This window comes from Rhipicephalus sanguineus, chromosome 2 (assembly GCF_013339695.2).
Source record: "Rhipicephalus sanguineus isolate Rsan-2018 chromosome 2, BIME_Rsan_1.4, whole genome shotgun sequence".
NCBI lineage: Eukaryota > Metazoa > Arthropoda > Arachnida > Ixodida > Ixodidae > Rhipicephalus > Rhipicephalus sanguineus.
In genome coordinates this window covers 101052463-101340820 of record NC_051177.1, presented here as the reverse complement: position 1 = coordinate 101340820, position 288358 = coordinate 101052463, and the positions used below count along the sequence as shown (strand labels likewise).

General features: G+C 47.4%; 1 protein-coding gene across 1 annotated transcript; it reads left to right on the top strand.

Annotated features, from left to right (window-relative positions):
- The first annotated feature begins 52710 nt into the window (after window positions 1-52710).
- LOC119383461 (putative carbonic anhydrase-like protein 2) lies at window positions 52711-220554 on the top strand. The gene is made up of 10 exons (XM_037651587.2): window positions 52711-53336; window positions 98273-98320; window positions 139992-140128; window positions 161739-161936; window positions 187157-187258; window positions 188140-188206; window positions 205778-205932; window positions 215846-215977; window positions 217281-217323; window positions 218086-220554. Exons 1-10 carry the CDS (start codon window positions 53276-53278, stop codon window positions 218109-218111), a joined length of 969 nt encoding a protein of 322 aa, XP_037507515.1. The 5' UTR covers window positions 52711-53275; the 3' UTR covers window positions 218112-220554.
- The last annotated feature ends 67804 nt before the right edge of the window (window positions 220555-288358 follow it).

Below are 288358 nucleotides of genomic sequence, written 5' to 3'. Positions count from 1 at the left end.
AACGAGACAAATGGATTTCATTTACTCATATATTAGAGAAGCTCATGAGAGGACATGCTCTAGCATTCTTATAAAGCAAGTAATCTTACAGAGTCGTAATGGACCAGCTGGCGATAACAACCGATTTTCAATATCTTTGTGTCGTTATAAAATTTTTGTCGAGTCTGGGCAGGCTACATTACATCACCATCTGAAAGTAAGCACTGTACTACTGAACTTGATAGGGAAAGCCATTTTCCGCCACATCGATGTCTCTGTTGGGAACGTGTGTCAAATTATTGTGCACGCACTGAAGCAGGCAACGGAAAATTTAGACGATTCTACCGTGAACATTACCGTGGGCAACTTATATACAGACTTTATTCGAACGCATATATTTTTGCATTGCCGCCCTCATTTTAAATTAACGTTGCAATTAAGGAAGTCTATGACATAACAAACAAGGAATGGCGTGGGTGACATTGTTACTGCAACGCCACAAAGGGCCCACGGAGCTGTACCAAGCGAAGCTCTGGACGTAAGATGAACGTTGATAAGCATTTACATAGTATTACCGTGTACCGGCATGACATGCTATCAAGTCACCGCTTTAGAACAAGTTCAATGACTTTACATACATTCTGGGCCGAACGAATTAAAGTGAGCAGCACTCGTTGGAAGCCACGTCAGAGTCGGCTACTCCGAAATGACGAAGTTTTTACGGAACGAAAAAAAAAAATAAAGCAAGTCGCACGAGGCTGGGTCACAGCAGAGCTGGTGGCACGTTTCAGTTTCTTTTGTTAACCATCTGTACAGAATGCTTGGGCGGTCACTGAGAGCGTGCCGGTTCATGAGGATGATGACAACTTTCTATCTACGACACACGGCAAACTTCGACCATAATAACTCTGCTGTAAAAATCGAAAAAGAAAGGACAAGAACAGAAAAAAAAAAAATCTAAAACACTCCAAATAACACGAACAAGGGCTCACATAAATGTCACTGAGGTACAAACGCCGAAAAGCACAGATGAGAAAGAACGAGAAGCGACAAGCAGATCAATCAACTTGGTGCCGAGTCGACGCTAAACATAGCATGGGTTTATGGCACATCAGAAGATTGAACTTAAAGATCGGTACAGAGACGGTGTCTCACTGATCGTCTTTGTAATCATAAGCGAAGATATCGCTTTCTAATGTATGTTGACTGCTTCGTTTATAACGTCGTCGTATACGGCGTTCTCTCGTTTCATGACGAGCTGATGACACTGATGAGCTTCGAGCTGTCTCCGAGCGCGAACGGGATGGAGGTGTTCAAGGTCGTTGTTGCCGTACGCGTGCAGTGCGCAGCAAAGCAGCACGGATCGAAGAAAGCTTGTGGCCTGCCCTCTCTGGCAGGCAAAGGAACGCGCGATAATTAGCGACTGTCGGGTACAGAGGTTGGCGGTGTATAGAGGCGCGAGATGGGGGCCGGACGAGCGCTCGGTTAATCTGCGCGCGTTCTTTGGGTGCTACGCGCGATGATGAGCGTATTTGGCTTGCCGCTGGCGATGATGAGCGTATTTGGCTTGTCGCTTGCCGCTGCGCAATGCCTCAGCGACGACTTCGTTGTCTTCACTGGCTTGCCGGGATAGGTGACACTCCACCAGCGGGAGTTGACATAAAGAGATCGATAAACAGGTGGTTGCAAGCAGAGCTTTCGATGAGGAGTTCTATAGGTGGCGGATGTCCGTGACAGATTACTGATGGCCGCGTCGAAGGCGAGCTGGCATCGTCTGTAGTGCAAACTAGAACACCTTGCCGAAGAGAGAGAGAAAGAGAGGCAAGAAAAGGCGGGGAGGTTAACCAGACGCATGTACGGTTTGCTACCCTGCACTGGGGAAAGGGATTAAGGGGCAAGAAGAGAGACGGAAGAAAAGAGATAGATTTACAGAATCACGCGCACACTTGGGGTAGAACGTCAAGTGGACAGGCGGTCGCAGAGACCAGTTGACTTTAAGTACTCCAGTAAGGCTTTCGTTTCCTTCTGTGCGTTGGAGGCATACGTGTCCATGGTCTTAGAATTTTGTCTGCGGAAAATGGTGCTGAGTCCAATCAGCTCAGAAGCATCCGGAGCGGGTATCGCTGGGCGTCAAAGCGAGCTCAGCTGCACAGGACGTGCTCATATCCCCTTTTCGGTCCCGCATGAGTCGCTTAAAGAGGCGTCCGCCAATCCGATGCGAAACGAGTGCGCCTTTGTGAATGCAACGCTTATGCAAAGGCGGCATATTCGGAGCGAGAAACACTTGCGATTGTAGTTGTAGCTTTAACGAAGGAAGTTCATGTAGATGACTAGAGGCCGGATGTTTAGGCACTAAAAAAGCTCGTTTTAGGCGCCAAAAATAGGCAGGCAAAACAACTTTTTTAGGCTTCCAAAATCGTAAATATAGGCACAACGAATACGTGCGCGACCTCTATCTACGACAGGAAAACAAAAATGCTATTGCTCAAGGTGGCACAAAGGGGCCAACATTTGAACATAGCCTGCTTTGTCCTGCACGGTTCGCACTCCCGTGTTCTGCAGAGTGAATCAAATGTGCACTGTCGAATCAACACACTCCTGGGTGTCTTTCCGGCATGATTGAGAAGGGCAGAGCAGGAGCAGACAATTGCTAAAAGACCCGAAGGGAGGGATTCCACCTATTGGCCGGGTCGAATTGCGTAGAGCCAATTTCTCCCCTGGCAGTGAACCACTGGCGTACCCAGGTGGAGGGGGGGGGGGATTCAACCTCCCCCCTTGCCCTAAACTTTTCAGAGAGAGAGAGAGAAAGCTCTTTAATGAAAAACAGATAATTCTGCCGGCGTACCCAAAGGCGCCTACATGCTACTCTGTATAGGGGAGGGGATTGAGGACAGAAAGGCCCTAAGAGGAGGAGGGCAGGAAAGAAGAAGGAGAAAAAAAAAAGATAATATGATCATGGTATGTACATGTCACAACCTAATGATGTTGATGTAAGTTAAGTTACAGTTTATCAATTCGGTTAATGTGCTCGAGAAATCTGAACAGAAATTTTAAAATCTGACGTTGCTTAGAAGGAGAGGACATAGGTCCAAGTATTTTCCCGAGATCTAGCGGTGCTTGGGGATGTTTTCAGTTTTGCGTGTGCATATACACGCTCACATACAAACGCATGCACGAACATATATAAAGTATGGTTGTCCCCTGTCTCCCCCCTCCTGAAAAAGATTTCTGGCTACGCTACTGCAGTGAACACCTTAAAAAGTATATTACAAACAAATCAAAAGCTGTGTGTACATCACATTTTTCTTTCTTTTTTTGCTCGTCACTCTCCTTTCCGCTGACGGATCTCCGCGGTTTCGCATTCGCCAACCGCTCGGGCCATGTCAGCGCGGCGGCGAATGCTCGCCGGCGTGTCCCGCTTCACTGCTGCATGCTAGCGGTCGTTGGTTGGTTGATCCCCATAGTTGCCAACAGTCAATCTTACGCGGTAACATGAATAACGGTCTCAAACAGCACCCGGGAGCGAAACTTGAGGCTAAATAGCGTTCATATAAGTGCCAATTTTGAAAATAGGCATTTATAGGCATTTGTAAGCATTTAGGCACGAACGCCAAAAATAGGCATTTATAGGCACTATAAAAACACTATAAAAGCCCTTCTTAATCTGGTCTAATTCATGATTATATATCAAAATGGCGCCATAGGAGCGCAAGGAACAAAATAGGCATTTGCCTAAAATCCGGTCTCTATAGATGACACCTTTGGAAGCTAAGGGACGACCGAAAAGTGTGCGTAAAATTTTTTGCCGAAATTTTATTGCTTAACTTTGCATCTGGCATCGTGCTGATGTGCAGTTATTAAAGACGATAGTCTTTCTTGGGGAACTTAAACGCCGAAATTTTGGTCTGTCTTTCTGTCTGTCCTTCTGTCTGTCTTTCTGTTTGTCGGCACGTCCCTCGATTCAGCCACTCGGCCAAAGTTGAACCACTTGCCCAAGGGCCAGCCATCGTGAACGGCTGACTAGGTTCATACTTGTGTACATTGTTGATCAAAAAGCAAACATTACGCATATCTGAGGCGCAACATCACTAGGTAAGTATTAGACGGTGTGTTCCTTTAACAGAAAATACATAGATACGCAATTTTAAAGACCTTGATGGTATGCGTTTAACGTTGAGACTTAAAAGATTGCCACAGCTGAAGCGATCAGCGGTCCAAGCCGAGCAAGCGCGAGCGCCAACAACAACCGTCTTCGTCTTCTTCTTTCGCAGGCGTTCTTGTCTGCGCCCTACCATGTTACAAATCACTCCCCCGCGGAAAAGGAGCCATCCTGGCGACCTAAGGAACAGGTACAAGTGGTGGGTCATAATGCGGCTTCAGTCGATCGACGTGAACAGTCTCGCGGCCGCGACGACGGCGGTTCGTAGATGATTGAACAGGCTCAATCATATAGTTAACTGGGGATGCTTGACGTAGGACACGGTAGGGGCCTTCGTACTTAGGCAGTAGCTTTGTGGAAAGGCCAGGAGCGGAGGAGGGAACGCGAAGCCACACCAACGTTTCAGGCGAATACGACTGAGGAGGCAGGTTTTCGTCGTGACGGTCCTCCTGGCCCTACTCGCCCTACAATGTTACAACCCTAGTTTCTTAAGGTGAGCTGAAAATGCGACTGCGCTGAAACTTGTCTTCCTCCGTGCCCTCTGCACAAGCTCATGTTGTGTTTCGGTTTTGGTTCAGTATTGCATTGTACGAATGACAGGGGGCGCCGCTCTGGCATTCCTGTTTTACCCAGGCGACGTGTAAAGTTTGTGGAGAGTACTCGTTGAGTGCGGACGTTTCTTCTCCTTCGGCGCATCGCGCCAAACAGCGTGTTCGGGCTGGCCGGCGTCTCCACCGGTCGCGTTGGTCACCGCCGGTCTTCGCCTGCCGCTGCGCCGGGACTACCAGCCCGCAACACAGCACTCATGTTTCCCGACGTATTGCCAGATGGCCCATATCTCACGCAGCGCCTCTTCTATCGTCTTTAGACGACATTTGCAGCGAAGCACGCAGATACGCGGCCAATTTTTTTCGTCCTGGCAACATTCCGATCAAGCTTTCTTTACAATGTTGCGATGGGTTACCATAATGCGTGACTTGTTGCTGGACGTTTCAGCTGAAGTATATATATAACTACGGGGCCGACCAACCGCGTTTAACACGCCTAACAAGCGCAAGGGTTTTAAGAGACATTACTGGACATTACTGTTCTCCGCAGAAAACAAGGTGGGCCGCATCTGCTCAGCGGTTGGTAAGAAGATAGGCAGGCCAAAGCAGTGTGAAAAAAGAGGATATGCCATTAAGCATGTAAGGCAGTTCGTTCCTTGCGCACGTGGTGTTGTATATAGAATACCACTGTCGTGCGGCAAGGCATACATCGGGCAAACTGGTAGATGCCTCAACATGCGTTTGCGAGAGCACATCAGCTCTTTAATAGGAAGGCCGTTCACGCATCTGGCGATGCATTGCAGGGGATGCGATCAGGGTAGCTGCAAGCCTGCATTTGAGCAGACAGCTGTAATCTACAGGCACAGGGGCTCCGCGGAGAGGGAGATTATAGAAGCCCTCTTTATCCACAGGGAGGGGCCGGATTGCATCAGTCACCCCTCTGTCAGTCTGCAGGAAGGGGAGATAGCCTATCTACAACGTTACTTCACGTAGGCATGCTGAGCATATGGTTTTATTTTTTGGTCGACTCGTTGGGTTAGATTTGATTTCACTGCGGCATAAATGTGCCTTTCCTGAATAAAAATATTCCAGTGGCTAGTAGCGCGTCGTCCCATGTACTTTTCGTTGTGTGCCGTTTTCTCGCGCCCCTCAGTCATCATGAACAAATTACCAACTCGCCCAACTTTTTCTTTACTGGACAGTTCCCTCATATGGAATTCTTTGTTGTCCTCCAAAAAGCGCGGTGCTCTGGTGTTCTTGCGAAATTTTGATGTATATGTACAAAGCCTGCGCGGCTCTCCGTAGATTGCGACGAAGATGTATGTTTTCATGCAGGCTTATTTTGCACATGCCTCTCGTAAGCTTTACATGATAGCTTTCACGGAAAAGCTGGAGACTGTTACCGTGTTATATTCCATCACTGTGTGGTAACATAAGCGTGCACTCAAAGAATAAATCATAGTTTCAGTCAGTAAAAGGCGAAATAGCACTTTTCTGACCACCTCCTCTCCCACACACACACACACACACACACACACACGCAAAATTTGCTGCGCGAGCATTGTGCTCGGCTGTTCCACCTCATATGAAACAACCCTGTGAGAGGAAAAAAAAAAAGAGCTGGCTATCGACTGACACTCGACCCCCAGTACCACGCTTTTTCTTTCTTTTTTTTTGTGCGCTCAGCACGCATTTCAGCCTCCGAGTTTTGTTTGCTCTACTTGCCGACATCGCATTAAACCGGCGGAATCGCGTTTTCATTATGTTCGCTTCGCGTATGTGGCTGGCGTGTCCTGCTGCGTGTCGTGTTGCCCCCCCCCCCCCCCTCATCCCCGCTCCTTTAGTTGCAGGCGAATGCGCTCCCTCTTGCTGAATTTTCTAATGCAATTTGTAAATGAGCAACCGATTAGCATACCTGACGACGCGGGACCATCGTGTTCAATTAGCGACTTGCCGGCGAACAAAGCAGCCGTCGATCGCGCCGATCACTAACGAGTCGCTCAAAGGGACGCAGCCGTGCTTTATGCTTGATTTCTCTCTCTCTCTCTCTCCTTACCTTTCCCAGCGCGCTTGCTATTTCCGATAAATTTTCCCGGCATTAAGCGAGCACGTGTCGTACGCGTACTGATGTGCACACTGCGGGGGTGACCGCGTTTGCCATGCCGGAGTCGCGCTGCACACGACCGTCGTCACAACTCCGCGTTTATCACTCAGCGCCTGCGTTGTGCGCTTCTTTCCGGCCGTCCCCGTCTCCGTGGTGTTTCCATCGAAGTGTTTATATCTCCTCTTCAGCACGACATGTAGAGTTTTTACTGATTCTTTCATATCTTTATCGAAAACCAATACCGGCACTCATCGGAGTGCTCCCGAGAGCGTAAGAGAACTAATATAATCAAGCACGTGCATGCAACACGCATGCGCATACAAACAAAAGCACAGGTGGGCGCACCCTGAGCATAATATTGTTTTTCTTCCCTCTTCAGCTAACGCGTGACAAAGTTGGGATAAAAGCGTCGTGGGCGCACTCATCGTAGGTAGCAAGGAGATAGCAAAGACAGGGATGTAGTTACTTTTATTATATGTATACCCTTGTAGAATGGCAAACTAAGTTCCTTTGAAGTGGCTCTTTCTTTCATTAACGTTGAAGCGCTTCTCTTCGAAACAAGTTTCCTTTTCTGTTCATGCGATTTCAGTGAGCAACTCAGCAAAGCACAAGGTGCTGGACAGCCTATAGTCGCTTTTGTGCCACTAAATTCGACATAACTTCAAACAAAAACTGACGAAACGCAAAAGGAAGTATAGTTGATGGGATGGTGAAATTGCCCATTAGCAGCACGAAAAAAAAAAAAAAAACCATGGAATGACGGTTCCACGGGTAGTCGACCCTATAGTGGATAACGAACATTGTGCTTAAGAGCTTAAGATGAGGGTAGACCCCTGTCTGAATCTTCGGCCAATCAGTGGCTCACTGCTAAGTTTGGGGTAAGCGGGGCGGTCTTTAATCTAGTGAGCGAGTGCTTCTCTAGCATCTAGGAAAGAATGAATGTGATTTAGCTGAGGTTGTTGCAGTAACAAAGCCCTCGTAGAAAAAAACAAAACAAAAAACAGTATCCTCGTGGGGTTTTCATTAATTGTGGAGCATTGTAGCTTTTGTCGCTTTAGCTCCATAAAATTTAACTAACTAACTAACTAACTAACTAACTAACTAACTAACTAACTAACTAACTAACTAACTAACTAACTAACTAACTAACTAACTAACTAACTAACTAACTAACTAACTAACTAACTAACTAACTAGCTAACTAACTAACTAACTAACTAACTAACTAACTAACTAACTAACTAACTAACTAACTAACTAACTAACTAACTAACTAACTATCTAACTAACTAACTAGCTAACTAACTAACTAACTAACTAACTAACTAACTAACTGACTGACTGACTGACTGACTGACTGACTGACTGACTAACTAACTAACTAACTAACTAACTAACTAACTAACTAACTAACTAACTAACTAACTGACTGACTGACTGACTGACTGACTAACTAACTAACTAACTAACTAACTAACTAACTGACTGACTGACTGACTGACTGACTGACTGACTGACTAACTAACTAACTAACTAACTGGCTGACTGGCTGACTAACTAACTAACTAACTAACTAACTAACTAACTAACTAACTAACTAACTAACTAACTAACTAACTAACTAACTAACTAACTAACTAACTAACTAACTAACTAACTAACTAACTAACTAACTAACTGACTGACTGACTGACTGACTGACTGACTGACTAACTAACTAACTAACTAACTAACTAACTAACTAACTAACTAACTAACTAACTAACTAACTAACTAACTAACTAACTAACTATTTTATTTTGTGGCAATAACATGTATACCCTTGACGCATATACTGTCAGTCTATCACAGCTCCTTGCCCTTTAGCCTCTGTCTCCACTCCGAAGGAAAGGAAGGCGTGGTATGTGTCGGCGGGGTACGAGGTGGGGGATTACCGTATTTGTAAAAGAAAAGGTGGCGCTACCTTCTACAGCCTATAAGTGAGCACGGCTCAGCGCTACATGGAAGGGAACTGTCGCGAAGCAGTTGCAGGCATATATTGTTCCGGAGCAGAGCTTCTCTCTCGGTTACGGCCATTAGGCCTTCTCCATCGCTTGTATACGGAGAACCATTGTGGACATCGTATACTGGCCAGTAATGGGGCCCGTCGACACAATGCACGCGGCGCTAAGCAAAGACGGATTGCATGAGGTCATGCAGCGTAAAACGGCTTCACTGCCCGGCAAACACTCGCGCATTTCGTGACCGCCGACACTGCTTACACTTACAGAGGCCATAGCTGCTTGCTCCCGTGCACAGAGCGCTAGCGTCCAGTCGTTCCATTATGTGTACCTCGTTAGTCCTAGCAACGGCCGATGGCATGACCACGAAGATATATATATATATATATATATATATATATATATATATATATATATATATATATATATATATATATATATATATATATATATATATATATATCAGGGCTGGGCAAAGATACTTTGAAATTGTATCGCGATACGATACAAGATACTCAGGCAAGAAGTATTGGAGATACAGATACAAGATAACACCGTAATAATTGTATCCGATACGATACTTGCCACTTGTATCTTAAGATACTTCGATACATTCGCAAATTTGTTATTATAGACCCCCACAATGTAGTAGCGAACGCCTATGCACAAAAAGGTTTGTTTGAAAATTTCTTTTATCTGACCAATATTGTTTCATTTTAATGAAATGCCTGTTAGTATCTCAATAGTTTTGTCCTTTTTGCTCAAAGTGCATTAGCTTACTTCCGACAGAACTTATTGGTGTTTGTTTTGGCTGCTTAACTGGACAACTCTTCACTGACAGCGGCTCTTGCTTGTCATTTTTGTAATTGATGAGAGTCACTGCTCAGCTTTCCGACCAGCTAGCCAGTCGCCACCTAATCACTAGAACTTCAATAAGAAGCCTTCACACGATGACGCAAATACCGGTGTGGAGATTTACCTTATCTGTACCGAACAATGCAATACCGAACCACCGGTGTACAGCAGCAGCAACGCTGCTAGCGACATTTGTCGTGACGCATTGTGTATACGTATAGAACTCATAAAACTGCAGTGACTTTTCATGTTCTACTTATCTGCTGGCGTAAAACGTTCGTTATAAGTATGCTCACTAACGTGCAAACTTAACAATCTTTTTTCAACGAGAGAACATGTGTGCCTCAGAAATGCCTAATACCTATTGTGTTATCACGTGGTGGTGACGATGAAGAAGGAGGCAGTCACTCTGATATAGACGAAACTGCTCATTGGGCAAATTGTGTCCAAAAAAATATGTAACTCAATGTACAAGCAAAAGAACACTGTACACTGATAGCGGCAATAAATGTCGTTGGCCTTTAGTATTTTGATCATCGGTGGAAGGCGTGGTCACATCAGCGATACAACCTTCCAGCGTTACCGCTGGTGCTCGCGTAAGCTCCCCAATGAACTACAGTGCTCGCATCCTGCGCATAATTTTAATAATATCATCACAAAACCACGATATGATTATGATGGACGCCGTAGTGGAGGGCCACCTGGGGTTCTTAACGATCACCTGGGATTTTCGACCACCTGGGGTTCTTTAACGTGCCCCTAAATCTAAGTACACGGGCCTCGAGCATTTCGCCTCCATCTAAATGTGGCCGCCGCGGCTGGGATTCGCGTGTAATCTTCACAGAGCAATCCGAAACAACCGCGAAGATTCTGAAACATCGCGGCGCGGCTTGAACCGAGCGCTGCTAATATATATATATATATATATATATATATATATATATATATATATATATATATATATATATATATATATATTTGCGGTTTAAGGCCAATCGCACCAAAATAAACAAATATATATAGTATAGCTGCGCAAATCGTCGCAGCACACCGCTGTTATTCACGCTATTGCTACATATAGCTCCGATTACCTGGCGATTAGTAATAGTAAAAAAGAAAAAAAGGAGGCCTAAAAAAGGAAAGTAAATATATGTAAATAAGCTAGAAAAGCCGTTCTGCATCGCACATTTATCGTGAATAAGTATTGAAACACGATACAGGCGGCACCTCTAATAGCTATGTCAATTAGGCACGAAGTATCGTCCACTTACTTGTTAATGTAAGACAACAAAAATATTTAGTGCCTATGAAAAATTGAGTGAAACGGCTCGTTGGTACGTCATGAGAAAAACAGATCATTTGGTATAGCAATGTTTCTCCAATCCCCTTCCTAACTTTAAGATGGCTCCTAATTATTTCCATAATTACAGTGCAAGCTCAATTTTGCTGTTTTGCTAAGTAATAAGCAGGATGTTTGGTACTGTATACTCAGTGCACTCCCGCATAATTACATAAATATATAATCCCACATAATTACATATTTGCTTTCAAAATCGCCTTGGCAGAACATTGAACTCATGTGAGATATAAATGTGTAAACAGTAGCAGAAATAAAGCAGACAGTTCAAAGTAAGAATAAAGCAGAGAGCTTATTTTAGCAGCACATTGCAAGGGACATATTGCTGTGACAAGACCGGAAAAAACAGTTCAGAGCCCTAGGTAATGTATAGGACGCAAAAGAAGGACATGTAACTAAGAAAGCACTTGTGCTAACAATCAAATTATGATTTCAAAAACTCTTTGAATAAAGATAGCAGGAAGGTAATAATAACAATTGTATAGGTCTAACGTCCCGAAACCCCGGTACGATTATGAGGGACGCCGCAGTGGAAGGCTCCGGAAATTTCGACCACCTGGAACATGCACCTAAATCGAAGCACATGGGCCTGAAGTATTTTCGCCTCCATTGAAAATGCGACCGCCGCAGACGGGATTGGATCGACAGCAGGAAGAGAAAGATACCATACACGAACACATCTTCTGCTAGGTAACCGCTTCATCTATTAGATCTAGCATCGGTACTAGTGGTGCTATAGTTAGGATCTTATTTGCGCATAACTCAATCGCATGTAAGTCGAACTTACATCCACAAGATCCTTCAAATCGCTGATGTGTGAAAGATACGAGACTCAAAGCAACCCTATGCCTCCGACGTCGTAACGAAGCATCACGCAGGGGAGCGACATCAGAATTTGCGCGATAATCACCACACGCATTGTGGTACGCGGCGCTGGACAGTGGATAAGGGTAAGTGTCATGGCACTGGCATAAGAAAAAAGAAAAACTTCGAGAAAACGAAAGGCCCGTGAGCTAAGCATAGAAGTTTGCGCGCTTGTTCTGTCGAGACTACGCGAGCGCTGTCATGTTGCTCTGCTCCACCAAAAGGGGCGCGCATATCTCATCGTTTGCCTCACTGGTGGACTCTGGCGGACAAATAAAATCATGTCACTGCGCTCAGTTTTATTCAGGCGTTTTGTAGGCACCAGAAACAGCTTGAGAAGCGGAGTTGAGCCATCGATTATTCTTTCTTACGGTGGTGTTTCTATAGGAGTATCTTGTATCTTGAGATACACGATACAATATTTAATGTATCGGAAATACAGATACAGATACTCGTCTTGTGAGACGTATCGCGATACAGATACAAGATACCCAAAGAGTATCTAAGATAGTATCTAAGATACATGTATCTTCGATACTGCCCAGCACTGATATATATATATATATATATATATATATGTATATATATATATATATATATATATATATATATATATATATATATATATATATATATATATATATATATATATATATGAGGGACAAAAGAAAGGGCGGGGACAGGAATAGCTCTATGGTGTCGGCCTTAGGACAAAGAACTGGATCCGGAGTTGTGATTTGGTGCGTAGTGTTCTGGCTGAAAGCGGTCTTTCTCTTCTTTCACCGCAGTTCTACGTACGCAGAGAGGGCAGGCTCGGCCGGCACTGCGCTGTCGGCCACTCGACACGCTGGCAAAGGCCGAGTGGTTTTTGGCCGTCGTCTAACGATGTCGCCGCCGCTTTTTGCGTCGTCCTGCACAACGGTCGATAACACTTGTCCCGGCATGGGGCGCGGCTCTCCGGCTGCGCTGTCTTAATTAGACGGAATTAGCTGGAAACGGCCGCGCCCGCTGTTGCTTTCGCGTTGGCAGCGGTACTGCACCGCCGCTTCTGTCCCGCGTCTCCAGTGCCCCGAGCAGGCCTCTGCCTCGAACGAGTCATTAAAAAGAAGTTTCAACATAATAATAATAATTGATGGGGTTTTATGCGCTGAAAGCACGATATGATTATGAAGCACGCCGTATAGCCGAGGGCTCCGGAAATTTTGACCACCTTTTTAACCTCTCTTATTTTTATACTTCGCAAAACCTCTTTTGTATTGCGGAAACAGAAAGGAAGAAACACCGCATCTTCTTCTCGGTTAAGTTTGTAGCTAATTGAGTAACGCATTCAGTCACACTTCATAGTAATATATTTTTCTGCACTCAGACTTGAGAAAACATGGCAATCGGCGAGAACGGCACAGTTCGCGCGCACCCCACTTCGTCGTCTCCTTTCTTCGAGCCGACGCGCAAGAAGAAGTAGGCGCCACAAGTTCTGTACACTACTTTCCCAACATCTACAGGTACCGCATTTAATGGGCACACAAATGACATGGGGTCGCTATGTATTTATCGTAAACCAAAACACCGATGTTTAATTCACGACAAAGCTACATATTAAGGTGCATTTGAGAGTGTGAGTATATACCCTCAAGAGGAAGGTATATAACAGCTGCATCTTATACCGGTACTTACCTACGGAGCAGAAACCTGGAGACTTACAAAGAGGGTTCAACTTAAATTGAGGACGACGCAGCGAGCGATGGAAAGGAAAATGATAGGTGTAACCTTAAGAGACAGGAAGAGAGCAGAGTGGGTCAGGGAACAAACGGGGGTTAAGGACATCATAGTTGAAATCAAGAAGAAGAAATGGATATGGGCCGGGCACGTAGCACGTCGGCAGGATAACCGGTGGTCGTTAAGGGTAACTGACTGTATTCCAAGAGATGGCAAACGCGTGAGGGGGAGACAGAAAATTATGTGGGTAGATGAGACTAAGAAGTTTGCAGGCATTACGTGGCAGCAGAAAGCACAGGACCGGGTTGATTGGCGGAACATGGAAGAGGCCTTTGCCCTGCAGTAGGCGTAGACAGGCTGATGATGATGATGATGATAATGATGATGATGATGATGAGAGTGTGAGATATATCGAAGATGCGTCGCCACTGCCGCCACATTCGACGCAGCACACAAAAGAAAAAAGAACTAAAGAAAAAAGAGAAAAGGTGAAGGCTAAGTGCGCTTACAGTTCCCCCTAAAAGAAAGTTTAGTAGAACCACGTCAACTTTCCAAAGGTTCCTTTTCACAGACCATCGTTGGAAGTGGTGAACAGAGCTAAGCCTGCCTTAACAGTAGCTACTGTGTTCGTGGCGGTCGCCTTAGTCAGTTATACTTTGGACACAAGTAAGTCTTGGTAATGCACTGACATCGCGAGATGTTTGTAAACAAGAAGATGTGCGCGACACAACTAGCTCGGACTATTTCTATAGATAGTCGACTTTGTAAAGCTTCTTTTTTTTCGTATAGCGCTCGTTAACATCCCCATTTCGATCGGAACGAGGGATTTCGACAAGTATATCGACAAGTATATACACCAGGCGATGCTTACCGAGACAGACAAGCGAGGCATAGTACAACTGTAAGTGTGTAAGAAGTTTCCCCAAGTCTTCATCGCTTTCCCGTTTTCTGTGTGCTTTTGTTGATACATATGCGCAACGCGAAATACCGGAAACGGGGTTCTTGCTACTCTCAGCATATCTACATATTCATGTCGCGCACGTGCACCCACGCGAACGCTGGCTGTTTTCGCGAACTTTCCGTTTTTTTTTTCTTTTCCTGCGCGAAACGGGTGCCGCTTTTCTTTTGCACCTTGTGCGAGGGGGCGAAATGAGGACGCGAGAGGGAAGCGCGGCCCTTTTGCCATGTTTAAATTACTTGCGCGCCCATGGAATGCCGACGTATACCTCACGAAGTACTTGGCACTGCGCTTCGCACTATACGCTAACCCCAGCCCCCCACCCCCCCTTTTCCAAATCCATGCGCTGTTGAGTTGGGCCGGCTTATGCGTTCGCAGTACGAAGCTTTCAAGCCCTTCCGGGAGACGAAACTTATGCCAGCATTTTTGGGGATTGCGAACGCGCGTGCGGTGTTTTGACCTTTCCTCCCCGATGCTTCAATGCATCCCGATTCGGTGTACAGTCGCGAAACCCTCTGCGGCAGCAGCTGTCTTTTCCAACATACACATTTCGTTTGTTTAATACCGAGGGCAACTCGGGCTGCTTTCTCTACGCAGAGATAGGGCGAGTTGAGGTTGCAGAGTTGCGATCCTAACAAAAATGGATCGTGCGGCATGGTCTTTTGCGACTCTGAACTGCATCCCAAAGATGGGCTCGAAAGGCTTCGCGAACCACTGTCTCTGGGCAAACGTTGCAACGCGTTCAGAGCTGCAGGTAGTACGTCCCGCTTATACAAATAAGACGACGCAGAACACCCGCTAAAGCAGCCAGACTTTGTTCAGTATGTTCCTGCTGCAAGGCGGCCGTTTGTGGCGTCGATGCGCTTCTGCAGCGAGGTGTCGTCTGCACTCAAGAGCTCAAGGATCAAGCTCTTCTTACTGAAAGCCGGCTTTTTTTTTTTCTCTTTTTTCCCCTTGAGGCTACATAAGTGCACTTGGTTTTCAAAACAGGTTTAAGCACTTAGTGGAGACGGCGTATATAGAAGCGGTCTTAGAAGTCTTTTCATTGTAGACTGGTGAAACGCACCGCGATGCAGTGTTCTGTGTAGAGCTTGACATGTCTGAGTTGTTGTGTTCTGGGAGCTCAGACCGACAAGCAATTGAGATGCTTTTTTTAACACGAGAGTGTTTTATGCCGGGGTCCACTAAGACTTCAGTGACGCATTTCCGTCACGGAAACGACGTCGAAAAAATGCGCATGATCAGATGACAAAGAAAAACTTCAAGAAGAAAAGTTCCATCAGCGCGAGTCGAGCCCACGACCTCTCGGTCTGCGACAACAGATGCCGAGCGCACTATCCAATGCACCACGGTCACACACTGTGGAGGCGTTACAAACGCGTCTTTTATATCGCACACTTTCCTGTTGCAGTGCTCTTGGTCGGTGGGGTAGTGTCACCGTCTGGGAGCGGTGAAGTGAATTAACGCATCATGACGTGGCCTACGCGATTTCCTCCTGTAACGCGTCGTTGCTACGCGCCCGTCCCATTCGGCGCGTTTCTAATAGGCGAAGTACAATTTTGTCAATGCCTTAACAGACCGCGAAGTGGCGACATTAGCCAAAGCCTCCACCTCGCTTATAGCATCCACCCATATTAAAAAAAAATCACAGCATATCCACGGAGTGAATGATGATGAGTGGGCGAAGCTGCGGAGGTTCATCGGTAAACCGTGAATCTTCCGTGAATTCTGCCCAGTACATCATCACCGACGTGAGATCGGGCGCGTTTATACTAAAGGTTCGATGAGTTATGACGACTTGCAGCTCACTTTAATTTTACATGTACGCTGTGAATTTTCATTGTTTAGAAAACCATTGCTTTAGAAAACACCTTGCGTCTTTCGTTAAGCAGCTGGCGTCTTTTTCGTTTTGCTTTAGAAACATCTGGCGTTCTTTCGTTTTGTTTTTACAAAACATCTGGCGTCTTTCGTTGGTTTATTTCATCAATCAACGGCGTTTTGAACAAAATTTTTATTGTTTAATCACGCACAGGAGAAATCTCACCAGGCACTACCTTGGAGGTAAACAATGGCTGCTAATGGGAATGAGAGACAGAAGAAGTCGGCTTTTAGCTAACACTTACACTTCTACAGAGACAGAAGAATTCGGCTTTTAGTTAACGCGCACGCTGCGAATTTTTTATTGTTCAACAACGCACAGGAGAAATCTCCCACCGGCACCACCTTGGAGGTCAAAGGGTAAGACTTGTTACTCACTACTACGAGCACGACGAGGGACGAACGGGTGCCGCCTTAAGGAGCTTCGCCCCTAAAAAAAAATTGGACCATATCCCCGAAGGGAAGGCTGATGGGATGCGAAGCAGCAGCGTTGCGCACGGGTGGCGTCACGGGTTGAACGGCGCTAACGCGGGTGCTGCGGTGAGCGCTGGAAGATTCGTTTGAAGCGAAACTCGGTGTAGCGTTTACTGGTGCAAACGTTTGTTTGAAACGCAGACACGGGAAGCAGCCGGCAGCTGCTGCGCTCCGGTGGGTGAGGGAGAGAGTGACGTACCAATGCCACCTAGAAAAAAAATGGACGTACGCGAGCATCTGCGAGGGAAGCGTGCGAGGGGTGCGTGTCGTCAACGCCCAGCTGCGGCGTGACTATAGTGAACTGCGGGTAAGTGCGGGTAAATCAATAACACCCAAACTTTGTGTTATGTAAAATGACTTTTTGAGGGTCCGGATTTTGCGAAATTAGCACCTGCGCCCTTTTTTCGACGCGGACGTCGAGAGAATGAAACATTCTTGATGTGACGAGAGTGTTGATAAGTTCCCAGGGTAGTACGCAGCACCTAGCTAGGGGGTTCCCACCCTTCCACCGCCAGCGAAGACCCACTCATGCCCACCTTCACTCTCGAGATAAATTCTTGATCGTGCAGTTATTTAATATGTAATTCAGGTTAAGTGCAGCGTTCTACACATGGCAGGCAGCTGCTTGCTCAAATTCGAAGACAAAAAGGCAGGTAAGAAATCTTATTTATTTAAGGTGCAGCGAATAATGTCTAGCACCTGCTCAGTTTAAGATGTTTTGCACTTTCACGCTTTTTGATGCTACGCTGGTTTAGGCTTTTTGTGAAAAAGTGGAGGCGTGTCGTAACATAAAATGCCGTGACTTCGGCTGTGAGTTGCTCAGAATGTTCTGGACATCCAAGTTCAATCTTCTTCTTTTGCTTAAAGTGACTTAAAACATCGAGTACACTGTCAGAATGCAATTCCGAAAGACTAAAACATTCAGTAAAAACATTTTCCAAATTTACGACAAACGTATACAGCAAACTTGACGGGTAGAGAAGGCCACCATTGTCTCGCGTGCGTGTGAATGTAGCCAGGTTCAAGCATTCTGCAGCCTCTTTAGTCATCAAGAGACGAGTAAGGCATGCCTCACACTCTGACTTCAAGATGCACTTTCGGGCAACATACCCGGCAATGTAGAAAATAAGTCTGTTGTCACTGAAAGCTACAACACAAGATGAATGGTCAGGGGCACTTTCTGTAAGCAGGTCTTCTGCTGCACTCAAGTCTCCCGAATCAAGCAGTTTGTCAACAAGTTGTTGCTTAGCACTTGGGCTAGCTTGGAGACCAGCGTCTGCAGGCAGAAGAGCACTGAGAACTCCTGCTTTGTAATTTCCTCTAGATACTGAGCGTGCTAGGTTGCTGAAACTCAGGCAGTTAATTGTGATGATAAACTGCTGGGGTGTGGGATGGGTGTTGCAGCCAGAAGACTGGCGTAGAATTCCAAAAAGGCGCTCGACAGGGTCTTGACTTAACCTAGACGTCATGAGGTACCTATAGCCGAGATCTTCACATAGGTACTTCAAGAGGGTAAGCACACTTCCTCACTTCCTATTGTCACTCGTAGTCCTGTCGCTGTAGATTTACTGAGGAATCCTTGTTGCCCTTCTGTGCAATTTTCCCAGCTCTTCAAAAACTCTAGGAATGAATCAAGTTTCTGTACAGCAGTACAGTTGGGCCGCAGCGCCTCGGAAGGAAAGCGTGATGTCATGATCTCGATGAGGTCGTGAATGACTCTGCAAAAGGGAATGAGAAAGGGTTATACTCTGTACACTGCATTGGTAGTAGAAAGGGTTACTAAGCAGAAAGAAAAAGGCACTACATTAGAGAAAATGAGCAGCACGTACCTGAAAAAATTCAGTGTAGCTGTGATGTCGCCAAAACGTTCCTCAATCGTGGTCTTGTAGAGCTCCATCCCATCAATGACATTTTTCCCAAAAAGCTGGAACGCAAGTGAGACCCTCATCCTCTCGAAATTGTTGGGGTTCGTGTGACTGTTGGTGATCCCAGGCATTGCCTGCAAGGTGACACAATTCCTGGTGCTGTCCTCTCTGATTGCCTTACGAACCACCTGCATAGAGACCTGAAATAAGTGCAATGTGATAGTTACTCAACATATCGCCCTTTTACGAAAACTGAAAATGCATAAAAGTCCGGTGTGCACTTTAGCTGCACAAACTTACTTTTCCTTCGGGAACTTGATAGTCAGACTTGCGCAGACATTTTATTAAATGTGGGAAATCCGAGAGGAAGTATAGTTGACGACTGGGGTGCACAGTACTGCATTTGGTGCCGGTCAGTGATGCAGCAATGCCCATTTTGGTCTACATTTTTCTATTCCATGTTGTGCCATCTGAAGTAATGAAGTCCACTCGCAGCCCAGCTTTTTCTGCTAGAATCACGGCTTCGACCATGATCTTGGCTAGAAGACCACCTTCTACGTTTCCACGTGTGCCAAATGCTCCCAATATTTGAGTCCATTTGCCTACAAAAGGCACAAAAATGAAGACCATGCCATGGTCACAGACAGCACGCTTGTCCTCTGCTGAAGTGAAGGGACCAAGGTCAACAAATCCCTCCAAACGACCTGCTGTGGTTACGGAAAGGTGTTCCGAGAGTTTCATCTCATCTACTATTAAGCCACCATGACGCGAGAAATCATCCATTGTGGAGGTCGTCTTGCTCAGCACCTCAAAAATCTTCTCACTGAATCCAAATCCAGTCCTGTACAATTTCAGATATTTACAAAGTGTGGACTTGCTTGGAAGCACAAGGATTTTTTCCTTCCTCAAATGTTCATACAAGCGTGCGCTTTTCATCTTCATAATTAAGCATTCAAGCACCCACTCATTTGAAAACTTCATTCCTCTGGTGCTTTTACGTGATGACGCCTTAAACATAAGAAGAGCTGCCTCACGCTGTTTAGGAGAAAGGGATGCCATCTTTTCAGTCAGTTGCTCCTCTGCAATAGATTTGTTCTTGATCATCATTTCATTCAACTGGTTCTTTAAAGAGTTCGCACTGCTTTTAAGGCGTGCTGTTTTCCGCCTTAACAACTTGAGTCGATGAGCAAGGGTTTTTCTAGTTGACAGGCACACAGCGGCATTTAAGCAGGACTTTCTAGTAAGCAGAGATTTTCGGAGATCCTTGCATTTTATGCACATCTGTCCTGAAAGTGAAGAAAAAGGCAGGTGCACAGTTTAGTAAACATGTCAGTAAAGATCGTGTGACTGTGCACAAATACAAAAAAAAAACATCATCTAGTCGTTTCAGCAAAGGTGAACCAATAAAACAGGCAGACAGTCAACAAGTTAACTATCAGAAATTCTTTACCCCGCTCACTGATCACCATTATTCATACGTGACCACCAATATTGCCGCTACACAACGCCGCAGAGGCTAGCTCTGTACCTAAAAAGCTTACTTTACATAATTGGTTCACCTTATCTGGAAATGGTTGTAAAAGAGTAATACCTTCTGCTGGTGCTGCTCCGAAGCACTGTACGCTGGAGACGCCACTAGCAGTGATGGCAGTTGCAGCTCGCAACTTTACTGTCAGGGAGTGAGAAATCCTACTGAAGTCCTCAATGTCCATAGCTCCTTTGCAAGCAGAGCTTGCATGTGCATCTTGCAAAATATTGCGTGCATCAGACACAAAAGTCACTGCTTTTTCAGCACACAGCACCCCTTGAAAATACACCTTTGCAGTAAGTTCTCTTCCTAACCCTGTGAAACACACAACTTTTTCGTGCCACATCTCTAGTCTTTTGTTCATTTGGAGAGATGTTGTCACAAAAGCTACGGTCTCCAGACTCTGCAATTCAATGCGGCACCAATCCTGGGAAGGAGGTTCCATGGTCCGGAGATAGTCGAGAGAAAACGAGACGCTGTTTGCTGCAGGCGAATCTTCATCCACTGGTGCTCCACCATCATCCTCGTCGCTGCAGGATCGGCTTTGTTGGCACGCTTTCTTCTGCTGCGATTCAGTTGACGCCATGGCTTTCCTCTTCCTTTCTGGCCTTTGTCGCGGCTTTGCGGTGGAGAGATACGATGGGCAGCCTGGAAGCAGTGTTGGCACGGCGTCTGGAGCAAGAGACGGCTTCCCTCTCGGAATCCGCACTTCGTTGCCGTTTATGACATGCACATAGTCGCGCAGAACGAAGTGCGGTTCAAAGTGGTGCTCGCATACAGCAGAAGAAATGCTGAAAGGTTTATCTTTCCTGTGAAGGTTGCGCTCCCACTTCTTGCGGAGGTCGTCGTCCTTCGGTGCGGCGAAGAGCGACGCTTTTGGCCCATTCGGGTAGCCCGTGCGGCAGCCCGGAGCGAAGCAGTGCGAGTCTGTCCGCCTCTTCGCCATGCCGCGGGCTGCACGCGGCGAACACGCTCAGGGCACACGATCCACACGAGAAGGCACTAAAGCGCAACGGGTGCTCCCAACACTCGCGACACGTAAGCCCAGCCAAACTAGCGCGTTGGACAAGAGAACACGTTGGTGACGTTGGCACGTTGGGCCCAGCCGCCCGCACGATACCGCCGCCAAACACACTATGAAAAGGAGCAGCAGCGCCCCCACCAGCCCTAGCGGCCGTCCAGAGCGTACAGGGACGCCGGGAAACCAGGCGCGCCCCTCCGGTCATGCCACTACATCTCTTCTAGTTCACTATAGGCGTGACCTACTTGGCACCGCTCTAACACCTGCGCCGAGGGAAGCGCGTTGCCTCGCGTTTGTGCGGACGGACAGCGTTACACAGGCTAGTCAAAGAGCTGCTACGCATCTAAAAATAGCTCTGCGACGCGCGCCTACCCAGCCTGCCTCGCCTGTCTGTAACACCGCGCTCCCCGCTTACGCTCACCTAGAGAAAAGTCGTGGCCGGGATAGATGGGAGACACGACATTCCCCAACATGGGACATTCCCCAACATGGGAGACACGACGCGCGTTGCGTTACCCTCTGGTTCGGCCGTGGTGTTCAATAACTCTTTTACATGCCGCGGGATGGTGACCTTAGCCCAAGTTCTGCGTCCAATCAGCGTCGCTCTTCTGGCTGTCAAACCGTTTTCTCTGATTACGCTCTCACCGTTAACTGCTACAGCTACCACAAAGATTTGTCTAATCAGTGATCATGGACGTTAGTCGTCGGGATGGAGATGTGCTACCAAGCGTATGCGCGGGTGCATCCACGTTAAACTGTACTTTCGCTGCCAAACACCAATGGACATTGTGCAAGCTGTCTTATATCAATGTACAGTAAACATTCCACTACTTCTGTAATGACACGTCTTACTTTCGTGCTATGCCGATTGCTATGACGGAGAGATCAACCATGCTTTTACCTCTTTCTTTCTTTCTTTCTTTCTTTCTTTCTTTCTTTCTTTCTTTCTTTCTTTCTTTCTTTCTTTCTTTCTTTCTTTCTTTCTTTCTTTCTTTCTTTCTTTCTTTCTTTCTTTCTTTCTTTCTTTCTTTCTTTCTTTCTTTGTAATTGAATGCTATGATGCAGTGTAAGAAAGGGCTCCGCTGCATTCGGCGGACGGCGGACAGCATACAGTCGGTGGACGAGGTAAAAACGTATCTTCAAACGAAATTTGTCCCTTCGGACTATACTACGGGTGCAGATTATCTATGAAAAGACTTTTATCTGAGGGCAAAGTTGAGCCCGCGGACTAAAAATTGGGCGTCGACTATAGTCCAGAAAACCCGGTAGTTTAGCCAGTCCAATATAGATACTACATTCATCAGCAGGTCCGGAGAACGTTACTGGAAAAGCCATTTGATGTGTCAACATCACAGGGTCCCTCGACACAAGAGTTGACGCAAGAACAGTCAATTTCTGACCCGAGTCATTGCGACTACATATAAAGAAAAGGGAGAGCAGGATTAAAAAAAAAGATTAGAAAAATATGTGAAGAAACGATACACAACTCACTATGGGAAAAACGTTAATTAAGGGCCCGGCAAACACACTGCGAACATAATAGAGTGCCGTCGCAAAGGTCCGTGTCTCTTGAATTAGGGAGGAAGGAAAAGTCACAACTGTCATAATTGAATAAACGAATCCTTCCATCTGGATCGACGGAAGCGGGGAAGGCACCTATATACGAGCGTATCTCCAGATTTCGAGAAAAAAAAAGAATAATTCCTCTCGTAGACAAATAATTAAACGCGACGTTCGTCTCTTCGAGCGTAAAGGAACCACATGCGCAGTTCTGGGCGTGCTGCGTGCGACGACAATGAGACAAAGGAAGAAAAAAAGAAAATAAGCGAGAAATCGGATGTCTCGATTCTTGTCAGAACTTCATCCTAGGAAATTGAAGAAGGAGAAGGATGAGAAAAATATACGTATAAAAGAAATGTTCAGCTGGTTAGACAGGCTGACAGCGAAACGGTTTCAAGGAGCGCATGCTCGCAGTCGTAATAAGGTATGAACGGCGAAAAAAAAGCAACGTTAAAGAGGACAACGGGCAATGCCGCGAGACTACATGGAAAGCAGTGGCTCAAAACGTGTGTCTTAATTCATTCAATTGTTTTGCCAGAAAGAGAGAGAGAGAGAGAGATACGAGGGAGAAAGAAAGGAGGCACAAAGAAACACAGAAGCATCCGTCAGCGGCAAACGCTGCCGCGCAGTCCGCTCTAGCTTCAGTCTCGGGTTGGATATAGAGAGGCTAATTTTTCGGACAAACGGTCCGGATTAATAGGAACTCAAACAGGCATGTCCACTGGCGTTGACACACGCTCCCCGCTGCTGCAGGAACGGTTCGACTCCGCCGTTTTTTCTTTTCCTTCTTTTTTTCTCCCTCGTCACAACGGCGGCTTGGGTAACGAGGCAGGCGGTTGGTTGTACGAGGTAGCGAAAACGTTTGCACAAAAAGAACGTGCACGCTATTCAGGACACGAAACCTAGGAGAAGGGGCAGATGACGACTGCGAAGGCTGACGAACGAGCAGGACGTATGCGGTGCCGGATAAACGGTAACAGAGAGAGATAGAGAAAGAGAGACATGGCGAAAAGGAAAAAAAAAAAATGGACAGTTCTGTTGTTTATCATTTCTCGCGCGTTCTGGGCCGATTGGAGACGGAGCGTCTTGAGCTGTATTTCGAGTGCCACGGAAGGAAGGAGGAAACGAAAGAAAGGCAGGGACGTTAACCAGCGCTTAGACCGGTAGGTTACTTTGCACTGGGGAAGGGGAGAAGAGGAATAAAAATTAGAGAGGAGGAGGGAAAAGTTCCCGTTGCCGCCGACTTAACAAGAGTTCCGCGCTTCACGTCACAGACGGCGAATCAATCCGGCTTCGTTAAAAAAAATCGCAGCGTCGCTTTAGTTGCCTTTCGGAACTGTGTTGAGCAGTCCCATGGTCCCAAGATCTTCGCGACGGTGAAAGCGTTTCCGTCCTGGCGATATAGAGCAGTACGGAGAGGAAGCCTCTTGTTTGCGTAAGGCGGACAGTATCACATGAGGTGTTCAATAGTTTCTTCGACAGCGCTGTCGTCGCGCTCGCCGCTGTCGGTCATTTCGATCTTAACCCACATATGCCCAAACTCAGAAAAATGGACAAAACAAATTTTTTTTGACAAAAAAGTGTACTTCTACCCTCAAAAGAAAGCACACGTTCTTTATTTACTGCCAGGTAAATGCAACACTGTTTTTCAAGCCGTCCTATACACACAGGACAATGGCCATTAGGGGTGCTATGTGCGGGTGTGGTAAGCCTTGAAACATTTCACGTGCACACCGACATTGCACTCCTTCCTCTCGATGACGTCTTTCACACAAATCACGCGTTAGCCCGGAGAAAGCGGTCGGCACGTGGCAGCATGAAAAGCAAGCAAATGTCTAGGCTTGGACACATTGAGAACGAGGCCTGCTTGATGTGCTGTAAGTGGCGCTAGTCACCAGCTAAAGAAATGGCGATGTTAGAGTGCATCAAAGAAGCGGCCTATATGTAGGACACTGGCATAGGCGTGCGCAAGGGGGGGGGGGCAAGGGGGCGAGAAGGGGGGGCGCAAAGTCAGCCCTATACATTGTAGGGGGGGCGAGCAGAGGGGCGCAAAGGCAGCCGCATACATTGACATAATAGGGAGGGGGGCGCTGCGACGAACCTTCGCCCCCCCTGAAGGGGAACCCTGCGCACGCTTATGGACACTGGGCACATATGGGTTAAATGAATGCCAGAAATATCAGCGGTGATTTAGCGGTAAATGCGAGAAGAATGTGTTTGCATTACATTTTACCTTAAGACAAACAAAGCACCGAAGCTTCAAGCCACACTTCAGACGAACGATTCATGTTTTTAAAAAATATTTCTCCTCCTAGGGGCCGCGTATTAAACACCAGCAACGAATTCGCTCATGTGTGATGGCACACTTTCAGGAGCCCTCCCTCTTTCGGCGATACAAGCGTGTTTAACTTGTCAGGTCTGCGTAGCGAAAAGTATTCCGAGAATATACTGCGCTTCGTGCAACGTCCGCAAGAATGATGTCGCGAAAAGTTGCTTCTCTCCGTATTTAAAACGAACGCTCGCTGCTTAAACTTTGCAGAGATGCGGATGAAAGCTGGTTCTCCGTTGTTCATTAATCTCGCGAAAGAGCCAAGACCCGGCCCACGGACTTTAGTCCCGTGCGACTGGCACGCGCACGAACGTGCGCGGAGCGCGGCACCCGGTGACAAACGCGCCGGCAACGACAAGGACGGCGGCAAAGTGAACATTCTTCTCCGTAGCGCTGGCAACAAGGCCGTGTCTGCCAGCCACTGGCGAGGACGTATACAGTATACGCTACAGCTCGAGCAGCGTGCGAGAACAAATTTCTTCGAACCGACTCGAGCTCGCGGGAACTTGGGCAAAGTGGCTTGCGAAATATCGGAGCCCGGCAGAGGCGGCGGCTTGGGAAAGTCAAGTGTCTTGAAAACGAAAAGGCCCGCTCGGTTAAAAAGGATAGTGTGGGAGAGAAGGTGCGGTTAAGTTCAAGAAATTGTCCCGCGCTTGTCGCGAAGGAAGTGTGTTGTCAGGGCAATTAATAAGCACCCCGCCGCAGAGACTGGCGAGCTGAACAGTTTTTCTCGACGCTGTTGCCGAGGGGGCAACCGTCTCGACTGAACGCGGCAACGCGGTTTGGAGCGTAGGAAGAACAGGCGCGCGAATTCCAGCGCTTCTTTTTTTTTTTCTTGTGTATCTTCGGTAAAAAATGAAGACCTGCAGGAGACGTACCCCTTACATATTCGAGTCAGTGTCACTGTTTTGTATTAGAACCGTGATAGGGCGGGGATGCTTTGGGTAGGAGAAATGTGCAAAATAAAGAAAGAGATGCTAAAGTGAATTGTCATACGAGTTCAAGTGCGGTCTAACGATAAAAAACAACTACAAAAGAAGTAAATTCTTCGGCGCTTATGCGCCGAAGGACACTACAGTTGGTTTGTTTGGAAATAATAACGAAATGCATGTTCATTTTTTTGTGGGGACGCCAAACGCGGTGAGGAAGGAAGTTCAGTAAGATTGACAGTTGGGCGAGTTGGTCACTAATCATCGTGACTTGTTTGTGAAGCAGCGCACGGAACATGACTAAATTTTCTGTTTTCTGGAATTACAGTAGCTATACGAGTGTATTTTACTCGTATATTTTCTTGTGTGCTTTTTTTTGTCCTGCTCCGTGCCCTTCGTCACAAACACGCTATCATTGCGGGACGGGAAATTGCTTGCACACCTTTAAACACCTTGTAAGAGACGTGTAATGCTTAAAATTAACGTACTGTGCTGGCGACATCGCTTTGATTGTATATGAATCCGTTGCTCCGCATTACAGAGATGGCGAAGCGACTGCGTATACGTCGCATTTTCGAGCGCGTGGCGCAGGGAATTACGGCGTCCGCATCGCCGACAGCTCAAGACGGCGACAACGACGACAGAAAATACACTTTAAAAATAGAGCGCCACTCCGAGCGCGCGTGCACGCATAGAAGCGCGATCGCTTCCATGTGTGCGCGCAGTCTGCGCTCCAGGAGCGGTGCACTGAGGCGCCTTAAGTCTGTTCAGCGCCAGGCCGCTTGACCATGGGCATTTGTCTTGTGGCTGGAATGTCGCGCGAGAAAATTCTCGCCGCCACCGCGCGCTAAGCGATGCAACAGACACTGCTGTGCGCAGTGCGGCAACGAAGGGATGATCGCGGCGCGAGCTTTTCCTTTTGTCTTTTGTTTTGTTCTTGGACGCGCCTGCATCTTCCCGTGTTGGCTGTTGCCGCACTTCGCGTTAGAGCTCACCGCCAGCTTCCACGCACGGGAAAACGTGTGACCTTCTTTCTTCATCATCGTCAAAGTCCTTTCTTATGGTTTGCCCGTATGTGGCTCCTGCAAAGTCGCGTGGCGAAGTGGTAAGCAGGGAGGAAGGGCGTTCCGACGGGAACCCGCGTTTTCTGACCTGCTCTCAAGATTAATAACTTCCGACGAGAGGTAAGAAGGTAAAGAAATGAGAAATTTGCAAGGAAATATATTTGGGGACTGCGGAACGCGCGATGAAAATTGTTTTGTGTCCCAGTGGGTGTGCAAGATAAGTTTTAAATCGCGTTGCTGGCGATTCATTCAGGGGTGACAGCTCAGTTAAGTGGAGGAACTCTAAAACTATGCTGGTTGGCTAGCATCATTCACCAGTTCGTAACTGGTTCTTAACGTGGTCTCATTTGCTGCGTCTTGTAAAGGTAAATTTTTCGAACAGTGCAGGAAGTTTTCAGAGAGAAGAGCTTTGTATATGCTCAATTGAACGATGCTGAGCTGAAATAATTTCTTTGAATACTAAGATACGGCGAAGGTTAAAGGCATTCTGAGGAGTTCTTTGCAGTCGCATAAATTCTGTAAAAGCGCGATAGGCTAGGTAGTTGGACTACAGCAAATGCATTTCGCACGATGCCATGCGTTTACGGTCACACGTGATAAAAAAAAAGAAAGAAATGGCGCGCGCTCGACGAATACCTATTTATGGGGTACATTTTAGCGCAAACTATGAAAGAAAGCACGGGAAAAGAGTAGGAGAAAGCAGAAAGTTCGAGCGCTAAACTACTCTTTTCCTGTGCTTGCTTTCATAGTTTGCGCTAAAATGTACCCCATAGATTTCAACCAACTCGCCCAGCAACAAGTCTTACTCGAATACCTATTTGCAAAGGAAGAAGCATGCAACACGCATAATTACGCGCAAAACAGCAATAAAGTGATTAAAATTTCTCGTTGGGGCGGCTTTTCGACAGAACATGGATTTACAGTCACCATGTTCGTCTCGCTCGCTTAGTAATTTTGCGTACTTCATTGGAACACATCAATGCCTCGGGGACAAGCACATGTATGAATTGTTTGATAACTTTGATAGAACGTGGGAAAAACAGCGCTAAGATGGGACATAGACCAATGGACCAGACAGATTTTCGAGGCCCACGTCATTCACACGCGCAGTGACGCATCCGTGAGCATGGCTTCCATATACCTGCTCAAGAGAGATCATTGAATAATCTTTGCGCATGTGCCGTTAAGAGTGCTTTTCTTCATATCATTTTTGTGCTTGTTTTTCCGAGGGTATATATTTCGCTTTGGCGAAATAAAGCTCGTTGTTGTTAGTCAGCGCGTGGTCTTGTCGCTTCTTTCTATGTCCCGTCTTAGCGCTGTTTTTCCGAAGTTCAGTATGTAGGGACAAGCCCGCATGAACACTCTATATAACGGTTGAGCATGTGCGTTATCCTGGAGACTGTCGCATTAAACCGCATTGTCTGATTGTACTGTTAGCGGCCGGTGATCGTCGGACATCGATTTTTAGACTGTCGCATTAAACCGCATTGTCTGATTGTACTGTTAGCGGCCGGTGATCGTCGGACATCGATTTTTAGACTGTCGCATTAAACCGCATTGTCTGATTGTACTGTTAGCGGCCGGTGATCGTCGGACATCGATTTTTAGACTGTCGCATTAAACCGCATTGTCTGATTGTACTGTTAGCGGCCGGTGATCGTCGGACATCGATTTTTAGACTGTCGCATTAAACCGCATTGTCTGATTGTACTGTTAGCGGCCGGTGATCGTCGGACATCGATTTTTAGACTGTCGCATTAAACCGCATTGTCTGATTGTACTGTTAGCGGCCGGTGATCGTCGGACATCGATTTTTAGACTGTCGCATTAAACCGCATTGTCTGATTGTACTGTTAGCGGCCGGTGATCGTCGGACATCGATGTTTATTGCTGGCGGCTGCGACGTCCAGCGGTGGCTGATCAGCATAGCAGGCCGTTTCTATCTGCGAGTATGTACTGCAGCTGTAGCTTCTTGACCGATCGTCTTTTTCGTCACGCGCCTTCCTGAGCGGCCGCTGCTAGCGCCCACTATACAAAGATAGCGGCGTTCTCAAACCAATCGGGGAGAGTGCGACATCCCAAATATCCAGTCATAGAGGTCATAGCAGCCTCTAAGCCAATCATAGCTGACCATCAGAGTGCCCGGGGTTTTTTGAGCATCTAGTAAGCTGTCAAGGCTATGCGGTCGCATTGCATCTCGTGAAGCGCTTTTATTAAGGCTTTCGCCTTAATAAATGCAGTTGTTAGTACAGCGGCGCCATTGTCTATCCTCCCTTTGTCCCTCATTTTGAGTTCCGCTGCTCGAACCAGTATTAGCATTGAACCAACTAGCTCATTTGAATACCGTTTTCATAACAAAATGTAGGATAATTTTTATGAAACGCCGTATAGACGTCATAATTAAAATTCATCGTTGCCGCTTCCATCGCAAGGCAAGGGCGAAGGGCCGTGTGCGGCATCGCCGAACTAAACAAGAATAACCACAGTGACTGCATCGAAACTTCAACTCCGAAGTTGACTCTTTCCAAACAGGAAGGAAACGAAAGGAATACTAATGTTCCGGAATCTCGGGGACGGCACTTCCTTTCTTATTTTATCCCGCACCGCAACATTCTCACGTTTTCCTTTTTTCCTAAAAGAGGATGCGTGCGTTTCGGGGAAGCGAAGAACAGGTGAGTTGAAAAATCAGCTTAATCTTCGAGACCTACATTAGTTCTTGCCTTCCTCCGCTGCTTCATGTCGTATGCGAGGTTATAACTCGTTTTGTTTACTCGTACAATTTTGTTTTTCTTTCCTCGGCTGTACGCGTGTCGTTCTTCACTGCGTATATAGCATTAGGGTCTATACATTCGGCGCCGGAAAACCGGTCTCGGTTTCAAATGACTCGAGGACTTTTCGCAAATGAGGTGAAAGTTTCGCTTCTCTTCCACTTCAGCGACTACGACCTGATTCGGACTGAGACTTCGTATCCGAAAAATGGCTCGCTAAAAAAAGAAAAAAAAAGAAATGTCAGTTTCGTTAGAGTAAAGTGTTCGATCGCTTCTTAATTCTTTCTCCTTCTTTGCCATGTTCAAAGAGCCCATTTGTAATGGTAACAGAAATACTTGACTACGTTGATGGCTACGCAGTGGGCCTCATGTCATGGAGGACACTCCATATTCAATATAGACGTGTTTTCGTTTCCTGTACAATGGTTTATTGGTGATGTGGGGTCGTTCATCGAGTGATACTAAACCCAACGAGCCGTTTTGTGTTGTAGATGCTTCCATTGTTTAGAAGGCGAACTTGCTAGAGTTGTCACACTGTTCGACAATTTCCTCTTGATATTCACCATGGTATACCTTGTGTAATGACGAAGAACGACAACGGGGCTCTGGCGCCCCGTTGTCGCTCTGGCGCCCCGTTGTCGTGATGAAGAGAAGAACGAGGTTCGGAATAGAACAGCCGGCCTAGTGAACAGGCGTTGTCTCTGTTTCTCTCGTTACACTTGGTATGGCGTTAGACCTGTTCTCGCTGCTTTTACCATTATGAGAGGCTTGTACCCGCATTCTAATTCGAGACGCTAGGACGGTGGCGTTGCTGGCGTAGTCCTTGAAGATTGCAGAGATGTATGTAGACGTAGATCTTTGTGATCAGTTCGCAAAAGGATAAATCCCACTCTTACTAGCGTCGTGCGCGTCTTCTTCCTCAAAGAGGCGGCACGTCGTAATATGATAGCGAAATCGTTGTAAAGTGCTCGGTGAAGGCACCGCGCCCAGTGTTATCGCAGTTGGAATACTCTAAACCAGTTTGAGACGCTAGGTGGTGGCAGTACAAATTTATTAGCAGTATAAAGAGGTTTATTAGCGGCGACGATACTCGACAGCGACAGTCGGCGGGGCCGACTCTCAGCGCAAGCTGCGTTCTCTTCGAAAAGAGCCGAAGAGGGCGACCCACTAGAAGGTGTTCGAGAGGACGACCCATCAACAAGTTCGAACGCTTCGCTACAATTACCCCGGGTACGAAAAGGGAGCCGCCTGGCGACCTAGCAACTTGTCACTATGGTCGTGGTAGGGCTTCAGGCGATCCACGTTGACAATGTCGCGCCCTCGACGGCGCATGTCCGAAGATGGTTCTATGGGTTCGATCTGGTAGTTGACCGGGGATGTGCGTTCGACGACACGGAAGGGGCCTTCGTATTTGGGCAGTAGTTTGGAAGATAGGCCAGTAGCAGTGCTAGGGACAGAGAGCCAAACGAGCGCTCCAGGGAGGAACGTGGGCGCAGAAGTGGTGGTGTCACCGCGAATGCTCTTCTGCCGCTCTTGGTTATGCGTAGTGAAGGTCTTGGAAAGCTCACGGAACTCCTCAGCAAGTCTGGCTGTGGCAGAAATAGGTGCACATTCAGAGCGATCCCGCTTGTAGGGAAGGATGGTGTCGATTATGTGCGACGGGTGCCTGCCGTACAATAAGAAAAATGGTGAGAAACCAGTAGTGCTCTGAGGGGCGGTATTGTAGGCGTACGTGACGAAGGGCAGAATGGCATCCCAATTTGTGTGGTCGGCGGCGACGTACATCGAGAGCATGTCGCCGAGCGTGCGGTTAAAGCGCTCGGTGAGGCCATTCGTCTGCGGGTGGTAAGCAGTAGTTTTGCGGTGAACAACGTTGCACTCTTTGAGGATGGCTTCGACGACTTCCGACAGGAAGACACGGCCTCGATCGCTGAGCAGCTCCTGGGGTGGACCGTGGCGCAGCGTGAACCGGTGGAGCAGGAAGGAGGCTACATCGCGCGCTGTAGCCGCTGGGAGGGCGGCAGTTTCGGCGTATCGCGTAAGGTGGTCTACAGCGACGATGGCCCAGCGGTTACCAGCGGACGTCAGAGGAAGTGGCCCGTACAAATCGACGCCAACGCGCCCAAATGGTCGGTCAGGGCAAGGTAGAGGTTGCAGACCTGCCGGCGACAGGTGCGGTGAAGTTTTGCGGCGCTGACAATCGATGCAGGAACGAACAAACTTCTGCACGTAGCGGTACATTCCTCGCCAAAAGTACCGTTGGCGAATGCGGTGGTAGGTTTTCGATACCCCAGAGTGCGCACACTGCGGATCAGAGTGGAACGACTCGCATACGTCAGAACGCAGACTGCGGAGTATTACAAGTAGCCACTGGCCGCCGTCGCCGCTGTAATTGCGCCGCTGGAGGAGGTCGTCGCGAACGGCGAAATGGTGGGCTTGACGACGCAATGCTCGAGAGGATGGTGTGGCCGATGGATCAGTCAGCAGGTCTATCAGTGAGGCAATCCATTAATCCTTGCGCTGTTCGGTAGCGATGGTGTGAATGTCGAGGGAAGAAACGGCAAAGTGAGACACTGAGCTGGGGGCATTGTCGTCAGGCAAGGGAGAGCGGGACAGGGCGTCGGCGTCAGCATGCTGGCGTCCGTTGCGGTACAGCACGCGGATGTCGTAGACTTGCAGGCGAAGTGCCCACCGGGCGAGACGGCCTGAGAGATCCTTCAAGGACGACAACCAGCACAGCGCATGATGGTCGGTGACGACATCAAATGGGCGACCATACAAATAAGGTCGGAACTTCGTAAGGGCCCAGATGATTGCCAGGCATTCTTTCTCCGTAACGGTATAGTTGGTCTCAGCTTTTGTAAGCGTACGACTTGCATATGGCACGACGTATTCCGGGAACCCAGGTTTGCGCTGCGCAAGTACAGCGCCGAGGCCAACACCGCTGGCGTCAGTGTGCACCTCTGCAGGGGCCGTAGGGTCGTAGTGGCGTAGTATCAGAGGAGACGTCAACAAACTACGGAGCTTTGCGAAAGCGTCATCGCACTCTGACGACCACGAATTGAGGGGCCCGTTGCTGCCAAGGAGCTTCGTCAGCGGCGATATGATAGTTGCGAAGTTGCGGATGAAGCGCCGAAAGTAGGAGCATAGTCCTACGAAACTGCGCAGTTCTTTGACCGACGTAGGTTTGGGGAACCCTGACACGGCCCGAAGCTTGGCTGGATCGGGGAAAATTCCGTTCTTGGACACGACGTAACCCAGTATTGCCAGCTGCCGTGCTGCAAATCGGCACTTCTTTAGATACAGTTGTAGCCCGGCGTCGCTCAAACGCGTCAACACATGCCGTAGGCGATGAAGATGCGTGAAGAAGTCCGGGGCGAAAACTACCACGTCGTCGAGGTAACACAGGCACGTGTGCCATTTCAAGTTGCGCAGAACGGTATTCATCATGCGCTCAAAGGTCGCGGGCGCGTTGCACAGCCCAAACGGCATGACGTTGAATTCGTACAAGCCATCCGGCGTGACAAAGGCTGTCTTCGGTCGAGCGTCATCAGCCATGGGGACTTGCCAGTACCCTGAGCGCAAATCGAGCGATGAAAAGAATTCTGCTCCTTGCAGGCTGTCAGTGGCGTCGTCTATTCGAGGTAGGGGATAAACGTCCTTACGGGTGATCTTATTCAGTCGTCGGTAGTCCACACAGAACCACACAGAGCCGTCCTTCTTCGCAACGAGAACGACAGGAGACGCCCACGGGCTGTTTGAGGGTCGAATAACGTCGCGTCGAAGCATGTCGTCGACTTGCTCGTTAATTACACGACGCTCTGCTGGAGATACGCGATATGGACGTTGCCGCAGTGGTGGTTGGGCGCCAGTGTCGATGCAATGGGTGACAGCAGACGTGCGGCCGAGAGAAGTTTGCGCGACATCGAACGAAGAACGAAATTCTTCCAACAGGCATAGAAGCTGGGAACGCTCGACCGACGTAAGGTTCTCAGCAATCGAGGAACGAAATACATCAGCGGATGACGAATCATATGTGGAAACAGCATTGAGCGTACGGGAGCTGGTGCAGTGCGTGTCACCCGATGCGTCCATAACTTGTGCGTCTTCGAGGGGTTCTGCTCTGCCGAGACATTCCCCTCGGACCAACAATGAACGGGGATGGGGTGATCACAAAAATATCCGTGTCGCCCTGAGTGATTTCCACGGTCGCAAATGGCACCAGCAAGCCTTTCCTAGTGAAGACGCGGTCACATGGAGAAAGAAGTGCAACGGCGTCGCAGAGACCGGTGCAATAGACTGACACAGCCGTTGACGAATTTGCAGGAACTGTGATGTCCTCTTTGACGAATACCTTGGTCGCAGCCGATGGACTGTCTGCCGGAGTCAAATCTGAGAATGGTGAGAGCTCTAATTCGGCTGGTGCGCAATGAATGACGGCGTCGTGGCGGGCGAGAAAATCCCATCCCAGGATGACGTCGTGAGAGCATGAAGAAGTTATGATGAATTCGACGGCGTACAGAGCATCCTGAATGATGACACGGGCTGTGCATACCGCTGTCGGGTGAATACTGTGGGCGCTGGCTGTACGGAGGGAGAGCCCGGAAAGTGTCGTCGTCACTTTTCGTAGCAGGCGGCTTAGTTTAGCGTCCATAACGGATACGGCGGCTCCAGTATCGATAAGGGCAGATGCGCGAACACCGTCCACAAAAACGTCTATCACGTTCGATGGGCTTCGCTGAGGGCTTTCGCAGTTCGATAGCGTCGCAGCCCTTGCCTCGTGGATTGCGACGACTAGTTTTCCTGGTCGCGTGGGACCGGACGTGGCCGTATCGGTGACAGCGAGCGGCGTCGTGGTGACGGTGAACGGCGGGTAGATGCAGCTGGGCGAGACGTCGGCGACGGAGGCGTAGGTGGGTTGTAATATGGGCGGTTCGACTGGCTGGTGGCAGGCGACATGTCTCTAGGCGGCTGCACGCGATTGCAATAGCGCGCCACGTGGCCGGCGTAACCGCATGCGAAGCATATGGGGCGGCTATCAGGTGTGCGCCATCGGTTCGCTGGGGCAGGGCCCGCCCATGGCGCAGGACGGGATTGACGGGGCGGCAACTGATAGGATTGCATGGTGGGCTGCAGTCGTGGCCTGTGCGTGACGTCGGCGTAGGTTACAGGTACATCCGCTTCGAAAGAGTGAGGTCGAGCGGAGGCTTCGGCTTAAATGTGTGAGGCAGCCGTAGCGATTGATGGGGGCGGTGTTGCGACAACTTGGGCGTAACTCAAAGGTGCAGGAGCCGGATGGTGCTGGTGGTACTCGGGCATGACCTCCGCGATTTCCTGCTCAATTGCTCGACGGAGGGGAGGCAGAAGGGTGGTCGACGGTTGTTGAGCGTACCGAGAGCGAGCAAAGTCCAGCAGAGAGAACTGGCGCGCGATTTCCTCGCGCACGAAGGTCTTGATCTCTGCGCGCAACGCGGAGTGGTCGGGTATGGTCGAAAAGCCAACAAGCTCGGCGTCGCGTGATGGAGAGCGACGGGTCATCGATCGCTGCCGGCGCAGCTCTTCATAGCTTTGGCAGAGCGTTATGACCTCTGCCACTGTGCTGGGGTTCTTGGCGAGCAGCATGGTGAAGGCGTCGTCGTCGATGCCTTTCATGATGTGCCTGATCTTGTCACAATCGGGCATGGTGGTATCGGCTTTCTTACAGAAATCGATGACGTCTTCAATGTAACTGGTGAATGATTCACTGGCCTGCTGAGCGCGTTCACGTAAGCGCTGTTCGGCCTGCAGCTTACGAACGGCAGGGCGGCCAAACACGTTGATAATGGCGGTCTTGAAGTCGCACCACGTCGTAAAATAGGATGTGTGGTTGTTGTACCATAGGCCCGCCACACCCGCGACGTAGAAAACCAGGTTAGTCAATTTTCCGGCCTCGTCCCATTTATTGGGGACACTCACGCGCTCGTAAATTGCGAGCCAGTCCTCCACGTCGGTACCATCGGCGCCAGTGAAGATTGGAGGGTCGCTAATACGAGGGACACCGGGACATGTCGGTGTGGGCGGGGGCGTTCGCTGGAAGGCGTCTTGAGGCATGGTAGGCGGCAGGCTACGGGATCGAAGAGCCAGGGGCATCGATTGAGGGCCGAAGTTGTTGTGAAGGCCCAGCACCTCCACCAGATCATAAAGATGTTTATTAGCGGCGACGATACTCGACAGCGACAGTCAAGGCGGGACCGACTCTCAGCGCGAGCTGCGTTCTCTTCGAAAAGAGCCGAAGAGGGCGACCCACTAGGTGTTCGAGAGGACGACCCATTACCAAGTTCGAACGCTTCGCTGCAGCAGTAATATGTTAAGACAGTTCCTGTGCGTCACTTGGACGCACTGTACTTGAGTACGGAGAATGAACGCTGTTCAAGTTGCAAAGAACACTTGAAGGCCGAGTTTCTTGTTAGGATTATTTTAAACCCGCATTTTTCTTTTTTGTGTTTAAGCATTAGCTTGCACGAAAAGCCGCAATCTCGCTATCAGCAGAATCGGTCACCCGCTCTCAGGACGTGCGACGAAAAAAGAAAAATATTATTATATTGGTGATGATAATGCTGATGATGATGCCGCAGAAGCGAGGAAACCCTGAGAAACACAATGCATTGTTGGCTTTGATGATTTCTTTTACAGCGAAAGCTGTTATGAGATCATTTCACCGGCCGTTTTTGGCGCCGTTGTTGTCCGCCGCCACCGCCGCCGGTGTCCGTAACCAGTATCGATCGAAATAAGAAAAAAAAAAACTAAATAAGAAAAAAATTCCAGAATGGAACGAGGTTCGAACCTGGGCCCTCTGCGTGGGAGCCCAGTATTCAACCTCTGAGCCATGCCGGTGCTTGAAACTGCTTTGCAAAAAGGTCCTATACAGGCTTCATGTCGGGAAGGAACCACATTAGCATATGCAATATAGCGTGGTAGAAGAGTAAAATAAGCACCAAGCGTCGCACAACGCGAATTCTGTAACCAGGCGTCACACAATGCGAATTGCGCAACGAGTAGGTTGTGAAATGCTTCCAACCCATTACAAAGATCTCTGCCATAATTCTTCGTCGTCATCAGGCAGAGCATCAACAAAGTGCGCATAATGCCTTACATGCGTTTAGCAGGTACCACGGATCTCAGTAAAATGACGAAAAATGGCACAGTGCCTGCTGCCCTACTTCTCAAAAATTAGAATGATTTAGAGCGTAGTGGGTTCCTCGCAAGTGCACTTGTATTGGTTGCCAAGGAAGCCTATAAGCGCAGATCCATTTCTCCGGGGTCTCAGTAAAATTACAATGCTTTATAGCGTAGTGGGTTCCTCGCAAGTGCACTTGGATTGGTTGCCAAGGAAGACCATGAGCGCATGATCCATTTCCTCGGGGTCTCAGTAAAGTTCTTCGCCCCCCCCCCCCCCCCGTCTCTCTCCCACGTCAACGTATGTTATACAGCATGACGGGAGAGGGAAATAGCGAGCGGGTGTCACCCAATGCAAATTACATAACTGGTGGGCCGTTTAAAGCTTCCAACCCATTACAAAGGGCTGAGCCATAATTCTTCATCGTCATCAGTCGTCGCGTCAACAAAGTGCACATAATGCCTTACAAACGTGTAGCTGGTGCCTCGCTTCTCCGCAGAATGACGAATAATGGCTTAGTAGGTGCTTCCCAACTTCACAAAAATTGAGATTTATGGCGTAGTGGGTACCTTTCTAGTCTACTTGTATTGTAGCCCCAAGAGAGCTTACAACGGGCTCTAGAAACGCCGCTCTTCCAGCTTTCGCTGTGACTGTGCTGCGGTTTCAGCGCAGGCCTGGCGTTTTTTCTTCGAGCGAATAGTAGTGTTTAACGCCGTCATTGACGTTCGCAGTTCAGGTTGGAAGCACGACGCGTGGCATTTTCCGGCACGAGTACGACTTGACGTAATGTCTGTCCATGGCACCACTGAATATTTGCACGTTCTGGCGGTGTGTACGCAACGACTATGTAGTGTAGAATAACTTGCTGTTGGACGAGTTGGTGCATCTTAACACATAAAGGAATAACCGGCGCAACATGAAACACATGTAAAACCAGACAAACGCACAAGCGCAGACTTGCAACTAACTTTTATCCCACACAGACCACCTGTAAGTACATACATTCGGCAGAAACCAGCGTCGAGCATGCGTGCCTCAATAAGGCATCACATACACACAAAAAAAAGTGTGAGTGAATCTTCAATTTTTTTTGCATAACACTGAGATGAGGTTTATCGACGAGTGCTGTTAAGATGCTGTTTTGTGTCTGTTTCTTTAGATTTTTTTTGTGATGCCTTCTTGAGGCTCGCATGCTCAATCATGGTTTCTGCCGAATGTACTTATGGGTGGAATGCGTGGAATAAAAGTTAGTTGCAAGTTTGCGCTTGTGTGTGTGTCTGTGTGTGTGTGTGTGTGTGTGTGTGTTTGGTTTTACGTGTGTGTCAGGTTGCGTAGGTTTTTCCTTTTTGTGACTGTGTAGTGTCCGTGCACTCGCCCTTAGTGGGTGGAAAGCAGCAAGAAAGGAATACAATGACAAACAAACATAAATAAGTTTCAATACTCTTGTTTTCTCCTAATAAGGGTACTTTTCTTGACGCGTTTCGTTTTGCTTAATTTTTTTTTCATGGTCAACCGCTCCTTCCCGCCCCTTCCATTTTCGTGCTCGCCAAGCTACACAAAAGACCGGGGATTGCGCAACAAGTTGCGCCCTTTGAATTCCACAGGTCGATATCTGCGAAACAATAAGCGTCTCCCAGGTTTTTGTCTTCCAACGCTTTCACGAAGCAGTCGTTGCGCCGATACTCGATATACAAACGATATTTCTTTTCGACAAAAAAAAAAATAAAAAATAAAAACGCGCACGAAGACAAAGGATAAGCGGTAAAGAAAGAAGACGAAACTCCTCGTTATTTGCGCATCGCCCTAGGGGGCAGGGCACCCGCTTGTAATTACACACTTTGTTAAGTACGGTCTCAAAAGCGGAAAGGAACGGGGTATCGCGGCGAGGGGACACGCCCACCGAAATTACGGGAATAAAAGATTGCCGAGGGGGAAGTAAAAAGAAGAAGCGTGAGAGAGAGAGAGAGATACGCGCTCTCAGACGGGGAAACGAAATAAGATGAAAACAAACAAACAAAAAAATTCGTGAAGACGGAGACAACCGCGGAAAAGCGACCAGCCGAAGCGTTCGCGTTCTCTCCGGCCGCGCTGAGACATCCCGATTATTGAAGGCATACCTGAAAACCATCGCATTGAAAGATTTCTCCGAAGGGAGGCGGGCGAGCTAGAAAACAAGTAGCGGCGGCGACAAGAAAAAAAAATAATTCGGCAATATCGGCGGCGAGCGTCTGAGAGAAGAACGCCGACGTTTTCCTTTACGCATACCTCTTTTTTCCTTCTTTCAACAATCAAAAAGAAAAAAAAGAGGGAAGAGTTATCGAAGATAGCGTGTGCAATCCAAGGCAAAGAAAGCGCAAGTCGGGGGCGAAGGATGGCGAGGGCTTCTAATTATAAAGCGCGATAAGGTTATCAATCTCGAACTTCTATTTCACCGTATAACGTGCTCCTCGGGCGTCGTCTTCTCCTTCTTCATCATTTATTTTCTTCCTTTATTCTGCTCTTCATTTTTTTTTTCAATGGCCACACATCGAATTCGAAGCATTTCCTATCTTTTATTCCTTTAAGAATGTTCGCTCCAATTTTTTCATCTTGTTTTTTTCTTCCTCTGTCTCTGGTCTTCTCGGCACACACGGCGATCGAAACTCGAGCATCGGCACCATTTATTAAGGACCCCCCCCCCCCCTCTCTCCGTCCACCTTTCTTACTTTTTTTTTACAATTGCATTCACAGTGGCACGGACGATTCGCGCGAAAACGTACCACGCGGGAGGAGGAACCGTGGATGCTTCGCTGCAGGGTTTTAACTGCAGCCGTGGGAGGGGAGACAGAAAGACACGCCAGGTAAATGAAAAGAGCCTCCTCGTACTAATGAAGATTTGCGTCATCACGGGCATTGTTGTTAACGAAGCGACTCATTAAAGAGCGCCCGCCGACGATCTCATTCTCCCGTGCAACCTCTCTCGATGCTCGCCTTTTTTTTTTTTTAATAACGCTCCGATGAACGCTTAACGTTGCCACCGTTCACTTGTTAATCGCCCAAGACACGTTCTTAGCCGCAGAAAAAGCCGGCCCCCTCTCGATGCTGTGCGTTCTGAGCGCCCCAGCTCTCCCTCTCTCCCGGGTATTTTCTTCGCCTCGCGGGCGTTCACTTCACATCCAATTCTATCTTTTCCTCGTACCCCTAAGTTCTGTCGCATCGAGTATTACCTCTCTTTATTTAATCTGCGTACCTTTGCATATATCTGCTTTTGTTCCCATTATTAGCGCTTAATTTGTTGTTTTTCCCCTGTTACTTCAAGTGCTCGCTCAATCTTCCAGACAGTGCGAAGTTTTTTTGTTTGTTTGTTTTTTACAACGAAGCGGACCGCTCGAATGCGTCGATTAATTGGCTGCACAGATTTCGACCGCGCTCGACGATGCGTCGGCGGATAAATAATGAAGAGAGCAGCAACATATCGTTATTAGATCTATATGGTTTTTTTTTTAAGGGGGACGTCCGAAGAAGCTTCTTACAGGTGCCGGCAAACCTGTGGCGGCCGCGCACTCACGGTATCAAGGTCGGTAACGCGCTGAAAGGGATGAATTGCGGTGTCGGAATATACGCGCGCAGGAAGGAAGTAATAAGGCGAAGAGCTTTTGTCGATGTAGTGGTGGTGGTGTTACAGCAGGCGGTGTTAGCAGGCGGTGTTAGCCCTCCCCATTGCCTTGTTTCATAAAATGTATCATCATCCTGCTCTACGCGATCGCCTCATCCCAGAGCCATCTTATGCATCCCGTCGCACAGACCGCCGTCGCAAAGTCGGACTCGCGTCATGTAATACTGCGCACTTTTATCATTCATTTCTACCACGAACCTCTCGCGATTGGAACTGCCTTCCCGCGGACGTTGTGAACACTAATCGTCATGAACAGTTCCGTAATTCCGTAGCTAATATTGTATACTCAGGCGCTCTTTCTAAACTCACTGTAAGTTCATATTTTGCTCCCTTGTTTCATGTGCGTTTTCTGGTACTTGATTTTTTTTAATTGCGAGGCATTTCTTAGCGAACTTCTGCGACTTTGAGCGTATCTATCTATCTATCTATCTATCTATCTATCTATCTATCTATCTATCTATCTATCTATCTATCTATCTATCTATCTATCTATCTATCTATCTATCTATCTATCTATCTATCTATCTATCTATCTATCTATCTATCTATCTATCTATCTATCTATCTATCTATCTATCTATCTATCTATCTATCTATCTATCTATCTATCTATCTATCTATCTATCTATCTATCTATCTATCTATCTATCTATCTATCTATCTATCTATCTATCTATCTATCTATCTATCTAGCCGCCTACGACTTTGTGCTCTCCTGCTCGTTTCGTTAATCGAATGTACACCAAAAATGATATGGCATAACATGACTGTATGACGAACATGAATGACGAATCATAACATGAAAATCATGACATGCACGTCATGAACGCCATGATATACATGCCACAGTCTTGGTGCTCTTACGGCCGTTTCGTTAACTTGACATATACCAAAATTGATACGGCGTGACAAGAGTGTATGACGAACATAACTGACCGGTCCTAACGTGCAAATCATGACATGCATGTCATGTACAGCATGATATACATGCCACGCTCATGGTGCGCTCGCGGCCGTTTCGCTAGCTTGATATATACCAACATTGGTACTGCGTGACGTTACTGTGTGACGAACATAAATAACATGACTTCACATGAAAATCATGACACCCATGTCATGTACAGCATGACTTACGTGCCGCGCTCATGGTGCGCTGGCGGCCGTTTCGCTAGCTTGATATACACCAAAATTGGTATTGCGCGACATGACTGTGTGACGAACATAAATAACACGACTTAACATGGAAATCATGACAAGCATGTCATGTACAGCATGACTTACGTGCCGCGCTCATGGTGCGCTGGCGGCCGTTTCGCTAGCTTGATATATCCCGAAATTGGTATTGCGCGGCGTGACTGTGTAACGACCATAAATAACATGAGTGGCACGCATTTTCCTCAATGACAGACAAGACGATGTATACAGCTCTTTGCTGGCTGCTTCGTATTACATCGATTTCCACAATGCGTGGGATCTGGCGGCTTTTTGTTCCTTTGTTTCTTTTTTTTGTGTCAGAGTGTTGTTTCCACTCCCCCTCTGTAATGCCTCTGGCCCTGAGGGGTATAATAAAATGAAATGAAATACATAGCCGGCATTTGTTCCACCCGAGCATCTCTTGATTAGTAGGGGCGTGCCAGCCCGGTGTCACGGAGGGAAGCAATGGACGATCGTTGAACTCTCCACCTGACTGGCGTGGGCCCTTCCGAAAAAAAAAAGTCTTCAAAGGTCCGGGGCTTAAGATCATAGAGTTTCCTTAATAGTTCACTAGAGGGAACTCTGGCGCTACTGTCTATGGGAGCTCCTGCGCACGGCGGTTCAGCCATCATTGGAATGATGGGTAGCACACGAATTTGTCTAAGCTTCGTGCTTTCAGCTCCGTTCGGCTCCGTTCGGCTCCGTGTGGCCTGCAGCAGCTCTGTCACAAGACGAAGTTCAGCAAGCGTTCAGCAGTTCCACTTCACCCCCTTTATCTTTTTTGGCTCACCAATCCAAATCGGATCCCGAAGTTCACAAAGGTCTACTCTTTTATCCTAAAGGAACCCCAAAACACAGCAATAAACAAAGCCACAAGTGCGCCCGAAGCCGTAAGCACGGAGATTAGGCAAATCCGTGTACTAACCATCATTCCCGTGGTGGCTGAACGATCGCAGCGCCAGAGTTCCCTCTTGTAAATATTTTAGGAAATTATGTCAAAGACCACCCCTATGATGGTTGCGGACCATCGCTTCTCTTTCCCTGTCGAACTGCGGACCAAGCCAAATGAAATGCTGAATATCGCCGATCTTACCGCAGAAGGCACAATCACCACGTAAAACAATGGTTTTTCTAAAACTTGGTGTCCAGTGTAGTACTCTTCAGAAAGTCTATAAATGCCGTTGTTGCAGTTGCTGTCTGGTCGGACGTTGCGGACAATAGGCCAGTTTCGCTGAGAGTTTTCAGATCGATGCCTGCCAACGTTGACGAGAGCTTCTTCCGTTGGGATACGTATAGAGGGCAGTCGCACAAGAGATGCGTTAAAGTCTCATACACTTGGCAACGCTCACAGTTCAGGCTGCCTGCACGGCCGATAAGTTGCGCGTAGCGTGTAGTGAAGGCGACGCCCAGGCTAATCCGGTGCAGCAAACTGGCGTAGCTTCGGTTTACTTTAGCCGGGAGGTGAAAAGTCATGTGAGGGTCTGTCTCCCGCGGACACCTATACGGATGGTCTGAGTTAGACCAGTAAGTATGTTGTGCACTCTCACATAAGCGATCTCAATCAAGAGTTCACGTCACTTCGCGAGTATTGAATTTCTATGTGAACGGAGCCGTTATTTACAGCGGCTTTTGCTGCAGCATCATTTAGCTTGTTGCCTGCCAAGCCACAGTGTCCAGTTATCCATTGGAAGATAATCGAGTGACCATCCCATGTTCAAAGATTTGATTTGATATGAAAAAAAAAAATTGTCCACAGAGGACACGAAGAACGCCTTTAGGGAAGGTTGCGCACAATTTGGAGTTGCCCCAAGTCGAAGGAGAAGGAACTGATAGAAATAGAGGGAGGTGAGCCAGTGCATAATGGGCCGTCTACCCAATGTCGGAGAAAAAGAATAAAGCGAATCAGGGCAATAAAAACGAGGAAACAAAATGTTACACGAGAGCGACGGAGCGCGTGACATGTATGGGGAGGCAGGACTTGTCATGGCGCGTCTCAACGCAGTCTTTCTTTTTTTTTTTTTCCAGCTTTCTTCTTAGCAACATGTGCGGACATACATGCATGTACTCGATCGTGAGAAATAAATCAAAACCAAATAAAAGTATGTTCCAGGTTCACGTATCCTGAAGGAAAGTAACGACCCGTTCAACGTCTTCCGTGCTGAGGACGGTCTCTACCAATTTCCGAGAATTCATGATTCCTAAAAGGCCGGTTGTCCAGTCTGTCTCAAAGCGGTTGAGAGTTATCTTTTTGGGGGCGTTGAAAAGAGGCCATTCCTAAAAGAGAATACGCGCGATAGTCTTCTCGCAGTCATGGTTGCCGTATTTTGACCATTCCGTCGCAAAAAAAAAAAAAAAAAAAGAGTTCGCGACCATCACGCCAGTGTACAGGGGACACAGGAACATTTCTTCAAACCGCGATATCACTGGTGCTAAACTCAGCAGTAGGTTCAGCAGTAGGGGAGGGGGCGGCCGCCCCTTCTAGTCACCTAAACTTGCGCACGCTTATATTTGAGATGTCCTGAACTTGAATATCTCGTGGGAATTATCACATTGCAGTTGCCGAGCTTGCGGGAGAAACCGAACAATCCGAGTAGACTTAAAGGCGTTTACTATGTTTCTCATGCCGGAATAGGAGCGTGGTCTGTTAAAAGGCGAAGTCTGCCAACTGAGTTTTTATTTTGATTTCTGCAACAGTTAGGGAGGATTGGTGGTTTGAAGGCGCCACTGTGGTAAAGATGTTCTACTGGGAACGGACCGTACTTACTTTTCACTCACGTTGTCGCTCGCTTGGCGTTCACACGAACTCGTATGTCGACTGTTCCAAGTTAATTACGCGGGCACTTCGGTAACTCTAAACTACAACAGCCGACTATTCACTCTATCGAAATAGTTGATTAGCTTCGTCTTCTTGCCAGACAAGTGCGGTACATAAGGGAGGAAACCCTAGACGGTCGAATAAATCTGCATCGCCTCTCGCCACCCCCCTCCACAAACACACACTCACTCTCACGTGGCCGCTTTTCCCCACCCACTTCGCACCTCTCAAAAACTTGCCTTCGACCTTTTAGGCGGCGCACGCACGAGCCAACCTCTGGTGGCGCATCGCGAGCAAGCAAATGCCCAGCACGCCTGGTGGACGCTGCTGTGCAAGTCGGGATGGGTGGCCTGAGGGGCAATTTCGCGCCACCGTGCTCTCGGTCACAAGCCCGGCCAGTTGTGCCCGAAGCTAGCCGAGAGTAGTTTTTTTTTTCACCACTCGAGGCGGTATGTTCGACGCGGCTGCGAAGGCACGTCCTCCGCTTCACCTACTGCCCCTTTCCACCGTGCGCCGTATACAGTTGTAGGCCGGTACGCGAGACTCCCATCCCTCGCCACCACAACGGCGCAGCGCAGTCAGTGAGCAGATTAAGAGGTTTCTCGCGATGGAAGCTTCGCCGCGCCGATGTTGGGCGCGCTGGGAGGATGGAAGGCCGCCCGTGCATTTGCATCTAAATGCGACTGTTAATTGAAGGCGGGGAAAGGGGGGAAAGGGGGGGAGTTATGCCGCTTGAGGATTTACAGAAACTTGCGGGGGGGGTGCAAGGGGGGGCGCCTTCGCCCCGAGGCTCCTTTCGTCGTCGCCTGGCGGCTTCTTCAACGAGGCGCGCTCGTCGCAATAAACTAGATGGCCTAATTAGGCGCGCGCGGTCTCACACCTTTGCCCGCGCGCGGTGTGTCGCTGGCCCTCTTGCAGGCGTACTTCGCGCCACCTCAGCTGCGAAGCGACCGCGTGCTCCTAGAGGATATGCGGGTTACCCGACTTCGAGCTGCAGTTGGCGCGGGCTGCGATTGCTTTTGCTGTGCTTGAACCACTGCCTCGCATCTGCGTTGCCCTCTTGTCGACTTCTTAACTTACCTGCGCACTTGCGAATAGCAGCGACTGCGATTGACTAGTCTGTTTGCTTTCCGTATTCGGAACCCGGCCTTTCGCGTTGTCGTTTAATTCCGAAGTAGAACGTCTGAATGAATGTGCTCAGGAATAAAAGAGGTGCGTGTGCGACAGACGTGACTTGAAAATAACATCGGAGAATTAAGCAAATTCTTACAACAAAAGAAGTATGGGCACACGAAGAAACTCGAGAAAGCAACACGGAAAGTTTTCCGACTGAACGAAGTCTAGACAAAAAAACTATTTACTCGATGAGAAGATTGCTGTTTGTATTCGTTGGAATTCAGGGTATTCATTGGATAGTAAACGCGCTAGATACCATTGTGCGGGGTGGTTCCGCAGAAGCTCTGCGGGCGTACTTGTATAAACAATTCCAGTTCATGTTGATGGTGTTGAGTTCATTAAATCGCGTAAAAATCCTGCCCGTTTCCATGTGTATCTTTGTATGAATTACCGCGAAAATGCTCGATGAAGCGCACTTTTTGCTCTCTTGTTAGTGACACTTTAGAGTTTACAAGCCGCATGTAAAAAAGAAAGAAAGGGAAATGAAAATAAGATTCTTTAACGTTCGTAATAATATAGGATATGAGATGATGATGATGATGATGATGAAATAAACTTTTAATTTTCCGAAACAGTGTTCCCGAGCTCGTAAGCTCGGGGTCACCCTACGTGGGAGGGTCCCTCAGTCCAGGAATCCTCTGGCCGCGATCGCCTCCCGGGCCCCATGAGAAACCACACAGCCACAAAAAAGCAAATAACTTGTTTGAAGGTAGGTTTCATTGCATACAAGCCCAATGCGATAGCCATGTATACGCGTCTGCCGCATTTCCACGAAACACTGTTCAAATTCGAAATATTATGTACAGAAAGGTAACGCGTAAAAAGTGGCGTCAAAATTTTGTTATCGACTCATAACTATCAGTAGCTATGAGCAGTGCCTAACACGTATCTCTAATAGTCAAAACATTTCAGCGAGACCTGCAGGGTGTTTTCAAGGTATGCCTATAAAAGGACACCAAAGAGAAACACGATTTTTCACGTATTAGTAAATTACTCTTTCACGATACCAAAATCGCCTCGCTGGCTGCGAGAAGGCGCTTCATAAGCGAGAAAACGCGAAAAAAAGAAAACGCGGGTGGCGACGCCACCTTGAAGTTCCTGCACCAGTCGCCGTGACGTCATAGATTTTGACGTCGTTTATTAGGGCTTACATAGTTCCTAGTCGTTAAAAATGAAGTACATTGTCTTCTGACGGAGCCAGAGACTCGGCATACCGATTTCCAGGAAGTTTTGTTTAGCCAATGTGGCCAAAATACGAAACAAGAAACACTGAAATCTGTGACGTCACCGTGAAAGATTTAGATTTTAGCAGGATATTTAAAAAAGAAACTTTTGACGCTGAGAGTATCTCATCTATTATTGAAGCTATGGTGATGAAGTTAATGACACTTATTTTTCAGAGTATAAATTACCAGTCTAAATTAACTTATTGTTTCGCTTTAGTGTCCCTTTAAATCGGCACGAATGTGCTCCGTACCGACCTGGAAGGCAGCCTGCTTTCTTCAGCCACGTGGCAGGCAGCTGTGGCCTTCTTTTTTTTCAGCGTGTCGCCGCATACCCGTCTGTCTATAAAATGGCCCGTGTGCGACACAGTGCTCCATTTGTCCCCACCTTCGCTTTCTTTCATTCGTGCTCGCTCGCGACAAGCTTGGACAGGCCTCTTGACTTTCCCGCTGACCACACTGCAATTCGCGCCGATGCGCGAGAAATGATGGTCCGACTGCGCTTTCCAAATTAAGGCGTGCTCCAGACGATGCGAAGGCAGCGGCGGCCTGGCCTCTGCCGATAAAGGCTTCGTCGTACACAGACGGCACGACGATGCGTCTACGCGCTATTTCTCACACGAAACAACTCCTCCCTCAACCCCATTTTCTCGAAGCTTCTTTTTGTTTGTTTGTTTAACGACTTAGTTCCAGTCGACTCTGTCGGACAAGTCGGGGCGGGGAGTGTTTTAAGACCGCCAAAAGGCGTGCGGAAATACCTGGGACGATGGTTTGTAGGAATGTGTGTGTATATATATATATATATATATATATATATATATATATATATATATGCGCGCATTTTTTTCCTTATTTTCAAATTTTTTGGTCAAAGTTAGCTGGGATACCTGTATATATGAGTCATTCCATATCAAGCGGGCCCGGTGCTTTTTCGATCATCCAAAATCATGCTGAAAAAAATGTCGTGCTTGTATATGTGAATGTGAGAAGCAGTTATCGGGGCTGTACTTTTCGGGGGAAAATTTTTTCTGACGCCTAGAGGGTGCTTCGAACGTTGCGCACGGCAGTGAAACTGTGCCACGCAAAATAATTTATACAAAATTACTGCTTTGAGCCATTACTACGAAACAATGTTTTTTTTACTTAGTCTGAAGGAGCTGGTCTTCAGTGACTGGGATAGTTTATTCATATTTGTTTCAATTTTCATCATTTGTAGCCACGACGGAACATCCCAAAATGCTGCACTGATGATTGAGACATTGAAAGGTATTTTCGTGGTACCAATAGGGTTACCAACCGTCCCGGATATTGCGAGACATGTTCCGACTTTTCATACAGGGTCCCAAGTTCCGCGCCATCCCTGTCTTGACAGCTGTATATTCCGGAACGTCCAGTTAGAAATTTTTATGTGATCCAACGCACGCCCGACAATGCGGGTCACGAAGTTCGCGCGAATTTCACGCACGAAGCACGGTTGCGATGGCTAGCGGTAGCTGCAAGGGGGCTTTAGCCACTTTCAGTGAAATTCCGCGTGAGGAGCGACAACTTTTACGAGCACATTTTCTAGCAAGAGGAAGTGTTGCGAACAGCACGTAGCCAGCCGAAGTGCCACTTCAGGAGGCCGCAACAGTTAAAACGAACAATGGATTTGTGTGGAAGATAGCGTACTAAAGAAAATTGATTTCGCTGGCTCCCTATGTTAGTGTAATCGAATACCGAAATTAAAGTTGTCTGAAAAGTGCAGTGATGCGCACAATCCTTTTATTATTGTTTTATTCATTTCTTCCTGGAAAGACGCCCCTCGCGTTACAATCCAGTAAATACACGACAACAATCACGGTAAGCTGAGTCGATCGTGAAAGCATCACGGTAACTGCTGTAATTCACTATCGACTCTCGTACCGCTTGCCGGAGAACCGGTGAAGTTTAACGGGCGGTTTTCAGGTTCATCGTTGTAAAAAGTGGCCCTGGTAGTTAAAATTAATCCGGCTGTTCTTTTTCGTTAAGAATGTTTTCTCCCACAATCCAGGTACTTTCGCCGGGCTTTAGTGGAGGTGTCGGTTTATCGCAAAATATATTGAAGGCTGCCAGTCGTGGAGAAATTTCAGAAGGGTGTAAAGTACAGGGAGTTGTGAGTGATTTAGAACCCAGTGTAGTGCGCTCGTGTTGCTGGTGTTGTAAGTGCTTTTTTTTCCTTCATTTTAATGTAAAAACCGAGCATCATGCAAAATCAGCGGAAGATTTGCAACCTATACTTTTCTTTAGACGAGAAAAATCTTGACTGACCTTTTTTTTTTTATGTGCCGTTCCCACCGAGTTCTTTACTCCTTTTAGCCCTCCTTCTTTTAAGCTACGCACGATGCGAGGTTTACCATTCGTGTACCGAAAATGGGGCACGTTGGACGAACAATTTGAATTTCCCGCGGAGCACCCTCCTTCGCAACGCGAAACTTGTTTTCTGTTTCTTTCTTCTTCGAGCCTGCTGTTCTTTCTTTTTTTTTAAGTAACGTGGTGGGTTCGTAAACGACCGAGCAATCGCTTACTTTCACAATTCCTCATAAGCTGACGCTGACGAGAATTTTCAAGGTAATGGTTTTATTATTCAGATTAGCGGGCAAGCTCTGACGTTGCGAACCGTGTTGCTCGAAGCGTTGGACAAGTGTTCAGAAAAAAAAAAATATATTAAGGCGAAGGCGGGTTACGGAAGGTGAAACAGAGGGCGGTAAAGTGCACGATCGGTAAAGTAATGCGTTGCAGCTGGCGAATATAAAATGTTAACTGCTGAGGGGTCCGAAACGCGGCAGGTGCTTCACCAGGATGATTTATGTCAGTTATACGGGGAGGACAGTCTGAATGATGCGCAGGCGCCATCGCTTCTGTAAGGATTGCGAATGAGCTTCCATGTAAGGATCCGGTGGCAGTTTGTGACCATCGTGAATGAAATTAAGAAACAATAAATTCGGTGGTGGAGAAGTGTTCCAGGAACATAGGCTGTAATTTCAGTTCAAGAAATTTAGCATGTCACTTACAGGTGTCCGTGCATGCTTTTTTACTCGTTTCTTTTTTTTTTTTTGGTTTGTTTTGTGCTTTGGGGTGTGTGTGCATTATTTTTAAGCATCCACGCTTTTTTGTTTTTTGTAAGCTCCGACTACGGTGACCACGTCTCGGCCGTCCAGAGACCCCACGATGCGGTGGCCATTCTCGGACTGCCCGTCCTAACGTGGGAGCAGTCCGCTGCGCGATAATCGCGTTCCTCAGGACTTTCAATGAAGTTTTGCCATCCATCCATCCATTCCATGTGTTTCGGTGATTTTCTTCATTTCGTGATATTTGGCACTCTGCTTTGGGATCATACCCCATAATTCAAGTTTAGTAACTTGAAGTTTGTATTCGGTGTATCTATATTGAAGGGGTACACTCCTAGCCAAACCAAACCACGCCGATTTTTTTCCTGGTCGAGAGACTGCAAACAGACAAGTAAACTCAAGTGTGTGCCACTTATTCAATTTCATGCGGTGCGTTACCTTGTTTGAGCGTTGGGCTGCATCGTTTACATCACGGTAAACATTGTTGTTTCCCTGTACTTCTCGGTGCGACGGTACAGTGCTTCGTCATCTACACCTGGGTGCTGCATTCAGTAGCGTATATTTGAATATGATTGTAATGACGACCGACAGCGCCCAGTGCGACGACATTGGTGTCGCGGAGACTATCGAGCACCTCCGGCGCTTCTGCCTTGTCTTTTGAAAATGGAAGACGGGCCAGTGAAAGACAGGGCGTCGTCACATCGTCACGGATTTTGAGGATTTGTGACGTCACGATTGCGTCATTGATGACGTCATGTGACATTGCGATAATGTGACTTCGGGTATGCCGACGGCACACACAGGCATTATCTTGAGTATCACGTGACTCTTGACCGACTTTTATTACTTATAGCTATTTTTTACCGCTCGTGAAGTCTCGCGAAGTACCGTCAGGTTTCGCCAAATCTCGCAGTCTCTAGACTCATGAGACGTATAAGCTTTCGCCTTAAAACATAAGGCATATGAGCACCAGTTTTGCATTGTCGAGCAAGAAAGTGTGAATTGAAGCCCAGCCGGCAGTGGCAGTGCCACCATACGAAGTGAACTCGAAAGAAGCAGCCAACTACAACGTAGAGAAGAAGAAGAAGAAGAGGAAGAAAGAGGAACGCTGCTGCCAAATACTGTGATACTAATCTGCGCAACGGCCTGTGACGTACACTTCGCGATGCATATGCCGGGTCGTAAAAAATGCTGTCGACGACTTTGCATTCACGGCGTTCCGTGTCAAGCAAGCGTGAATTTTTATAGCTCGCGGGCCCGATGTGAAGGGCACCGACGATCGCCGCTACGATCGGCTCTCGTGAGTTCACCGTGGCTGAGAAAACAAAGTAAGAGCTAATACTGCGTGAACTAGGAGAGAGAGAGAGAGAGAGATAAAGAGAGAGCGGAAGGCGCGCAGATGGGGGAGCAGCTCCCGGGAGCGTTTCTGGGATCGCCGCAGATCCGCACTCGGGACGCCTGGGTGCGCAAGGAACCTGAGGCTATTGTCTCTCGCCTCTCACCGCTGTTTCCCCTCTATCAGCGAGTTCCCCATCTCTGGCAGCCGGCAGAAGAGAGAGAGAGAGAGAGATTGAAATAAAAGTGTCGACTTCCCCTCGCCAGTCGTGTTTCGCGGAGAGCCAGCGAGCACTTGGCGTATCAATGTATAAATCAATGAAGCATGCGTTTGGCGTCGTAAAAACGTTGCGCTTCCCCGAGGCCCGCTTGCCATTTTTTGTTTTGTTTGCTTCTTGTTCTTCGCGTATTCGTCCTATCGACGGGCGAAATCTAAAGAAACCTCCGGCCCTGCCCGAGAAGACAGATGGCGAACTAGAAGGGAACAAAAAGAAAAAGGAACAGAGACGGTCGTAAAATAAAAGATATCAACACTAACGGGATGTGTTGTACAGACGTCAAATCATAACCGAAGAATCGGGGCAACGCTCTTCAAGCACTCTCCTCTCGTTCTAGAGCACCTCAAATTTCACTTTCTTTTAAATCCTTTGTATTGTTTCGGTGCGGCGCCCAGCTAGCGATGTCCCGGAGGATCTCGCAGGGGAAGGCAGAGAGAAAGGGAAAGGACGCTCTTTCCTTTCGCGTCGCTCCCGAATTGGGACGTGCTACCACTTCTTCCCTTCCTTTTTCCCTTCGGAGGTTGGCGCCGGCGGCACAACGCGGCGCCACCGAGACGCGATGTAGGGAGAGGGTAGATTGGAGGAAGCGCGGGCTTCAGGGAGGACGGGGTTGCGGGTGAGTTTGAGAGAGAGAGAGCGAAAGAGAGAGGGAGGGACAAAAAAAAGGAGTACCTTTCCGCTTCCGTCGGAATTATCTCCGCCCTTTCGCGCTCACTCACCTTCTGGAAGGGGAGTTTTGGGAGCCGCATTCTTTCCACCCTCTCTCCCGGGCGGTGCTCCCTTCCTCCCCTTCATCTTCCCGCCTTTTCTTCTCGACTTCGTATTTGAAGGAGCCCGGGGGTCCCGCGCGGGACAGTACCACCGCAGGCGCCGGCGCGTCGCCGTCGAACGACGTGGAGAGATAGCGCGCGTCTCACCTGAACGCACGTCAGCGCCGAGGTTCCGCGCGCGCGCGAGACGCTTCTTAGCAGGCGCGTCCCCCTCGGGTTCGCTAAACTTGGAAAAATTGTTGCTTGTCGAAAGTGTAGGAACCGACGAAGATATTGACAGTTGGTGGCCGTGCTTCGACCGAAACGGACCGTGTTTGGCCCGCGAAGTGATGTAGGCGTTCCTATGAATTGAAGAGCTGCTGTTACGCAGGCAGAAATGCTTGGTGGTCGTGGTGCCACCGGAGCCTACCGCTGTTGTGCCGGCGGTCGCTAACGCCGGAGGGTCCCGAAATGTGGCGGAGGTTCTTGGCGGCAGGGTCCCGTGGCGCCTGAAAAAGAAAAAAAAGTAATCAAGCAAAAAGAACGCACCAAAGGGACCGGAAGTCACGACGCTTCTTCCCTGTGCAGCGAGAGGAGGACCTTGCCAATTGCCTCCCCTGCTTTCTGCGGCACCGACACCGCCTCCTGATAGATGAAGGCCAGCTTGGAACTTGCGCACTTCGCACTCGGCCTGTGCTTCCTTTGTTTCACAAGTGAGTGCCAAACCTGTTATCTTATCTCACCAGAGTTCTGCGTTTCATTGAAACAAATCGACGGTGCTATGGGGACGTTGCGGACATCTCGAGCAAATGAACACAGTTTAATAATACACACGTTTCCCTTTCTTAATAGATAATAAAGAGGGTAATTGATTTTCGCTAAGAGATGGTAACATAATGACGATATTAGAGAGTACTCTCTCGATATTCGCACCTACACCACGCTTTAAAATTATCAATGACTTCTAATCGACATTCCTGCGGGCCTATAATGTCTTGGTAGAATTCCGAAACATACTATCGGCACGCCAGATTGCTGAACACAAATGTTCTGGCACTTAGTGCAATATAGCGACAGTTCTATGCATCACACTTGCATAACGGTTATCTGTATCGTGGTTTACGCAAGTACACGTTAAGATAAGTAAAAGAACCCAAAACGTTTAACACGGCTTACTTCCATCCTATTGTGGGCACTGATGCACAGATTACCTTCAAGCTGAACGCGTACGTGTCGCTACTGTAGCTATTAATGCTAATTTTAACAACAAAACGCGTATTGTAAGGCGGAAAGGTGCTTTTCTTTGCGAATGGAATTAGTAAACGCAGAGAATAATTTATAGATTGGCGGTCGTTACGAATCTGAGCCTTGTACAAGAATAAAGGCCGCACACTTGGGGCCATTCTGAAACAATTGCGTCTTTTCGCTTAGCCGTGCCGGAAGCGCCGTCATTTGTCAGCTTAAGCCATAGAAGCTATAGAAGTGGCATTTGTCATCGTCCCTGTTTTTGTCTTTTGTTTTGTTTTTTGAGCGCTTAGGCACCGAACGCTACTTTCCCGCAGAGCTTGAAGACCCTCAAAATGTCCTTTCGTAAAAACCGCTTTAGCGAGTTTTTGTAAAGCTGGCTTTTCTGTAAAAGTACTGAGCGAAAGGTGAAGTAAACTTTAACGAGGACTGGACGACGGTGGGAATTGTGTGTGCTTCAAAATTTTGGCCAACTTGCGTCAATCAAGTGCTATCTAAGTAAAATAAAAGCTGTAAGAGAAGAAATTGTAGTGGGATTGCTGGGAGGAGTCGTGCGCAGCATCTCTGCAGACACTGCGCCTCTATAGCTGAAAAATTGCAATTGATTGCTGAGACGAAAAGAAGATAAAAACACTTAATCGTCATTTTTTTTAATCGCTGTGATTTTCACGAATTTTGTTATCCGTGAAAAGTAGTAGCGGTCCCTATATAAAAGCGCTAACATCTTCTAAACAACATATATTTTAAAAAAGACAAAAACACTAATTGAACGACGTATTTTGATAAGCGAATCCTGTAGTGCTAAAGAAATAAAAGAATAACATAGTGGTGATAGGAATCAGATATGTTGAAGGAGCAGTGCGGAATGGTTCAGTGTAGGTTACTAAATCGTTAATGTTCAAGAAACAGAAGTTACGATTAGCCAAACGATTACTAGGATAATTATCGGTCAGAAACCAGTGAGTCAAGAAGAATGAAACGGGGTTATAGAAAGGAAAAAGACAAGTCATGTAATTTAAAACAGAGTTATTGACTGAGAGTCAGCGAGTTGTAGGGTCCTATAAAAAACAATAAAAGGAGTATGACCACTTTATAATAACTTAGGAAACTTATGAACAACTTAGGCAACAGGTCGCCTAGTACAGCTAAGATATCGTGACAATTAATGAAACCTCGAATCAGAGGTGTACCTACGTCACCATTTTAAAAAGAGACTTAGACGCATTTTCCTGCACTGATGGTTGAATGTAACGTTGCTTTGTGGCAGTCATTTATTTTCGCTGTAATTTTCCACGCGTAGGTTAGCTTAAAAAAACAACTTCCTCTGCTTTCTACATGAGAGAAAAATACTAAAATGAAATATTTCAAAGCTAGACGATGCACTATATTGTTCTTTACAAAAAAAAAAAAAAACGCAAGAGCGTTTATCGTCGAGTTAATGATTACGTTGTATATTTCAGGATTACGATATACTTTTGACCAGTATCCAGGGCTGCATTCATCCACTCGATGTTACAGAAAGCATTGCCAGAACTGGAAAAGGATGCGTTGGTTTTACGATGGTGTCATAAGTTGCATAGAAATGTCTAACTGCGGTAATGAAAATGGGAAAGCGGCGCGGCATTTCGCACACGTAGCCTCTCGCAGCACTGTAAGCTTTTTTTTATTTTTACAACGCGGTTGTATATGGCTACCACAATTCGCGCGTCCTATGTGCTCAAAAACTACTAGGAGGTATGTGCCACAGGTGCGTAGTGCTTGGGGGGGAATATTTCTTGCGTGGGATTAAAACGTTTTCATTGATCATTTGTTTTTCAAACGGCTCCGTGTCACAATATATTTAAAATTTAAATACGAAGCGGTACAAATGTATTCGAGCTATCAGACAACGAAAACATTGCGTTGGTAAACAAACAGAACGCCAAGAGGAATAATAATAATAAAGTAAATTTCACTGAAGTCATGCGAACGATAGGTGCGGACATTTCACGTCGGCATTTGACATATATGACCAAATAACAGATGATGTAAATAGTACTTCAACGAAAAAAGCTGCCGTCGCGTAAGGCGCGCTTGAAAGCCACACTCTCGTAGTTTGTCACTAAAAAGAATCACACAGATATGCACTCAAGATAAGTGTACTTTCAAAAGAACATGTTGACTTCAAAGGATCGTATGATAATTTAAGAAATAAAGCCAAGCTCGAGAAATTATTTTCTGGAACGGCTAGACGCTTTTACAATAGAAGCACAAAACTGTGAAAGAAACGTGAGAAATAACGACTCAGTTTTGCTCTTTCGACCAAGATCCATGCAGAAACTGCGGCCATTCAGCTTCATCAAGACCGCTCGATGAACTTCTGCATATTACAATCTGTCAGAAACAACGAAATCGCGTAGTTGCGATTCAACACAGGGATAACTATGACGTATCTGGGATTATTGAAAATATATAGTCGCGTGGCCTGCGACACTTGCCCTCGGCGTAGGAGAAGTCCAGGGTGCCCGGACATTAAATGAGCAAGAAGAACTAATGGAAAAGTGCTACGCGTGTTGATGCTGCCGCGATCATACTCGATAACGTTCAACTCCAGCCCTCGCATATGGAGGTGTGAAAAATAAATGTCATAAATTGGCTATTCAGAGCGTTGAGAGAGACGTTCATATGCGAGTTTGTAGCAAATGAAAGAAGGGTCTTGGGCGCTGAACATTCAGAAGCTTGGATTTATAGCGTAAAGAAAAGGTGATAGCTAAAAACAAGCGATAAGATGAAAAAAAAAAACTGCCTCTACGTACGGATTTGACTGCTGGCCACTGCGATCGCAATAAAAAACTCACAAGGTCCCTTGTGCATTCACCTAAGACGACTCGAAGGCGAAAGCCATCTTCTTCCTCTTCTTAGTCGATGTGTTGATCGTGCCCCGCCACCCTGTGAAAGCTTTCTGCAGCTAAGGTGGGATTTGCACAGCCTCCAGGATCAGATGCGTCTCGGCTGGTTTTGCACTGCCTCCGTGACCGGCCCACCGTTGACCAAGCAGGGATGTTATGTGATGACGTCATAATTTGACGTCACCTGATGTGACGTCAAATTATGGCGTCATCAGTTCGGGCTCGGCGGGGTGGGGGGGGGGGGGGTTGGTGACGATGTAGCAGTGCATTGACCGAGGCGCACGATATTAATCATTGTTGTGACCAAAAATTACAGTCTATTTACGCAACATTTATTCCAGCAGTATCATACAGGTCTAGAATAAGTTAAGGAACTCATCTAGTAATTAAGAATGTTAAGGTACCCCCCAAAGCCTCGACCATAGGCGTCGCCAGGTTTCTCCATTCAGGGAGGGGGGGGAGGGGACGAAGTTTTGCCGCAGCTCCTCCACCTTTTCCTGACCCCCTCCCTACTGAGGCCCTTCGATCAGAACGCAGTGCATAAGGTATTAGGAGGGGCAGCCAGCGCACCCCCCCCCACCTCCTTTCATGCGCACGACTATGGTCTCGACCGAGCGCGTCAATGTGTGGTTGAGTGCAACTGGATTAACTGCTGCACATGCTGAAACGAGGCTACGTAAAAAGCAGTCACTCTAACTTCATTTGCTCACCGACTTACGCTCGGCCGATGCATTGCGCGGTGGCTGCGCTTCGGCTTCGGCTGACATTTAACTTGCTAACTTACTAAACTACTAGACAATCAACTATATAGTAGTCAAGCCCGTTAGACAAGTCCGAGTTCTGCACGGGCCTAAATTAACTTAAGGCACACGAAAAGCAATAGCAACAATTTGCCGTGTCCGTTGTAGCCACACAGATGGGAAATGATTGAAGAAAGCGGTGAGAGACGGAAATAGAGTTGAAATGCAGCTTAATTAGATTGAAATCGTCAGGTACGCCGCTTGCCACGCATATTTTGTGGAAAAGTGCCAGTGCGATAGCGTGCCGCGCTGGCCTGCTTTGCCTGTGAAAAGTAAGGGCACGCACCCTATAGTTTTCGCGTGCATGCATGATTATTTCGCGTGCGTCAAAATTAGCTTGATTGCCGTGATAACTAACTAGTTCTACTCCTATTCGGAACGAACGGAATGTTGGAAAACAAATGTGTTGTACTTTATTTTCGGCTGCGCACATGGAGATAATAATGTACTGCGAACAAAAGGCATAAAAAAATTAGTGTACCGGTAGAAGTTTTAGCCACATCTCGAGACGCGTAGCCGTATCGAGGAACGAAAACTTTGAGTAGCGGATACAGAAGTTGTGTCGCCTAAGGAAAGTCAATTCTGTCAGAACAATACAGATTTCTTGAGTGCGTCTAATGCTCTGGTGCTTAAACGAGGTAGGCTTCGTTTTGAAGAAAGAAAACTCATCATAAAAAAAAAGCATGCGTGTTACGCTTATGATTTGTGTTCCTTTCTTATTCTTGAACGAACCCCTTTCATCTTCATTTCTGCTTTCCAACAACACGCAGTCGATATTGCTTTGAAGAACGGAAATGTACTGAACGAAAAAAACAACAACAGCAAAAAAGAACGAGGTAATTGAATTCCGCAGCCAACCAACAAATTCTCTTAAGGATATATCTCGTACTCATTGATGTGCCGTATTACATCCGGCGCTCTTAAGATATCGTGTGTTCGTCAAAAGTCGTCATTGAGGACATAGGAATCATTTCGACAATGCAATGACAGCTTTTTGAGCAATTTCTACTTTCGATTTTTTTTTATAGACGATCGCTTTCGTAAACTGAGAAATTTAAATGATACGCTAATCCGTTTATCATATCTTTCGGCGTTTCTTTTTCTCAAGAGTGTACATTGATCAACACATGCATCTGACTAATACACCCGAGAAGGATTCATGACCGAAATACAAACATTTTTAGTACCGCTCGCGTTTTGTAGATCTTTGCCATTTTCACCGCCATACTCCGATAGATTACACCGCGTCCGTTAGGTGGATCCGCTGGTAGGAAAGCGCGTGACTCATTAGCAGTCATTTTCTCGCACTGGAAGTATTAGGCGTGCCGAGTGCCGCATAGTCAGGTGTGATGCCTCGGGGGGGGGGGGGGGGGGGGGGAAGGGGGGGAACACCTCTTCCTCTGTTCTTCGTCTGGCCGTTTATATTTCTTTACCGCGCGTGCACAGTCGATTAAATAATTAGAATGCGATAAGTGCCTCTCGGTAGAGGAGTGTGAGGAAGGACAATCATGGCGCAGTACACTTTGCCGTAATGAAAAACTTAATAAAAAGAAGAGAGACAAAGGAATAAAAAGAACTGCAAACATCGACAGATCCGAAAACGTGGCGGACTGAAAGCTGTTCCACGGTGTCAAAGCGTGCTCGCAATGCACGGCGAACATCCGCTAACTTCTCCTGCCTCGACAGTTTCTTTTTTTTTTCTTCTTCTCTCTCTCTTTCTTTGTCAGTCCCCTCATCAGCGAAGAATGATGAACCCTGCGGTGGCGGGAAAAGTGGTGCTGGCTGGAGGCGAACGCCAGCGACGCAGGCAGAGCGTGCCGTTCGCGTTGGAAAACAGTTCTCGTTCCCGGGGCGTCCGTTGTCGCCCAGGCCAGGAATAATAATGTCCATGCAAATGCCGGCGCCAGGCGGCGCGATGTCGCCAGAAACAAAGCGTCGCTGAAGCCTTGCCCGAGACTCGTTAGCTCGGCGACCATCGTGGAAAAGGGGAAGGAAGGGTGTCGGCACGCCTGCATGGTCGGAGTATTAGCGAGCTTTTAAAACTTGTCGCTGCCACTGCAGACTGGTGGCGTTGTCCTCCACTCCCGAAACATGCCCGCGCCAATGAAAACGCGCAGCTACAACCGCGCGACGAAGTAGCAAACGATTTCGACGCGCTCTCGGGAGTAGGAAGGCTTTGGGAATAAAGAGGGGAGCCTGGCTTGGGACAGTGTATCTTGTTTCTGGCGTTGTGAATTTGTTGATGGATACGTGATGACGGGAAGAGAGCGTTCTTTTTTAATGTGACGCAAGTGGTGCGCGCTTATCATATAGAATTATAAACAAACAAAAGCCCCGACAGTCTCGACACTCCCTAATGCGAAATTACAACTCACGAGAATTCGGACATCGGTGGCACTGAGCTTCTGCTCGAGTAGTTCGTTCAGTAGCATCGGCAAACGAAGCTCTTCCACCGGTTGCGCACAAACTGCGTCAACGCGCAAAGTTCTGCCAAACGCACCTTGAAAGGATTGAATGGGCGAATCCGCAAGGTGCCCGTACTTGCAGGAGTGGAATGGGCAGGGAACACGTTACCTCACCGGTACCCATAGGATGAAGGGCTTCTGCGCTAGCGTATACTGTAGTCGGATACAACTTTAGAAGTCTGCGGCATTTCCTACTCAAAGGCGGACGCAAACAAGTCTGCACCAATGGGCGCGCTCCAGGCTGACGTCATGGGTCGTACGGCCGCTGACCCCGCCTTCGGAGAAAACTGCGGAGTGCATGAGCGAGACTAGTCTTTTTTTTTTATTTTTTTTTTTTTGGTCGTGGAGGCGATCGGCTGCCCCACTTAGGCCTTCTTGGCGAGGCCTCTTCGGACCTCTCAAGTTGCACCCTACTACAAAACTGTTTCCGCGCTCTGCGTTCCGTGAGATGCGCACTGCGCTGGCTGTCATTCATAAACCCCTGTGTCAGTCGTTCGCTTGGTCTACGCACTAGGACGGCGGGAAACCCATGATCGGGCGCGTAAGAGCTGTGCCCTAAACGAGACGTGAGCATATGGAGCGCTGCCCGCGTCACGCACTGGTGGCGATAATAGACTATTATTAATAAAGACTCTGTTTACTCACTCACAAGGACGAGCCAACGTCGAAGCTACCAGGCGTTGACGTGTCGAACAGCGGGGTATTAATGATGTCTGCGTCAAGACCGGGCACATGTGGTGATGACACTGAAAAAGGTGCTTAGTGATGAATACTTCTTTTTATAATTCTGGCATGTAATGCCGTACGTGCATGGAGTGAAGCGCTGGCACGTTCGCACTCCAACTGTATAGAATAGTGAAGTTTTTGGAAGTAAGTTGCATCTTACGACACTCGCAGCGGGCAATTTATGAACGTCTACTCGCATTTGGTTTAAAACATGCGCGTATCGTATGTACTTCACGAACAATTTGACAGGAAAACCCACCCGCTGCGGTAACTCAGTGTCTAGGGGGTTGCGCCTTCAAGCTCAAGTACGCGAGTTCCATGCCCGGCCACGGCGGGCCCGTTTCGATTGGGTTGAAATGCAAAACCACAAGGTTAGCTCAGATTGTATAGCGACAACCTCGGAAATGCCTTGGTCCTGGTTTCGAATCCCGGACCATAAAGAACTTCAACTGCGACACATTTTTTTCTTCCAGAGTCATACCATACAGGTTTCTTTTGTGGTTTCGTGCTGTATTCGAATGGATGAAGAACACATTTTCCTTTTATGAGCATTGTTTCATTTCGGACACTTCCGTACATTTGCCAACTTGAGAAGTGTCTATACTAGCAGGTGCTTAGAGAAGCTTTCGCAGTATTATAGCGCGTGATCGACGCAAATAATAATCTTTAAAAAAAGATGACACGATGACGAATCACGGGAAAGTCATAATCCACAAACAATACGGAGTGTCTCATTGCGCCGCTTGACCAATCAAACGTTGATCTGCGCCATGAGCCGAACTGCGGAATCTCAGCACGAGTGGGTGTATATATATATATATATATATATATATACGGCTCCTGCACGGCGGAATGGGCCACGCGGAGAATAATAGATGAAAGCGGCCGACTAGGTCAGCAACAATCGCAGCTTGAGACAAGAGCTGGCGTTGCTGCTTCTGCTGCGATTGATATCGATTGAGTCGCGGACCCCGGGGCACTGCACGCTCCATGGATCAGCGTCGGGGCATTTCCCCATATAAGAGCGCGCAACCGGCAACGTATACGGGACGGCCGACCAGCCAGCCCCGCCGAGAGTTCCGCGCTCAAGTGGTCGTGCCACGCTCGGGAAATGCGTGCGCGACAGGCCGCTAGAAGAGCCGCGAATGCGGACGAGAGAAAGCGGGAAACGCAAACGGGAAATCAAATGTGCGCCACCCCCTCTCCTCTTCAAGCGACCCACTCGCTCGGGCGGTGGTGCCGCGCGAATCCTGTGGGTGACACGGAGTCCACTCCGTATCTGCCGGCTCATCGGGAGGGCAGTGACTGATCAAAAGGGAAGCCCGAGTGGCCGCGCAGATTGTGAAAACGGCGGTGTTTTGGAAGGCGTGCCAGCGTAAGTTGCTATACTTTTAGAACTTAATTTTATTTTTCTCTCTCGTCTTTACAGTTTTTCGTTGCATACGCAGCCACCGTTGAAGAACAGTGCATTCCCCAACAATGAGTGAAGCGGATACGAACGACACCGTTGATATCTAGAAGCGCAAGGTATACTGTTGGGATGCGCGTGCGCGCAGGAGGAGTATAGACTTAAAAGCGTGAGTCCCAATCGAACATTGGTTTATTTTCTAATTTACCGGTCCCTTCACCACTGGTGGAGTGCTTCCGGCCGGTTCCGGTGCCGCCGGAGTGCGCGCCATCTCGGGGCCTCTGCAGTAGATGTCAGTTTAAAACAAAAATGAGAATGTCATTTTTCTCTCGCCTATTTCCCATTCAGTTATGGCAGGACGCCGTTGCTGCCGCCGAGAGATGGCGCCAAATTTTGTGAACAATTCTTCACGATTAACATGTGGCAGCAACCTGCAGCCTGCCCTTAGGCATCTAGTAGAAACACAGTAGACAACTAGATTTACGTAGCGAGAGATCTTCGGTGTAATTACCAGTTACGCGAGGAACTTACTCCCAAAGGCATTTCACTGCAGTTTACTAACAAATGTGCGCCCACCGCGTGCAGAATATAAAGAAGCGACCTCAGCCATCGTGATTGATATAAGACTTGTTTGCTTTTGGTGAGCTCAAAATAATTATTGCAATAAGCGTCGTTGTATGAGTGCCTCGATGCTTTGGCCAATGGAAAAAAATTGTGCCAGTGCTTCTCGTACAACGAAAGCACTTCTTAAGCGTTTTAGAGTCACTAGCTTTATTGGAATACCTCAGTTTGTCGCGGACTGTGTGCATTACTTCCTTTTTTTTTATCCTAATCGTCTGGTGTAGCATGCAAAGCATGTCTCCAGACCTTCGGAATTTATAGTACTTTTTCTTTTTTTCTTCACGTTTAAAGCATATTAAGCGAAGTAAGAAATGGCACACATGAAACAAAAGGACAAGTGCCCTCTCCCGATGCTTCGCTTGTGTCGTCATTAGTCGCCCTTAGAAACTTCCACGATGAAAGCATGCCAACTAGACCAGTCGTCCATTTCGCCGCGTTGCTATTCTTTCTCGATGCCAAAGCTGGCGCTGAGAAGCAATCATGATTCCTCTCCCAGGTTTAGACACGCACGCACCCACACGAACCCATGAAAAGTCAACCCATGATCATACCCGCCAACCCTATACTATTCACGCGCGTTCTTCGTTCAGCCTTTTTGTCTTTTCTTATCGTCCGGCTCACATATTTGTGCTCTGGAAAAAGGGCGGCTTTCACGACACGCTTTATATCTATAAAAAAAGAACTACCAAAAAACTAGGCCACTGACTTCATGAGAAATAATTATAGCGATAATGTTAGGCCGAAGCCTCACTATGGCTCAGCCACCCCAGATCAGCCCAGAATTTTCAAACCGTCAACGCTACACAAGGATACAAAGACATCGCTGGAAAAAATCTTGTTCCTGAAGGCGTTACAAGGCACGTTCAGTGTAGGAGCAACGCTGCTTCGCTCAAAACACGCGCATCGAAGATAACGCCACGTTGCGTAAGGAGTTCGGGGACTATCTACGTTTATACAGACAGATACTTGTATGTTTTATTTCCGTCTCGGAGCTTCCGTCTCGGACGCCTGCTGCCAGCTTGTGAGCTAATTCTTCACTGTTCCTGCCAATTTCAAGCATCGCGCTCTTGTTTGGCAAAGAACAACATCCTTGATGTGGAGCAGGAGAAGGCGAACAAAGTTCTTTTCCGCATCGCTAGAAATGCTGCTCGTGCCTTTGTCCTTCGATAAATCCGTGCAGCGTTTGGCAAGCCCGGTAACGGCGTCTGGAATAGAGGGCCTAATTTGCAAGGCCCCTGGCGTTCGAGAAAACTGCTGCGATAGACGCCACGGCAGCTGAATACACTACACACTGCAGGTGTTACGATAGAAGAGCTGGGCGCATATTTTCCCTTGCATTGGCTGGGAATCGGTTTTGACGCACAGCGAGACTGCCCATTTGCGCTGAACTTCTATAGAAAAGTAAAGCAAACACCAAGGCGAACGTTCTTGAAGTACTGCACTTTGAGCATTCGATCGCATTGGTTGCAAGACAAGAAGCGAAGAGTGCGCGCAAGAAAGCCTTAGCTGCTACGGTGCTAACAGTGCGGGAGGTCAGGTTACGTAAAAGTGAATGTTTCGCCGTCATTCAAATTCCGCGCATAAAGTATACATCGTAAAGTGCGCTCCATGTGGCTTCTGCTTTCGGTATAGCGAGTGCAGGGGAGGAGGGACAGGGCATTCTGATGCAGCAGCCATAACCCCCTTTGATAAAAGCGCCTCGCAACCGTAGCTACATTCTGATGTGCCGGAGGCGCGAAATCTCCGTGCTTATACAGCTGTGCATGACAACGAACAACGCGACGACAAACAACAACGTACACATAAGAAGTGACACGTGGATGCACTGCTTCCTTTATATAGCACACACGCACATACATACATACATACATACATACATACATACATACATACATACATACATACATACATACATACATACATACATACATACATACATACATACATACATACATACATACATATATACATACATACATACATACATACATACATACATACATACATACATGCATGCATGCATGCATGCATGCATGCATGCATGCATACATACAGAGCCGTTATCAATCACAGTCATTATTAGTAATGTCAGAATTTTGTTTTTGCGGGAGCTGGTACTTCACGTCGATCAATCTTCGACATCGTAATAAATTTCTCCGTCCTCCCTATTTCTTCCCGGTACCATGCACCTCTGCTTGCACTCGCGAAGCTCCCGTGCAGCAAACGATAGAGCGCGTTGTATATACTCGCCAATCACGGAACACCCTTACGTGTAAGCACATTGCAAATTCAGCGTCGCCCGCAGGTGACACCCCGTACAGCTTTCCCAGTTCTGCACGGTATTAAGAGAGATACCGAGCCCGTGTTCGCAGGCCAGTTTTTTGTCGGGAAAGCTCGCTTGTGCGCGCGTGGAGGCCGCGCGTAGCGATTGAATGAGCAGGGAAAAAAAAAGAAATAACGGGATAAGTGAGAAAACAAAAGAAAGAACGAGACAAAAGGAACAAATACGAGGCGGCATATGTTGGAGGCGGAGAGGAGGAGCGGAGGAGGGGGGTTAAAGCTTGCGGCTTGAATGCAACTGCACGCATAGCGTATAGCCACCGCCGCCAAAAGTTTTCCTCTCTACTCACAGGCGCTGCTGTCGACAACGTCGCAACGTCATTAATTTTGGCGCGGCGATGACGATATTTGCGAGAAAGAAAGGACGCAAGAGGCTCTCCCGCCAGTCGACAAGATGGCGGCCGTGGCTTCAGCTAGGGCGACGGCGTCGGTTGCGAGAATTGCGCGTTCCAGAAGTGAAATGTTTATTGTTTGTTTTTCGGTGCCCATTGGGCAATTTGCTCTTGTGTTCGGCGGCTGAACGGTGCCTTTGAATAGAGAGAACGAGTGCTTCGCGGAGTCGTTTTCGTCGATTTTGTGGCCGCCCCAGGCCTGTGCCTCACGCAGTCATCGTTGTATATGTCGGCGAGAAGTGCCTGCGCATGATGGGTGGAATGGATTACAAAAATCGAGGATGTCGTCGACTGGTTAGTTCGAAAGTTAGCGCTTCGTGACTGCTATACTGATTCTTGTTTTTCCAACGCGGAGAGGAAAGCTTCGCAACCTTGGCAACGAATAAGAAAAGCCGAGTACATATGTACTATTGCGTAGTGACTTGCAGAATGGTTTCCCAGATGTGTTCTTGCTGCTACTTGACTTGGTTTCAGCGCGAGCAAATAAACAAAAGAAAACTGGGCAAAAAGAAAAAAAAAACGCACAGTGACGCACAGTGAGTGCGGGTGAAAGTATTTCGCTTTCACTTGCGTTGCCATCTATAGTTGCTGCGTTGGAAACCACTTTTTTGAGCGTCATGCAGTTAACATTTGCGGGATTTTGATGAAGCAATACTTTTGCACTAATGCTCATGGATTTATGTCGAGTCATATGATATGCTCAGAGACGCCATAATGGCGTGCTTCCTTACGCCTTTCGGTGTAAAAAAAAAGAAAAAGAAAAATGTTGTTGCGAAGGTATTACAGCAACGCGAAAGTAAGACTGCGAGAAAGAAATCAAAGTAAACATCCAGTTAAACCTCCTTCCCAGTTGCTTTTTTTTTTTTCGTAGAAGGAAATGTGCGTAACCCGTTATTCACACAAATCACTGCACAACAGACATGTCCTTGAACAAATACGCGAAGTGCGTGGTTGATCTGTCATTCTCGCCAGTCATTCCCGCCTAATAACATAGTTTCTAGGGTTTTACTCGCCAAAACCACGATACTATTATTAGACACACAGTAATGAAGGGCTCCGGAAATTTCGACCACCTTGGGTTCTTTCAACGTGCACTGTCATCGCGCCGTACACGGGCCTCTAGCATTTCGACTCCATCGAAATGCGACCGCCGCGACCGGGATCGAACACGCGAATTTCGGGGTCAGCAGCCGAGCACCGTAACCACTGTATTAACGCGGCGGGCATTCTCACCAGAAATACGCACGAAAGACAGCTGCTATGGAAAAGAAGCGGTACTCAACTCACCATATTGTGAGAAAGCAATGTCGCAAATCAGGAGGAAAGGAACTCAAATGTGCAATGCTTTCATATAGAGCTTTTCTTCGAGTGCCGCAATTGAAACGCATGGCGTGAGCTTGGTTGATGTGCACGAATTTTGTTCGGCAAACGATGATGACAAAATTTGCGTCGGGTTGAGTATATGACTCGTATTCGGCGATAGTGGTACAAACAACTACAGAACGGGGCAAATTAGTTTTGCGAATGCCCGCAAAGTGGAAAATTCTGCCACTTGTGCGTCTGTAGTACGAAGCTACAGAGGAGATTGAAGCACGAAATAAGTATGGATTCCTTTTCTATATAGCTTCACTCTATGAACTGGCATATATCAATATTTCCATTTGATACAAGTAGCTTGAAAGAGTGCTGTGAGTGCTTGGTAATTAACTAATAAAGGCATGTTTTCTGCGCTTGTACTGTAACTAAGTAGCCTTCATTACATACCATATAACGGAAAAATATCAAGTAAAAAAAAACAGTTTTCTAAAGGTAACCGCCGCTAACCAGCCTAATCGAACACGGTCTGCTTTGAGCTCAGTGCCTGATCGTCACGAGGTTATATTGTTTCGTATTGTTAACGCAATAAACAAATACAAACGAAACGTTCAGGTTAATTAATTCGCTTTTCTTGTATGCGAATCCCGTTATTCACAAACTTCGCGAAATCACGAGCGAGAGCGAGCGAGAGAGAGAGAGGAGACAAGACAAAGAAAAAAGCAGGGACGTTAGCCAGGTTGCATCTGGTTTGCTACCCTACAATGGAGGAAGGACGAATGAACAGGGAGAGAAAGAAGGAAATAAATAAAAAGCTAGAACAACTTATGCATACACAAAGAAACACAAAGCAGCAGAACTGAGGTTATATTACAGACGGTGCCGACAGTGTTACAGTTTTAACGAGCCAACTGCAGGCGTGCCTGCGCTTGTTATGCGATGAACGAGTCGAAGGAGGAGCCCGAAGAAACTAAATGGCTCCGGCGTCGCACATTTGCGCGACCTTTAATCAAGCGCGCCTTGATTTGATAACCCGCGCCCAAAAAACACTACGGCGGGATTCATCTCGTGACTCTCCAGCCCTTGTTCTTACGTCCGCACATAGGGAAGCGGGTTCGTTTTATTTTGCCTTCCGCGGTCCCGACGCTTAATTGGGTTTATTACTCGACTGAGGAAAAGCGCAGCTCCGGGTGCGCGCTTGTCGGCGCTGTTACTTAGTGGTTCCGTTTACGTCTCGAGTACCGACGGGGAAAGGGACAGGCTGCGGCAAAATGAAGCTAACGTGGTTGTTTTCCTTTTTTTTTGGGAGGGCCGGGCACTCCTAGGAGTGTTCAAGCGAAGAGAGTTCTTTCTTTTCCCGTCGAAGCGATGCTCTCACCCTCTCCCTCACCCCTTTCTGTCTTTCTTTCATTATGAGATAACTTCATTGTTTGCGCCTTCTTCGCATACGGGCATGCTTTTGGCCGAAGCAACTGTAATACTTGGGAAAAGCTTGTTTCGCCAAGCAAATTAGTAATGTTTAGCGCGCTGCCCCCTTTTTTTTCATTTTTGTTTTCCTTTCACTTCATTCTGTGTGATAACGGGTTGCCGTTGGTTGAAAAAAGGGCTTACTAAAAGAGATAGATAGATAGATAGATAGATAGATAGATAGATAGATAGATAGATAGATAGATAGATAGATAGATAGATAGATAGATAGATAGATAGATAGATAGATAGATAGATAGATAGACAGACAGACAGACAGACAGACAGACAGACAGACAGACAGACAGACAGACAGACAGACAGACAGACAGACAGTTAGTTAGTTAGTTAGTTAGTTAGTTAGTTAGTTAGTTAGTTAGTTAGTTAGTTAGTTAGTTAGTTAGTTAGTTAGTTAGTTAGTTAGTTAGTTAGTTAGTTAGTTAGTTAGTTCGGTGAGTTTTTTTCGCAATACGCTTTAAGAAAAGAAGAAAAGACATGGTTGAACCAATGTAACCTTAAATGGAAACATACTGTGGGAGAACTTCATCATGCGAGCATAGGATTGCCGTGGTCTGTCCCCAATCATTACCCAGTAAAGAAACGTGGTCCAGCTTCGACTCAACAACAGATGGTTTCCTCCGTGTTCTGAGACAACTAAGACAACGATGGTCGAGCTCCTCTCCAGACCAGTGTCGATCAATCTCTTCGAGCGGAGTGATTCGGGGTCTCCGTCGAAAGAAGGCTGGGAGAAAGAGAGAGGCGGGCAACTCCACTCCCGAGTCCGAAAGATTGAAGGGACGGACGTCCTATATATAACTTTCTGTGCTCTACGGTTTATTACTTTCACGCAAATTGCGAAGCAGCCCCAAAGAACGAGGAAGAGTTCGGCCATTGAGCGGGTGGGCGGTATAGATGAGGTCACGGAGCCGCCGGGATCCGCAGCTAGCGATCGGGCCTGGCCATTGATATAAAAGACGGCGAGGGACCGGCCGGTGCGGAATTGGAGCCGCGGGTCATCCTAATTGAACGGGATGCCGTGCCTAGAAGCCATTGCCTCCGGGCCCCGCCCGCGTAGCAGTAATCCGCGCCCATTACCATGTCAACAACAGCTCATCCTGCTATCCCTACACGACCGAGGCCTTACCGGGGGCCAGCCATTGAATAAAAAAAAGTGTAAACGAAACGAAATGCATACGATAGCTCGATCCGGGAAGCTCGCGACCGAACGGCGAGCCCGTGCTTCGTCTATGGGTCACTTCCGGCACCGCTTATGCTTGCCGCTCCAGCAGCCGTGACGAGGATGGTTCCAGCCTCTACGCGTGGATCACATCGATATGCACCACGATATTACGAAATCACGCTGTTGCGCGGCTCACAGGCTGTGGTTACGGTATCTCGCTAGAGCTCTCCGCGCTGTAGCTGCTGTGCGTATATAGGTGATGGAGCGTTAGCGAGTGGTTGTTGCCACTCTGCGCAGGGATCGCGGCTCGGACTCGATTGCGGTGCCGAAATGCTTTTAGCGGACGCCTTTTGCGTGACCGAGCGTCTCAGTGGGAGCTGCCAGTGAGCGGAGTGCTCTTCGCTGCTCGCAATCGAGTTGTCCACATCGATGGTCTTTCTCTCTTTCTTTTCTCCATGGTTTTTGTTTTGCGGCGGCGGTCAGTGAGCTGCATGACCATTCGCCGTCAGTGTAAGCTATGGTAAGGAGTAAAATGGAGGGAGAATAGATGAAGACGAGAGGCTGCGGGAGATTTACATCTTTATTTTTTGTTTTGGCGCATTCAGTCGTTAGGCGTAAAGCAATATGACTTTGAGGCAAGGATCTGCCAAGGTTCTTTCAGGGTCCGCCTTGCAAGGAGTTTACCGAACGAACGAATTATTCAAGTCAGCTGATTACCGGACAGGTTAGAAGTAAAAAAAACTGCGCTGTTACCGTTTGTCAAGGAGATGGTCTTCAGGGCCCAAACGGATGCTCTTTGCCTTTTCCTCGGCTAGTGTCCGTCTACGTTCTGCCCTAATGTCCGGCCGTTTGTGTCCGTTTACGCTCCTGTGAAGAGCCCCGCTATATTCATTCCTTATTATTCCGGATTCAGCGTGCGCCATCGTCAACATGTTCGCGCGGCCACGACGACTAGGATGTGCACCATCTGTTTCTCGACTGTCCCAAGCACATCACACATAGACAGCGACTTGAACAGGAAATCCACTCGCTTGACTCGAAGCGAACGTTCTCGTTGGCGAAAATACTAGGCCCACGGTCATCTCGGATAAGTCGCGAAGCAGTGAAAGTGCTTCAACCTTTTTTTCAAGACACTAATATTTGTGATGAATATTGAGCGGACTACATTGAAAGTGTGCACTGCGATTTTATGTGCGCTCTGTCCAAACGAGAACTTTTGAACTTACCGTCTAGACCAGTTGGGGACCAGTAGGGTTGTATGTATGTATATATATTATTTTTCTTTCTTAATTTTTTTATATCCTAACAGCCAAGTGGAAAGGGGTAGCCGTCGCCACGCAATGGTGACGACGACTCCTTCACTTATTCTTTATTAAAAAAAAAGAACCACGCACCATGTGTTTTTCCACCGCTTTCCATTTCGCTTCGCGGTGCGCACATTGCCGGCTCCTTATTGGATGAAGAATCGAATTCACGGGCCGTGGTCAGTGGCGTTCCGAGAAGCACCTGTTTCGTAGCTCTCGCTCTCTCTCTCTCTCCAAGCGCATCTACCTCTAGAGTGAGGGGCTGTGCATTTTCTTTTAAAATTATGACATTTTCGCGCCGCGCAGGCGTATCACATATTGCAAACACGATCGCCGCCGACCCACTACTGCGTACCTAATAAACGTATCGTGATTTTGACACGTCACACGTTATGATTTACTGTTTTTGTGCCTTGATGTGAACACTTTAGCGTAATACCGGAACATAACTGCTTTAGCGACGACATGTCGGGACGCTGACCACGTCGCATGGACAGCTTTCTGAAATCTGCGCCTGTGTACTCTTAATGGGCCTAAAAGCTATTCAGCTGATACTTACGAGCCAGGGCGTCCCATATATGCGAAAAAAAATTTTAACGTCAGACCTATTCGCGAGAGCGAAATTGAGCTAATCCTGATGCTGGACGTAATATTAGCCAAGGCTGTCGGCCAATGACAAAGAGCGCTCACGAACGAAAACCAGCTCGCACTCTCCGAACACTTTTTTCAGCTTCCGTCCGCCACTTCCGTAAATCAGAAGCTACAATACGCCTACATGTCTTTCGGGAGAACATTTGAATGACTTCAGTGACGCTAATCAGCAAAGAGTACAGATATTGAAACAACAGTCTGTATCAAGGGTCGTCCTTCCTCCCCTCCATTTTTCTTCCGTTATTTAAATAATAATAAAAAAACTTGGCCGCGTATCTCCATGCTCCGCTGCAAATTTCGTCGAAAGACGATAGTCATCTGCCGACCGTACTACATGATTCCTCCTACTCTATGTTGAATCGCCGCATCTGGCTCAGAGCGTCGCATTTGCAGCGCAGCCCCCCCCCCCCCCCCCCCCCAAAAAAAAAAAAAAAACACGAGCATTTTCCGCGCAGCCTAAGAAACACTACGGTCTTTAGAATTACGTATCTATGTACTTTCTAGTAAAGGAACACACCACCTAATACCACCTAATTGATGTTGCGCCTCAGATATGCGTAACATTTGCTTTTTGATCGATAATGTTCACAAGTATGAACGGCGGTACCAGTTCAAGATGGCTGGGCGTTCCGCAAGTGCTTAAACTTTGGCCGGGTGGCTGAATCGGGTGACAGACAGACAAACAGAAAGACAGACAGACCAAAGTTTCTGCGTTTAAGTTCCCCAAGAAAGACTATCGTCTTTAAAAAGATATACGCGTACTAATGTGCTTTTCTCCGAAGAAACGTAGGCACTCATTACGCCGGATTTTCCTTTCTCAAGATGCTTTCTTAAAAAGCTTTAAAACATGCCTTTTCGACCACGAGGTGCAAGCGAAAGTCCGAACCTCATTTTCCTTTATTATCCTGGAAACTTCGCTTTGCTGTTTCCCGCTGTACACTTTCGATCTCTCATTAGCTTCATTTCTATCGTCCTTTACCCTGTGCTTTAATGCCGCAGGGAAAAGAGGTATATATACCAAAGATCGGCCAAATCAGCTCTCACAGATTCCGTCTTTCGAATTCCGGAACCACTCTGCGGTACATTCCCCTCGCTTTCTCCGCCTCTGTCGACACTTATGCGGGCGTGTTCTCTTTAACTCTATCTCTTTATTTTCTTGTTCCCCTTGTCTCCATGCCCACAAGGTCGTTGCCCAGAGATGAGCGTTAATTGGCTCAATTTTCTCAGGGGTGGAGCTGCTCCAACTTTTTATGTTTTTCGAAACGATCGGCGAGGTTGGAGAGAAAAGAAAGGAAATTCACATCTACGTTGAGGCCGAGATAAAGCGAGAAATATGTCAACGTGACAACGAAAGAAAGAAAGAAAGAAAGAAAGAAAGAAAGAAAGAAAGAAAGAAAGAAAGAAAGAAAGAAAGAAAGAAAGAAAGAAAGAAAGAAAGAAAGAAAGAAAGAAAGAAAGAAAGAAAGAAAGAAAGAAAGTGGAAAGTTACAAACGTGTGGTCAAGGCAAGGCGAGCGAAACATGTAAAAAAAAACGAAAGAAAGGAGGAGGGCAGTAACAGAACATTGGTCTATATAAACCGGTGAAGGGTCGCGCGGGGTTACAGGCATTGACCACGCGAGCAACTGGATCGTTGGCAGACCAAGGGTCTGAGTGCCAAACCGCCTATTGAGACCGAACGCGGACGTGGTGCTGCACCTTCGCATATCGTTCTGCCTCAGGTCATAGGTGGTAGCTTGCGACCATCCCAGCCGTGAGTGTTCGCTCTGTATTCGCTCTCTTGTTCGACTGGTTATACGTTCATGCGGGGAGTTCGGGTATGTTTGCGAAAATGACGATCTTTGCGTTTGTTTTGTTCATGCGTAGACAAAAACACAAGGATAACATTGTAATTTATGCGTTTCTTCTTTTCTTTGTTCTTTATTCTTTACTTTCTTTTATTGCACGCACTGTTTCCCCAAGACTTCCTTGCTTGACGTGCCTGCTGAAGCATCGCGAACGAAGCTGACGCTTTGTCGCAGGACGTGCGACGCATTCGTTCACCACACGACCACTTCGAACAGCAGTGTCGGAGGCGAAGAGCATTTCAACGAAGTATGCGAAAAAATCATAGATGGTGTGGGAGTTGGAATAATCCTGCTGAGCTGTTATGCGACAGCTGTGGCATCCCGATTCCGGCGTATCCTCGCCCGAAACCGCGTGTATGAACAGTAGTATGCGTTTTGGTGTGCTTTGACGTTGGGACGGTTGTACGGTTGTTTACTTTGATCCAGAGAAGTCTGTCGCCATGGCTTGTACGATGCCGTTGGACGACTCCGAAGAAAGAACAGTATAAGCGAAACTGACACTGAATTTCGCCCTTCTTTCTCAGTCCTTATCGATTAAAGGCCTGTTTATTGCATTTATTAATGTGTAACTGAGAAAATAAGTTTGGAATTTCATGATGTGACATTCAGACACGCATACAACGGTGACGTCACGGACTTTTTTTTTTTTTATTCAATCATCAATCAGTTACAGAGTACAGTGTACTGTACATTGATCATACATGTCAGATAAGGAGCAGGGTTAGCAAAAAGGCAATTTAATGCCTGACAAAGTGCTGTAACCCGTCCCAGTCAATAAAGTGCACAAGGATCAGTGATGTGTACATGTTAAAAAATTAGAAACGAAACAAGCAGCCACAGTTACACAATTTTTGATAACAGTACATAAAACATCGAAGACTCAGTTGATAACAATAGCGTATTATAACATTTTTTATAGAGACAAAGCAAGGAATATGTGCAAATATCCAGACTTGTTGAATACAAAACCATGCTATTACTATTCACCAAATGAAAATGTGACAGATGCACGTCAATTTTAACAACTTGAGAGATGCCATATAGAAAAAAAATCACTTTTGAAGCATTAGTAGATACGTGTGTATTTTCTTTTTAAACGCAATTTCTGAGCGGCTCTCTTGCACGATGGTGGTAATTGTGGGATGTACATTCAGTAGTTTAGGGATCATATGCGTCAGCTTTTGTGTACCGTAGTTTGTCCGTATTCTTTCACTGTAGTATGTGATGCGTCTAAAGCTGTATGTATGATGCCTTCGAGAATATGCATCGTGAAATGCCACCGCGTTAGACTTCAATTTATCATATATAACTGCCGCTATTTTTTTGTATGAGATGTTCTCAAACGTTAATATGTTGTGCTTGTGAAAGAGCGGAGTAGAATGCGTTCTAGGGCGAACACCTTCGATTATCCGTACTATTCTCTTCAGTAATTTATAGATGCTTTCTATGTTTGTTTTAGTAGTCGTTCCCCATATTAATAAACAGTAATGAATACGCGAGTATACTAAAGAATAATACAGTTGCTTGGTTACCCAAATTGGCAAAAAACATCTGATTTTCCCGATTACTCCAATTGAGCGTGAAAGATCGGTGCGAACTTTGTTTATGTGATATGTCCAGTCGAGTGTTTCATGAAAGATAATACCAAGAAACTTTTGGCATGTGACCCGTTCAATCAAATCTCCCCGAAATTTTACTTGAATGTCACGGGGTACCCTTTTATTTTTTGGCCGAAAAATAACATATTTTGTTTTGTTTTTGATGTTTAGTTCAAGCTTATTTGCTATTAACCATATTGATAAGTGCTGAAGCCATCTGTTTGCTTGCTTTTCTAAGCTATCCATATCTTTGCCGGAGAAAAAAACGTTTGTATCATCGGCGTATATACGATGTCTGGAGTTAGCCGTATATTTATAATATCGTATAATATCGTATAATATTTCAAAGTGTGTTTCGCATTTCGGCCACATGGGCTCGACGAAATTTCCTGAAACTTGGTATGCCAAGTCTCTGGCTACTTCAGAAGACAATGTAATTCATTTTTGCCGATTTAGGCCCTGGTAGACGCCGTCAAAATCTATGACGTCACGGCGACTGGTCCGGGAGCTTCAATGGGGCCTCGCCACCCTCATTTTCTCTTTGCATGTTTTCTCGCTTACCAAGCGTCTTCTCGCAGCGAGCGTGGCGTTTTTTGGCATTGTGAAAGAGTAATTTACCAACGCAAGAAAAATCGTTTTTCTCTTTAAGAGGCGCAGCTGCACTCACTTAAAAGCCCTAGGCTACCACGCTCTAATGTGAGAGCATTCAACGATTCATTCATTTCAAGCACTCGTTCGTGCTTTAGCCGTCGAGCAAACGTAGCGCGTTGCCGTTTGCGTACTGGCGAAACGTGCACGACGTGAATGTTGGAACGTTTAATCTAACATTCCGCACAATCTAAGCGTGCAGCTGCTCAGGCATCACATCCGTTCAAAGTCCTCCAAGCGCGCCCGGCGCTGTTACTTGTCGCGAAGGTTGCGCACCGGCCGAGAGGCTCGTGTCGCAGACGGACATAATGACGGCCGAGTTTAATTAACAACGGTGTGTCCCCCCTCGTTTTCGGAGCTCGAAGTGCCTTTAATTTCGCTGTTATCGCTTGCGGGCCTACGGTGGCTTGCTTCATTTTGTCCAGGGACAGAGGGCTGTGGGGACGATTAATGTACGCCGACAGCACAGGGAGCGGTCGATCGAGCTCTCACCCTCTCTCTTCTGTTCGCCTAAATTGCACCGATCTAAGCTGGTGCGTACATGGGAGGACGGGTGCATGAGCGTGGATACATTTTCGAAACGTGCCACGTGCGCTGCCGTCTGACGGCCTACGCCCTTTCCTCTATCGCACTATCACGTGAACACAAAGAGGGAGAAAGAGAGAGAGCGCGCTAACGTAATGTGTTATAATGCATAATTACACGTAGACATTCGGCTCAACTCTCGTACCTCGTCTTAGGAGGTGCGTAACAATGCACATTTACGACACTGTTCTCGCATGACAGAACCTCGCGTAGGTCCCCAGGATGCGTTCCATCTTCGCAATGAAGTAGCTGCGAGCGGCGTACGTTAAATGTCTTAAGTCAAACGCGAGTGTCTGCACTGACAACCGTACAGATAACGTTCCTTTGTTTCGTCAGGTAGGTATATTTCCTGTACCAGTAGCAGCACTGTCCGACAGCTTTTGTTTTATGCTTTAGGCTTGTAATAAACACGTGCTTACTGTTGCGGCACTGTTGTTACCGGTGCTTCTTGACGACAGCGGAGGCCGTGGGCCCGTCGCAGGAAAGGAACCGTAGTCGCAGAAAATATCCTTACGCTAGAAGACTTCACAGAACCGTATGCCACGCTGCAGTCATTTTAAAGGGGATGTTACCAAATGCGATCGGCAAATTGCAAACGGCACTTGCGGATTGAGGACTTCGTATATTGAGCTCCCAATCTGTGATAGTCCACCTGAAAATGTCGTTAGCTTTGGCTCAAAAATCTCACATGCGCGAACATCATTTCGTTTCTCCATGCCTCCAGCGGCGTTCATGTGCATCGCCGTAGCAATCGTATACTTTTAGACGTAGTTTGCTTCGGGAGCTCTGGCAGATGCATTTTTCCGACAATACGCGTGCACGTAAGCCTTTATGAAAGAACATAGCAGTTATTAGTTAACTATATTGAAAAAGATTGAGTTAGTTTTACGCGCACGAACGTGCGCCTACCAACAGGTGGAAGACGCCTCTGCAAGTAACAACCTAGATCGACTAGCTCTAGTCACCGCACTACGCTAAACTTTCGCATGATATCCTCATTGAAGAGAACATTTTCGGTGTACCGCACATTTTTAAACATCATCTCCAAATTGCATAACTTTTTTTCTACGGTTTGTCTACTCGTTTTCCAAGGCGTTGCAGCACCATTCTAAAAGCCTACCACAATACGCGTCCGCACCAAGACCACCTGCGGCCAACCGATCGCGTGGGGCAAGCGCTCGTGTTAAGATGTCGTGATCGCCGAACGCTTAACTGATTGCGAGAATCTTTTTAAACAGTCTTGTCAAGGAGAGAGAGAGAAAGAAAGGAGAGCGCCTCGTACACAACAAGGCTGACGCCGCTGAGGCAAGATGGAGAGCAAAGCGGAGGCCTTTTCACCGCACGTTCTGACCACGGGACCCAGGCCCCTTTAGAGAGATGCGCACCACACCATTGTTCGCCTCCACACTTTCAGTCCCAACCACACACACGCAGACAGACAGACATACAGAGACACACACACAGCGCTATTCTCACTGAGACAATAGGGCCGACGAAAGGTCTATCCGCCGAGCGCTGCACTCTCGTTCGAGCAAACCAGGGCGCGAGAGGGACGCTGCGAGGCACAACAATGTCGTCCCCGTTCGTCGCCTTCCAAGCCAACGGCGGAGGCTGAGGTGATGCCATTCTCGAAGGCGCGTCTATTGTGCTACCGCGCCGGCGAAATAATTCGGCGACGGCCAATGAATACTTAACGAGAATGCCTCGTACTCGCACGCACGCGCCGTCGAAAGGGCCCCGTCGTACCCCGACTTCCCGGCATGCGCTGAGGAAACGCGTTGTCCTTGTCTGCGCTGATCCCCAATTATACCCGCCGCAGGCAACGAAAAGGAGGGGGAGAGGAGGGGGCAGTGTTTAGCGACTGCTTCGTTCGTCTTTAGGAGGCGCGCGTGTTGCGTACGATGCGTTGTAGGAGGCGAGTATGCAGAGATTACTGAATTGAAGCTCGAGATATAGCTGCGTAGTATTATTATAAGGGTAACTATAATGCCGTCTCTGCGAAGATGGAAGTCTAAATAATTTGAATTCGCCAGTTGGGGTTGGGGTTTCCGGATGAGTATCGAATATGCTAAAGTGAGTTTTCTCGGCCCGGAATGCAATTAGTATGCAGGAAGGAAGTCACGCTCTCGTCATGGTCGAGTTGCTATGCATAATAAACTCGGTTCGCATTTAGGCCTTGCAAAGTGCCTGGAGCATCAACGGGTGCTTACAGATGCGAAATTTAAGGAGTAGGACGCTACGGTAGCAGAGTTGCTCGGCTGCTGAACCGAAAGACACGGGTTCGATCCCGGCAGCGGCGATTGTATTTCGATGGGGACAAAATGCTTTAGGCCAGTGTGCCGTGCTATGTCAGTGCACGCTAAGGAAGCTTGAAGTATTCGAAATTACCGGAGCCCTTACGGCATGCCTCATATACATATGGTGGTTTGGCACGTAATACCCCGGAAATGACATTAACGTTAAAAACTACAGTGAAACGCAGGGTTAAATGAATAAATAGTAAAAGGAACTGTACACTGTGCGCGTAGAACCTTCTGACTCTTGCTTGCATCACCTTGTCAAGCGCTTCATTTCTTCAGCGGATGTCAGGCGAATAGCCAGGCTAACATCTCCAGCTTTTCATTAAAACATTTTCTCTCTCTCTCTCCACATTGCAAACACATTTGCGCACAGGCGCACATCGAACTAATAGACGTATTTGGATCGTGCTTAGAAAAAAAAAAGAGAAAACACCACAGTGACACTGAAGACTCAACTGCCTTCATCTTTTAACGCTCTGCCACGCATTGATAGGACCACAGAAACAAAAGACACACCGGGTGGAGTCATACCAACTAGGCCCTGTTGCAATCTCATTAGAATAATGAGAGGCGAATGCGCCGATGTGAATGAGAAAAAGACGACATCATTTTTGGAAACGATATGTTGCTCTCACGGGTGAAAACCGAAAGTCCTGACAACTGGAAAACAAAGTAATTTCAAACAAAATACACACCAGCATTGGTGGCTTAATGGCTATGGTGTCGCAATACTACAAGTACGAGGACGCGGGTTCGGTCCCCGGCCACGGCGGCTTCGTTTCTATGAAGGCAAAAGTGTAAAGAAAATTCATTGTACCTTAGTTTCACGGGGAAGGATACCAGCTTGTCAAAATGAATCTCAAGTCGACTACGGCGTGCCTCATTATCATATACTGGTTGTGCCGTGTGAAATTCCAGAATTTATTCAAATTTTAACAAACACACCCACACGCGATTACAACCAGGACGTAGATATAACTTTCAAAATTATCCGAACGCGAAGAAAAATAAAACATTCCAGGTCCGGGCGAGACGAGTCTACACAAATCGCACGTGGTAATCTACACAAATTGCAAATAAGGACACACGAAAACGGAGCGGGCGTCCCCCTTTCGCTCTTTCATACAAGGGCGAACAGAGAAGATAATGACCTCTGGGAGGCGCCATCAAAAATGCATGGTATAATTTCCAATCACCATGATAATAAACACGGACCTATAGATCGGGGACGGCTTGGGACGAAAGCCCTGATTGATGAGGTCCGATCACGCTCCCCTCTCGGGCCCACGAGCGTGCGGCCGCAGCAAAGTGTCGCAGCCGATCGTCGCACTGCTGCACCACTGCAACCGACCCTGCAGTCTTGGCTGGGATCGAAAACGCAAAAAAGAAAAAGAGGTAACGCAGTCGCCGATGCGTATCAGTTTGATAGTCCGGCACGCATTGCCAAACCTCCGCCGTTGCGTCGGTTTCCGTGATGTGTTGCGACGTTGTTGTTGACGTATTGATCGTTACGTGTGCGCTGACTTGCGTGCAGTTGGCACGGCAGAATGCACTTGAGATTGGTACGTGGTACTGGGAGTCTTATGATTCGCGAGACTGAGAGAGAGAAAGAGAGAGAATTTAGATCTATGCGCTATAACGTAAGCACCACGCCTTTTCTAGAGAAAGAGAGAGAGAGAGATAAAGAGACACTTGCGTGCTGACGATTTCGGTATTGAGCGGATCGAGCGGTTTCTCGTTTATCGTGCGTGCAAGCCATTGTGAGAACAGCATATTTGATGTATACACTCGGCGGCACGCGAAAAAAGTAACACGACTTACCGCGTGGGAGCGAAGAGGAAAACATTGCGGTAGTTCTTGTGTGGACGCACGTGGCGACCATTAATACACTTGTCACGTTGTCTGTTGAAACAGCACGGTCAATACGCGATAACGCTTTCGCGCTGACAAGTCATGAAGTCACATAGGGAGACCAAATATTAGCGTATGGCGGGCGATCGGTGGCTGTTATGACTCTCGTGCTTTTTATTATTGTTTTTTTTAATGGCAGACTTAAGAGATGAAAGATTGTCCAGCAAATGGTTTGGAAAAATTGCGCGGTAGCGCAAATAGCAGTTCAGTGGCTTCTGTTACCGTAAATATCCCAGGCTGAGGTTCGTATTTAAAGGCTCTGACTGTATGTGTTTACTTGCCACTTGCCCGTGTTTTCTACAAGTTAGAATCGTAACTTGTAAAAAAAGTCACAGTTTCGCCTCAAGGGCGAAGCAATGAATGCGATCGCAAGAAAAACGGCCTGTGATGGACGCGCTGCTACGCTGCATAAACATCTGCCCCCCGGCAGCAACTATATACTCGCGGACAACTTTTCTTGGCAATGAAGCGAATGCTACAGAGCCACAATGCACATATCTTACCGCTAATGAATGTAGTACCACAATTGCGTCCGTATTTTCTGCGTGAGATATATAAAATACTCCTTCATTTTCTACATGTAGTTTTTTTAAGACGGAACGTAGCGCTCACAAGCGAGATATATGTATTTCTTTTACTTTATACGTTGTCACTTTGCGTTCTTGCGTGCGTGAAAAAGTCGCGCCTTTTGCCCGTACCTTAGACGCTAAGCAGCGTTTGCGTCGAAATGAAACGCTAGTCATCACTTTCCACGGGGTTACGAGACGCGCACCAAACCGTACTACTTCGCGTAGCAGTGCATCTGCAGACGCTCCGCCCCGTAGCTTACCCTTCATTGCCAAGAACAGTTGTCCGCTAGTATACCGCGCGAGCAGACAGCGGAAGGGCAAGGTTCTCCCTGCGGAAATATTAGAAGATGCGAGCGAGCTGGTCGACGACATTTAAATGCGCCCGTTTAGGGAGCCTTCAAGGCGCGCACATGAAGGCTCCCTAAGCCCGTTGCGCTCCTCGCGCCATCTCGCTGGTAATGAAGAAACGCTTATAAGCGCCTGCCGTCTCTGAGTCGTGCCAGTGATAAAGGGTGTGTATATAACGCTCGCCGTTAGCTAAGTGAAGGATCTGCTCTTTGTCGCGCAATGGCTAGCGCCACGCGCTGCGGAGCGAGAGGTTGCTGGTTCGATTCCGCGTTTCGGAAGCATTTTTCTGAGTTATTTTTCTTTGCGACCTATATATATATATATATATATATATATATATATATATATATATATATATATATATATATATATATATATATATATATATATATATATATATATATATATACATGCATGCCGGTGGCGACGGGGAAGGCAAAAACCAGCCGAGACTGTCCGGAAGAGCGCTAACGCCTCGTGTTTATGTTCCTGGCTTGTGTCTACGTATTTTTTGCGCTACCTGCTCTACGATGAATTCTTACACACTCGCCCAGGTTTCCATACTCGTTGACAAATTTTTAGCGGAATACGATATACAAAACTATCTGAGTTCATGGAGCTCTCTGTTCGTACGAGTTCATTGTAGGGTGGGCGGAGAGGGAGAGAGGGAGAGAAATGTAATGCGGAAAGGCAGGGAGGTTAACCAGAAAACATATCTGGTTTGCTACCCTGCACTGGGGAAGGGGTAAGAGGAGAGAGAAAAGTAAGAAAGAGAGGGATGGGATAGGGAGGGAGGGAAGCACGCACACACACACACACACACACACACACACACACACACACACACACACACACACACACACACACACACACACACACACACACACACACACACACACACACACACACACACACACACACACACACACACACACACAGGATTTCCACATTTTCCAATATTGTACCGGGCATAGCGCTTCAGTGACATTTACTAGGAATAATTTGCAGTGCGCTTCTCACCAAAACTACGAAGACAAGTGGTAAGAGACCATGCCTTAGTCACTATTACTTTTCTCATATTATTGCGATAGCAATTATATGGACACCCAAGGCGTATTTCTGCTGTTGCCGTGATGTTCAGTAAAAAGTCCAAATCGATCAAATCGTCCGGCGCATCGTATGTTCTATGTGCGGGTACGTTCTGCGCACGGGCGCGGCTGAAGCAGAGAAGAAACGCACCGGCCATCTCCGTCGCTCGAAAGGCGCATGCAAGAGTGCCAGCGGCGGGGCTGCGTGGCTCCGGCAGAAAACTCGTACTTTAACCGGCCGGGCGTGGTTGCCCGCGGTCGCGCGCGCCGTATCTTCAGGAGAGATCAGCAGATGGCTCACTCCTGCGTACGTGTTGCGCCGTCATCGCTGAGTGTGCGTTGAAGCCGTAGACCGCAAGAAGGTCACTTCCCTCGTTGTAACGACTGCGTTTTTTTTCTTTAGCCACCGTTTCGTTGGGTTACGCCAGGTCACACACTAAAGGAGTGAGCGACTAGTCTTACTTCGTATAACGTTCCAATTTGTTGCTATCGCATTCATTACTTCGCCTTCATGGCGAAACTGCCTCATTTTTTTTCGCCTTTTCTTGTTCGCGCGAGAATCAGCCTCCGCTTACGACTGAGCACATGTTATTTATCACCGGTGGTTTTCCCGTTTGTTTGACTCCGTGGCCCCTGATACAATTTTGTCCACGACTGGAGGAAGAAAGAACGTCCGTCGTGTTCTACAGTGCGATTTTTCTTTTATATCTCTCTCTCCTTTCAGCGCGTGCAGAATCCATCCGCTTTGTTTTGTTGAAAGAAAAGGAAGAAAGAAGAGGAATCAGTCGATATTCAGTGGACTCGATCCATCACGGCCTACCAAGGAAAATAAAAAAAATAAATAAACAGAAAGAAAAAGGAAGGAAGCTCCCCGGCTCGGAAGAAGATTGAAAAACGGTGCTTTCCACTGTTCCCACAGCATACAACACTTCTGGTCGATGAAAATACGGCGAGATAGGACAGAGCAAAGGACAAAAAGGAGGAAATACTTTCAGAGGAGGGGGGGGGGGGAGTCACACGACTCCACGCTACGGGTTGGAACCAGCGGCAACGCCAGCACCAGCAGCGGCGCAGACAATCGTAACGACAACAAGAAATTTCTCGACTGCACCTCCCAACCGACTCGCCTCTCCTGCTCCTGCTCCCAAACCATGTAGTTTCTTTCTTGCTGCGCAAAGCATTGTTTGTGCAACCAACCGACCTGGCAGACCAACCGGAGGACAGGTCGCGATTGTTTTCCCACTGCCGTGCGTCGGAAACGCGGAAAAAGTCACCGACAGCAGCGGCAGTTTGAGTGTTTATTTTATGCGCACGTTTTGTCTTCGAAGGATAGATGTGTTTATTTCGCGTAGTCTCGGAACGAAGACGAAAGCGTTTGGGGTGGTCTTGCTCGAAAACGGTTTTTCCTCCTACTGCCCCGGTCGCGACTGTGGTGGAACGCCATAAGGTGTATCTTCCGGTGAACGAACGCTTCGCTTATATGGGACAGCCAGACGGTGACCGAAGTGCCGGAAATCAATCACCGCGTTGAGCTCGCGGCCCGACGGCTGGAATGCGAATGTCGCGCGGAGAGGTGACAAAAAATGCGCCACCAAGGCTCACGAGGTTATACTGCTTTTCCGCTTCGTTTCTTCTTGTATTTTTTTTTCTTCGTATTTTCATTTGTTCTGCCCTCGCGAAGCACTCTTCCGCGGCCTCGCTCCTTCTCGAATAAAACGAAGGAGGGGTTGTTAGATCACGTGATTCATTTGCTTTCGCGGTAGATCGAGGGGAAAGACAGTGACGGATGTGTCTGGGACGACGCACGTGGGATGACTGCCTCGTTCCTTAGGTGGAATTCCGAGTTACTTGCTGTGTGGCTACTTGAAGTGCAGCGCATAGTAGTAACAAGGTTTCGTGTGAAAACTACTGAGCGCCGTTTTTGGAACCTGCGAGACACTTCCACAGTCAGTTGCTCCCTCACTCACCTCCCTCTCAGAAACAAGACAGATGAAACTCTTACTGTTATTGTACCCGACAAGTCCATGCTCATACTGTAAGTAATAACATGAAACAGCGTTTGTTTTTAGGACCACCGGAAGTGCGAGCATAGGTACGTCATAACCGGCGCCGTGTTCTGCATAAGTGAGACTTCACCTGTGCTTTCATTGGTTTCGTTATCTGCTGGCCTCACGTGGCTCTGGCTACCAATGTTTTTATCGTAAGGTTGGCCAAGCCTGTAACTGCAATGATTCGGATGAAACGCACGGAAGAAAGTCACTCCCACTTCGGAACTTCGCAAGTTATTACGCAATATTATTAGGCCGCCCACGAAGCAAGGCCGAATGATAAGAAAGTACAAGTTCACACGTCGAAAAAGGCTCAGAGAAAAGAAAATTGCGATCACGAACGAACTAGCGAACGTTCTAATTACGAAAGAGGACAAAAAGGAGGAGGACGCTGATAGCAATAGGCGAAACCTACAGCCCTGTAGGAAAGGCTCCGGCAATTTCTCCGGAGCGCTAGTGTTTCCTCACGCATTAGGCAGCAATGAATCGAGATGTCCGGGCTTCGATATCTCGACGCTAGCAGGCTCATTCCTTCCCTACCCAGCGCCTCCGCGGAGTGTGTTACAGCCCACGGGATCAGAAGCAGGTGTTTGGGAGTAAAGTGCGCAACGCCGCATGTGTGCTCACGGTCAACAGCCATTCCTAGGAAGTGAGATGTAAGCTTGCCGTCAGGCTCCTGCCGTTTCCCGAGAGCTTGCGTCTCCTGAGCAGAATGTGCGACAGCCGGGGAAAGCTCCCTGGTGCCCCCGGATTAATCGGGATAAAAAAAGCACTGCGTAGGAATTATCCGCAAGGTTTCGCTGTGTACCTACCTTCGCCAAGGTAAATGTAACTATAATATCTTCTTAAATCGTCGCACAAGCGATGGGTATTAAAAAAGGGAAGAGATAGGAAATGTCTGCAGGCAGAACGCCCTGTCTTCGATGTGTACAGTGAAATGAATAGAGATTGTATGTGGTACACAGCGTTCTCGCACAGCTGGTTATTTTAGCACAGCTAGGTAATCTTCACTTGTTTGTTTTCAGATAACCTACATTGAGAACCCGACCGACCCACAATAGCAAAAAGTTTCTGCTCTGCGATTCGTAAGATGAAAGTAGAACAAATCCAGATGTTGGACGTATTGGTAACGACGTGGCTGAAAGGATTCCGACTTCGCCCCTGTACCCACTGCCCCTTAATACGAAAGTTCGAGGACTTATAGAGTCTACATACAGTAAAACCTCGGTGATACGATTACAGCTCATACGAATTTCCGGGTGATACGAAATTTTTGTTGGTCCCGGCCAAGGCCCATTGGCCTACACTGCAATGGAGTACGGTTGTTGCGAACCGATTTTCACCCAGCGACGTTTGATACGAACGTACGCTACCGTCCAGGTACGAAGAGGTGCTGCCCACGCTGTTGCGGAAGACGCGCCAAGCATGCGCGAACGCGGGAACGCAAGCGTGGGCATGCGTGCCGCACCGCAAAATTGTCGGAATCACGGTGCACGAAAAACACTTTTCTTAAGGCCGTTTCACATGACACAAAAAGTAGCGATTTTCAGGCTGCGAATTCGCTCGCAGCGAAAAAAATGACCGTTCGCTCCCACCGCAGCGGTCAGCGGCGAGCGACCAACATGTTGGAAATTTTTCGCTCTGTTCGCCGCGGCAGAGCGATTTTTCGGTCTGAACTTTTCGAAATAGCACCGGCTCGGCCGAGCCGTCGAAATTGCGTCAACGAGTTTGTTTTGGTTGTGGCCGTTGTTGCGTATTCCCAAGTGAATTTAGATTGTAAAGTGTTTTTAAATGACAAGACAGGCGTGCTCTTCGCTACCAGTGATGAAAAGTTAAGAATATCATAACGGCCAGATTGTTAATTACATTCAAAATTTATGCAGTGTCTGCCACGAACAACGGCAGCAAGCAACATTGCACGCCGCGCCAGTCGCAGAGCGAAAATCGCAGACCATTCGCTGTCCATGTGAAACGAAACCGCCATTAGCGGCGGTTGCGAACAGAGCGAATAGAGCGAACCGAGCGATTTTCTCCGCTGCAATCGCGGCATGTGAAACAGCCTTTACGGTCAGAATAAACCTTCAGAGACGCCTCACGGCCTCCGATATTGTGTGCGCGAATCTTTGAGGCTCTTATGTGCCTCCGCGTGCCTTCGCGTTTAGATTACAAAGGACATTAGCACCATAATTTTTTTTTCTAACGCGCCGACGCGGACTGCTGTCGTACTGTGTTTACGCGTGCCTGCCTCGAGCATCAGACATCCTATGAAAGGTGGACGAGGACCGAAAAAGCACGGTTGCTCATAGGCACCGTTCAGTCGAGTTTGCCATTCTGACTGCAGCGCCAGAATACATAGCCTAGCGGATAAAAAAAAGCAACCTTGAGACGGCCTCAATGAAATTGGAACGCGACGCGCGCGTTTCGCGCCCTGCATCTGTCGGCGCATTGTGGCCGGGATACATGGGGGACGCGAGCACGCGTCTATTTTGTGCGTGCCCCTAACGGTGAATGTCGAAGACTTTGAGACGGGGCAGTGTGAGCAACGCAGCTCCATCTGGTCAGTGTGCGGTGCCTATAGGAATCGGAATAACACGAAAGTAAAACGAGCCCTAACAGAAGTAACTGAATGTTACTGTACATTGATATAAGAGAGTTTGCACAATCTATATTGATGTCTGGCAGCTATAGCACCGTTTAACGTGGATGCACCCACTTTGATGATTGCTGGTACATCCCCGTCCCGACGTCCAACGTCCATGTTAAATGAATAAACAAACCCTTGTGGTAGCTGTAGTAGTTAACGGTGAAAGCGTAATCAGAGAACGAGGTGTGATAGCCAGAAGAGCGTCGCATATTGGACGCAGAACTTGGTCGCCATCCCGCGGCATGTTAAAATGTGATTGAACACACGTTTGTATCCTGCACCAGCGAAGGGAATCTCGAAAACGAAGGAGCGCGTCCTGCGGCGCCTACAGACAAACACGTTGCCATGTCCAGCGGTACTAAAACATTACGACCTAAAATTAAGTGGGCAGTGCCAGTGCTGTGGTGCAGTGGCCGACACTTACCATATGGTCTGGGCCTGCCAACTCAACCCAAAATTAACCCCAATCCCCAAACCCACCAAACAGGACTGGGAGGCGACCCTGCTCAAATGCTCAGGACTAGAGGAACAGCGAACTCTGGTCCAGCGGGCTCGGGCGGCGGCTTCGACTAATGACGTCCCGGACTAGGGATGTCGACCAGCCTGGTGGGAATAAGGGGCATCACCTACATCAATAAAGGTTCCTCGCTCTTTCTCACGGCCGGACTAGAGGGAAACGCAAAGCGCGTCGTGCCGCCCCGGTAGCCCGGCCGCGATTTTTCTCGGGGCGAGCGCGTGAGCATGGAACGCGGTGTTACAGCCAGGTGGGGCAGGCGCGCGTCGCAGTGCTATTTTTGGTTTGTATTAGCACGATGCTTAGCGAGGCCGACGCTTTTACGACGCTTCGGCAAAGGTCGCCACCTCGCGATGTGTTAAGGCATTGACAAAATTCAACTTCTATTGAAAACGCGCCGTATGTGACGGACGCGTAACGCGTTGCAGGTGCTAGTCGCGGAGGCCACAGCAATGACGAATTACTTTACCTTACTACTCCTAGAGGTCAACACCACCCAGCCGACCGGGAGAGTGGTATATATAAAAGGCCTGTTCGTAAAGCCTCCTGAGTCTGTGACCGTGGCGCAGTGGATAGCGTGCCCGGCATCTGTTGTTGCGGACCGAGCGGACGTGGGTTCGTTGACGGTACCTTTTAGGGGCGAAGCTCCTTAAGGCGGCACCCGTTTGTCCCTCGTAGTCGTAGTCGTAGTAGTCGTAGTGTGTAACCAGTCTTACGCTTTGACCTCCAAGGTGGTGCCGGTGGGAGATTTTTCCTGTGCGTTGTTGAACAATAAAAAATTCGCAGCGTGCGCGTTAACTAAAAGCCGAATTCTTCTGTCTCTCATTCCGCATTAGCAGCCATTGGCATGTTCCAGTAGGAAACGTTAGTAGAAGTAGAAGTGTAAGTGTTAGCTAAAAGCCGACTTCTTCTGTCTCTCATTCCCAGTAGCAGCCATTGTTTACCTCCAAGGTAGTGCCTGGTGAGATTTCTCCTGTGCGTGATTAAACAATAAAAATTTTGCTCAAAACGCCGTTGATTGATGAAATAAACCAACGAAAGACGCCAGATGTTTTGTAAAAGCAAAACGAAAGAACGCCAGATGTTTCTAAAGCAAAACGAAAAGACGCCAGCTGCTTAACGAAAGACGCCAGATGTTTTCTAAAGCAATGGTTTTCTAAACAATGAAAATTCACAGCGTAATTGTAAAATTAAAGTGAGCTGCAAGTCGTCATAACTCATCGAACCTTTAGTATAAACGTGCCCGATCTCACGTCGGTGATGATGTACTGGGCAGAATTCACGGAAGATTCACGGTTTACCGATGAACCTCCGCAGCTTCGCCCACTCATCATCATTCACTCCGTGGATATGCTGTGATTTTTTTTTCTTTGCCATCTGATTGTGCATACTTTTTCGACGTCATTTCCGTGACGGAAATACGTCACTGAAGTCTTGGTGGACCCCGGCATAAAACACTTTCGTGTTAAAAAGGCGAGGACGGTCTTGGCGAATGAGTCAGGCCTCACGACGTCAACATGCGCAACCGTTCAGGTCGCACTTGCGCGGGCACGGCCGTAAATATCCCAAAAAATATCCCCAACAGCTCCGCAATAACAAAATCATAACACGGGACAGCGTTTTTGTAATTTTGTGGCCTTGATACATCGCGTCAAAGCGCTTCATTTTGTTACTTTCGCTGCAGTACTCTGGTGTCATGCAAAAAAGCATACTAAAATTTGGAAGGGGTTACTGCTGTCGCGGGTGACAACTCACCTGTTCACTATAAACACGCGCGTACGGGCCGTATATTTACAAGTGCTGGTATGATTTCCGACATCTAAAAACTTAACTGACAATCTCTCAGGGTTGTTGCTGACGTTGCTGCAGCCCTGAAAAACAATAAATGAAAACGTACGCCAGCTTTCATTTGCCGCATGCTAATTTTCCATGCTTTCTGGTAATACGAATTTCGGATGATTAATTTCGGATTTCGGATAATACGAATTTCGGATGGGTAATACGAATTTCGGACTGTATTTCATGACATATTTGCAGCTTTTCTTTAAACTTTCTTGGAGCGTTTTATCTACACTCAGTTGGTTACAACATCAATATCTTGAAGCCATCTTTTATAGGTTGCGATTAAATGTGAGAGTTATCCGTCACGGAATCCCTCACTTCTATCATTCTTCTCTTAATAGTATCTCTAGAGACACACAGCAAAGATGAACACCTCTGGGGTATCAGCACAATGCAGTTCCCCTAAGACATAGGCCGAAGTAAGCTTCAATAACAATGAAAACTATACAGAAAGGCGAAACAAACGTCAAAACGCCAGATTTAAATCTTCTAGATGGAGTGAAAGGAGCGCAGCGTTGCGCACAGGGTTCAGAATGAAGGGTTCATGAGATTTTGTCCGGATGTCACATCTTTTGAACTGATGCTCTGTTCAGGGAACTCTAAACGGATCATTGACATAAAGACTGCAAAAATCGCCAAAATTGCGCTATCCTTGTTTTCTTAGAAAGTCAAGGAGGCTAGACTTATAGTTTTAGGGCGATACACAGGGAGCTTGAAAGGACAAGGCGAATCTAGAACCGTAGCTGCGGAAGGAAGGAGCTCACTTAAGTCGCGGTATAGCTCGGGCAGCGCGATTTGAAGCCAGTGGCCAACGTCGATCTCGCAGCGTCAGCGTCGCCGGTATACCTTCTATGCCGCCGTCTGTCGAGCGTTGTCTTCGTCAAAGAACGTCGCTGGGCCGAAAGTATTTGAGGAAGTAAAACCTCCATAGACCTCCACGCTCTTTTCGAGGGGCTGCGCCCGACTTGATTCCTCACTTTTTGAACAGTTCAGGCAAGCGGCTGAAGTGCGTTCAACGTCGCGCTCGCATCGCTCCGTGTTCATCTCGGCACGAGAGGACCAAACTGGCGGAAGGGGGCGAGGTGGGCGTCGAGCCCTTTCGGGGCCTGTTAGAAAGACCAAGCTGCTGTAGAACCGTGAATTCTTCGTGGAGTCTGCTTTCCCTCGGACCTCTGCACCTCCGTTTAGTTCAAGTCTCGGCGGCGTCAGTGCACGGTTGACTTGAGCGAAACTCCCGGACGGAGTCGTGTTTTCGTCGCCGCTCGAACGCCCTCTTGTGTCCGGCCTTCTTCTTTTTTTCCTTCTTTCGCTTTCTCTCTCCCTCTTTAGCTTCGTATAACTGTTACCTTAAGACAGGCCCGGTACACCTACGTTCACTCTCTTTTTCTGCAAAATATGGAACAATAACTTGAAAACACATGAGAATGGTGGGAAGGATTTAAATAAACTCGGTGTTATTACGATACACAATGAAGACAGGGCAGGAAAGAAAATGGGGAACTGCCAGGTTTTCCGGCCTTATGACGAAGCTCCGAGGTGGCGGCAGCCGCCAGACAAGCTCGACGTCGCGTTGAGTTTAGAAGGGGTGGGGGGAGTAAAAGGCGTCCAGGCGGAAGTAAGGAGCCACCACTTCCGCCCAAGAGAGCGAGCACGACGCAGCCTTCCCACGTCCTTCCTCTTCGCGGGGCTCCCGCCCGGCCGCACATTCCGGTCTTTCGCGCCCACTCCCTTTCACCGACGCCTCCTTCGCCCCCCTCCCCTCCCCCCGCCCGCCTTCTCCTCCAGCAGTCTTTCTCGCCATCCTTAACATCGCCTTCAAACACCCACATGATTTAACGTCGTTCTTTCGGTCTCCGATCTAAAAAGCTCGCCTTTCCTTCAGTATACCAGCTCCTCGAGCTGTTGTCCCAACCCTTCGATATAGCGTCAACTTGGCTTTGTCTTGTTATGATGACGTCCTCGTAAGAAAAGGCGGCGAAGTGCGGAGCCAGCGGGATAGAGGCGAGAAGGGAAGGCGAGAGGGAAAGAGTAAGAAGGGCACGCCGTGCTACGCCAGCCGCGCGCAATGGCGCCAGCGCGTCGAGCGAGGGTAATTAATTGGTCGGGGGCCTGCCAAATTATTTACGCTCTAAACGAGCCTGGGAGCAAATAAGCGCCTGTTTCCTTCAAGGGAAGAGAAAAAAAAAAGGGGGGGGGGGCAACGAACATAAAATAAAATGAACGAAGCGTTGGTCTCGTTCGTCGCGAGACTGCGCCAATTTCTGGCCGAGTGGCGCAAAATGTACCGTTTGCTTCGTTGTTGTTCGTCCTTTTTTTGTTTTACTTACGCACGATAGATTTTTTGTATATGTCTGCGACCGTCAACCGCGCCAGCGAATCTGTCTTCGTGACGTTGCTCGGCTGGCATACGTGTCGACTTTTGGTTTGCGGCCGGGTGACGCTAATTAAAGGAGCGTTTTGGGATGTGCCACCCTGTTTCCTTTCGTGTCAGTGCCTTTCTTTCGTTGATTTTTGCGCATCTGCTATTGAGGAGCCGCAGTGAGGAGCTTTCTTACCTTTAGACGTAGAAGGATTGTGACTCTACGCGTAAGCTATATATACTGTGGGACAAAAGCGTGCTGGGGCACCTGGTTCGCCTGATTATATACGGGCTGTCAAGCTCTAACTGCTTAGGTTCATTAATTAAGAATAGACGTAGACGCTTAAAGCTATGCGCGTCACTACGTCTACCTCCATAGGGGTGTTTCTCTGACTCCGTTCCCACTGCAGCTGTTGAACTGGCTCGCAATCCCGCAAGTTCCTCGCCTACAACATAAACGTGCTCCTGTCTGTACTTAGAGGTCGACTGAACGAATAGAAGCCCCGATGTCAATTCGAAATGGGAAGAAAACAGTGCACCTCTGGAACATAGCCGACAACGCGTTCTCTTTGTATTAGCCTGCGTAAACGGTTCAACGCTCAATAAAAATCTCGTGCAAGAAAATGGAATCAATTCTTTCTTCGAAATCTTGATTTTGCCAGTGGGCAGCGCATATAAATAAAAGAAATATGTTGGTTACTTGAACAAACTCGTGCTCCTCAGAACCAAATGATATTGCCTCCTTTTGTTTTCAGTCTTAAGTTTTGGTGATGTCATGTCCCACTGAAATGGGGAACTGCGTAATTGCTATAAATATCCAGCACAGTGTTGTATCGTTTTGTCTGTCCTTTTGCTTGCTTTAGATACGACAGTGCTGTTTAGTGACCATCGATAAAATTTGGTACAAGTGCGTCTTTCCTCGTAATGTTTGCGATAAATAAGAAGGTTAGCAGAACAAAATCTGTTAACATAATTAGCGTAAAGAAATGCCTGCGCATAGTTTGTATTACAAGTTCATGTTAGAAGGTTGTACACATTGAGACAGACCAGTGCAATGGATTTTGTTTTGGGAATGAAATATTTACGATTATCTAAAGAACCAAAAGGATTCGAAAAATGTCGCAGTTAGCTGTTTTTTGTATTGTACTTGTATGTGAACATCAAATATTTTTTTCCCCTGTATAACTCGTTAAAAGCAAGCTAGAAGAGCTGGAAAAGAAGTACTGCTTTTTTTGTTTTTTCAGACGGTTCCTTCATGTAATTAGATTTCTGGCAGGCAACGTCCCAAGAATAAGATATTCGCGGCAGCATAACACGTTATAACAATCACGCAGCTTGCTAATATTTCCGCGTATACCATGCGTCACGCGTCAGCGGAGCTTGGCGCGTGAAAGAAACAAAAATGCTGAACGCAATGACGGAACCGTTAAGACACGCGAACTGATTAATGCGCTCAAGTCGCGCGTGATGTAATTGTAACCACCGTGAAAATTGCTGCTTCTCAGCGTCCTAGGAATAATAGGAGCAGAAAGATGACGAAAAAGAAGAGAGACACGGTGAAAAAATGAAAAGACTCCTTCCTGTCGGCTTCTTTCTTTAGGTTTAGAAACTGTCGATATTTCTTCGGCGCAGGAACGCACCGAAGAAATATCGACAAGCAAAAAAAGAATGTTCACTTCATTGTCTTAAACAAAAGTGCCGTAGCCGTGCTTATAACTTGGACATTGTTCTCCTCCAAGTTTCTTTTTTTTTTCCTCTGCTCGAAGCATGTAAAATATTCTGATCACTGCCACACAGAGGCTGCAAGAATTTGCCGCTAAGCCACTTCTTCTCTCTCTCTCTTTTTGCAGTAGAAAATAAAGAAAGCAAATATCTTACGAGCGAGTGATCTGGAATCGTTTGAATATGATTTTGATTTCGTGGGTCCTGGCGTACAGAAAACGTTTTGAGTTGTTTTTTTTTTCGAAATGTTCTCACCGGACGTCCTAATCGAAATCTCGTTTTCTTTTCTTCATCGCGCGCGCGTTCCTGGAAAAAAAAAGAAAACTGAGGTAGGAAAAATAAAACAAAGAAACTTGTCTGACTTAGACAACTTGTCGTCTTAGAGACTTATTTTTACTTCATATATCAATGTTCATCGCAAGATGGGTTTCCTGGGGCAGGCAGCCAACTTTCAATAACATAACCGCTTTAAAACCAAGAAATAACTGCAAGAGAATGGATGAATTGCAATAGAATGGCTGAATTTTGTTGTACACGCTTCGTTGAGCTTCGGCGTCCCTGTAATATCTTCCCCCGGTGTCACTTATGAGTCAGGAAGAAGTTAACCAGTATTGCTTTATTTTATGCGTGTAAGACATTGGGGCGCTCACTTTCTCCAGTTTATCGGACTAGTGGTCTACGACTTGATCAGCAAGATAATTAATTCATTAATCAGAGAGGAGGCTGTGCAGTAAATGTAATACTGGCCGTTCAAGTTCCATCGTACGTTGAAAAATACCAATCGTAGCGGAGAAGGAAAGAATTCCAATGCCAGTGTAGGAAATACAGAAGTTCCCGAGACAGCGAGACACGGTGGGAGTAATTGTTGATACAAAAGAATAGAAAGAAGAAACAATCATTATTTCAACAACGAACGCTGTACTTTAAAAGCACGCATCTCGCCTTGCTGTGATCATTCCGAGCACTAGTGCATAGTCAACATCCAGTTGTGTTTCATGAATCCTTGCGTACAGCTTCGGCGTTTCACTGCGGCCACTGCGCGGTTCCATATAGCTCAGTGCGGTCACTTAGAGGGCGTCATACTTACAAGAAAAAGATAGATAGATAGATAGATAGATAGATAGATAGATAGATAGATAGATAGATAGATAGATAGATAGATAGATAGATAGATAGATAGATAGATAGATAGATAGATAGATAGATAGATAGATAGATAGATAGATAGATAGATAGATAGATAGATAGATAGATAGATAGATAGATAGATAGATAGATAGATAGATAGATAGATAGATAGATAGATAGATAGATAGATAGATAGATAGATAGATAGATAGATAGATAGATAGATAGATAGATAGATAGATCAACCAGAGCTAAATTTCAGGCGACACAAAGGAGCGAAACTGTGATGCCAGCCACTTGAAATCCAAGTAAGGACCATCGAACAGGTCCTCAAAGGCGGGCGCTGCCCCCACTGCTCGTTATACGAACTCCAGCGGTTATCTCATTCCTTCTGAAAGACTGTGCGCACCCCTTGTCTCCTACACAACAATCAAGGCGCAAGGGGTCATGGGGAAGGGGTGGGGGGAACTGCCTCCTCCTTTCCTACGCACGCAAGGGTCAAGGGGGCGAGAGGCAAGAGAGAGGTCTTTGAACGCTCCAAAGAGTCGCGTGGTCACTCCGTGACGTCACTGTCTCCGACCCGCTACCTTCCCAAGTTCCTACTTCGAGGCTGAGAGGAGTGATTCGAGACGGAGCCGGGCCCGATTGGCTGTTAACGAGCGAGAATGCGAGCCGCGTCAGCGTCGTAAAGCGATCCGATCTGTCTCGAATGCCTCCCCCGCTGACGACGTGAGCGCACTGCAAAGCGGAAGTACGCCAACTTCCAGAGGATGCCATTTTCCGGTGCGTTTGGCTCGACCTCGACGCCCTTCTATATCTCTCTCTCTCTCTCTCCATCCATCCATCCTCGCCCATAGGCACACGTCTTCCACGCTTTCTCGCTGGAACAGATTTAGTGGTGGGAACCCGATGCGACCGTCGCTGCGTGTCTCCCTACTCCTGCGCTTCCGGCGAGAGCCTAGCTCTAGCTTCCGGAAAAACTCGTACCGGAAGGGCACGATTTCTTTTTTTTTTGACGCGAGTGTTTAGTATGTCGTGAGACCGAGATGGAAACAATTCTCGCTCTCTTGTTTTCCGAGATAGCGGTGTCCCGTTGTGCGAGAGTTGCCGCGTAAAAGTGTCATCCGACATTTACTGCGCGCTTCGGGGCCGAAATAGTCAGGCTCTACAAGTCCCTGTGGCTGAACTGTCATGACGGCTGTACGTGCGCACAATTCAACCGCTTGGGAAAAATTAAGAAAAGCGGCGCGGTCGTACAACAGAGTTGGATGTTCGGAAACCAACTATGTTCAGAGATATAGCTGGCCTTTCATATTGCCCCGTTAAAAAAAAAAAAGAATAGAGAGGAGGCCAAGCGTACTGCAAAGTTCCGCATTGATATGCCACAGAGTTAGTAGTTTGAAGAAAGTTGTAGCGGTAATGGATTGCTTGGGATGACATTGTCACCGGAACTGCAAGAGCGCGTGCACGTACGCGTGCAGCACCATTCTTTAAAACACCAGTTCTAAAGCTACCTTTAAATACAAGGATAACACACATATCAGTCTGTATGCGGCTTTGGAAATGCATGCGCGAAGTGTTGCATTGCAGACACTGCAAATAAGTAAGTTGAAAGCTTGAATAAATGTCACTAGGCAGGCCAATCTGGTAACGTTGAAATGACATGTGTAGAAAGTTGTACGAAGGAATAAGAGGAAGCTAATAAAAAAGAGGTGATCCAGGGGTCAGGACGTTTCGCTTCTCTCTGTTAAATTACGTACATTAGATACAATGCGTACATGTCCTTGCACTGTGCCCTGCTATAACCGCGACCATTACGACTAACGCCAAAGCCACCTCTGTCATTACGTCCACCTTCTTTCCTCTCCTCATGGAGTATAATTGATCGACCTTGTCCGTTCCGGCACTGTAAAGAGGCACGTAATACACATTGTCCGCCGGCGCTCACACTTTTCATTCATTGACGTTTTTTTTTACGTGACATGAGATAGTCATAACGAAACACGCCCTATATTTGAGAGAAAAGAACTAACGTGAACGCATGTATGAATGCATGTATGAATGCTTACGCCTATCCTCGTCTGTGTTGGAAGAGTAAGTGGGGGGGGGGGGTGCCCTCGAATGTGCCATCACGGGCCACACGCACACTGCGCTCTTGCGGACAGTCGCACCATTACGTTATGCCGGGTTGCAGCCGCGCACGCAGCTAGAAGTTAGCTCGCTTACAACGCGTATTAGTATTGGGACGCAGTATATGTGGTTGTAGTTCACGGCACCTTTGTTGATACTCCATGTTGCGGATAAGAAAACTTGCGAAAATTACACTTCCCGAGTTTCTAGTTTTTCGAACTGTTCCTCCTTTTCTTCTTCTGATGATAAGAGCCGGGATATGAACTTCTTTCCTGTTTTAAAGTTAATTAAAGAAAAAACAAGTTTAAAACTGATTTCGACAAACGGAACGGGTTCGCCCGTCCCAGGATTGCGGTGCTGCCGGGTAGCTGCCTAACGTACCACAAAACCATCGAACTCTCCCTAAAAGGTGTATCCCGTAAGATTTCTTAGTATCCTCTGCCGTAGTAAATGATAACATAAAGTCGTAAGTGGCCTATAATGAAGCGAAGGAAAGTGGAAGTTTTAAGGGCTCGTTTTTCTTTGTTATACACAATATTAATGAGCACTAACAGACAATATTGCCAAGGAAAGTATAGGGGACGTTATTAGTAGTAAATGTCATTTAAATGTGAAGAAAGAAAAGTGGACGAAAAGATAGCTTGCCGCGGGCAGGGACCGAACCTGCGACCTTCGAATAACGCGTCCGGTGCTCTACCAACTGAGCTACCGCGGCGGCCATCCCCCCGTCCACCTTATGTGGTATATATGTGTATTTAAACGTGGGAGCGTCAGTCAGCGCCGCCAGTAGCCATGACGGCGAGTGTGGAACACACTCGCCGTCATGATGAAATGAAGAACACGCAAATTTACCAATCAGCCCTCAACCTCTTGAGTTTGCTTTGCCGCACTAAGACTATTAGTGGGGCAAAGCGCGCTTTGAAGCGCAGTAAAACGTCATTTTCACAAGAACCTCGTTTTGCCACATATTACTTCGAGCACGCTTGCAAGGGTAAGTGCAGTGCTTTGTCGATAAGACACCTGAGGGTGAAGAGATTGTTCTTTATCATTTGAAAACACATAGCCGCAGCGAAAAATCTGCAAATACAGTGTGTAATGTGACACAAAAGTGAAGCTGGCAAAGCAAATCAAGAAAATGTCGCTTATGAATAGAACGCAGAGCAGACGGGATGTCAGAAGGCAGCATTCAACCAAGTAAGCGGATAGCGCTATCGTTAAATAGCAATGATTTTAATATAAACTATCAGATTTAACGTATTAAAGAAATTCGAGGCGTTTGGGGTAAGTCAACGTACCCAAGCGCCATATCTGCATTAACGTCAGGGTATATGTCAAGTTATTCATCCACACGGTGTTGGATTCACATTAAAGACCTCTTTCTGGGACATAGACGATGACTCTGAGCTTAGAATTACGGCGTCCATGGTAGCCCACAGTTCTTGCCTTAAAGAACACGCCACATGAGTCGCTAATTATAAAACTTAAGTGCTTCTTAAGGGTCATGCGATGTATTACGTGCGTTCTTTCTGTGTGTTGTCATTAAACTGTCATTTTGTCATTTTTTGCAGCTGTCCTAGGCAACTGGGAAGAATGGTGGACCTATGACGGAATCTCAGGTAAGATGGAACGTTTTACGCTCATTCTCATCAAATTTTGACTCACCTGAATATCATAAATGTACAAACAGAACTTTTAAGCTTGTTCACATTCAGTGATTCTGAAGTACTTCGCGCAACAGCTGCAGAGATTACGGTCTCGATCTATCACGTCCGCTGATATTGCTTTAAATTCCTGCCTATTCGCTGTGGCAGTAGAAGGGTTGGGTGTTCTTTAATTAAACGCACTGCGCACAGGCGTCATATCATGCTAAAGTTAAATCATACCCGAATGTGAAAAACTTAAAATATGGGCCCACTAGTTGCATACTATAATCTATGATACACATGTTGGCCAGTCTGAGTTAAGCCTTGAGCCTCGAACATTTTGATACGCCAGATAACAACACGGTTTTCTTTCTCTTGCTCACTGAAAGTGATCTTGCTTGCTGTCGCACCACTACTGGAAGATTACGAATCAATCAATCAATCAATCAATCAGTCAATCAATCAATCAATCAATCAGTCAATCAATCAATCAATCAATCAATCAATCAATCAATCAATCAATCAATCAATCAATCAATCAATCAATCAATCAAAAGCTACTTCATTATTATTGAGCTTAGTTTTCTTCAAGTGGATAGCGCGCTCCTTTCTTGAATTGTTCACGTTTTTGCAGTCACATGCCTCTCTTCTCAGAACGCCATACCAAATACATGCACTCGATTTGTGTCTGTGTCATTTTAAATGTTGTTTCTAGGTGAGCAAATTTACTATTGTATTCAGTTATCTGAACGACTGAAAAACATCGCTAGCTGTATGTGAAAACCCTTCTTTTTTGTTTGTTCAACGAAATAAAAAGACGACGTTTAAGAAGCTTTAGCGACAACACAGTTTGTTTCTAAGGTTCACGGTCAGGCGTGAGGAGCAAAAAAGCTGTTCGCAATACAAAATATATTCATATCTTGGAAATACAAATACAACATTCTTGATTTTATATTCCAAATACTAGACTACTGTCCCCTTCTCTATCTGTCGGTTTTTGTCCTTTTATAACAAAAAAAAATTGAAAGACCATAACTCGAGTTTGTGTAACGAAGTGAAATGTCTGTCTGGAAGTTATTTTTCTTAGTGAGGTTTTCGGGTAGACATAAAACTTCTCCGCTCTACGCCTCGATCTAGGAATTTTCGCATACGAATTAGGAAGAAACGGCCTGGAAAGTTAAGGACAAGCATCCAATACGCGAATGCTTACGATTCATGTAATATCCCATCATTTCTCACGCGTATAATCGGCAACGAGAGATACCGGTAGCCTGTTAGGACCGGGGCATTCGAGCAGCGTATTCGCGTATACTTAATTACAGCCGTTTGCGTAGCAAGGAAAGGGGAACCCCCATGAAGCCCGTCAAATTTGCATATTATGACTCGTTAGAACCGTTATAGCGTCCAGTCATCGCGATCGTGTAATACGCAATTAGGAATAACAAGAGCGTTGTGTGAATGCGCGCACAACGTATGCCAGTCTATCGCACAAATGCCTATCGCACTTTGGACGATGATAAAAGCGAAGCTTCGGCGATGAGTCACGCCGTGGTTACGGGTAGAGTCGTGCGCGCAATTGAACGGACAAGACGGAGATTCAGTCATCGCGTTCAAAGCGCATGCCATTCAGAATGACTGCGCAAATGGGACGGCGCGTACCATTCTCGTCAGTGAGAGGCTAGTAATTTTGCCATCGTCTTAGCGGCTCTATATGTCGTCGTTACCTCGCGCTGTGAAGCACCTTGAAGAGTCGCGCATTACCGTAGAGAGTCGAAGGGAAAGCAAATGTTCGCCTAACGCCCTTCCACGCACAGAAATATAAGCGACGAAGAAACGATACGACGCTAATATCCCGTATGGCAAAAAAAAAAAAAAAATTGAAGCGTTGATATATATTTTCTGTTCATGCAGGCGGGAAGATATCAGTCCCAATTAGCGTCTAGTATATATATATTTTTTTCTCTCTCTAACAATGAACGGGGCGCCAGAAAGGGTCTCATCCTCTTATGTCATCTTTTTCCCCAGTGTCACAACTGGGTATCCTGTCTCTTCGGATGTCTTATTAGCTCGTACGTAGATATCAGAAAAGAAAGAATCTTGGGAGAGTCCGATTTTTTCTCCCCGATTTTCTTCCTGAAGCTTCGCGCCCGGATAAAAAAACGAAAAAGCAAGAAAATAAAAAATGAACGCGACGAGTGCGCTCTATTCGATCGGCAAGCACACGCCAAATAATCAAAACAAGCAAATAAAAGAGGACGCAAGATGCAGGAAACAACTAACCGAACCAGTGTCTGGCTCGTACACTCAGACGTACGTACACACACAAAGTCGAAGCGGGTTGTGCAGGGTTCGGCTGGCTCGCCTGCCCTGCAGACAGACAACAGAAGCAAGGCGGTGCGTCCTGACTAAACGGTCCCGCGCGGCTGACTCCGACCGTCGGGGACGAGCGGAGGGGAGCGCTCGCTAATTGCAATTAGGACTGTGCCGGTATCGACAATTAGGCGGCGGAGATTGCTCTTTCCTTGCCATGCCGAGTGCTGCCGTGCAACGCAGCAGAGGAAGAGTCCTGCTGGCTGGCTTAAATGACTTCCGGTAGGAAGCGAGGGATCCCGGGTCGGATGGAGAAAGAGGAAAGACCCCCGATGATCTCGCGACGCTGTCTTTTTGCTTTCCGCTCTTGCATTCGCGTCTCGACGATTCTTGCCGTAGGCGCAAAAACATCGCCTCTTCTTGCCCTTTCAGCCCGCTCCCCTCGCCCTTTCGATGTTGTTAAGGAATGCTGTGGCTTCCAGGAACGTGCTCACAACGAGAGGTTGCCCTAACCGCTTCTACCGACTTCTTTCTTCTAATGTCTCTGAATGTATAGCTCCTGTAGTGTGGTTCGTCGCGTATAAGCTGTTCTTTTACATCGAAGCTGTATACAGTGTGGGCATTTATGGGGTACTTCGTCATCTGTACACGATCATCATCTCACGGGGTTCTTCGTCATCGTCGCTCGTGGGGACTCATCTTGAGATTGTTCTGTGCGTGATCGGTTCGCCACGTCTTCAGGGCCTATTAAAGGCGCGCTGACTGTTACGTCACAAATGGTAGAGCAGCTGGATGGCTGGGTGGGGTACGGGCTTTGGCGGACCGACAAAACGCCATGTAGAACAACTTTCGGTGCCCCTCGCCACCGCCGATGCCTCTTTCACAAATGTTGTGGACACTCAGCGGCGACACTTCCGTTGTCCCCCTTTGTCCCCTTTTGTCTCGTGACGTAGAGATCGCGCTAGTGTTGTTATAGGTAGTTGCCCATTGGGCTGGCGATGATACGGACGAGTGTCGTTCGCTCGGAGGAAAAACAGCGGAAATTGAAAGAGCGCCAGCGTGCACAGAGGCGCGAATGAGCACGAGCGTGACGTGACGCCGCTGACGCAGTAAGCCGTAGCCGTCCACCTTCACAGTAAAGAAAGGGCTCCGAACTTTTTCATAAGTGGCTTAACGCTGGTGCGTTTAGTAGCTGTATAAGTCGGGAGCTTGACAATCAAGCCCCGAATATAGCCGCATTTTCCAAAAATGCACTTTAAAAAATGATAGTTCTAAATACTCGTTCTCTTAAGAGCAAAATACGGATCTCAACAGTCTGCCTACACGTATGATTTCAGTTGTAGTCGTTCAGGTAACATCCTTATCTGTCAGACAAAAAAGGCGCCCTCGCGCATACGAATCGTTACTGTCTCGTTCCGCACACTCCTATAGTACGTAACATGGAGTTTAATTTTTGCACCACTGCTTCATACAACGCTGGGTACTGGTGTTCTGAACTCGCGATTTGAGTTTTCGTGCAAAGCTTGCACTTTATGACGGCAGTGGAAGAAAGGTCAAGAAAATGGCTTCATAATAATGATGGCACTTGAATAGTACAGTAATAAAGACAAGCTTTCGTGCTTATGCTTAGCAAAAGCTGGCTTGCTGTAGTGGACTACGCGTGCTTGCTTCACAGTAGTGCAAGGGCGCCGAATGTTTTCATAATTGGTTTAACAACGGTAGTTCTAAGGATCTGCATAACTCGACAGCTCAAAAATCAAGCCCCGAATATGACGATACTCCTCAGAAATGCCGTTCACGTCGGTTTCGCGCGCATTCGCGCTTATGTGTTTACGTTGGCGCTCCCTCAATTCCCGCTGTTATTCCTCCGAGCTGGCGACACGCGTCCGTCCCATATATCGAGTCCAACTGACGACTGCTGATTACAGCGCTAGAGCGATCTCCACGTCACGAGGCAAAAGGGCACAGCGATTGGTGGCAAGTGCCGCCGCCAGTATCGCGACGCTTGTGAAAGAGGCATCGGCGGTGGTGAGGGGCCCCTTTTTGAAGCAATGCGCTTTATTCACTTATTTTCTTGCGCCACCTTTATCGAGATCGCTATAGCAATGACAAACTCCTATTCCTCAGAAATTGAAACCAAATAAGCACAGGAACAAACGATAAGCGCTGAAATCATAAGCATATACACGTGTTCGCGGCGGGCCTAAACAACGTAGCATCCGCGAGTATTCGCTGATCCCGCTATGTTCAATTTATACACCAAAGTTGGTGACAGCAAGAAAGAAACCAGAGCTATATGCCCGTGCATTGCGCCACTTAGTGTATACAGCTGGTCGCCGTGAGCGACCGAAGTGGCGCGCGCCTACACACGACGTTGAACCGAAAGCCTCCATTACCTTCACGACGCGGCGACCATCAACGGGGTCGGCCTCGGTGTTCCTCTCGTTTCGCCACCGTGCCCCTTAGCGTTCTCCCATTCAGCACGTGGATGTTGTGGACCGGCTTCGATCTGCGAGCAGCCCTTTTCGTTCTTATTCGTTCGCGCCTACACCGCTTTCCGCACGCCGGCGGCATTCGTAGCCAGGCCGCCGCTCGATTGCGGTATTCATGGCGCGTTCCGACGCCGCCACGGGAATTATATATATATATGTATATATGTATATACTACGTCAGGCCGGAGGCCCGCTCTCCTTCCGCACTAGAGCCACGCGAACTACTGAGAGAGAGAGAGAGAGAGAGAGAGAGAGAGAGAGAGAGAGAGAGAGAGAGAACTCTTTTCATCTCGTTCACGCCACCTCACTCCCGGCAAGCGTAGAACGAGGGAGGCAAATGGGGACGGGGGGTGGTGGTGCTTTTGTTATGGTCGGGTATCGCGTGTCAACGGCGGAGAGGATGAGCGGCGAGTCCATTAAGTAGTTTCGGCGAGGTCGGTAGGTGTACTCGTAGTTCCCTTCCCTCTTTTTCGGTCATTCATAATTTGGCCCATCGCGAGTGTTCTCTCATACGTCCCCACTCTCCGCGGGATCGTGCAGCGATCGCGTCGTTGGCCATTGGCTTCTTCCTCGTTCATCGCCGGCGTAACGCTTATATGCACTCTTTCTTATATATAGCCGCTCGAGCGTAATTGATTATCGAGTTTACCGCAGACGACGTCTCTCGTACGCAGCGTTTTCTCGCTCACTCCCCCCCTCTTTTTTTTGGCCTTGGTGCTCAGCAGCTGAGCATGCGTGGCGCCTCCGTGTATAGTTGTGAGCACGCGAAGAAGCGAGTTAGATTGCGAAAACGTTGCCAAGAGCGGAGCAGCTAATGACTTGCATGGGTGCACTTGGCTTTCGTTCATCAAGCAGCACAGGCCTCGCACGGGCACTAAATCTGCTGCGTAGCAGGACTGCTTGCTCTCGAGTCTTTCTTTGTATTGTATCTGCGTGTGCTTATTGTCTGGACGCCTTTAACGTTGCATTTCTGTACCTTTTTCTCGTCAGTACTGCTGTGCAAAGCGTGTGCTCCAGAAATTTCGACCACCTGGTTTTCTTCAACGTGCGCTGACATTGCACAGTGCACAGGCCTCCATCATTTCGCCTCCATCGAGAATGCGACCGCCGCGGTCCGGATCGAACCGGCGACCTTCGGGTCGGCAGCCGAGCATTGTAACCGCGGCGGCCTTTCTGGCGCTCTAATTTATGCGGTACAATCGTATACCCTGCCACTCTGGCGGTTTAGAATAAGAATGACACAGAAAAAAGAAGTCTCAAGCTCGCTATGCCGAACAAAGCTGCTAGAGAGAGAGGATTTCGTGCAGTGGGCAGGGACGAGTGCCCGTACTTTTCTCGAAATGATTTGCACTTCCGGCTTTTGGTAAAGGGCGAGGAGAATCACGAAGATCTATCTTCGCCACAGTTTTGCAACAAAATGAGCCGAGGGAGTGGATCCCGAAAGACACGTCGAACTATAGTCTTCCTCGAAACCCCAGTATCTCCAAACGCTTCTCTTACTGGCCCGGCCCGAAGCATTCGGTAGCTTTGGAAGGTATAGCAGGAGACAATTGTCCCGGGCGTCTTATTTTTCTCCGCTTCTCCCAGTTCGATCACAATCTCGAGCAAACCCTCCCTTCTGTACAGTGCACACTTACCTAACTCCGGGAGTGGCTGCGGTCTGGAGGAGGGGTCTTCACTCGGGGCTATCGCCGCTGGAGCAGCGCAAATAAACGTTCCTTCCCAACAATCAGGCGGGCCCCGACCTGCCGACCGGCAGTATAAACATAGAAAAGGAGGAAAACAAAACTTAGATCGCGGACCGACAAACTCCCAGCGGGACGCAAACAATGCAGGCTTCCGATAAAAAAAAAAAAGCAGGGCGAATAAGCATCGGTAGCAGCCACGTAACAAGCTCAAGATGTTCTCCTGAGCGCTAGTGTAAGCCGCTGGTATACAGGCGAGCAGCGTGAGAAGAAAAGGAACTCGACGCTCGGAAGGGCTCTAGAAAGAGAAACGCGCACGCTTTTCTGCTGCCCCCTTTTACACGGCGGGGGAATATCGGAGGAGGAGTGCAAGAAATCGGTGATCAGGGCCCGACGAGTGGCGAGAAAGTGGAAGGGAGAAACACTGCGCCGCTGAATTCTCGAAACCGTACTGAAAGCGAACACTCGGCGGCAGCGATCATTGACTGAGGCACCGGCAATCGTGTTCGACAAAGGACCACCTTTGCCCCATCCCCTCCCTTACTAGCTCTCGTTCTTTCGTTTCGTGCTTTTCAGCATGATTTTCCTTAACTCGTCGCTCGAGTCTTTGTTTCATTTTTTTTTGCCCCGTTTGCTTCAGATCCGGTCGGCTACCCCTTTCTCTCGTACCTTTTCGCGTCCTCTCCCAACGATCGATCTTGTTTGTCCTTTTGTTTGTCCTTCCAACGCTCCTGGTGGTGGGAAGCTCTGTGTGCTTTTATTTTAAACGTTACTTTCGTATTGCGCGAATGTGTTCCGGAATTCTTTTCGGTGATCCACTTTCGGTTCCGATCGCCACTGAACGGTCGATCCGAAGCTGTATAGCACCAGAAAATTTTCGCCTTTTTTTTGTCTTTAGGAAACCTGTTTACTCGCAGTTCTGTCTTGTCGCGCAGCCCTCCGTTTCGTTTACGAGAGGATAACTCGAAAGTAGGAAACGCGGTGGAATGTTCGCCTGCGTGCCGGACATTATTGCGCGGGCTTCTCAGACTGCAGCGACTGAAACGATGTAGTCGCCTTTCGTGGCCTCTTCGCTGTAGCATGCCGACTTTGGACACTTCGCCACCACCTTAAGGTTTCCGTGACAAAGTTTCGCGATTTCGCGACATACCAGCTAAGTTAGGCTGATTGAGCAGTCACATTCTAATTCTTGTTTTATGGGCCCCTTCTTTTCACACTTCACTATCCTCCTCGTGAAACAAATGTCTTTCTTACGCTACCTACTGTTTTTACTTCAAATGCTCTTTCTAGTTTTCTTTATTTTTTTTTTTTTGGGGGGGGGGGGGAGATAGGGCTTGAAGGGTCAGGCACAAACGCATACTCGAACCAAACGCATACTCGAACCATAAACGCATACGTATACTCGAAGCTGATCTTCGCTCCGCTATTCGACGAAAGTTTAGGGCCTTCCTCGTCCTGTGTCACAGAAGAATTCCAGCCGCCTTGCTTCGCCACTAACTTACATGTGACCTTATTGAATAGCCCTGTTCCCACAACTGAACCATTCCGATTCCAATAGTTAGCGCGTGTACGAGCCAATCACGCAAGAAGACACAAAACACAAGTGATAACGCTTTCCTATGGTGTAGAGTGTATTTGTACAAGGTGCATTTGTACAGTGTGTACTCGTGTACGTCCATGTACAGTCGGCGTAAACAGTTTAGAGACCACTGGCTCTTAGAGAACTGGCTCTCATTTCCCAGCAATCTGTGACTGTATTCGGTCGAACTGCGCATTACATGTTGTTAGCGCATTTTAGAACAGGCCAGAAATCTAAATTTAAGGCTGCCTACCGAAGCAGTGGGAATATTTATCTTTTTCTTGTGTCTCGTGTTCCTTAAGCTTTCGGCACTGACTGTAAGCTACACAAAAGACACACACGCGCATACGATCGCTCACGAAGGTTTACGGTTTTGGCCTTCCACGACAAGTGTGGACTTGTGCATAGTTAAAGGGACACTAAAGGCAAATATTAAGTCGACGTTTATTGTTGCAATAGCGTTGCAAAAACCTCGTAGTGCTTGTTTCGTGGCACGGAAATGTTTATTTTGGAAGAAAATCACGCTTTAGTGGTCCGCACGGCGTTAGCGCACTTCAAATCACCCGCCTGAACAGACCTTCTCACGTAGCAGTTTCCGTGCCCAACGTTGCCCGCCTTTACTGCCCGGCCACCGAAGCTACGGTTTCTTGCGGAGCAGCGGCCATCAATCTTGCCAAATCGCAGCCACCGACCACATTGAAACGGTATGGTTCACTATAACGGAGCTTAGCTTGGCCAGATGCAGAAGAAGTAGAGTATCGACAGGGCGAAAATAGCGAGAGCCAAGCACACGCAGCAGTACGCGATACCGAAACTACCGCTGAGACACGCAGCTCGGCGAAAACGCAACTTTTGAACCACTCGCGCCGTACCCCATGGCAGCTTCAAGAGGTGATTTTTTCTACGCATCGAACAGAAACGAACAAGCAGCATTTTATTACGTCTTGTGATGCCCGGAAGGTTCTTTTTTTCATTGCAACTACTCTGATTAGTAGTGGTTAATTGTACTCGGCACTCTCTGATGTCATCGGGATCGCTTCCAAAGTGCCCCACTCGTGGCGCACGTCTTGTCCTTCATTTACCTTAATTTCTCGATTACTGGAGCACTGCTGTTGATACTATTGACGTTTTAGACGTTCTCACACATTGACCTCTCACTCTGACATAAATTGTGATTTGCCTTTAGTGTCCCTTTAAGACTCGACAGTACAACTTTATGAGTAAGTGCGTTGGTCCAAAAACGCCAGGCCTGCGCGGAAAGCGCAGCACAATCATAGCGAAAGCTGGAATAGCGGTATTTCTAGAGCCCGTTGCAAACTCTATTGTGGCTACTAATACAAGTACACTAGGAACGCACCCACTACGCCACAAATCATAATTTTTGTGAAGTTGGCAAGCACCCACGACGACATTATTCGTTATTCTGCGGAGAAGCGAGGTACCATCTGTAAGGCATTATGTTCACTTTGTTGATGCGACGGTTGATGACGATGAAGAATTATGGCTGAGCCCTTTGTAATAATGGGTTGGAGGCTTTAAATGACCCACTAGTTACGTAATTCGCAATGTGTGACGCCCGGTCGTTATTTAACTCTCCCACCACGCTTTATAACATACGGTAACGTGAGAAAGAGAGAGAGCGAGGGAATTAACTTTATTGAAACCCTGAGGAAATGGATTATGCGAGCCTTATGGGCTTCCTTGGCAACCAATAGAAGTGGGCTTGCCAGACCCACTACGCTGTAAATCATCATAATTTTTGTGAAGTAGGGCAGCAGCACTAGGCAGTTTTTCGTCAATCTGCGGCGAACCGTGGTACCCGCTAAACACCTGTAAGGCATTACGTGTACTTTGTTGATGCTCTGGCTGATGACGATGAAGAATTATGGCAGAGCCCTTTGTAATGGGTTGGAAGCATTCAACAACTCACTCGTTGCGCAATTCGCATTGTGTGACGCCTGGCTGTTATTGTACTCTTCTACCACACTACATTAGATATGTTAATATGGCTCCTTCCCAATATGAGGCCTGTATAGGGTATTTTTGCAAAGCAGTTTCAAGAACCGGCATGGATCTGATTTCTTTATTTCAGAAATCGGAACCATGCCGGTGCTTGAAACTGAGAAAAAAAAACGGCATGGCTCTGAGGTAGAATACTGGGCTCCCACGCAGAGGGTCCATGGGTTCGAAACTCGTTCCATCCAGGATATTTTTTCTTATTTCGTGTTTTTTGTTATTTCGCGCGATAGTGGTTACGGACACCGGCGGCGGCGGACAACTACGGCGCCAAAAACGGCCCTTATTGTGATCTCATAACAGCTTTCGCTGCAAAAGTGGCATGGTAGAACTTCGAATTAGAGTTTATGCGCTCCCGGGTTTGCTTTACTGTCAACCTCATGTGCCGCAAACACTGTGGCCGACCACAAGAGCACTAATAGCCAAGCACATACGAAACGCATCGCGTATGCACGCGCGCTGTACAATCCCATTACAAGCGCTAAAGCACGCTCGCGCATGCAAAGCGAGCAGTTAAAACACTGAAAGTCTGCGAGGCGAAATGCGTCGAGTCGTCACGAGTGAAATTCACTGACATCCATGCATAATGCAAGTGTTCCTCTGGTTTGGTCGTGTGCGCTCTAATCACATTTAATAGGCGACGAATTTTCCCCGGCCCAAAGCATCTAATTCCGGTGATTGTTCCCCCTGCAAGTGTGATTGATAGCCGTCTCTCTCGTTCCTAGCTATTTCGTCAGTTAAAGTATGCCTGCGACGCTGATTTTTTTTTTTTTTTCGTTTCCTATTCCACCGTCTCAATCGTCGCTCGACGTGCGATCAGCGATCGTGCTCATCACGCGACACCACACCTAACCCAATCCTTCACGTTTACGTTTACCGCGCGCGTGGGCTCCGGCAGAGCCAGGTGCTTAGACGCCTTGACGGAACAGATCCCCCCCCCCCCCCCCCCCGCACCACCCCTACAGGTCTCCACCCTGTTCTGACCTCTCGAATGCGTGCCGCGACCCGGAAGCCGAAGGTAAAGTAAGCGAAAGTAGCCAGCCGGAGGAGAGAAAGCGAAACAACGAAGGAGATGCTGGCGGAAGGAGAAGGATGAAAGAATAGAAGCAGCAGACGGTGAAACGGGCTTATCACCATGGGCGCGTCTCTCTTTGGGACGCTCACGCGCAGTATGGGGGTCTGGAGAGGGAAAAGGTGGTGCACCTTCTCTACTCCGCGCCGGTCTTGACAACAAAAGCGTGACTCCGCGAGATTGATGAGAACGTCGCGAGACCGCTCCCCCCTCTTCCCCCCCTCGGGGCACGCGACCCACACCACCGCTGTATAAACACTGCGGACCGCTTTCTTGCTCGATGGTGGAAGCTCCGAGCTAAGCGAGAGCGCGTTCTGGCGAGCGTATCGCGTGCCCACTGGTCGGGTGCGGTGGATATGTCCTCTTCGAGAAGAGGACAGATCTGGCTGAAGCCGCTGCGCTTATACGGCCCGAACACCGTGCCGACGCCGCAGATGGGACGCCGGCACCATGCCGTTGTCGCGCGCCGCCGTAATTAAGACAGAGTCCGGCCCTTCCTCGACGCACTCGGGGTGCTGGGTCACGGGTTGGGCACCTCCCCCAACTGCACTCTCTCCTCGTCTCGCGTGCGACTCGCAGGGCACAAAGTCAGATGAGATAAATGCCGGCGGGCAAGCGCGAGCTCGCAGTTAATTGGGATCCGCTATCTGGGTCTCAGGCGTGCCCGATGTGTAAGGGCCTAATGGAGCTGCAGGTGTCTTCCGTGGCAGCGCTATCGCGGTTCGAGATTTCTGCGGCTGCTGCAGCGTTGCCTTCGTTTTTTTTTTGTTTTTATATTTTGTCGCAACCGTGGTCGGGATGAGAAGCAGTTTTTTTGTGTTGAGCGCTAGCCTAAAGCTCAAGTAACGCGAGACAGTGTTGATTTTATTGCGGAAGAATTACGCTAACAAATTATATATATTTTAGGCGAAACGAAAGATGCAATGCACGTTTGTTTGGCGACTACACAATAGGAAGGTTGTCTAATAAGTATCTCGCAGTGTGTTGTTGGGTTTGTAATGCTACAGCGAATGCTTCCTGGACAAAATGAACCTCGTGGTGGTACAAGCAACGACAATATTCAGCAAACGTTTATATGTGGGTAGTGTGCCTAAAATAAAGTTACCTGAAAGACAGGCGCTCTTTCTGTCTTCTGCTTTTTTCTGAAAGTTACGTTACGTTGGACCGCATTAGCTTGTTCAGTTACGCACCAACTCGCCCAACATATACAGTAATCTTTCGGTCACACGTTCGGTTGTGTCTCACAAATAAACGAGCCCATCAAACCATTCCTCCTCTTTCGTTCTGTTTGACATGCGTCGATGTCGTCAGATAATAATAATAATATCTGGGGTTTAACGTCCCAAAACCACGATATGATTATGAGAGACGCCGTAGTGGAGGGCCCCGGAAATTTCGACCACCTGGGATTCTTTAACGTGCACCTAAATCTAAATACACGGGCCTCAAACATTTTCGCCTCCATCGAAAATGCAGCCGCCGCGGCCGGGATTTGATCCCGCGACCTTCGGGTCAGCAGCCGAGCGCCATAACCACTAGACCACCGTTGCGGGGCGGTGTCGTCAGATACAGCCGAGTTAATATTGCCACGTGCGTTTCTTATTATCACTTTTTCTGTATTCGGTTTTCGCCCACAAAGGCTGTCAGCAACGCTCAGCGCAAACCGCGCCTCATTTTTCGAGAAGCTTCACGATTATTGTAGATCATTTTGTTAAGATTGCGCGCAAGACGCGAACACTCGAGCTTATTCTAGAGATTGCGCAACAACCAGCGATATCGCTGGAAAGTTCGATAGCGCCTGTATATAAGCCGACGCGCTTGACCGCTTGTCAGTCTTATCGACGACCGACGCCCAGTTCGCCGATATCAGTGTACAGCGTGTATTGCTGTAGTTTGAGTTTTCTTTTCCCGGCCACAAGTTCGGCCAAATAAAGAGTTTCATCTGGAACACGCCGGCTGTTGTCTTCGTCGACGTCACGACCACGTGAAAATATTGTTGGGTCTTGAAACGCAACAGGAGGCACAAACCGAATAGTGCCTTTCGCTCTTCAAGCATATGCCCGCTTTTCGAGCAGTGCGAATGTGTTGGTATTGCAGTGACTTTGGTGACAAAGCCAAAGTCACTACAGGATCTAGGCAAGAAATCGGGCAGTTGGTGGTATCAGGAATGAAACGAAGCCGAACCGGGGACCGAATTAAAAAGAAAAAAAAAAGCTCTTTCGTGAGTGCGTTTTCTCATTGGAATTGAGGCGAAAATGTTTGAGGCCCGTGCACTTAGATTTAGGTGCACGTTAAAGAACCCCAGGTGGTCGAAATTTCCGGAGCCCTCCACTACGGCGTCTCTCATAATGATATCGTGCTTTTGGGACGTTAAACCCCAGATATTATTATTATTATTTCCCATTGGTCAGCCGGCTTTGCTAATGTGTCCCACATCGTGATGGGCTGCAGCAATCTCTAACGAAAATATTTAGCGTAAGACGTTTCTTGTGAACACTGGCCGAGACCCTGTAAATTAAATTTAAATGCAGCTGTCCGTATAGACACGGTCTCTAAGAAACCATTGAGCTTTCGCTTGAGATGACCATGATGCGCCAATGATGTTATACCTTCAAAAAAATAGTAAGGAAAGAAATAACAGCGCCTTTGTAGGGTCGTCGCAGCAGCTAAGTTCATGAATCCGCTGCCGTAACACTTGCCTGAAATGAAACGAAGATCGACATTCCATGGCAACCACCACAAATAAATTAGGTTAATGCAAATCCAATCCAATCTTTTCGACCTACTTTTTACTTAAATAATTCTCGCATGTATTAAAGAAGCTTGCTGAATTGTTGTCCTGACCTTCTCCGTTTTCACGGAAGTCTTTCTCCTAATTATTTCATTTTCCATTTGAAATCCAGTAAAGTTGACAGTTGGGCGAGTTGGTGATAGTTCATGTTAACTTGTGAAGCAGCGCATTGAGACCTTTTGTGCCTTGTCTCAGTGCGCTGCTTCACAAGTTCGCATCCTTTTGAAATTCCTTAATTTTTCGGAACGTAGACAGTTTAAGCTCATCGAAAAATTGTTTACGCAAATGATCTGAAAGAGACATACTGCGCTTATATATGCATGTCGCTCACGTACCTATTCACATTCGCAATAAAGAGGAAGATACCGCACGCAAGAGCGTTCTCGCTCGTGAACGCATTTTTCGCTACTTCTTTGTCTTTTCCCGGTTCGTGCGCACGTAGTGGGTATGGGTCACAGTAGCTCGGGCTGCGAGCTCGGGCTGCAGGGCATGCGCCACTAGAGAACGAGGGACAAGGGTCGGCGAGGATGATCAGGGCGCTGGGCGCCTTCGCCTCGATGGCCCTGTTCCTGGTTCTCCAGGGACGGCGGCTGTCCGGCCCTGGCCAGGCACCCTCGGCGTCCCTGACCGAGCAACTGCCGTACACGATGAACGTGGAGCCGGTGCGCCCTTACCAGGCGCCCGTCCACTACATGCGCAACTTCCTCGGCCGCCTCGAGACCCGGCCCCGGGACATCAACTTCTTCCTGGAACTGGCGCGGGAGCCCAACAGCTTCCTCGACATCCTGGGCAACTACCAGCACGGCATCAGCTCGGTCGTGCAGGTAGGCAACGCGGTCATGGCCATAATCGCCATAGGTGGCATTGTCGTGGTGGCCGGTCGCTGGGTGGGCTACTTCGGTGGAGACAGCAGCGAGGAGGCGGAGGCGGAGGACGAGGACGAGGAGGTGACACCCATGTACAAGACGGCGCACACGGCCACCATGGCCTTGATGCTCCTGCTGGGCGTCGTCGCCTTCGTGCTCGCCTTCTTGCTGTACGAGACCAGTAGCGACCTGAGCGCCTCGATCGACTCCCTGCCGGTGGTCAAGGATATGGCGGCCAGAGACCTGGCCGCCTTTGTGACAAACACTATCAACCAAAAGGTGGCGGATGCCGGGCGGAAGAAGCGCCACCACCTGAACGAGCTCGAGGGCGACTTCAAGAAGTCCTTCAGCAACTTCATCGAGACTCGCATGCACGAGGACCTGATGCTGCGCAACGGCCTCAACGTGACCGACTGCGCGGAGAGTGTCAAGCAGATTGGCATGCTGTTCGTGAAGGATGGAGTCAAGTCGCAGGGCAACCGACTGTTGCGAGCCAGCAAGAGTCTAGCCCGAGTAAACGACTACCGAAAACGGCTCTGCGACCTGGTAGCCAGCAAGGTGGACAAAGCGACGTCTAAGGAGAGGAAGCAGGTTGTCGAGAGACTGAAGAAACAACTCCAAGAAAACGCAAAGCTGAAGGCGGAAGAGGACCTCAAAGAAACACTGAACGGCTTGGACAGAGCTTTTAACAGGCTGATGACGTACGGCTCGAGAACCGGCTGGTGGGAAAGATTCAGATCCTCTACGTTGTTCGGCCTGGTGCCCGTGTTCTTTCTGTTGACCATCGCCATCTTGATTCCGTTCATCGTGGTAGCCTTGACCCAACAGGATTTCACCGAGGAGGCCGAAGAGACGAACAAACGATTTAAAGTGGCTGGCACGGCCATAGCTTACAGCGCGTTTGTCCTCTACGTACTCGCCGTGCTTGCGCTGTACGTTGCCCTGCAGGTATTCCCGTACGGAGCGGTGGGCGAATGCTACCTCTGCAACTCGTACAGGCAGGGATCGTTCAAGGTTCTCAACATGCTGGCCGTGCGACTGTGGCCGCTCAATGAGCGGGCCTCGATTTTCCGCGGCATACACCCGAGCGAAATATTAAGCAAGTGCAGCCACGGTGAGGCCACGCTGGCCGATTTGGGCATCCCCACCGAAGTGCGTCAGGACATGGACGCAGATACCAAGAGCACGAGAGTTCCGTTGCTGGACTCGGAGACCCTGAAGCTCGGCCAGCGAATGCCTTCGTTCCTTGTCCACGACCGCCAAGTGGAGAAGTTGCACGGCGCCGACGTCAACGTTACCCTTTTTGTTAAGACTCTGCGCATATCCCTTTCCAAGGAGCGCGCCCTCACAGACGGCACGCGCCGCAGAGCCTCAGCTTTCCTCAAGAAGCTGGATAGAGTCGATCTCAAGGACGCCGGCGAGCGCCTGGCGGCGACCAGCTACCGCCGCATGCTGCTCACGATGCTGCCCAAGTACTACACGCAGTACCTGCACGGTCCGACCATCGACCAGCACATTGGCAGCTGCGGGCCCATCTACAACGTTGTGGACAAGACGATGAGTGCCACGTGTGATGGCTTCGTCGACTCGGTTCTGGCGTTCGTTTTCTTCCTCGTGGTAACGGCCGTGGTCTCAACGCTAGTGGCAGTAATGGCCGCGGCGAAGAAACACAGGCACCATCGCAAGCACAAGCACAAGAAGCACAAGAAGCATAAGCACAAGAAGCACAGGAAACACAAGAAGCACAGGAAGCACAAGAAGAAGAAGCACAAGCACAAGAAGAAGAAGCACAAGCACAAGAAGAAGAAGCGCAAGCACAAGAAGAAAAAGAGCGCAGAGGAAGCGAAACCTGAGGGCGAATCGGCCGAATCATCCAGTTCGAGCGCCGCAAGCTCAGGGGCCAGCTCACCGGCCAGTTCCGCTCCTACTACTACTACTGCGTCCGCTACTACTGCGTCTCCGTCCAAGGTGACTAAGACGGCGACGCCCACAGGCTCTGGTTCTTTGAATGCGAGCGCTTCGCAGCCTACACTGATCCGCGTCACGAGCACCAGGACGGAGGACACAATGATGGGCCCTGTGGATGAGGTAGACTTCGTGGAGATCAGACTGCCGGCAGGGATGGTGCCCAACGATCCAGGTGCAGCTACAGCGACAGTCGGTGCCGGTGTTCCCGGCGCGCCTCCGCCTGTGCGGCCTCCGATGTAAACAGGGACGTGACTACGATGCTCGTTCTGTTCTTTTTGTTTTTTTTTTTTTGAGCGACGCACACTGAGAACAGTGTGCTTCTCATTTGTCATTCCTTCACGTCCTTTGTAAATAAAGGTGAAACGAGGTTCAGGCAGTGACCAATAGAACAAACTGGTCGCACACTTGTTCACAGTGTTCTTTCATTCCTTCACATTCTTTGTGTCTCCCACGCGCCATGTTTAATGCAGCCATAGTGCGTAAGCAAGTCCAGATATCAATATGCCTCGGAAGACTTCATGTGGTTAGTGTACCATAGCGTGACTGTGTGCAGTAATTCCTACGAGCACTTATATTAAAGTCATTCTGTCTCTATTCACGCGCTATTCCTGCTAGAATGTTTCTTCACTTCTCGATGTTTTAGGGGCGAAGCTCCTTAAGGCGGCACCCGTTCGTCCCTCGTCGTGCTCGTAGTAGTGAGTAACAAGTCTTACCCTTTGACCTCCAAGGTGGTGCCGGTGGGAGATTTCTCCTGTGCGTTGTTGAACAATAAAAAATTCGCAGCGTGCGCGTTAACTAAAAGCCGAATTCTTCTGTCTCTGTAGAAGTGTAAGTGTTAGCTAAAAGCCGACTTCTTCGGTCTCTCATTCCCATTAGCAGCCATTGTTTACCTCCAAGGTAGTGCCTGGTGAGATTTCTCCTGTGCGTGATTAAACAATAAAAATTTTGTTCAAAACGCCGTTGATTGATGAAATAAACCAACGAAAGACGCCAGATGTTTTGTAAAAACAAAACGAAAGAACGCCAGATGTTTCTAAAGCAAAACGAAAAAGACGCCAGCTGCTTAGCGAAAGACGCAAGGTGTTTTCTAAAGCAATGGTTTTCTAAACAATGAAAATTCACAGCGTACATGTGAAATTAAAGTGAGCTGCAAGTCGTCATAACTCATCGAACCTTTAGTATAAACGCGCCCGATCTCACGTCGGTGATGATGTACTGGGCAGAATTCACGGAAGATTCACGGTTTACCGATGAACCTCCGCAGCTTCGCCCACTCATCATCATTCACTCCGTGGATATGCTGTGATTTTTTTTTTTTTTAAAGTAGGGAAGTTTCCATGGTGGTTACGTATATTGTGTAATGAACGGCGCAGGAAACGCCGTTCAAGTTACTGGTTGTCATCGACAAACCAAGGGCTATGGAAACGAACGCAGTACATACGAGATCTGAAATACGGACACATTTCGAACAACTCGGTGCAGCAGACCAGGGTAAAATGCCAGAGCGGATATCTCTACAAGTGTGATGGGAATTGCATCACTGTGAAGATGGCGTTCCTGATGTGGAGATGTAAATGCCATTAATACCATTATCGCCATTAATACGGATCACAGGTGCAACTTGTCAAGCTGAAGAGCGCTAAGTTTCCGTTTGAAGTCTGGCTGAAAGTGAAAGTTCAATGTCTCTCAAATGAGAGTGACTGATTATAACAGAAGACAGAGTTTTACCGGCCTGCATAGATACGTTAGCCTGTTGCTGACCAGAGATTTTTTGTCGCAGCAGGCTTTGACCGCTGTACTGAATGATTTCTCCAAACGCCAACGTTTGATGTGCCACACACTTGTATCACACGGAATGAACGTACAACAGCAGCTGGCGACATGCATAAGCAGGAGAAGGCTAGCTTTGGATTGTTGCTGCCCGAGAAAGCAGCGAAGCCGCGAGAGACAGCCATGCTCTTAGCATTTCCCAGACTTGCGATATATAGAACAAATGACTGACGCAAACCCTACGTACAACCGGATCATCTTAACGAATGTCTGCATTGCGAATAGGCACGTCACATAATCGTACGATTGATACCACAAGTGTCGTTGTTGTGACCTGACCATGGCTCATGCCAAATGCTATATTTGCCGAGTAGTGGGTGCATCTTTTCATTAAGTGCTTCGTATTCCTTCTTTTTTTCCCCGCGTTCGAAGACTAGCTAGTGCACAGGCACATTCACCGGAGACGCCAACTGACTTTCGTTCCTTTTTTTTTTTCTATTTTGTCGTCGTGGTTTCCTTATCGGGGTCGGGGGCTTTTTGTTAGAGCATGCTAGTGCAGAGAAGTCTTGTATGCGGCATACACCATGTGTTCGTTACTGGTGTGCATTCACTGGTGGCGCCGTCTGTCTGCTTTCGTCGTCTTTTCTGCTCCTCTTTCTGCCTGTGTTTTTTTTTTCTTCTCGCTCGCATCACGTCGGGCGCCACAAATGTGCTCCCGAAGTCCTTTTTCTAACGCGTTCGCTCGCTTCCCAGCCACTGATGGTGCCGCAGCACACATCGTGGGGCACGCCGATCGCGCAATAGCAGCATCGAAGCCCAATCCTGCACCTCCCAACTCTACTTTAGCCTTCTTTTTGGTTCTCGAGCAAAACAAGAAGAGAAGACGCCTGGAGAACAAAAATCAGAGCGGCCAAGCCAGTGTAGTCAGGAGGGGGTCGTCGTCGGCAGCCGGATCCTGGGAGCGGAACCCGCGCCACAGCGCGAGCGGCAAGAGCAACTAATTTCGAAGAACGCATTCCGATTGCTTTCGTTTCGAGCTGGCTGACTCCGTCCTGCTGGCGCGCTGCTATTCTCTCTTCGGTTCGCCCTTTCCGTCTGTCTCTGCCGCCACCCCAACTCGTCTCGGCCCTCCCGTTCGCCACCCATTCAGTATCGCCATTTTCAATTCCTTCTCTTCACCGCCTATCGCGCGTCTCCCATAGTTTCGTTTTCACTGCGTACTTTCTTTTTTTTCCTCGTGGCCACACTTTTAGCGTAGCCTGCTGGTTCTTCTCCACTGCGGAGCTTTGTTTTGGCGTGTTTGCTTTTTTATATAGAGAGAAGAAACAAAGTGCGAGAAATAGAAAAAAGAAGAATACACGGCTTCGCAATAAATTGTGGCGACGCGGTCGTCTCTTCGAAGTGAAGAATATAGAAAGAGGTCAAAAGGAAAAGCAATGCGCGCGCAGTACGAATAAGGAAAAGAAACCCAAGGTGATATAAACGCGAAGCTGTCTATAGATTCACCCTCAGCTGGTTTTCATTGGCTCTATAGCGAACGCCCACCTTTCTCCTGCCTTTATTTTCTTATTACATTGTTCGTTCCGCTGCCTGTACGCCACTTTCCAAGCAAGCTCTCTTTCTTGCGTCGACTAACTGCGAGGCGTTATATACCTTCCCTTCGGCGTTTTCTTTGCCTTGTTTTTGTCTCACATAGGGAGGAGCGCATCTGCGTTCATCCCGTAGGCTTTGCGCACTTGGCGCGTTATTTGAACTTACTTCAGCTCCAACTCGTCGACGCCGCTGGTGCATCCTCGGTCCGTGCCGTATTGGCTTTGTCGCGTGCGCACACCCGGAGAACATCGAGAAGAAATGAACTTCTCCGGTGCTTTTCTGGCTTCCGAGTGTGTTTGTGTGCGTGCTACATGCACGTATACACATTCGTGTCTGACGCACAGACGCACGCGGGGAGGGGGATGGGTGCTGTGCCGCTCTCCATCGTCTGGCAACCGAGGGTGAATTTATTTACGCGCGGCTCCTTTTTCTCTCCAACTGGGTGCGGTGGGTAGTGGTGTCGTCGGTACTTCGTTCTCATCCCAGTCTCCCTCGCGGCTTGCAATGCTTCACTGCCCGCCTGCGCCGGTGGCCGAATCCCCCGTACCAAACTCCCTCTTTCCCCGTACCCACCCGCGCGCTCTCGGCGCTAACTCCGAAACCCTTTCTATATACTCCGCCACCTATATGCCCGGCATCTGAGTATTTCTTTTTTCGCTTACGCTCTGTCTTCTCTTCGCTCGTTCCGAAATATCCTCCCCCACCGTCCGCTTATCTGCATTTCCCTCCTCTAACTTTGCGTTTCCACCTCCCCTCGCCCCCTCTACCTCCCTCCTCCTATGTTCTGCTTCACCGCATCATTCTCTCCAGGAGGAAAGTTTCCGTTTCGAGATCGCTGGTGTTGTTTGTTTCGTGCTGCGTTCTCTCGCTCACCCCCACACTGCCACACACAATTTGTCTATCGTCCTTCTTTCTTTCTTTTTCTCACCCTCTCATTTCTCAGTTCAATTCATTATGTTCTATCTGTATTCCTTCGCTGTCCTTGAAAAAAAAAGAACATAGTTTTCCTTTTCTCTTTCGACGTACTGCTCGCTTCAACGAGAAAACTCTCGCGCCACGTGATACGCGGTGGTGATTGCGTGTTCAATATTGAGTCGAAGTGAGACAGGATTGAAAGAACGAGGCCTGAGAGGTATTGGGCTCGCAGTATACAAAATGCGCGTATCGTATCGGGCCCTCAATTGTTCGACCTAACCTAACCAAATCGAATCGAATCGAAGTGTTGCAAGGCTGCCTAGAAGAATGACCTGCGCCGTTTGATTAAGATAAAGAAGTAATAAATAAAGAACGATGAGAGAATACACACGTGCCACAGCGCCAACTGAATCCGGAAGTACCGTGAAGCAATAATTAGCCGTAACCTATCAAAAAAGGAAAGTTCTATGGCTGTGTTATATACAGATGGAGACGCGCTACCGCACTCTCGCGCTTTCCAATGACAGCTGGAGCAGTACGACATAAAACGAGAGAATGTCTTTCGCAGTGGCATGTAGCTTGACATATAATTGGAGTCCGGCTTTCATCGAGAATTAATTCGCCATACGTGTGCCGCCAACGAGCAAATCGTTCTTGCAGAAACAGATACAAAAAGACAAGGTATTCTCACTGAAGCACATCGGTCTAATCGCAATCTGGCACAGAAATTAGAGACGCGCGCGCAAAAAAAAAAAAAAAAAAGAGAGAGAGAGAGAGAAGGGGGGGGAATAACCTCGTTTCGATACCGCCAACTACGTTAAATGCGGTGGCCTGTACATGCCGAGTTTCTACGCTCACTGTAGTTTGTGAAAGAAATAAGAGCATGTTCTTTGTTCAGTAAAAGACGACGTGGTGCCCCAGACAGGGTGGCCTGCCGTCTCTCGCATCCAAGGCTGCCTGCGTGCACGCACGCTCGACCGGCTCCGTTTACGGTGCGCCAGCGAGCGAAGACAAACTCGCGTCACCAGCAGCAACTGGCGGTCGCCGCGGCCACCACGGCATAATGCGCTGCCCTGTATGTATCGCTCCTTCCACATGGACCGCTCGCGCCCCATTAAACCTCGGCAACTGCCGAGGCGTGCTCTGGTTCGCGTCGCAATTGGCCGCGCGTCCCGTGCGTCTCCTACGACGAAGGCGGCGGCTTCGAGTTGTTTCGAAAGAAGCGGCGTGCTATACACTCAGACGCAGCCGCTACGGCGCGTTGACTGTTCGTTTTTTTTTTTTTTTTTTTGCCCATCGACGTCGAGTGTAGCGTTTAATGACGCTGACCCGAAAGACGAGAGGTGAACAGTACGACCAATACCGGGTTTAAGAGGAGAGAAAAAAAAAAGGGAGGGGGTGGGGGTGGGATCGTGTAAAAACAACGTCCTCCGAAGGCAGCGAGAATCAACAATCCATTCTCTTTCTGCTCAGTCTGTCTGCTAGTGGCAGGATCACGTTGTTGAGTGCTGGCGAGGCAATTTGCTACGTCGTTATTCTCGTGGCAGCTGGAGCAGCTAAAAGTCCCTTCATACGCCTCGCGAGGTTCAGCAGCAATCGTATGAAGCTGTTTTCGGCTCGGGATCGCATCCGAGCGCGAAAGCAAGCGTGGAATAAAGTGTCGTAGAAAGCGCGCGGTCTGGTTGATACACTTAGACAAGTCTATTTATCAAAGTGTGTCGAAGACATATCGCGGGGACGCTGGTAGAAAAAGGATGTGAGGTGACTAAGCTGTGCTGTGTGTCTTCAAAGAGTTCTCATAGGTTGCGATCGGGGTCAGCAGGAACTTTTGTGCTCTAAGGAAGAGACGGGAAAAGTTCGAAACTTAGCCGTGTGTGCGTTCTCTTTGCTACCCTGTTTAGGGGCAAGCAGGTCTAGGGATGCCGACAGGGACAAAAAAGAGGTAGAGCAGTTGTTACTGTAAGACGTGAACGGGCGTAGCATGCCCGATGCAGGAAAGAAGGAAGAACACAAAAGGGAGAAGGCAGGGAGGTTAACCAGGCAGCAGTCCGGTTGGCTGCCCTACGCCGGGGGAAAGGGAAAGGGGAGTAGAAAGATGAGAGATACGGTAGACCAGGAGCGAAAAAAAAAAAACAAACAAACAAAAGAGATAGAAATGATCAATAAATCCGCTGACACGTATGTGGCGATGTCACTGTACAAAAGTCACAGGCGTTCACAAAGGCCCGTAGTGCTCAAAAAGCCCACAAGCGCTTTAACTGATTTGTGGGCCTACGAGGGACGGTGCTCCAGCGGCATCTGCACGAAGAGCGGCCGATCGTCCAATCGTCGCATCGCATCAGAAATTGTGGCATGTCTGATGAATGCTGTCAAAAACGAATTGGCTTGAGGTGCCACAAATGAATTACAAAAGTGAGATGCATCCCCATGAAGGCACAAAGACATGCATAATCGTAGCTGCCTTTCATACTGCAGCCTCTAAGTTCTTCTTGTTCTTCTCAAGATTTCTCCAGAGAGAGTTGAACACGGTAAGTTTACTCAACTATGCGTTATGTAAGACTTTTTTGACAGCGAATTTGTTTGCCGGTAGCGGATGCGTTCTCAGGGGGGATTCTGGGCAGCTCGCGTCCGTATGTAGACAAAAAATGTACAAAAAAAATGAAGACTGAGCAATGCTGTGTATACTGCTTGGACATACAGTAATCTTTCTTTTTTTAATTTCGAGAGTTTGCCCTACGGCATACATAGTTAAATATACAGATAGAGGCCGGTTTCCGCTATGTACATCGACAGTGCTCTATGGTGGGGCCCATAGAGCCACAAATCATAATCCAGTGGTCTCGTCGGATGAAGGCCCACTGTTCTCAGGTAGCACCGCCGTATCTGATTCAGGCCAGGGCATGTCCACAACAGGTGCTTGATTGTAGCCGCGGACGCTTCAGTGGTGCAGAACGGACAAGCATCGCCAAATGGTCCACGCAGATGTTGTGGCCAGGTATATGTGACCGACGGAGTAAGTTCCGCCCTCACACGAAGACTCTGCAACACCACCTCCTCCTGGCGGGTAAGCCCGCCTGGGAGGTTTGAACCACACGGTGGAATTAAATCTCGTGTGGTGCGGCGGAGAATCTCCTTGCGGTGGAGGAACTCACCCCGGGGATCACTCGGGAAAGGCGCTTCTAGAGTACGTGCCAGCTCACTGTGGGTGGCGGTGTCAACTTGTATGTGAGCAGAAATCGTGTCCCGTGGTATCCACTGTATCCTTATCTGGCCAGGCATCTGTGCAGTTATACGCTGTATATCGCCTGCGAAAGTGCGCGCGTTATATACCTTGCGGAGCTCCTTCATGGCTGATGTAGAGTCGGTGCGTATTATAGTAAAGGATGACGACGATGCGGAAGCCGCGCTCACCAACTTTGTCGCTTCTCGTATCGCCAGAAGTTCAGCACTGACCTGTGGAACCGGAGCTCTGAGAAGGTACAATCGATTGACACACAGGTTTTGGTGCCCTGGCACCACGACTGACGTAACCACCTGCGTGTCCGTGTAGCTCGCATCAGTATATGCCACCAGTGAGCCTGTCGGGAGTGCGGCAGGCATAGAGTTTCCTAAAATGACCTAGAGGGAACTCTGGCGCTGCGATCGTTCAGCCACCATGGGAATGATGGGTAGTACACGGATTTGCCTAGTCTTCGTGCTTGTGGGCTTCGAACGCACTTGTGGCTTTGTTTATTGCTATGTTTTGGTTTTCTTTCGGATAAAAGAATAGATCGTTGTGAACTTCGTGACCAGATTTGAATCGGTGAGCCTAAAGAAGTTAAAATGGTGAAGTGAAACTGCTGATTTTTGCTGAACTTTGTTTTGCGACAAAGCGGATGCAGGCGACGCGGAGCCAAACGGAGCCGAAAGAACGAAGTTTAGACAAATCCGTGTACTACCCATGATTCCCATGCTGGCTGAAGCGCGATGCATTGCAGCTCCCATAGACACTAGCGCCAGAGTTCCCTCTAGTAAGTATTGTAGGAAACTCTATGGCGGCAGGCACGTAGCCAGAATTTTTTTTCGGGGGGGGGCCCAAGGCCTAATTGTTCGAAAGAAAGTATTTCCATGGCAAAAATAAAACAAAAGTTGCCCGGGAATATAGAAGGCCGGACGAATTTCGGGGGGGGGGGGGCGGGCCCCCCGGGCCCCCCCCTTGCCTACGTGCCTGGAGTGCGGCATCTGCTTCTTCAATGTGACGCTGGAAGGTAGTCGTTGGACGAGGGATTGGATTTCGGAGGCGGCCGATAGGTTTGTTATCCGTTAGTTGCCGGTGATCCCACGGTGGAAGGCTTACTATTGAAGGTGGCGAGACAGACACCGGATTGCCCATATAGGCCGCTAAGTCAGCAGCAGGTGGTAGAAATGACGGCTTGAGTTCCCCTGCTTGCCGGCGTTGATAAATCAACTCGTCGATGGTGTTTAGTTGCGCCTCTTCCTGAAGTATCGGGATAGGTGTGCATCGTGGAAGCCCAGTAACGACGCGCATCGCTTCTCTGTTGATGAATTCTAAACGGGCCCAATCTCTGACTGTAAGGTGCTGAAATTGAGCCGAATAAATAAGGTGAGGCTGCAGCACTGCTCGAACAAGTAAACGGGCAATCTTCGTGCGGGCACCTCCAGCCTTGGAGCTGATTCGTCGTATCAGATGGAGCACCTGGTGTGCTTGTTGCTTAATTTCGCGAATCCAAGCTTTGGCAGAGCCATTTGCCGTAATGACAACGCCTAATATACGTAGCTGGGGAGCTGGCGTTAGAGGACGTCCAGATAATATCAGCTGAATAGGCGTGTTTACAAGTCGTCGCCAGCCCCAGCTGTTGGCAACCGACATGTAGAGAGTCTTGTCTGTTGAAAGGGTCAATCCTATGCATCTGCACCACTCGTCGGCTGTGTTAAGTGCTTCTTGTAAGGCCGATTCCTGTCGTTGAAGGTCGTTGTGAACACTCCACACTGTAATATCGTCGGCGTATATGATGTAATACATGTCCGAGATCGCTGCCAGAGCCCATCCAAGGGGTAGCATTGCCAGGTTAAAGAGCAATGGTGCAAGTACTGATCCCTGTGGCACTCCCCGCTTTGAGTTAAAGGGGCCGGTTGCGTTTCCCGCAACACGAATAGCAAACGTTCGTTCAGTCAAGAACCTGTGTACGAAGGTGCACACGCGCTCGGGTAGTCCCACGCAACGCATAATGGCAAGTATGGCACTGTGACTAACTTCATCATATGCCTTGTGCACATCCATGGCTAATATTTTTCGTACCCGGCGCGTCCTATTGTCTGCTAAGATCATGCCAGTAAGTGCTCCAAGTCCATCTTCTGTGCCCAAGTGCGTGCGAAATCCAATTTGCGCAGGATGGTACCACTTGAATTGTTCAAGCCACCAGGTTATTCGCGTAGAGAGCATTTCTCCGTTAATTTGCAGACAGTCGCTGTTAAGGCGATAGGGCGCAGGTTGCGTATATTGGTAGGGTCTTTTCCTGGCTTTGGTATCGGTATGATTTCCGCGTGCGTCCAAGAAGCAGGTATATCGCCTTCAGCCCACACGTGATTGATGTTATCCAGAAGCGAGGCCAAGGATGTATCATTGAGGTTTTTTAACAACTCGTAAGGTAATCCGTCCGGTCCAGGAGCCGTCCGTGGTTTTAGACGCGTCGATAGCTGCTATCAACTCGGCCATGGTGGATGGTGCTTGGATTCCAGTAACTGCCTCTGGATTAGGTTGTTGGCCTATCGTCGAAGACAGGGCCACATGGTCATTTAGAGGGGAAGGAAGCACATCATAGTGTGGGAACAACGTCTGGGCGATTTGTTGTGCAGCATTCAACGGGGTATCCGCAGTGGCTAGGAGCACCGATGCCGTTGGGTCGGGCTGACGTTGGCCCTTCTCCATTGCACGAAAAGTACGCCAGACAGAGGCTGTGCGTGACGAGGGTCCGAGAGACGTGCACCAATCTAGCCATCGTCCTCTGTCCACTCTTCGCTCATGCCGACGAGCTTGTGCCGCGATACTCCGCATTTGAATTTTTGCTTCTATCGACGAAGGATCGCGCACCGCAGCAAGTTCAGCCCGGCGCCGGTCGCCCAAAGGCGCAACAGCTGCAAGTCTGGGGCCGGGCGGCTTTCATCCACCCAGGACGTTTTAGTTGTCGAATCGACTGCCTTTCGAAGAAAATCTTGAAGATCTTGCGGCGACGGGTCCTGTGGTATGAGTGCTGCCTCTCGAAAGGCGTCCCAGTGAACAACTCGACAACAGCGGCGAAGTCGGGAATGTCCGTGGGTAGGAAATTCGAGAAAGACGGGGTAATGGTCACTTCCCCAGCAGTCCGGTTCACGTTGCCATCCAATTGCGCCGGATCGTAACCACCATGACAAATCGGGCGAGTACGATGAAGCGTGCGGTTGGTCAGCACGGCGCGTTGGGATTGTAACATCGTTCAGCAGATGGAAGTGTGCATCCACAAATGTGTCCCAGACATGATTCCCACGAGCTGATGATGTGGGATACCCCCACGCCACGTGCGGAGCATTAAGGTCGCCACCTACTAATATAGGGCACCCTGAGTGCTGAGTTCGAAGGAAGTGGATCCGTCCCAGTCTTAATCGGGTAGATGAGCCAGTGTGCGGCTTGGCATAAAGCGATACCAGGATTACGTCAGTTTTCTGAAGGCGGACTTTAACCGCGACGACTTCCTGTAATTGCGAGCACCATTGTGACAGATCGATGCCCCTTTGAGGCAGCCTTGTGAGCACATATATTGTGGCTTTACCTGGAAGGACAATACTAGAGACGCAACGTCGATCTGGCATATTGGGATTAGCGTATAAAGTGAATGGCGGGATTCTTAATTGGGCATTTGGTTCTTGTAGCAGTACTGCCCAACAAGCATGACATCCGAGGTGAACCCTTTTGCGAAGTTCACTTAACTTGCCTGGCAGGCCACGACAGTTTTATTGCAGGACGTTTTGTGGCCGGGAGTGTTGCGACGACATTATTGAGGAAGATTTGAAGCCAGAACTTGCGACAGTGACATCAGCTGTTTAGCCACGAATTGTAGAAGTTCCATGGGTGTCAGGTCCGCCGACGAAGACCGGGGCTGTTGGATAGGCTGGACGTTTGTGTCATGCTGCGGTGTGGACGACGATGCCGTTCGTTTTGCTAGAAGTTCTCGACGGCACCGAAGGTAATCTATCTCCTGTTGGAGTAGGGCCAATCTTGTATCCAGTGATACAAGGTCATCTGGTGTTTCCATTTGCGAAGCAGGAAGAGCAGAGTTTGTCGGGGAGAGCTTCTTGCGCGGCTCTTTGACCGCGGCACTAAAACTTTTCTTTTCGGTGGAAGACGTAGCCTCGGTGACGTGAGAGTCGTTCGGTTCTAAGTCCGCCAAGATTTCGAAACTATTATTCAAATGCAGAACACTGGCGCCGCCTAAATGACTTGATTGTTGACGCTTATGTCGAAACTCTCGAGTGGCGTTTCGTTTAGTCGGGCATTGAGGTGATGTTATGTCGTGATCATCGCACTTGCAAAGTCCACAGCGAAAATTGGAGCCGGCTGTTGCGTCCATGTCAGCATCCGATTGTGTGTTAGGGCAAGATGCCTTCATGTGTCCTTTTCTATAGCAACCACAGCAAAATATGACAGCAGGCTTCAAAGGTCGGGGGCGGAGTACGCAGCCGTAGTAGTACATCTCCGGAGCGGCCAAGGGACCTTGAACAGTGACGAGACAAGTACCACTCTTTCCCATGTGGCGTGTGGCAACACTGGTATGTTGAGGGCAGAAGAGCTCTCTGCGCAGGGTATTTTGGTCTTCCCTATGGTCACGGTGTAAGAAAAATAATTTTTTTTTACACCGTGCCAAGGGTCGACGCCAGCCACCACATACCGCCGAAGGTCAACGCCCGACGCTAGATAGGCCTGGACAAGAACATGTTGGCCGACTGGGGGAACAATCTGCTTAAGCTGCTGGAGGCGACGAACGGCGTCTAGTGACGGTAACCACACTGACACTGTGTTTGTCGATGGATGCTGAATCCTCGAAATCCCATTGTTTGGAGACATGCGTCTAGAGCAGCTTGAACACACTTCGATGGTAGAGTCGACAGGTCGACGCAAGCGCGCACTTTGATGACGGCCTTGTATGGAGTCGGCGTCTGTTTTTCCGATCGGAGGGAAGGGGTCGTACACGCACGCTTGGCATTCGGGACCGAATCGTGCTCACTGTACAAGTCCATGGCAGTTTGCGAAGGTAGACGCTTACCAGGGGCTTTCAATGCAGCAGCAGCTTGGGCCGAAGCGTCTGTATCCATGGTGACCGTTGATAACGTGGCATCAGACGCCGTCACCGTTGCGGGTATAGCGTGGTAGCGATGGGCAGTTCTGGACGCAGACGCCGACTTAGGCCTACTTAGTGGTCCGAGAAGGACGAGTCTGATGATGTCACGGCTTGCCGTGAATGACTGTTCGTCTTCTCAGTAGACACCAGAAGTGGTCATAAAGTTCTCACGCACTTTCACAAGAAGGCGAGTCCACAGGAACCTTGAAAACCTTTAGAATCCGGGAGCTGTGAGAAGCCTGACTCACATACAGTAACCGAAATATTGCAAATTAATAACACATTGCTGTTGAACAGCGGATATTTTATTACAATGAACTATACAACCCACACACTTTTTGTGGCTAGAACATTACTCAAACATAGTACAGCCAATATTTTATTTGATGCCGCCGCTGTCCGGAAGTCTTAACCTGTCTCTATGCAAACCGCATTTTCGTCGATACTTGTCGCCAAATGGGTTAGGCTACCGTTTCAGTTATTAATACTCCTACTTTTCAACCAACTGCAACAGGCATATCCCGCATACTTTCGTTGGTTTGATTCTATGTCTACTTCACACGATTGTAACGAAAATTCGAGGCCTCCCTTACCCGTATACTGTCATCGTTCGCAGTCCTAGAAGGGCGCTCGAACTGGCTGCGAGTTTAGCAGGCGTGATGCGAACGGCAGCGGTGATAGGCGCTGAGCGATGAACCATACTCGACAGCCGGGCCACGCCCTTTCCGCACCGACGCCCCGAAAAACCAGTAATCAAAGCGACGTCTCGTTAACGCGACTAACGAAGATGCCCGTGGCACGAGTACGCGCTTGGTTCATTTACGAAGCGCTCCACGAAGCGGCGCGTCTATCACAAGCTGCGCGCGACGAATCGACGATAAACAATATCGCGTAACATCGTCCAAGCGATGCGGACGAAATTCACTCGGTTCCCTGCGCAGAGCGTGACACTCGTTTTGTGATTGATGGTGGAACGCGAGCGTAGCCTCTCATTAAAAACGTATCAACCGTCCCAAATGATGCGCTTCTGCGCGCTTCGACAACATAACTGCGGGTAGTTCTGTCGCTCTAAACAGTGTCCTAGCCATTTCTACCAAACCTAACCTGTCGAAAAGTGTTCTGCTTATGAACGAAATGACACGTATACACCAGGAACGGTATTCCGCGGAGAAGAGGCGCGAAGAACATTGTCGACTACGTTATTATTAACGTGTTTCCATCCTGCGACTTGAGGTAGCAAACCAAACGCGCGGTCTCTAGTTTTTTTGGCACGCTGTCGGCTCATGTTTACGAGGACCGCGACAATTGATAATAACTGGCAACTTCCAAAAGTTTTGTTTCACGCGTGGGCCTGGTGAAATGAGTAGGTTGAGGTAGAGATGGTGTTAAATGGGCGGTACAAAAACATTGGAACGCTGATGCGGTATATCGAGTAAACTTGAGAAAATAAAAACGTTATTTGTGATGCCAACTACAGAATGACTTAAAAAACACGCAATGTAGGACCCGTAAAGATATTACAAGCACAGTGCGCCTTGAAAACCGGTGATTACGGTGTGTTTTGGCAGAGCGCTGGATGTTGCCGTGTGACGACGCTGTCGCGTGCGAAACATGGAACCGTTTTCTCGTAACGCTATAAGCCGACCTAGCACGGGATAGGCTAACCATATCTAAGAGGAGGAGGAGGAAAAGAGTAGAGTAAAAAGTGAAATAAGAAGTGCATTCGCAAAGCTAGACATACGAATGTTATTGGTTGGTGCAGGCAATGACGTCACTCACGCAGAAGGACGGGACACCCTGCGTTTCTATGAAAAACGTGAGCAACACAGCAGTACAACGCGGAAGCTATCAGTGAATTAGAAAAGAAACGTCGATACTTTTTGCCGGGGAAATAGTCATGCAAGGGTTGACGCTTGGGCAAGTTGCTGTGGATTCATTTCAAAATGGTAACAGCGCATAGACGAGACAACAGAAGTAAAGAGCGCTGTATCTCTGTTGTCTCGGCCCTTCCTAATCGTTCTATGCGCAGTGAACATTTTGAAATGAAATAGTCATAACTATCATGCCTTCGACTAACGCCAGAAATATGATTAGTCATTACTTTATTTAGTTTCTGAATCTCTTACAGCGCTTTAAAGATTGTTTCTTTTCAGCCGAAACACATGGTGTATGAAGGTGTTTTAAGATAAAGAAACTTATCATCTACCAGAATATTCGTTGATGTCTCATTGGTTATATTTAACCTGCATTAACAGAAAGTCGTGAACTAGTTCTTCATGGTGTTTTCTTGTACGTTCAAGAAACAAATTCAAGAAACAAATGAAAAGAAACCTTTACTCGCGAATCTCTACGAACCTAACCGACAAACTCGTTCACGACTTCACTCCTGATTTATTTACGCGGTGTCCGGTAATAACTCGATATTTTTGTGTTTCTCAGCGGTGACTCACGGCTTAAATTGTTGCTCTAACTTCAACACTTCCGCGCTGCGCTGCTCCACGACGCCCCACAGTTACGGCATCTTCTCTCGGGCGAAAAAAAAAAAAAAGAACAGAACGAAGGCATCAAAGGTTAACTTCCTTCACTCTTTATATCACTTTATTTTCGCTATATCTGGAGTGCCTGTTCTTCCCGTTTCGCTACGTTTCTCTATCTCGACGGCACACCGGCCACCCGTCTTCAGAGAAAGAGAGAACGAAGAAAAAAAAATTGCGCGACGCCAGAGAGGCATATAAATAAGTAAAGACGCTCTCACAACGGCTCCTTGAGAGTACCCCGCGCCATCAGCGCGGGTTGGAGGGTAATGTCGTTTATGTTAAAATTATTAATACGAGCTTAATAACGGCCCAGTAATGAGCAGCCGACGACGCGGAGAGTTTCCCCCCTTTTGTCGGCCACCCCGCCCGCATCCTCCTTGCCCCCTTCCCTTCTTCTTACTCCCTCCTTCCCCACGCATCATGCGTCTATTGGGTTTTACATTTCCTGTTATTTCCCTACGAAAGAATGACGCGGCGCGGGAAGGTATATAGGGAGCGAAAGAAGGGAAAAGGGTACACTGGGGAGAATGTTGGTAGGGACGCTATGGGAGCACGAAGGAAGCACGGTGGCAAGTGAGCTCGCGGAGGAGAAGAGCCGAAAGCGGGTTAGGGAAAGAGGCGTTGCGCGAAAGGATAGGGGTGGGAAAGGGTAGTCGGGAAGAGTTTGGTAGGAAAAGTTTTTTTCCGGGCCTGCGTCTTAATTGCCACCGAGGTTTGTTAACGACCGGATGTCTTGACTGCGGCGTTTGAGCAGTGGGGGGGACAAGCGGTTTAATGAGCTGAAAACTCCCCTTTCCACACTCGCCCGTACCCCCCCTCTCTCCATCTTTTCTTCTTCTCGGAGCCGCATCTGCAGTTATATAGTAGCAACGGAAGCTCGGGTTTCTTTTGTTCTGTGCCACCGCTGCTTCGTCCCCCAACGAGCGCTCTTTATTTGAGCTCCACGGTTTCGTGCTTCGTGCGTTGTTTCTTTCGCGGAGATATAAAACAAAGCGGGAGGAAAAGAGGGAGGTATCGTCGAAGTATGGTATGATGCGCACCAAAAGTACGGTTAATGTATAAAAAAAATGTCAGAAAATAAAACAACAAACGAAGCGGTTGCTCTCGAGTTTAGCGAACAGAGTGCTGCTTCTTCGTTTGTACACCGTTAGGGAGAGGAATAAAAAAGAACAAGGAACAAAAAAAAAAGATGAAAAGGATGCGCGCATAGGCTGCTCATCAAAGAGGATAGAGAAACAAACTGTGACGGATATATACGGGCCCATTGTTCTAGCGCGGAGCTCAGGTAACGGAGGGCGCGCTCTCACCTATAGCATCCATCGGCTGTTGCCATTATCTCGAAAGCTTGTCCTTTGTCCTCCGGGAATCCCCTTGTTTAGGGGAGCCGTTCCAATATGAGGCGGTCATTTTCTGCCATGACCTTCGGCTGACGTAGGTGGGCCCCCCTCCGAATAGCCTACGCGTGTTTATTATATTTTTTTCTGTTCGGTTTTGTTCTGTTTCTTTTTTTTTTCAGAGAAACTGACGATTTTTCTTTTCTTCCTTTCTGCCAAGAGTGAACTTAGTGAGAGACGAGTAATTTGGAAGCCTGTACGATTCGAGTTGCCATTGTTGTGCTCCAAGTTACCCCGCGTTGATTCTACGTTTCGTAATTCCCTGCCCATCGCCGCACGTGTGCGGTATTAGGAGTGCTGCTACGCGTTCTTCCTTTCGGCTGTATGTATGAAAGAGGCGAAGCAGTTTCGGGGCGTTGTTGCGTTGGTACCAGTGACGTATATTGGCGCAATGGATAGATGCTAAGGCATTTGTAACGCGCGTAATCGTCTCAGAAGACTCCTTCCGTGGAATAAATACGGAATGAGAAAAAGAGCGCGAAAGGTAGTTCAGCGGTAAAACTCCGTCTTACAACGATATAAAGTTGAGATAATTGGTACGGGGTTCATGATAATAGAAGGTAGGCACCTAAACACGGACACCTGAAAAGGCGGAGCGCCTTTACAGTTGATAGTCGGTATTTGTGTTGTCTTGATAGGCTTCTCTTGCGTTCGTGTTTGCGCTTCTATCGTCTTTTATAATGCAGTTTTACATTTTATCGCAGTGCTGTGAATGTAAATGCATACTCTCAATTTTGAACGCGATTGACGGCATAAGCAAACGCATGACCGAAAAGTGATAATCAGTGGTCGAGTTTCCCAATATTAGCAGATACGTAATAGGCGCAGAAGGGCGTACGGCAGGGAGACACGATCTCTCCAATGTTATTCACCGCGTGTTTACAGGAGGTTTCTAGGGCCCTAGATTGGGAAGAATTAGGGATAAGAGTTAATGGAGAGTATCTCAGTAACCTGCGATTCGCTGATGACATTGCATTGATGAGTAACGTGGGAGACGAATTACAGCTCATAATTACTGCACTGGATACGGAAAGTAGAAGAGTAGGTCTGAAAATTAATATGCATAAAACTAATGTAATGTGGAACAATCTTGGCAGAGAACAGCGCTTTGCGATAGGTGGCGGGACACTGGAAGTTGTAAAGGAGTACGTCTACTTAGGACAGGTAGTAACCGCGGAGCCGAACCATGAGAGTGAAATAACTAGAAGAATAAAGATGGGTTGGGGCTCATTCGGCAAGCATTATCAAATCATGAATGGTAATCTACCACTATCCCCCAAGAGGAAGGTATATAACAGCTGCATCTTACCGGTACTTACCTACGGAGCAGAAACCTGGAGACTTACAAAGAGGGTTCGACTTAAATTGAGGACGACGCAGCGAGCGATGGAAAGGAAAATGATAGGTGTAACCTTAAGAGACAGGAAGAGAGCAGAGTGGGTCAGGGAACAAACGGGGGTTAAGGACATCATAGTTGAAATCAAGAAGAAGAAATGGATATGGGCCGGGCACGTAGCACGTCGGCAGGATAACCGGTGGTCATTAAGGGTAACTGACTGGATTACAAGAGATGGCAAACGCGAGAGGGGGAGACAGAAAATTAGGTGGGTAGATGAGATTGAGAAGTTTGCAGGTATAACGTGGCAGCAGAAAGCACAGGACCGGGTTGATTGGCGGAACATGGGAGAGGCCTTTGCCCTGCAGTGGGCGTAGACAGGCTGATGATGATGATGATGATGAATAGGCGCAGTTTGTGCGCACGCGTGGCTTCTACGCGCATGCGCAACGTATTTGCTTCCGCCTAAACGTGATCACGGGCAATTCGCATACACTATGTCTTTTTGTAAGTCACTACCTTGTCGGTATTCTCATGTTTTACTCCTTCGATAATTCGAATTTTTTCTTGCGTTGTGTTAAAGCCCGTGTTTTGTCAGGGCCCTGTATGTTATCACATTTCCCTCGTGTTGCACGTGTAACGAAGTTTGCGTCATCCACGTGATCCTTACGTGCCTGCGCGTGAACGCAGTGTTACTCTCTTACTTCAGATATTAGTTTCAGCCTTAAATTTCATTTTTTTAATATGTGCTCTCTCATCTTTTACCTCGGTAGTTGCGTTTAACACCCTCAGCTTCATATTTCACGTACAGATAGCCCGTCACTGTCGGCCAAACTTCACTTCGTGTCTAATAACCTGATTGTACCACGCTATGAAGGTCTCTGACATGCGATATTATTCTTCGGCGAGCTCAGGTCGGCAAGGTGCCAGCCAGCAACGAGGTTTTCATCCGCCAGGAACGTATACCACACTCGGCGTAGCCGACGCGGGGCAGTATTAATGCCTTTACGTACAGGGCACACTATGTGCTACCGATAGAACAATGCAAGAGAAATTGCCGTCCATAAATATCCTTTAAACGCCCCTGTTCCTCTATTTCTCTATCCACCCCTCCAAACAGACAAGAAAAAAAAAGAAAAGAAAAACAAAGCATTACGAGGCAACGTAACGCATGGAACCAATGACAAAAACATATTCCACTTGTCCTACACGAGTATAGTAAACTTTGTTTTTGTTGTTTTGTTTTTTTCCCGTCGCTCGGTTTGACGACTGACTCGCGCCAACGGTAGCGGGTTTCGGTGATGGCGCGGCGCCCCTAGATGGCGTTGTGGAAGTGGAGATTAATCATTTCGCCCTGGGTCCACGCAAAATACAACGTCCCTCGAGGGCGCCTGCAGTCGTCTTCGTCGTCCCGAGCAGCCAACGGTACATACCAACGTCGGCGGCGCGCTGCCGCCGAAGGAAGCTTAACGGAAGCCGTCGAAGCAGCCGAGCTGCTGCCCCCGTGATGGATAACCGAGCAAGCCTTTCGAATCTGGCTCCTACGAAGAGAAGCAGCGCTGTCACGGCGCGAGCGCGCACAGTTTTCGGGGACGCGATATTAAACGTTCCTTCAGCTTGAAACGCGTTCCCGATACAGGACCTACACAAAGGCTAAGCTTCTTTTCCGGGAAACTGAGTAATTATTGTTTTAACGCATTGAAGGTTAAAAAGTAAAAGTTGCACCGCAATGGCGAAGATATGAATTCGATAGCAACAAATTGCACTGTAGCGCGAAGAACGGCAAGCAGCTCGAAACTTCCAGCGCGCATGCTCCAGCTCAAAGGACGCATGAAAAGAACGCACACAAGACGAGCGCGAGCTAAGAACTGTCACAGCTCGACACTTAAAGCACGCCACTCAAACACAAAGAAGGACGAACGAAACGAACGCACGGATACACAGGTCGAACGTGAACTAACATCTGTCGCATTTGTTACTTCTTTGTGTTTGAGCAGCGCGCTCCTTTCGCAAACGCGGCCGCTGCAGCGAGCGAAGTGACCTTCTGCGATATAGTGCGATAAAATGGTTTAATTTTGTACACTAAGAGGTTTTGTTCAACTTGCACTCAATGAATGCGGCGCCCGAATGTTTTTTGTTGCATTTCAACTCTGTTGGCAACGCGATAGCCGCTGTATGGATCGCACTAGATGCTCATTAGCGCGACTTCAACGCCACCAAGCTATACCACGATGGGTCAATGTGCTGAAGCTGCTGTGTGACACCGCATGGCAGAGTGATTTCGGCCACGTCAGGGGCAGCTGAAACCGAGCTCAACTTCTTACGGCGACAGCTGCGATGGGCTCACTGCATAACTTGTTAGACGTGGGGTATCGTGGAGCATCGCTTGCGACCGAATGCGTCCGGATTACTGCCGTAGCGCAAGCATTGGCTTGCTTGCAGGGAGGGCAGTCGCACTGCGGTAAATCTTCGCCCCCTTCTGCCCCCCCCCCCTCCCACACCCCTAATGTAAAACACTGCGCGCGCCTATAGGGGCGCAAGCGTTTAATGTGGGCTTCTGTTAGATCTGTTCTTTATGTAGACCAGACGGGATGCCTCCGCTGTGCAGCCACCCACTACCGATCTTCGTTTACGAGGTTTACAGTCGAGGAGGCAAAATTCTCGCAGCGCGACGACACCCATGACTTGCCGCGGTGGCTTAGCGCCTGCATCAATGCTTTGCTAAGCCCAAAGGCGCGGGTTCGAATGGTGGCCGACTGTGGATAGGTGCAAACGTAACGAAGCAACGCGTACATTTATATGTGCAGTGGAGGTCAAGGGAACCGAGGCGGACAAAATTAATCCTGAGTCTCCCTCATCGGTGTACCTAACAGTTATACAGTGTCTTTGGCGTACAAAACCATATAATTCATTTAATGACACCCGCGAGTAAACTCTTTAAATCGAAAATAAAAGGTGCACTCCTATACGTGAAAACAATGCATACAATCACAGTTTTCTATAAACGCTCCAAGCTCTAAATAACGAATCGGCTCCAGACTAGAAGCAAGTCAAACAACGAAATAAAAGGGAAGATATTAAATGTGCATTTTGATGGATCTACTGCAGCGGGCGCTCGAAGGAAAGAGACAGCTCAAGAGCTAGGGGTGGCCGAACGAGGGGCAAACGTCGCGCGGCGTCCTATATTTTACTTGCCGCGTTTCGATTGCACGAGGATGCAGAGAACAGGCCCTTAGGAGATCTTTCGTGTCCCCGTAATATCGGTTAGAAGATTTACGAGAGAGGCGAGGGATATTTATGGGAGCCATGGGCTCGACGGCGACGTAGAATCCAAGAGCTGGCAGCGAGACTGGAAGACTTCGAAAGGAACCAACGCGCGGTCCACGAAAAGACAAGAAAAGACGGGGGCCTGGAAAAGTGAATTTGATGTCACTCAGCAAGCCAGGCGTCCGTTTCGCCTCACCTCATGTACCGAACGAGCCTTTTGTTTGTATTACGCGTTGAGTATAGGTTATGCGTAGACCACCGTAAAAGCAATGTACAGTAGAGCCGAATGCAGACTTTCGACTATGCCCAACAAAAAGAAAGCTGTTCGTCTGATTACCGTTACACTTCCCTCCCCATTTCGCCCCACACTTGGTGAATAAATATCTCAGAAATATTCGCGTTTACTTCTGAACAGATGTTCGTGAATATTCACCAGACTCAAAGCGACAGCGCCGCCGCCGTTGTACGCAATAAGCACACAAAACCCTGCGAACTAAGAAACAAGGGCACTATATCACTTGAAGAAAGAGCCACCAGCCTTACAGGCTAGTAATAGCCTATAGGCTCGGTCAGTCCCCGCAAGTTACACGTGTGTTTGACCCCGTAATGTTCCTCATTACATCGGACAGAGGCTAAACGAATAAAAACAAGCAAGGAAAGGTCCGTAAAAAACCGAGCGAATCGGCTTTTTAAATATATATCTATTTCTGCCCCCCGGACCCCCTTCTTTCGAATTCCAGACGACATTCGCGTGAAATGGCGATCGAATCTCCCGCAAAAGTGCCACCCGCCGACCTCATCACTTAACTCCCTCTATCTCTGTTTTCGCTGTCTCGTTTTTTTTTTAATCGTATCGGCGACCGTATGGGACTGCAATGCACAAAGATCGTGCACTGCCGTGAATGGCGCCGTTTACCCCCGTCGCCCCGCGACCTAATGTCTCGTCCTAGCCACCTGATGTCCGGTGATGTGAGAAGCCTTTGTGTTCCACCGCGACCGCCTCTATTGCCCGCTGCAACCGCTTTCCCCGTGAAAACGGCAGCCAGCGCGACGAGAAGGAGACAGCGAGTAGTAGTAGCAGTAGTAGTTCGGCGAAGGGGCCGCTCCTTCCGGCCTTGCACCCTTGCCGCCGCCCGCTCGCCGCGCCAATCTGCGCTTGCCACGCCGGCTCGCATACCAAAGAGGGGCAAGACCACGTGCCCGCACTACCAGGGCAGTCCGCAGTCTTTCCAACCGTCTGTGCACCTACTTGTCCCCGATCTTCAACTTCTTTTTTTTTTTTTACGTATGGGTATATTTTCTCGCGGAGGCTTCTTCAAATTGCGTCTTCGTTCTTCTTCACTTCTGTAGTCTTCTCCTTGACGGAGGTGTACTTGACAAGCGGAACAGAAAAGGCAAACGCGCGGTGCCGAGTGTAAAAAAGAAAGGAAGTTCGGCCCATTAACTGCTGGCCGTAGACCGAAAATGAGTCCGCGACGACGCGGAACTCAAGTAGACGGAAGCAAAGACGGGAGAGGTGTACGAGAGTGCAGCGACAGCGAAGAAAGAAAGAAAGAAAGAAAGAAAGAAAGAAAGAAAGAAAGAAAGAAAGAAAGAAAGAAAGAAAGAAAGAAAGAAAGAAAGAAAGAAAGAAAGAAAGAAAGAAAGAAAGAAAGAAAGAAAGAAAGAAAGAAGCACAAAGGAAAGGAAGGTGGCTGGAGGTTTGTTTCGGGTTGGAAGGCCAACGAATGAACGGGTTCCCAATCGCAGTGCGCGGCAAATTGGTTTTACGTGGCCCGGTTGTAACCCGCGCGCCAATGCCCTTTGGCCGGTGTACTTGCGTTGGTCTTTCGTCGGGAACCTACTCACGGAGGAGAAGAGAGTCCGAAGCAAGACGGTGCTCAAATCACGCCCAAGGCGCCGCTGCCTTGCGTCGCTTGACTTTTGAGAAGTGTTCGCTTTTGTGAGAGAGAGGGAAAAAAAGAGAATGAAGGAACAAGTGTGCTGACTCGTTCTTTAGGAGATTTCTACGGCTGTTCTCCGTTTTGTTTGCTCTTCGTTTTCTTAACTGCAGTCATCCATTTCTGGATTAACCTAAGCATTTTGGTTTAACGCGATAGCGTTAAAAAGCACGTGTCAAGGACATTCCCGTGTTGGCGTCGGAGGCGTTGGCTATGATCGAAAAATCTTTACATGTGAGCGAAAAATCGCGATGTCTCTAAGAATTGATATCAGTGGTTCGAACCGAAATCGAAGATGGGCATTTTGCGTGTTGGTCAAGTGTATTATCCCAGAACCACGCCAGCGCTTGAAACTGCTTCGGGGGACAAAACAAACTATAGGTACAGGCGTCTTGTTCTGCTAGGAGTCGCGTTAACACATGTAACGTGGCAGAAGCGTACAATCACACCAGGAGTCCCATCGTGTAAATTGCTCAACGAGTGGGTGCTTTAAGTGCCCACCCATTGCAAAGCACGCCGTCATAATTATTCATCATCGTCAGTCACAGCGCCAACAAAGTGTTCAGCCGCGTAAGTGAGCGTATTACCATAAGAACGCGTAGTGGGTAGCTCGCTACTTCGTAAAATGACGGATTATGGCGTAGTGGGCACTGCGCAAATGTACTTGCTGTAGGCAGTCTATAGATGTTCTTAAAGCGGCCAGTATTACGCGCACCGACGTTCCTTTCCTCGCGACACGGCTGAGGTGTCCGTAACGAAGCGAAGCATGGCAAGCGGACGAGAAGGTGATTAGAATGGGTTACGCTATCGCGTTCCTCTCTTGAAGGCGAAGCTCAAGCGTCCTCCAAGCCTTTTGGTCCTTTCCAAGAATGGTCATTCCAAGCGACTATCGACGTGTTCTCGTAAGTGAAGCATGCTCTCTCAGCGACGCCGTGGTGCTAAAGCGGGGTCAATTTCAGTGGTCATCGCCGCGCATACAGAACATATTGTCACGCGCTATGGGCGCTGTAGGGGCAAGAACAGCGGAACGACAAGACGCGAATGATAGACACGGTCCAACGGCTAGCGCTCCTCGCCTTCGTCTTCTTCGCCACGGCATGCTGGCTCAAAACACCAGGTGGCAATATGCTAAAAATAAGAACAGTGCGAGAGACGGACACAAACCTGTCTCTCGGCATGAATCGCCAACATGCGCGAGCATACAACCTCCTGTGTTAGGAGTAGTACACAATTTTGATATCAGTTCTGGGAGTGCAGGGTTTTTCCACCCCACCAGATGGCCCTCAGTCGGTGCTGAAGGTGGCCTCTCGGGCTTTGCTGTGACCAGGACTTGTATGTCCGGAGCAGAGCTAGCCAGCAAGGTCTCCCACTTTTGCGAGCCTACAAGCTTCTGGAGTTGTTTGGCTGGAAGGTCTGTCGTGCAGTCCCGAAATGCGTGCTCCATTGTGGTACTCCGCGCAAATTATGTGCAATTGGGTTTCAATTCGTCTGGGTTGATGCGGTGCATTCTGATCGGATTTGGGAGAGTATTGGTATGGACTCGTCCCCATCTAAGCTCTTCAGCTTTCGTAAGGCTTTTGTGACGTGGTGGTAGCTTTTGTCTAGCTAGCTTAAAGTGTAGAAATAAGATTCAGTCTTCAAAGTCGTGAACGCGCAGGCAGGTGCGTATATGCATATATATCTATATATATTACAATGACCTTTTCGTTAACCAATGTACTTTACCTCCTCATCTTTCCAGGTCCCGACTTCTGGGGCCTGTTGAACCCGGACTGGAACCTGTGCAGCAAGGGTCGGCGTCAAAGCCCGGTCGACCTGAACCCGAACACGCTCCTCTTCGACCCTCACCTAAAGCCCCTGCACGTAGACAAAAGCAGAGTGAGTGACGCAGTATTAGATATAGGCTTTTTTTTTCTCCTAACTAAACGCTATCATCTCGAGCTGCAACACGAGGATTATTGCACTCTCCCGACACAATGTTAAATATTTCGTAAGAAATTTGCACATAAGAAACTCGTTACACAAAATAATATCCGTGTTAAGTGCACTTACGGGGAGTACGCTTCGGAACTCTGGGTGGACACTTTAGGGTACGCGGTGCTAAACGGGATAACAGAGCACACTTGTAGCAAAGAAGAAATGGCGACAGACTGTAAGTACGTTTTTCGAAGATGTAGATGAAAGAAAAATAGAAAAGCGATCGTATGATGTTGAATTGTAATTAAACATAACACTAAGTATTTTTTTTTCTAACCTAAAAACGCAGCTGTATTTTATAAAAGCGTTGCAAGTCAATATCAGCCGAGACGCACGTTGTCGAGACATAACAAAGTGCGTTCACGGAACGCACTCCCACCGGACTATACTCGTCTGCAAGTGACACTCCACTTGCGACGTTTAAATTTGGTAAAGCGCACTTTAACCGAAGTGTACTCGCCGCAAGTACGCTTAACTTGCCCGCCCGACACGGGTGTAAATCTCGTGCAGTTAGCAGTTACATAAGCGGACATTCTCAACCCACGTCTACTAACTTTTCAATTGTGCACTGTTAGGTTTGGCATGAGGAGCTTACCTAATACGGTTACCACGGCACCCACTTCACATGCTCCAAAAAGATACTTCCGCCTCACAAAAAGCCTATACGTATTCTACGCGCCTTCCCTTTTTCCTCCGTTCCTTGCGTGAAAAACAACTTCATCGAAAATTGTGATCGGGTTCTTTTCTCCTGAGACCAACAACGAAATCGCAAGTGCGGTCAGGTTCTTCCTTCTTATAAAGCGCGCATGCGATGTTGCTTGTCTCCGCGAGAAGCAGTCCGAGTCAACAAAAGAGAGAATACGATTCGTGCGTTTTGTTCAGCCTCTTGAACAAGCGCTCGACTTTCTTTTCTACAACGTGAATCTTTTTTCTTTCTTTTTCTTCGTTCTCCTAACGCGTCTCGTGGCCAGCCGAGTTGGGAGACGTTTCATTCGGGCCAACTCAAGTGAGCGATCGCAATTTTGCGTGTCCTGCCGGGCAGGTTGATCACGTTCGCAGACGCCGCCATACATTAAGGCACTATGGCGAGCCCCCTGTCGACCTAAAATAGAGGAATGAAAATTTACGCGCTCTTTTGTTCTATCTGGACATACTTCGCCGTATATCTCGACGTAGGTTTTTGCCTTTTTCTACAGAGGCTCTCACTCATTCCCGGACAGCTCGCGAAACTTCGAAAAACCTCGCGAGATATATTATTTGTATGTGCGATCGGGTGCCAGTGAGCGAGGGCGCATTGGCGATCGGTCGGCTCCGAGCCCAGACCACGAAAATGAGAGAACTCAACGGCAAATACACAAACCGGCGATAAGAGACGAGGCCGATAGTATAGAACAACGCAGCACGGGAAAAACTTGAAGCCGGACCACGAGCGCCAGGTTTAGCCGACCGCGCTTGCGTGGTGCGTGATCGCAGAGTGTTGCGGCTGCGAGGTTCGAAACCGTCTCACATCACGACATTTGTAGATTTTCGCGCTAATGCTCGATACTCCTTGTCATGCTCGCGGGCGTCGACCTCGCTGTTTTTTTTCTTGTTATTATGAGTTCAGCGATTTGACATTTTTTCGGTTTTCTTTCGGTCCTCACTTTCCTTTTTAATGTTATACGTTGACGCGTAACATACAGGTATGTTACTCGCGTGACACGTATACAACGCTTGAATCTCTTCCACATCACGTCGCTTCGTTTTGCTTCGCTTGGGCGTATAGGGGTTCACCGTCGCGTGGATGAACGGACGAGTGATCGAAGCTGCAGTCGAAACCGGAGTCGTATTCGTGGGTGCGGAGAACTTGCGCCCGTTCTTTACTTTTTAGACCAGGTGTCTGACATTGTGCAGTGCAAACACTTCTTGCCACTAACTGTTGCGAATAATCAAATACAGCATTATTGCCGTGTTACTATGTGATAACAATGAACCCGCACAGCAACACTAGTTGGCTGCATCAACTAGAACTCTCATGCGTAAAACGACACCGATAGATACTCACGTCGTTATCGACCTCCTTATCGGTCTGTTCAGTGTGCATGCATACGGAGCAGCAAAGAGTGTAAGCAAATGAGGGGTAAAAGAAAAGCAAGTGTGTCCTCGCGCTGACGTGCATACGGATGCGTCCAAGCGCTGCTGCAAAGACTGCCACTTGCACGCGCCATTGAAAGCAGCACGGCACAGCAGCGTCCGCTCCGAGCGCCTGCGCACGCACAAGTCGCCTATTAGGGGATACTCAGCGCGCACGCAACGCTCGATCGGGGTCGCCGTATTATTCGGTCATGGAACCGTAGCCACATCCGCGCTTCCGATCCAAAACAAGCGTCCGTTACCCAATGCTAGAGAGATGCTGATGACACGAAAAGAGTTGAGAGGGACACAGTCGCCCTCTCTCTCCTCCGCCGCCGCCACCACGCGACAGCGCATTCAGATATGGTGGGAGCAGTTGCCCCGAAGACGGACGGAGGTGACAGAGGGTGCTTCGCTGACAGCAATCCTTCGCGTTCTCTACGATTTTCAAACAGCCCCCTTACCTCGCGACTCATCTCTCGACTTCCACTGTTCCACTCCCCTCCGCCCCCTTACGGCGGCTTTATCCCCTTCCATGGCTGACGTCGACGTTACACGCGACGTTATATGTAACCAAAGGGAAGACAGTGCGCAAAAAGATGAAGGTGGGGAATAGAAGGGAGGGGGCACGGTTGCGGTGTCTCTCTCCACACAGCAGTTTCGCTTCCCGATGCTTCCTCATTCATAATGCATGTTCCCCGATCGCTCGTTCAAGATGCATTACGCCACTGAGTTCGCGAACAAAGGCCCCCTCCCCCCCTTTTTTTTTTCGCCCGCTATCGCCAGCGTGATATGCGCGCCGCGCGAGAGAGCTGGAACACTAGGGTTGCCTTTCAGCAACAGCAAAGCTCAGGACGAGAAAACGAGGCGAAATAAAAAAGAAAGAAAGTAACGGCTCAAGGAAAGGGAACGCCAGAAAGCAACCTGCCCCATCTTACAGCCGCGCCCTACGCCCCCGTCCGTCCCCGTTACCTTTTTCCATCTTATCCTGCACCCTTTGTGTAGCGTTCCGAAACGCTTCCATCCGCTCTGCTATCTTTTGAGAAGAAAGCAGTTTTTCCTCTCGCCATTCTCTCACCCCCCCCCCCCCCGCCACTTCTGCCGTTACCCCCACTCATCTATGTAGCAATGCGTGCCTGCCGAGGTGCGTTTGTACTCCCGTAGCTCGTTGCAGCAATATGCGCGGACACCTGAATAGATTCACTCTTCGGTGCTCGGAACTGGGGGCGCCACGATACACAGCTAGCGAATCACAAGGAGCAACCACTTAGTTTGCGTTTGAATGCACAGGGGCTGATAGGCTCGAACCGATTTGAATTAATTAACCCCTTTCTTATTCAAACGGATAATGACTGAGGTAAAATATTCGCGCTCCTTTCAGTAAAAAAAAGCGAAGTTCAATTACCTTCTTCTCTCCGTATTCATGAGGTCGCACTTCGCTTGCTCATTCCTGAAAAGTCGACGTGATCTCGAGCTTCTGTACGAGCTGCGTTGTGCTGGCGCCTTTTATTATTTAAGTTGCGGCTGACGCATGGAGAAAATAAAGGAACGTCTGCTGGTATTTCTTCCATCGCTGCCTCTCGCACTTAATTTATCGGCTGTTTGACTAATGGTGCTTCTTTTTTTCTTCTTCTTCTTAGATCCTAATACGGCAGGATGCAACGGGTATATAATCTCTTATTCTTTGTTGTTGAGGGACACGGCGTCATCTGGACAGGACAGATAACTTTCATAAAGCGTTCGACTCGAGAAGAAGGAAGAAGAAAATGAGCGATTGAGTTAATCACGCGCGTTTCCCTTGTCAAGTTAGCTTGGAAACACAAGAACAAAAAATAATTATGAGCGAGCTGATTATTACCATAAATGTTTCTTTTTTATATACGCTATAATATATCGCACTCTCTTGCTACTCACTGCCTTAATTGGCAGGTAATTCTTCATTACCTTCAAACTAACGCAGGGCCTCCTTGCTCACTTTATGTGTGTTTGCGAAGCTGAATGGCAGGCAAATAAAGTTTCCACGCCATGAATATTACATTTTCTCAGCGCGCTTATACTGTTCTAAGCGTGACCCTGCTACAGTGCAAGCGGGAAACGCTAACACACGGATATGAACGACATAAAATGAAAAAAAAAAGCATGCACCGCTAAGATAAGGCGACGTCAGATGATTACAAGTATGACCACGACAAGACCTTTGTGTGGAACGTACCGTACTTACATTATTGTAGGTCGACTAATTTTATTTGAACTTGAAATCCGAAGTTGATGGGTCGACTTACAATCGAAAGCGGAACCAAAACAAACGACAAATCAGGCGCTTGTGGGATGGTTGTGACATTATATTTACGTTCCGCCTTTGCTTGTAACATATACCGTATTTTCACTTGTATAACCCGCACCCTCAGCAAGTGTTCGCGAAAAAAATTTCAAAATACGATTCCCGCGTATTGCCGTGAAGTTGGCTTTTCTGCATAGCTTTGAAGCACTGCCGTAAGGGCACTTTTGGACACCAGAATTCGAGTTTGTTTTCTTCAGTGACATCGTAGATAAATTTGCTTGGTGAAATGCGTTCGAGCTTTTATTTTGCCGTATGATTTTAGGCGGGTCGACCTACATTCGAGTTGGCTTACAACATTGTAAATACGGTAAATTCTTCGTGTTCATCACAACGCACGAAGTTTTTCGAAGCGAATAAATCTACGCAGAAGCTCCCAAGATATTTAGGCATTTCTACAGAACCGATCCTGCGGAATCATACATAGTATATGGGTATGTCAAGAGTATACGATGGGAACGCTTCCGTCTACTACTGAAAGCCGGCCTTCGCTACAGTGACACGACCAGCTAAGAGTGGTGGATACATGACAACAGCTTCCACACCACACTGCTTCACTCCATACACAACACCGCTTTTACAGCACACATCTAATACGCATATACAAAGAACAAAGCATTATGCCTTAAGGGCAAGTCTACATCGCAATAAAACAAAAAAAATAAGGCAGCTTCGCTCTATTGGTGTAAAGCCTGAAGGTAAGCGGAGCTGGACGGCCTTCATTGTTTCTCTATATTTTCCTCTTTCTTTATTTCGCTCTTTCATTCTCTTTCTCTTGACTTTTCTCCCTTTTGTGTCTCTGTCTCTATTTTTTCCCTCTATCTATTAGGGCGAAGCTCCTTATAGCATGACCAGGTCGGTCGTCGCTCCATCCGGCGTTCCCCCGCCGTCGCGTATCCCGTATCATTCAATAGGTGGCGCTGTCCCATAGAGATGCGTGCAAACTGCAGTTGGGTGACGATATACTAGATGGCGCTGTCCTATAGAGATATGTGCAAAGAACACCGGCCGAACACCGACCGACCTGGGAACTAAGGAAACGATGGAACATGTACTGATTCAATATGGCGATATACACCCAGGTATACGTGTGGGCACGAGTCTACATGAAGCCTTGGGTTTTAGGGGCAACAATGAAAAGCTGAACACGTCCGCGATAGAAATAAGTAACAGACGGTTAGAGTATTGGTGGCAGAAAAGTAGAGGTAAAGAACAAAAATAAATAATGGGGCAAAAATAAGGTCATTCTGCCTTAAGAGGCAGAGAGATTTTTGGGTAAAATAACCATATAACCATATATTTTTTGGTATAATAACATAGATTTAATCAATGTAGATAAGGTATTAGGCCAACATGAAACAAGGAAGCTTTTTTTTTTTCCTTTTTTTTTTCTTCGAGCCTGGTGGCAGACATGTCACCGCCCCGTTTTAAAGGGGACGCTCACAGCATCCATCCATTCATGTGCAATATGTGTGCAAAAAAAAAGAAAAAAAAGAGAAAAAGAAAAAGTAATCAAAGCGGCGTATCGCTTTGATTACTGCTGGGCGCAACCACTGAACATTTCACGGTGTAACCATGATTGCTTCAGGAGCTTCGCCCAAGCTCTTCATCATTCACCCGTGGATATGCTGTGAATTTTTTCTTTCTCTCTCTCCCCTTTCTCACTCTCTCATTTCTCGCTATTTTCTTCTCTTTCTCTACTTCTTACTTTGTCCTTCCATCTTTTTTTCGCTTTCTTTGCTTCCTTTGTATATACTTCTCTCTTTCGTTCACTCTCCCTCTGTCTTGTTCTCTCGCCCATCAGAGTTACTGCATCCCACGCCGGACAAGTCGGCGCAGCGGGAGAGCACGTGCCGGGCGCACGCGTTCGGGGAGCGAAGGAGAGGGTGAAGAGAGCGCTTGTCGTTCTTGATGGTCAGAATTTTTCGCCGCATATCCACGGAGTTTTGCCGAGCTTACACTGCTCCGCTGTTCAAACTGTACACGGTATCACCTTTCTTTTTCTACGCTTTACAGCGGAACAATCCAACCAATGTGGTGGGAAAAGGTCGGAGCGATTGCTCCGCAGGAAATTGAAGGAACATTTTAGCAGTTCTCTCTATCCTGAGCTTAATGCTCAGCTTCTCGCTCTGTCTAGACGGACAGCAGCGTTGCTCCCGCGGCTTCACGCCATCGGCGCGGCCCGTTGACGTGAAGTTCGCCTTTATCCTAATCTCGGTATACCAGTAATGCATCTCCTCTTCTGCCAGAAGAAGAAAATGTCGGTGCATGAAAACGCGGAGCCCCAAGAGGGGAACTCTTCTTAGACGAGAACGTCAGCTGCGGGGCTCAACCTCCAAGAATCTAATCTTTTAAAAGGAAAGTTTTGGTGGTGCTCTAAAGAACGCACTCGTTGGAGAAGGCTTCAGAAATATGTCAACAGCCGTGAGAAGGCTTCCGAAGCAAAAGCACGCACTCGAATAGATGAAAAATAAAGTGTTACCTTTTTTTTAAAGATGTAACATACTTGAGGCCTTCCGCACATGCCGCGTGCCATTGTTTTCCACTAGCTATCTTTCACTCCTACGTCTTCCTCAAACCAAGATGCGAAAGAAGACACCTTTTTTTTATTCTCCGAGTGCGCTTTGAAACAGTTGTTTCGCTATCACCACGAAAGTGAGGCCATATCAGCGAAGCCCTCGACTGACTTCTCGATGTCTTTTATTTTTTTTCTCCTGCGGATTAAAGCTCGAGCTTGAAGCTTACAGCCACCTTTTGCGAGGGCGAAGCGAAAACGTTTGTTTCCCCTCGAGTTTTATGGTTGGCGGAAACAAGGGAATGTCCTTCGAGGTTCAGCCGAGCGTGAGGTCTGTAAAAGGAGGGTCACGTGGAGAAGCGCGAACGTGTGTATAGACCCGAACAACAAACAGCGAGGTCGTCAGAAGCGTTTGAGCAGCGAGATGTGTGAGGTCCACTTACATACCGTCGTTCCCGGGAGCGGAGGTGAGACTCCCAGGTCATTCCATTCGGTGCGCAGTGCCATAGGCAAGATTAGTAGAGAAGTCTTCCAGGAAAGTAGAGGACGGCAGATGAAAGAGAGCGTAGCAGGTTGCACTTTCAATACACTCGTCGCTTGCGGTCTGTTTTAGAGCGCAGCTCTTAGGCGCCTGTTTCTACATTGAGCGGCGTCGCCGTTGGCATTGCAGGCGTCAGCGTAACCAACAGATCGAACGAGGACGAAAGAGAGCGAACGCGGAGTCTGTCAATATCACGAGCCACTGAACCTCGCTTTCATCCTCCATCACGCGCGCTAGCCCAACGCCACCTAGAAAAAAATTGGCCGCGTATCTGCGTGCTTCGCTGCAAATGTCGTGTAAAGACGATAGAAGAGGTGCTGTGTGAGATATGGACGCCATCTGGCAATACGTCGGGAAACATGAGTGCTGTGTTGCGTGCTGGTAGTCCCGGCGCAGCAGCAGGTGAAGACCTTTGCAGAGAAACGTCCGCACTCAACGAGTACTCTCCACACACTCTTTTATTTACACGTCGCCTGGGTAAAACAGGAACGCCAGAGCGGCGCCCACAACCGGCAGCCTGAAGGCCGCCCACAACGCTGCTTTTTCATTTTTTTAATATTTTTTTTTCACCTTCTTGGCCTTCTCAAAACTAAAGTTTTTCAACACCAACCCATGGCATTCGTGCAGTGCAATACAGAACCGAAACCGAAACACATCAATGAGCTCGTGCGAAGGGCACGGAGGAAGGCAAATTTCAGCGCAGTCGCATTTTCAGCTTTGTTGAAACAGCGCTCACTAGACGACGACGAAGTGAAAGAAGGCACAGGACAGGCAGCGCCTGTCCTGTGCCTTCTTTTACTTCGTCGTCGTCTAGTGAGCGCTGTTTCAACAAAGATGAACGCATACCAACTCGCTAAAGCTTCCATTCTTATGCATTTTCAGCGCAGCTTAAGAAACTAGGGTCCTTAAAATTACGTATGTATGCATTTTCTATTAAAGGAACACGCCACCTAATACTTACCTAGTGATGTTGCACCTCAGATATGCATGATATTTACTTTTTGATCGACAACGTTCACAAGTATGAACAGCCGTACCAGTTCAAGACGGCTGGCCCTTGGGCAAGTGGTTCAACTTTGGCCGAGTGGCTGAATCGAGGGACGTGCCGACAAACAGAAAGACAGACAGACAGAAAGACAGACCAAAATTTCTGCGTTTAAGTTCCCCAAGAAAGACTATCGTCTTTAAAAATTGGCTGGCCCCTCGGTCGGAGCTCGTGCGTATATGCAGGGCTGGCACGTGCACTGCGGCTGGCTTCGCTTGTCCTAACGGGGCTGTCGGCGTTTCGCTTGGTTCGTGACGCCTGCAATGCCAGAGTGGTGTGCGTAGCACTCGACTCCTGGCAGTTTCTGTGGCAACATGTAACGACTGCGGATAGCCAAAACTTCAAACACAGTTGGCGTTGCCCCAACACGAAGCTGCGATCAGAATGCGCATTAGGGTGTATCGTAATCGTCGCTGAATTTTTTATTGGAGACTATAGATAGATAGAACGTGGCTAGTTTATTCTCTCAACGTGACGTTGTTGAAAGCAAGCACGCAAGTAAGGCATTTATTCGTAACCTCGCGCAGACTCTCATCGAACACATGCATTGCACCTGAAGTTTTCTTTGCGATAGGATGAAAAAGCGGGACCCAGGACCACGTGATGAAAACGGCGATGCCCTGTTCGTTCAGTTATCTGTCTAGTTCGTTTCCTGCATACCACTGTCCTCGATGTTTATGCAGAGTGCAGATGCACTTAAGCCTCGCTTTTGGAACACTTGTCTTTTGCCTATGTATTTGGCGATGATTGTTGTAGTACTATATCAAACACTGATGCGTGCGTGCACATGAGACAGCCTGTAACTTTGGAAATATTGAGCTCCTGCAAACGCAGTTGGCATGCGGTCTTTCTATGGCGTGCTCTTTGTAGTTGCCGTTGATTTCCTTATGTTGTAGCATGTGCCCGTGCGGCTACGTTTATACTCACATGCCAGCCAACTGTCGTCACCTCACTAGCCAGTTTCGCAGCCTGTTAATGCGCACAAGTGAATGGCACTGCGCACTCTAGTTCACAGTTTACGCACTCTACGATCTTGGTCACTCTACGCACTCACTACACCACTACGCGGTCTAGGTCGGGTCGTCATCCTTCGTCTCTGTTACAGCGCACACTTGCATGAGGCGTGCAGTAAGGCGACTGGTCGTGGCGTTTTATATAGTGCCATACATTACTGTGCTTTCTCTCGTGAAGTTGTATAAATATTTGTAAAGGTCTTCCGTCCCAAAACCACGATATGATTATGAGGGACGCCGTAGCGGAGGGCTCCGGAAATTTCGTCCACCTGGGGTTCATTAACGTGCACCTAAATCTAAGCACACGGGCCTCCAGCATTTTCGTCTCCATAGAAAATGCGGCGGCCGCGGCCGCGATTCGATCCCGCGACCTTCGGGTCAGGAGTCGGCGAAGTCGAAGAGTAGTTTGTATAGCACGATTCATCAAACGCGTCGGTGTTGCTTTAAATACTTTTCTTTTACTATATCTTCATTCCCTGTCAGCGAATTTTATGCCGACTGCAGGACGAAGGCCCCCACCAATGATTTCCAATGTACCATATCCTGTGCTAGCTGATTCCATTTTATGCACGCGAACTTCTTAGTTTGGTCACCCCACCTAACTCGCCGCCATCCTAGTCTGCGTGTCGTATTCCTTGGTTCTCACCAAGGGATACCATTCAGTTAGAGCAACCATTCAGTTGCTCTAACTGACCACCAGTTGTCGATCCTATGCATTACGTGGCCAGGCCAGGTTCCACTATTGGCATATATTCTACACATACATAAATAATCTATGCACTGCTTTGTATAGTGCACAACTAATATTACATTAGCGTTATTTATACGCATGATCAAATCTGCCTAACTTGTGCCCACATAGAGAGCTCTTGCAACGTTCATACTGCCGTACTTATCAGTATACGTATATGATATGTCGCCATTTTCCTCGTTAAACGTAACGTGTATGCATACGTAGATATGGTACGGAATAACGATGTGAAGATGAAAAATTTTTGCTTGAATACAGGCATATATCCACGCACTCGTTTACTCGAGTTTACCAATTCGGCTGCTGCAAATGGGTCAACGAGCGTCATGCGTGCACTAGCGAGTATTCTTAGAACGTAAGCTGCTTGCTGCCGTATTTCCTACTGTTGAATGTGCCCTACCACATCAACCAGCTTGTTTACAGCGGTGGGGACCTCACGTCTATACGGGAGGCGCAATCGTTAAATGATAGACTCAGCTCTCACGACGTCATCCAGTCAGTCTTTGAAGTAAAGCGCTAGTGAAGGATAAGGAGTTATATGTGTTATTATATGAAACGAAAGAGGAGTCAGCCTGAGCACATATACAAAAGTTGGCCCGCTGCTCCGCACAGACGACCATAAAAGGAAACAAACACATCCAGTAGTTGTTTTTCTAGTGCGGTAGTTCTCAGAGCTGCCGTACAGTCTTGCGGGAGGAGGATACTCAATTTAAACATCGCGCTAACGCATATGCCAAACTCACACTGTTAAAGGGGTCATGAAGCACCCCTTGGGCTTGTTGAAAAAACAAATACTGTGGAAAGCTGACACGGCTATGAACTGCTCTGCCAAATATTACAGTCGTGCGCGCCGCGTAAAGGCCACAAGCGGAGCGCGAAGTTGCCGTTTTCCCAGGCACCCTCTTTTCAAACAGAGGCCGGTTCTCACTCTCGTCGGTGGGCGGGGCGTCTGCACGTTGACGTCGCGGATCTGCCAGTTTACGTCGCAAGAGACATAGCATGCTTATTGGCCGATAGCCGACGTAAATCGAGAGCGGCGTTCGGATCAGATGCGCTTCTTGCCACGGGGTGCCGCCACTTGCCGGCGCCGTACTCCTCAGTACATGGTAGCCGCACTCGCGCACGCGAATCACAGCGGGAGAGCGATCGCGTTTCATGACGCGCGCTGACGTAACTTCTTTCTCCCGTGCCATCCCTCCCTATGTAGCTTCCAGTGCGTTCGTCGGCACGAGAAAAGAGAGAAAGCGCTGAGAGCGTGCGCCAAACCCCCGTAACTCCGCTCATTCTTGACGGATTCGAGAAATTTTTTGCGGCAATCGATTCGGGAGGCAGTAAACTTCGATACTGAGGTCATTAGATCATTACTTGGAAAAGTGGTTCATGACCCCTTTAACGCAATGTCTATACCTGAGCGGCGAAGCACAGTTTGAAGCACTGACGAAATTATTCTCGTTTGAAAACCCTTAACGTTGACACAAAGTTTACTCTTCGCAGTCCCTACGGACACAATCAAGAGAATGCTAGTCAAGCGTTCTTCTTCATTTATAGATGTGATATCTTACTGCTGCAACTTTTTACACCGCGATAGTTATCCGACCGGTGACCTCTCAGATTCCCCGCTGTGAATATGTATTCGTGCACGCACGAACGAATGCTCATCGTATTCTCATCTCAAGATTTGAGTTTTGCATCCCTGCTCATTACTCCGAAAATGCCGCACCATCAGAAAGGATAATAAGGAAGGGAATCCGCTTTTGCCAGTACTGAGCTTATATACGCACCGCAGCTTGATTGCGCAGCGAAACCTGGAAGCTGCTTAGAGAAGCGGAGTCCGGACGCTTAAGCGCGGACTCCGCTTATATTTCGTCTCTTGTCGACGGCGAACCCTTTTACATCACAATGCCACCCTAATGGGCAGCAGCTTGCCCACCGCTGCCCTCCACCCTTTCTCAGACTGACTCCCTCTCTCTTTCCTATTTTTCCCGTGCGATCGTCCACTGCTGTCGTGCATATTTTGTGCGCCCCCTGGAGGAAGGGATTTGGCGAGGAGCGCACCCGTGACTTGAACCGGCACCGTTGGGGATAGCCCCTCGGTCCAATCTGTCTAAGTGCAGCAGCGGAACCCTACGGCGCAGAGAGAATGCGGGACCACTGAATCCAGTGGGACGTAGAGTTTATACGGACAACGAGGTTGCTGTCCCGGATCGCACGGCTAAATCGCTTCGCTTCAACCTGTCCTTTTATTCTCTCCGCATGGTCGTAACGGGGTCACGTGCTTTTCGATCTTCCTTGCTTTCCCTGCTCGTTTGGGTTTCTTTCCTTTTCAGTTTATTAAAAAAAGTATTCCCGCGCTTGCGTATATTCGCGAAAAAAAGAACTAGTAATAACTTGTTTCCCAGGATCTTCGTGTGCTGGCTTGATTGCTTTGCTAAGCACAAACATAGGCGTGTTGCTTTTTCTTCCACTTTCTGCGCGGTTTATAGAGAACCACGAGTAGCAACATAGGAAACAAAGAAATCTCCGAGTGTACGCGTCCACTGTTATCTGCAGGGCGATCATCTTCGAAAGCGAAACTCAGAAGACTTGGGTTACACCGCCAAGCACCGCTTAGCCGATTCTAAAAAGACTTCTTGTTGGGCAAGTTAGTGCTCAGATTTGTTACGTATGCTTGACTGTGGCGCAGTATAGTTCCGTGCACGTCCTACATTGGCTGCTTGCGCATGCGCGGAAGGCGTCTTTCTTTCTGTACGTCTCTGGAAATGTCATTAAACAGTTGGCTGTTTGGCGCTTCACTTTCGTCTCCTTTCTATACCCCTTTTCAGGGAATGTATTTAGCGCCTCAGTCAAGCACACCTAACCAAGCTTGGGCGATCCATCGGATGAGTGCCGACTCCGGTAATGCAGCATGTCTCCGAGTCATACGCTTAACATTATTAGGTCGTGTGAGCTTGGGAGCGCGTCGTATGAGGCTGGGTCAGGTCAGGTAAAGGAGTGAGTGCCATGCAATCAATTTTATGTCATCCAGAGTTTACGAAGCTCCTTGACAAACACTTCGATTGCTACTAACTTCAGTAAATACAGTCTCGAAGTGCAAATGACGCTCTGCCGGCGTTATATGAGGCAGATAGCGATTCGTGGTTGCCGGTCCCTGCTTTGTGGACATTAGCGTTTCTTTTTTCTTTTTTTGCAATCACCGCATCACTTAGTCATCCCGTATGCCTTATACAGTATAGCACATGCGATGGCTAGAACTACAAATGCTTTCTTTAAAAAGTATTGTAACTACATCGCAAACCCACGAAACGAAACAAACTTCGTAGGAAACAAAGAGCCAAGAGAAACTAAGACGCCTTGGCACCGGACGTGCAACAGCACAAACTATACGAAAGGCAAGCGAGCCCTCCGTTTCGAGCACTCGAATTCCCGCATTTACACGTTTAACGTGCGCTATGCCCTGTCGTTTCATAAAGCATGGTCAGAATGTGCCACCCTAAGTTCACCGAGCAGCGCCGAGAAAAAATTTCCGCAGTTGTACGGCGTTGTGTAGCAGTAACGACGTCGCTTCTAACCTTGCGCGTTGATTTCTGTTCGTTACGTGATGATGTGTACGTAGTAAACAGGGCGAAAAAAAGGTCTCTTCACTACAGAAAGAACTTATTCGGCCATAGCACTAGACAGATATAGGAGCTATACGCTGCTACTTTCGCGCATTCGTATCGAGAGTCAAGAGCCCGCGCAGAACAGGGATATGGGCGACGTTTCTAGCGCAGCGAACAGGGAGCATGAGTGTCAGAGATGAGAGGGGTGGCAAGTAATCGCGGCGGAACGATAGAAGGGAATCGAAGGATCCCCCGAAATTGCTTTATGATGCTGGCTCCCAAGAGGTAAACGCTATCGGGAGATGCCATCACCTCGCTCGGTCTCTCTTTCGGTTTCGCTCTTGCGGCATGGCCGTGACTGCCGGCGTATAAACGAAGGTGTTGCAAGGCCACTCCGTACGAGTAGCAACAAAGCGGGCGTAGCCCATCAGCAACTACAGGCAGCATGGGACACGGCGCGAGGACTCGAGGTTATAGCTGGGAGTGGGAGGGGATTCACGGGAGCGAAAGAAAGTATGCAAACCACAGCGTAGCGAGACGCGAAAGAAAGGCAGGGTGTAGGCTTTACGCGGAAACATAAACACTACGCAACGCTGAAGACAAAATAAACACGCAAAAAAAGGGAGCGATAAAGCGAAAAGATAGGAAGGAAGCCATCAGAGGTATGCAGAGCTCAAGCGATGCTGAGCTCGGACAGCCAAGCGTATATCTATCTATAGGCACCGTGCGTGTAAGTACGGGAACGGAATCTTCGCCCAACCAGTTCACCTCCCTTCTTTTCGGTCTTTTTCTTCGGGTGAAGATGCTGATTGGTGCGGTGCCGATCGCGATAGTTCCGCTTTCTTCTGCAGGCCGTCCTCGGCTTTCGCGTCGTCGTCAACACATCGTCTCTTTTCTCACCTTCGTTGTTGCCATTTTGTTTATTTTTTTCTCGCGCGTATGTGGGTGCGTGTCGTGGTCTGGCAGTGTTGACCAGCCGACGACAGGAGACCCGAAGCATCGGAGAAAGAGTTTTCTCTCGGACCGGCGGGCTTTAGCTCGCGCATCCCTGAGCGGCCGCGTCTGCCGCGATGATCGCGAAGTGGTGAAGTTGGAAATGATTGCCGGCCGATTTGCCGCAGAGGGCTCCTGCAACTGCTGCCGGTGCTGCCGGTTGCGGCTGGTCCGTGAATCGGGAGGGAGGCGCGTTTGCCGGCCGCTGGCGGCGGCGGCTTTCTTTCGATCGGACGCTTCCGAGGGCCGGTGCGGTCGGCTCCGAGGTGTTTCCGGAGGGAATCTTCTTCCTCCCTCCCCGCCTTTAAATCCGCCAGGTCATCAAGAGCCTCTCCGTCCCAAGTGCCCTGATCGAGTTTTGATGGCGCCTTTGTTGCTTTGCCCGGGCGCCCGCTGTGTAGAGTATAGACGGCCTTGCCCGCTCCAGCGGTTAGAGTCCGGCATTGCGGCGGGGATTGTCAGTGATGCGCGTTGTTTTCCCGAGACTGCCTGGGGCGAGTGAGTCGGGGTCGGTTTAACGCAGCGCCAACCGCGGCCGAAAGGAAGACCGCGAACGTAGACCACTCGTTCCGTTAACGCATAGACGCCGGTTGACCTTACATGACCTAGGTGATGCTTTTGCGTATGTGGGTATAGTGATGGCAGTGACCTCATGTGTTTAAGCTAAGGGCAGTCTTTCTTTTTTTACAGCAAAAGTTGTCTATGTATACCCTGCGCCGTCGTCGCCGTCGCAGTATTATCAGTAGTAGTAGTAGTAGTAGTAGTAGTAGTAGTAGTAGTAGTAGTAGTAGTAGTAGTAGTAGTAGTAGTAGTAGTAGTAGTAGTAGTAGTAGTAGTAGTAGTTGGAGTCACGCAGGTCACGTGACCAGAGGAGGAGTGAACAGATAAATAAATAAATATATAAATAAATAAATAAATAAATAAATAAATAAATAAATAAATAAATAAATAAATAAATAAATAAAACGTAGTTATGATGAATATCCTCAAAATGATGATATTGGTGATGATGCTAAGTTATGGTGATGACGATGAGCCAAATAACAACTAATTTGTCTCGGTCTACCCTCACACACAATCGCGCGCTTACAGCTTCGCTGTCTACGGCCTTCACGGCGTGGAACTGGCGGATTTTTGTATTTTTTTTATTATTGTGAACTAGTTTTAGAAGTCAGCTATGGACACTGGCTTCCTCCTGTATACTGCGGAAAACTCATACATGCTGGTTTCTCTACCAGGGAGAGGACATTATGCTCCATTATTTCTTCTTTCGGCAGTGCTCTGCGGCTTTCTTCAAACATGAGTGTGATTTAGCACGACACTCCGCAGCTGTATTCAAAATATTAATTACTTGGTGGCAGGGGAAGGAAGCACCGTGAGCGTGCACGACGATTCACTTCGCCTATATTACCTGTTATAAGAACAACTGCGGGCATTATAATCCTTCGAAGGGTGAATGAGGCTGCTTAGACATTCATCATTAGCAATTAAGGCTGTAGTACGAGCCTTTAATTTCGTCATTAGAGAGGCTATAGCCCGGGTGAGCAGTACGTTTCGGCTCTTTAAGTAGGCCACTGGAAAGATAATTTTACGCACATTTACGAATGCGACATTAGTAAGCAAATTCGTTGTTCCGAAGAAGCGACGTTTCTTTCCCTACCTTTTGAGAACGCTGTTACGAAGGCTCACACGACCAGTGTCCACCGTAACCATTGTTAATACTACGGTAGTATTTATAAATTTCTCGGCGGAGTGGAGCAACCTTGCAGAATCAGACACCAGAGACTACTCTCTCTTAATCATGTCCTGGTTAAATGCTGGCTATATCAAGGAAACCAGACGAAAGATGTCCGGTTTCCTGGCTGTATCTAGCACTGTTAAGCGGGACCGCACTAAGAGCGTAGCGAAACTGTTGTACTACGTGCCGACAAAGCTCACCACTACACCACGGCGCACTGACTCCTCTGCACTCTGTCCAGTTTCTGCAAATACACGTTTTCTCATTCTTGGACGCTGTAACAGTAGTCACTTAGTGAGCCCTCTCATTGAACGTTTCATTAAAAAAATTTTCGTATTCACAACGCAACTAAAGCGTACTCGCGGAATGCGATATCTCTGCTAAGCTTACGTTTAAATGTATGGGTATATTTCAAAGCTCGTAGAAAAGTAAATAGAACTCTTTAGTCCGTGAAAGTATTCTTTCAAAAACTATTTTCATAAATATGACGGCGAGATGTTGATTATTAGAATATAAATAAAAAGGCGCGATTCCACTTTCAGTCAAGACCAGACCTGAAGTAACAGTAGTTATGCCAGGACGTTTCGGCTTCATAGTCGCCGTGATTGCACAATGTTGTGTAACAGCGCAAGAAACACCAACAAGGATTGACATACGTGAACTAGTACCAGCATCTATACTCAAGTTCTTGTCCGCATACCTTGCGCCGCTTGTTCGCTTCATGAAACAGTGACTATTTCAGTGGCTTAGAACAGCCGCTTACTAACACGTCTCATACTATCTTTCTCTTTGTATTTTCAAGTCACCTGCCACCTTTGCAGGAGTGTATGTCAGGCATCGTAGTTTTGAGCAGCCAAATATCTTTTAAGGAGCATACTGTTTATATCTCAGTGATCTGTGCGACACGCTCAAATTAGTGCGTCGTTGATGATCTCATTGACACACAATATTAAAACGTATCTTTAAAGCTTTTCTTGCATGTGACAGACAGTGCCACTCGCGATATTGAAGTGTTTCAAGATTTGATGAAAGAGACGTGGACCCCTTGCCGACACATGTACCTTAATTTTTTTTTTTTTGTGAGCACTGCCAACCACAATCTCAAGACATGCTTAATATGTCAACAACTCCGCGGCAACTGGAGCGTGACTACTGAAGAACAAACAAACATACTTACTCTACCTACATCAAGACAACGATACACACGAAAACAACTCTGCACTGAGAAAAAGATCACTGCAAATTTGTTAATATTCAGTTCACGTTGTCCATTCACACCGCGGGCCGTAAACAAAGCAAAACACGAAAAAAAGAGCGACTGACGCTGCGGTCAGGCTCGGCCGCGTTTCGGAATTTAATTACAGCCGCGCCAAAATCTCGAGCCGCCTTCAAGACGACGCGAAGGAGGGGGGGGGGGGGGGGGGGCAATCCCCAAAAGAACGCGCGACGGAGCGACCCCTCTTTTCTCCCTAAAGGAAGAGAGGGAGATGCCGATGGAAGAGGCAGCGTTTGAGAAAGGGAACGAACGTTGTCGACGACGGAAGCAATCGCGCACGCGCCAAGTCACCGAAGACCGCCCGGGGTTCGAACTTGCGCTAAGTGGATTAGAGCCTCGACTTCTTTCACCCTCACCCTCAACGCCTCACGCGTACAGCTTCCAGTTCGTTTCTTCGTTTCGTGCCTCTAGGCGCCGAACCGGCAGCGGTCGGTCGCTTAGCGATACAGAAGACCCATTTATGCGCGAGCGTGAGAACGAGTGAGTGAGTGAGAGAGAGAGAGAGAACGAACGACCTCTCCTCCGCCTTTTTTTTCAGGCCGCCATCGCGCGGGACCGTCCGGATGCCTTTAATTGGCTTAATTAATCAACGTCCCCCCGTCCCTCTTCGCTCCGCGTAAGCACACCCTCTGGGGAGGCGTCGCTAGAACCACAACCAGCGCGCCGCGGCGTCCAAGGCGCTCAGCGACGTTTATAAGCGACGAGAGCGCCAGCGCGCGGAGCGTTCTCGCGTTTGGATCAGCGCGAAAATACGCGTGATGTTCGCAGGAGTCGGCGACCCTGAGACCGGGAGCCCCAAATAAGCGGCTGCCGGGGTCCCGCGGGTGACGACACGAGTTCCCACTCTGCTGCCTTGTCCTCCCCCGCACCCCTCCTTCTTTTTCTCTGTGTTCGGACAGCGTAGCCTCAACTGCGTCCGCGAGTTGCCTAAATGATTCACGATAATTACGGCTTAACAACGCCCGCTCACTCTATATGGCCACGCTCGCGCACAGAGCGGCGCAGAAGCGCCAGGCTCAGAATGGAGAGACTGCGAACTGCCCTGCAGTTCTTCGTTTCATCTCTCATTCGTACTTTCGTTTTGGTTTCTATTTCCTCATTCTTTCTTCGCTACTTCCTTATTTATGTATTTGTTCTGTCGGCAAATTTGCATGTCACTTTAAATGGCAGAGAGGAAAGAGGGCATCGAAGTGAGTTAGAAAGAGAGAGAGAGAGAGCATATGCGGGTGAAGTCGACTGCGGAGCCGCGCGCCGCGAAATGAAGTGAGCGCGCGGACGAACGGAGCTGCAAACACTCAGCCGGGACGCGCGGTCGTCGGAGCGTAATAACGACGTCAGATTGAATGCCCCGGCGCGCTCGATTCAGCGGGTGCCGTGTGTGAACGTGTCAGCCCGTTGCGAGCCGTCAATGCAAATTTTAGACGCCCGTTTGATCCGAAGTGCCCGGTGGCTAATGCCACGCGCCCTGACTGTATACGTACAAGAGGCCATTCGGGGCAAATACAGTTCATGTACACGGATTGGGCGACTTTTGCTCGTGCTCTGTTCGCGTTCCCAGTAGCTCGGGCAAAGTCGTGCGTGCGGGTGTGTACACGTTTTCCACTTGTTTGTCTCGTGCGATTCCGATAAGAGCCGACTTATTTCCAACTCCCGTTGGCGAGATGAGTGACGCTGTTGCAAGCAGTCGGCGGGGTCAGTAAGAGCTTTGTGCTATGAACGCAAGCTTGCAGGTGTGTCCTGGGTAGTCGGAAACGAAGTTAAGGACGTTAAGTTGCCGCTGACTGGTTGCTGCCTGTCCTATATGGTAAATGTATATTCATGGCAAGGGAACGTACACAAACACTTCTGTGTATGTGTCTTTGCGCTCGCTTATTCCCTCGTCGTGCTAGATCGTTTTTACCATAAAACGATGCCACTTTGTACGGGCGCACGAACGCTTATACCGAAAAGGACGGGTGTACAGTCCACAGTGCGCGTCCTTTGGCTCCAGTGAGACGCTCGGCACACATATATATAGAGCTTTGAAGATGTTCTCGCCATCTATGTATTAGGGCCGATGCGCTTTGAAACCATGCACTCGAATACGCTATTGCGGCGGTCGTCAGAAGACAGGATTATCTTGTTTCGTTTTCGGGTTCCTCTTGCAGTTTTATTTCGTTTCCTGGCGCGCACGCTTCGATAGCCGCAGTAAATATTATACATGGATGGTCGTCCAATTCAGTGTCTTATATTTCTTTTCTTTTTTTACTTCTTTAACGTTCCTCCTGAGACCTGCGCAGTCGGCCGAGAAAAGTATTCGAGACAAAAATGGATGATGATACCGAACTCCTGCAAGTCATAAGTGCGTAGCTTCAACCTGTAGTAGTTTTTCTTACTGACACGGGGATCCATCAAATTAGTAGCGAGGCGCTGTAACATAGAAGGCGCCCTTATCTAAACAAATCCCTTAATATTTAAAACTGTTCTTAAGATCAAGTATAGCAGCGATTTCGAATGCCGCACATGTTACTAATGAACGCGACTGACCAATGACAAAGAGTCATAACGAACGTAAGGTTTTGTAGACTCGGTCCCCAGAAGTTCACATTGCTTGTGCAGCTTTCTTGTAAACCGCTGCACGTGTGTTGGCAGCAGACACTTAATGCATTAGCATTCGACACACCCTTAGCCAAAATATGCATGAGCCTGAGCGAAACCTACCGTACTTTCGTAGTACAACTGTACTAATAATGTTAGCTAGACTTCGGTGCTTAGAGAGTTATAGATATTCAAGAATAATGTCCACTGTCCAATAAAGAATAGTGTTTTGAAGTATTTTTATTGTGGTCGGCGTTTATTCCTTTTTACAATGCCTCCTCCTGACCAGACGGGATTCCGTCAAACCATGGATTTCAATAATGCCCACTCGTTCCCCTCTCGTTTACCGATAAATCACCGCTATTTTAGAGCGATAGCTCTACTACGCCAGGTCTCCCAAGGTCATTCATCGCGTCGAAATGACCTTGAGCCACCGGAGAGCGAGTCGCCGGAGCGCAAGCGTGCCAAGCGTTCTCCGCAGGGGATCACGACTTGAACCCCTGCGCAGAAGCGTTCCCGCTGTGCGCGCTCGGAGTCTCGCCGCTGCTGTACCACTGACCTTAACGGCTGCTTCGCCGGCGCTTCGTCGCTCAGTCTCGCCACGGATGGCGCGCCTGCTGTGCCGTGTGTGCGTGCGCTTCAGCTCAAGCGACCGACAGAATGCAACCATCCAGTAGATATAGACGGCAGGCTTCGAAATCTCAAACAAAGGCAAAGTTGCCTGCTGAAACACTGGAGCAAAGGGAGGCCAGATTAGTACGTTACAGAGGAGCTTACCAAGCGCTCAAGAGCGCCAAGATCGAAGCTACTGCAGCCCCCGTCGTCGCTAAGCAACACGAAGAGAAAGGAGAAGATGCCTAACTTCAATCAAACACTGTCTGCGTAGTCTTTGCAAAACCAAGCCAAGCATACCGTTCGCTCGTGATAACTAGGTTTAGAAGAGTTAAGCGTCAGCCATCTTTTTTTTTTTTTCAGCATGATCTGAGCTGACTGTTTTTCATCGCTTGTCGCAGATCAGTGGCATCATCACCAACACGGGTCACGGCGTCATCTTCCGCGTGTCGGACAGCCTGGCGCCTGGCCTTGCGGTCAACATCTCGGGAGGCCCGCTCTCCTACCAGTATCGCTTCCACGAGCTGCACATACACTACGGCCGCTCTGACGACCGCGGCTCTGAGCACACCATCGCCGGGAAGCCATTCCCTGCCGAGGTGAGCCCTATTATTGACTAGATAGATAGATAGATAGATAGATAGATAGATAGATAGATAGATAGATAGATAGATAGATAGATAGATAGATAGATAGATAGATAGATAGATAGATAGATAGATAGATAGATAGATAGATAGATAGATAGATAGATAGATAGATAGATAGATAGATAGATAGATAGATAGATAGATAGATAGATAGATAGATAGATAGATAGATAGATAGATAGATAGATAGATAGATAGATAGATAGATAGATACTTTCTCAATTTAGCGAATTTTCCAACTTAGCAAATGCTTCGCTTTTTGCTGCCGTCCACTCGTTTCGAAAGGCTTCGGTTCTAGTAGACTTCGACGTGTGTATCGAACCTGCATTCTCCTTCGTGTTTGTTTCTTTACTTGTTCCGTACGACAGAAACGCTCAGCTTTCTGAACGTTTCCTTGCTTTTCCCATCACGTGTGTTCCGATTGAACATAATAAAGATCAAAATTCCGTCTTCATGCGCGCGAAGCATTTTTTTTTCTTTTTTGGCTTGCTACTGATACAACTTCTTTAATTCGACATTGCTTTTTTTTTTTTTTACGGCCAGATATATACCTCGACGCTTTTGAATAAGTAGGAGCTAAATTGAGGTAATTTAAATCCAGCTGGAAACTGGAATCTTAGATTAAAAGCTTCCCAAGCATTACCTTTTTTTTCTGTGCGGATAGCGGCGGAAGTTCTCAATATTTTTCATATTGACGACCCAGAAGCGCAATCAGGCGTCCGCGTACGAAGCGTCAAGCGTTGTCAGAGCGTGCATATTTAGCTCTCACGATGCGAAAGAATGCGAATGCTGCAGCGGCGTATATTTTATGCATATAAAGTGGCGCGCGTTGTGCGAAGCAAGGTGCTTCCGTAGACTGCTTGTGTCATCGAGCAACACGAAACTTCCTATTTTACGTTTTTTTTTTAGGCTATAACAAAAATTTGATTGATGGTCCGTCCATAGCGCAATGTTTTTTTGTTTTTTTACGAGTCGAGTATTCGATTTATCGACAAAAAGGAGGTGGAGGCGCCCGACAATACTGGAGCAAAAATGTGCTACGGCGTGCTGCAGTATAGAAAGGAAGCGAATTGTTCCAAGGTTGTTCTCAATGACTTTCTTTCTTTATACTTTGCGAGGAGTGGAAGAAAATAACAATTTTTGGTCAGCCTATACCTGTAAGAAAAATTGCTGGAGAAATTCATGCTGTTGTTTCGTCTAGTTCCGGAACGGAGTAGAATAGTTATTTATATATTCTGAGAATTTTTCTTTAATTCGGGAGGTTGCCCTAAAGCAACCTTCCGATATGGGCTGCGACCTGAAATTATTCCAGCATCTAAAAATAACTCAAAGCTGGAAAGCCGGAGTAGTTAAACAAAGAGCATTTTTAAGGTACGCGTGCTTAAAAAGTACGAAGTTCAATTCTAGCGATTTACTCGCCAAAACAACGATATGACTCTGTGACTCCGCAGTGGAAGTGCGGATTAATTTTTACCAGCTAAGTATGCATGACGTGCATCTAAATCTAAGTGCATGAGTGCTCTTACTTTTTGCCCCCATCGAAATGCGGCCGCCGGGGCCCGCAATCGAACTCACGTCGCCGAACGCAGCAGCGCAACAATTAACCAGCTAAGCTCGCACGCCATTCCTAGCACAATACGGATAGTACGCATCGCCATTACCTGGCTGCCTTCCCGTCGATAAACACACCTCACGAAAGCGGCACGTGCGCGTATAGAAATACACACATTGCGCAGCGTTATGCAGAATGTACACTGCGTCAAAATTTATTGTAAGGTCGTAATCTCGTAACCGTTAAGAGGGACTGGCGGGCGGTCGTCATATATATGGTGTGCACTGTCGTGAATCGCTCATTCCGGTATTTTTTTCTTCTTCTACCACCTCTCTCCTCTGCTCTGTCCAGCTAGAAGATAGCAAGCTAGGGTTAACACGGCGATCACTCTAAGGCAAAATTACCCGAAGGAGGAGTAACAGAGCCCAATAGGCCCGCGCGATGAACAGATAGACCGTTGAAGGAGCAACCGCTGAGGGATGCCTGCCGTGTGCAAACGAGTTAGTCTGCAAAGGCAGCAAAGGGATCAACCGCGCGGGAGATGCAGGCCGTGCGCAGAGATACGTTCCGTGTGCAAACCGTTGTCAAGGGAACTTGCCGTTCTCCTCGCTCTTGGGTCAGTCTTCCCACTTGTATTCGTGGTAGCGTGTTGGCGGTTGTATCGTGCTCCGAGAGTTCGACAATCTAGGAACTACGCCACGGTGCCTTCGATATACACGTATGCGTGGATGAGCGTGTGATGCTGCTTTTACGTTTCGCCGCACCCATAAAGTCTGGAGCTGGTCTCGACACGTCGCGACGCCGCGCTGTATATCTCCGGCGTAGTCACGACACTGCGTCGCCACCGGCTGGTAACGGCGGCCGAAAAGACAGTAGGCCTATCGGATCCATGATATCAATCTTACTCTGGGCAGAAATCAGCGCTGGATTGTTTCACAAGTAAGTGGTCATTCTTTATTCTGCCGTACCTGTCGCGTGCGCGAAACGCATCGCGCTTGCGGGCAACGGGCTTAATCGTGTTGTATATCGCGCGCACGAAATGCACCGCGAAGGCCGGCTGGGCGTCAGCTCTCCCGTGCTTTGTGACCACCTGGAAATTGGCCGCCATTGCCGTCGGCCGCCCGGACGCTCGCTCATCGAGTGTTCGCCGCGGTGATGAGCTGCGGGCTCGCGATATTGGGCAGAGGCCACGCCGCTGCGCTGCGACTCGTTCGAAACGCATTGCGGTAGCCGGCAACGAGCTCGGTTGTATGTCGCGCGCTCGCATTGCGCTGGCATGGGCTGGCAGGGGCTTTAGCTAGCCGATTTTAGCTGTGCTTCGGGACTCTGTGGAAATTGGTCTCCATTACCGTCGGCTTCCCCGTCGCTCGCTCGCAAGCAGCTTGGCGCCGTTTGTGGCGGTGGGTCCGCGTTCGCTTGCTGTACTGCCGCTCGCTCGAAGAACTTTGTGGAAATTGGTCGCCATTACCGTCGGCTTCCCCGTCGCTCGCTCGCAAGCTGCTCGGCGCCAATCGTGGCGGCGGCCCCGCGTTGACTCGCTTTTCTGCTCGAGGTCCACTGGTGGCAGCGGCGGCTGACGGACTTGCTCGAGCTGTACGACGCGGCTCGCAGAAAACTCACCGACTCGTTGGCGGCATGGCGGTTGGAGGCGCCTCGACGTGATAGCTGCGGCTGCCGCACTTGAGCTGTCGCGCTATGTGGCTCGAAATTCGCCTTTGATGATGTATGACATCACAGTGAAATTATTTGAATGCCATATTTTAGACATGTTTTTATTTCACCTTGCACGTATTTGTCGGGTGCGTGCGTCTTCATGCTCTCTGTCACGTGTGACTAACTATTGCAATCTTTTTGTGATTTGCAGGATGCAGCCGTTGCTCGCAACGTCCAAAATGCAGTGTGCGCTGACGCGTTCAATGCCAGTCATCTCTCACTTCCATTAGAGCAGCTTCACAAAAAGTACTGTACGAGGTAGGACAACGCGGCTGGACCTGTATTGCACATTTTCCAGTGCATTCACTGAAAGAATGCAGAAACTTCATATGAATAGAGAAAAATAAAACGTTTCATTGCCTCAATGTTGTCTTTCGTTGTCACATTGACTGCGAGAGCAGTGATACACGAATGACTAAATATTTTTTCGCGTGTTCTTTTCCGCGGCATATGTTGCTCACCGCAGAAAGAAAAACACACGAAAAAAAAGTATTAAGCCTTGCGGAGAGTAAGTGTAGAAAATGATCTCTGGGGATTAAGGGATCATTTGAACTGGTGATAAAACGTTCATCCGAATGGAGCATTGGAGTGGACCCGCCGTTCGTCCGGCGAGGTGCAACTGCGGGAACTGACGGTTGCCCGGTAAGGTGTAAACGTGAGGACTAAATGTTAGTCCACTGAGGTGATCTGTGGGGACTAACAGTTGTCCGGTAAGGTGTAAATGTCAGGACTAAATGTTAGTCTATTGAGGTGATCTTTGGGGACAAACAGTTAGCTGCATGGGGACTAAGTGTTAGACCCGCTGCCGTTAGTCCTTAAAGAGATTAATGGTCGTGTCAGCCCCATTAGTCCCCAAAGAGACGAACTACGCACCCTTTTAACACCCTTTTGCCTTAGAGTGTAATTTCTCCGTCATTTTAACGCTATAGCGGTAAAGAGCTCGTATCGCAAAAATTCCGGCTTAGGCGATGGTTGTGAGCGAAAAATCGACGTTTTCCGTGAGCGAAAATTCGAGACAGATGCAAATAAAAATCGTGCGTCCGAGCCAAAATCGAACCCAGGCAGTCTGCGTGGCAAGCTTGTGTCCTGCCACTGTCCCACGCCAGTGCATGGAACTGTTACGGGAAAAAAAAGAAGAAAAAAGCCCTATGCGGGTGTCATGTAGTGCGATGTGTCGCGTTAACGCATGTAAAATTGCGTGGCATAAGCGTAAAATCGCAGGCGTCACGCCATTTGAATTACAGAACGAGTGGGTCATTTAAAGGACCACCCAACAAAGAACTCAGGCGAAATTAATCATCAGCAGCAGCGACAGCATCGACAATGTGTCCAGTGAGTAAGTGCACATAACGCCTTACGGACACGTAATGGGTACTTCGCTAATAAGCAAAATGATGAATTACGCTGCAGCGGGCACGTCGTAACTGCACTTGCACGCGGTCATTCTAGAATAGTTTAAAACGGCGAAAGGTTCCTTTCCTCGCGACACGGTTGGGGTTTTCACCGAAAAGCGAAACCTGGCTAACGAATGAGAGGGCGATGAAAACGGGCCCCGATTATGCTCTCGCGTCGTACTCCTGAAGGCGAAGCTCAAGTGTCCTCCCAGTCCTTTGTAGCGTTAGCTACACTGGCCGAGGCGGAGCAGTTTCGCGTCGCTATTTGAAAGCCGTGCTGCGCATGCGCGAGGAGCAGTGATGTCACACGGCGCACAGCTGGCGCACCGGAGCCGCTGCCACGCGCGCCTCGCCGGTCTGCGCATTCCAGAGGAGTGATGTCATAGCCGTGGCAGACGCATTGGCGCCGGCGCGCGCCCAGCTGTGCGCCTCCGTTGCGCAGTGGCCGTCTGACGCTGCGCCGGAGCCGCTCGATAGCGCCTCTCATTTCGCGCGCATACGCAGACGTATCAGTGGAGGTAAAGATATAGCGGGGAGGAGGTGGAGGAAAAGAAAAAACGGAAGGACAGGGAGGTTAGCCATTTGTCAGACCGGCTGGCTGGCGTTTGCCAGTGTGGTATATTCATGAAGAAGGAGAGCGCAAATGCTGCTAAGCGGCGCAGAAAAGCGGATAGGCTTGACAACCAGGAAAGCTAAGAATAATAAGCTGAAGCTTAGCTAACGCTATGTGTATCCTGGTATAGCCGAGCTAAGCCACTGCAATTTTTTATTTATAAGATAGGAAATTGGTCTAGTTGCAACCGATTCATCATGTAAAAAATATTAACAGATGGACCAAGAGAAAAGAGGACGACACAAGACTGACAACGAGTTGAAATATTATCGTGGGACTAAATATATGCAACAGCGTCACTGTTTGGAAGCGTCGGCCCGTATTCACAAAACGTCTTACGCTAAAAATTTTCGTGAGAGAATATTTCAGCCAATCACAATGCAGGACGTATCATTAGCGAAGCGGTCTAACCAATAAGAAAACGCACTTACGAAAAAGAACTTTTGTGAATTCGGACCCTCGTCTACGCATCCGTAAATTGCACTTGATAATGACCAGTTTTTCTCATAGATCAACTGAATCCAGAAGCTGGAATTCGCTGCCAAGTCACGTGTCCGCTATCTAAATAGGCAACATCGCCGTCGCTTTACGCGCTCGATGGTGGCTGTCACATCTTTCCCCATGCTTACGTATCTTATGTGCATCTACCACCTCGCGCGATTTTTTTTTTCCTTTTCAAAATTCTTTATTGCACCGTATTAATGATAACTAACAGACAATAATGCCAAGGAAAGTATAGGGGACGCTATTTGTAGTAATTAGAATATAAATGTTTATAATTCCAAGGAAAGTATAGGGGACGTTATTTGCAGTAATTAGAATATAAATGTTTACATTTAGCCCTTAAAAAGTCATCTACTTTCCTTTATTGCACCATGTGTTCGAGACCAATTAGTCTACATTGAGCGACTATACGTTCAATAAAGCCGAACAAAATCACATGCAGGCGCGAGTAGTGAACCTTTCATCACTCAATCGATCGATCGATCGATCAATCAATCAATCAATCAATCAATCAATCAATCAATCAATCAATCAATCAATCAATCAATCAATCAATCAATCAATCAATCAATCAATCAATCAATCAATCAGTTTTGTTATGTAACATACATATAATGACTGGTTATTATTATACAGGTAGGACCCCAGAGCCCAGTGAAAGGCAGTTGCAGGGGTCCGTTTTTTAACAGTAGTAGGCACTGCTGAGCTACAGAGCAATATAAGTACATAAAAGTGCAACGAAATCCATTAAATACATTATTTATACATAGCAATACATAAATACATATAACCACAAAGAAATAGAAATAATATTTATTAATTCAAGTATTACTATTGTGAGTTTTGCAGGTGATCGCGAACACATTGTTTATACAAATGAAATGATGTGGATGCTGCGATGGTACAAGGTAAAGTATTCCAGAGTTTTGATGCAATATAAGAAAATGAATGTGATCCGTAGTTAGTCCTTATACGGGGTATGCATAATGGTTTACTTAAAGTTGCAAGGACGACGGTCAGAGAACAAAAATGAATGTGATCCGTAGTTAGTCCTTATACGGGGTATGCATAATGGTTTACTTAAAGTAGCAACGACGATGGTCAGAGAACAAATAGGAAATAACTGTTTACTGACAATAGCTGCTTCCTTTCACTCTAGTGCGTCAGCGCTATACCGAACGTTCTATTATCCCACTTCCTATTGTCCTTGCTTTCACAACGTGCCCCATTGCCCACTGCGAATGCCTACCAGCTCGCTTAGAATTCGATTCCAATTCGTGCGTTTGCTTAAGAGTTCTGCAGTGCGCATATACGTGTAGGCATTGTCTCCATTTCCCGGCATACAACTAAGATGGGGTGAATGAAAGAGAGAGAGAGAAAGGCAAAGGACAGGAAAGTTGACCAGGTTGTACACGGTTTGCTACCCTACACGGGGGGCGGGAGATAAGGAGGAAAAGTATAGATAAATGAAGAACGAAAGGAAAAATAAATAATACGCGCGCACACACACAGTGGCGTTCACCGCGCGTACCCAGAACCTCGCGAACTGCCAACTGTTACAGGGTGCGTTACACAGTACAGAGATGGCGTAAGTTTCGCTGGCTCTTTCGACTGCCGGTATTCATTTGTTCGCCCGTTGTGTCTCAACACCGAGAAACGTATCTACTGGTCGACGCGAGGTTAAAACGTAACAGGCGTGGATTTTTTGGCGATGTCACCGTTGGGCATGCTTTTCTGGTTCCGCGAAAAAAAAAAACTACGAATACACGGTTGCGTATCAGCCATCTGCTCGCGATGCCTATGATACTTGGCGAAGTCATTAATAAAGTATCCTAAAGAAATGTTTTTAAGGCGAGCTTGTTCATACCGGTCTTCGAAAACTGCGCTAGAAATGAGACAAGGTGAGACAGACACCAACAGACATGGATGCGTTCGTGTCCGCCTTTTCTCCCGTTGCTAGCGTATTTTTCGAAGAGTCAAGTGCGGAAACGTTTCTGGGCCACTTAATCAAAACTATGATGGAAAGGTGGAGCGTTTCCTGGCGCGCGTGGCCACAAATATAAAATAAGTGATCTAGAGCTTCGTGAGGGACCACTGCAAGGCTTTTGATCAACATAAAAATTAAGCTTATTTTTCACGTTGAAATTGCAGCACGCACGAAAGATACGGACACAGTGAAGTGTGCTACATACCTGAGCCGAACTCGCAACTATTTGCTTTTGCTGGACAGATCATTTTAATGCCACGTTTCTCGACTTTTTCTGCCCATTCCCATTGGAGATGGCAGGAAATGACATGGTTATGTAATAATAATTGTTGGGGTTTAACGTCCCAAAACTACGATGTGATTATGAGGGTCGTGGAGGGCTCCGTTAATTTCAGTCACCTGGGGCGGTTCATTAAGGTGCACCTAAATCTAAGTACACGGGCCTCGAGCATTTTCGCCTCCATCGAAAATGCGGCCGCCGTGGCCGGGATTCGATCCCGCGACCTCCGGGTCTGCGGTCGAGCACCATGGCCACTAGACCACCGTGGCGGGTGACATGGTTATGCGAGTGTATAACACATTTTCCCTCGCGAAAGTTACTTTTTTTGTCACCTTTCATATCCCCTTTGTATTTCACATAAACCGAGATACATACCGTTACGCTCCCTTTGAGTTCATGTTATGTTGATGATGCGTATTGGTACTACAAACAAATTTGTAACTCGGCTCCCTTCTTTCCCATGGGCTGAACCGTCGCGGTGGTCAAGCGGTTATGGAGCTCGACTGCTGGCCCGAAGGTCGCGGGATCGAATCCCGGCCGCGACGGCCGCATTTTCGATGGAGTCGAAAATACTCGAGGCCCGTGTACTTAGATTTAGGTGCACGTTAAAGATCCCCAGGTGGCCTTAATTTCCGGGGCCCTCCACTACGGCGTCCCACATAATCATATCCCGGTTTTGGGACGTGAAACCCCAGCAATTATTACTTCTCATGGGCTGAATATAGTGTTCGGACGGTAACATGCGTGCCGGCCCATACAGCAGTGATGCCTGACGTCATTATATCGTACGTTACACATAAAATAGTGACACAGACACTTTAGGCCAACTTGCACGTACCTGCACGTACAGGTACAGGCCAATTGACGCTACTCAGATGGCGGAGACAAGATCTTTTTTTTTTATTGAAGCCAATACCCATTGTTCGCCGTTCGCCTTTGCTGGCATTTGTATAGTCGACCATAGCAGCAAACTGAAATTCAGATGGGACGACTGGAAGACGCTCGTATGAGTGAGGGGAAGGGGGAGGGGAACGTATTGGCGCGCGCAAGTATTCCGTCCGTATTGCGGCGTGGGCGAAGCGGGGAACAACATTCGCGAAGAAAAAAAGAGCGCACCGTAAGAGAAAAGCAAAATTGAAGCGGCTCAAGTGTGGAGAGACAAAAATGACTGCCGCTTCATTGAAATGCAGTGCGTAACGCGGCAAGTGCTGCCATCAATATTACATTCGAGCGACGTTCCCATCGACCTTTAGTCTCGGCGTTCTTCTCGTTCGTCGCCTTTTGTTTATTTGTTTTTTTACTCGTCCCGAATATACGTGGCTGCTTTCCACCGCGGCCCCGTATACGTGTATTTTTTTTAATATGTATACGTCCATGTCTTCGCCTTCTCATTTTGACGAGTTAGAATCGTTTAGTTTGTTACTTGTGCCCAGTTTTCTGCGCTTGCGTAAAAAATCGACATCACGGCTGCGCCCCTATTTTGGCCACGCCAGACTCGACTACTGTTGCTAGCTTCCTCTTTTCGTTTTTTTTTTTTTGCCACTCGGAGTGAGTCACGTGACGTCGACGCACGAGTCGGAAAGTTCACCGCCAAAGTCTCGCATCACCGCTTACAAAATATTTTTTTTTTGCGTCTTATTTTTACTGGCTTTAGAAGATGCCTTCATGTGTCGCTTTTCGCTCTTTCTGACTTTTTGACTCTTGTGTTTCGTTTTCGCCACGTGCACGCCTTCCCACGTCAACCCTTAAATAAAAAAAAAAAAATGTCCCGATCGATGGCAATCGAGGGCAGTGCATTTCGATTGTCCGCCACATTGAGGAAGTGCTCCACAGTGCGGCAACCATTCGCGCCATGGTTTCGCCCGTGATTACGCGTTGGCGTGATGTTTGTGTCGCTTCTAAACTTTGAACTGATTCGCGCTCTCTCTCTCTTTCTCTCTTGTTTTCATCTCTCGCCGATGCTCACACGAGGCTGGCATTACCAGCTCTGCGCGCGATTGCAGACAGTAGGCGCGAGTGTTTTCTATGCATTGAACTAAGAGTTGCGCAAAAAAGACAAGAAAGAACTCACAGGGTCCCTTATGCACACACCTAAGACGACTGGAAGACGAAAGCCATCTTCTTCTTCTTCTGAGTCCATATAATGTTCCGGCGCCGCCACACTCCGAAAGCTTTCCGCACATAATGTGGTTTTGCTTTGCCTCCAGGATCGGAGGCACATCAACTGGGTTTGCATTGCCTCCGTGATCGGCCCACTGTTAACCACGCTAAGATGCACGTGATGACGTCATTATGCGACGTCACTGTGACTTCACAAATTTAGGCGATCTGTGACGTCATGATGACGTCAGATGACGCGGATAAATTTTCGCGTTTGATGAGGAATCTAAGGCTTTCGCCTTCAAAAACACAAAAGCTTAGTACGTTATATACTTATTTGACCTGGCAGACTTATAGCCTTTGGAAGTTGTACTTCTGAATTGTTGTTATGATGTTCTTTTCGTCCTTACAAAACGGGAAGCCCGCTCAGACGCTTATAAGTGATCGAACCTTCGCGTGAACAGATGAGGGATAGGGATAGCCGGAGTTTAATTACTCACAGCTTTGTACGTATGCGCCTTGGCGGTGCGCTCTTGCTTTTACGCAGACAAAGCGTTAAAATATTGACTTTTCGGTATACTTGAATCTCGAGCTTCATTGTCCATAATGATTGCCGTGAGCATTGCGGTGAGCAGATAGTACACTAATGCTGCGTATCTGCTCCCCTTTGAGTTAGAGTTCGACTGTTTAGGGCATCAATGAGCATTTTTACCTCTTTTTCCTTTTTCCCCTGTTCCACACTTCATGCACTTTCTTTCCTCATGAGGCCGCCGTCGCTACATGTGATTCCGCCTCTCCGTCGAAACTGCAGCGTATTGGTATCGGCAGTGTTGAAGTAAATGACAACTACTGAACTAACTCGCGGTAAGAGTATTTATTTATTTATTTATTTATTTATTTATTTATTTATTTTTTATTTATTCACTCATTCATTCATTTATATATTTATTTTAACGTTACCCAGCGCCCACGGGCATTACAGCGGGGGGGGAGGGGGGTGGGGTGAATATAGAGGAAACGTACAGGAAAAAGTAAAAGTGAGAGTAGCAGGTGCACATGGTAATCAACGCAAACGAATTGTATACACAGAGATGTCATTTCGCCGACAAAGTTCGAAGGCCTTACTTTTTCCGCTGCTTGTTTGATGAGAAAGAGCAAAGCGGAACGTGGTACTTGGGGTAGAAACTTCTGTCGAAGTGACGAAATGGATGTTGCGAGGGAGATAATGAAACCTTACGTAAAACAACACGCGAGGAAAGCGAGCGCCTCTTTGCACTACAGGGGCTGGTCCCCTCAGTCCATCAGTGCAGTAGCCTGAGTTGTCATTTCCGTTTTGCCCGGTCATCCCTTCCCCCAGTGCAGGGTAGCAAACCCCGCGTTCGTCTGGTTAACCACCCATCCTTACCTCGTCCTTCTCTCTTTCTGTCTTCTCTTTAGAGCACCTCAAGTTAGACGACCGAGTCGGATTCGGACAGTGCTGCATCCTCCCATTACCGTACACGATGCGATCTGGGTTGTGCTTGCACGTGCCCACGGGACACGGTGTTTCTCATTTGTAACATTGCGCGCAATCGGCAATTACGCTGTCAGAAGAATGGTAGCCAGGCCATTGTGCAAAAAAAAAAAAAGTTTCTCTCGCTTTAGCTGAAACAGTTGGCGTGACGACGGCAGCGCATTTAAAGGTACGACAAATATTTGTGTTGAGAAAGCATCTATTTTCGTTTGGATATGCTAGCGCACGTTCATGAATACTTTACAATCCGTAAATGTTGGGGGAATAAGAGAGGAGGTACACAAGCGGGTAGACACACAGTAATGCTGTCACAGGTAAGGAAAATAAAATAAGGCGTCCAAAAAAAAAAAGCACGTTTCAATATGCGCGGCAAAGCCGGGATGTTTTACTTGACTGAGTAAAATTTCTTAGTATGGGGATTTTCGAACATACGGGAAGCAGTTGAAGCAGGCTGCTCCGGGAAAAAAAAACGGGTTAAAAGAAAGTGCGGAGAAAAGGCCTGGAAATGCATAGCGCTGGCCTATTGTATGGAGCTGAAAAAAAAATATAGATGCCTAATACATACAGGAAATAGCAGAGATTAGGATATTATAATTAACGTCGGCAAGGAGTTCGATGTAGAGTATGCAATCTATAATCAGTCAACCTGGGTGATTCGAAGGACATGAAGAAACGTGGTCGAGGAAAAATTGGATTTAGCGTGTCACAAAGGCAACGCAGCGCGGAACGTACACCATACTAGTCCTTGAATATCTCTACGCTGTGAGGTTGAAGCCCGAAAACTTATGAGCTTCACAAATCAGATTGATTTTGTAACTTCAACCAAGTAAAATCACGACGTAGGAGCCAGTCAATGGGGGTAAATACAGTTGTGACGAATATGTACTAAAAAAAGTGAATACCAGCACAGTCTCGATGAGAATTTACACTGCTACTCGTACGTAGAGTAGCCTTTCACGACAGTTATTTTATTAAAAAACCTCCAGTGTCGATGACCTGAAGCCTTATGATATAATCGTAGTCGTCATTCAACATTGCGGCGTTTCAAAGTTAGACATATCAGCTAGGTAAAAAGAAAAGTGGTATAAGAGAGCTTACGCAAGAAGCTTGCGAAAGTTTATGTGTGGTAAATCGTCCCTCCCGTCCTCCTTTTACCCCTTTTTTAATACAGATCCGTTGTGCTTTGTGGCATTCACCGTAGAGTACATTGCTGGGCAATGACCTTTGGGCGTATGGTTTTTTTTTATATATATATATATATATGCATGCAGAGAGGTGCTGCGGCCCCGCAGAGGCGGCTGCTACTCCTTACTGCTGCGTGCATTATAAAGAGGAACACTCCGGGATGGACAAAGCATCAAAGGACGCGGGATATCTTTTAATCAGTTCATCAGCCGTTACATGAGCTGCAAAAGCGCAACCCAAATTTGCAAGTCCGAACACTCGCCAATTTGACATTGTAACTGAAAGGAACACTTGGCAGCAACAAGTAGCATGCTTTTTCCAGAAACAGCTTTTCACATCGAAAATCTCTGAACCGCTAATAATCGGTAATTCTGAAGCGGCTCTGCAGTATCTCACAGAAGAAAACCCAAAAATATGCGGGGCCTTCAGTACTGACGTGAAGAATTTATGTTACTCCATTCCGCACCCGGATTTGTTAAGAAGTGTAAAACAGCGCATTTGTGAAGAAAATGATGAAATCAAGTTTATAAATGAATGCGGTATTCCAGTGGAAAGTTTTACAGAAATACTGATGTTTTATTTGAATTCTACTTATGTCGGGTGGAATGAAGCAATGTATGTGCAAAAATCCGGTATATGCATAGGTTCAAAGGTAGCCCCCTTACTCAGTTGTATTTTTCTGGCACGAGTGGACCGAAAAATTCATCATGCCATTCAAGGCATGGCTAAAAGAATTTTCCGCTTTGTTGATGATTTTTTTTATTATATTTGATGGGGCTGACTATGGGTCTAATGCTGTGAATGTACTGAAAGTGTTTCGTGAATGTGGCCTGGAACTCAAGTTTACCCACGAGATAGCAAAAGACAAACAACTACAGTTTTTAGACCTTTCACTAAGAATTTCGCCTAGCCACATGTGCTGGATGTACAGCCCTATATCGGAAAAAAACCCCTGCTCCAGTACAAGTCGGGGCATTCAAAGATTGTTAAAAATGAAATAGCAGTGTCTCGCCTTCGAGGGTCTATGGTGAAGTCTTGCTATCATGCAATGAAAGAAAGCTTTTCAAAACAAGTAGCACGGCTATCCTCAATAGGTTTTCCGGAACCAGAGCTGTTGATAAAGTTATAAGGATAGTGAAGGGCGTGCAAGCATCACCTTCAAGGAACCGCTTCAGTAAAGATGAAAAGAACTGCGCGGTTCTGCCATACGTTCATAAATTTTCTCACGGGTTAAAAAAAGTTGACGGAAGGCATGGTATTGAAGTTGTTTTCAGCGCCCCATTAAGGCGCAACATTTGTGCCAGGCCGTCGCTAAAAAGTTTAAAGCAGGGGAAAGAAAATGCAGCTGTAGCTTAAAAGAAGTATCGAAGTTAAGGAAAAGCCGAAAAGGGGTGATATGTCGGATACCGTTAACCTGTGGAAATATGTACATAGTACAGACTGGCCGCTGTATCAACACACGACTAAAAGAGCATGCTAACTCACTGGGGGAAAAAAACATTTTCACACTTGTCTGGTCATTGTAAATCACGTCATTGTCAACCCGTTTTTCATGATACTGATATTTTGTTTGCAGATAAAGACAAACTAACACGTGAAGTTACGGAAGCTTTTTATATAGATAGGTGTGCAATCAACCTTCGGTGGCTTAGACGCTGAATCGTAAACAGACGCTGAATTGTAATGTTGCAAACCTTCCCTCGTGCTATGCGCGGTGCTTGCGTCACTTACTGAAACCTATATAGTTAGATGCTTTTAGTGTTTTTGGCTTCATTGTAAACAAGGCTTCCGTATGGAAGCCGAAACGTCTATTCTTTTCTTTTAAAACTTTTATTTGGTCGGTGGTTGCCTTTTATTCATCACGTTTCGTCCCGACCAGACGGGCTTCCGTCGAACTCTCGGTTTCATTTTAACAGATAAGGAGTTCGTTTTTTATATTCTGTTTAGCACTTCTGACAGTGCGTCACATGACTTGCGCCGCACATGCTCTATGCTGGTTCTTGGGTACTTATAGTTTCTTTCAAAAATAAACAGTTGAGAGTTAGCGCTTGTGCGTCTTTGTCATTGTCTTTTTTGCACGCTAAAAAAGTTTAAATATGGATATATATCAACTTGCCCATCTATCAGTCTTACCGAACACTCAAGTTCGAAACAGCACATGAAAATAAAAGAAATACGAAAATGATGGGCCAAAAAAAATCCTCACATTATGCAATGCATTATAATAAAGGAACATAAATTCATGGAGTTTAGTAGAGAGAACACGTGAAAAGAAGGAAGGTGTTACTCCGCCCACATCACCACATGTAATGAAGTAGAACCAGGCTGTTGAGCCATAAGATTGCTGGTGCCGCAGTACTGCCTGCAGGCAGTAATGGGTTGGCCAATGCAGTCAAAGTAACGTAATAGACGGCATTGGTTAGCTCATTTTGACTTGTGCTTATCGGGAACACACAGTCGGTGCAACGAACGTGTGCTATGCTTCCTTCACGACTGCGTCACAAGAGTGTTGCCGTGTATTGCGCACTTAAGCGACTTTCATCGTATGCCTTCGAACAGCGCCTGTTAGAGTCACGCAGTCTCCGTAGATACGGCTCGCAATCACACAGCCGTTTCACGCTGATTTCGTGGGTTTCTCCGTGCCGTTCTGCGTGCCCGCCACCCGATGAACTCCTTTCCCATTGCTCTACATGTACTGATCGCTCCCTATACGCAGGCATTGTGCCTACACTTGAGTACGCAGCTTCCTAGACAATATAAGTGCGCCATCACATGCAACGAAGCCATAGCGCAAAGAAAGTGAGTCATCCCCCGCTTTTCGAGCGCGCGGTCTGCGTTGGCCACCCGAAAATTTTCATCCACGCCGCGAAAGGAAAACGTGACACGGGGATATCAACGTGCACACTGCATTCGTGAAAAAAAGGCGGTACGAAACGAAAGGCCCTCTTCTCGCGTTATCTCGCGCTACCGACAACATCGCGTGCCGACGAAGATGATGATGCAGCGAGCAGCCATACTTCCTTGAGCAACAATACGCGGCTGGAGCCCAGGAGGGCTGCTGCATAGGTAATATGCCCGGTGCGTTATACCCTTCGTACCAACATACACTAGCGCGGGATCTGGCCTATAGACCGAACGCCGCCGATACGATTCGGGGCTCGTGGTGGCCGACGGTATAGTTCGCTGGTTCGTCGCACGCCATTCGCGATGACGTGCTTCTCCATGTTTTTTTTTTGTCTCGCCTTAAAAAGAAAAGGCGAGGAGTGTCTGTGTTGAAGAGAACTGCTGTGGTGCATTGTTTTTCTTCCGCATTTACTTGCTTCTAGCGTGCCCGCCGGTGCTTCTCATCGGTGATTGGCGATCTCCGCTTTAGAATAGGCGAATCAGTTTTGATAGCGGCTGCGAGAGCGGTGCATTGAAGCCGAGACGCTGAACATAAACTAACAACGAAAGCCAAACATTTAGATACAAGTTCAAGATGGAATTGCTCGATAGGGGTACTGTGACATTGCGTGTCCAAGTGGAATGTCTTATATATCGACAAGAAAGCACCACCACGTGAAAACATGCAAGGGAATGTTAAACGCTAGCTTTCTTTTATCGCGATAGCAATTATATCGACAGTATCGGCGGTTTTTTGCCGTCACCGTTGCCGTCGCCGTCACCGTCATGTTCCTCCCGTATGAAGTCCAAATTGATAAGATCCCCCCGCGCATCTTATGTTCTACCGCGGGTAAAAGCGCGCGAGCGGGGGCGACCAACGCGGCCGAAGAAGGGATCAAACGAGCCGGCCCATTTCCGTCACTCGGAGAGTGCATACGATAACATCACTCCGCTCGGGAGGCCTGCCGTAGAAGCAGACAGGAAACGCCCCGCTCGTCTTGACCATGAAAAGGCGCGAGGGGGGGGGGGGGTTGTCGCGCAAGCAGCAACTTTGAACTTTGAATCTAAGGGCGCGGTCGCAATCACTGGCGCTCGCGCTATCGCAACAGCCATCAGAGCGAGTGGCTCGTATACCCTTCTACGTGCTGCGTTCTCAACGCGAAGCGACTATTCGCAGAGCATCTCTCCCTGGAGCGGCCGTATTCTCTTACACCAGCGTTTTGTAGTTACGCTAGATTGGATGCAAGACAGTTAGCTGCCAGCCTCGCTTCGTATGACACTACAGTTTGTTGCTATCGCATTCATTGCTTCGCCGTTGCGCTGAGTCTGTGGCTTTTTATTATCGTAGTGTAGGTTAAGCGGAACGTAGAAAGGAAAACAGGGCCGCCGGAGCAAGAGAAAAAAATAAGGGTATCATGAACATTGTTGATTGACCGCGACAGGACACGTAACGATAGCGGTTATTACGTGACTTAAAGACTGAGTCACACGACTTGCAGCTCCAAGAAAAAATAGGTCCCAAGCAAACATATATTCGTCGCGAAGGCGAGCAGTAACGGTGATCCGAGCGATATTACAAAAAAGAATATTGAAAACAGTATTTGTGATCTGGTGTAAGCTCGACCCTCAGAGGTATTCTTTATACGCCGTATATCGTATGTGTGCACAGTGCTTCTGATTCTCTCTCTTTATATTTCTTATTATTTTTTGCTTGTTTGTTCTTGCGTGTTCCTTTTTTTTTTAATATCGAATATTGGAGAACGCTTGAGCTTCGCCTTCAAGAGTAAACGCGCTAGCGTATCGGGCCCCGCGCGCATCTCCTTCAACCGTGCTTCAAGGAAAAGGAACGTTTGTGCGCGTAACATTGGCCGTTTCAGACTATCCTAAAATGCCTACTGCAAGTACAGCTGCGAAGTGCCCACTACTCCCTGATTCTTCCCTTTGCTGATTGACAAAGTACCCACTGCGCGTCTGTAAGGTGCCACGCGCACCCGCGAAGCGGCGCATGTTGTAATGAGTGGGCAGCTTTAAACCGCCCACTCTTTGCACAATTCGCGTCTTTTGACGCCCAGTACAATTCTACGATTCTTACACGCAATATTGCACGCGTTAAGGAGACTCCTTTCACTATATGACATTCTTATAGCGTTTTTTGACGCGGCAGTCCCGAGCACAGGCGCGACCCCTTGGTAGAACACCTGCTGGCGAAGCAGAAGATGTGGATTCGATTCTCACTAAATTAGTTCGACGTCCGTAGCTTTCATTATTTGTAACTTATATGGAAAAATTAGTTGGCTTGGAGCCCGCTAGAAGCGTGACAGTCTCGCAAACATTAAGCATTGTAAAAAAATGAAGGCGCCCGAGTCATTCCATTGTTTTCTTTCCGCCCCCCTTCTCTTATTATTATTATTTTTTTTTTTGCGCTGCTATACTCCGACGAAGTTCGATCTGAAAACCTATTCGGCCGGTTGTACATTGTGCATTACAGAAACTGAGAAACGTATGCACATTCCCGGAATACGTTTAGTGCATACGCAGAGTAAGGAGAGAGCAAAATAAGCGAAATCAGCCGGATGCAAGTTTTCTATCTGCCACTCTGCTATGGGATAGAAAAGTAGGGGTCGAAAGGAATACAAATAAATAGAAAAAGACAGAAAGGTACAAGAAAAAAGAAAACGCACGCGCGCAGTGTGTACAGTGTAAATACGGACATAGTAACGAGACACCCGCATCGAGAGCACAGTATGCCAGCTAAGTGCTTCCACGACCACCGCGTAATTTCATTAAGCGAAGAACTCTGCGTTCTGTCTCCTCACTTTCGGCGTTGAAGTGTGAAAGAAGTCTGTGAAGAGGAAAGCGCGAGCGAACGAGAAACTTATCGACACAGAAGCCCCACTAAACCTTGAATCTGAAAGCCTCTTTTTGTGAACTCGAGGCTTCACTGCAGCTTCAAGAAGAAAAAGAAATGAACTACTTGGCAGCTCTACTCGAATGATATCGACACTTGTGGTTCGAGAACCTTCTCCGGCGACCGCTGAGTGTGCCAGCGGCTTTAAGCTGACTACACTGCGGCGCAGATGTGGAAAGGGGTTCCAAAAGCAGTTTTTCGCGAAGGTGACTGTAAGTATAATATTGTTGACGATAAATCTGCGATTTACTCGAGCATGGAGGTTAAGGCGGGAGAAACAACGTAAAATCGAGGCTAGTTTGCGAATGTGGCTAAAAGAAATGAACGTCTTCGTTGTCTTTCTCAGTTTAGGAGAGAACGAAAAAATGAAATAAACGAATCGTAGCCAGAAGAACTCGAACGTTGTTTCCGGAGTCGTCATTTCAGCGCTCTGTCAGCCACGTTCTGCGCGTGCGTCCATTTTCCCCGTGCCGTGAAGTAAACAACAGCTTCAATGAGCAATTCTTCCACCGAGTTTGTTTCCAACTGTCATTTTTAGCAGTCATCAAAACGAACGAAAGGTATCTCTCGTTTCGTGCGCGGCGTCGGTGCGTCCTTGCAAATGCTCGAATGAGCAAGCTTCGCGGCTTCAGTGAGGTTCATCAACGAGCGGCGTTGTTGAGGCGCGGGAACGCCGACATCTAAACGACTCGCCTCTCCTCCGCAGCGGCTCCAGGAATTTGAGCAACGGCCGCGGCAATCAAGCCGCATTCCTGGGCACTCGCTGCAAAAGCCCCGACACTATCTTGCACGCGCGTTTGTCGGTGTGGCTGATGTCTCGGTGCTTACATCGCGACGACGTCGACGACGACTACAACGCCGCGACAACGACGCGGCGACGTGCATACCACGCGACGCTGGCGTCTCTCTCTCTCTCTCTCTTTTCTTACCTTTCGCGTGGTGCTTGCCTGACATTATGCGCTCTGGAGACGAAATCTGCTTGGAATTCACTTTTATCGTCGCGCCGGGGTAGCTCGGTGATTTGGTGGCAGCGAGTTTGTGAAAACAAACAAGGAAACGGGGGCGGCGGGAACAAACGTTCCAAATACCTGGTCGTGCGGATGTTTGCGAGCCCTGATTTCTTCACTGGCGCATTTGTAGGGACGCACGTCGTGCTTTCGGTGGACTGTTTGAGTATTCGCGTTTTGAGTGAGTGAAGTGAGTGAGTAATTGTGTGGGCGGAGATGTGGTAGGTGTGTAAGAGGGTGAGTGAGAAGGTTGTAAACGGACGTGTGAGTGAGTGAGTGAGTGAGTGAGTGAGTGAGTGAGTGAGTGAGTGAGTGAGTGAGTGAGTGAGTGAGTGAGTGAGTGAGTGAGTGAGTGAGTGAGTGAGTGAGTGAGTGAGTGAGTGAGTGAGTGAGTGAGTGAGTGAGTGAGTGAGTGAGTGAGTGAGTGAGTGAGTGAGTGAGTGAGTGAGTGAGTGAGTGAGTGAGTGAGTGAGTGAGTGAGTGAGTGAGTGAGTGAGTGAGTGAGTGAGTGAGTGAGTGAGTGAGAGGGCGGGCAGGTGCGCGTCCGTGCGTATGGGCGGTTGGCTGTTTGCATGAGTGAGTGAATGAGAGAGCAAGCGAGGGAGAAACAGTAGCGAAAAAAAAAACAGTAGAAAGTAACAAAGCTAATAAAATTAGAGACAAATATTTCCTGTTTTACGATGAACTAGCACATGGCGTGAAACCCTTAGGTATTATTTTGCAGTAAAACTTAGAAAGGTATAATAACGATCTTCTTGGAAAGACCTGATCCGATGCAAAAGTTTAACCATGGACGTTCCATGTTATTTAACGCAATCATGTTGGAAACGCAGACGCATGTGAGGCAGTTCTCTCCAACTATTATCTTATGACTTCACACGGCGACTTTAACTTGTCAGCTGTAAACATGTACAGTGCCGTCGCTTGATATTTTGTCCATTCTGACTTATCTGTGCACCATTTGCAGTTAGCGTTTTGTACGTACATCTGACCTGCCCGTCAACGCCTATGTCGCTGTTGCTGTATTGATGACCGCACCCGCCGCTAGGTCGCTTTGCGTCGAGTCCGCCAAATCATGCCTGCGACCGCCGAGAGAAACAGTTGGCTTAGCGTTGTTCTTCTCGGGCGTTGGCTACGAGCAGCGATGGGGACCGGTGTGGAGTGGAGTTTCGACAGCCGCTATTTCTACACAGAGCGGCTGCAAATGGCCGCCCCTAATGACAGCCGCTTACGGTGTGGTCCTTCCAAATGCTTCCCACGAGCACAAAAGAAGAATCAAACGGTCGCAGTTTCTACAACCTCATCTCGGCTTTCCGCGCCGCTGCTTCACTTATAGAGCTCTCACCTCAGTGTTGTCCTCGTACAGAGGCTCTCGTCTCATTCTCGCAGGAGAAACGATGAACTCACGAGAAGCGTCCCACTGTATAGATTTCCCGAAACTGACGATGAAGACAGCGACGAAATAGGAAATCGCACTAAGTGCGTGGAGCTCAGTTAAACGAACCTTTGAGTATCCGTTAAAAAAAAAGAGACGTCCGTTTGCCCAACTCTACTTCAAATAAGACTGGCAGAGAAGAGTAAACAGGAGAACCGTAGGAAAAGAAACGCTCAGTATATAGTTCTCGACCAAACAAACTTCCACAGCTGCATGTCGCGTACGTTCCTCGTTTTAAGCTCCGCGAACGGGTTTCGGCTCTTCACACCGGACACCTACGCGCAAGGAAGGAGCAATAACAAAAAAAAGGAACTGGCGAGCGACGAGGAGGAATGGCGAGGATGAGGGCGAGGCGACAACGGAATGGTCGTTTCTTTTCCTCGGCGCGAGACAAAAGCTGGCGGCAGACGGGCAACGTGTCGTCCTCCCTGTTTTCTTGGCGCCGATTCAAGACGTCTGACATGTTGCGTCCTTTCACCCCGGATTCACAAAATAAGAGCCAGGCCCCCAGCGTTCGATCGCCAGCCGCCACCACCCACCCCGCACACGCCTGGCTTCTTTCTTTCACCCCCCTCTGTAGTTCTTTCTGTACTCCCCTTCTCGCGCGAGAGAAGCGTCTCTGTGCGAGCCCGTCCTCTTTTTTTAAAACACATCGCGAGCCGCGGCTGCCTGGCAGCTGCGCGCGAGAACCGATTTCAACGCACCATTGTCTTACTCTTTCGAGCCCTTTCGGCCACCCAGTTCCTTCTACGTGTCTTCTTCTTTCTCATTTTGAACTAGCGAAATCTTTTACTGACGTCTGAAGCAGCGTGCAGCGCCAGCTCCACCAACACTAGCCTAAGTAAAAGAAATCAAAAGAAGAAAGGGTAAGGCGCTCGGCAGCGCAACAGACACATACATGGCAAAGAGCCTGGTACCTCTGTGTGTGTATGTGCAGTTACTTTAATCATTTTCTTTCTCGTTGGTTGGGTTTCCATCAGACTTGTCTGGAGAGAGCCGCAGCCTTTCAAAGGCTTCTCGTTTGAAAGTGGCAAAGTAACACGGCGGCCGAGCTGTAACGAAAACAAAGAGCGGCTGCCGATAAGGCGATGCGATGCGAGGGGCGGAGACGAGGGGAAAATCATTTTCTTGACAGAGCGGGCGAGACGGCGGTATGTTGCGCTGCGTCTGGCAGCGGGGAGTGCCGCCGTGGCCGCTGCGCTTGCCTAGTTTGCGCGCAGCCTCGCGTCTCGTTCGCGAGACGGGCTGGCGCGTGGCTATTCATAACGTACCGTCGCGTGTTTCTGCGTCGATCTGGACAACGTCTTTCGTGACTGATGCGACTTAACGTAATCTAAATGACAGGTTAGGAAGCTAACGTGTCCGTTCACTTTCGTATAGGTACGCCCACAATGTCATACACGTTGCGCGCGTGTTTGTAGGTCACAATACGACTGAGTGCTTGTGTGCATCGTGAGTATGCGTATGGATTAACTGTTATTTCGATGTGTGCCATGCATGTCTTTTATTTCGCCGGTCGGTGTTACTTTCGTTGCCGATATTGCGTGCCGCACTTAGCGCAAAAGCAACGAGCTGTTCATTCTCTGCTTCGCGGCGTACACGAACGTTTATTGTCAGAGATAGGATTAAGTTATTAAACTGTGATAAAGCGGTTGGCAGAGTTGGCAAGTTGACAAGCGGTCGCAATACAATGCGCTCACGACCCATATTGCAGTGGCTACTTTGTCACTACACTTGCCCTGGTTTTGTTTGGTCCCTCCGCTGAATACAAGGAATCACATTCCTTGTTGCTGGTATTGCCACGACATCATCTTCCTTCATGTAGTCGATGGTCATAATTATTACAAGTTTCGGGCTAGGACCGCCATGGCCCTTCCGTATTAAGTCCAGAGTGCCTAAATTATTGTCGGGAAAATTTTTGTCCATATATATATATATATATATATATATATATATATATATATATATATATATATATATATATATATATATATATATATATATATCTGTCGCTTTTCCTGTCTCTTAAGGTTACGCCTATCACCTATCATTTTCCTTTCCATTGCTCGCTGCGTCGTTCTCAATTTAAGGTGTAACCTTAAGAGACAGGAAGAGAGCAGAGTGGGTCAGGGAACAAACGGGGGTTAAGGACATCATAGTTGAAATCAAGAAGAAGAAATGGATATGGGCCGGGCACGTAGCACGTCGGCAGGATAACCGGTGGTCATTAAGGGTAACTGACTGGATTCCAAGAGATGGCAAACGCGTGAGGGGGAGACAGGAAATTAGGTGGGTAGATGAGATTAAGAAGTATGCAGGTATAACGTGGCAGCAGAAAGCACAGGACCGCGTTGATTGGCGGAACATGGGAGAGGCCTTTGCCCTGCAGTAGGCGTAGACAGGCTGATGATGATGATGATGATGATGATGATGATGAAGATGATCATCATATATCTCTGTCGACAGTGGCATTAGGCCTAATTCTTGTCCATATTTCTGCGTTTTTTGCGACTCAAAGTAGCAATACAGCCTCCTGAGCCCACACCCATCTGTTAAACCTACATTTGTAGGAGGCCGGGGCTGACCCTCAAGACGCTGACACCCCCCCCCCCCCCCAATTGGGGAGTGACCCAGATCAACGTCACGCTTTTGTCCCTAGTTCACGGGATCAAATGTGATTGAACGCGGTGAATCGGTGGCGACGCTTTGGTGTCCCGGCACGCCGCCGCCGCCGCCGCCGCCGCCGCCGCCGCTGCAACCAGCGTGAAGAGATGTGTGGTTGCTTGCCGCGGGGAGCCAGCTTCGATTATCGGAGATCGTTGGTTCGCCTCCGGAATTCAGCGAGGAAACCGCTCGCGCTTGCGAAGGAGAAAGCGATCTCCAATGCGACTATTTCTTTCTCGGAGTTCCGAAGCATTTATTTGACTAAAGGACACGGGCAGCGAGGCTTTTTCTAACCTAGATCGCCTTGTCCGCAGTTTTGTCTCTCTGGTTAGGAGACTTGTTTTGTTCACGCTTGCTGGGTACTATGGTTACGACACAGGCTGCGTGGTTGCCAAACGAGAGAACATTCATGCTTGCTAAAGTAGACGGGTTTCTGTTTAAGGAGGTCATCGTAGCAGTGGAGTTCCACCTAGACCTTCTTGTTTATAGGTGCTCCTTCTTCTGATCTCCTTTGAGAAATGAGAAGTTTATATCTGTTTTGTTTAGCCGTTGTGCGTCAGAACTGCAGGAATCAAAAAATATCATTCTTCCATGATTATTTAATGTACCTGGGCGCAAGAAAGTTGAATGCGAAAATGAATAATTTTGCAGTTAACTACGCAACCGTGATTCCTGTAGAGCGTGCTTCGCCGCAAGTGCACCATTGCTGCAAAAAAGCCGAACCTTTAACACATTTGGGGGAACTTGGGGGAATGGTATGTAATGGTGAATATTACCAGAGCGACGAATTGGGCTAGTTAGTGGTTGTTGATGATTTATTCTTGCACTTCGTATGACGAGGCGGGGACGAGACGGGGACGAGACATGTGGTGCGTCTTGCAGTCCCCGTCTCGTTCCCGTCTCGTAATACGAAGCGCAAGAAGAAATCATGAATATTACCACTGAAATTGTTTTTACAGAAGCTCTGCCCTTTTCATCTCCACAGTATATTGTTCCTAACTGCAATCTTAACACTATTTCTATACACTATACACTATCTTACACTATTTTCTATACATTTACTCTTGCAATGTCGCAAAAATCATATCATTCAGCACTAAAGAGTTAATTCATGAACTTATTAAAGATAACTTGTTCATTTTTATTGCTGCAGATAGAATAAATATTGTCAGAAAATACAGGTTAGCTAGCTGCCCGCAGACAGTTTTGCATAAAATCCCATTCTTAGATTGTGTGGTATGAGTCAGAATTTCTGTTTAGTTTGCAATTACGTGTCGTAGGAACGTCATCAAATATTTTGTATCAGTTTGGCTGCCTCCGCGAAGAATGCTGCATAGCACGACGTATTTGTGACTTAGACTACATTTATTCAAGTGCCACTTTCGGCGTCTACATTACTCTTTCTCTCTCTCTCTCTCTTTTTAACCGCAGTTGCAGATTTTCGGCTACAACTCGGACCTGTACGCCAACATGTCCGAAGCCGTGGAGCTACGAAGGAGTGAGGGACTTGTCGGGATCTCCATCTTGCTCCAGGTATGTCGGTGCGCACGCCTCAATGCAAATAGCTGCGTATTACTTTACAACGGGGAACACAGCAAATCTTTTTTCGACGTCTCGGCCGGGGTCCGCCCCTTATTGAACGTGTCAAAGTCAGTGTCGCGCATTATTGGCGATTTACCCCATAACTCTATATATTTATTCTAACGTTTATTTAGTTAAACAGGGAAAAGAGGGTATGAATGTTGACTTTTGTTCAAAGGTAGCGCCGATAGCGCCATTTCACAGGTTACCAACGTAGCTGGGCTGACAAAACCTGTGTGAAAGAAACGTTTACGTTGTAACATTGCCTGGAAATGTCTGAATAGCTACAATAATAAATAATTACTGGGGTTTTACGTGCTAGAACGACAATATGATTATGAAGGAAGCCGTAGTGGAGGGCTCCGGAAATTTCGACCACTTGGGGTTCTTTAACGTGCAACTAAATCAAAGTACACGGGCACCTAGCGTTTCGCCTCTATCGAAATGCGGCCGCCGGGGCCGAAATTCGATCCCGCAACCTTCGGGTCAGCAGTCGAGCGCCGTAAACACTAGACCATAGCGGCTGGTATCTGAATAGCTATGGTGAACGTAATTGCTCGCCCTTTGTTCTTGAAGTACAAAGCTTACTGTTATGAGAAATCGTAGAGCGGGGAATGTCGTTGTCGCAGTGAAGACAAATTATTTTGTCGCAACGTTTGCTCCAGCGACTTCCCGTGTTTGATTCCTCATATTCCACGCTTTCGTCTTTCCCTGAACCTTTGTGTCGTTTGTGAGCCTTTTTGATGTATCCTAACGTTGGAACCTTCTCGTGCTGCGTTTGCAGCTTTGCGATTCTCTCTTAATGTTATCATCTTCGTGTTGTGCGTTTGCAGCTTGGCGATTTGTCCCAATCCGAACTACGAGTCTTGACGGGCCAGCTTCATCGGATAACATACAGAGGTAAGCAGATGAGGAAGAGCGTGGAAAAGTTTGCTAGTTCGTGCTGCATGGTACATAACAACAAATCATACATACAAACAACGACAAATCTACAGAAAGGAACCACACTTGAATGGGTTTTTCGAGACGTCCTGTTTTCTAACCTGTCGCGTTTGAAACTTAATTACAACCTATTCTGAGCTGGAGCGTGAGTCGGCGCCTGAGCTGCAGATAATTGCCCAGTGTAAATTTCCCCCTGTCTGAAAACATAGACGCACAGGTTACCGCGACTCAAAGTTGTCTCTTCCAAACATTATACGAATCACTGTAAAAAGCTAATCATTTTGAGTGATTTATCGCATTTAATTCGACTGACGCTCACATTTGAAAAACGCTCGCATTTTCAAAACATTTTTTTTCTTCTGTTTCATGTTACAACTAAAACTTCGGTTGCCTTTTGACAGTACATTGTTGGAGACATTATAGGTGAAGCATAAGGGAGCATCTATTCAACAATGGGCTACGTTCATTCATATAACTCCTCTCATCTGTTCCAGCAAGAAACAGTAGTAGATTAAACGTTGCCGTTTGTCAATCATGTATACGCCATTGTCGGCGTCAAGCTTTAATAAGAAAAAAATAAGGATATTAGTAAACAATGTCCACAATGTATGTCGAACGACTCTTGCGAGCGATGTTGTGGCACATAGTAATTATGCGGAATTCAAAGGCACCTTTAATAGACCCGACACGTCACCGCACACAAGTACGGCACTGCGCGGCAAGTTCTCTCGGCTCTCCTGGGAGTCGGGCACTTTCGAGACTGCCGCGTCTGTAAAGTAAAAGCACCAGATCAATCTTCATGTAAAACGTCCGCTGCATTTACGTCGTGCCACAAACAACAAAGGCCCCGTGGCTGTCGTCTTCAAAGCGGAGGCGGCCGCATGAAAAGCCGATAAGTACCGGGCCTGCGCAGATAAATACAACATGTATACACTCAGCGTCATACAACCATTCGCGCTGCGCGCCCGGTACGATTTGGCGCCGGCAAAAAAAGATAAAAAGAGAAAGAAAACGTTAAATCCGTCAAAATAAGCAGAGAATAGGAAACGAAAACGTAAACAAATAAAAGAAAAAAGGAATTGTTAGGGTAAGAGTAGTGGGTGCTCGGCAGCGCGGACTAATCTGTTGACACGAGGGCCCGGGTTGGGAGAAATGACTCGCCGCTCACAGCGCTGGCAGAGCCAGCGCGGGGTCCCAGCGCTGGGACGCGACACGTGCTGTCCTGATTTATGACGACTCGCCAGCGCCTGGGCGTCTGTCCACCCTCCGAACACAAAAGCATCGCGCAAAGAACATGCACAGAGCGCGCACGCGAAGCGACGCAGCAACTGCGAGTGCGCTGTCCTGTTTCCTTCAGCCGCCGATAGGGGCGCCGACTACCAACCTTCTTCAAACAAGCGCCTTTTGTTTTCCGAACTGGGAAGGCGTGCTTCTGCAGGCATAGCATGCACGCGCGCTTACTGTCTCGTGAAAACGAAAAGAACAATGCAGATGGCGGTGTAAACAGCGTTCGAGACCCTCCGTACCCGTTGCTTCTCGTGGGGGCGTCGAAACGTGGTTAGTAATTCGATGGCGTCTTGGCATCTTCTGCTACCTCGGTTACTTGACACATATGAAAAATAAATAAATAAAATAAAAATAAAGACTAGCCGGTCACGTGATCCTGCTACGCTTGGCTGAGTTTTGGATATGAGCTTCCGACTACACGTGACATTGTTACCGCTTGCGCAAGACAAAACGCCGACGGATGCAGATGTGGAAGAAGATAACCCTACAACGCTTCTTCTCTTTTTGTGCATTGTAACTAGGCTTCAAGGATTAAAAATAGGAAAAAAATGTCTTTATTATAGCTATGTACCACACATTTTATCTGATTGGAGAGAGAAGGAGAGAGAGGCAGGGAAATTAAGGAGGCTAGGCCAGGTTGTCTACCCTGCGCTATAGAAAGTGAACTTATATATCTACATTATCTGATTAAGTGCTGCACGCACTTACGAGACATAACATTGCAAATATAGAATCAAGACACGCTTAGAATCGTAGACAGCGTTCTCGTCTGCATCTCTGTCTTTCCACCCGATCTTTATTTTTTTTAGTTTGATGACCCGGTATATTCGTTACTGCTTTGTAGATACTATTCTTTCTTCTTTCTTCGTTTGTTGTCATTCTTCAGTATTCAAATATGCGAGCGTGTAATAACGCATATTCGCGACGACTTGCTTTTCAAGTGGGCAGATTGGAGGGATCGCGCCAAAGAGGGCGCCGCCTGACGACGTGTTTTGCTTTGTTCGATTGCCGGATATTAATGCGCACCGCTCGATGGAACCAGCGTGTGGTGCCCGTGCGTGAATTTGATTTACCGCGGCGTCTTCTTCCCTCCGGCGGCTCGATTGTTCACGCAGATGCAGTTACGCCTGGCTCGTTCAGTTTATGCTAATGATAACGCATGAATTATTACTGGGATTTAATTATTCGTCCCGTGAGCCGACTCGAAGTCAGAAACACAAGGCGCGTCAGTTGCGTCAGTCGATGAGACAACCCGATGGCGGTAACATGCAGTGATTTCATAATATATTTTTATTCTGACTATTTGTTATTATTATTATTATTATTATTATTATTATTATTATTATTATTATTATTATTATTATTATTATTATTATTATTATTATTATTATTATTATTGAGTGCTCTTCCCCTGTGTTTCGTATTAATTTAAGTAATCGTATTTCATGTTTTATTAACTTCTACGTCAGTATCATTGCTTTCTTTTTAATGTGTAAACCCACTTCGGCAAGTATCATGGCCAAAATTGATATCTAATCCTTAACATAGGACTTTGTAATTCGAAGATAACTTGAAAATTAAAAAACGTTGTGACATAGGAACGTTAGAGCATTGTAAATGTATAGACCGTTGCATCGGGCGAGCAGGACCGGACTGGCAACCAGCGCTTTCCTCCTTTCTGGCTTCTGCGCGACGGCGCGGAGTGTGCGGGCTGGTGCTTGGATTGGTGGCGTTTTCGAACAATTTTTGCGTGTTTTAGGTCGACCTGCGGATTTTGTTCTCTTTTATTGCGATGTGAGCCAGCGAAAGGTCAACAGAAAACCACCGTGCCGTTATTGGTTGTTCTAACGACAAGAAAAATAAAAAAAGGAAACTGCTGTCTGAATAAGTATGCGACGTGCATCACCAAACGCGGAGTGCTTGCGCTTGTGCGCACTCTTCAAGGTACATCGTTTACATCGGGTGGGGGGGGGGGGGGGGGGGGGGTATACCGCCGCCGTAGTTCCGCACGACGGATACCAACGGCACAGAGTCGTAGTTGCGCGAATAATAGAGACAAACTTCGGAGCAACACAGTCTATATAAGGACAGAATTGTGGTAGGCGCGTTGCTTATAAATCTACGGTGCTTGTAATCAGCCAAGTCATTTTGAAAATACTGCTTTATTGTTAAATTCGACGCTCTGACTTACTAATGTTTGAAGTTTGAAAAACAGGGCATAGACGAAAACATGCTCTATTTTAGGAAAAAGACCTAATTCCATTCCCATTCCATTCCTACAAGCGTTGTCCCCATTCCATACCGGGGTCGCGAAAATGTGGAATGATTCCGGAGTCATTCCGATCCGGAGTGGCAACTCCGCAACACTGGTTTGGTCCAACAATTAGCTTCGTAGCTCGGCTTAACACGGTGATCGCTGCAGTTGATGTATACTGGTATTAGCACAGACGAAAAATCCCTCACTTCGCAGTGGGGTAACCGGCATCATGCATTTAATTATTGCTCCGTACCAGCCTTGTAAAACCCGAACATTCAATGCACACTAGATGAAAAGGACGTGGCGAGATCTTTGTCGTGAGGTTGCAACTTCCGTAAGACAGTGGGGTGTATCGTATACGACGAGCGATATGAAAGCCGAATAGTAAAAAAAAAACAAAAACAAAAAAAAAAGAATTCTGTCGGTCCGTGTGTAGAACAACTACCTCAGGAAGACAAATTTTTACGTGATCAAGAACCGTATCCGACAAGTCGCGCAATAATTTACAACATAGTTAATTATCTTCAAAGCGCGATATAAAAACCACGTTGTTACGCTTGTCTAGTGTTTATTGAACTGCCCATTTTGCTGCTTAGCTTTGCGAACGACAGCAAGAATTTCGCAAGAACAGTACATCTGGTATACGAAGTTATAGAACAACAACAACAAAGCGCGAATCACATCCGATGCCGATCAAGGGATCGAGCCCGGGCGCGCTTCGTGCCTCAACGGCAGAAGAAACTCTGTAACCATCTTCATCTTATCGCCGCCGAAATCCAATCAAATATCACGACTCTTAAAAGAAAAAAGAAATAGAAGCGCGCCGGCATGTCAACGTTAGCATCGTTTTTATATGTACCCGCACATCCCTGTACGCAGCTCTAACTTCGTCCACACTGGTGGGAAATAAACGAGCGAGTAAGAAGCGGTCACTTAAAAGTGAAGAAACAAGATAGGCAACTGTTTGTGAGCAACAAACACATGCCACGCCATGAAATGGAGACTGCGTGTTCACGCACGACCGCATGTACGAGTGGTAGTTGGTGCGACAGCATAAATACACTGTGAATGAAAAGAAATAAAAAAAAATCCATTGTATACCTTAAGAGTGGCGTAACTTGCTTGCTCTGCTAGGACGAGTCCAAATATTTGCGTGGTTTTCCAAAAGAGAGTGCCGAAAATATATCACATCGACCACTTGCAACACGTCCGCGCCGCCGTATATTAACATCATTGACTCTCAACGGATGAAACCTCTTCAGGACGTCTTACAGACTCATTTTCTACGTAGACCTCATCTCTCAATACGAAATTTTGCGCGCCAGAACGAAAAGAAAAAGAACCGACTGCAGCTGCAGTCGCACGCATACCTTCCATACAAACGCGGAGCTTCGCACATGTCTGTGGGTTGCCAGACCAGAGACTTGCCCGCTAGGCAATATGGCGGCACCCACGAAAAAAAGGTCTATATGATTGGTGAGCTAACTATAGGCGGTCATTAAATTTTTTTTTAATATAGAAAGTGTGGTCATGCTTCCCATGAGATTGCGTAGAAATCTATATGAAATATACATAGGAAGCATAGCGGTATGTATAGGAATAAGGACTCGAACCCACGACTTCTATGTATGTATGTATGTATGTATGTATGTATGTATGTATGTATGTATGTATGTATGTATGTATGTATGTATGTATGTATGTATGTATGTATGTATGTATGTATGTATGTATGTATGTATGTATGTATGTATGTATGCATGTATGTATGTATGTATGTATGTATGTATGCGGCTCTTTGATTATTAAAAAATTCGGCTGAGGCAGCTAAATGCCGTTATTGAAATATGCTATAAAAAGAACAATTAATTGCTAAGTAGACGTGGGCGTCGCTCGACCAGAAAAATCTCGCGGTCTCACGGTACTTCTGACAGGAATCGTTCTTTCGTTTTTTTTTTCACGTCAAATAATAATAATACCGGGGACAGCGCAAAACAGCGGACGCATTTATCTCGGAAAGGCATTCTCCTTGTGAGAAAAGCCGAAGACAAGAACAGCTGCGCAGCCCTGACATGTCTAGAAGACGCCTGCCAGCTACGCCGAGCGGGCTGCGCTAAGGCGACACGAAAGAAACGGCGTACGGGAGATGTGGCCGATCAAGTTTAAGCCTTCAATAGCGGTCCTCACAATTCAGCCGGCTGTCAGCGCCATCTGCGGCGAAGGTTTGTCCCAGCGGGTGATACGAGTCTTATTATATAGCTGGTAACCCCCCCCCCCGCTTGTTCTTTTTTTCTTTCCTTCCCCTCTAGGCACACTTTTTTTAGCCATTGTCTGCGTTCGCTTCGCGTTTCCTGAGAGCCGCAACTCGTTGGCTACACGGCTACTTGGAATATTGTTCCTCCATTGTTCCCTGTTTGACTGGTTCAGTGTTTTCTTTTTCTTTCACTTTTTTTCTTTCTTTTTTCGCAGAAGCTGTTAAGGGAATTTCCAAACCACTGTTCATGCCACGGCTTGCGACGGCGTGGGCGATATCAAATGTAAAGTCCGCTTAATGTTGTATTTTACATTCAATATCCCAGATATAAATATCAATATAAATGCAACGCAACGTTGAACTTACACTCACAAGCCCCGTGGGTACTTTGAATTGTAATGGTCAGCCATTAGAAAATAAGTTTCCGTTTCTGCATATCACTCGAATAAAGCGCGCGCGCTGTGTGTGTGTGTGTGTGTGTGTGTGTGTGTGTGTGTGTGTGTGTGCGCGCGCGCGCACACACACACACACACACACACACACACGGATGCGCACACACACACACACGGATGCACACACACACACACAGCGCGGATGTGATTATAACAGTCATTTCAACGCTGTTTATCATGTAGCGTTGGTCGTGCTGGGCCTCGGCGCAAATGTGTCACACCGGTGAAAGGAGAACTCAACACTGGACGCCGGCAGAAAGGGGGCGCTCGGGAGATGCGTATGGCTAATAAATAAGTGAAGAGCCCTCAGGGCGAGACATTGCTTGGCTTCTAATGCAATCTGGCGTGCACGACATTGCAGTGTGTCACTTCGTACCTTCTGCAAGGGCGTGGCCTACTCTCTAAGATTGGGTTTAGGCACGTGAGTGTGGTGTTGTGGGAACGATATTTGCTCAGAGAGGGGCGCAGTGGCGTACAATAATAGTAAGGAGCGCCGGCAGGCATACCCCGAGTACATTGCGAGGCGTAACATTCTCGTTAGGCCATAAGCGATTGAATTCTGGCGTTTGGGAGCCTGTTGGACGCTAAGCCGCTCAATGCATGAGACAGGGACGGCCCGCGTCTATCTTCCGATCGTAGTATACTGCACTCTTAAGGATTCTACCCAATTTTCTTCTTTAAAATCGTCGTCTAAGGTGCGGGGTGTGCTAGCAATTTATAATTTCTGTACAGCTCAGTTTTCTGTATTTTTGACTGCCAAAGCAAAGGTTACATCTGCCGTGGCCTTCACCGTACCTGACATTTTTGTTAGTTCTATTTAGGTAAAACGAATTCATTCGTTTAAGTGACCTTCCGAAGAACCCCATCAATTTCTTGAACATCAGCCTACTGACTCACGTCCTGATGCATTACCAGCTCTACACGAATGGCTGGAGTGTTACATTGTTGTTTCCCTATAACTGAATCACCAATATGCCTAAATTAATAGAAATAAAAAGAAAAAAGCACGAGTCGCAACGTGCGCACCTGCACTTTATATTAGTTTAGTCCGCATAGCCTTTAAGCTAATTTGAAGTGACTTGGAATGCAAGACTGTAACTGGACAAGGACTACGAGAACACAAAGACAAGTACATACTAGACCAAGTAACGTGACTCACCAACTCGGCCAATCAACCATTTTGAAATTACTATTAAAATAATGTGCGGCGTTGTGTTTCCGCACACTAGCACGCGCTGAAAACCGGGATTGAGATATCATGGCCGAGCTACTGAAGATAGCGCGAATGCGTAAAAGAACAAGAAGAAGAAGAAGAAGAAAAAAAACATCGCTGTAGGGGCAGCAGTGGTGCGTGTCGAATTCTCGCAACTGCTGAACCCTTCTGACAGTTCCGTCCACGCGTCTCCGAAGTCTCGGTCAGGCAGACGTTGTGATGAGAAACTCTTAGTATGCATGAGGGAGAGCACCGGCCGCCTACACAGCGCGAGGAGGAACTCTTCCGTGGATGAGGTATTAAACTGTTTCGAGGCAGCGCTACAGCGTGAATTTTAATGAAGCCGGATCGCATGTGCGCGGATCGATGGGCGCGGCGGTGGCAGCTGCCGAGGAGATTCGTTAGCCGTTCCCGCTGCCTGCACGGCTTTCGGCCGTACACCGTTCTCCACCTGCCGCATGGCACCGATCTGAACACCCACCCACCCCCCCTCTCCTTTCCCTGTAGTCGAGCACTTAGTATCGGTTTCGAAGCTCGCCTATGCAGCAAGCAACCCGAGCGCTCACCATGGTAGGGCTGACTTCAAGGTCTGAAACGTAGTGATCCGGAAAAAAAAAAAGTCCGTGACACGTAAGTAGACGCACCCCTGTATGGTGCCGTTGACGCTTGCCTAGCACTGCGTGTTGACGTCACTACACGAAATTTGCCTTCGATAAAATGCGCGTTTCAAATTTCGTTGCTACACGCATATGTGCTGGACGCCACGGAAGGGACAAAGTTATTTCGGTAAGCTACGAATAAGCACGGGCTCACATGTGCGAGATTACTACGTAGCACAACACCTAGGTATGACGTAGTCATGGTGGTGATAAGACAGAATATACTGCGGTCATTCGCGTACATACATTATACGCCTGACAAACAATGTCATTTTATTTCTCCTCTTTCAAATGAGACGACTATACAAATCCGCGCCTGTACTGTCCGCGACACGGGCTTGCTCGATGCCACGCTTCGTCCTTCGGCATGCGCTTACAATGTTGTATACCGTTAGTATGGCTACAATGCCTGATGCGGTCACGTTACATGTCACAGATGATACCGTAAACGCCATACTTCTAATTCTGAAGTCCTTCTACCTTTCCCCTTGACCTGGTCAGTGAGCACGACTTCATCTTCACCACGTTACTTCACGAGATAAATTACCCTTGAGCGATTCATTCCGGTGTGCCTCTTTTGCGAAAAAGACTCGCCGCATACGACTATGTAATGCTAAACGCCTCCATGCTGCCTCTTCGTAGAGGTGACAGATGAAATTAAATTGTGATGTGTTACGTGCGAAAATCATGACATGATTGCGAGGTGCGCCGTCATGGTGGGCTTCGGATTAATTCTGACGTCTTGTGGTTATTTAACGTTCACCGACTCCTAAATACAGAGGCTTATTTTTTGTATTTCTCCCCCATCAAAATGCATTTGCCACTTTAGGGGGTCGAACCTGCTTCCTCGCGCTGAGCAGCGCGAGAATTCAGCGCTAGGCTACCACGGCAGGTACGCAACCTGCTGGTGTGCTCAAACTACGTCTGCCATCTTCAGAGATTTTATATTCATACATGTTAGCATACATTAGCCGCGGTGGTGGCGCAGCGGTTACGGTGCTCGGCTGCTGACCAGAAAGTCGCGGGTTCGATCCCTGCCGCGGCGGTCCCATTTCGATGGAGACGAAATGCTAGAGGCCCTTGTACTTAGATTTACACGCAAGTTGGAGAACCCCAGCTCCTCAAAATTTCCGAAGCCCTTCGCTAATGCGTGCCTCATAATGCTATCGCGGTTTTGTCATGTAAAATCCCAGATATTTTGCCTATATTTTGGACTTTCGCGCCGCTTAGCGCAGAGAATGACACTATCGGAAAGTGAACAGCTGCTCTAGGCGAGCTTATTTCCTCACTGCTGTATTGCGCAGCAACGAGGCTGATTTCGTTAAAATTTCCCTTTGCCAAAATTACGCCCCAAAAATAGGTCCGTTCTTTCGAGTGCGCGTGCTTCTTTAAACAAGAACGAGCAGTGAGCAGTTAGTTACTCGGGTACTCTTTGCCGGCCCGAGATTACGTGTCACCTGCAGCGGCGGCGGATTTATGGTTCAAAGAAAAAAGGGAGACCGTTGAAACGGGGGACTCTCCTCGGCTACCTAATTGCCCGACCAAGATTCACGGCAAAGCGGCTACGTCGCGCTGTACAGTTTTGCGAACGTCCAAAGGACTATAGGCGTTCGGCTTCGCGATGCTCTAAGTGCATGCGTCTCCGTCAAAGAAGATTCCGCGCGCTTCCCCTCTCCTGAGCTTCTCGATTATTTTGAGGCGGTACGTGCGGCGTCTGTAAGCTTAGCTGGAACAGGACTCTCTCTCTCTCGCCCCTCTTCCTCCTTTATTCTTCTTTCATCTCGTTTAAACCCCTTTAGAAGGCACTTTCTTCCATTTACCCTAAACGATATACCTCGTAAAGAAGAGCAATTGATTGCCGTGCGCCCTACGCTTCCTCTTCGCGCGCACCTGACGTCTCCTTGTTTGAAGAGCGGCCGCCCGCGGCCTGCGTTTGACGGGCTCGAGTCAGGCTGTTTCAGTTTTTATTCGAGAGATCAATCACGCGCCAGCTATGTCGGCGCCCGCCTAAACGCTGCGAAGCCTGCAAGCACATCATGTACGTTTATAACAGCTACGTTCTTCAGTGATGCTCAACTGCCAGTACTCAGATATGAGAGGACGCTCCGGGCGTTTGCTACATTCATATCCCGACTCGTTACGAATGCGGACTATGTTCCATCTCACAAGCTGGTTGCAGCAGGGTGGATGCTACGAGTCGTGCGGCGACGGTATAGTGCGTTCATTGTAATTTTCTTCCTTAATCTAATTGCTACAGTAAGTATTGTTGTGCGTACTTCTGTAATGTAAAATCAACTATAGAATAACAGAGAGCTGAGCTAGTTGGTAAGTACTCATTCTAAAAAGACAGGGCGTGCAAACACGGACACAAGAAAGAAGTCAGGACACCACAAACGCCGACTAACAATTGAAGAGACGCACAACGGCGGAAAAGAGAGAAGGCACGAAAACTTATCTGCGCATGCCCATGCAATAGGCGAACCTATCAATCCGGCACGCGTGGAGGTCTACGTGGAAGATAACTGTTAAGGCATTTGATTTCATCTTTATGAAATCAAATGCCACGGCTGCCAATAGGCTAGGTAAGATTTGTGCCGCTGTGCAGAGGAAGAATGAGCGAGTAAAAGACAAGAAGCGGACCGATATTCGTTTCGTTAAACACACCAACAAATTCACTGATTGCCGTACAAGTGTGGTGTATAAGGTTCCTTTGAGCTGCGGCCGCTTCTACGTAGGAGAGACGGGCCGCTGCATTAACCAGAGATTATTAGAACATAGAAGATCACTAACCGGAGGCTCACCTTCTAATCTATCGTTGCATTGTCGAGATTGTAAGTGCGCGCCAAAATTCGATGAATCCCCGGTTTTGTACCGACATAGGAATGAAGAAACGCGTCTGATGATTGAGGTATGGCATATCGAGAATAGCGGTAGCGCATGCGTGAGCCAACCGTCGATTAACTTGCACAAAGATGAAATCAAATGCCTGAACAGTTATCTTCCACGTGGACCCCCACACGTCCGGATTGATAAGTTCGCCTATTGCATGGGCATGCGCAGATAAGTTTTCGTGCTTTCTTTCTTTTCCGCCGTTGTGCGTCTATTCAGTTGTTAGTCGGCATTTGTGGTGTCCTGACTTCTTTCTTGTGTTCGTGTTTGCAGGCCCTGCCTTTTACAGCTATAGAAAGTATTCGTTGTGATTATTCTAAAATACTTGGCTTTACTATTGCATTGCGCGTGCGCCAGTTCAATGTGGAGGTCACTGAAGTGAATAGTAAGGTATGGGACAGAAGTTATGATTTACTGCGTCATCATGTACACTACAAGCCGGAGCATAATTTTCTCGTTATAGTTATGAGACTTTTAGCACTTACCTCGAGTGGGAACGTTTTAAAGCGCTACAAAATGTGTAAAAAGAGAGGCGCCGAAATCATAACATGCAGCGGGCCGCTCCCTGTTATGCAGTGTATGAGAAATAATCAGCACTTAGAGACATTGACTTTCGAAATACATTCAGGCACTCTGATGGAGCTTATCTGTGATAGAAAAAAATGCACTTCTGTGGATTTTTATCTACTTTTCGTCCAGCGTTCAATTCCTGAAGAGGAGCACCTCGCGAAATAAGAAAAAAAAACACAAAAGAACACTCGTGACAAATTTCAGGACATTGTGTGAAGAGCGTAAAGTTGCCGAGATACGTGTACTGTCATCAGGGCAAGCTATTTCAGTAGCTCCCAAAGTAACTCCGCGTAGAAGGTTGCCTCGATCCTAATGTCTACGGGCTTACATTCGAAAGCTTCCAGAACGCTGTGCTTTTTATCCAGGCTGTGTGAGCACGGTAACCTGTGAGAAGTAACATTCATGGCTAACCACCCTGCCTACACTTTTCTGACGTGGATAGACTGTTTAACGCGCGTGTCACTTATGTGTGTCGCGCATTCGCAACGCGCCAGGCGCGATTCGTAAGCTGACACCCTGTATGACAAACCAACGCGCTGATGTCTAGCGCCGGCGTATACTGGCGCATTGCGCAACATTACGCGGTTACAGTGGTTTCCTCTTGATGATTTAGTTGGCGGGGCCGCGAAGATAAGAACTTGCCTTACACAACTCGCATCAGTGCACATGTATAGCCCGAAGGCTGTGGTATTGGGAAACTCTTTCGCCACCGCACTGACCACAAAGGTAAGCGAGGGAGTATTTTCGCAACGCGCACGGGTGGACGGCCCACGAAAAATAGTTGAAACAAGTAGATGTATAAAAAGAAGAAAAGCGAAGAAGCACTGCACGTAGCTTGCCAAGTTTCGAGAAAAGAAACTGCAACATTCCGAATAGAAGGCAGCGTAGGGAAGCATAGGGGCAGGGCAGATGAGATTCGAGAAAAGACAAGCTGTAAGACAGTAAACATTACTGCGATGAATTCGTTTTATTTTTACACGGCGTGCGTGTACATATACCAACAATCGTCTCTAAATTTCTGACCCTATTCTGGCAGAGTTCGCCTGAAAGAAAGATGTGGAGGTCTTCTCCGAAACCAATAAATTTTCACTCGCATTTTTCATTGCTGGAAATAACTCTGAGATTATTTCCTTCGTGTTTTTACGTTGCTCTTTTTTTTTTGTCGCAGCGATAACGCTTATTACTTGTGGCTCGCTCCTCTACGTGATGGAAAGATCACAGAAAGAGAGATAAATCCACGCAGAAAAACTACTAAGCGTTACTGCTAGCGTAGAGGGGCCCCACTGATGATAAGGAAGAAGGGTAATCACTTCCGTACAAGGCTGTTCGCGTGATACAGCGCTGAATCTGTTTTTCATCACCTTCGCCGCTGCACGACCATCGCACTCTAAAACGACCACTTGAATACACTATTATTCTCCTCGATTTTTCCTTTCACTTTCTTTTTTTGCAGAATCGGCGCAGAGGGTGGCAACGTAAGAACATTGCGTAAGCCCTCTGAGCGTAACACCAATGTCAAAGTGCTGTCAGCGTGACGTTATACGCTTTTTAATGCTTATAAGACGTTCACACGATAGTTCACAGCTTTGTTTCTTTTTTTATTGCGCGAAACAATTTTGGGCGATTTTTCAAGATTTCTTTTTTTTTTAACGCAATACACAATTTCAAGAACAAATCTGACACTTGTTCGTGCAACCCATCATTTTAGGGAATAATAATAAGAAAAGAAGTGCTCGGGGAATGCGGATTCCGGCGATGACCTCACCCTGAGTTATACGAACGATCCACGGTCGCTGGGGCTTCGAACGCGTGGAGCGGACGTGCGACGCATTCCACATATGAGAACTTGGCAAGCGTGTGCGATAAAACTTACGCGCAGGCGCGAACGCAACGATTAAAAAACCCATAAATATTGATCAGCCATATACAAACGCCAGGTTATGTCCTATATTCAGAAAATGTAGGTATCTGTTCACCGTTCGACATCCGATGAGAGCGGCTTCCACACGACGCGCTGAGTTGCCGAAACTTTTCGTTCAAGTTTCTTCGTCTCTTTTGTTTCTTCTGTACTGGCCGCTGGGCGCATTTTCGTTATTGCAGTGTCTCGTAAATGAAACAAGTGCTTGCCTTAGCCGAACTTGCAGATTGGCGAAAGTATAACCTAAGGCGGTTCTTCTTCCTGTGTTGTATAGCCACGAACCTTTCAATAACAATCTGCTTATTCGGCCGTCATGTCGATCACGGCAGATAGACCAGCCGATTGAACTGGGGTATCCTGATGCCGCCCGAGCACACACAGGATTTGTTTACACAAAAACCACCACTGATTGGAACCACCTCCTCGCCACCATTGTTGCTGTAACTTGCCCGAAACACTTCAAATTAGCTGTCCTTGCACAGATTTGTTCTCGCACCTCTTATCTGCAATTTCCTGGAACAATCGGAAGTAATTAATTACGTTAAATAATTATTATTTATAATTGGAAAGAAATTAGTGTAAGGACGGGTATAAGTTTCACGGATACAATGTGCACATTTTCGCGTAATGTCTTCGTCCCTGGGCACTTCCAAAGTAGATGCATGGCGGATGTCAGCTGCCGACGACGCAATAGCTGAACTCTTTGGACAGTGGTCGTTGTCTTGATATACAGCTGAACTCGGATACAGGTGATGACTAACGTAAACGCTGAGCCGGACCGGATAGTCTGGAGGTGTTCGTGTACCTGAGAAAGACTGCGGGCAAGTGAACAGCGATGTGCAGGAGTTCCTCTTGGTATACTTGTCCGGACCCACGGAACGCTGCTCTCCTCGCCTCAGTTCACCTCTCCCTCTTCTCGTATTTTCATTCCACCATTTTTCTACGCATGAACTACGAGTGGTGCTTCCTATTAGGATTGTAGAAACCGCGGCATTTCCTTATACTTCGTGCACGTCCTCTGTTTGGCGACCGTTAAAACCGCGTCGCTTCATTTCATGTGAGTTACATTTCTGTGTCGTGCTCGGTGCGCCACACAAAAGTAACTAGGTTCTGCGGTTGCACACGCGAAAACCATGATTATGAAGCACGCCGTAGTGGGAAAGGGGGACTCCGTATTAATTCAGGTTCATTTCAGTTATCCCTATCAGGATCAGGTTGTTTTGAGTTATCCCTATTCTTTACCGTTTGAATTCGTCACGACCAAATGAACACTTCCCTCTCAATAAAATAATGCTCCTAGTTTACTTATCTGTGTTTTGGTGACCAAACATATACAGACTTACCCGATTTCGCAGTCATCGTCGCAGTCATTAACGATGCAGCCACCACACGTATCTACGCGTTCAACTAACGTTAGTTCTCTCGCGACTCTCCGATACTCCTCGTCGTTACGTATAGGGTGCAAAACGCAGCGCTTCCACTCCAGGAGAGAGGCGCGACTCGCACCACGGTGCCAGCCGCTCTGTAGCGACTGGAGGGGGGAGGGGGGGGGGGGCTCGGTATTCATCAATCATAGCGGCGCACGCGTTTAGTCGTCTGTAAATGCAGCCGACGGCAAAATTCCGAAATGTCCTCCTCCGCTGCCAAGCTGCCGAGGCTGGTATAACCCTTGCCGCCTCGCCCTCCTAGCCCAAGCTCACACGGCATTTTCTCCGATCCTTCCTTCTTCCCCACTGCCACCGGCGTTCCGCGTTCTTCCATCCTTATTTAATTCGTTTATTCGTTATTTTTTCTTTCGTCCTTCGAGCTTCTGCAACGTCGTACACTTTACAGACGACCGCGGCGGACGCGCGCAGTTCAGCGCCGGAGGAGGATTGCCCGAATATATACGACACCCCTCCGACAGTACAGCAGGGGGCACATGGGAGAGATTTTCGTGAGCTGCTGAGACGAGAAAGAAAGAATAAAGAAAGCGAGAAAGAGCTTAGGGCAGAATCGAGAACAAAGCGTATTTGGTTTGGTAGAGACAAAGGGCTCAATAAATTTAACTCCCTCGCCGTCGCAGCCATTTGTGTTTAGCGCCCCCTTTCCTCCTACGACCCTCCCCCTTCATCTCTCCAGTGTTGTTCCCTCCTTGTTTATGTAAGCGACAGACGAGAGATGAGAGATAGCAGACGGCAGCAAAAACTCCGCGACGAGACGCCTGTCCCCGCAGAGCACGCGTATGCCTCGTCGCTCGGCGTTTATGAAATTGCCATTTGTCTTTCTTTGTTCTTCTCTCCCTCCCAATTTCTCTCTCCCTCTCTCTCTTTCACGTCGCTTCTATTTTCATTCGTCGCCTTTACTCTCCATTTGGAAGATCTTAAAGCGCTCCCTGCAACACTGCAAAAGAAACCAAAAGTACGCGGAAATCTTCGGCTGCAAGTGTATGTCAGTGTCAGCGAACAGCCCAAAGCACTATGATATATATTCACTTTATTACGGCGCCTGCTTAAGTACGCGCCGCAGCGGTCTTGTGGTTACGGTGCTGGACTGCTGGCCCGAAGGTCGCGGAATCGGATCCCGGCCGCGCCGGCCATAATTCAATGGAGGCAAAATGCTAGAGACCCGTGGGCTTAGATTTAGGTGCACGTTAAAGAACACCAGGTGGTAAAAATTTCCGGAGCCCTCTAGTACGGCGTCTCTCATATTCATATCGGTGTTTTGGCACGTAAAACCATAGCAGTTATTCAACTTGTCAAAGTGGTGATATTTGTGGTAGCATTTGTTCTTTCATTCTGTAAATTTCGTACAGAACAAAGCGTTCAATTGTCATATTCTATGCAGTAGCGTAGGTGGACTCAAAATCGATCGTTGACGTACAGCTTCACATATTGGTTTCAGGCGCGCTCGTGCCACTTGCGTAGCCCTTTTACAAGCCGACCCTCCGATCACGTACATCGGAAACTGGCGAAAGAGCCGAAAAGAGTCTAGCATCACACAAGCAGTGCTAGTTCCCCGGGTCTCTTTCGAAAACAATGCTCCAGAGAACTCGGTGTTCGGCCTCCAATCGAACGTTGTTTCACGTTTACATACTTTTTTTTTCTTTCCCTGTTCAAAGTTGTCGTTGCCTTGAATGCAGTAGTGCTGTAATACTATCTATAAAGTCGAGAAAAAATAGCCTTGAGGGGCGGGGTACGCAGTGTTGTTGGAAAGTGAAAAAAAAAAAAGAAAAATACCGTACTTCCACGCTACACTCTCCGGCACCTTTCCTATTCTTGCACGAAAAAGCGGAGTGACAAGCTGTCCGCACTTGCATCCTGCTTTGTGTTTCTTTCTTTTGTTATTTCTTTCTTGTTTTCTTTTGCTGACTCAACTCGTCTTCATTCAAACCTACGTATACAACAATAGAGCCTGTTGCGACATAGAGCAGCGTGTGCCATTGAAAAGTGCGAACAAGATTCGCATCCACAATCACTACAGTGAACATTAACGTGTCCACCCCGATATCGGCTCAAATTGTTTCTTCATTGTAGTTATTGTCGATGCGAGCCTTTGTTTAAAAAGTGCACTGTTGTGTATAGGAATGTACAAAAATATACACGAGAGATTGCTTAAGCCGCCCTGATCGCGAGGGCCGGTGAAAACTGCGTCAGCTGCCGTTTGGTGGCGTTGACTGCGAATGAATTCGCCTTTCTGGACGCGGCAGGTATTCGTGTGCGTCAATTGGGCCTTTTGCGTGTACAGATCTACAAATACTGTTGTTTCTAGTAATGGTCAGTTGAAAGTTAGCGCTCCTCCTTAGTGTCTTTCTCGTCCTTGTCTGCTAGTGCTGTGATGCCTCTTGATGCATTTAACCTAGTAGCCCAAAAAGCCACTTATGTAGTTTCGTCCATGTCACTTCGCTGACTAAAGTGAAGTGATTTCTAAACGCTAATACATCAAACGACTCACTTAATGCGATTCCGCCCCCCCCCCCCCCCCCCAGGATGTGCATAATCTTACTCCAGTGTAACTCAAGGCCTTCGTTCTACCGCTTTGCAATTTCCAGGCCAGGAGGCGGCCATGAAGCACCTGTCGATCAAGGAGCTGCTTCCGGAGACGGACCACTTCATGACGTACGAAGGGTCGCTCACCATGCCCGGCTGTCACGAGACGGTCACATGGATTGTCCTCAACAAGCCGATATACATCACCAAGCAACAGGTACTATGCACCACTCACACGCTCCTAGTTTTACACGTCATTTCCGAATCCTTATCGTTCATTTCCCATTCCGGTCACATGATTCATGCTTTGAAGGTTACTTGCAATCGACCCACTCGATGATGATCTGCATTTTAGTGATGCCATGGCTTTCATTGCTCGTTGCTGCGGATAGTGACACGCTGCCCGCAGACATTTCGCTAGCGGCCCGCGGCTTCGCCCGGGATAAAGTTTTGTGACTTTGCTAAATAGTACCCGCACTATTCTTTCGCCTATTGCGATTAATAACGCTTTGTTCGGGTAGGCTACAGAAACGGCGCTGGTCTCAATCATTTTTTTTTTTCTTCGTGAGGCACCTCATGCGGTCACTATGAGTTAAAACATCATCATGGAACGAAAAATCTATAATTCAGAATCGACGTCCAGATATTAGTCATTGTGGAGATCAATATATCGATGTTTCTCGAAACCTGACGTCAAATCCCCTTCAGAAATGACCCATATATGCGATATGGGAAAGGCGTTCTTTCAAATGGCAATGTTAGGTGATATTTTGTTCATACTGTTCAAAGGTGATATTTTGTTTCAGATACATTTAGTAGTGAGGTCAGACACGTGTAAATTTTTACAGCGTAACGTGATACGCCTCATGTCCCGCGCCTAATTTCCCATTAACATATACGTTCACAAATCAGATTTCCAAAATTTTAATTCGCGAACCAAACGTACAAGCTCTCGTCAAACTGTCAAGATACGAGTCCGTATTTTTTTCAACGTGTATGGAACGTGGAACGTGGCAGTGTTGTTTAACATCACGCGGATACTGCGCATGCTCACCGCTTCGTTCTATCTTTTGATCCCTAAATCCCCTTTCCTCAGCGTAAGATAGGAAACCGCACTCGTATGCCTGACCTCCCTGTCTTTCCTTCCTTCTCCCATCCTCCACCAAAGACCTCTCTTTCGAGCGCCACCAATAATTTACTCCTCGCAACCTCCTGTGAATACGTGTATTTCTTTTAAAGAGAGGATAACAGTGTTCGCAACAGCCCAACTCAGAATTTTTTTTATCTAACTGACGCACCTACACCACCTAACCTTCGATTCTAACTTACATACCATCACTGTCGAATAAGTCCGTTAAGAGTGAGAATTTAAAAAAAAAAGCGACGTAGAAATATAGGCTTACGAATTTCATCAACTCTTTCTTTTTACTCCCGCAAAACCATTCCCACTGACTTTTTTTTTTTTGATACAAGCAGCGACCACGATCTATATAACAAAGCATACGAAGCTGTAGAGCTTGGAGGTGAGGCATAATTGAGGCTAATGAAATTATGTAACTATGAGAGTGCTATAAGATCTCTTGACAGGAATGAAGACGGCTCACTCTCGCGATGCATAAGTGGACGGTTGAATCAGCCCGGTTCGCTGGAAAGATACACAGCGAGCGAGAGAAAGAGAGAGAGAGAGAGAACTCGTTAAGTAAGCCACTTCATCACGCTTCTTGGCTCTAGCGTTGGACGCTCCGCAAAGCCATTTGTCGCCAGGAAAAAGAGGAGTGTGTTGCTTTGTTCCTTCAGGAAGGCCTACACTGAATACAGTGACAGGCGACACACTCCTAAGGACGAAGTTTACCGAGCGCACCGAACACCAGCGTCGTTGTGCTTTGTTTCACTTGATGCTCTGTTTTCTTCACTTTCCTTGTTGGCATGCTCATGACGTCTCCTTGGCTAAAGGAATACCTTATTGTGCCGTGGCACATCTTCGCATGTGCGTTTTGCTTCGTTTCTTCTACCGATCTGCAGCTAAATTTGGGACGATGACTCGATGAATGAAGTTGGCTTGGCGTGCCAAAAATAACACTGATATTAATCAAACGTCGCAATGGTGGCATCTCGACGCCACTTATTGTCATAATGCGAAGCTCGAAAATTAAAATTACAAAAGAGGAAGTTGGATGGTGATAAGAGGGTGGGAGGAGGGGCGGGAGCTATAGGACAGGTAAACATGGCCGAACTAAACGACATACGACTGTGCCTTTTACGCATCGGCGTATCGTTCCAGCTAAGAACAATTGTGCGCGCTACTGGTTCGAAAAACGAGGAGGCGGGAGCCAGAAAACAAGAAAGAGACCCGGACCTTTCTGCACTTGTTTGTAACCAATCTTCTCGACCCCTGCGACAGCCCTTCTTGGCCTGCAGTGCGGCTTTCGTGGCATAGAAATTGCCCGACTTCTTCACGCTGCGTTTCATTTTTCATTTCTTTCGTAAGCGACTTCGTAAGCGCTAAAGTTTTTGTTCGCTACCCGAAAGGAAGAAGAGGAAGAAACACAGAGCTTACGGAGGCGAAGAAACTCGGCTTCCCTCCCTTCCGTAGCGTCGCTGATTCCCACTCTTCGCACCAACTCCGTACGCGCGTGGCGTCGGCGGGCGACGAATAGGAGCTCTCCGTTCACGCGACCGCGTTGCGCTATGCAGAAACACGCTTGCAGAAGCAACGCGACGGACTTACGCAGATTAGCGAAGGAGACCGCCCTCCTTGAAACAAGACGCCGGAGTAATTAGTCTCGCTGCAGCCGAGGAGGGAACAAAAAAAGCAACTCGGAGCACCCGAAATAAGCGGAACGGAGCGGAAGAGATCCGAACAGCGGCAACGCAGGGTCGAGGGGGCGAGTCCTGAGAAACAATGTTCCCACGTCCACCCTCCTCTTTACGCGCATCTTATTTCATTCCTTCTTTTTTTTTTTTACCTCTCCTCGCGCGGCGCATCTCCTCGTCAGTCATGCGACCGGCCCGCGCTCATGGCGGTGTCGCGTTTTATTATATTGTGCCAGCGAGCCGCTCCGAGCATTATTTCTTCCATCTAAACGTTTGCGTGCTGTAAGTCGTTTTTGTTGCGCTGTTTTTTTTTTCCTTCTCTCTCTTCTTTTGTTGCGAGCGCACGTCAGGTCTCGTTCATATGCATGCGTGCCCGAACCGTGTAAGCCAATATCCGCCAGCGCGAGGCCTGTTAGGCTTATGTATATGCGCGACCGGGAAGGAGCACGGAAAAAGCGGCCGTAGCTCGCTGTCTTCTCGGCTTTCTTGGCAAAGGCTTGTGCGCTGAACAGAGGGAGGGTGGTCTGCGTTGTGTGTGTGTGCTCGCACGGAACTGATTTCGGTCAAAAACATAACTGCCTCTCCCTTCCTCCTGCCACCCCCCCCCCCCCTCCCTCCTATCCGTAGCGTTACTTGTGGACGGGAAAATAAGGAGGCAGGAAAAGGCTCTTCTCATTTATACCCGAAAAAGAAAATGAAAGGAAGAATTATAACGAAGCAAACGCTTTCATATCGTGTAATGTTTGGTCCGCAGTGTACCGCTTCTATAGCTTGTGTGTCTGGGCGAAAGATTTCTGTCTCGGTATTTTTTTCTCTCTCTCTCTTCTTGCGATGTTTCAAACTTTCCTGACACGAACACACCGCCCACCCCCTCCCTCCAACGACGAGGACGCCATGTCATGCTTAGCTCCTCGAAATAATGTAATAATACCAACAAACGGTCCTCCTTATTATCGTAATAACATCTTATCAGAAAGCAACCGGTGCGAGAGCTATGCTAACTGAATTTTGTTTTTTTAGCGTGTCCTTCTATCAGTAACCCTCTGCGACTTCTTCGAGCTCTCATTATTCTTTGTTGTTTTAAATTATCACGCGGTGATAAGAAGACGAGCAAAATTAGTTCATCCCATTCTCATAGGAACCCGGCCAGGCATGTTGCCGTGGAGAAACTACAAACAAATGGAAGCTCGTATGTATTCCTAAATCAGTACAGAACATACAGCACGTCGGTAGCAAAACAGGGCTCTCGAATCGTATGGAACGTTAATCACTGGGGAAAGGGGAAAAAAAGTTGCGAAAAAATAATTTGAAAGGTGTGACAGTGGCTTGTCAGTTACCTTTTCGTGACGGGCCTAGGGATATGGAAATATAGAAAGATTGATCAATTATTCTTCAACACCTCCCCCCGCCCTCGTCCTTGAATCTGACGCATGGTTCATTTTCTACCCTTATCCCCGCACGTCACTGCGCCTGAAGAGAAATGAATCCTCTTCATTTTGGAACGTGAACGTCGCAGAAGCAATGCTATTTGTGCTGGAGCTGCCATCTCCCACGCTTCGTGACGACGGGGATAAAGATTTGGAAAGACACTACCAGCGTTGTGCCTTATGTACATGAGCCAGTATGATCTCCCAATTCGGGTTCTTTCAGGCGCTGTAAATGATGAGGTTTCTTTTCATACGACTGGAGTGCCACGCAACTTCACCAGGTTTTTATCTTTAGAAAAAAAAAAGTTGGCTTTAAACAAGACGAAAATTTTCTTTGCGTTCAATCCACTGCATTGAGGATATTGTCTATTTTAAATCTGAGCTTTTTTTTTTAAAAAAAGGAGGAGTAAACATTTACATTGCCGTATTGCACACGTGCTCCGTCGACAGAAAAAAATTTAAAAAAATGGCTTCACTAATGCCCTGTTAGTCGGCGTATATCGTCTGAAATACGCGACGTTTATTCTAACTTTAATTTCTGTAATTGATTTTACCATCGAGTGATCCGTGTAGATAGACAGTGGCGAATGAGATATGGTTGACGTTGACCGGAAAACTATCCGGCCTCTTGTGCGATATAAAGGATTCAGATTATACTTACATTTTAGCATCGAGTAAAACCAGGAGAACTTGTTCTTGGCCTAATTGGTTCTTGCTGCGTGTCATATTTGACGCTAAAATAGAGGCGAGAACGAAGGAGAGGAACACAAACGGGACGACATGGGCGGCACTTCCAAGGGGTTTACATTAGGTGCGAAAGCCAGATTAAGTGCATACAAACACTCACAGGGTCCATTATGCATTCACGTAAGACGACTGGAAGGCCGAAGCCATCTTCTTTTTTTTTTTTTTCTCTCTCAGTCGATGCATTGTGCCTGCCCCGCCACAGTCCGAAAGCTTTTTGCACCTAACTTGGTTTTCCACTGCCTGCAGGATCGGTGGCACCGTACCTGGTTTTGCACTGCCTCCGTGATCAGCCCACCTTTGACCAAGTTATGATGTCATGCGATGACGTGGTTGTGTGACGTTACTATGACGTCACAATGACGCCACAAATTTTGGCGATCTGTGAGGTCACGATGACGTCATCACGTGATTATGTTTTTTTTTCGCGCCACTCGTGTTGACGTCGCCGACGGGGGACGCCCTCGCGGGACGCCGGTCAATGTTCGCGTTTGATGAGGCATCTCAGGCTCTCGCCTTAATAACGCATGCGCATATTAACAGAGGTACACGTAACGGGGCAGCCAGCTTTCACTTGTTCCTGTCCTTCGCTCTCGTGTTAGTTTGAGCGGAAAATATGTCACGCATCGAGGTAACTGTGGGGCGATAAAAGCGATGTATACTTCATTCAACCATTATTTAGTAGGAGGGGCGGGAGATAGTACAAGGTTAAATTGGAAGCAGTAAGGCATTAGCATATATTACAATAAAATTTAAATTAAAAATTGACTATGTAAGCGCTTGGACCTCATAAAAGTAGCTTTTTTTTTTTAGCTGATGCATACCGAGAACTAGAAAAAGAGCAGTGACATGTCCTGTAGAAGAGGAGGTGATGAGGTGGTTAGCGATGAAACTTTGTAAATGTGGACTCAGTGTATTTCGTTGTCCTGTTTGTTAGTTTGCGTAGACATGATAGTTAACGACGAACGGGCCCTCCCTCGGCATCGTTGCGCGCCTCTTCACGAATCCCGCAAGTTAATTAGGCATGCGGTCAAATTTAGAATTAAGAACCCTGCACCGAACTATTATAGTATCGTCTCGCACCGACGCTCATATGCGGCTGTAGAGTTTCCTGGGCGTGAGCAGGAAAAAAAAAAAAAGACACGTGCTTCGTAAATTCTAGCTTACAACATTTCTCCATCGCTCGTTGCAGTCAGCTAATACAAAGCTGCCGTTCACTTTAAACAAAGAAAGAAGACAGTTACCAGTAGCTAACTAATTTCGCGCGTCGTTTGAGTGATATCCTGTGGAGTTCTCAGTTTCAAATCTCACTGTCTTCATATTAGGCAGCCTGTCGCCGTTAACTTCTCGAAGCTTTCAATCTCGCGTAAAAAAAAAAAAAAACGCCAGAATCAGATACACTGCACGATATGACTGACAGAGCCAGCGAGGAATGACTGTGTTGAAAAAAACGTTTAGGTCAGCGCCGCAAGTATTGCGTGAGCGCAAGGGCGATCTTGATTTCGCAAAGGGTCCCTCTGATGAGTGCCGGCGGACATATTTCGTCGCTGTCGTTGGGAGAAAAAAATTTTGACGCTCATAGAAAAAGTTTTGAAGCCCCACGGGCGTACGCACTTGACGTGCATTTTTATTTTGGCGCATTGTAAGAGGAACGTTTTTCTCTCTTATGTGCTGTCAAATTCCCCCACCCCCCTCTCCCATTTCAACTATACGCACACGTCTGTCGTAATCGCAATGAAAGGACGGAAAAACAAAATGAAAACAAAAGGTGTATGAAAACGCTGCACCGTACTATACGATGACACGTGCAGCTTCAGAGACAGTCGTCGAACAACTTTTAAAAAGAGAGATAGAAAAAAAAGAAAAAAAAGAGGGACGAAGCGTTAAATGCTTGTTCAGAGAAAGGACACTATTTCTAGAGCCCAGCAAAATGGACTCTTGAGAAACGCCGAGACAAGCTGAAACATAATTGAGTCCAGCCGCGGAGCGGTGAAAAATGGTATTTTCATTATGAAAATATTTGCTGTCGCGACAATTCTATACCTCCTCCATCTTACGAGATCTAATGTTTCCTTTACTTATTCGAAGTCTTTCGTGGCTATTTCGTCTTTTGCTTTCGGTGTTTCCTTAATCGATTAAAATAAAAAGAAACAGTGCGCCTTCTTACTCAACGATAGGAAGTGTCTTTTTTTTTTTACTTTTTCGCTTACCGGCACGGCGCATGAAAAAACTCTTTTTAAAACTCGCGAGAAAAGAATATCTATACAGAAAGAATATTAATTGCGACTGTGCCGTTGATTTAAAATCGAGCAAATGCTACAAGTCCGCGCTGTGTCGGGCTTATGCTTGTCTTAAGTCATTAGTGGCGGAGCACTTTGTCAACTTGCTTCGGATTACCGGGAGCTGTACACGTACGTTTCGAAAAATTGGTTTGCACGCCACTCGATTTCCTTTTTTCGCTTTTTTTTACGCCCGAGATTGCTGACAGTTGAAATCCTAACTGATCCGAGGGCTATGACTGGTCGTTTTCTAAAGTTACATTATGATTCGGTGCGGACACAGAATGGAGACTTCGTCTTTTTTCAATTCGGTGAGTCGTCAGAACGTTGACGAGGTCTAAAATAAAAACAGTAAAGAAGCAGTCTTTCGGCACATTGAACGGAATCGTACTGTCATCGGCACGTAAGACAATTATCAGCGTATTCCGACGCCCGTCTCCTGGCTGCGTAATTGATTTTGCAACTTCGCGAACTCCTGTTGCTGAGCAGAAAAAAAAGCCCACGCATCTCCACGAAGTGAATCATTACGAGTGGGCGAAGTTCTGGGTATCGTATGGGTGAGTAACCGCACGTTACCCGAGCGTTGCCCCATATAATGTAAACTGAGTGACATAAAGTGATATATAAAGTGACATAAAGTGACACAAAGAGTCAACGACAAAGCTAGGCCCTAAGGTCCATAATGTCTACGTTGAAGTCGCCGACTAATATAAAGGGTTTGTGCTTGTAGGTGTTTTATATTGTTTCGTCACAATTATAATTGTTGTTTGTCTATTGTAAACCTTTTTTTGATTCACATACACACATATGTTTCGACTATAGCAACGGCTTTCTCTATACCATGACAGCAGACAATTAGAGTCGACGACAAAGATGGGTCCTAAGGTCCATAATGTGTACGCGTAAGTCGCCGACAAATATAAAGGGCTTGTGCTTGTAGGTGTTTTATATTGTTTCGTCACAATTGATATTGGTATTAGTCTATTGTTAAACCGGATGTTTCGATTTTAAACGGTGCTGTGCCGTGCGGACGGACGCCATACGGACAAGCCTCGGCCTTAAGCTGCTTCGCCCCTAAAAAAAAAATTAAGGAGCGAGCCGTCCTCTTTTCGTACGAAGACCGTCTGCGAGCTTTGCTGTGCGACGAAGTTACGAAATCAGCGACTAGCCGTTGTGTACGCCGCCATACCAACTCACTTATTACAGCCTTCCCAGCGGATCGCGTCCGCGTACAAAAGACGAGTGGAACAACAATTTTCGGTGAACCGATTAACTAGACTTACCCAGCGTTCTTTGCGTCGAAAAAATGACCATGGATGGATGGATACAACTTTATTGATTGTCCGGCAAGGTTTAACGCGACCCGGGCTTAGGTATCCCACGGGGGAACGTCAAGGCCTTGCCTCAACGCCGCCTCGCGGGATTGCTGGACTGCCCACATTTGGGTGCCGAGGTCTGAGCTGCGCAGAAACCGCGGCCCACCTCGACGACAGGGTCTCCGGAGTAACTGCCATCATTCTGATAACTATAGTACACTCTCACAGCATGTGTTTGAGTGTTCGTGGTCCTTCCTGACACAATTTGCACGTGTCGTCCTGATGCTCGTCTGGGTAGATTCATGGCGTAAAAGAAAACACGAAGGCGTACGATTTCGCCGACATATGGCAGAATGACTTGAACAATTTTGCCTCGAAGACAGGACCAATTGCATAGCAAACGAATGCCCAGCCGTTGTTGTGTTTCCGGAACAACGGTGTTTCTTGCGTAGTGCGAGAGAATTTCATTTCGAGACCGCCGGTGGCCGCTGTTGAAGAGATAATGTGCGTCGTGCTCAAGAGAGACACCGAAATCTTGTGAGTGTGTGTCTCTTTATTCGCTCGATACACTCAATAATTATAATATATAAATTCACTACAGCAATATTCACTATACCCGAGCCGCCGTAGTCACAGCATCACTGGCTTCTATCTTCACAGTAGTGGAATGGCTCTGAGTTTTTCTACATTTCTCCACTCAACGCTCCCTTTTAACACAGATGATGGCAATATCTATCGGCACTCCGCTCGAAACGACAGGGCGACTAATGGTGGCCTACCCCGTGACTGGCAGCGTCGAAACTATAGGAAGAAGCAGTCACTGCGTTTCGTAGACACTCCGTCGTAATTTCCTTGATAATTATTATTGATTAATAATTTCTGAGGTTTTACTTTCCATAAACACGATATGATTACGAGGCACGCCGTAGTGGAGGCCTGCGGATATTTCCACCATCTAGGGTTCTTTAGCGTGCACCCTATAAATCTAAGTACACGGGCTCCTAGCATTTCGCCTCCATCGAAATGCGACCGCCGCGGTTGGGATCGAACCCTGGACCTTCGGGTCATCAGCCGAGCACCGCGACCTCTGCACGACCTCCTCTGGAGGAGGTCGTGAACCGCTGTACAAACGCGGCGGCCGCAATTCCTTTGAAGCGCCGCGTCTTCAGTCGGAGGGAGAAAGAGTTTCGAGTCGAGGATCGTTTGAAAGTACGGGGGCTTAGTTTTGTCATCTTCGCCATCGCCGCAGACACGAGACGCTGTAGAAAGGAAAGATAATTTACTGCAAACACGAGAACTCTTACGCCACACATGAAAGCTGCGGCACACAGGCGAACACACATGCGAACACACACGAGAGCTCCAACGTTGTCGTCGTCTACTTCTTTCATATGCGCAACACACATGGAGCGCTTCCCAAGGAGAGAGCTAGTGACATACTAACAGCTTTGCGCTCTTATTTTGTGCCTCTTCATGCTACGTACGTTCGAGTCAATGGGTGGTGGCGCCCGGCAATTAACCGCGACTCTTGCCCCGTCGTTCAATCGCAGCTCTACCTTCTGCGAAAGCTGATGCAAGGCGACGAGCTGAACGCCAAGGCTCCGCTGTCGGACAACTTCCGGCCCACCCTTCCGGTCAATCAGAGACTCGTTAGAACCAACATTGACTTCAAGTGGAAACAGGTCAGTGTATTCTGGCTCCCGAGTTGAACTCGCGTGTCGCAATGTATTTCTATGAACTCGCAATCTTTTGGCTGGAAGGGTTAGTTGCCATGCTGGACGTCAACTGCATGGAGCGCTTTTCCCACCTAGTTGCCCCGTTGCCGTCCTTCGGCATTCTCACATAAAACACGGCGCGATGACCACGCTGTATATTAAATAAGTTCATGGTTAGTACATTTAAGTAAAGTGCGTTGGGACACTAGTTGTTAGGAGATTTAAATTGAGTTATGACTGCGCCGTGGACGGAATACAAGTGGAAGAAGTAGACAGAACGAGCGCAGCGCTCGTCCATAGTATCGTTAAAGAGAAATATTTAAACAAACAAAAGACGGGTTCAGGTGCTCCACCGTCACCGGAAGAAGTACACCTGTCTGCGTTAGGGCAAGGAGAATACAAAAAACATAAGCATGAAAAAACAGGAGGGAGGGTATGAAATATAGAAACTACAATATGGCAACCCAGGCTTAGCGTAAGACGATAACAAAAAGTTCGGTACGGCGCTGGGAACAGCGAAGATGAAGTTGCTGCATGTAAAATGTGACTAGCGCCGAGAAAGGCGAATATCTCGCGATATCTCGCTATACACGATGGCAGTATACGGAAATAAATCAGACGAAGATCTAACCGCCTATTTCGTGCAGCGAAAACAGCACAACCGTCGCCCGTTGCTTAGTGGATGTTGTCAATCCGCACGACACTTAACAGAACCCCTGGCAACAGAGAACCAGTGATCTCAAATTGTCATCGTAAGAAGAATGATAAAGATTGCTGCCTGAGCACAGTTAAACCTTAATGCATCTGCCAGCCTATTATCAATACCGTGAAATGAGTAACGATATTAGAAATAACTGGGCGAGTTAACCATCCTATGGGGGCACGCGTGCAGTTACTGTCGCACTGAAAGTCACGGTGTTCGGAAAGCGCAGTTTGTCACCGTCTTCTTTGAGGTGGAACTTTGTCAGCGCCTCTGGTCTTCGCTCGCTCTTTCAAAAGAGTCGCGTATGTGTCGTTGAACAATTGGTGTACTTGTGGTTAACTTAGAAGTGTCGTTCGTGAACGTTCCGAGTCTTATTCCGCCTGCTTTTTTTCAACTGTTCAATAAAATGTTTCTCGTGCTCTAATACTCTACTGAGCCGTGTTTATTTTATTTTATTGGTAGCACATGTCAGTTAAAGTTGCTTTGAATGTTGTGTCACACAGTTTCTTGCCTGCAAAAACAAATATACCCGCAAATGTCTCATATTTCTCACAAATTGTTTTCCAGGGCTCCAACTGCCCATCCATGTACAAAAACATGTATTATCAAGGTAAGTGAGCACGATGAAAGAAAAATTTTCCGAAGATTACGGTACTTTGTAATGCGATATTTGAGCGGAGCTGCTTAGGTGTTTCGAAATCGCCGTATATTGAGGCGAAGAATTTGAGAGAGCGCACAGTTCACAATCTACCTACGACGTACCAAAGAGATTGGATAGGTATTGTTGACGGACGCGTAAGCCGCAGCTCCTGACCGGTGGTATTTCGGTCTCCGAGTAAACTTCTCTAACGATAGCCTAATCCGGCGACCAGTGAAAGATAGCAGGGAGCACAAAGGAGAGGCCACTTTCTCGGGATGTGTACCCACCCTGCTGTGCGCCAGGTCGGGGTATCTCTGTCCCCATTAGAGAAACCGGTGGTTGCCCGGAGGCACTGGTAATTCAAACCAAGAAACGCAACTCGTCTCTTTTTGGATGCTTCACATCAGTTGCCCACGTAGCGAGCACCGCGTTCATGCTGAACAAGCTCTTCAAGGGTTATTAGACGGGAAACGTGGCCGTGGACTGCAAAGAGTTAGATGGAGCGATGAAATTAAAAAATTTTGCGAGCATGAAATTGAATGAGCTCACGCAGGGCAAGGTGGGTTAGAAAATCATTGGAAGAAGCCTGTGTCTTGCTGCGGACGTAAGATAGAATTATGATGATGATTATGAAACCTATGATGAAATTATGAAACGTATTTCTCTTTCCCCTCCATCCCCGCTCTCCCTTTTCTTTTGTTCCCCTTTTTGTTATTATCATCCGAATTGCAGCAAACACGAAGTTCGTAGGACCGTGAAAAGGTGACGACGACGATCCGGACGCCCAAGAAACGGTCCACTGCCGGATGTTCCGGGACACTGTATCCGACGCCCGAGAGCTTCGAAGAAGAAGGGACGTTAGCCACCACTTCGGCTGCTGTTCTGTGCGTGCGCGTTGTGCGTTCTTCGAAGAGCGTGGCTGTGTATGTGCGTGAAGTTCTCTGCATTGCTCCGAGAAGCGTCAGTGAATAACAGCTTGACAAACTCCGATGTTTCCTTTCTTTTTTTTTTAATCACCCGTCATCACCAAAACGGACAATTGACTGCTCCGTACGAAATACTTCGGTGTGAAGTGAGCTTCGAGAAGTTTGCTCTTTGTTGGCGAGGTAGTTTTGTTCTGCGCTTGCAAGCGAGCGTGTTCTCGCTTGTGTGGGCATCACCGGAGACGCTGTTGTAATGGATCGAAGGACGACGTCATCGTTTCTACAGAAGCGTAAGAATGCGTCGAAAAAAGAAGAATAGGGTTTTCTCGAGAATTAGCGATGCACGCTGCCGTCAAAGTTGCTGCGCATGATGAGTGGTCTCGGTGATGCCGTTGCACCACAAGCAGCTTAGAAATGAAGATGCGCTGGGTTACCACTTCATTGACCGCATTATTTCTGTTTGGCCCAGGAAAAGCGGTAGAATTTTTTTAGTTTTATCTGAATTAAGGCGATTTTGGCGTCATGATCAAGGCATAATTGTAACACTAATACGTAAAAAAGCTTCTAATGGATCAAAAAATTGCTATATAAATTTCAGCTTGTTATGCCATTTGTATTCGAAGTAAGGTGCTGATATTTTATAATGGATAATGAAAAATGGTTATAATGGTTAATGAAAGAATCAGATGCACACGGATGCCATTTCTTTTCGCCAAAGACAGATTATTTCTATTTCAGAAAAAAAAGAGATTATCAGAAGTTTGCAGGCCACTTACAGGTGTAGGAGGCCTGTAGATTAGTCACATGTACTACGCATGTCCAGTCAAAAGTGGTCCCGGTGAACTTAAAAGCGAGACAAACAAGTTATTGGGAATTATTCAGTCCAATTCATTTTCGTCTGCTTCAGAGAACAGTGGTGTCAGGTTCAGGGCTTTTTATGTGCGTAATCGAGGAGTTTGCCTCTCTGCGTGAAACGCTCACAGAGGCGCATGTATATGTATTTAGTGCAGAAAATTATGTCAGTTTGTATATCTACTTTGTTAAAATGGTTGTGTTAATTATTTAAAAATACGTAGCTCGATGGCTCGGAAACATCGCTTTAGTCTTCGAATGGTTATTGCTTTGTTTTCGTCAGAGAAAGCATTCTTCAGAAACTAAAGAGAACGTCTAAGCAAGAAGCATCTGCGCACGTCCCGTAGATTTTTAAGTTTCACGTTGTTCACAGTACGATAGAAGTTCATATTTCGAAGTTTATTTAGCATTTTATTTTCCGGTATCTCCCCCCGCCCCTCTTGCCTCTTGTTTAAATAGGACGCAGTGTGTTATTTTCTTATGAGCTGAATGTTACAGAGCCAGTGATTGCAGTGGTTCGCACCAACACGACGCCGTACGGAGACAGAGAGATAGAAAGAAGTGAAACGGAAAGATGGCGACGACAGATGCAGCGTATCGCCTGCTTTGATGTGCTTGTGTTAATGCATGTGTACGTGCGTGACACGGCGGCTGGGACAAGCGGCAATGACTCGTGAGAAACCAGTTTTGATTATACACGTGCAAGTGAAGATGAACCACTACCACGCGGCTTCGGAGAATAGAAGACGCCTGTTCGACGCTTGGGATTTCACCGCAAGGAGGGAACGACGATACCACCACGGCAAAATAAAACAACAGCATCAGCAGCAAGTGTACCATGAATGGGCCTCGTCGAAAGCGACTGTGACGCCCCCTACGTCAGATTCTAGTGCTTCCTAGGACACGGACCTCTCGTTTTATTTCGGACCGACACCGGTTTCGACAGAGCTATCGCCCTCGGGACTTCCTAATTTCCGTCACGTGATCACTCGTCAAACTACGGAAGGCGCCAGCGGCAGTGTACCGAAGCGCGCCGCGGCGGAACGCGTTACTAAACGTGATCTTTGATTGCTTACCTGCTGTTGTATCCGATCATACGTTTTTTTTTTTCTTGTATTCAATCTGCATTTATTAATTTTTTAAAAATTGTACACTTTGCAGATCGCTCAGTTTGATCGAAATTGATGACATACGCGCTCAAGAAAAAAAAATAATAAAACCCGAAAAAGAATTGCGCTTTCAGGCTGTTGAATGTCAAGTATTTCTTAAATTGGTTTGCTTGAAGTTGAAAATGTTTTTGAATAATCGACGCGATATTGTCCCAGAGACCTTCGAGATATAAAGTTTCGAGACCAGAGGTGACTACGTGTTATGTTGCGAGATGAATGTTTCTCATTTGTTTGAAATAAAAAGGTGTCACAAAAATCACTAGGAAACGTGCTTAGTCTTAATCGCTATTCAGAGGGTCCACGGGCGATCACTCTCGATAACAATGCTGTGACCTGAGGTGGTCCTCAAGTCAATGGCAAAATCGTTTGTTTTAAATAAACGAACTTAGGAGTGGTTGGTGTCCATGTGTGGTGCCGGCTCCTCCTCTTCCGTTACGTATGGGTTTTGAGTGTAATGTTCCCACACGGCCACAGCCATTCGTGGATGAGCACACGGGCGGACCTTCACGTCATAGTTTTTTTACAGTAATACCTAGAGGGGAATCTGGCGCTAGTGTCTACTCGAGCTCCTTGAGCGGTGCTTCAACCACCATGGGAATGATGGGAAGTACAGGCTTCGGATTTGCTTCGGATGGATTAGGTTCTTGAGATTCGCGACGCTTGTTTGCCGAGTGTAAAACAAAGCGATATGAACTTACTTCCAATTAAAACTTGCTTCATAATTTTGTATGTAAAACTTATTGCAAAAAGTTTACGTGACCGTGAGATGGAACTGAAACCTGGACGAATTCAACCACCAGGGTATGCATTGCTCTGCAATTGTGTTCCAGATTTGGCATCACAATATAATGAATTATTAACACTCAAAACAAACGCGCTTGTCTTCCCCTCGAAAGTACGCATTACCTATTTATGGAAAGAACAGTACCGTACTGAGTGAGAAACATTTAACGTATCATCTCCTGCGATGCCAGGTGCGTCTGCCTAAGTGGCCTGCCCCCAAGGCATCCCTCGTTTTGTTGTGAAGTCGAGTCAGAGGAGCGGGACGCACCCGTCTACTTAGCTTCGCCGTCGTTTTACAGTCGATTTGAAATAGTTTTGACAAGTAGCGTTTATCACAAAACGTGAACTCTATGCAATTTCCAGCACTGGCATGGGACGCTACATCTATGCGCAGCGGTGAGTGCACGACACTTTGCTAAAAATCTCAAATACAACCTGTAAAGCTGCAACGTCGCAGCAAATCAAGAGGTCTAGCTGTGTGCTTTGAAACGCACCCCACTACCCACGCCTCGCGAAGAACGAAACTGAAACTGTAGCAAAAGATTCGAAGACAGTACGCTAGCTAACGCTATCCATTCCGAAGCCTGTACTTCTCATCATTCCCATGGTTGGTTGAACGATCGCAGCGCCAGTTTCCTCTCTAGGTTATTGTATGAAACTTTATGCTTCACGTACTTAGTCTCAGTCATGACGTCACATGGTGACGTCATACTAAGCCGTTTCCTCTTCACACGTTGCTCGATCGGAGAGGGTCACGTGGTTTTTTTTGTGTGTGTATCACTTCGTTCGCGTGGCGTGTGTCGCTCAAGGTCACCACAGAACGAGGCGTTTAATGTTTTCGCCTTAATATGTGCATGTTTACGCGACTCAAATGTTTACAAAATCGAAATGTTCACACAGCAGATGTTAGGAAGTTCAGAATAAGGTCTTCCTTGAGTGCCACGCTCTGTAAACAACATTCAGTTACGCACGCAGGAGAGCCACATAAGTATATACAACAAATACCTCATTGAGTAGCTACTATATCAGGAAAAGTATAGCAACAATGCGAGCAAGAACTGTTAATTGATTCAGTAGCTTTGTAATGTCTTTTTGCTCCTCCACAATTTGCACGAATTGCTTTTCTTTTTTATCTGTCAGCTATGAACCCGAAATTGTTCCTAATGTCTTCTCTTCAGCGAAAATCGCAATGGCGAGTGTTTCAATTGCGATCGATTTTAACGCAGCCATGTCGAGGCGCGTTTAACTAACGACACTAGTTTAAACAATAACTGAAGCCTTCTTAAAAACTTTCATGTCCAATAAAGAGAGAGAGAGAAAGAGAACGGGTGTGCAAAAGAGCCAAATTAAAGCTTTTATGCCGTAAAAGTATGACGAAGCCGGTTTCTATATAATTCACTACCGGCCCAATTAAATATGCATGCTCTAAATAGACCAAATGATTTATAAAAAAAAAGGTATTAAAGAAATCATATTACTTCCTAAAAAGAAAGAAAAGACTAATTATTTACTTATTGCATACCAGGAGAATTTGCTGATGGGATAGTTAGGTAACTCATCTCAGTTACGTGATCAGGGTGAGATTTTGTACTGTAATTAGAGCACGATCATTTACTGTAACGGCGCTACAGAACAAATCGCAGACGTCAAAACTACACGGCAACTGCTAACGTTCGCATGTCTAAAACGACCTTTTACCAGCGTAAGTATCTCACTCCCGGCCTCCGCACCAGTTTAACGAGCGAAACTGCAGCTACGTAAAGCAGGGCACATTTCGCTGTTTCTCAGCTTCTGCATTCTACCGCCGATCAATCCTTCCGCCTGTACCTACTGACACAGATACCCGCCTGTAGGGAGCAAAAGTTTTGTTATATTTGTTGGTTCCGACCCTACAAACACAGCCTAAACTCTCTGGTCCTACAGTGATGCACTCAAGTCGACGAACGAAGAAAAGGCTATACAAACATTTGAACGGGGGAAAAAAAATGTGCCCTAATATTCGCGCCGCATAAGCTCGACAATTCTGCCCCTTTATCCGCTCTATGCATACTACACACGACAGCAGTTTCGCCGTGCGCAAGTGAAACAGCGGCCTTGTATGAAGAGTCCAAGGCTCATCGCCAAGAGGTACTCAGACCGAAGCAGACAGGCGCGCATTCCACTGTAATGACAAATCCATAAGTGGGTAATGAATATCGCTCGTCCGGAGTTTCGTACTCCGGAGAAGCCGGTGAGAGAGGGAGAGCTGCGCTACTCACGTGTTCGGCTATGTTTCCCCAGGATGAGGAACGGCGGGAAGGGGGCGCTGTTGTAACGGCCTCCCTACCAGCGCAGCGCGTGTGTGACGACTGCGAATGCGTATTGGAAAACGTTTAGCGCCAACACGCTCGTACGTGCTTGTCTCCAGCGCTTGCTCGTCGTCCCCGCGACTCGCGACGCACCACCACTTTCTGGTTTCCGCTGTGCAGGAGCCCGACTGTATGTACAGCAGTGTTAGGAACGCAGCGTGCAGGTGTGTCGCAACTTCTTCGCGCACGAGATTGCGGTACAACGCGTGTGATATTCAGTATTTGTTTAATGTAATGCCTGCGGAATATTGCGAGGACGTGGTTAGAGAATTCAAGTTCACTCTCTCTCCTACTCTCGGCATAGCAATTTGTTCGCTCGCCTAATAATTTGCGCGCTCTACGCGTGCTGTTGCCTCTGGCCAGCTCTATAGACGCTACTCGTACGCTTCTCTTGGTTGTCCAGCCCGATTGATGAACTAGCGATATATTTTTTTGTCTTATACATATTGGTGCTCAGGCAGTTTTAGTATCGCAAACAAGAATGAAAATTGGAATACTGAAATACTTAAGGAAAAAAATATTGCTGATACTAGCGCGGATATTAAAAAATTGAAGTTTTTCAGCTGTATGACGTGCATGATGACGTGCCAACGCACTGACCTGAATGATAAAAAAGCAATAAAGAGAAAGAAAATGCCAGGCCTGCGCGGAACACGCAGCATTCACAGCTAAGGCTGGCAGAGCGGCCTTTCCAGATCCCGTTGTACACTCTAAGAAAAAAGAGAGTCAAAAGAGGGTCATGGAACCGTGACTCTCTTCGGGCGTCCATCTGACCCCTTTTGGAAGGTACAGGCAGAAAAAAAGAGTTCGCATTTGGGAAGGAGTCACTGGACCCTCCTGAAGCGCATTTCGATTGGCTTCGGTATACGGAAGAGCCGCCGTATACGCCATACATATCGCACGCTCGCCCTTTGGCGCCGTTGGGGCGCCTTGCTCGGCGACGCAGACGGGGTTCGCGCCGGGGTGCCGGGGTGGCGCGCCGCTCTCCTCTCTCAGTCGTCTCAGCGGCCGTCAGCGGTCTCAGTCGTCTCAGTCATGTCTCAGTCTCCTGGTCTATTGGAATGCGTTGCGTGGATGAGTTGGTTGCGCGTCTTCCGTGGTATTGACGCCGGCTCCGTGCACGAAGTGACGCTTGGAGGGCGGAATATTCATGGAGCTGCGGACACTGACAACGGGCGCCAGTTAACGGTGAGTGTACTGCTTCCGTAGGTACTAATTATACAGCTTTAGCTGGGCGTCTGCAGCAGCTCTGCGAAATCTGCCAGCCATTTCCAACAGTAGCCTGTATCCGCGGGGCTGTTGCGGATGGCCAACTAAAGCTGTCAGTTAACGAGTTGCCACCGTTATGCGCGTTGCTGTACAAGCTCCCATAAAGTGAGCGATGCAAACAATAATCGAGGGTCATTTCTTGCTGATCGCACGTTGTGTCTGCACTACTGAAGGTGCAAGATGTCGTTTTGAGATGCCCTTTAGTCTACTTCATAATAACATTTCCATCGACCTTGAGTGTGCGGCGTGCTTCCACGCGTGGGAACGTCAAAAAAAAAAAAAAAAAAAGCCTGTGTACAGAACGCTCAGACGCACTATATGTAATGGTTTTTGTTGGCTTAAAGACGGTAGTTTGAGGTGCAGATATAGTACGGTGGCTTCCATTATGTACGCGGTAGTCATTCAAGTTGGACACGCCTCGCCGGTAAAGTGAAAAAGCTCTAGACTTTCGACGGCGCGCGTTGTTGCGGCCGCCGGCGTGCACTCTTTTCCCTCGTTTCTGTTTGCTGTTTTCGTGGTTTGCATACACTGCGATGACGTTTGGCGCTATAACAGAATCGAGTGAGTGTACGTGATTGTGGGAGTTATGTGCGCTAATTCTAGCATATGACATGTCTGATCTCGACGTAGACGGCGTACGCACGCGCTGGGTGTCGTTCGGGCCCTAGTACTCGCATCTGTTTATATGAGTATTTAAGTATGGGTTACGTTTGTAAAACGTGCGGTCAATAACCGCTCACGGCATGCCCCTGGCTGCCGGAGGATGTGCTTTGTTGTTTTGTTGTTAGCCTTTATTATGCCTGTGTGAACCACTTATTGTGTAGGTTTTGCAAACCTTTACTACAATTTCATTTTCTTATCATAATATCACGTTCTGCTTTTCAGATACCGTTTTTCATGGTGCTCACGCTGGACAGGAGCGACAACCTAGCAAGCCACAAGTCTGATGCCTCAAGCCGTCACCACTTTTTGATTTATTCTTAATCACAAGGAATAAATATGGAAACATGATGGCGATTTCTGCTGTTCATTCAGCACCATATGACACTGTGCACATCACAGTCACACACTTTAGTTGGCTGTACTCATAGAAGCATGTAAATGAGGAATACCCAAACTTCTTAATTGGAAATCACAGACCATCTTTTCGCGCTTTCTATATAACTTTGTTGGAAAATATGTGTTGTTTTGACGAGTTTTATTAAAATAATACTAAAGCTGAACTATTCTTTTTTTACAGTCGCTGGGCAGAACGGCAAGTATTATTGGACTTGCTTAAAATGAATACTCCACTATTTTCAACAGTAGTCGCGCAAAAGTAGAGCAAGGATCAAATGAGTAGCTTAAAATACTTGTGGAGTCGCTTGATGCTTCGGTGTGGGTCCCTTGACCCCCCTAGGAGCGTTACCGGCAAGAGTCGTCTGACTCCTATGAGTGGTAACGTGATCCTCCCGATGAGAGTCTTTGCACTCTTCCTAGAGGATCAGGGGACTCTCCTAGAGCGAGCCGACCCTGACCCACCAAGAGAGTCACCGTGACTATTTAAAGAGAGTCCTATACGTGGCAAGTCAGAACTCTCCGAAAAGAGTCACGCATACTCTTTTTTTTTCTTAGAGTGTAAGCTCTCTTGGACAACTAATACAAGTACACTCTCAAGGTACCCACTGAGCCATAAATCATAATTTTTGTGAAGTAAGGAAGAACCCACTATGGCATTAATCATCAGCCTGCGGAGAAGCGAGGTACCAGCTGCACATCTGTAAGGCATTATGTGCACTTAGTTGATGCTGTGGCTGATGACGATGAAGAATTATGGCTGAGCCCTTGGAAATGGGTTGTAAGCAGTAAGCGACCCATTCGTTTCGCAATTCGAATTCTATGGCGCCTGCTTGTAATTTTACCCTTCTACCACGCTATAATACACATGCTAACGTGATTCCTTGCCCGACATGGCGCCTGTATAGACGTCAGACTCTGCCCAGGTGGCGCTGCGATAAACACCGCCACAAGCGCCTTCATCGCAGCCCTGGCGCTAACTGGGTAGTACAAAGATAGCCGTCCGGAAACGAATGTGCATAGGCCACAACAGAACCCCCCCTCTTTCTTTGGGTGTCGAGGCGCGGTTTCCTGAATATCAAGGACCTGGAAAGCTTTTTCCGCGAATGCACGCTTTAAAAAAGTAAGAACCTCATCAAAGCGAACTGCGGGTACCGTGCAAAAGAAGTTTCAGTTACTCCGGCGCGCTGTAACTCGCAAGTACAAGCGAGCATCGCAGGACATCGAGTTCGAGGCAAGCTCTCCGACGTCCATTCTCGAGCGCCTAAATGCGTTAAACTCGGGTATATACGTAATTCCAAAGCGATGAAGTACATACACGATCAATTTACTTAGCTATGTATCTTACGATCAGTGGTACAAAGCTCGCTTTATCAAGGAAGAAGGGCCCCGGTGATTTTCGCCTTTTCAGTTGCATTCTCCCTTCACCTCTCGCTTCCTGTGCGTTGGACTGTTTTACTACGCATTCTCAAATGGTCTCTTGATGGTTGTCTTCCGTTTGTATATACTGCAAATGGCAACACGTGCGTGTCCACTTTCGCGGGGTACAACCAAAGGCAAAACCGTGCATGGCCTCCGCGGTAGCTACGGCAATCGCGGAGGCCACGGGCAGAACAAACCTGAAGGTGGTAACGACCAACATTTTGCGATTTACTTGCATGACGCACGTGTTAGCTAGTTAGAACCGGAACTCTGAGCTTTCAAAACGTACGTACCTGCGCGATGCTGTGTGGTGACGGCCAACTCAGATTATAGGATGTCGCGGTGTGTGTGTCACGCGTCTTCATTCTGCCCCTAGTTGCCCACTCCGTGTTACACGGCACCACGCTCTAACCGTATACGGCACGCACCGCGGTCAAAGCCTCTGCTGAGCTTCATGGTCAAGGTTAACACGGTTCTCCGTCAGGGTTACGCAAACAGCAGAGCCACATTATCACAATTTCTCATGCGACCGGCTGTGGAGTACGCGGGTACTCCGCTTACCCAACACGTTCGCAACGGCCCGTATCCAGCGCTCTCGCTTTCCTGCTTCGTACGACAACTATGGAAATCGGTAAATCTGAACGTTGTTATTCAGTCCTCTACGTCCGTGGCAATTCACGACGCAACTGGAGCGTCGATTGCGACGTTTCTTCGTAGCGTGCGGAGCGGTCTCGTCTGCTGTTGTTTTCGCCGTCGTTCTGGCGTGTGATTCAGCAAGTTCTTCATGGCGGTTCGGTGGCGCGTCCGACTAGCGGAGAGAAATTCACAGCTCTTTTTCTGAGTGTCAAATGCGCAAACACACGCGATATTAAGCTCAGTCGTTGTTTCGCACCGGTCCTTGATATTTTTTCTCATTTCGCGCGATAGCGCTTACGGACTTGGACATGGAAGGCTCGACCAAAAACAGCTACGCTATTAAAACGAAAACAATATACTCAATGTACAATGGTGTAAGCTTTGGCCAAAATACTTGCAATGGATTGAGCGGGATGCAGGGTAAGTGTTTCGTCACCTGGAGGTAGACGTATACGCAGGCCGTACACACGCGTCTACACCTTTCACTAAAAAAAAAGAAAAAAATAATAATTCAGGTATTGAACGTGTAAATGGTTTTCGAATTTCCATTTCGTCAGCGCGTGAACGGTTACAAGGAAGGCGTGAGATATGTAGTATCCAAACGACATTCTTTTGTAGACGCATTTTCGCAAAATCACAACGATGAACGATCATTTAAAATAAATGCCGTTCCACTATCCTCACGATTGATCAATTTGTCACGTTCGTCAAGCTATAACAACCGAAATAAGAATGAAAAAAAGACTGAAAAAATAACTTATTCTGGTTAACGCTGAACGAGAGCGAATATATAACAATATTATCTGGGCGTTTACGTCCCAAAACCACATTATGCTTACGAGGCGCGCCGTGGACTCCGAAAATTTCGACTGTCTTGTGCTCCTTAGCGTTCACTGATATCGCGCTGTACACGGGCCTCTGTCGCTTCACCTCCATCTAAATTCGACCACTGCGGCCGCGATCGAACCCGCGACCTTCTGGTCAGCAGCCGAGCACCGTAATCACTGTACCACCGAGGCAGATCGAGAGTGAAAAGAAGAAGCGATCTAGGGGGTTTCACGAAGGCCACCTGCAAGGGTCTGTAAGAGATTTTATATATACAAAAAAGAAAAGAGCAAGACAGCTTTGTGATCTTGTCCCGAGGAGTGTAGGGGGCAGAAGAGCACTTCATCTGGCACGGCTGGAGTTCACAATTTCAAGTAGGATCTACGAAACGCCATCAAAATAGACCGGGAGTCTTTAAAAATATATAAATAAAGGATCGGCTGAGAAAGGTGTCGAGCAAGCGGAAATACAGCCTCTCCGGTGGTCGGAGAATTTCCGGGAACGAACAAGGTCTTAGCTTAAGTTCACTTCCGCACGCCGGACGAAATCTACCGGAAATGAGCTAAGATTCGCGAAAAAGCGGTTTCCCCCCAACTTCGTGTCAAGCCTCCGTGCTACCCCCCCCCCACCCCCCCTTTTTTTTTCTAGTGCAAAGAAAAAAGAAACCGTTAACAGCAAAATGAAGGGGTCTGTTTTGAGGTTCCATGACTGAAAAACCAATTTTTTTGGTGAACCTCGTGGGTTTTCGAGAAGCTCAGAGTTTCATCATAAGAAGTTCTTTTTTACATTGAAGCCTTTACTTGAAGGGGCGTTACGATGCGCGCAAGGGCAATGAAAAAAAAAAAAGGTTTATGATCGCATAACGGTTTTATTTTTTCGGTTCTCGCTCGAATAGCATCGATCGACTGCAGGCAACAAGCACCGGAAGAGAAAAGCCCTGAAGCGCGTTCATTGTTTTGGGTGGACAGTTAAAAATGTCACAACAACAATAACAATAACGGGAACAACAACGACGTCGAAGACGACATTGACGACACGTTTCGAGGCCACAAATACGACTACAGAATGCGACTATGCTTGTACTGCTCAGTTAAAGAGAAAGAAAAAAAACACATTCAGAATAAGAAGAAAGGCTGCCAATAATTACATGCACCAGCCTTAACGGATGAATATTCTTGAACAGGGTGTGTTGCTGGAGCCATCGTTTCGAGAAGAGGTCTTATTTTCTTCAAGGTAGTAGCTGTTGCCTTGAAGTCTAGGCCAGATGTCTAATTATATTCTAGAGACGCCGATTCAACTGCGACATAAGGAAATTTGAACTATATTTTATTACTAAAAATATAAATACCTGCCACTAAAGAGGAGTTTCTTATACTCAAGCTACATAATTTCCCCAAGTAAACAGGAAGCGATTCGCGAGAGCTGCTGCGCAGCCAAACGGGACACATAACAAAACAAACGTAATAAAACCTTTCGAGCAATCTTCACAACACTGTAAGAGAGGCAACATGTCATCCCACCAGCTCTCTTCTTGAACGGTTTTCTTTTTTTTTTTTTCTGGGCGTCGTCCTCAGTCGATGCTTTTTTTCTTTTTCCCTCTCAGACCGTCGACAGAAGCAGATTGCGGAGAACAAATTTGTAGCCCCAGTTTCCCCCATCGCTCGATAAGATGCTTACGTCGTCGAACATTTTTCGTTGGGCGCTGTATTTCACTCTTACGTCGCCGCCGCCGCCGCCGGACTGTCCTCGGAATACCTCTAGCCTTCTGTGACAGCCGCGCTCGGCGTCTCATGCCCCCTGCATTCGGACACAGATGGGCGTCCTTTCTTCCTCGGCGTCTCTCGCTGCCAGTGCGGAGACAAGGGAGAGCAATAAATTATCCGGAACGGCTTCGTCGAAGACGCGGGCCGACACGAGCGCGACACTTAAAGCGCTTTCTTGCATTGGCCGCTCTCGACAAGCAATAACATTAGCCTCTTTGTTAGGAGGCAAACGGATTTCTTAGAGTTGTAGGTTTCCATTGGTCCTCTTCCTGGGCCCATGGTTTTCATCAACGTATAGGACATGTTTTATTCATGTCCATTTCGGTGAACCCGTTGTGATGCGGAGATGATAAAGGTAAGTTTCGTTTCGTAGACCTAACGGGATGGTGTGCAAACATGACCGTGCGAGGAAAACGGCCCATCAACCAATGGGATGGCTTCCGGCAACAGCGGTACTAGCTTTACGCACAGACATGGTTGAATATCAACACTGACCTGCTTTACGACTCCTCCTTTCGTCCTTTCTTCTTTTCTCAGTTTTGGGTGATTCTCTTGAGCTGAAACACAACAGAGAACAGGGGAGGTCTTCGCTAGTGAGAAAGCAAAGAGTAATATTCGAATTTCTATATAATATTCTGCCCTTGAGCTTTCATGCACTCCTACCATGTTTTTCAGACTTCTTTCTCATTGCGAACCTATGGAGCTCCCTCATGTTTCTGTTTTGTTTTGTTATTTGCCTACGCATCGCATGCTACAGTCATCATCATCATCATCAGCCTGTCTACGCCCACTGCAGGGCAAGGGCCTCTCCCATGTTCCGCCAATCAACCCGGTCCTGTGCTTTCTACTGCCACGTTATACCTACAAACTTCTTAATCTCATCTACCCACCTAATTTTCTGTCTCCCACTCACGCGTTTGCCATATCTTGGAATCCAGTCAGTACCCTTAATGACCACCGGTTATCCTGCCGACGTGCTACGTGCCCGGCCCATATCCATTTCTTCTTCTTGATTTGAACTATCATATCCTTAACCCCCGTTTGTTACCTGAGCCACTCTGCTCTCTTCCTGTCTCTTAAGGTTACACCTATCATTTTCCTTTCCATCGCTCGCTGCGTCGTCCTCAATTTAGGTTGAACCCTCTTTGTAAGTCTCCAGGTTTCTGCTCCGTAGGTAAGTACCGGTAAGATGCAGCTGTTATATACCTTCCTCTTGAGGGATAGTGACAGACTACCATTCATGATTTGAAAATGCTTGCCGAATGAGCCCCATCCCATCCTTATTCTGATTATTTCACTTTCATGGTTCCGCTCCGCGGTTACTACCTGTCCTAAGTAGACGTACTCCTTTACAACTTCCAGTGTCTCGCCACCTATCGCAAAGCGCTGTTCTCTGCCAAGATTGTTCCACATTACTTTACTTTTATGCATATTAATTTTCAGACCTACTCTTCTACTTTCCGTATCCAGTTCAGTAATCATGAGCTGTAATTCGTCTCCCGCGTTACTCATCAATGCAATGTCATCAGCGAATCGCAGGTTACTGAGATACTCTCCATTAACTCTTATCCCTAATTCTTCCCAATCTAGGGTCCTGAAAACCTCCTGTAAACACGCGGTGAATAGCATTGGATAGATCGTGTCTCCCTGCCGTACGCCCTTCTTTATTGGGATTTTGTCGCTTTCTTTATGGAGGACTATAGTGGCTGTGGATCCGCTGTAGATTTCTTCTATTATGTTTACTCGGTGTTAACTCTTTGATCATAACTACAGATTCGCACTTACCAAAAACATTGTGTTCTTTTCGGCGCCATGAGAGGAAGATAAATCTTATGATACTACGTGTATTTGTGGTATTTAAGAAGGGATAGAAAAAGAAAACAATGATAGAGTTAGCAATTATCGCCCACTCACTCACTCACTCACTCACTCACTCACTCACTCACTCACTCACTCACTCACTCACTCACTCACTCACTCACTCACTCACTCACTCACTCACTCACTCACTCACTCACTCACTCACTCACTCACTCACCAAATTGATTACAGCAAACACCTCAACTTAAAAGTACGAAGAGCCACGATCACATGATTATATTCTCGTTTAATATCTTGTCCTTTCACTCCATCCTGCATCTGCAGAAGCCGAGCGAGCCCCGTTCCCTACAGTGTGTCTATTCCTGCGTTGGGCAGGCACAGACAGGAATCTTGGTAAAGAAGTGGCGCTGCAGTCGGTCTCTGGAGACTTCGCGACGTGTGGTGCGCGCTATCAGGCAGGCATCAGCGGACCGCGTTTCTTGACCCCAAAGCCAAGGCGTCGTCCTGAGCTGGCCTCACGTACTTTGCGCGTGGGACCACTCTTTCTTTCTTCGGCCGTGGGCGCCGAAAAAGCGTTGCTTATACAGGCGAACAAAGACGTCGTCGCCGCCGCCTCGTTCTCCTCACTCGCCCGTCCCAGAAGCTTCTCTGGCGTCGTCGCGCCAGAAAGACATTCGAGGCAGCCAAGCGCCGCATCCCATGCTATTGATCAGCGAGCTTTCAATTAATCATCCGGAGGGGCCCACACGCCTCTTTTGCCACCGACAACAAGCCTCTCCCTGGGCGTGGCTCTGTCTGTCCTTCTGTCGCGCCTTTTTTCGTTTGCCCGTCGCTTTCTTGGGCCGGGTACTCTCTTTGGGGGGGCGATGTGCTCGAGCTCTGCGGCAGTGTGAAACGCTTCTTGTTTTCTCGCAATCAAGACGGGCTCTTTTCGGCGGAGCGCCCCGAAACTGGAGAGATGCGAGGTCAATTAGGCGTCGCTGTGCCACTGCCTCGGCAGAATGTCCTAATCAAACAACTGGCGAGAAAGTGAGCAGCGTTTTCATTCGCGGATGCAGAGAGCAGCGAAGACATCTCGTGATCGGGTTGCGTTCTTGCAGAGTGCTTCAAAATGTGCCCGAGTTATCGAGATGTATAGAAGTTTGATGTGAAAGCGTGGGAGTATTTTTGCAGCTTTGTAAATAGAACAAGCATGAATTCCCGAAGGAATGAACCATCTCTTTCTAAAGAAATCAGTGAAAGAATTACAGTACGGCTGTTATTTGAAAAGACACACACAGAAACTTCGGCCCGGCCTACTTACGCTGGTCTGGGGCGTAAGTCGGCAAAATAAATAAAACTCGCTCAGAATCACTCATAAATGTATATTTTACGAAGGGCTCACTCAGACTCAGATATATCACAGTTTTAATCAGCTGGGCACACTCGTACTCAGATTATCCAAATTCCTATTCAAACGGGCCCACTCGGACTGAAAATCTCAATATGCAGCTGAACCAGGCTCACTCGGACTCAAGCTCACAAAGCGTTCTCCCAGCCATACTCACTCAGACTCAGACTCACGAAAATATTGTGCAGCCGGACTCAGTCAGGTTCGTAGGTTAGCCTGAATCTGAATGAGACGACTCATGGGTGAGTTTGTCGACCTACGCAGCCATAGCCAAGGAAAGGTATATTACACGTTCTTGCGTTTCATTTATCGCAGGAAAGGGTATCCGAGATTGTATACGGTTTCGTTTCAGAAAACAGTATTTATTTATGTATGTATGTATGTATGTATGTATGTATGTATGTATGTATGTATGTATGTATGTATGTATGTATGTATGTATGTATGTATGTATGTATGTATGTATGTATGTATGTATGTATGTATGTATGTATGTATGTATGTATGTATGTATATGTATGTACGTATGTATGTATGTATTGATTGATTGATTGATTGATTGATTGATTGATTGATTGATTGATTGATTGATTGATTGATTGATTGATTGATTGATTGATTGATTTCGCTCACCTCGTGTCGGATGGCTGCCTATTTCAATGTCGTTTAAATACACTGAGGTGTGTCATTGCCGGAGGTGATCCCGCGGATGCAGTGCAAAACCACTTTAGGTGTAGAAAGCTTTCGAAGTGGGAGGGGGGGGGGGGGGAGGGGCAGGGATGATTAGTACATCTACTGAGAGCAAAAAGAACAATGGCTCTCGCTTTCGAATCGTCTTCGAGTCGTTCCGTAGCCTGCTCAGCAATTCATCCCTCTTGCCTATGCCTCCGTTCTGACCTTCTCCCCAGGCTCTATAAGGTTTCCCAAATTCAGGTGACAACAAGCCCCGACATATGGAGCACCCTTCTACTCACTAAGCTTGTTTTTTCGCTTTTCTACCCAGTGTTCTTTTGCAAGCAAAGCCATAGGCCACGAAGTTTCGTCGAATTATAAAACCCCTTCAGCTTCCCTCTAATAAAACGATGGCGACCACGCTAACGCCGTGACTGACGAAGAAGAACACGGGTGAATTTTCTAGAACTTTCTCAGTTCGACAGTATGCACGCGGGTTGCGACTCCTTTTTCCTTTCTCTTTAAATGTCGCCAGTCGCGCTGATCGCGGCGATAAAAACGGCGTCGTGCGAGTGGCCGACGTAAGGCAAGGTCAGTCCAGTGCCCTAATAAAAAAAATATATTACTGCAGCTGAACGCTGATAAACCAGGTTTGTCAGACGGTAAACCAGTTGAAGACGAGGACGCATACGCATCCGTATAACCTACTAATAATTTCTGAGGTCTTACTTGCCAAAACCACGATATGATTGTGAGGCACGCCGGGGTCGGGGGCTCCATGAATTTTGACCATCTGATGTTCTGCACTGACATCGCATAGGACACGGTTCTCTAGTGCTGCGTCTCCATCGAAATGCGACCGTCTCGGCCTGGATTGAACCCGCGACTTTCGGGTCAGCAGCCGAGCACCGTAACCACAGTACCATTACGATGAAGTCTAGATCACCGTAGCACCACCGAAGAGGACGTAGTTCTGGGATTTCACGTCTCAAAACCACGATGTGATTAAATAGTCACAACGTAGCGGGGCATTGCGGATTAATTTGGAACGCCAAGGGTGCCCAGCGAATACCTGAACGTAAGTGCGTACATGGGTGTTCTTGCATATAGCTCCAATCGAAATGCAGCTGCTTTGGCAGGGAATCGAACCCGCGACCTTAGCAGTTCCTGGAACCTTATATAGCAGTTCCTAGCGAGTACTTCTATGCTGCATTTTATGGTTTTGAGCCAAGCGTTACGAGGTGGATCGACGCGTTTTTGTAAGTGTAGTAGCCCTGCGCACATCGTCGGCTTACCAGGCACCTCGACAGCACTGGCGTTTAAGGGTAACTTATAGTGCGGCGTAACGTCAGCCCTCACGTTAGAGTATATACGTCAGTATTATCGAAACTAAGTTCACTTTAAGGTGGAATAATGTCAATATCATATGTAACTTTCGTTAATGTAATCCTCCGGGGTCGAGCAATGCTTCAATATAGCTTGCTGAATCATAGGAATACAAATGTAATTTTTATTAGAAAGCTATAAAAGCGGTGCCAACACTGGAACCACAGACGTTAATCTGATATGACCCCTAAAACGTAGGAGTTGATATGTAGTGCTTCTTGCTTTCTTGTAAAATTACATAGCCACCACTACAACCACAATTTACGTTGCACCGACATTACGCCTGCAGAGGCTGTTTTGACAAACCATTTTATATACCTGACGTGGCCATGTGCTAGAATACCTCATTGCCACGCAGAATGCTTGGGTTCAATTACTGCTGGGATCTTAATCTTTATTCTTTCTATTTGTCGGGTGAACGCTGCCGATGTCGGTTTTTCCTAACGCTCTGGCATTTAAATCACCCATCTCTGTTCTCGCCGTTCCTGGGCAGATGTAAACTGTCAATCAGCTGTGGCGCATACCCGTGCACCGAGGCCCGTGGTAAACGGGTATGTGCCACAAGTGTCTGGTCGAAAGGGTCTGACGACTTACGCGACAGCATTTTCATGTTATTCATGTCATGACCCGACAGCCATATTTGTCAAATCTTCTTACCCTCCCATGCCAATCTTGGTCTACACTAAGTTAAGGAGCCGATCACGAGAGCACCCAGACGTAGGCAGATAGATAGATAGATAGATAGATAGATAGATAGATAGATAGATAGATAGATAGATAGATAGATAGATAGATAGATAGATAGATAGATAGATAGATAGATAGATAGATAGATAGATAGATAGATAGATAGATAGATAGATAGATAGATAGATAGATAGATAGATAGATAGATAGATAGATAGATAGATAGATAGATAGATAGATAGATAGATAGAAACGCTGAAAGTGCCGAAGGTTCGCTAAGAAATGCTTCGCATTAAAAAAAATTGAGCCATAAATTAACGTGATACGACACGAAGTATGCCACAGGACGTATGCACTTGTCCTGTGGCCTGTTTCGTCTTGTCATTCCTTAATTTCGCGCTAATGTCCCTCGTTAGGAGTCCTTTTTTTTTTTTCAACTTGTTTTCTAGCATCTACGGACGTGCAAACGGGACTTGGTTGTTAGTCGGTGCTTTGTGCCGTCCTGCCTTTGTCTCGTTCCTAGCGCAGTCTTTTTTCCTTTTCTTCCAATTCGCTAGTGTACTTAGATTTAGGCGTACAAGACTCCCTTACAAAAATCGCGTATGTTATTCAGTTTCACGTCAACAAAAAGTCTGTTTAAAACAACGAAAGTCGACAAAAGACATCAGAATAATTATGAAGACCTTTGTAGGAGTGTCTGGATGCAGCCACTTTCGGCGTGCCTTATAAGCGGATCGTGGCACGTAGAACACTCATAATTTACTTAAATCGGAACGCGCGACGGCGCTCGTGGCCAAAACGCCGTCGCCTATGAGAACACGACCGCTGTGCGAGCAATTCACTGGGCTATATATATTTTTTGTCGAATGTCACGAACAGACTCTGAGAGCAAGTACTGGAAATAAAGGTAAGATTAAGAATAAATTGCGAAATGTTGCGCTTTCTCAAATGTGCGCGTTTTATATGGATAAAACGAAGGCGACAGCGCCAACTCTACGCATTTGCTGTCAAAGAAGGTAGGAGAAGCTTCTAGAACATTCCAAGGTCGGCAACAGCATGCTGACGCGACTTTTTTTCTCGAGGTTCTTTCTTTTTACATCCTCAGTCGCACTGATCGCGGTGATAGCAACGGCGTCGTGCCGACGTGCGAGACAGTGACGTGGGCAAAATTGGCCAATCAACGAATAAAGAAATTTTTTCGGGATAACGCCGCGTGCGCCAAGCATCCGGGCTACGGAAGCCATTTTGCTTTTTACTCTCCAACTTTGTGCGTGTTGTGTCCGTCTGCTGAGCTCTGCGTCGTATTGCTGCCGTATCTTACGCACTGGGAGTGGCTGCGCTTGAGGACATTACACCCGTGTTACCGCGCGTCCTACACAGACTCTCGGAGAACTGGCTTCAACCACCGGGCTTTGAAAATATGAGGAACGTTTCGCAAAACTTCGTGCCTCACAAGCCTTCTGACACTGCAGCAGACAATCAGTTCCGGTTGCTACCAGAGACTGCTCGCTACTCGGCATGTGTTAGGGTGGCTGCCAACTTACCACGGAATTTTTATTTCTGCCTTCAAGTTCCTCTTGCACGACAATTCTCGACCTTCATGCGAGCTCATGGAATACATGCGATCTTCGGCGTGCATTCGAAAGCTTGGGACGCATACACGATGTTACCAAAGGCCTAACGCTAATGGCTCTTCAGTGAAGCCGGAGAAGCGTACTTAAAAAATAGAAAGTCATGCCTGCCGTGGACTCGTTTTACGTTGTGCGCGTTCATTAACCGCCGGCGTCGCCTGGACGAAGAACTTTAATTCATCGTGGACCATTCTGCGAGGACAAGCGGGGCAACCCCTCTTCACGGAGTGCTTGGTCATCGGTCAACAAGATAGGAAGTCCCCGAGCTGGCGAGGTGGTACGCAACTTAGAGAATCTGTCAATTGAGTTTCTCCAATTGGCACTCGCTAGCCGTCTGGTTACGCTTTGTAAAAAATTGTTGCATTGCTAAAAAGATGGTTGATTCCTCCGTCATAGGAATCGGAATAACACGAAAGTAAACCGTGCCCTTATAGAAGTAACTGAATGTTTATTGTACATTGATATAGGAGAGTTTTTACAATGTATATTGATGTCTGGCCGCTATAGCACCGTTTAACGTGGATGCACCCACTTTGATGATTGGTGGTACATCTCCATCCCGACGACTAACGTCCATGTAAATGATTAAACAAACCCTTGTGGTCGCTGTAGTAGTTAACGGTGAAAGCGTAATCAGAGAACGAGGTGTGATAGCCAGAAGAGCGTCGCATGTTGGACGTAGAACTTGGTCGCCATCCCGCGGCATGTTAAAATGTCGTTGAACACCGCGGCTGGACTAGAGGGAAACGCGAAGCGCGTCGTGCCGCCCCGGTAGCCCGGTCTCGATTTTTGTCGGGGCGAGCGCGTGAGCGGGCAACGCGGTGTTACAGCCAGGTGAGGCAGGCGCGCGTCGCAGAGCTATTTTAGATGCGAAGCATCTCTTGCTCGGGAGTATGTCCCGCGGCGTTGTCGTCCGCACTCACACTACGCATGCGCAACTACCCTCCTTCCCTCTCCCTAACAGCTGCGCGTTACTCTCTCCACTTCTCTCCCAGCACCACCTGCTTGCGCTTCTCCTGCGTTCTCGCTTCTGCTCTCGCGGCGCATGCGCTACTCTCCTCCTCTAGTCTCCTCTCCTTCAAGTGTGAAGTGCGCGCGTTCAGTCCAGCGTTTGCTCCGGTTGACTCCTCTGAAATGCGGGCTCGACATGCCGAAATTCTCTCCTGCGCAACGCCGCGATGAGCGCCAGCGCATGCGCGTCCCCTCCCCTTCTCTCTCCTCTCCTACGCTGCCCCCCCCCCCTCTCGCCCGCCTGTCGACCGCGTTACCCGCTCGCCCTGTGAAAATTAACGGCCAGGCTAGAGGGAAGACACGACGCGCGTAGTGTTCCTCTTCGCGTTCCACGACGCGAGGTCGGTAGCATGCCCGAGGTCGGTAGCATGCCCAACGAACGCCACCGGAACGCGATCGTGCAAGTGCTCCGGCTTCGCATCGCCTCATGGTCCCCTTTAGCGGGAGATGGTGTAATTTTTTATTCGAGGTGTGATGCTTACTGTGCAGTTCTGAGGTTTACTTCCAGGCTTTTCTTTCCTCGTGCCCTCAATATTCCACGAGTTCATGGAAGGAGCGCATAACAAGAAGCAGTCTGGACTATGTGGGTAGGCGCGTCTTCTTCCCTTCCATTGATTAACAACCGGATTTTGTGCCCCTTCAGATACACCAAAGCCTGCAGATGTCCCGTTCATGGACGAGCTGTGCACCGCAGTCTGTCCTGCCCGAGTCCACGGGAGATTGTATTGAACTTCGCTCGTCCTGTTGCTGAGCGGGCATCAGGGGCGTCGCCAAGGGGGGGGGGGGGGGTGAGGGGATCCAACCCCCCCCCCCGAAAATTTTCAATTTTGCATGTGTATATATTCACGCACACATACAAACACATGCACGAACATACATAAAGTATGGTTGAACCCCCCCCCTCCCCCCAAAAAAAAACTTCTGGCTACGCCCCCGGCGGGCATGTCCTCTACATTCAATCGCTGATTCTCCTGTCAGCAGGGGTGGCTTCGATAAGCGCATTGCACTATTCTTGGTAAATGTCACGTGCACACGGCACACGTTTAGTGCGGCAGTGTTTTCATTTGTTTAACAACTATGCCGTGTGACGTTGCAACTTCCCAACGTCGTTCTTCCACTGCGACTCACGACAAGGATATCGAGCTCGTACCTGCAGATCCCCTAATACCTACCTACGTTCCTGAGATTGCCTTGGATACCACACCTCATGGCCGAATGTTTCGCCACCTTTGCACTTCTTTCCTGATGCCGTAATCGAGACAGACGGCGCCTTGCTGTGGCATTTGGGCTATTGTGGGTAGGTATCACATGCATACAACTCTTAGTGCGGCCGTGTTGCCATTTGTTAGAAATTCTGCCGTGTGTCGTTAATTGTGCCTTCCCTACGCACGTATGGCACGTATTGTTTACTATGGCGGATAATCGGCCCTACAAGCATTCTGTCGATTTCATCGTCGTCATTTTTCCGCTCGTAGAACCACGCTTGCCTTGCCATTCTCTGCCCTGCCTATCGAGCTGCCTGCAACATTGGATATTGCTGTGTCGCTTCAGGTAACCAACGTCCGTTCTCGATCGCTGCCCACCTTTCTGCCTTCGTTCCAGAGATAACTTTGAGCAGTTGTGGTAGACTGACCCTGCCCCGGAGATTGTGACGAGCTGACTGAAGACGCCTCCCCGAGCAAGCACTACTTTTGGTAGCTGTCACGTACACAGGAATGGCATAGCGGCTGTGTGTCTTCGAATTACTAGCGCGTATGTCATGTGTCGTTTCAGGCTCCCAACGTGTTCTCGCTTGTGGCGCTACAGACGACTGGTCCAGCCCACTCTCGGCCATCCATAACGCTCATCGCATTACCTCGAGAGCGACTACGCCCAGCCTGGCCTTTCTACTGGGGACTCTGGAGCGGTCAAGTCTTCGTGCGTTTCGAAGTATTCGTGTTGTATAGTACAGTTACCACTGCGCGTGGATGTTTTCCCGAAATAGTGTTGTCGCCGTCCCTCGTCCATCTACATTTTTGCTCTACGGCCGTGCATGAATGGATGTTTCAGTACTTCGGTGTAACTACGCTACATTGAAAGAGCTTGCGCATTGCTCATTCAGTGCGAAATAATGAACGTTCCATCCATCCATTCAATGGATGGCGCATCGAGCAGTTATAGTGCGAAGCTGAACAGCCAAAACTGCACGTTACTTGTTCTATCGCCCTGTCCTAATCAATTATGCCTGTATACCGCTGATCTGTAAATGTCTGACGATGAGGGTAAGGGCATTCATTCACACTGTGCGCTTTTGCAGTAGTGGAATGGTGGTACCAGTGCCTGTTGTAGCACGCGCTTTCATTAGATAATTACATTTGTTCGCAACTTATTTCTCGTCTTGTAGGGTTGCGAGTTGATGGAACTGACGTTTCACTGCAGTTTGGTACGCTTCGTCATCTTCATACTTGTCAATGTCACTCATTATCTCTGGAATTGAACGTAACACTTTTGCAGTTCAGTGGCAAATCATGACGAATGTGTTCAGGAGCTTCTCAAATTCTTTTCCACCAACTTTTGATCGTGTAGCTCAAATTATTTTCCGGCCATACTGGCTGTAGGGTGCAGGTGAGGTCGTTCGCTATCGCCCATGGACACCGGCTTTGGAAATGGTTGAATCACCTCTTTGGCTTTATTCCGGTGGTTCAACTCGGGTTGATATTTTCGATCAATGAACTGATTCGTTCATTATTCATCTTTGTGTTGTGTGAGTGGAATAACGTTTGGCTTTATCCAGAAATTTGATCTCCGATTCAATATTTCGATCGTAACACTGGTTTGCTAATTATTCATCGTCGTGTAGTATCGGTAGATGCCCATTTGGCTTTCTCCTGGGAGCCGAACTCGGGTTCAGCTCCCAGGAGTTTCGATGATTGGACTGATTTATTCATTATTCGTCGTCGTGTCGTATTGGTAGAAGCCCATGCGGTTTATCCCAGTTGCATTCATATTGCTTATTTCTATCATTGAACTGATTTGTTGATTCTTCTTCGTCGTGTTGCATCGGTAGAAGTACATTTGCTTTATTCCGAAGGTCGAGCTCTGGTTCAATATTTCTATCGCAACACTGATTTGTTCAATATTCGTCGTCGTGTAGTATCGGTAGATGCGCATTTCACTTTATCCTGAGAGTTGAACTCGCGTTCATTATTTCGATGATTGAACTGATTTATTCATTATTCGTCGTCATGTTGTATTGGTAGAAACCCATTTAGCTTGCAACAAATCTCTCCACCCATTGAACAAACTTGTAGAATCATCCTCGTGTGGAATCTGCTGAAGTGCTTGTTTGGCGTTGGCCGTCGGTCGATCTCGGAGTTGTCGGCGCGAGGGTTTCATGCATAGCCTCGGCCCTTTTACGCCTATATTCGGCAATTTAAAACAAAACATCACGTTACTGCAAAAGCACACCATGTGAATAAAGGGGAAACTGGGTGGGTGTTTACCCTCGCCAACTAACTTTCTGGTCCATGGCAAGGATTTTCCATTTATGATATTCACAATCAAGCTGATTGTAGGTGCAAGCCACCGTGCTTGTAATTAGTTGATGGGTCTAGAATTACTGTGATTCAATATATGTATGAATTTGCCTGTGCTCACGGATTGAAGTGCGTCATTATATAAGGCTAAGTAATGTACGTAGTTTCGGTTTTATCCTCTTTAGTTGGTCCAATCGGCATAATATTGGCTCTTACACTAATATCAGGAGCAACGTCACCTTTAATCGCCAGACCCCCCGTAGCGACAGGATGTGGCTATCGTAAGCAATTGCTATCAGTTCTTGATGTACGTGAAGTTTTGATGTCGCATTTATTTCAGGGAGTAAGTACTACGTAAACACCTCCTTTGAAGTGTTGCGCTGTTAATGCTGCATAGTTTCTTTTCACGTCTCCTGGGTTCGCTATTTGTAAATATGTGAACTTCGGATGGCAAGACCATTGGACCATAGAACATTACAGTCCGCCACGGTAGATCAGGGGTTACGGTGCTCGGCTACAGACCCGAAGGTCGCGGGTTCGATACCGGCCGCGGCGGTCGCATTTCTATGGAGAAGAAATGGCCCGTGTACTGCGCGATGTCAGTGCACGTTAAAAAACACCAGATGGTCGAAATTTCCGGAACCCTCCACTACGGCGTTCCGAATAATCATATCTTGGTTTTGGGGCCTAAAACCCCAGATATTATTATTATGGAACATTGCAGCAATTTATCATCATAGACGCCGCCGGGCTTAGTATCAGCCTGTTGTTCTGTTGAGGTAGGGCAGCATGGATGTTTGCACTGTGTAACTTTTGTGGCAGCTGTTTGTACGTCAGAGTATGCCTGCACTGAAACCTCTTGTCGATCCTCTACGTTGCCCCATATACGCCATGGTTCAATTCTGCAATTAAAAGATATCATTATAACGTAAACTGGAGTAGCAGATGTCAAAGCTAATGTTTTTATGACTGTGATCTCAACTGTTTGCCCATCGCTTGAAAAGTAAATAAAAATGTTTTTAGCGCTGTCCTTGGTAAACGCGACCTGTACCGCTCTTCTCTGTGTGTTTTGAATGCTTTCCTTGGTTGTTACGTTATACTGTCAATAAAAACCACAAGCACGATCACACACACACACACGTTTCTAGTTCTTGCGTTCCTAACATCGTCAATGCAGTGTGCTTTGTACTTAAAAAGCAATGCGTTTTCCGCTTAATTTAACAGGCCTGAAATTAGGTTAGAGTGGTAGAGGATGTGAATGGGGAGTTACATAACTAGAGAGCGATAGTAATGTATGGGTAGCGTCTATACATAACATTCCGTCGGCACCAGAAGAAGTACAGATGCAAACCTGTTTTGTGGAACATAGTACATAGTCTGATAGTTACAGACCCCCTGTGAAATAAGTACGCAACACAAGAATGACTAACATCAAATAGTATGTTACTTGAATGTGACAGCGCTTGCACGTATACGAGGAATGATTGAAATTTCCGGCATTTCATGTGCCGAAACCACGGTATAAACGTAGCGATACTGATATCAAATACAGAGTGCACGAAGTGTCTTTTCTGTGCCCTTCAGAGTATGGCAGCCGCGGTAGGCTTTGAACCTCGAGCTCGTCTGCGCAACTCGTTAGGAATTGCGTAGCTGGGGTGACCCGATATCTGCAAGGTTGGTGACGACTCTTATGTGAACCGAAAAGGAAAACTGAGAGCAGGTTGATCTCACCTGTCAGCTTCACTTGTACTAACTCGTTTGCGGCAGCCGCGAGCGAAGGCAAAGCTTGGTAGCACGCTCCCAGATTTACAATGACCTTGTTCGCACAGAGGTCAATGGGTCACATAGAGGAAACGGAAGAAGAAAACAGAAAAATATTTTGCAGGCTATGCCGATGGAAGAGAGAGTGACCGATACCGCGTGCCCTAATTGCAGAACTATAAGCTTCTGTCGACAACACACTTCACCTTGATTGGAAGTAAATGTATGCTTACGTAAGCTAACGAAATGAATCGTGTGTTTACAGAGCGACGCTTCGCCTACGTTATTAAAGGGACACTAAAGAGAAATAATGAATCGGTGTACATCTATAAATTGTGCTCAGAGAACTCTAATCTCGTTAATTTTGCCATCATAGGTTTATTAATAGAGGAGAAAATCAAGTTCAAAGTCTAATTTTTAAATTTCGCGCCGAAATCTCCCCCCGTGACGTCACGGATTTCAAAGTGTATTTTTCGTCTTTCGGCGCCACTGGCTCAATAAAATTACCCCAAGCTTGGTATGTTAAGTCTATGGCCCCCTCAGAGGACAATGTACTTCATTTTTACCGATTAGGAACTACGTAGTCCCTAGTAGGTGCCGTCAAAATATGTGACGTCACGGCGAATGCTGCGGAAACTTCAATGTGGCGTCGCCACCCACATTTTGTTTTTGAGTGTTTTCTCGCTTACTAAGCGTCTTCTCGCCGCAAGCATGGTGTTTTTGGTATCGTGAATATGTACTTTACTAATACGAGAAAAATCGTTTTGCTCTTTAGTGTCCCTTTAACGGGTCTAGCTGAACGTGTGGTAGTAGTGACATTGATGTAATGCCCCGGCTATGTCAGGCTATCGCCTTTCACATTCAGGTCGCAGGCTTATCTTGCTCGCACAGGGTAATTAGGCTTGGCATCTAATGCACTAAAAAACCTTAAGAGGAGAACACCGGCAAACAATATTTATAGTTCCATTAAGATAGGGTGCAGCACGTGTTACTCAGACATCAGAAGCGCAGGTTCTCGAACAAATTGTCTTGGCTACTAAACGTTATGCGCCATATCTGAAAGGACGTTTTGTACCCTTCGATACAAATCGAACGTTCAAGGATACAGATACAAACCGCGCATTGGTGTACACTGAGCTACACACTTACACAATTAATTAGAGACACGATTACCATTCATAATGTTCGTGATTAATTTTTTAAGGTCAAACGTGATGGCAAAATCGAGCAATCGAAGCACGGGACACGTGCACATGTTGTTACAGCCACTGAAAACTGTCTACAGTACTTAAGATGTGCTGTATAGCGAAAACGAAAACTATTCACAATTTAATCTTTCACACGTGGACTTCCCAGAACGACTTATAGGGCTAATACCGTCGAAGTGGAGAGAAAACAAAACGCACAAGTAGCTAAGATGAGGACATTGATATGCGGCGCTCAGCGCGGTTCATCGGCGCCTAAAGAGGCAACAAAGTCGACGCGGCCTGACAGGAGTGAATGATTGCACTTTAAGGAGAAACGGCGTTTGTACTCCTGAGCTCGCTTCGAGCTACTTCTCACAGGAAAACGAGCAACGAAAGTTTGTGCCCAATTCCCTCTTACTTTCGTTGGCTTTCGTTTTCTGTCCGTATACCCCGAAGCACGGGAAAATTGGCGTCGAAAATTCCTGAATCTCGTTCGGGAGAACACAACCTCATACGAAATAGAGCACGGTGTAGATGTACTGATCAACGAGGGCTGCATCTAGGCTGGCTTCACTGCACTTTCGAAACGTGGTGTTAGAAGTGAGGCCGGTTAGACTGGCAAACCTCGGTGCCTAAAAGGTCGCGGTGAAACAATAATGTGCAGACACATGACCCAGAGAGAGAGAGAGAGAGTACAACTTTATTGAGAGTCCAGTGCAGACGCAGAGGTTGTCCCGCGCCACCCGGCTACTCCCACGTTGGGACCGGCAGGTCTAGCCTAACGGCCCTGTCCACTAGGGCCTGAAGATTAGACGTCTTGAATTGAAGATTTTCATGATTATCTCTCGTTACCTGCGTCTCAGGCGTGATCCCACGATGCAGGAAAGTGTATCGTATGATCACTTTCTGCCCGTCTAAATCGCTGTTGAAGGAAACTAGCCGCATTATTTCGATTTGAGAGAACGCGTGATAATGGTGACGACGACGACGATAAGTACGATACTGATTATGATGATAAGCAACGACGATAAGGATTACTCCCCTTTAGCGCTCTTCGCATGTCCCCTCGCTAACTCGCCGATCACTTGAGACGTCAGGCTCTACGTAACTGTCACTCGTTACTAAGATAAGCCAAGAGGTTGCAGACCGATAAATATGGTATTACTGTTTCTCAGCTAGATCATCCACAAAAAAATATTGTCCGACACTTTTCTTACTATAGTTTGCCGTAATAATTTTAGTTTCAATGTACAACGTGGTGCCACTGCTACGCATGAAGGATTTACGAGAAATCGGCAGCCGTACGTTCTTAACGTAATATTGTGCACTGGTTTGAAATACAGCGTTCCTTAGAATCATCATTGACTTTTAGGCTGCGCAGAGTCTCGTTCGTATATCACTTCAAAATCATGTCGGCAGAGTAATGTACCGTAAGATTTCGCGCACACGATCAACTAAAGCAACCCAACGATAACGTCAACCAGCCGATGATTTCGTGGCTGGCCGTTGCTGCCGCAGTTCGACCCGTTTTCTTTTAAGCGAAGCAGCCATTTTCTTTTTCTCTTTCCCTCTACACGTTTCAATACCTTCAACCACGCTTGTACATCGCATCCATTCGTCGTGCAGGCATTTTCCGAAACGACAACTCGTTCAAGTTACACCGTTCCTTGCAGCAGTGTCATCGACGCTTCTTCACATTTAGAGATACACCCTCATCGCGTGAAATCTTTCGATTGCGGGAGCGTAGTGGCGTCGTCCTGATTTTTCCACGCTCATGCTCATCAGGCGAAGTTTTTCCCGTCAGCGAGCCACCCGAACGCTTCCGTTACTTCAAGAGAGAGAGCGAGAAAGAGAGGGAGAACAGAACCACGAGCAAGACAAGATTGGCGGTGCTGTCCATTCGAAGCCATAAGCCGTAAACTATCACGAATCGTCAAGAAACAAAAGAAACGGACGAGGTAGAGCTTGTTCCAGAAAGGAGCGTCTCGACGAGCGAAAGAGGAACTGCCAGCCATCGGTCGATCCATTCACCGGTCGCGTGCGTCCCGGATAGGCAGCAGCAGAAAAAAAAAAGGAATGTAGAAAACGGCATCAAGCGCCGCCATGCCCGCATCATTTCTCCATCGTTTTCTTGTTTGTTTTTATCTCTTCGCTTGATCCACTCTCATCTCGAGCGCGTCGTTCCTCGGCCTCACTTTCTTTCGTCCCGAAGAAGCCATCGTCCCCCTCCTCCCCTTTGTATCGGACACCGCGTCGCCACACGTATTGACTCGTTGTCGTCCCGGTGACGGCACCGGCGTGGCGGACCCTGATTGGACTGCGATGGTCGGGTGGGAGAGAGGGAAATGAAAGGAGAGAAGGGAGGAAGAAAGAAGAATGGACGGGATGCAGGAGCGTCCGCTTTCCGGAACGGGACGGGACGGGACGGTGTTCCCGTGGCGCCTGATAGATCTTCGTCCATCGAAACGGCGCTACCCCCCCCCCTTCCTATCGCGCACTACGTTCGCAGCCTGGATCGTCTCCGCCGTTTGCGATGCCTGGCGCCTCGCCTGACGCGTCGTCACTTTTGTCGCCTTTCTGGATTTTCCCGCTTCTTGTGTGTGCGTTTGTGTTCGTTGCTTCTGCTTGCTTTCGGATCGATGGTCGATTGGCAGGAGCCCCTAATATCTCTCGCTTTGTCTATTCATTCGTCGGTCCCTCTTTTCCATACAGCACCGACAAAATGTAATAAACAAATTCCCAAAGAAAAGATTACGCGGGTTGAAGTGGATGGTCACAAAAACCTCGCGCTAGGGTGCAGGATCGTTTCGGTTCTTTTCAAAAATGCGTTGCGCCTGATGTGACCGTGTACTCAGGGCGTAACGACGTCCCCGCCGTAATTTGATAATAACTGCTGTAGAAATTTCAAGGAATCGAGATGGTTCAGAAGAGAGAGAGAGAGAGAGAGACAGCGATGATAAGCGAACTTTACTCGTGTTGGAGGTACGTGGATGATTACGTCCCCCCTCGTTCCCTCGATATCGCTCAGCTGTTTCTTCTTTCTTATGTTCTAGCTTTTGACGGGGCGTTCGACCTTCGGAAGCCTTATGACTGTAGTACATAACTCCTTTAAAGACAAACAAAAGAACTGGCATTCCTCACACTGCAACCGTTTTTTTTCTTTAGGCAGTTGAAGAAGAATGTTATGAATAACTGGCAGAAGTTCTTTCATGAAAGCTTATAGGCGATGCGCAAAGCGCCGACGACGCCATCTGCCGCCACGGCTCGGAAGCGCTGACGGGTCCCGGCGAGCAGTGTTCCCGCGGGCGTCTAGCGAGTGCACGGATGGATGTGTTTTAGTCGTGATTTAACGACTCTGTCGGGCCTCAGCGATGTCGAAAAATAACTGCTGCGTTGTCGGCTGCTCAAACACACACAAAAAATCGCAGGAACGCACTTCTACAGGTTTCCGGTGCTATTTCATGAGCGAGAGCGACGGCGGCGGTGGATTGCGGCTGTACGACGTAGAAAGTAAGCAGTCGCGCTTTGTTTACGGCAGTGTTAGAACGATTACCGTGTTTTTATTTCTCCATTTACGTCGCTACGTATTCAGCGAACGCTACTACGTTTACACTTGGTCGCCTCGCCTGCATTGTAGACGCTACAATGCACATGAGGTTGTTATTAGTGATAAGACGCGATGCCTAGGCTCTCTTGAAGAACGAATGGCGCGAAGCGCAATGCCAGAGAATGTGGGGAAGGTGACGGCTCCTTTACAAAAGCGCCGTGGAATCACACGTGTGCTGGACGAAATCGGCTGCATTCTACCTATTGATGACACTGGAATGCGATCATCGGTGCAGAATGTTCGCTGTGCGCTTCTGCACCGATGATGACAAGTGTATCGTTTATTTTTTCACAAGCTTATCGTGCTGGTTTCAAAGTTTTACCAACGCTGACCCTTCGCGTTGCCGCACCTGTGAAATCTATTCGCCGGTGCGACAGCGCTCCCTCAAAATCTACTATATAAACACATGGCACGTAAACGAAGCTACTGTGTCGAGAAAAAACGTTGGTTCACGCGTCAACGCATGCAGGCATTATTGATCGCGACGTTATAAGGAAGGCGGTGTACGTACGATGAGCTCCACTTCGTAGGGAAGCTTGTTGACGCTTGTCTGTGGCAAACACTTGGCGCGTATGGTGACGTACATTGTCGTCCCACACAGCTTCGACATCGGACACATGTCCACTATTATAAAGTGCGGCTCCTTTGCGCACACTATCGCCGCAAAGGTAATTATATGGGACGCGCACAAGCGGCACATCGCACGCGCGCAAATGAAGCGTCTGCTACGCGACCCACCAGCGGTTCCAACGGCCGCCGCTACGCGGCTTTCAGTGGCGCCCCTATAGGCGCTGCGCATCGCGGATACTGCGTAAATGTGTGCTAAACATATTGTGTATTGAAGTTTACTCGTTCTCTCTTTATTCTCTTGCTTAATTTTGCACAAATCTCTTGGCAAAGCTTAAAGTAAAGCTCCTATTGAAGGCTGGTTGTTGTTGTTGTTGTTGTCCGAACTGGCTAATCCATATGGTGTTTCATTTGCAGCTTCGATAATAAGTTGTGAAATATGAGCTTGTAGACGCAGTTCAAGAACGGACAAAGGTGTTCCCTGTCCCAGGGCACAGTTTAAAATTTTTTATTGCAAATTTACCCATTAATAATCACGCAGGTGCAACTCACTAACAAGCTTCCTGTAAGAAACAAATATAAGCAAAAATAATACAGGCTAAACCCATATCTCGTAGTAACTACAATGCAATAGGTGTGTTTAGGCGCAGACTGAACTTTTTCAAGACGAGACAAGAAGCTAAGTGGTCAGGGTGTTTGGTGTCTTGTAATTTATGTAGCAATTCACGTATTCACCGATGGCTCTACCACCCAGGCCAGCTCCACCGGCGCCACCATCATCCCATCACGACACATCAACCTCGCTTACAAACTTTGTCACGTGAGCACATAGACTGGTTCGGAGCTTGTTGCCCTGCGAGGTGCCGTCGATTATATCAAGCAACAACCGGCTGAGCGATGGGAAGTATTCTGCGACTCAAAGGCGGCTCTACAATGTCTTTCGTCGGCACTTCGTCGCGGATCGTACGAACAACTTGTGTGGGAGATACGAGAAATGCTGCACTATGCAACTGAAAGAGGACACAACGTTGTGTTTCAGTGGATACCAAGTCATTGCGGTATCTCCGGCAACGACCTCGACGATGAAGCTGCCAGAAAAGCACATGTAGAGACGAACCTTGTTTCTATACCGTTATCTAGGAGTGATGCGGCTCGATACCTAAGTAAGCTGGCGCAGAACATGACACTGCAAAAGTGGCAAACATCACAGTTCACACACCGTCGACTGTATTCTCTCGACCCATCTCTACGACTGCGGCTACTACCTGGTTTTTCCCGGGAGGAAGATACAGTGTTGAGCCGTCTGCGTCTGGGTGTAGCATTCACCAACGCCTACTCGTTTAAGATAGAGATGGCCGACAACGCCGAGTGCAACGACTGTGCCGTTGAGGAAGCTATTGAGCACCTTCTGTGTTACTGCCCGACATACGCAAACGAGAGGCTTCACCTCAGCACTGCACTAAATCAAATGGACGGAAGCGCTTTCACTGTCGCGAAAATATTGGGACCATGGGGCTGCCCATCACAGTTCCAAAAGGCAACGAAAGCGCTGTTGCGTTTTCTCAAGGATACCGGACTGATTCGTCGTTTGTGATGTCGAACGCGGAACTGTTACGTCGGCTGAAAGAGTGACTTTTCTCTCCTCCTCTCTATCTTTCCTTCCCCCTTTCCCCAGTGCAGGGTAGCCTACCGGGCTCAGCCCTGGTTAACCTCCCCGCCTTTCTTTTGTTCTTATTCTCTCTCTCTCTCTATGTAGCAATTGACATTTGTGTCACGCGTTCGAATGCTTTGGACGTGAAATCACGGCAGAAATTAAGGTGTTACCAAGCGTCTTAGGTTAACGAGAAACGCAGCACTACTCACTCTCCGTACAACGTCGAAGAGCAATACATAAAAAGTTTTCCAAAGTGCGTCACTTGCGACATAAGTGTCGAACTTCGAGCGTAGCACTGGGGCTTATGAAATCGCGGCCTCGGTTTGTTCCAAAAAGGCTGGTCTAGTTATTCGCTCCTGATGTCGCTGCATTATATGCAGAGTCCGTCCACAAATGTTTCGAGAAAGAAATCGGAAGAGCTTACACGTAATGTACAGGCGCTACATTATTGTACGGATAATTCCTTTTGCAGATTTCTAGCCATAAATTATCCTTACTAAGAGAATCCTTTCTAAAACGAACCCTTTCTAAGGAGGTAGAGTCACATCTATCTCTTCTCTTTCATATTACATGCGAATATTGTCTTGTGGCTTCTTACTTCTAAGTCGGTTAGAAGCATCTGTGCCGCAGGTACGAACGTGACGCAAAACTCTTCGTCTCAGTGTGGGCTAGTGCCGGTAATGATGAATTCATTATGTTCTCATATGCAGCGGCCCGTTCCCATTGTTGTAAACCGAATTATGAAGATAATTACGACAGTCATGATGTTCATTATAATGATGACAATGATAACGATCTTAGGCATGACGGGTAACTTAAAAGAGGAATGGGTCAAGAATCTGGCCCGTTTCTTGTTCACTGCAAACCACCGTAGCTCTGGCCTTCTTTCCTTTACCTATAGTCACATGGTCTTTTTTTTTTGTAATTTTTGTACAGCGCCAGAATCTTACGGTCAGGTAACCCTCCAATTCTCTCTCGTATATCTCTGACAGAGCTTGCATCACTGCTAGCACACCCATGACTCCTCACGCACTCGATCGCTACCCCGAAATTACCGCCACGTGTCCCAAAAGTGTCCCACAGGGTACATCCAGAGAACGATTCGTTTCACCTATACTATACCTTCCCTTCCAAAAACAAATAGTCCTACGATTATTTCTTGATTCTTTTTTGTTCCGATCGTTTGTCAGCTATAACTGGATTGAAATATACGACCGGGATCCAGGCCACAAAGCCCACCGCTGACCGGACCAGCCCTCCCTGTACGATGTCCCTCGCCCTCATCCACTTCCCTTCACTCCTTAGGGGACAAATAACATGTTAAGGCGGGTCCGCTGCCACCATCGGAAAACTTTTTTCCGCTGCCTAGGGAGCGGCGCGAGTGAAAATCACTGCGAGCTCGCGCCATTTGTAATCCGCCCCGGACGTCACCTTCGTGCCGACCTCTGTACAGGCAAGCCGAGGGACACCACGCCTTCTGGTCGGCAAAGTTTTCCTCCCTTTCCCCGAGAGAGAGAGAGAAAAAAAACAGAACGATGGCTCTTCTGTCGCGAGTGATCAGGACCCATGCGGTGGGCTGCTCCCCCATTCTTTTCCTGCGCTCTCTCGACTTCTTTCTTTTTTCTATTCTTATACGTTATTTCGTTGGCCTCTCGGCTGCCAATTTTTTGGGAACAAAGGAGCCGTATGGGGCGTGTCTCCTTTCCCGCACTATACGCCGTCCCGAACAGCGGCACACGTTCAAAAACATAATCCGATTCGTTGTGATCATCGTAGAAAACGCGCAAGGGAGAAGAGCTGGGGTTGTAGTGGGTTAGCATATAGTACTATGACATAGCGAGGACGACACGAAAGCTTTCGTCATTGGTTCTTGCTTCGCTTTCTTTTCTCCCAACATTCTGCGTATTTGTCCTTGCCGAGTGGTAGTAGGCCTCACGCGTCCAGGACCCCCCCCCCCCCTGGGATTGGGCGTGCAACTCTCCACTCGATCTGAGAGCTATAGGGTTTTCCTATATGCCTGAACCGACGGAAATCACTGCTATTTGATTCGCGGCATTCGGTAGACGGATGACAGAACAACGCGTTCTCGAAACGTATGCACCGCAAGTCGTGCACCCAACGGCTCTCACCGAATGCGAGGCATATAGCTCCGGGCTTATTTCGACTGGCCTATTCGCGTGACTGATGCGGTCGTACGAGAGAAGTAAGAAAACGAAGCCGGTTGCAATAAATCCTCAAAACTCACAGCATCTGTGCCACATGCGAGTCTCGTTACTGCGTTCCACAGAGTCTCCATTCCTACGATGCATTTTTTTTTCGTTATTCACTCGTTGTGTTCGTATGTAACAAGTTCTTTCTTAGTATTGTTTCGCAGGAAGCAAAGGCTCGGCACTCTTAGCGAATGGCTCGAATCAGCAGATGGAAGACGGTGAAGAAATAGAGCGCCACTGATTTATCGCGGCCATTCAGTCGTTACTCCTGTATGCTTGTCCTGCCGGAGCGCCGACAAACGGTTGCTCGAGAAAGTGTGCGGCAGCTAAAATATCAACAAGTAGTACTCACTCTTGCGCTGCCAGACCACGGCTCGCGCATGGTAGGGTTCCTATCGGTGTTCCCCGACCTCCGCTTGCGCAAAAAGCCAATTTCCGAGCACTGGTAGCAGTAGCACCAGCTGTTTTCTTTTATGTTTTTTTTTTGTTCCAAGAGTGCGCTCGGAGAACTCGCACGACCTCACGGTTCACTATCGTCGTGTGTGCGCGCATACTCCTTACGGCCCCATGACATTCGGCAAAACGACTGTTCTATTGCGCCACATTTTGCAATTCCACATGTTAGAGCTTTCTCTGTTTTGTCTCGGGGCTCCTACCATCGCACTCGCGAGAAAAACGTTGCGGCATCCTGTTCTGGCGCCTGTTTTGCTTCAAAGCCGAAATGCGCGCGGGTTTGCCAGCTTTCATATCGCAGAACTCTCCTTCGTCTTCTCCCTCCTTGCTTTCGAACTTCCTCGCAACACCAGCGGCAGTGCGCAGACGGAAAGAATGAAATGAAACAGTGGCTCGATAGGTCAATTCACTCATCGATAAGCATTTGCAAACAGAAGTGTGCGCGGTTGGCCCGGACACATTTTTTTTTACACGCACTATAGTAACGATAGTTACGGTGCTCGGCTGCTGACCCGAAAGACGCGGGTCAGATCCCAGCCAAGGCTGTCGCATTTTGATGGAGGCGAAATGCCGTAGGGGCCAAGAGAGTTGCCTGTTAGACAAGTTAGTACATGTTTACACTAGAAGAAAGCCACTAAAACGTGGAAATTTGAAAAACTTAAAGGCACAAAGGACACACAGTAACGCAGAGGAAAGCCACCTCTGTGTCAGTTTTTTGCCTCTCAGTTCTTCCTGTTTCCACGTTTCAGCGGCTTTCTTCGAGTTTAGCTATAGAGGCTGGTGTATACTTAGATTTTGGGTACACGTTAAAGAACGCCAGACGGCCGAAATTTCCGGAACCCTCCATGATGGCGTGCCTCCTAATCATCTCGCCGGTTTTGGCGTTCGAAACCCCAGAAATTATTGCTAGGAGTCACAGGTAGGACGTAGTTTGCTCTACCCTCTCAGATAGCGTAAAAATTTCCAGCCATCAAGCGTCACCGGGCAGCTCAGCCTTCTCGGAACAAGAGTACCATATCGCGTTCGCGCGGCTGCGTTTCTGCCTTGAACGAAAAGACTTCAGGCCATAAACTTACAGTTTCAAAGCGAAGTTCTGCGACAGATGAAGTATTTAAAGAATATGGACGTCGTCGCCAACAGATCTTACATTTTTTCACGAAAGCTTTCGACGACCAGTCATCGTCGTAGTGACAGCTGCACTACTTAACCAAACGCGCTCGCACAGCTGTAAGAAGACGCACGGCATATAAAGGTCAAACCGAACATGCTATATCTGTCGAGCATCCAGTTGTGCACACCGGTTCCACTTACGAACGAAAAGTTGTGTGAATACGACCCGAGTTGCCTTGAAACTAGCGGACCAAGGAGGACGTTGTAAACGTACTGCCGAATGGACCGTCTACACGCAGTCTCTGCGCAAATGTGCTTGAGGTTATACCGAACGTCTTCTCATAGGACCCAGCCGCATTTTAACAATGTTGTAAGAGCTTAGCAACTAATTCATGTCACAGTTTACAAGACCGTTCTACGAACTGGTTTCGTACGCTTGTGTCCTGTCACCTGGGCCCGAATTCACAAAGCTTTCTCTTGCCTACGCAATTTCTTAGCCAAGAATTCTCGTATCTCGAGGGATTACGATAGCAATGGTAGGAATTTAACTTACCAGCCACTTTTGAGGGCAAGGAGGCAACGCGAAAGCCGATCAAACGACAAGGAAAGAAAGAAGTGCGCGCAGGTGATAGCAAGGCTGCACGCGAAGCGTCTAGCATCGAGGGTATACGATGATACCCAATGTATTTTCGCTGCATCTCAGCTTCCAGTTCCGGGCGTCTGCTACAGCTCTTACGTGTTGCCGCAGACGTCCTGGGGTCTTGCGCGAAGCCCAGTGCTCGTGTTTCATCGATGACCATAGCTAACAAAAATCTAGTTGCTCGATGGCGTTAATAATCCGTGCGCTATCCTGTCAAGTGCAGGCGAACAACGCTCCAGACGCACTGCATCTTTAAACCGCGAGTAAATTGAAACATTGAAGGTTTGATGATGTGACCGAAACGTCTCCCCCTGTTTACCACAACCAGTTTAGTTACATTTTCATGAAGCTGCGCTGCCACTAAATTAACTAGGCATGTTCGAGCACGGTATGGTGGTTGCCATTAGGGCGTTTTGTAGCTAGACGTAAAATTCTGAATTTCTTACGAAGATCTCAGTACAAGACATAGGAGCGGCTTTTGAGCCTACGGAGAACTGTAAAGAAATACAAAGCAGCAGTAAGAAAGGTATCATAGCGTAATGCCGCAGGTCCGATTCACCGCAGCATTTTGACAGGGCTGGAATGAGAGAGCAATCGTATACGCTTAGATATGTGCACGCGTAAAACAAGGAAGATTCGTCGGGAGGTTTCTACGTGCTAATGCTTTTCAGAAAACACGGCGCAGTCACTTCGTCCTTGCCGAGTTTGCGTGAGCAAACATAAAAGAAGCGGTGTTGTCTCGGCCTGAAGTGACATGACTACACATGCGCCTGGATTCACAGGGCGCGCGTGCTGCGCGTTCGCGCGATTAATAATAAGAAAAAAAAAAGAGACGGCGTTCGCGTTACTTACTAACGTCTATGGGAGCGAAAGCCATACAAAAGCGAGCGAACGTGTGATTGTGCTTATATATGAGAATCGAAGCAAATTAAGTGAGTAGCGATTTGTTTAGTGAAAGTTTATTTAAACGACAATAATCGAAACACATTGAATATTCAATTAGTGAAAGTGACATTAGTGACAGTCAATTAGCGATAGTTGATCAGTGATGTCGCACTCGATACAAAGTGCACGGTAATATAGCCCCATTTGATGGCTTTAACCTTCGAGTCACCTTAGGCGAATGCATTAGGATCCCGAGTTTTTTCTTCTTTTTTTGATCGACTTTCACCGGACGTCTTGAATTACGTGTCTTTCGAGGGAAAGATAATATATATACAATGAAGTAAGTGTTACAGTGGCCAGCTCTTTTCTGAAACACTGCAGCGGTGGTCGAGTCGTTACAGCGTCAGACTACAATGCGGGAGGTACCGGGTTCGATTCGCAGTGTCGCCAAGCACCCACGTTTTTTTTTATGGAAAAATGGATAGCACGGCCTGAGGTTATGTGTTGCGAGCACTCTTTTCTCGAGAAGGTAGCCTTTCCGCTATCTTCATTCACGCCCCTTTATACCCAAATGCGCTTCGCCGTGCTCCCTCACGGATCATAGAAATAAGAGTATCTTTTTCTTTGCTCTAACCACTACTATCGCAAGGGTGCCCAGTCCCGAAACCCAATTATCATACCTGGGCCTTACTTTTCACGACTCTGGCTATTCGACTGCCGGTCAGACATCGCGGTGTTTTCAATAACATCAGGAGACACGCGGCGGCCAAAATGCTTGCGGCCAAGATGAGTGCCATTGTCGGGACACGTTTGCGTGCTAGTTGGGTGGGATTCATTACAAGCAGCTGCGCAAAACGACAGGGACAGAGAGAAAACACACAAACACAGTGATGTGTTTGTGTCTTCTCTGTTGTGTTGCGCAGCTCCGTGTAATGCCTCTGTCAATGGCTATAAAGGACTCCAGCAGGCTATCGAGTTCTGAGGAGAGGGCAAAACAGTACGCCTGGGAAAACATTACGGCAAATTCATTTGCGTCATAAAGGGCTACTCTTCCCTTGGTAAGTACATGAAAATTTTAAACGCGAGTTTCTTCTTTATCAACAGCAGTTACAGTATAGATGACAGGTGAACAAACAAAAATCCGCATATTCAGCTTGCCTAGTTTGTGCCCTTAATAGTAATTGGCAACACGTATGACAATACGTAGAGATACCACGCACATATGTAAAAATATGTACAGCCACGGGCGAAAGCTTGGTCCTCCTGGTTGAATTCGCCTAGTCTGTTGTACATATTAGACAAACGCAATGTGTAGAAGCAATGTTACACAGAGGAGCTGTCCTATAAACTTATTTTTGCTGGTTGGTTGCATAGTTCCCAACTTCTTGCAGAGAACTGTACGTTGTTAAGTGAAACATCTTGTTTGAGTGCACATATTTTTTGTAAGGTTACATTAATTTTTGCGTAGTAGAAAACATATTTGAGAAATGAAAATGAGATAGAAAAAGAACTAGAAATCAAATAGCAAAATTTTTATGAAAATTACACTAAAGAAAAAAAAACGTAAGTTTTTGTTTAAAACATACATACATACATACATACATACATACATACATACATACATACATACATACATACATACATACATACATACATACATACATACATACATACATACATACATACATACATACATACATACATACATACATACATACATACATACATACATACATACATACATACATACATACATACATACATACATACATACATACATACATTGAGTAGTAGTTAATAGGATGAACTGCTATAAAACAACAATGCTGATACACGCAGTCTTGAGCACATGAGGTTTCAAGGCAGTAACTTACGAGAGAAATCTCTCACCACTCTTATGTGCCAACTCGGCATTTCTCGAACCCTCTTGGAACAATTTCATGTAGTTTCTGCTTCTGCCCACTCACAAGCAGTTTTTATACATTTTCGTGGGCGGCAGCCTACGACGATACATAAGAAAAGAGCCCCCGACAATGTGATTTTAAGGAAAAACGCAATGCATCACATTCTGGTACATGTCTGCAAGATGACACATAGTTTATTTACATAGTCCGGCATATTGACAACACTATCACAAGCCATGTCAGGTGACGTGGGCTGGAAGATTGGCACAGCTCGGACAGATTCTCGACAACACATAAATAAAACAATTCACTGTTACTAAGCTCCTCGGTACAAATAATGCTGTTGTTAACATGTAAATACCCTATTGCTTCTTCTGAAAACACTCCTCAAAAAGGTTTCAAAGTGTGCACATGTGCCGACTTCCTTCAAATGAGAGACTGCTGTATATCAGTCTCTCATTTCGCTTGAAAAAAATTTCAGTGCACTGCTGGGCAAGGAATGTGATGCAAAGATTCAGTACCTTGCATGTATATCTTGCTGCTGGCCTCAGCTCAGGGGCGTAGCCAGAAATTTTTTTCGGGGGGGGGGGGGGGGTTCAACCATACTTTATGAATGTTTGTGCGTGCGTTTGTACGTGTGCATGCCTATATACGCAAGCAAAACTGAAAAATTTCGGGGGGGGGGGGTTTGAGCCCCCCCAACCCCCCCCCCTTGGCTACGCCCCTGCCTCAGCTGCAATGTTGATCAGCACAAATGGGCAGAATAACATCTTATAATGTGCCATGACAAAGTAATTATGTTTCAGGTGCATAAAACATGGACAACAATAAAGGAATTTAAGAACATTTACCTGGCACAGTTTACAGAATCTTAAATATAATTTCATGGAGCTATCACAGCTTGTCTGAATATAGTAGTAATGGTTATCAGCCTTCAAATTTGTTCGAAGTCGCCAGTTTCAAGTTTAGAGCACACCAGCAGCCCCCTCTTCAGGCTAAACCACTGCACAGGCGCATCAAAAGGCATAAGTAAATGCATGCATAGTCACCATACAAAAAGCAATAAATACTTTCAGCAGTAATATGAGCAAAGCTGCATAGATGATAAACTATTTGCAGAGTATACAAGTACATTATAGAGAAACCTATGGCAGCAAACACTATATGAAAAAAAATTAACTTACACAGTACATGCAGAAAGGTTGACCGTTGAAGAGGACAAGCATGCGATATGATAAAATTACACAGGTGCTAAAGCCTGTTGGACATACTAGGAATAGTGACGCTCCTTTTGCATCTAAATATTCCGCGGAAAATTACTTTCCAGAGCTTATATATACATAAAATCATTTGTGCTATAATAATGCATGTATCCTGAACGCCTATATAGACCAAAAGCAAAACTACGCGCTTTAATGGTTTCATTCGTGCACTACCAAACATGAAAACACGGTTTTGGTTGCCAACCATGGCTGCTGTTTCTAATGGCAGTGAAATGCAGACACACACATGCACTTTGAGTTACGTGCATGTTAAAAATTCAAGGTAGCCGAAGTTAATTTGCACATTACCACTACAGTGTGATTTACATCAACGTCAAGGTTTGGTATATTAAATGCAGAATTTAATTAATTTTGAATCCTCAGGTGCAAGGAATTGCTGAATGATGCACTGCTCAACGATTAAACTGCAGCTGTGCAGATTCTCACCATACAATTCAAGCTGTTCCAACTATCACAATGCATTCTTTCTGTTGACGTGCACTTTGAACAGGACACAGTCACTGGTAGTCGCTCTCTACTTGTTGGCCTTGTGTGTTTTGTCCGAGATACACTGTACAATTACATGACAGTGGGGCACCTGATCCCATGGCACTGCTGGAACATAGAAAAGTACAGGTGATTGTTACAACCATGCTATGTGTAAAAATCGACAGCTGATATGTGCGAAAAAGTCTAGCTGTCGTATTTTAAGAATCCAATGACAAGTATGAAATATAATAAAAAAACAAGGAAAAAGGTCTGAACATAGAGCCACCTACAATGAAGACCTTGAAAAATTATTTTATGATATAAATGTATACCTACGATGTTCATTTTGAAGGCAACAAACTTCTGCCTAATAGTGAGACATCAGCCAATAAAGTATCTTCTATTTCGACTTTACACTAGGTGCAAGAAGCCGACCAAAAATGAGTTTACTATGCTACACTCTAAGAAAAAATCAAGTATTTGTGGAGTATTGCTACCCCACAACTATAACGTCATCCACATCACGTACTTTCCACGCGTTATCACCACGGTCCCGGGACTTCCGGGTCACGAATGACGCGCGTGTTATCAAAGTGACATAGCATTCTTGACAGAAAAGTGCCAAGAGCGAAGTTTTGATAAAAGGAAATGCGAGCAAGCAAGATTTTGATTATTGCTGTGTAGCTGAAATACTCCCAAATAGACGATTTGTTCCTAGAGTGTACTCATGTATTTTTATGTTACAAGACAACAGTTATTGTTCATCACTTTAAAGTTATCTAACATAGCCACCTCATCATACAGTGTGAAGGAGCAATTTTGAAGACTTGAAAACACAAAGCATTATTGGATTATGTGTGTTTTTGTTGCTCGAAACGGTTTTTCCTAACAAAATTACACTTTGCAAAAAAATGCACTTGATTAGGAGAAATGATTCCGAGCAACAAACACACTCATAATCCATAAATGCATGTTAATGGGCTCCTATGGCTTCCGCAAACACTCACCATCATTATTATTGATGTCACTGCCATGCCGGACGGATACGCTGTGTCCTGCTCAGAACACCAAAGGTGCACTGTATGACCTGTCTTGCATGGGTGGGGGCTGCACTACACTGCTGCTCAGCTGGGCCAGCCACGGACAGGAGGGTGAGCACCCATGGCTCTCAGGCATAGTGAGAGTGACCTTCAGAGATCAACAAGCGTATACTCAGGACACATACGATTTGTAGAAATAACCGTGCCACTATGCAATTGTGCTGAGAACATGTACGGCGGAAATACAACGTGCCACAACATTGAAAAAAGATAAGCTACGGCAGGTAAAATGCGCATTTACTGCTCCTGTGTGGCCTGAGGCTTGAACTAGAGTTCTTTCTCCCTGCATGTTGCGAACAGCCAGGCGATTTTCTCCCGCTTGCTATTTCCATGCAGAGCACTTGATACACTGTGTGAGTGACAGGCACAAGAGCTCAATAGGCAATAAAAGTACTTGTGCTATTTCAAAAGCACAACTTTCCAGTCTCACATCTATGGAGTAAAATTCATAAGCTGTAGACTTTACACTTTCGACAATGTCAATTCTATTATAATTTGCTTCTCTTTACGCGTCCAATTAGCATCGCTGTGTGAAAATAATACAAGCATCCACTGTTAGTAACAATGTTTTGGTTGTGAAGGTGTGTACATTAACCGGTGTTTACTGTGGTTAAACACCTAAAACACCTAAAAAAACTAACCTAGCAACCAGCCATTATGCAGTTTTCTACCCTTGAAGCTCCCAGGCAGAGCACAGTCCATCCAGATGAGGCTGTCATGCGTGCTTCCAGGCCCCTTTGAGGTCGGCTGGATGATGACACCCCCACCGTTGCAACAGACTTGTAGATTTAGGGAGCACAAGTCCTTCCTATTTCTGTACAGGTGCTCCAAGTCATAAGGTGGCTTGATTTGCCAGTGCTTGCAATCGATGTATCCCACGACTTTACGAAAATCTGCAATCTGTGAAGAGGCCAAGAAGGATATATTAAAAAAAACCATCATTGAAAGCGCTCTTAATACATATTTGGCAGAAACACAAAAATTATCGCTTAGTCATAGCTATCAAATATGCTTTATTCAATTTGAAACAAACTGAAGCCCCATGTAAGCTTTACATACTGTAATGTATATGTCCTGGTAAAGTATAGTGCTGCCACAGTGGTAATCTTCTATACAAGTAATTTTGCAATATAAAGGGAATTCCTGAAAAAGTGCTAAATGGCTCCTGGAAGATAAATTCGCATCAAATATTTTTCTCTCAACTGTCAAGCGTGGTAAACAGACAGGCTCCTTTAATAATCAGATAAAAGCCTGCTTAAGCAAAATCATAAAAACTGCTGGTGTAGTTGTTCATATTGCAATATATGTATATAGGCCATATATACGTATATACCAAGCGGTAGTAGTACATTTTTCGTACTTGAACTTAACAAGGGGTGTTATTACATCTGCTGGGATGAAAAACTTACAAACGTACGTTATAGCACTACACGAATAGCAACGAAATTAGTTGCGCAAGTTCAACTCACCGATGGCACAACGATATTAGCAGCCGTCAGCGTCATCGGGAATGGAATGTGCTCTGCAGCCACAGGCAAAAGACGCCCGTGGACTGGAAGCTGCCGTTGACGTAGAAATGCAACTCTAGCAAGACGTGTACGTCCACTGGTGAAGCGTGAGAAATCGCCGTGGGCCGCTGTAGTCAAGGCTCCAGTGCCGTGCAAAACGACACGACAGATGGGCTCGAAAACCTGTAGTCAGCAGGTGCTGGTCTACGACTTCATCCAAGGCAAAGCACCAGTGAGAATTGTGGTCTGTCCGGAGCGAAGCGTGACGTCCACGTGCTTTCGCTGCCAGGTACAAGTCCAAGTTTTCACCGGAGAACAGTCAAGGCATACTGCCAAAGCAGCCACATTTACAGCACAATGTCTCGGCGAGCGACTTCGGTTCGACACGTTATGACGTTCGAATTACGGTTATCACAAAAAGGAGAAGCAACGAGTTAAAAAAGAAAGCGCCAAGACCAGCGCCAAATCCTTAAAGCCCTCAAAAAGCACCATCGCAACTTCGTAGGACGAACACGGTTATCAACGCTTTAATCTTCTGTCACACGGGCACAGCCTCTTTACAAGTCTTGGAAATGTCAACACAGCACCACTGTTCACAACGCACATCAGTTTCACTCCCGAACACTGCATTTGCCTGGGCTGGTCACAAGAAAATAGAAGCGCACGGGCTAACCACTGGCGAAGGAAGAATCAAATACAGAGCGTAGTTCATGCGTTACCGTACGGAATCACGGAAGCACGGAATCACTCAACGTGCCAAAATGCTGTCAATTCGAAATGCCGCACTGCACCTTAATGAGACACAGGAAAGCGAAGCAAACGAACTGTTACCGACACTCAAACACACATTGCAGGCTCCTCCAGTGCCAGTTACCGTCGGTACACAGGCGCCGATCCCCGCTTCATAAACACTCCGTGGCACAGGCTTCGCTACGCTTCACGGCACACCAAGAGACACTGCCGTCGGTCTTCACACTGCTTGCGCGCACCGGAAAAGCAGCGGTATTCACAGCACATCCAGTCGAACGCTGAAGGAATTCATGCGTTTGCGAACATCGGCGCCGACACCTACAGTTTACGGCGCCATGTTGTTCTTACAAACTGCGCAGCAGGGGGTAGGCGCTAAGACAACTTAGAAAAAGCTCTTTCGCGTTGGTCGCGAGAAGATAAAAAGTTCTCTTATGTGCGAGGGGGAAGATATGACGAACACGACAGGAGCGCGCGATGAAAGAAGTGTTTTGTCAACGTCATAAGATGGGCTGTTGTAGAGAGTACTGCTTCCCAACCAATCACAAGTTGCACCTCTCGCCCAAGCCGTCGTCTGCTATCGTTTGTCGTCTGCTACGATAGTAGCCTCCTGCGGGGGTTTCGCCTTATCTACGTGATGATTTCTAGGTCAAGCTGACGCTTCTGAGCACAAAATACACTTATGAGTGGGTGAAGCCACGTTCAATCGATATTCTCACGCCATGTTAAATGGCAGTTAGTAATCAAAGGGTCGTGAATCCGGCAAAGGCTTGTTTATACTCGAGAATCGTGAGCATTCGCACATATTTTTGATGTCATTTCAAATTACTGGATCCATTTACTTCTGACTGCTCGCCGTATAAACGCGTTCCGTTTCGGTTTCCGAACAGTGAAGATCGAAAAGCTTGATTTATTTGAGATTTCATGCATAATCTCGCACATCTATAATATGCTGCGATTTGCAATGTACGAGCCCGCTCTGGATCGACCCAAAGCGCGTAGCGACAGCTGCGTTTCAGCGATCGTGCCTATTGGGCAGTTAAAGCCTATCCAACTAGACAAATTGTGGAATCACATATTAGGCTTTAATAACGGCTAATTGAAATGCTCCGCTCAATTTATTTCCAATAGCGTGCAGCTGATGTGCTCCTTGAACCTCTTTGGTGGTGGTTTCGACCAATGCTGCGTACATCATGATAAGTTGGACGTCTCATTGGAGGAAGTCGGACGCAACACAACAACATAACAAAAAAAATGTTGACCAAATACCGCGCCGCTTTCGACTTCATCGACCATTCATGTAGACCTTTGGTTTTAATCCAACCACAAGTCTTTGCATGCATAATGTTTCGCCATTGACACCCAATAGGCTTCTTTAATTACTGCGACTCCCAGTTTATTGGACGACTGCGAGCGCCAATACAGTCCATAGCGTACAAGCGAAATAACACACGAAATTCAAAGCGCCCAAATAAATTAAAACGCACCAGCAATCATCAAGAAGCCTTAAATGGCCGTGAATTAGCTCAAAATTAGCTACGGCACCCAGATACCCGCCGCAGTTACATGTTCTAAACAGCCATATTGTTCGTAAGAGTGGTCCAGACCACTCTTGGGATTTTCTCGTAGCCACGCTGTTTCCGCGCAATTTTTTTGCTTCGTGAATCCACTTACGAGCCTTTTTCAGTGACGTCACCAAATATAGCAACTGCATCACCATCGCTGACATGTTCCTGGACAGTCACAGCGCGCTTTACCGCAGCGGCCGATGTGATAACGATGGCCTCTTACGACGTTTTTTTCGCTTCGTGAATCGACTTACGCGACAAAATTTCTCTTACGCGACAATTTGCTCGTAAGTGAGTTTTGTGAATTCGGCCCCTGATTGCCACGCAGAATGCTTGGGTTCGATTCCTGCTGGGATCCCAATTTTCATTCTTTCCATTCGTCCGGTCGACGCTGCCGATGTCGGTTTTTTCTTAACGCCCTCGCATTTAACTTACCAATGTCTGTTCTCGCCGTTCCTGGTTAGATATGAACCAGGGGGGTGAAACTTCCTATACCATCCATGGAACGCATTATTCGCTGGCAGCGCCGGACGACCGCCTGGTGTTTGGGGGCGGTACTAAAACATGGCGGCGCATTGCTGACACGCACTGGGGGACGCCATCTTGATGAGGACTGAGGAGTGGTGGTGGGGGGGGGGGGTCGATTTAGCACCAAATTCAATTGGGATGCACCAGCAAGCCAAATTGAGCGAGTGGAAGGTATTCAGATGGCGAGCACGCGAGCTTCTTCCAGTTGCGCAACCCGCCACATGATCAAAACGGCAATCGTTGCGTTCTGATGGATGAAGGTTTACCCATCCACCTACTTTTGCACCACTTATTCTAAGTAAGACTGTTTTTGTTTACGTCTACACATGAATTAGACAAGAATAAAGAGCAGAGTTTGTCTGATTGATTATTGCCTAAACATACGATTCATACAGTAAAAGCACAACTTGAATATTTTACGCTACTGCTGCAACCGCATCCTGATATGCCGTGCAAGCGTAGAAAAACAGAGAGCAGCATGCAGATCGTACCTTTCGTCCGCCGGGATCCTAAAGAATTTTATGCCGGTGTGGCGTGAAGAATTTCGACACCCTCAGCACAGCACGATTTGTGATAACGGCGCGAATCCATTCATGCGTCTGTTTCGCTGAAGCTTGCAAGGGTTTCGCCAGTTTCCTTGAAACAAACCTTACGGTGGTAAAAGCGGCCTTTGGGACGCCGTAGGCCGTAGCACACATGGGCGCGCAACAAGAAACGCCCCTTTTTCGCCGTGAGAGATAGGATGGCGCAGTTGGGTAAATATCCCACTCACCATCTCCTTCTGAAAAAGCTCGCAAAGATGCCCCAGGCCAATACTAGTGAGAAACTGCATGAATTCTTTGTTTTGTGTCGCCAGTTCGGCCAAAGGAGCAGCCCCTTCACTGGCTGCTGAGCCCTCTCGAACATGACCAGCACGCTGTGTCGACAGCAGGCTCATGGCAGCAGGGATTTCAGCTTCCAATGCTTCCAATGACAATGCCGACAGTGGACTTGCTCCTAGCACGTTGGAAGGACATTGCGGCTGAACTGTTGATGCTTTAGCCGAAGGAGGAAGGGCATGCGGAGGCATGGCGTCCGTCAGCAGGCAGCGCACGTCTTCTGCCTATTAATGAAGAGAGAAAGAAGCTACAGTTCTGCACGCACTACTGCAACTACTAAAAGGAAAAATTGGCAACCACCTGTCTTGTAGCAAAAAGACACAAGGAAATCCATACAGATTCCTCAGAAAGAAAGCTTTTTAGTTGACGAAAATTCGTTGTGATCCAGGGGTTGAACCCGGGACCAACACCTTCCCGGGTTGGTCGCTCTACCATTTGAGCTAACCAGGAAGCTAGCAATTGGTAGCGCAGACGAATTAATCGACAACACGAAGCACATGGACACTGAATAAACCGTGTTTGTTACAAGAGACACTCAAGGAACCCGGGAAACAGGACTCTTGTAACTCCAGTCTCTTCTATCCAAAATTCTAGAAACACGGAAGAGTTTGACTAGGTCACTTTGTTATATATCAGAATCTACGGAAAGTTGCTCGATATGGCTTAAAGAAGCTTGTATAAGCTTCTTAAAGAAGACTGTATAAGCTTCCTATTACACTCCGGGTGGCGCTCGAATTTTCGCAACCTCGAACTGCAACCTTTAGATTCACTTGCGTATTAAAAACTCCGGAGTTAGTAAGTAACCTGGTAATTACTATAAAATGGAACAACAAAGTTCATTTATGTTCGTATGTAGTACAGCCCCCAACATTAGGATCGCTGCGGTCACGGGACAGAAAAACCGCGAAGTTCCATCCCCCTGTATGAACTGTCAATCACCTGTGGCGCATACCCGTACACCGGGGCCCGTGGTAAACGGGTATGTGCCACACGTGTCTGGAGGAAAGGGTTTGACGACGTACGCGACAGGATTTTCACGTTATTCATGTCATGACCCGACAGTCATATTCGCCAAATCCTCTTACCCTCCCATGCCAATTTTGGTCCACACCAAATGAAAAAGGCGATCATGAGAGCACCCAGACGTAGGCGGCTAGATAGATAGATAGATAGATAGATAGATAGATAGATAGATAGATAGATAGAGATAGATAGATAGATAGATAGATAGATAGATAGATAGATAGATAGATAGATAGATAGATAGATAGATAGATAGATAGATAGATAGATACGTAGATAGAAACGCTCAAAGTGTCAGAGGTTCGCTAAGAAATGCTTCGCATTTAATAGGCCATGAGAATAAAGGCTTCACTTTACAGCAAGAAACACAAAAACGCGCGTGTAACTGTGTACGTGCACTGGTTCACCGTAAGCGTTTCTGCAGTGGATAATGTCCCCTCTAGCAACATGTTTGTGTTTCTATAGTGTTATGGGATTGCCACGTATAATTACCCTAGTGCGAAGGAACACGCGGTGCAGTAGACTCAGTGCAAAAAAAAATTTTTATGGTGTTCCTTTAAGTTGCACCATGGTGTATATAGGACAGACGGGGCGCTGCTAAAATAACATCACGCAGATAGCAAATGGACACTAAACAATAATTCGGGTCGGCACAGTAAGCGTTGCCACTGCCGCCCAATCCTTATTCGTATCCAATCTTTAGCACGATTCAAGAATATATTACAGAGGGAGAACCTCGCAGACCTTTATATTGAGCGCGCAGGAGACGCATGCAGTAGTTGCATGCCAGTGGCACTTGGGGAAAAAGGGACTACATTTATGTCGCGTTAGAGTTTTGTGACATCATGATGGTGATATCGTTTTTTATGTATTAGAGCATTCATCTAAGAATTTATTGAAACAACAAACGTATGCATGCGTGTGGTTAGATGAACACGTGTTAAAAATCTATGAGCAGAAAAAGGTGATTTAACTGAAGCGCTTCCAGAATGTTTAACTCTGCGGCAAGTGAGGTGACCGAGCGTTTCGCGACACACGAATCACCTGATTTGCTGATCAGATACGCTTCTTCAATTCCACGTGCTGCCCTATATTTGAACCTACATCGCACTGTAGTATAAGCAAACAAGCGTGCGCAGCCGCATTCTCTACAGTGCAACGATAGGTTAGAACATGGCTGCCCCTAGTTCATACGTGTTATTGTACGAGAAAACTTCCTCACAAGGCCTAATACAGCGGGTTGTAATATTTAAACGTGGTTTCTTGAAGCCAGTAGCTCGTATTTTGCATGGGAAAATGCTGTTTCTTTTGTTAGGAAGGGACAACACGACCTCCAACGCTTAAACACTGATGTATTTCTGGGCTTGCGCGTGTTTCCATTCACATTTCCCGCTATTTCTTGTTGCTTTCATTCTTTACGCTAAGCAAGCGCCACGCGCGTTTATAAATTTCATTTGGATGTTTTTGAGTTTCGGCCAAAAAAGTGTTAGCAACGCTCGGTGAAGCCCGCGCCAAAATGCCCAAGAAGCTTCGCGATTCTTGGAGACCAGTCTATTAAGGTTACGCGCAGGACGCGAATAGTGAAGTTTATTCTAGAACATACGCGAGCACAAGCGATTACTCTGGAAAGTTCGATGACTGCTTTCTAAAAGACGACACACAATGGAGAGAAAATACCACCTTAATGTTTGTGCGAAGGGGCGCACGAAACAAGACAATGGAGAGAAAATGCGAACTAAGAAGCAGCGGCACCGAACGTTTTGTTTATTTGTGTTCTTTCCCATTTGTCCTGTTCTGTGTGCTGCTAAACACAGGTGTTATGAATATTTGTCCCCAAGTAGTCCAGCTATCCACTTTGCTATATTTATATAACTTAGGAAGCCGTCCCGCTGCACTATACAAACTCGGGTAGACCTGCATACACACCTGTGTATTGTACACTTTGTGGTCGTGAAAAAATTGCTGTTCGAAGCGGTCCACTGCTAAATGCGATGTAGGAGCGCGTGGCGACTACTCGGCTACACCGCAACCTACAACGACCTTTGCGTAGGCGCAGGGAGCACCGTGGACGGCACAATGTTGACGCGCGAACCTTTAGATGCGCGAGGATTCGAAGTGCGGCCTGCGCCTCACTTTGACAGCGAAAGAGCAGAGAGCACCACAAGTTCGTTTCAGCCAGTGGTGGCACGGAGCGATCGTCACGCGCTCCGGTGCTCCATTTAGCAGTGGACCGCCCAGTACATACGGCGATGACACCTGGCACAGAAAAAAAAGGTACTCCCCTGGCCCATTCGTTATGACAAGATAACTGACAGGTAACAACGGCACTAAGTGCATTGCAATGGCATGGTTGAACTTCGACGCATCCATTTTCGACAGCCTCCAGCCGGTTTCTCATAGAAGAGGCATGGCGAGCGCACCCCGTACGGGCGAGATCTGAGAACACACCAGGCACAAAAGCAATGACACGTATAAGTTAACAAATCAGTGCATGCGAACAAGAGCAACATATTACCGCACGATTTCTCACAACCACCGCCGAAAAGGCTAAAAGAACGTGGCCATACGTCTGATGGAGACATTGATGCAGCATCATCCCATGACTTCCGGTTGTTTTCATTCGCCACGAAGTGAACGATGGAACGGATAGCTCTCGTAGTCTCCCGCATTCTTCATCTGCTGCTCCTCGCGCTTGAGTGGTGGGCTTGGAGTCGGCAGGGTGACTGTCGTGTCGGGCCTTGCGACGTCAAGGTAAACGAAGCAGAAGGCGAGGTCGCGGACGACTTCATCGATGGAGCGCTGAAAGGTTTGTCCAGCGTTCTTCAGGCCGAAGCTCATGAAGGGAAATTCGAAGAAGCCAAACGGAGTGATTATTGCCGTTTTCGAGATGTCATCCAGATTGGACGGGCATCTGTGTGTAGGCCTTCACCAAGTCTAGCACGGAGAACACGTGGCCGCCATGAATGCGATGGGCGAAGTCCTGTATGTCTTGTACAGGGCCGCCAGCCTTCGGTCTTCTCCGAACAAGGTGGAGTGGCGACGCCCATGGACTGTCAGAGCGACAGGCGATTCCTTCGCGGAGCATGGCCTCGAACTCTGCGTTGGCGATGCGCATGCGGTCCGGGGCAAGGCGACGGGCGCGTCAGAAAATCGGGGGGCCTGAAGTGGTCTGGATGTAGTGCACGGTGGTGTTGTGCACTTTGCATGGCAGTCCGCTGGGGCGCGTTAATCCAGGGATTTCGGCAAGGATGGCGTGGTACGGCGAATGATTGTGAACACTGAGTACCTTGATGCTGGTCTGTTGGGTGGTCGTTCGCTGGCCTAGTGTGGAATGTCCAGTTGTCGCATCGATGAGTAGGTCGTTGCGGCAATCAGGAAGGTGGGTGTAGTGGGCCAGAAAAACTGAGCCGATGATTGGCTCTGCGACGTCGGCGATGACAAAGTTCCAGTGAAGGTCATGGCATAAATTTCTGAGCTTGATGTGCAGGCGAAGCCAGCCGTACGTCTTGATTGTGGAGCGTTTTACCGCACTGAGCTCGAAAGACATAGGCGGACGAGGACCTTGAAGATAGGATCGTGGGTAGGAGCAAATGTCGGAACCGCTGTCGACAAGGAACCGCTGCTTCGTGGTTTGGTCGGAGCTTGGAGCCATCTCTACGAGCTGCTGTTGGAGGTTTCTGCCTGTCCCACGGAACAGGGTGGTCGACATTGGCGTGCTCTGTCCCCGAAGGGTCGGTGGTAGTGACACGGGCCGTTGTTATCGGGTTGCCGCGACGAAGTGCTGTTACGGTCGCGGCTTTGCAAGTGGCGGCGCTGTTATATCGGAAGACGTTCAGCCAGGCGTTGCTGAATGGAGGTGAGCTGCCGATCGATGTCGTCGATACGGCGCGCAAGCTCTGTGGTGTTCAGCGGTGCGGCGACAGCCTGGATGGTGGGCGACAGCTGCGGCAAAGCGGCCTCGATGACGCGATCAGCAATCTCCGCAAGTTCGTCGAGAGGTAGCCTGACCTCAGCCTGCAGAAATGCCTGGACGTGCGGCGAGAGTCGTTGGAGCCAAAGCGCTCACAGGAAAGAATCCTGGACTTGCATGTTGCCCGCGAGCGCAAGCATGTGGCGCAGGAGTTGCGAAGGTTTGCGCTCAGCAGGCACTGCGGACTGAAGTTGTCGTATCTTCTGTTCTTCCGAGAGTGACAGGCGGCGGATAAGTGCAGTCTTCAGGTGTTCATAAATGTTGGCCGTTGGTGGGTTGGCAAGGTTATCCCGCACCTCGTTCGATTAACGTGCGTCCAGGTGCGCGACGACGTAATCGTAGCGGGTCCGGCATTGCGTGATGCGCGCCAGGGAGAACTGCGCCTCGACCTGGGCGAACCAGACTTTGGGCGAGTTCACCCAAAACAGCGGAAGCTTGACAGCGACACGCCAGGTGTCGTATGAGGCAGTGTGAAGGACGTCTTCTTTAGGAGCTCTGACGTCTTCAGGGGAGCCGGTAGGCATGGCCTCGGTTGTGGAGGCGTTGCGAGAATGCTGCTGTTGCTGGATCTGCAGTTCTTGTCGGAGTTGTTGCACTTGCTGGCCAAGAGCGGTGAGGGCTTCTGGGTCGGCCATGGTGGTGCGGTTTGTACGGTTTCCGGGTCACCAGATATGGGATGCCGTGTCGAGGGAAGGACGTATCCCAACATAAAACATAACGACTGTTAGCGCAGTGGCAGCAGCGGGACGAGCATACCGACGCCGCACTGGAACGGTTAGCGAAGGAATAATAACTACCGAGCTTGGCAGCTTGGGTTTATAGCCCCCGTCCGTGACTTAAGCCTCTGGTGACGCTGCGGTGGCGCTGTCCCTTATCGGAGGCATGGTGCTGCATGTAGCCGTGTCACGCCGGGCTAGCAGTGACGAGCCGGAGGCTGCGCCAGTTTGTGCGCAGTGTGTCGCCACATCTGCAGTGTGTCGCCACAACGCTTATCTTCACTTGAACTTACGAGACGCGCCATTGAGTTTTTATTCCGCTCACTTTGGCTTTAAATATACTGCGTCAGATCTATACTTCCTCGAGATTTACGTCATTACATCGATTTTCTTCCTTCTGCTTAGGTGCGCAGCGCTCTTGCTCTACTGCATAATGTGCCGCATCTCCGGTGTCGCGAAAACGGCTATGAGTATAAGAACTGGTGTCTTAAGGGTATTTTTTTTCTTCCTTCTTATTTCTCTCTGCACCCTCCTTCACCAAATCTATGTAATAGCAGATGGGGTACACACACCTAGTACCGTATAGCTATAGCATTAGCATGCGCGCAAACATGATAATTGATTGTCATGTTCACTCGCAAGGCCTCCCCAGGACCACCAGTGGCACCCCATCGCCGTATCGAATCCCGGCGCTGAAGTAACCTCCCCACAAGGTGTAGGATTTGCCGAGCTTTTCTTATTTTTGTCCACTTCTTTGTTATGTCGAAAGGCACTGCTGTTCAACGAAATTCTCTTGAAGCAGAGCGTTTGCAGGAGAAGTAACATAGCAAAGACAATGATGACACCGCGTTTTGGCTAACTTGTCATTGTATTCATCCTTACTGCCTGAGACCTATATTCTGAAGTATGAATAAAAAGTGGTTCCTGAAAGTTGACCTTTGAACTGAATAAAAACTGCAGAAGGGTTTCTTGAAGGGCCAGTTGGTACATGATGCTGAGGGGAACAGCGCAAAAAACGGGACGGAGAAAGATTGAACACACGACACAAGCGCTGACGAACAACTGTGTGTAAATTTATTACACCTGGAAATATATAGCTGAAAACAGAAAGCAAGAGCCATCACGTGCACATCAGAGCGAAAGGCAAAACCGAATCTGTCACGACTCAAAATGTACAAGTTAACTGCTCAAAAACATTATCTCTTTCTCCAGGAGGGCGAGTGAAGGCTCACTGACGCTCATGTCCCCTTTCGTCTTGAAGAGCGGGGCGCAGCTCACTGCTTCTTGTGCGGCTGCGCCCCGCTCTTTCATGAATGCAAGATACTCGCGAGATATCGTAACAAGACAGAGCGCGAAATTAACGAGGCTTTTCATATCAAGACGAAAGGGGACATGAGCGTCAGTGAACCTTCACTCGCCCTCCTGGAAAAAGAGATAATGTTTTTGAGCAGTTAACTTGTGCATTTTGACTCGTTTTTGCCTTTCACTCTGATGTGCACGTGATGGTTCTTGTTTTCTGTTTCCAGCTATATATTTCTAGGTGTAATAAATTTACACACAGTTGTTCGTCAGCGCTTGTGTCGTGTGTTCAATATTTCTCCGTCCCGTTTTTTGCGCTGTTCCCCTCAGCAGAATAAAAACTGAATTTGCAAGTCCAAATAGCTGAACTCTCAATAAAAACTGAGCGTATGAAAATAATAATGCTATGAGCGTTTTCTTTATAAACGGGCGGTGACTTGCGCCGCCAGGTTCGGCAAAAAGAAAGAAAAACCTCCTTTCTTTTTAGGCTGGACTAATGCCTTGTCTACTTTGTTTAATTCGATCTTACATGGAGGAAAAGCACAAATTCACAATCCAGCATTCTGCCCCTTACGGCCGAATGTCCTTAATTTTCTCACTATTTAAATGTGTTCCTTTTCTCTAGCTGTCTGCAATAATACTACAACTAATCTTACTTATTTCTATCGCGGACGTCTTCACTTTTCGATTGTTGCCCCTAAAACCCAATGTTTCATCTAGGCTTGACCCCAAATGCACACCAGCATGTACATCTCCACAATCAATCCGAAAATGCCCCATCATTTCCTTTGCTTCCCTACAGCATGTGCATTTTCGTCTTTTTTTTATTCAATCTTGCTTTTAAATATGCATTCTAAGGCAACCCGCCATCGCTTTAAACAGTAAAGCGCTCCTCATGAAATTATCATAAAATGCCTCCCTCGTTATTTCGTTTTTGTCATTTCGGTACTCAGAGCCGGGTTCTTTCCACAGTTAACTCCCGCCTCCTGCATTTATGGGGCGCTAAAACAAGATTAGAACGACGCTGGCAAAAGCAGCGTTGGAACCGGACTCTTAGACGTCGCGTCGCCCGCCTCAGCAAAGAGCTAGAGACCCACGCAGCCGCTTTTTCACGTCAAAACAAGGAATAACTTTGCAACAAATTAGATGGCATTATGAGTTTGCCTCAGACTTGGCTTGTTTAGGCACTTAATTGAGCCAACTCAGTCTAAGACTACACAAAGGCACAACTTCACCAAACTCCTACATACTTCCGAAATGCCTCCACCAGAACTCCTCCAGGAACTTTGAAATCATTACTTCTCAACATACCCTGCAGTAACACACCCCGACTATATAGGGGTGTGCTACTGCAGGGTTTGTTGAGAATGACCTCTTAATGACCCCCTAATGACCTCTTCGAAAAACCCATTACAGTAGCAGAAGCTCAAGCCGAGCTACAGAAACTAAACACTTGTTCAGCCCCTGATCCGGACGGGGTGCACAACAAAGCACTCCGCAGTTTCGACGCCCAATCCATTGCCGTCCTTACTGATCACTTTAATGAGTGCTGGCAAAAGGGCACCCTTCCACCTCAATGGAAAGGCGCCAAGGTCATCTTTATACCCAAACCTGGGAAACCACTTCTTACCTCTAACCTCAGGCCCATATCCCTCACCTCATTTGTCGGCAAACTTATGGAGCATGTACTCCAAAACAGGCTTTGCCAGTACCTAGGAGGCAAGAATCTCATGTCCACTTGCATGTTTGGATTTCGTCCTGGGCTTTCCACACAGGACATTTTCCTACAACTAAAACATCATAGTCTCCACACTAAAACCTGTGACACCAGAGCTATCTTAGGTGTAACACTAACAATGTTATACACTCAGCTATCCAACAGAACCTTGTAACTCTGGGAGTCGGTGCAAAGACGTACAACTACGTCCGAGACTTCCTCAGCCACCGCACAGCCACACTTAACTTTGGCGACCAAAGCCTTCCAGGCGTCACGCTTGGCGCACGAGGTACACCCCAGGGAGCAGTTCTTTCCCCTCATCTTTTTAACATTGCGCTTCTTCATCTGCCCCAACAGCTGGCTCAGATGCTCGACATCCATTTCAGCTTCTACGCCAACGATATCAGTCTGGACAAACCACTGCAGTGAGGCCAAAATAGAAGAAAACCTACAACTGGCACTGACCACCATTTACACATATGTACGGGAGCGTGGCCTTACCTGTTCCCATTCCAAGTCAGAGCTCTTTATCTACCGCTCGATGCAATGTAATTCAGTCGTTCCCCCCATCTCTCTCACACTGGGTGACCATCCGATCCCACTAGTCTCTAAAATTCGCGCGCTAGGGCTCTACTCGCATGGCGCAAATGGAGAAGTCATAAGGACTATCCAAACACACGCTCAGCAGACCACTCGACTGATTCGCCGCATCGCGAACCGTCAGGCTGGCCTACGCGAGCGAAACACGCTTCGCATCCCCCAGGCTTACATCATAAGCCGCACCACATATGCCCTTACCTACCCCTCTGACAGAAGGAGAGAGACCTGGTTAACGCGAGAATACGAAGTTGCACGAAAACGGCTCTACGACTTCAACCCAGCCCATCCAATGCCCGACGCCTCGAACTAGGTGTATATAACACATTTAGGAACTCGCGGAAGCCACCTTTACGGCACAAAGATCTTGTCTGTCTAATTGAGTGGCTGGCGCACTCAGTTGTCCCAATTAAACTTAACCCCAATTACACACTCACCTTAGGGGGTCCCTTTTTCTTCTAATCTCTGCTCTCACCACAACTCGCCCCCCATTCCGAAGAACATGCACCCTGTGCGAGACGAGAAACGCAGAAAGGCAAGGGCTCGGGCTCTCGAGAAACAACATAGCGAGGACCATGACGTGGTCTACGTGGACGCAGCGGAATACGCGTCAGGATCCTGTATGGTCCTGGCAGTAGCTGACAGTCAGGCAAACCTTCTAACATCGTGCTCAATAATCACCAATTTCTCCACAGATGCAGAAGAGGCAGCCATCGCGCTTGCATTTGTCTTTACATCGGCCTCCACAATCATAAGCGACTCAAAATCTGCTACTCTGAAATATGCCACTGGCTTCATTTCCCGCACCGCTGCACGCCTACTACGCTTCTGGCAGCCCCAGCGTTCCATAACACTCGTCTGGACGCCAGCACATGCCGGCCTCCCTAGCAACGAGGAGGCTCATTCCCTAGCCCGATGTCTCACATTCCGGGCAGGAGAAATGGAGCCCCTTCCACAGGCCGAGGAACACCTGCTCTCCTTTCGACATATTCTCTCGTACTACCGGGACCAACGAAGGGTATACAGCACCCCTTCCCCATCCCTAACCGTAGCTCAGGCCGCACATTGGCGACGCCTACAAACTCAAAGTGCTCCATACCCCATATTACTAAACGCCCGCTACCCAGACCAATTCCTCTCTTCATGCAAACTTCGTGGCAAACCAAGAGATTTCCTACACATCCTTCTCACATGCCCCACCTTCCCTCATCTCCCATCACCGGCTGTGGCGGTGTATTACTGTGAGTCCATCAAGACCCGCACTTCTGCTTTCGATCAGCGCCGAATCATCTCCTGCGCGATGAAGAGGATTGCGCTTCAGGGCCTTTCTTTCGCTTTCTAAGGGTGCCTCCTTATAGTCAGGGAGCACCACGTGCCGTGTAGGGCGTTGCCGTGTAGGGCACACACTGGCAATAAATGTTTCTATGCTGTCCAAATATGCCTCTTCGCCTCTGACTTCCCTTTTAACGCTTCTTGTTGCCGTGTGCCCTACACTGCCAGCCGTGTACTTCCTGACGAGTCTCGTAGAGCTTTTTCTCCACGGCGAGCCAACGCTCTTCCTATACAAATACTGGAACACCTTCCCTGCCCATCTACTCTTTCGTATTCCTTTGCATCTCTTGGAACCTTATCTTACCACGAAAGTGTTTTATGCAGGGGTGCGCCAAGTACACCTGTTACGGATATGGCGTTGATAGAATGGACACAAACGGGGGAAAAAAATTGAATAAAAAATCCGCCGCTGGGAATCGAACCCACGAACTTGCTGCCATGACGGTAAGCGACTGACGCCCAACCGACTAAGCTCCTTTTGCAGGGGTTCGACATTTCACAAACGCGCCTTATCTCTTTCACACATTCTCTCTAGCACAGTGCTCTCTGTTAGCGGTGTAGGTACGCGGGGCGGAGCGGAGCTGTGCCGCTACCTGTGAGAGGTGAAAAGTAATGCTCCACGATCGACACTTACTAGCGCTTACAGCGAGATTGCACGCGATATCGGATGTCATGGTTAAATCGACTCCATACAAACGAGGCACACTGGCCGTGTTGGCGTCGCCGAGGCACCCTAGACGCAGTTGGGTTCTTTATCTCTCTTTGCCACTACTCCGGTCCATCGGAGTAGTGGCATCGAGACACAGGCCAGCGGGACGCACGCGTTTGCGACTCAAGCTACGAACCTCTGCATCCCGTGTCGCTGAAGCGCAGTGTGGTAGCGTATGCATGAACACAGGCGTCGGTTCCCATTACTAGAAAGTGCACAGCGTGGTGTTTCCCTCCTTAATTTACGACGTTGTGAAGGAATTCATATCGGGTACCGGTGTTTCATATAGGCTTGTTGATGTCATCTTGACGTAGGATTCACGGTTCGCTGTGTCCACATATATGTTCACAACTTCAGGTACCAGAACGGTTTAATCATGATCATCGGCGTCAGTGGTCGCGATGGAGACATGCCACTAAGCGTCAACATGGTGCCATCCACGACAAATGGTGCTATTGATGCCAAACCCGAATTGACATTGTACAAGCTCTCATATATCACTACACAAAAAGCACTACTGCTGTGAAGGTACGTTTCATTCTCGTGTAATACCGATTCCTATGACGGAGGCATCAGCCATGTTTTTTTTTCTCTGAGCTTCCCTCATCTCAAACCTTGTCCATCCCATATCGCCATTTATAGCGCTATTTGTCATCTCCCCGTGAGCGCGCAATGAGAGGTGTCCCACAGTCCTTTCGTTCACATCCAGTGCACATTGTACCTGTGACCTCATGCACACCACTGAGTTCCCGAGTGTAAGCCCCGGAAGCATTACACTTTTCCACAGACTTCGAAGCACCTAGTACATATTGTATCCTCATTACACTATCTGCTGCACTATTGCAGCATTCCTGTTTCCTTTCGCCGCCGAGGCTTTTTGCTGTACCACCATATATAATGAAGGAATATACGCGCCACCTATTTGGCTGAGACGACTGAAGAAGAAATAATTTCTATTTCCACGTCGCACATTATTTAGTCAATGTTTTCCCCGGCCACTAACCGGAATTGCATGTGTCTTACGCTGTTTGAAAATTGTCTTTGTTATTATTGGTGACACGACCTTGTTCTTTCTTGCATTTTCATCCGGTTTGAATTTGCACGTACTCTCCGCTGTTATTGCCTTGACCTTGAAAATAAAAGAATAAATATGCAATCAATACAATTTCACTCGAAGCGGCGTCAAACAAAAGAACGCACGCAACCCCCAACAAGGTTTCTAAGGGCTTGCTTGAAAGCGATGCTGCAGTCAGAACAAAGTCGAGGAAAAACAACTTCGAAATATTTCGTCTTTTCAAGTAATCTGCACACCCACAAAAGATGTTTTTGTAAGAGCTGTGTTCTTGGAAAAGAACAACGCACTGCAGAAATATCAATTTCAAATACGTGAGAGCGAACTGTTTCCGCTCATACGAGATCTGTGGAAATTTCCGACCGATGAGAATAAAAAAGGAGAACAAAGTAGGGTCGACATTCTTTTTTATAGATGTTTTACAGCTACAAATGAAGCGGTACAGCGAAGCGGTATACGACGACGATAAAGGGATTTCTTTGGGTCGACAGAATATTATTACATGAATTCAAGTAAAAAGGCTCAATCTCCAATGAAAGTACTCTAGCAAAATAAATAGATTCCTCTATTACTTTTTAATGTTCGGCTAGTTACAAAATGAAATCTGCATATTTTCGACAAAAGTGTTACTACTAGCAGAGATTGTTGTTATTGTTCCACAAAAATGGGCCAGTACAGTGAAGGCTTGTAATCAAAATCACGAACACAAAAAATGCGCGTGTGTCGGTGTTCGTGCGCTCGTTTACAGTACGCGTTTCCATAGCGGATGATATTCTGCCTAGCAACTAATTTGTGTTATTATTGTGCTATTTGATAGCCACGTATACTTACCTGCGTCAATAAACACGTGGTACAGTAGACTAAGTGCAAAAAAATTCACCGCCATATCCACGAAGTGAATGATGTTAGAGGAGCTTGCTTGGAGATGATCGGGTAACCCGCGAATGCTCCGTGCACCTTCCTCTACCATCATATATAGACGTGAAAACGTTGTTATACATACATTACATCCACAATGCTTTTTAATTTACGGTTGGATGCACTATATACATTTTGGCGAAGTATATATACATTTCGATGAACTATAAACATGATATATACACAAAAGATGTTGTTTTACCAAGTTCAAACACATTCCTCTACCATTGTATATAAACGTGACAACGTTGTTATATATGCGTTACATAAACAATGTTTATTAATGTAAGCCTGGATGCTCTATATACATTTTGATGAAGTATATATACATTTAGATTAACTAGAAACATTATATATACACAAGAGATGTTCTTTTACAAAGTGCAAGAAGGGCGTCCCTCGATGAGCTTGGGGACTCGTTTCCCTTTAAAGATGATTGCTTTATGATCAGTAAAGTATGTTGCCAAGGGATCGTCGATGATGGGACGCAATGGAAAGTTCGAGAAGGCAACATCGATACAGGTGCCCCTGATGGTGGTGGGATGTTTGCAGTCGTACGATACGCATCGGAGAGCGTAACGTGACATCATGTGTTGGCTGGTTATTGGCAAGGCGAGATCTTCCCAAGCTGCTGCTGCGTTGCGAGCCCGTCGCGCTGCTGCCGTTCATGCTGCGGAGCGGCAACGAAGAGTGTTCACTTAGTGAGCTCCCGGCGAAGAGAAAGGAAGCCAGCGAAACGAGAGGTGCGGCCAGTGCGGCCCTCGAGCAGTAGCGCTTGCGCCGAGCGTGGTGTGTGCCGCCTTGAGCGGCGGCGCCATCTAGTGAGCATTTTTGAAATCACCAGAGAGAGCGCAGCTGCGCCGAGCGTCGTGTGTGCCGCCGCGCCGACGGTCACATAGGTGAGGACAAGGCGCGAGCATAAGAAGCTTGGCGAGCAAGCTCCTAAAAACATGTCGACTATGAAATTCCCCTAAGTTGCAACAAGGCCTATATAGGAGAGACGGCATAAGCGAGCATGTTGCGCATGTGTTGATGAGAAGTGGGTGTATATTAGCCTGTTTTCCACAAGGAATAAACAGTTGTAAGTGAGCGCCCGTCCTGTTTTGTGTTTCTTCTTCTGTGTGAATGTGAATTTGGCGCGAAGTTGACTATTTAATTCAGACATGTACCAACTAGCCCAACAGCGAGTTCTACAGGAGAGACGGGTTGCTGCGAAAATAACCGCGTGCCAGTGTACAACGGGTCAATAGACAGCAACGCGAGTGGGCACATGTCGGAGCGCGAAAGCATTAATACTGCCGTCCAATCCTCACTCGTGCCCAATTTCCGGCCCAACCCGGATATGAAATAATGGCTTCGAGGATCTCACTCTCTAACATTGCGCGCATCAGATACACGTCCATTCGCTGCGTGTAAGTGGCACTTGGGGAAAAAGTAATTCGAAAGCTTTCTGTGCCTAAAGTGGTTTCACTGCCTTATAATAGCTGCCTCTAGAAATGGAGGCATTGCAAGCTTTCTGCGCAGCACGTGGTCTCGCTAGATCGGCTGACCTTTGACCAAGCGACGATGTCATGTGATTAGGCCATCGGGTGAGGTCACATGGTGGGACGTCATAGTGACGTCTCGATGACGTGATGGGGCCATAACAAATTTTGGCGATCTGTGATGTCATGATGACATCATAACTTTTTATTTATACATATTGCACTCCTGTTAGGGTTATGACAGGGATTTACGCAGTTGTACAGTGGACAAAATATAAACAAACAAACGGTATCAGTAGATGTCAAGATTCAACATAACATCTGCCAAGAAAAGACAGTGAATAATACCACGTAGCGAGTTTCAACGTTCAATAGTGAGAAGAAAGAAACCATATTAAAACGCATCGGTTTGAGACCGATATAGCACTAGGATAAGATGATGAAACTTCCGAGATGAGCAAAGTTCGGCAAATTTTACGTGTGTTCTATGGGGAGAAGAGTTAGATTCGCTCGCTGGATTTCAAGCAAGACGGACGTGCCGGCCGCGATGTCCTGGATTACTCCTCGTACCTCTCGCTGATCGGCGCCCCATGGCGGTCGCCTCGCCCGCTATGCCGTGCGCCGCTCATCGTCGGGGCCTTCGCCGCTTCGTCGATGTTGTGCACCGTGCCTCTGGCTGTGTTTCGTGGTCCCGTCCCTGAACTCCCGTGATCGTCTCCCACATCTTTCCTGTCCTCTTTTCTCCTCGTTGGATGGATGGCTCTATCACTTCTCTCTCTATTTTTTCCTACTATTCTTTCATTCCCTCCTTACCCCCACCCCTAAAAGGCACTGCGCCGTGTCGCCTGAAGGCAGACAGAAATGAGGTGCCTTTTTCCTTTCATCAATAATCACAGAAGAAGAAGAAGAGTTAGGTCGCGTGAATATTAGCTATACATAGCTTCCGGCACTCTAGGCTGCGACGGCTGCTAATTGTCGTTAGAATTAAATCAGCGAGCTTTAATGACGGAACGGTGATAGATGATTCGGGTGGCTTTCTTCTAAACCATTTGCAAATTCTCGGTGTATAATTTTTAATGGGGAATCCATACCCCACATTCATATTCTAGAAGCTGGCGGAGAGCTGATTTTGTGTGATTATGTAAAGTACACAGCAGTAGCCTAGCCCTCGAAGTGCTTTATCGCAGATAAAATTAATATAATGTTACCATGAGATGTTATTAGTGAAATAAAGACTCGTGTGTTTCTACTGTGACACATTTTTTAGTGTGCAGTTAATAAATGCATAAAGATATGTGAATGCTGAGAGACGTTTTGAAAATGTCATATTCGCTATTTCTATAACCTTATAGTCATCTGCTAGGTCTCACGCCACTTGAAGAAATTATGAAAAGGATCAATGAAATGCAGATGATTTTGAGCTGACGTAATTGTTCGGTAGAGCACGCGGTCGTCCATGTATAAACTTGTATTTACACGTATATTGGATGGAAGATTGCTATTATGTAGCCAGAAGAGCAGACATCCCAGGACATAACCTTGTGGTATTCCGGATGTTACTACAACAGTAGGACAGCTACTATTCATGAAGGAGACCATTTGTGAACAGCCTGTAAGAAAACTAGCGATCCAGTTAACAATCAAGATTTGCTAAACATGGAGTCGACTCTGGATATGATTTTCCAATTGGTGACTGTATATAATGCTTTGGAGAGGACGATGAATAAGACATCAATTTCATAACCTATATCAAGCACACTATTTATGTCATGACTAAATTCTACAAGTTGTCAGTTGTGCTGTGACTCCGTCGAAAGGCATTCTGAGAGTTGATAGTATTAACAGGATGACGTCGTTATCGAGATAGTCTGAAAAACGCGCGTCGTATATGTGCTGCAACATTTTTCACGAGTAGGGCGTTAGAAGGATGGGCTTATAAGCTGACATATATTTTTTGTCACGAGATTTTTATTATGAACTTTTATTGCTGTTCTTCATGGCGAATCGACCGCACTAGACGTTAGTGATTTCCTGAATATAACTGTAAGGTAGCGACTCCACCAAGAGAGCAACGGGAACGGTATCATCAATACTGTCATTTTCGTCATGACCACATTTGTTTGATGGACGGCCCTCTGTTACGCTAATAAAGTGGGCGTGCAACAGGTGATGTCTTAAGAGTTTCCGTAGCTGGCCTCGAGTACTGCTTGCCGCATTTATCACACTTCTCAGCCTTCGTTTTCGAATATTCTGTGAACAATGTCCACACCGCGCACCTCTTGCGATTGCTCGCCACTATGACATTCAAAGGAAACAGTATAGACACCTATATGTGAACATAACAGTAGAGAACGAAAGCCCCACGGGTGCTTTGCTGGTGGTTAACCAGAAAACGATGGAAGAAAGGAGGACGAGTGGAGGGGAAGGTGGTGAAGGCAGTAGGCTGTGAGCCCGAGAGAAGCGGCGAAGCGCATTTCTGCCTCGTCGGGGTGGGGGGTGGTGCCACCCCTGCCCAGGCTTGAAGCCTTGAAGCCTAGGGGCCCGGAAGGGGGGGCCCAGGCCCCCCTTCCGAAAGTTTGATGAAGTAGGTGTATTTACCAAAAATAAATAATGAACATTGGTGTTTTTCTCAAATAGTCAAGGTTTTCACCGAGTGGGCCCTCCCCGCAAAAAATTCCTGGCTACGGGCCTGGTCTGGGCATCACTCGCCTCGCAATCATGCGCTCTAGTAAAGGGGTGGGGGTGCCGTAGTCGATTAATATAATACTTTTAATGAATTAGTTCGATTAAGTCAAAGGTGGACATCGATGACAATTATTCATCTTGCGGAATACCTTTGTAGATTAATCTATCGTTCGTTCATCGATTATACCATCGCTATGCTTTCGCCTTCAAGTTGTGTTAAGCATGTGCGTAAGGGGCGCGTCTGTAATTTTTAGTGCTTATATTGGTAATAAAAGTGCAATAGCTGTCTCTGAGTTAAATTTAGCACGTCTTTGCGCATCTGTTAGTTGAGTTAATCAATCCGCTGTAGACAGAAGTACTCTTTTCAGTGTGAGGATTTAAAGATGCCAATTTTTATGTCTCCACGAATAGCAGTGTTGTGCGTTTTGGATAAAGTAAGTCCGAATTATTCAGACATAGATCGAGAAGTCGATCCTCTCGTAATCCGCACATACGAGCGTAAACTAAACAAATTCGCAGGTTATTCGCGTCAGACCCTGCAATCTTCGATGTTATGGAAAACATAACAAACTATAGCAAAACTCGTCGTCATCCTCATCTTCGCTCTATGTAGCTTCCTTTATAGTCTGATTAGTGCGTTTGCTTTCACGGCATCGGAAGCAGAAAACGGGCTTCGATTCCTCCTGTTCGCCATCGTCATCACCAGCCTGACTGCGGCAAATGCAGGGCAAAAGTTCCCACGTTTCGCCAATCTACCCGGCCGTTTGCTTGCTGCGGCCACGTGATCTCCGCGAAGTTCTTAATCTCATCTTAATCCCATCCTATATATTTGCCGAATCTTGCCCAAGTCACAGGTGGAGTTGCTGTTATAAACAACAAAGTGTCTATAGTCTCAAAAGTAGTGTGTTTCACAACATATTTTTCGATTACAACGTGACCTGACAGTGCTTTAAGAAATGTTTGGTGCATTAAACCGCTACTTTCTATGCTCAGAAGCTCCAGTAAACACCCTAATTTAGCTTGCGACGGACATTTACCAAGCTGCTCTAGCTTACGTTGTAACGGTGTTACATGTTGAGCGTAAGCCTGAAGCACTTTCTCAGAAACAAAGGGATTGTCCTCCTTTAGTTTTGGTTTATTTGGTTTTTTCCTTTAAAATATCCCCTGAGAGAAGATTGTACCGGAACACATCACTAAGTTCACCCGTTCCTGTTGCATTTAACAAATTTTGGGAAAATGGGTTATCAGCTCCTTAAAAAGAGTATTTCGCATTTTAAGTACACCAAATGGAAAATAAGCTATCCGAGGTGAAGCTTCACAACACAAGGCATTTTGAAAATACGTCACCAGCAATGATATTAAGAAAGCCCAAATCTAAGCAAGGAAACTCTTGTAGGCAGTGAAAGGATACCTGACATGCTGTATTAACAATTACGCACCACTGTGTTAGTTGTTTATGCATAGACAACAAGTGACTCGCTTACAGTGATGTATATTTAATCGTTTTTTAGTATAAGAATAGGTTTAAATGGCAAAACATCTCTGAGTCAGCGCTCAACCTCAACCTCAACCTTAACCTTAGACCGACATTTTTCAATTTTGCTTGCGTATATAGGCACGCACACATACAAACACACGCACGAACATACATAAAGTATGGTTGAACCCCCCCCCCCCCGAAAAAAATTTCTGGCTGCCCCTGCTAAATGTATAGTAGCATCACAAACAAATGGCCACGCAAGAGACACCACACACGCATGAACCACTCACACAGCGCTTCTGTGTGCAGTGTCTCTTGCGCGGCCTTTTGTTTGCGTTGTTGCTTTACCTATAGATATTAACCAAATGGCCCGGAAATAATTGTTTTCGATATGTTCTACAGTTAAACTTATGCCCAACAAACTTAACACAGCTAATGCTACAAAATGTAGCTTTGTATATAAAGCTCGGTACTTATTGAAACAAGAATGAAGGAATGTAAACATTACAAGTGCAATGATTTCCAAATTGGTGTTGGAATAAAACTTTAGCAACAATTATGTGATGATAATTCAACTGCGGCGCTCTAGCAGAGGCAACTGTGTGATTAGAGTAGAGTAGGTCCTAGGAACTCTGGAACACATGCTTTTATATACTAATGAATAATAGCAGAAAAGCCCTAACGAGACACGACGAATTTGGGAGAAAAATACAGTGACAGCCCTTGAAGGAAGAAACATATATAACAAATTTAATAATAATAATAATAATATTAATAATAATAATGAAGAAAATGAAGAAGAGGAATGCATTTTCTGAAAAAGCTCACGCCACACGGTAATGGTGTCTTTTTGGGTGCCGAAATAATTGTGTTACAGCTACTGTTGATGGTTCTTGCAATGACGTTGGCCAATCAAGGAAAGACTCATGCCAGTACTACAAGCATTGAAACGAAACCAATATGAAACCTGTAGTGCACCTGCAGAAGAACAAAAACGTGTTTCGACAAGGCGTGCAAACGTTTAATTCATAAGACGACTGCAGGCGCTATCTTCTAGTTATCAATTTGGCAACTTCACGGGCCGTTATAAAGGCACGTTTGATAGGTTTACCATGCAAATCAATTACGGGCCTGCTTTAAAGATTCCGCTGTTGAAGTTTTGTTCTTTAACCATGGATAAAAATCGCACATGACTAAACTGTTTTAGGGCGAAGTCGGACAGCAATGTTTTTTATGCATGCTAGCACAGGCACACTCAAGACACAAGCTGAGACCCTAGAACATGGCGACCGAAATTTTGTTGCCCTTTTGGCACACTTTTTTTCTTTTTCTGTCACCAACACTCGGGACATGAACTGGTAGTGGGGAGTCTGATTAAGAGAAGGAATAAGTAGTTTGAAGGTGGCGTAGGAGAATGAATAAACCGCTCTGTTTTCACGCTGGTCTAAGGAACGTCGCGTTCGTAGTCCGGGTCACCAGTATCTGTAGCACTCTGAAGCACGATTCAGGCAAACACAAAGCGGTATATTCATGATGATGTTAATGAAGCTCCTGGGATGACCGGCACCTACCCATTCAGGGGGATACTTCTAGGCCATTCTTCGAACTACTTGTTTACCCTCTTAAGTAGACTGCCCACTGCGAGTTCATGTCCCGAGTGATGGTGAACATGATGATGATGATGATGATGATGTCCTCTTCCTGATGGCGCTCACCCACAAAGGGGATGCGCCAAGAACCGGACGGCAGGATGCTTAAGGCAAACACCTATGAAACTAAACAATTCTGTAAATTTAGGTCGAAAATGAAACATCGAACAAATGCAGTTGTTTAACGGCAGGCAGTCAGACTAGTCTCTCACAGCCTAATAAACCGTGGCTCCCACCCACTGCTGCAGATCGACCGCTAATAGGGTGGGTATAAAAAGTTAAGGACATCATAGCATAGCTAGAATTTTTTAGGGGGTGGGGGGTGGGGTTGGGAGATCATTTTGTAATTTTTGTACGTTCGTACGTGCTTTTGTATGTGTGCGTGTATGTACACACATGAAAAATGGAAAAATAAGGGGGATTTTAACCCACCCCCTGGCTACAAAAGTGATGAATAGTATAATGTACATATTTGAAATTTAGAATTATAGGTAACACATAAAATCACAGTATGGATTAGAGAAAGATAATTTGCGCAAAGCGTAGTACTTTAGGGCAGGCCGCCTTTGGAAACTGAACTTGACAGCGTTTAGTGCTAGAACTTTATCTATAGAGGCGAGTCTAGCAGGGCTACTCGAAGAACAAGAAGGGGTTAAATGGGATATAATAGGTCTGAGTGAAGTTAGGAGGACAGATGAGGCCTGTACACAGCTAAAGTACAGGCATGTCCGATGCTATCGCGGCTTAGTTCACAGAAGTAAGGGGTTGGGGCTTCTTTATAAAAGTATACCTAGTGACATCGAGGAATAGTATAGCATCAGTGACATGGTGGCATAATCTTAGTTCAACCTAATTATAGGTGCAAGACGATGAAGCTGGTACAGGGCTATGCGCCTACATCCTGCCATGATTGCCATTTAGTTGAACGCTTCGATGAAGACGCGAAATCAGCAATGAGTATGGTAAAATACAGTATACTGTACTGATAGGTCACTTTAATGCCAAAGTAGAAAAGAAGCAGGCCGGAGAGCAGGCAGTGGCGAATATGGTATCATTTCTAGACATGCCAGAGGGGGATATAAGTAGACTACCCAGAAAGAAATCGTTTACGGACTTGAATACATTCTACTAAAAAGT

Coding starts and splice junctions, on each gene's coding strand:
- LOC119383461 (XM_037651587.2), top strand. CDS start 53,276: ATGAAGGCCAGCTTGGAACTTGCGCACTTCGCACTCGGCCTGTGCTTC. Junction 161,937..187,156: donor GGAAGCCATTCCCTGCCGAG/GTGAGCCCTATT, acceptor TTTTAACCGCAG/TTGCAGATTTTCGGCTACAA. Junction 217,324..218,085: donor CAAAAACATGTATTATCAAG/GTAAGTGAGCAC, acceptor TCCGAATTGCAG/CAAACACGAAGTTCGTAGGA.